This window comes from Ambystoma mexicanum, chromosome 3q (assembly GCF_040938575.1).
Source record: "Ambystoma mexicanum isolate Mex_15411 chromosome 3q, UKY_AmexF1_1, whole genome shotgun sequence".
Classification (NCBI taxonomy): Eukaryota; Metazoa; Chordata; class Amphibia; order Caudata; family Ambystomatidae; genus Ambystoma; species Ambystoma mexicanum.
In genome coordinates, this window is record NC_090926.1 from 536,323,751 (window position 1) to 536,612,108 (window position 288,358).

Here is a 288,358-nt window from a genome sequence, read left to right on the forward strand (position 1 = left end):
AGATCCATATTTGGCTGTGACCAGTGGGTCATCCCTACCTCATTCCGAAGCCTGATGCTAAGTCACGCCCATGATGCGGCCACAGCCTGTCATCGGGGGTTTCATACGATAATAGAAATCTTGCGAGAGGTTGCATACTGGCCACACATGGGGCAGGACCTCGACCAATACTTGAAGGGGTGTCTTGTGTGTGCACAATTCCAGGCAACATCACTCATACACCATGCTCCCCTCCAAAAGAGGAGGATGACAGTGCCTTGGTCAGATTTGCAAGTTGATTTAATTGGACCTGTGATTCGCTCCTCGAGGGAGAACACGTACATGTTAACCGTAACATGCTTGTTTACTAAATGGGTGGAATGTCTCCCGGCCCCAAATTGCAAGACAGAAACAGCAGCTGCCCTGATGATCAATCACATCTTCTTGCATTTTAAACTACCCCAATGGATTGAGTCAGATCGAGGTAATCACTTCACCAGTGAAGTGATGACAAAGATGAACAAGTTATTTCTTACCTTGTAACGTTCTTTCGATGGGATGTTCCTCCGACGTATTCCTTATCTTTGATGTTATCCATTCCAGCGTGCTGACCTCGGACATTTTTTCAGTAGAGGGCACTGCGCATCGACATCCCTCGAGTTGGTGTCCCACGACAGCCTCCGTATCAGCACCGACGTTATTGTGCCTATAAATAGACTCGCACAGCGTCTGTTGCTCAGTTCCGTTTTGAAGCTTAAAATTAGCGGTGCATGAATTGGTTATTGACCTTGAAGGAGCATAAGCTGCAACTACAAGGGAAGTTTTACTGCGGGGATGGATGGGAGGGGCAATAAGGAATATGTCGGAGGAACATCCCATTGAAAGAATGTTACAAGGTAAGAAGTAAATTGTTCTTCGAAGGGATTGTGTCCTCCGACATATTCCTTATCTTTGATAGCCTCCCATAGCAGTGATGTAAAGAGGAGATGGGAGTAAAATTGAAATATTTCCATTTAAGAATGTACAGAATGTAACACAGCTTTCCCAAATCTTGTCTCCCGGCTAGAGGAGCAATCCAGGCTGTAAAATCTTGTAAAGGTATGTGCGGATGACCATGTGGCAGCCGCACAAATGTCTCGAATCGGAACCCCTCTTTGGAGAGCCGAAGAGGCTGCTATACCTCTGGTTGAATGAGCCGTAAGATGTTGAGGGGGTTCTTTCCCTCCCAATTTGTAGCATTCTAGAATGGTTAAAATAATCCATCTTGAAATGGTTTGTTTCGTGATTGGCAATCCTAATTTGAGTCCTGCATAACCTACAAACAATTGGTCTGCTTGCCTTATCCTAGCAAGTCTGCTGATATAAAAACTCAAGGCACGCCTTGGATCCAGTCTATGTAACCTCACTTCCTCTTTCCCTGGGTGGGGAGGAGAATAGAATGAAGGTAAAGTTATTTTCTGCGTAATGTGGAATTCAGAAACTACCTATGTGAGAAAATTAGGCTTCACTTGTAAAACAATCTTGTCTTTATGAAAGGTTGTATGAGGAGGTTTGCAAGATAGAGCTTGCAATTCGCCAACTCTTCTGGCAGATGTTAAAGCCACTAAGAATACTGTTTTAAGAGTCAGAAACCTTAAGGAACAGGAATGGAGTGGTTCAAAAGGAGTACCCATCAGAAAATTTAAGACTAGATTGAGGTCCCATAATGGAACTTAAAAAGGCTTTGGGTGATAAACATTAGTTAATCCTTTCAGAAATTGGATTACCAGGGGTAATTTGAAATATGAAGGCTCCTCCGCAGTGTGCTTAAAGATTGACAGCGCTGCGATGTAATCCTTGATCGTAGCAACTTGAAGACCTGAATTTGCTAAGTAAAGTAAGAAAGATAACACCATTGGTGTACTGCATGAGAAGGGTTCGATATTCTTTTCTCGACACCAGCTTCAGAATTTGTTCCAACGGCAGCGGTATAAAGTCTTTGTTGCTGGCCTTCTAGCTGAAAGCAACACCTCCATGACGTCATCTGGGAGATCCCAATCCTTGTATCTCAACCTTTCAGAAACCAAGCGTGAAGGTTGAGGGTTCTGATATCTGGATGGAGAACCTGACCTCCCTTCTGCGAGAGAAGATCCTCCCTTTGCGGAAGATGAATTGGAGGGCAGATGGACATGTCCAGGAGGTCCGGGTACCACGTTCTCCTGGCCCAATCTGGGGCAATTAGGATCATAGTTTTCGGGAATCTTCTCAACCTCCTGATCATTTGAGGAATGACAGGGACTGGAGGAAACAGAAGTGGAAATTCCCAGTCTACTACGAACGCATCCCCTCGAGCTCCTCTCGAGGGAAATTCCCTTGAACAGAACTGAACGCACTTCCTGTTGATGCTGGTGGCGAACAGATCCACTTGAGGGGTTCCCCAAAGGGCGAAGATCTCTTGAAGGACTTCCTGAGCTAGCTCCCACTCGTGGGAGACTGTGCTGTGGCTGCTCAGAGCATCTGCCGTGAAGTTCTTCTCTCCGGCTAGGTGAATTGCCAATCGAGAGATTCCTTCTTGAATTGCCCAAAACCAAAGCTGCTTTGCCTCTCTGCATAGTGGCAGTGAACCTACGCCTCCTCTTTTGTTGCGGTAGTGCATGGCCACTGTGTTGTCCGTCAATATCAGGACATTTTACCCTGTACTGATGGCAGAAAAGCTTTCAGCGCTAGTCTGATTGCTCTCAGCTCCAACAGGTTGATATGTAGTCTGGACTCCGATGGAGACCAAAAACGCTGATGGTCAAGTCGTTGGCATGGGCTCCCCACCCCGTGAGTGAGGCATCCGTGACTATTGTTATCTCCGGCCATGGTTGCCAAAACTGTTCTCCTTTCAAAATGTTCTCCCGACAGGCCCACCACTGAAGGTCTTGAGCTACTCTGCCCGGGACTTGAAGGAGATCTGACATTCTTCCTGAGAATTGCGACCATTGGGTTCTTAGTACCCACTGGAGGGATCTCATTCTCAGGCAAGCCTCTGGCACTAGGAAGATGCAGGATGCCATGAGGCCTAGCAACCTCAAAAAGTCAAAGGCTGGAAGACGTTGGGCATTTTGAAACTTGTTGACCATCTGCAGAATATCTTGAGCCCTCACCTCTGGTGGCAAGGCTTTACCCAGGGAAGTGTCCAGGACCGCTCCAATGAACTGGAGTCTCTGTGATGGTATCATCTGTGACTTCTTTAAGTTGAGGGAGATGCCCAGCTTGTGAAGGAAGTGGCAGACATAATCTAGCTGGATCTGAGCTTGTTCCAAAGATACTGCTCTGATCAACTAATCATCGAGGTAGGGGTAGACATGGATCCCTTCCCTCCTTAGACTTGCCGCCACTACCGACATTACCTTGGTGAAGACCCTCGTGCCGGAGGTCAGCCCAAATGGCAGAACTCGAAATTGATAGTGAGAGTTGCCAATTGCGAACCTCAGGTATTTCCTGTGTTTGAGATGGATTGGCATATGGAAATAAGCATCCTGAAGGTTTAGAGATACCAACCAGTCCTGAAGCTGGAGGGGTTGGAGGATCTGAGAAAGAGTTACCATGTTGAACTTGTCTTTCCTGAGGAATTTGTTCAATTCTCGCAAGTCCAAGATGGGTCTCAGTCCTCCGTCCTTCTTTGGTACTATGAAATAGGGGGAATACCAACCCTTGTTCCTCTTCGCTACAGGTACCGGCTCTATGGCACACTTCTGTAGCAGGTCTATAATCTCCTGCATAAGGAGCAGATCTGGAAACTTCAAAGAGTTGTTCCCCGGTGGATGACTCTGAGGGGTGTATAGGAAGGGCAGGCAGTAACCTTGGGCAACTGTCTCCAATGCCCAAGCATCTGATGTAATAGCCTGCCATTCTGCCAGATGTTGAGTTAACCTGCCCCCTGCTGGTGTCTTGTGAGGGGAGACCTCAGAGGGGTTTTGAAGCAGCTGACACAGATGCTGAGGGTTAAGTGGCACCTGCTGCTGCGGCTTTTGCACCTTTTCCCCGTCCACCACATGTGAATCGTTTCTGGCCCCTTTGAGCTGGCTGTCCTCTGCCTTTTCCGAATGGGGAGTAAAAGCGAAAGGATCTACCCCTCCAGGAAGCTCCTGAGGGGCGATTCGGAGTCTGCTGGATTGCAGCTCCAAGAGATTTTGCTGCTGCCTTGGATGTTTGTAATCTCTCCAGGCTGTCATCAGCCTTCTTACCAAATAAACAAGTGCCGTCAAAGGGCATGTATATCTGGAGCAAAACCAGACTTCTGCAACCACGCAAATCTGCGGATTGTGGTACTTGCCGCCATGGCCCTGCTGATACCGTCAGCAGAATCAATGCATGTTTGAAGGGATTCGCACATTGCATCCTTTCCATCCCTGATGATGTTTAAGAATGCTTCCCTTTCCTCTCCTTCCGGGAGGCAGTCAGCCACAGATGAAGCACACTACCAAAGTGTATGGCTGAATCTTGCTAGCGTGCAAGTGGCGTTAATAGATTTAAGCGCCATGCTACATGCCGAAAAGACCTTCTTTGACATGGCATCAAACCTTTTATCATCCCTGTCCTGTGGAATAGTAAGGCATGCAGACCTACTATTTGATGAAGTTGCTGCCTGTACAACAAAACTCTCTGGAGTTGGATGCTTGCTCAAATATTCTGGATCTGAAGCAGATACCCTGTATTTAGCAGAAAGTTTCTTATTCACTGCCGGGATAACTTCATGAGTTTCCCAATTTGCAGAGATTTTTCTCTGCAGGGCAGTATGAAAGGGAACTACAGGATCCTCCTGAGGACCTATATCTAAAATATCAGTAAGGTCATCCTGTTGGAAAGAAGGTGTAGGTGTAGACCACCCCATGAATTCAACTATTCTCGTCATCAGAGCCCTATAAGCATGCTCCCCAGGGTCTGGTTTAGCAAACTCTACTTCTTGAGAAGTATCTAAACCACTTTCCTCATGTAGAGAGTCCTGAAGGTCGTTTAACCTGTTCTCTTCAGAAATTGATTCCTCTGGCGTGGGTGTTGTAGTCCTTTGTAAACCAAAGGGTCTCTCATGGTCAGAATCCCCCCCTTCCTCATATATAGAGGACAAGGCTCTAAAATAGTCAGACCTAGGATATGATTTAAAACCCATTTCTAAAGCAGAAGGAGCCAAACTGGTTGTCAGTGGCTGAGAAAACGTTGAGGTTGTCGACGTGGAAGTCAAAGGCTTTGACAATCCTGAAAAGGGCATCGAAAAAGTTTGAAAAGACCTCGATGTACTCGAGAGGATCGGGATCCTACTCGGTGCCATCGAAATTGTCGACGGCATCCTCCATGTAATGGTCGAAAACCTCGAAACCTCTAATGTCTGAGATGTAGTGACAGTTGTAGGTCTGTCTTTTATCGGAGTCGACAGTGGCGTCCAAGACAGCGTCGATGTAACCGATTTATGCGTCGAAGGGCCTTTCGACAAAGGCGTCGATGACGCAGATATATGCGTCAAGGCAACCTTCGACGACGGCATCGATGACGCGGTCTTACTGCCTTTACTCGAGGGTTACTGACGCCCTCGGGCAGTTTCTCTTGCCGGGTTCAACGACTCGCGGCGTTTTGACTTTTCAGGCTTTTCACCCAGGGTATCACCTTTAGACGTCTCCGAGGGGGTCGAGGCCACTTCCTCGAAGACGCTAAGCATTTTCTTACGGAATTCCTCCCACTGTTCGTGGGGCAGGTGACCCTTTCAGGGGAGGTAGAGGAAGAAGAAGAGGGAGATCTATGACGCCTCTTCTTAGAGTGTTATGATCTCGAAGACTGATGGGAACCGCTTCGAGACCTTGAACGGGAATGTTTCTTGTGACGACGAGGAGACAAATGTCTCGACTCTGCCGAAGAAACTTTCAAGGGAGCAGAAGTTTTAAGAGTCTTAGCTCTTTCTAGGTTTCCCTTACGCTTCTTCAAGGCTTTCGCCGTCGGGGACATACAGTCCTCGCATTCCGAACAGTGATGCCCCGATCCTAGGCACCACAAACAGATCCTGTGAGGATCCGTCAACGACATTTTCTCCCCACAGCCAGGACACTTTTTGAAACCAGACCGTGGGGTTGATGGTTCGGATTAAAAAGCCATTGAATGATATGATATCTTCAAAGAATAAGAAGAATCTTCCTGAGGAAAAGAACTGAGCGACACGTTTCCGAGGTCCACGAAGCACGGAAAAACGGAACTGAGCAACGGACGCTGCGCAAGTCTATTTATACGCACAATGACGTCGGTGCCGATACAGAGGCTGTCGAGGGACACCAACTCGAGGGAAAAAATTGCTGAGGCCAGCAAGCTGGAATGGATAACATCAAAGATAAGGAATACGTCGGAGGACACAATCCCTTCGAAGTGGGAGATACTTGAGGTAAAAAGGAAATTACACATTGCATACCGCTGTCCTCTAGTGGTGGAGTTGAGAGGTACAATAAAACTATTGAGCATATTAGTATTAGTATTGAGCATATTAAAAAAGTTTGTGGCAGACTCTGGGCCAAGTTGGGATATTTGATTACCCCTTGTCCTGATGGCCATCAGATCTACCCCTTCTGCAACAAAAATGTCTCCATTTGAGCTGATGACTGGACGAAGGATGGTGCTACCCCAGCATCTGCTCTACAGAACCCAAGAGCAGACCTTCATAAATGCCTCCACAACATGAGTATGTTGAGAATCTGAGAAAACACCTTCAACATGCTTTTGTGTATGCTCAGCGGAATCTAGAATGATCTGCAGACCCACTATGACCTTAAGACAACTAAAAAGGAATATTAAGTAGGAGACAGGGTCTACTTGTACAATTTCCAAATGAACCAAGCCAAAGAGCACAATTTTCTCCTGAGTTGGCGGGGTCCTTTTCAAATTGTGGACAGAATCTCACCAGTCGTCTACAGAATCCGCATCCCCAAGGGCAATTTGACAGAGAGGGAAGATAAGTGGGTCCACATAAACCAGCAAAAGAGTTGCCATCCCAGGCATGCTTTGAACAAATAGAAGAGCCTACCGGAAACCCAGAGGGGGAAAATCCAGAGATCTAAAAAGAATTATTAAATGTTCATTGAGTACATGTGAGGAAAGGGTTAAGACTATCATTGAATATATAGGCTGGGAATGTGGTCAATTGTTATTAAATGCATGCATCTGCCCCTCGGGAAACAGTAGTTGGGAAATTTTCATAACCGTTCTATGTTCTGTTTTCTAGTACTGGAACTAAATCCACCTAATCACCAAGGAGGAACTCCTCGGGGACCGGGAGAAAAATAAAAACAAAAAAACCAAGATACCCGGAGTGTCGCTCCACACTTCCAACCAGAACCAGCGAGGAGAGCGTGTTGCATCCATCGCCGACAGGAGAAGCAACCAGATGTCTTCACATGGACAGAAGAAAAAAAAATCTCACGTGCCTGACTCCCCACGACTGGACGTCATGCTGAAGTCGGGGGGGGTGCGATATTTCAACCCATGCCTATGCGCCACACTGCACCCCTTGAAACTGCCAAAAATTGAGGCGCTAACCCCTGTGCGTGCCAAATCTGCAAAACTGTGCATGGTTCATAAACTACAAGAGAGCTGCACACCCTGCCACACAAGTGCAAAGTTGATATCAAAACAGAACTCCCTGCAGGAGAATGCCAGGGGTTGCTGTTACCAGTCACATGAAGCTGGCCACAAAAGTGGGCTAAAATCCCAAAATGCCATTAAATACAGCTTGCCAATCAATGGCAACCCTCAAAGTGCTGTTTTGGCGCTAAATTCAGTCATTTTCCCAGTGAATTATTGAAAGGGAAAAGTGTGCTGAAATCATAGATTCTCCAGTGAAGTCAGAGGAATCCAGGCCTCACTGACTGACAGCTGCATAAGAAAATTAGCTGTCAAACCCAGTTTAAATGTGTTTCTTTTTCCTGAAGAAATTGCAAAATGTGCCTATTTAAAGCATGTTTGTGAAGGGCTTAATTCTTTTAAATGTCCAAATCCCTTATAAACCGTGCTCATTTTTATATGTGTTAAAGAAATGACATTACTGTGAATTTTAAAAGCAACCCAGTATTGGAGTTAAGTAACTCCTTAATTCTGATTGGGCAGTGACCAGTCTGGGAACGTTTGACATCTCAGAAAGACACTCCCTTGATATAGGAAGCCTTAATGGTTCCCGCATATTGACAACAAAGAGCACAATGAAACCTCATTAGACATTTGTCTTTTGGCTGAGCCAAGAACAAAGGACAGGCTGAGCATTGACCTCTGCTGGGGATGGGCAGGATGCTTCCCTCTACACCCCACCCTGAACAAAGGGATCTGACAGCTGTTTGTTGAAAGGAGAGATAAAAAATCCTGGAACTTTGATGTTTAAACCTTTATTTGTGATTAAATGTGAAACTCTTTAACTGCGCAACCGGAAGGATAAATCTGAAAATTGGTAGATGTTAACCTAAGTTCAGACTTTTGCTTTGAAGACATTGATGAAACCTGTACCACTTAAGGAACCAAAGTTACGAAAAAACCATCATGGTAGCAGAACTATTAATGTTGCAAACCTAAGATTGTATGTACATGATCCACTAATAAGCGCCCAGAGATGTACCAAATTATAAATTATGAATCCAAACTGTTATGATTAAAATTGATAGAATTCCATAGAATGAGAAAGACAGCTCACACATAGATTGAATGTGAATATAGCCCATCAAATATGAAATGTATATGTCCGATTTTATTAGGGAACATAATTGTAGAAATGTACATTTGTGCAAAAGAAAGTTTTGGTCAAAATTAATGTGGGAGTTCCTAAATCCCATCGTAAAGATGACAGCTCTGTTCTGACTGCCAAACAAAACAAGGTAAGTGCCTGTGGCCACTCACAGCCGTGTGGGTGTGTTTTTAAATTCTGCCCACACCATAAACTTGGTGATGTCATTTGATAGTATAAATATAGGAACTTCACTCCACATAGGACACACTGCTTCCAGAACACATCCAGATTTCCATGCAGTGTCTTGTTCCGGACTTCTTCATCTTGTCCAGAACTCTTCACCTTGCAGCTGACTCCAGATTTATTTGCAGAATCCAGGCCTTAGCATTGCTGAACTCTTTTTTTAGCTAGGCCCAAATTCAACCATCCCAAAACTTAAAAGAATAATTCTGCTTCAGCTTGGCTTGCTACCATCAAGGCTCACACCCTGCTAATCTGCCGTGTCCAGTGACCAGAAGGGCCCATCCAAATCCAGTCTGAGGTGCAGTACAAAACTGACCAGAACCGAGCCGCTGATCCAATCCCGCCAGAAGTGCCCTGATGCCGGTAGATCTGACCCGATCCATGACCAGAACTTTGACGTTCCAATTTTCATTACAAGGGACTGTAAGTATTAATAGGAAGAACAGTGACCCATAGTATATTTGCATTGTTTTATCCAAATCTCAACCCATCCCATCTTTAACTTCAGTACCCTAGTATTGTCAAAACTATTCTTGCGCTGATTTTTCTCATTTGTTTTACAAAACCATAAGTCATTAGTGATTTTGAGTAACTAAAGTAGATCCCAGAAAGGAATAGAGTATCCACCACGTGAAGGGTTACGCTGGCCACATAACTGTGAAGATTCCCGGGTGGCAGCCTCTTTTTCATAGTCATTAATATAGTATAATAAAACCAATCTGTTATTTTTAAAACCAAATTTCTGTTTTCAATTTTGGGCCTATTTTGCAAAATCGCCTTTCACTAAAACCTCTATAACATCTTCAATTTTAAAGATAGAAACTAAATTTCAACTCTCACTGATACCACCAAAAACCGCATCACGGAACATTGACCCGTTTTTTTTCAAATATCGCATAGTGAAATTTTGCAGCGAATTTGCAGTTTTCCAAAGTTTACACGTGTCTTTTTCCCATTGAAAGTGTTTCTCAAATCCCATACTGAGCTAAAGTGTGTACTGTTATTTATATTGTAGCCCATGTGTGTTAGGACCTGTTTAGTGTTGCTTTCCTAAGAATTGTTCTCCATTTATGCATTTTGCACCCTTTTGCATCATTACACAAAGCCATTTTCACATGTCAGTTTAAAAGTGGCTATTTCCAAGAACGGTTTTCTCTCTTGTTTGGGGAGGGAAGATTGCATTTACACTCTTTTTTAATTTTTTTATTTCTTAGCACTTTGGTTTACACAAAAGGAAAACCTTTGGCTATTCCAACAAACAGTTGTATTTAAAAAAAAAAAGAATAAATAAATAGGTGAAAGAAAAAGGTACGGAGAAAAAAAGAAGAAAAGAAACAATCATTGTTCTCAGATAAAATCTCCTAAATAAAAAAAGGAAACGAAAAAGAAGAGGGAACAAACCTAAGTCACTTCAGAGTCTCTTTGCAAGTTCTTTCTCTTTGACCAGAGTGTCCCACGGGGCAATATATATCGTTTCCAATCACTCATCGTGTCCGCGTTATAAAGGTATACTTGGATGTTTCCCCTCTATTTTTTCAAAAATAACCAGCATGAATTTTGCTACTGCCTTATTATTGGAAATCTTTTCTCCTTCCAGCAAATATCTCCAGAGGTCAATTTCTTTGGACCGATGATCCTGCTAAATGTGGCCAAGATAAGTCTGTCTTTCCTCTCTAATGATCGGACATTCCAACAACAGGTTTTTCAGGGATTCGACCACCTTTACGTTTTAACAAAATCTACAATCCTTGGGCTCATAATTCTCTTTCTGTAGTTGTTAGCTCTACTTGGCCATAGATTAAGACAAAGTCTTAGGAAGCCAGTTCTCAGAAACCAATGGGGGAACAATGACAAGTATTTTGGTAGTCGATTCAACTTTCGGGGAACTGCCCAGAAATCTTCATATCCTTGATATTTATAGAGATCCTCAGTTGTTTCAATCCAATCTCTGGTCTACATTTTTTCTTCACCTGGTCTGGGTTGGCTAATAGTGATTCTTCCGATTCGTTCAGGTTACATAGAATTGCCTGACATGTTTCAGTCCATTGTGATAGTATCGGCTCAGAACAGTTGTCCATTGCTTTTTTTAGGACTGAGAAACCACCAGTGAGTGGCGCTTCCAAACATTTCCGGAAGAAGGACATTATCTTCCACTCAGAGATGACTTTCAATGAAGACAATGCTAATTCTCTTTGAATTATTTGGATAGGAAAAGATTTTGGCAATCCAAGGGTCGTTCGCCAAAATATCCCTTCTAAGAGTGACCATATTTTGGCTACCAAAAGAAGATAGGTTTGTGCTCCGTACGTGAGGATTGCCACCACTTTTGCTCAATAGAAGTCTACCAGTGGTTTCAAGGAGAATCGACAGAATCGTGCCAACAGGATCTTTGCTTTACCCGTCAGGTTTCTTACTTTATTTCTCAGATCCGTGCGTCTAGGCGCTTCATTTTTATCATTGTTAACACAGACCCCTAAGTATGTAAAGGCAGAGACTTCTGTGATTTTTTTGTTCTTTAGAAACCATTGTTCTCTTTTTAATTTTTCCCCCTCTTCATGTAGGCAAATCTTAAAATCCTGGATTTTTCAGGGTTGATGATCATTTTATTTGTTGCCACATAACTCTCCAGAGCACTTAGTTGATGTTGTAGGCCTGTTGGGGTTTGATCAATTAGGACTAGATTGTCTGCCTAAATTAGTCTGCCAATTGACACATTTGCAATTTTTGCTTGGAACATTCTTAGATCAAGGAAGGCGTCCTCCATGTCTGAAGAGTAAAGGTTGTATAATTCTGGTGCCAATGGGCAACCGTGCTTTAACACGATGGTCATAGGGATGGTCTCAGACAGTAGGCCAGCTTGATTTAGCCTCACTCTTACTGAAGTGTTTGTGTGTAGATCTTTTACATTCATGAGAAGAACTTCCGGGCAATTCCATTTTTTTAATTTTCTGCACAACTCAGCTCTGTCCACCATATCAAAAGCCTTTGATAGGTCTAGAAAGGCCACATAGAATTTTGCCTCATTGTTTCTTAAAGTTCTTGCTTTTAGAAGATTTAAGATAAATATGTTCAAAGGAGTGCCTTGTCCCTTTACAAAGCCCGATTGCCACTCGTCTCTGTGACCAGATCGTTCCGGCCATTTTGTCGAGGCTCTTAACAGAATGGTTGCAAAGATTTTCCCTGCCACGACCAGTAAGGCAATTGGCCTATAATTTTCCAGATTAGTTCTTAGGCCCTTTTTGAATATGGGGACTACTACACTCGTCTTCCATGAAGTTGGTACTCTTCCTGATTTGAGGACGTATTTGTAGAGTTGACGTAAGATTTTTGCCCACTCTACTAGGTCCTTTTTCAGTCCCTCGTTGGTCAGAACATCAGGTCCCAGTGCTCTTGAATTCTTCAATCTTCTGATGATCTCTTCCAATGTTAATGTGTCAATGTCAAGCTGGCCTTCATCCGTTCTCTCTGGAGCCGGTCTAGTTACCGGGAGCTCTAAGGGAAGTTGCCTTCGTTTATAATACAGTTGCCATTGGCTTTCCGGGATTGGTTTAGCAGTTAGGGCATCTTGCAGTGTGTCCTTCCTATTTATTAGGGCCCACGTTTCTGCAGTGTTGCTCTTATACATGGTAGATATCATTTCCTGAGAACCATGATTTAACATTGATTTCTTGTGCATAGTTATCCAGTTATGATAAGTTTGTTTTATTTTCTGTATTTCTGTAGTTTTGTTCTTTTCGTTAGATTGCTTTAATTGCTTTAGATGTTTCCTTAAAGTTCTTTTCTTCATGACCACTGCTCTGTCATATACGTGTCACTTTGTGATTGTTGGTTTAGAGATGCCCTGTTTGCTTGTAGTATGAAAGATTTTTAATAGAGGGACGTAGTCAATTGTCTGCAAGACTGCCTGTGACTGAAGCTCTGTTATCATCATCGTCAAATTACCATTCAACGTCGGTAACTTAGCTGGTTGCATTTTTAACCTGTTTCTGGCAGAGTTCATTTCCAGTTTAAATTGATAAATTTGCATTTCCCTTTTGACTGAGAGGTTAAGACATGTCAGTTTAATTGGGTTATGATCATTCGACTGCGAGGTTCCTACCTCTGGTTTTTGTATAAATGTTGAGAGACTGGACGAGACTGTAAAGTAGTCGAGTGTCGCTTCAGATTTCAAACCCCGCCATGTTGGTTTCCCTGGGATGTCACCTGGCGTTACCCCATTTAAGATTATGCAGTCCTGGGATTTTACAGAAGTCCTCCAAATTATTCCTCTTTTGTTTCATCGTGGCCATTATTGGCTCATCTTTAATTGCGTTGTTGCTTTTGTCTAAGCATGTACAATTAAGGTTGCCTACCATTATTATCCAGGAGTCTTGCCATTTCCCTCTCAGGTCGTCAATTATGGTTACAATGTCCTTAGGGAGTGATTTATTTATGTTTGCTCCCGGCATCCAGTATATGTTGATAAGAATTACACACTGTAAATGTTGGTCACCTGGGTCTTTTGGTACTTCTGCCACTAAGATTTGAATATATGGTGAGGGGTTAGCAGAGTGAATTACATTCCAATTTAGTTCATCTTTTATTGCTATAAGGAGACTAGCCATTGGTCTTCCTTTTAGCCCTTTCATGGCTGGATTAATGTTTACAGAGTAACCTTCTATCAAGGGAGTTTCTCTCAGCCATGTTTCTTGCAGGCATAGTACATCAGGCAAGTTTTTTTGCAAATTCGTTTTTTGTTAGTAAATGATTGAATCCCCTTGTGTTCCATGTTGTAAAAACCCTTGTTTCCCTTTGGCGGTCCTTTAGACATTATTGGGGTCTAATTTTTTCTGCTGCTAGCCTGGCCTGCCAGTCCCATCTAGCCTGTTCTACATCCACTGGCTGAATCACGTGGGATTGTTCCATGGCTTTTTTGTGCATATCATATGCCTCTTGGAAATGTGCTTTCTTTGTTAAGATTCCCTGCTCTATTACGTCAGGTTCCAATGGTTTGTTGTTTTTTTCAATTAGCTTGAAGCCCATACTCCATAGGGCCCTCTCTTCCTAATTCTAACAGTAATTAGTGGATGACTTGGGAACGTGTTGAGACCCATACTCTGTCCATGTAAGTTTTGTCTGGAAACTCAATTAGGGATATATCACTGGAACCTATTAGTCGAAGTGCAGCAATCTTAGCACGTTGGCCCGGTTTAACATTAGACCATCGTTTGTGTGTACTAATCTTTCCAGCAATAGTCCCCTACCTTTCCCTTCAGGATTTGGTCTAGGTTTAGGTAACCTCAATGGACTTGGCAACAGTTTTTTCGTCTCTGATGTTTTGATCACCATCCTCTTTGAGGTACTCGTTGTCCTTAGGTATATACAGAGTGCTCTTCTGCTTCGGAAATCCCAGCTCCAACACTGGAGTTACCACCGGGGTTCCTGGTCACCCTCCACATTTTCTTTAGTAGCAGTTTTCATTTCTGTTCCTCTGTCGTCTGTATGTGACTTTTTTTAATGCATTTTTCGTTGATGAATCTTTTGTTCATGTATCGTATTTCCGTCCAGATTTATTTTTTTGGCCGTTTCTTCAACCTCTCACTGCTCATCACTTCCTTGTTCAATTGCGTCTTCTTCCGAGTCACTAGAGGAACTATCATCTCCGTCCAAAATTGAGTACGTGGATAGGTCCATAAGGTCCAGTTCTGATATGTCCTTTGTTGGTTCCTCCTCATCCTCTGGAGTTGTTTCCGCCAGCGTATTAGCCTTTTTTAGTCTACTGGCACTTTGGCTGGCATTTGTATTGGTAATGTCTTTTTGCATAATCAGGCATTTGAAGAATGTTTTACTTTTGTTTGATTTCCGTGGCCTCTGGTAAGATTGTTTTTTAGATTTTTTAACTGGCTGTAGTGTACGAGATGTTCTGCTCTGCCATAATGGCTTTGTCTTTTGTCTGCGTAGTTAACGTTTTTTTTTTTTTAATTTCACACATTTTTGGTTTGGATTTGTCAAACGTAGGTGAAGCAATTTCCATTGCAGGTTGTTGGTTTGCCAAGGTTTTTGGTTTTATATTTTTCCCTTTTCTGGTATTTTGATTTACTTCCTATTCAGGAGCATTATCAGGCCGAATTCTTGGACATATTTCCTGAATTTTATTTGAAAGCTCCAATTCCTGTTGTTTTCGGGACGTTTGGCCCATAGGGGGTTGTTGCTATCCTCATTCTTTCCTTCACTGTCATTCCCCATTGGAGTAGCAGTTTCGGTGTTGAGGCCATCCGCTTGAGATGATTTAGGCTCCTTGTTCAAGTCTCCTTGCCCCTCTAGGTTCTTACATTGAATTAGTTTATGAAGAGGCCCCTCTGGTAACTGTTCATGAGATATATTCTCTTTGTTTAGTTGGTCTTTCGTTATTCCCGGAGTTTGAAATACAGGACTGTCAAGCCCTCCTAATGACTCTCTTTGAGGGTTCTTCCAACGGCCTCCCTTCTCTTTCATGATGGGTTTCAGTGTGGTATGCAACATGTCTGAGATTCTTTGTTCAACGTTATGCATGTTCTTTTGTAGGGCCATTATAAATCCTTCGATAAAGATTGTCCTCGAGTGTACCATGGCGAGAAGTGTAGTGTGATCTTTTAGGGTGTCCGTAGCATCTTCATGTAATTTCATGTAGGGGCCAAGATTGCGGCCATTGTTGTAACCATCAAGAAGTTGTCTTTTTCTGGTCTTTCTTCAGTTGAACCATCCTTTAAACATGCCCAGATTTGTGTGGGGGTTCTGGTGTTATTAACGGCTCAGTCAGTTTTGGCTCTTCCAAGTAGTTTATTTGTGTTGATTGATTTTTGTTTCCCCAAATAATTGTTTGTGTAGCTGTCTCTATGGTCAGAATATCTTTTTCCATAAGCGAAGATTTCTCCAACATTATGTCGTCAGGGATTTCGCTTGTTTCAGAACTTTTGTGAGGCTTTTTTTAAGGGATGAGTTGCCATCTCCCCAGCCCCAATTTAGTAGTGATTTTTTCCCAAAAAAATAATTGTTTCTGTCCTGACCATCTGCTGAAGATAGTATTCGGGGTTTCCATGTTTTTTTTTCTAGATCCGTGTATTTTATGAAATCCATTCTGACTGATTTGGGAGTAGATCTTCTTCCATTTGTTATAGGTGATTTCCCAAATGGTAGTTCCTCAGCTTGTTAATAGTGGGCATTTGATTGCACTCCTGTCTTTTCCAGGTGTATTTGTTTTGGTTCAATTTCATTTGTCATTATTTCTGTCAGCGTATTTGGCATTGCGTCCAATGAAGTTTGAGACCTAGCAGAATCGCCTTCTTTCATATCTTCTGCCGAGTTTGATAGGTCTGGCAGTTGGTTAGTGGCGGTCATATGTAATTCGTCCTGTTCATCAGACTCATCACTTGTCATTTCATAGTTTAATTGGTTGTTTTGATGTAGCTTAGTCTTTATTTTCCTTTAGGTAGTCTTTTGATCTTGACTTTGAAATAATTGCTCGTGCTCAGTTACATTGGATGTAGGGTTTATCATTTTAGTGACCACACTAGGCTCCGTCACTTCCTCTGTGTCTATGGGCTGTACATCAAATGGTTCCGTGTTCAACTACGTTTGCTTCCCAATCTTTACTTCAATCATGAATGGGCATGCTATTCCAACATAGTTTAGATCTTTATTCACTGAAAAGGAAGGAGTAAGGTGAACAAGATCATCGTTGTGGGGTAATTTAACTGCCTCATTAAGCTTGGTCATTTGTGGGAGATTCCCTGGAGTTGAGGCTCCGGTTGAATGCTGCGGGCCCGTGGGTTCATCGTTCCGCCCCATTACTGATGTTGGATGTACCCCCTTTATTTAAAGTTTCTAATCACGTAGGCAGAGGCTAAAAACTCCTCAATGTGTTATGCTTTCCTTTTGGTAGTAGCCGGAAGCAGGATCAAAGGGGACATGCCCAACAGTCTCCCGAGTTCTGACTTATTTGAGCAATCAAGGTGAATACTTTTAACAACCTATGTAAATGCTTACTTTCGCGCTGCTTTTTGCCTTTAATAATTCTGGTGGAGGATAATTTAAGTCTGTCAGGCTACCGGGCCCCAGCCTTACAAAGGGGCATATGGATGTACTCACGTTTATCCAGTGTGCTCTTTGGGGGTTGCTTTTTCCTGGTGATGTTTCCCTCTCGTGCCGCCCATCACCCAGAGTCCAGACAGCAGACGGACCGAAAGCAACAGCCCTTCACTCAGCAGGGCGGGCCAGTAGAGCAGTAGAGCCAGTAGAGCAAGGGGCGCCTCACCCCCCCAGCCTGTCAGTGTCCACAACTCAGAGGCTGGTGTTTGCTAATTTATTTAGTTTCCAGTGAAGTCCTGCGGTGTCGTTCGCAGTTTACAGTTCAGGTGCAAGGTTCCGCGGTGTAAAGCTAGCACGATGAGCCTAATGAAGCGTGATTGTAGAGGCTATCGGCTAGCGTACTCGGCAGCAGAGATGGTTATCTTGAAAATAGATTACTGGGTTTTATTTCTGCTGCGCGGCCAGCATCCAGCACGGCCTAAACAGCAGTCACAATGCTCTTGTCTCCGCAGCAGGCTTTTCGCTACGAGGGCTGCAGTGGAAGGATTTATGCTTCCCGTGGGCGGTGCCTATGTCCTTAAGGCAACAGTAGCAGCATTAGTATAAGACATTAACTCGTCCAGCACAGCCCAAACAGCAGTCACCTAATACCTGCCGATTACTGACATCTGTGTAGGATTGCTCATTTGTACCTTCAGAACTGTGCAGGGGGAAATATGAACCTAAACGCTATCTGCTCACAAACCAAAACTGTTTTTTTGGGGGTTGCTAGGCGAGAGCTGGGTGTGTGCCTGATTGAAATCCTTAACAACACTTAGGGCAGAACGTAAAGGAGTCCTTTCCTTTTCCTGTGTTTTACCTTCTGCATTATCATAAGTGAATTCAATTGCTTTACTTATTTTGAATTATATTGTCACCGCTTGGTAATTGCTGCCGCCGTAGAAACTTCCTGCAGTCTTTGTGACTTATAAGGGAATAAGGAAATAACTGACAAAATCGGTATAAAGATAAACAATGTCTCTTATGTAAGATCTCCGCAATAGGGCGACCAGTTATCTGGGTGGAAAAAAATAATCTGAGGGACCTCGGTGCGTGAGGGATTATGGGTACTCTACACGTCACGATAGGGATAGTGTTACAGACACGCCTATGCTGACATCCCATTTCGGTCCCTGAAAAACAAGAAGCAATACTCTACGGTTACCACTGGATGTCGGACCATATGCACAGCATGTGAATCTAAGCAGATTAACAAGCATCAGAAATATGGGATCAATGTCGCCTTGATCTTCGCCCTGGTCAGTGCCAAAAATTGACGTCATGGACTCAAAGAATCCCGACCTGGAGAGGGGGACAAATGACTTACTGACGGTTTGCGCCAACGGTGTATCTTTCGGCACAGACAAAATAGGCGCCGGAGATCGGGGCTTGGGTACCACTGTGACGTCGGGAATGTCAGCGTCTTGAGGGCCTCAGGAATGACTGACCGTCGAGGGCTTCTGCACCTTTCTCTGCGTCAAACCCAAAGGCTTCTCTGGCGTCGATGGTTTGGCGCATGAGTGGTCGGGAGTACAGAGCATCGCTACCGCTGCCAAGGCTTGTGGTTTGGGCGCACACTCGCACCGGCAGTAACCTGAATTTTAATCATAGCCAGCATTTGTCTTTCAAAATCTTCCCACTCATCGGGTGGTCAGCCCAGCCGAGGGCTTACCTTTCTACGATGATGAGCTGGACTTGTGTCGACGACGGTGGCGTTTTTTCTTGTGCGAAGAAGACGAGGAAGAGTGGCTCCTTAAGTGTGACCACTTCTTGGACTTCCGTCAATGCTTTTCCTTCTCCTATTCGGTGGTGGGCACTTCAGTCCCGGCCTCCGAGGACCAGATGATCCACTGTGCAGGCGATTTCAGAGACGGTCGGCCAAAAGCAAGTTTGGCAGCCCGCTCGCACAGGGACTTAGAGTGGATTTTGGCGCACAACTCCATGTCGTGATCCTTCCCCAGATACCACAGACAAATGTTGTGGTGGTCAGTCATCGACATTTTGGCATGGCAGTCAATGCACCTTTTAAGTTGAGGACTCAGGTCATGTTCCTTACAGCAGCGTGTCGAGTGCATGGAAAAAAGGAACTAAGGTATGGGGCGTAGTGACGTAGTATATGTACGATGCTTGGCGTCTCACGTCCGGAGTCGATGATCTAGCACTGAGCAAGACGGATCAGCGGTTGAGTAAAGGTCCATTAAGCCCCCTGTCGAAGTTTTATAAAGCAGCATAGCTGGATGAGGAATCTGCAGGAGAAAAGGAATCCATTGAAAGAAGGTGGTGCAAAGAAGGTACCCAGAAGTGTCTGGTAGAAAGCTAGAAAGATTTCCAGAAAGTGGTACTCAAAGTAGTGAAAGGGATATTTGAGGTAGGCAGGAAAAAGCAAAAGAGTGCCAGGAGGTTGATGCTCAGTGGAGCAAATGAAGATTCCAAAGGGTTGAAGATGAAAGAACCAAAGAGGTAATTAAGACTGAGAATATAAAGAGAGAGAAAAGAAAATAACCAAATGGGTGAAGAAAGTGGGTGAGAGAAGTGACTTGGGGAGTAGTGACAGTGGGTAGAAACTTGGTGATCGTAAGGAGAATGTTGATGACAGGCAATAGTGAGAAGTTTGAATTATACGAGGAGGTGGGAGAACATCAGAAGAGTGTAGATTATCAAGAGGTGGTAGGTTGAGAACCTTACAAGCATTGGCAAAGAATTTGGAGAGAACGATGGAGATGAGCGAGGGAGATGGGGTGGTAGGAGAGAAATCAAGAAAAGATACAACCCCAAGAAGTGGTTGGAGAAAGTGAAGACAAATTAAGTCAGCGGTATGCAACTTGGTGCTCTCCAGATGTTTTTCCCTATAACTTCAATTATACCTCACCATTGACTATGCTGGCTACGCGTGATGGAAATTCAAAACGTCTAGAGTGTCAAAGATTTTAGACCCTGACTTGACAGGGTCATGACCCTGTTAAGGGGAGGAGACAGGACCCTCCACTATCTGGGGCAGAGGGCTCACTAAGACAAAAGCCAGGTGCAGCCCTGCCCCAGATATGTGAAGTGGGAGTTTGGGGGGGTCCTAGTCCCCAGACAATCTGCATGTGCCGACAATGTCAACCCTGTTACCACTCTACCTCCCAATGCCTCCTAATACAATTGCTGCCCACCATTCTTCTATTTCAGGACTCCATCGTCCACAATGCATCTGTGAGCAGCCAGGAAAACCTGCACCTAAACCAAAGAACAGGAAAACCCAAAATGCAGTAACTCATACGGACTGCAACCAACAGTAACTAGCGCACCAGAAAACAGAATGTTCAGCTCACATCATGAGAGAGGTACAACAGAAGAAACATCACACTGTTAGCAAAAACCGTACTGGTGAAGGGGAAGGGGCTAAGATGGGTTTTTAAAACCTCTTACCTGTGCAATCCAACCCCTGGGCAAAAGGCAGGAATCGATTGGTGCAGAAGGTTAGGTGAGCTTTGCAGGTAATTGCAAGGGGAGGGAGTGACAGAATCACCAGCCCTGCAATGTAAAAGCAGACAGGCGAGGCAGAGTGTGGGTTTGTATGGGTGAGGTCACAGGAGGAATTGAAGGTGGTACGAGAGATGAAGCAGAGACAGAGGAGTAAAGTGTTGTAAAGTTGGTGGCAGAGCTTAGCAACGCTGAGGTATTTGAGAAAGAGTGGTACCAGTTATTTGCAGAAAAGTGTGGTTCAGTGCAGGAAAGCAGCTGGGAGGTGTAATACCAGTTGAGAATGAGATAGAGAGAGTGTGAGAGATAAGAGTAGAGAAGTGAGGTAGTAGTAGTTGGTGTGAGGGGAAGTGAGTTTTCGGTGAGACTGACGCTAGTAGAGATGGGTGTAAAAGTGGGGTGCGAGAATGGTGTAGGAGAGAATTGAGACGGGTGAGAATAGTGAGAGAATGTAGTTGAAATCCCAGAGTTTGGGGAAGAAGAGTCGTAGAATGGCAGAGGAGTAGTCATGGGAAGGAAAGTCATGTGAAGAAGAGAGAAGTGTGGGGGGAGTGGTAGTAGCAGGACGTAAGGATTAGCAACATTAAATGGTCGAGGTGAAGAGAAGTGTGGAAATCAACAGAGGGAGAAGGGAGAGTAGTAGTGGTGCAGAGAAAGTAGAGTAGTAATAGTAGAGTAGGGAGGGGAGAGTGAAAGGAAAGAAGGTAAAAACATCAGAGACCAGAGGTAGGTGGAAGGAGAGAAACTTCAGAGAGAGAAGGTAATGGAGTGGAGAGAAGGTGGGTGGAGTTGGACTGAGAAGAGTAGTAAGGAGGTAGAGGGCTTGAAATCAAACGGCACACATATGCCACCCACTAATACCAAGTTAAATACTGCTAGTGCAAGGCCAGGTAGGAAGTAACTGAGAGAGCTATATAGCTATAGTTTCAGAGAAACAACTGTAGCTGAAGCAGCTACTAGACAGTATGGGTTACAGACAACTGGGCCAGGGCGGGACTCCCACAGGAGGTGAGCGAGCGAGGACGGCCCTGGCATCACTTTTCAAATCCTATTTCCAGCCGGTGCCTTAACTGAACTAGCTGTCTCTTTGTATTCTGAATAATCTACACCACCAAAGCAGGTGATATACTTTGCTGTGATTTTCAATGCAAATTCAGGAACTTTCTAGAGAATCCTGTGAATTATTGAAGCCATCTGTGACACTGAGTAAAGAGATAACCCAGAGTGGCTCTGGGAGAACCGGCAGTAAGTCAACAGACATCAGGAGGAAATGGATGAGCAGGGATAATCAGACCTGGAAAGTCCCAGCAGATCTGAGTGGCCCTAGGCATGTGTTAGAGGCAGGAGGAGGAATGACCAAATGGCAGAGAGTGTACCTTAGGTTAAGAGTGGTGAAGAAGGAGACTAAGTCAAAAACCCTGGGAGGTAGGGGTAGGCAGGTCCAGGAGACATAGCCCCAAGGCAGGAAAGGGGTTTTTTCTCTGGGGCTCTGCAGAACTCCAGGGGACCAGTGTCCCCAGGAAGTCAAAATACCAGAGGAGCTGCATATTCTTCTGGAGCAGAAGCTATGGCTCTACCTCTCCCTTCTCTAAAAAGACCAAACATGCAGCCTTGGAATGTACCAGTCTTGCAACCTAAGAAAGGGAGCAGGAATGCCTGAAACCCAAAAAAGAACCGTGAGAAGGGACTCCAAACCCATAGAAGCCCACTGCACCAGAGAGAACATCCATCATTACTATTTTGTCATTTTACTTTACATTTGGTAAAGACCAATTTTCTTTACTGGACATCTTTTGACACATATCCCTTAATACAGTCTATATTAAGTGAGAAGTTGAGTTTGACTGGTCAGTTGATTGTGACACAGACATGACGGACACCCTTGTGTTCAGGCCTAGTGTGTTGCATTACCTACTTAAACCATAAATGTTAAGTAAACTCCATTGCAGGCACCACAAGTTTTAGGCTGTTGGTAAAACCTAATGTTTAATGATGTAATCCAGAATGACATGTGGCCATGTTTTTGTCCACTGGTGGGCTGCGGAACTCACATCTGGTAACCTTGAATTCAGAACATTTTCAGTACACTTTTGGGATATTTGTATTCTCCTTGGAACTCATTGCATAGGTATATTTCGAAATCTCTGATAGTATTTTGTGCCTAATGCGGCAATCTTTCTGCAAAGCAACTGTGTTTATGGGTAGGATCTTTAGCACACAGGCCTGCTGGGGTGCAAGTTGCTCACCAGATTCTGTTGCACATGTCAGATTTATTCTATTGGGCAAATCATATTTTAAACTGATCTGCAGCAGTGAGTGTTTTGTAGGCAGTATAACAAAGGACTGCAAGTGCGTAAATAAAGAATTGAAGAAAAAGTGAACCAATGATGCAGCAGTAGCAGAAAGTGTTCCTAGTTAGCTCATAAGCCAACAAGAAAGTCAACCTCTTGTTTCAAAAAGGTGCCAAGGGCATTCTGATGTAGTAGAAAATCCTATATTGTAGCAGCTTGGGGATCATCAAAAGCTTTTCTTGTTAGATCATACAAGATATGCAAAACAAAAAGGTATCATGTTGCAGGCAAGATAAATACTTGGTTTGTGGTATAAAAGTTGAAAATGAAGAACCGAATCTTAAGTGCTAATAAAGAATTGAATGCTGAGGTCTTGAAACAAGCATTCACATTCAAGTTGTAAACGGAGAGAACACGGTGTAGCTAAATGGCGTAGACAATATAGCTGAAGCTTATTCCCAATGCCTAATTCAATGGTCACGCTTGGCAAATAAGTGGTCAACACAATGAAACATGTTAGCCCTCATTCAGATAATTTGTAAAGCTGGTTATTACTGATAATACTGTAAGTAAAAAGTCCAATACTCGATGCAATTCAAGCTACAAAAAGTAGCAGCATTTTATTGGAGGATTAAAGGCATTACAAGAATGGACCGTAAAAGAAGTTAACACCATCTTTCATTGATAAAGAGATGGTACATGAGGCGGAATGGATACAGTGCAGGCCACAATCAAACTGGCCTAAAAAAGTACAGTTAGTGAATCAGTAAAAGACAAAACCAGTACATTCAATAGGATGAAAACAGTTAAAAAACAACAACAAATAAATTAAACAATTTACCAACGCATTACATTTTATATTAAAGTATAATTTAGTATATTTCTTAAAAGTAAAATCTTCAACTTTCTTTATGCATACAAAATAGTCACAGCAAGAACAGCAAATAAGGAAGATCAAAAGACAAAACAAAGTACTGCAGTACAATAAAATAAGGCAGCTTGACTAAAACTAATGTGTTCTAAATAAATATAACCCCCCACCCCGAACATCACCATCCTCATCAAATGTTTGAACAGTCGTCCCCAAAACAGCTAATCTACTTGCTTGTAAATTATTAAGTTCTCACTAATGTTTCTGTACAGTGTACAAACCTTTTGGGTATCCTTGACAACCTAAGTACCTGACCATTTCAGCTTTAAAATGAACACATCGAGGTTGCACAGATGTTTGTTTCATGAAGTATCAGCAGGATTTCAAATCTAACTTTGTGGGGGCATTGTAACACAATTTAACAGCGAGGATGGGTGCCACCTGGCAAAAACTCATTTTGGAGAGTGAAATTTATTTTTGACGGACACTCAAAATCTATGCACAAACTTGACCTGATCAGAGGAATTTAACAAGCAGAATGAGATAAATGTGGGATGGAAGAAAACGCATACCAAGAATGCTTCAAAAGCATATGTAATGTGCAATATTGTGTATCTAGCCTAAAGATGGTATATAGACAAACATGCTTGTAAAATATACATGGAGATGCTGATGATGTAGGTTTGAAAAAACGGTCAGGTATAAGAGCTATATGTTCAAATACAATAGAGTATTGTTCAGTTATATCACACTGCAAATGAAAGGAGCTGGTTCTATGTCAGACATATATAGGCTAAAGCTTAAAGTAGCACAGAACCGTCTCAACAAAGCAGATCTAAGATATCACTCAAGAACAAAATTAATTTTCATTAACTGCATAGAGAACTACAGCATTTACTCTGCACTCAGCAATTTACTTCACAATCAAAAGGTGTGACACTATAATCTTGTATGCAGGCACTGTTTGAAAGGTGGCATAAAAAGAAAAGGAAAATGTAGATCACCAATTTGTTATACAGTACTTCTGGAGGTGTTGGGGCTTAACAAGACCAGTACACAAATTGTATACAATAACAGGTTCTGTTGGTAATAGTTCCAACTCTAGTATAAACATCCTGAAAAACGGAGGACTTCCAAAAACAGGTGCATCCATGTATTATCACAAATGAGAGAAAGAAAAGTGAAATTACCAATGTGGTTGAAATTCATAAATTCAGAATGACCTCACCCGACATACAAGGCTGTAGGGCGAATGGCTGTTGGTGGAGTAACCAAAGTGGAATATGGGGGACAACACTTCCAGGAAGTGCAAATGTGTGGGGGGGAATGGGGGAAGGACCAAATAAACTGCTGGTTTTCATGAAAAATGGGTCCAGAAAAAAAGTATTTGTCTTTGGATCATAGACTGCCAGAATCCAAATAGCTATAAAGAATGAAATAGCACGAACTAGCATTGTATACCATGCTATTGGATGGAAGACTTATGGAGTGGAAAAGCATACAACTGTAAAGCGAAACAAGGACAACCCTGATTCAAGATTAAACTCATCCTCGAGAATTACTTTGGGGGCTTGAATTTCAGACTAAACATTAACTCAGAACATACTGAACATGATTGACTTGATAGTCAAACTGGATGAGGTATGAAGAAAGAAAAGCAACACGGATGAAGTGCTGTTGGGCATGAAAAAAAGACTACAAAAAATATGACTGTGAAGGTTGGGGAACTGGCTTCCGTTAGGAATCTGTCCTGCATATGTATGCATCTGCAATAGAATGCACATGCTATTAAAGCAACCAGGATGTCTCACATATTGATATAAACTTTCAGGGCCTATAGTGAATTGTGAAACCCCCATCAAAAACGACACACAGCAATCTCCTTGCAGAAAGGGATTTGAATATGCAAATTTAATTGCAAAAACATGTTTCTAAGATATGATGAAAAACAAACATGGGCTTACCATGTTGTTTCGAGACTAAATAAAAATGAAACTCACCTCACATGATAATGGATAATTATTAGATGACAGGGACACAATCATGTGAACGTCACCCAAGCGTCCATTACTTCAAGGAAATCCACAAAGGGGCAATAGTATTTCTACCCAAAGACCTTCTGAAGTGGCAATGCGCAGTTTAACAAAGGAGACTGTAGACAGGTATTATACTATTGAAAACAGAACGGGCATACCTTTCACGCATGCAATAATCAAGTCTGAAAAGGGGAAACTGCTTCCAACACTTATCAGTCTGACTGGACAATGGAAAGCAAAAACTTGCAATGCCATGCGGAAAGACAGCGGGGGCCAAGAGGGCAGAATGCATTGTGAGTACAGATGCCAATGTGTCTGGTCATCTCTCCCCATTATATTACAAGAGCCTCCATAAATTGTCAAAGATACCCAAAATGGCAATCTGTGCAGTGAAAGCACCTACGATATATGGGTTAACAATTACGTGATGCTTGTAAGGCAGAATACTAAAAAGGTTTAATGATAATGGATATCTGCTTCATGAAAGTTAAAGAAAATACACTCATGGAAAAGGCAATACCACTTCTGTGTATTTGGCACGAAATAATCCCAAACATAAGATTTAATTCTAGACCTGCAGTAGAGGGTTCTGAAACGGTACAATGGCCCCATAGATATTTTACTGTGACTGAGAATGCTAAATGAACAATTGAAGCAATATTTCCTAACTGAAAATGTTGTTTGCATTTGTTCCCATGCTGGGGGACAGTTTCAGAATGTTGTCAATATGCTATGCCTAAAGGAATATGAGTGAGGGTTATGGTTTTATGCAATTAATCTTTTGAAAACTCTTGGCACTAGAAGACCTCCACTCATCACACCCAAACAGGGATGATTTTGGAGTTTATGGAGAAACTTGCCAATTAAGGCCGAGATTCAGATGCAGCTTTGGTCATGGACGTTCTGACTAAATTCAGTGACCAGGGATGAACTGAATTTGAAGTATTAGAGAGCACAATATGCATGCATTGCTTTTTCACAGATCTGTATACATTCTAAACTGCAGTAACCTTTGTTACTCATTGCAGATTTTAAATTCAACACACCTTTGGTCACTGAATTTGGAAGTATCAGAGTAACGATTCTCTACCAAACCATGCAATAAAGTTACGTTTAGTATGCAACCAGAAAAAGTACTTTGATTTTAAAGCATTTGTTAACAAATTATTTGAATTAGAAATGCCCATGACTGAGCAGTGCTTCTGTCACACAATTCAATAGTATCTACACTTCACATGACTTAAGAATTAAACTGCTTCCAATTATGTTTATGTATTTAATATAGGGCATTAAGGGAAAGTTGCAGTCGTTATGGGACTATCCTGCTGATCCTCAGTTGCACCTTGATCTTGCAAGCGTACTATTCTTTAGTTTTAATCCCCTTTGTATTTTTTTAACATACATTTGCTACATTAGTGTTACTTTATATATCCCAACTATTAAATCTAATCAGAAACTGAAAAGTCCACATATTTATCAAATGCAAAACAAAAAAACATCAGCATGAAATCTGCATTTTGCTTCTAGATAAAGAATTGAACCCGTTTATCCAAAACCATTATTTAAAACCTATTTTTGCTGTCTATTATCTCCCAAAATGTTGTAGATGAGAGGGCCAATCTTCCATTTCAGCTTCTAAAGTTTTCTCATGGAAGACTTAAACGCCAGTGGAAGTGAGGCAAAATTTCTACATATACATTGAAATACGGTAATAAATGGGTAAAGCACTAGGGTAAACAGCGTGTCAGCAGGAATACACTTTCTGGTACTGGGCTTTCCTTTTACAAAATGATTAGTATTTAATGTTGAAATCTAAACTGTTCATTTGAATTTAAACAAGACTTTAACTACCACGTAGGATGCATTTGTTTGTTAAATGAAGGCCAGAAGTGGAATGTGGGTCCTCTTTGAGATGCGCGATTTGGCCACCATAGGCAAAAACAACGGCTACACATTTGGGAGATTTTTACATTTAAGAAATTGACCAGACAAACTAACACTTCACAGATTAAGGACACACAATTGAAGGAGAGACACACTTCTGGGTTGTAGTCATTCTAATAAAAGAGTAGACCCCCAGATTAAGAGCAGAGCTTGGATATGGACAAATACAGGGGAAAAAAGAAAAACACAGTCAAGTATTTCAGTAAGGTGAGTGAGATTCTGCGTAAGGGTGCAATAGGGATAAGGGCCAAAGAAGGCATTCATTGGTTTCTTAACATTGTTTGGTTGTATAGCAAACAAACATCATATGCTCTTGGAAAGAAGAAACCCACTATAGACAGAAAAAAAGAAATGCAGGTAGGCAATGGGGGAAAGCAAATCAAAAAGGCATCATGAACTTTGATTAACTGATGTAGAGAGACAAGCAATTGTTTAAACACTGTCCAAAAATCTGTTCCAAATACAATAAAAGACAGAGAAGCATTTTAGACATTAAGAAATTGCCCAAATTTTACTGTCACAGTATATCGTACAGGCACCCCCTCTATAATGCTCAAACGCAGATGCCTTCAGGTCCTAAGACCAATAATTCCAAAAAAATGTTATAGTGAAATATGTATCTAGGATACAGGTTGACTTTAAAACATAATTCACATCTCTTGGCATATTTGCTATAAACCTAAAACACATATCCCTGCTACGATACTGTAAATTTAATGGACATCACATGCAAAGGTATTAATACTTTAATTTCCAAGTCACAGACTCCTCCTGCTGATGGATCTAACATATTGGGGCAAGATCTCATGGCTGCAAATATAAATAACCTGATGATACCTTTTAATTGGACTGTCCATGGTATGTTAAGGTGGTACAATAAATACAATTTCAAAGCCACAGAGTCTCCTATTTCTAACAGAGCTACCATATTGGGGCACCAGGTGAAATATCTCCTACAGACATCAATCATTAAAAATAAAATAAAACTTAAAGTGTAACCACTTAAATGGCAAGGCCATGGCCAACCATGTCCTGGACTAAAATACTCTGCTGCCAATGATGTGGACAGCAAATTCTTTCTACATTAAATTTCAACGTGTCCACCGCCCTGCAAAAGGAATAGCCAATACCCTATTGGTTAATCTGTAGTTGGAACAGAAAAATAAACAGATAGGAAATGTCAAACAGGTTTAGCATGCCCCAGACAGTTTTGTATTCTTCCCTTTGTCTATATACTCCATTATAATGATTATAGCTGCAAAATGTTTTATTTTTTGGGGATGTTATTACATGAACCTTTTTTATTCCCAGTTGAAGAATCCAACCTTGCATTAAAAAAAAGTTATGCAATGTACAACTGTAGCATATTATTAGATTATCTCATCGTATTTTTAAAGTGCTGGTTTATGTAGAGAATACCCTAAAAATCAAAAGAAAGATTTAAAACAGAATAAGGTTGTCAAAATATATTACTTGTGCTCAGGTCAGGAAGCCCTATAGTTGATTTAGTTACAGCGTTGCATTTTCCAAATATCTATTGAGGCCTGATGTTGCTAATATTTAAATGCTATATTTTGTGATTTTAGTAAACAAAATACTTTGAGCAGATTGCATTTCCAAAGCAATATTTGAAAGCTCTAAAAATCTTGGCCAGTCTGACCGATTCTTTGGCTTGTGATTTCTCAACAATAATGAAATAATCCAATATACTTCTGTGAGACTAGGAAAATAGTGTATTTCCCATTTTGACTACAAAACAGGTCTAAAAATGATTTTTGAAAATGCTGTCAAATAAGCAGAATGTAAGGTGCTCTTCAATAAAAGTAATTTGCTTTTGACACATAATTCTACAGGTCAAGAAACGCTATGATTAAATATTATTTACATTTTAGACTACTTGAAATTTCAACTAATACACAAACAGCATCCATATGTGTGTGTAGTGTTATTCTTGGCAGTCTCAAACACGAGCCAACATGAAAAACATATTATAAGTTAAAGGAGATATACTTCAAATTATACAGGACAACATTAAACTAAATCATGTTCTATCACTATTAACATAGTGAGTGATACAATATTCAAATTATAAAATTACATGCTCTACTATATAAAACGTATCCCAATAGTAACTTTAGGAGCCATATTTAATGATGTGTCAGATGTGGAATGGAACAGTTTTTAAGATCATAACTTTAAAAATACAGCTCATATTTTTAAAGCTGCACTAACGGTTTAAGGAAGCTTAATGTATCATATAGATAATGCATATATTCGCCACGCCTCACATCAGTTGCTTCAAATAGGGATCAAAGATAACATACGAATTGAAGACTAAAGTTAAATAATGCAGGAATAGAATTAAGATTTTCTTTGGCCGATGACACTGCAAAAAGGTCCAAAGTCATTTTCCTGATGGTTTGGGGAGGATTAATAACTTTACCATGCCCTACAAATTCCACTGCAGGCTTAATCATCCATGTATCAAACACAACATGTTGACCTTGAACTAGGTTTTACCTAGTGGTGTATTTGATGTCTTAGACAAAACAAAAAAACATTTGGGATGAAAAAGGAATGTACAAAGGACTAGGTGCTCTCGAGTTAAGAACATTTTGCCGAAACAATCAGAAGAAACTTGTTCAACTAGTACTCTAGCTTTGAAGCAACACAAAGACTATTTTGCTACATATGGTCTGGAATAACACTGCTTATGATTTATAGGAGCAAGAGCTACCTTGAGTGAAAAGTCCAAATACATTTTCAATATGACAGCATATTTGTGGAATGGCTGACATATTTAAAACTGAAAACAAGGATTGTCCCCTTTTATTTTATGACTGCACCATTTATGTGCAATGCTTATATATAGGTTTTAGTAATTTGACTATCAGATAATTTATACATGTTTTCAGAAGGTAACATGAATAAATAAAAATTATACAAGGGACTGACAAAAGCAAACGTTTGTAAGCTGAAACCACATTCTCCAAGACCTTAAAACCAAATTGTAGTACCATTCATACATCCATAACATCAACATATATATGCAGAGATAGGACAGACTATATTTCTTGTATTATCACACTGCAATAGCATCCCCTGTGAAAATAGGATTTCTGCTAGGTAAGATGTGATTTCAAATTGTATTAATAAACTATTATGGTTATTCAAACCTGGTTTCAAATGTGTTAATGGCACCGTTTCCGACAGAAATATATTTGAATACAAGTGTTCATCTTTCTCTGTGCTTAATCTAGGAAGCTTACATTTTTATTTTTTACAAGTGGAGCAGGGGACATCCCGGCAACCCGTCCCCATACATATGTCACCATGTAGAATGTCACCAATGACTTTTCTCAGCAACATTATGTATGGAGACATTATTACCTGATACTGCTTAAATCTACAATAGACACAGAATTGTAAAAGTTCAAAGATAATACAACTCTTAAAGCACAACACCAAACATTAACACAATGTGAATTCATGCATGAAAGTTATGTACATACCGGCTGTATCACCACACCGTTTGGCCCATTTTAGAAGAATACAAATAGAGAGAAGGGTTCATTCATGACAGCTGGATGATGGGGGAGGAGCAATAGGCTAACAATAAGTAGCCTATTACAAAAAAAAGATAACAAAATTGCTTACTTCCCTACCATTATATATTGCCATATCCTAGAGGGATGGCATCAATATTACAGGCATAATCTAGAAACAGCCACAAATTGTGCCATAAAACACAGGTTACCATTGCTAATGTGTACAAACAAACAAATAAAATACAGTGTACTGACATTAAACATCATTTCCAGTAGTTGGAAGTTAGTTCAGGTAACGGTTAAAAAATATAAAAATATAAAAAGCCGGGTGATATTATTTGTAGTACTGCAGTATACTATTAATTTAGATTTCCACCCTGCAGCAATACAATCTGAATCATTTTTCAAGTTTCTAAGTCACAGTTTAAACATTTTGCCAACATGAGGCACGACTGCTAAGTTTTAAAGTCACAGTTTCCAAGCGCTTCCGGCATGAGGCATATTGCGAAGTAGGGAAAATGGAAAGCACGAGAAAACAGAATGCACTTATCAAAAGAGTTAACCAACACTGCAGAAAAGCAGAATTACAGGATTTTCCATGGAGAAACACAAGCAAAAGAAATTGGTTGCGTGATAAAGAAAATCGGAATTTAAAATACTTTTTGGTTGGTCCTCCAAAATGAACTTCCAGTTAATCTGCAACATACTTAAAATGATGCTACTATTCAGCATGTCACGTTGGATTCACAGTTCTTGTTTCCAGCTGCACTGTGCAGGTATGTTTAATACATACAATATATTGAAAGGACATCATTCAAACTCTGTGAAGCATATTCCAACATTTCTCTGAAGGGCACATTCGGTGTTAGAAATACTGGTGTGCAACACTGCATAGGGACTGGAAAGAATGAAATCATCTCTAAACACCAATAGGTAGGCAGGCAAAGGAGCAATGTCACCCAGGATCCCGTAAATGGAAATGCATGTGTCAGAGGATATTTCAACATCCTAAAAAATGCTTGCCTGGTTTACAATAGCATAGTTAGCAGCTGTAATATGGATGAGAAAGGAAGTGCAACAAATGCGTCTTAATAATTCCACTCATGGAAACACCTCATTCAATGCTGCTGAAACGTACATACATGTGATGTCTATGTAAAGTCAATTTAGAAAGCAGACTCTAGATGAGATGAGGAAAAGACGAAACAAGCAAAAAATGTCATGTGATTATTGTTTTCCCGGGATGTCACCAAATCGTCATTTACCATATGACGAAAGCAGAAAAACAATTAGCCCACTGAAGAAAGTTGCAAAGTACTCATACAATACTGATAATAGTGTATGCTCATAATCAGAAGGGATACCGTATTGAGAAATGTGTACGTTGGCTGTACGTAAAGGAGATTCTATTGATACCAAACAAGCATTTCAGTGGGGAACGCAATACATGTTTTCTGTATTCAGGGATCTCCTTGGATGAATAAAAGGCATCGCCACATTTTCTAACATGGCAATCTTCTTCCGGTTATTATTCCTTTGCAAAAGTGAAGAATCTGCAGTGATACAAAAGCTGCTCTTCTTCTTTGGTTCCCATAAAACAGTTACAGTTAGACAAGTATGAACCGCAGAAGTGATGGTGCTTCAGGAGAAGTTTGGCAGCCCAAGCAGAGCACCCACAGCTCCAAAGTAGCCCTGTTTTAAAGAATAAAATAGTGAAGATATAGATTTAGTTAATTGTTTTAACTGTATTAAATAGCAATAGATATTTGTTGATTCTAGGAAAAATATCAAAATGGTTTAAAAGCAGTTCAAAAAATGAGATCAACTCAGTAGGCTAACATTTAAAGTTGCATTTTCTAAATAGTACTGAATAACGAGATTTGCCTCAAATCCCAGTGCTACAAATGTTTTGCCTGGTAACCGGACAGGGGCACAGGAGAACAATAGTTCTCCATCATGGGATCTTCACTATCGGTCACAAACCCATAAATATTGCGGTGTATGAGCTGGGTGCCAGAACACATCTGAAGAGGCAAAACAGGTGTTTGAAATGAATTCAATTTAGAACCAGATATTTCTCTCAACGTTTCCAATTTTTAAATATATCTAGACATAAAGCCCGAAAATTAGCAGGATGTATGTTTTGTCTGTTTTTACCCATTGGAGTGAAAAAACAAACAAGAAATTAGATTAATACATCTAATCTCGAGCACGCAGTGTGTGGTCCATGGCCCCTATAATAAACCAGTCTAATAATCTAGGCTTTTTAGCTTTCGGTTCATTTTTGTCTACTTGTGTGAGAGGATGCATGATCACTTGTTATTTCATGAGCCCCTTTTCAAACATAGTGGTGGAAATATGTTAAAACAGGACGAGAATGAGAGGTGCACATACAGTTTGCCTGAAGAACACCACACAGGTGGCTGCCAAGTCCATCAGAAGATGACTTGGAGAACATTGGGGGAAAGAAACAAAGGGGCTGCGAGCAGCATTGGGCATACTGTGATGTTCAACGATCCTAGTTCTCAAGTTCCAACCCACCAACCGAGATATAAAAAGGGCCTGCTGAGTAGCCACACTCGATGAACCTGAAGGAGGCACCAAGGACACTGGTGGCCATTCCTGCACATCAACTGAGGGGATTTCTGGTTACTTATTCCTCATTCTGCTAGATGGGTCTGTGAAAATGGCTATGCATCACTGTCATGTTCCCAAATGATTTTTCTTGGCTGTGCGTGACTTTCATGTTTCCTGCTTTGTGACTTGAGCTCCCCTGAAAAGCGAGCACAACGGCAGGCCTTTTTCCCCCTTCCAACATATTTATGCTGTTTATTTATGTCAAGTGCCCTATGTGTGTATTTTGTCCTGTATTCACTGTGCTTGGTCCCCACATTGCCTGATCACTATATTTTGTACTTGATTCTGGCACACTGGACAGTAAGCCTGCCAACTGCCATTGTAGAAAAACCTGTTCTGCAACCTAGGGCTGAATCCCTGTTCTGCTCTTCTGAGACCCAGTGACAGTTGGTGGGGAGGCTCTGGCAAACTCTCTGCCTGTGTACACAACACACCCCAACCGGGTCTGTTGACTGCCTGATGCAAAAATGTGGCTCTGACCGGGGTTTCCCACACAGCCTCACCCATTTTGGCCTGCCTCCCACTTCCACAGTTTACTGGTGACATGACTCGGATCCAGAAGCAAGTCTAGGTCCATGATCACCGAATTAGCACCTTAATGTCTGCACCTTCTCTGAGTAAACTCACTGCTGTTCTGTGGCCAGCACTCCTTCCCTCTGTCCATTTTCCCTCTGTCCATTTTTCCTCTTTTATAACCTACAGACCAGTCCCAGAGAAGAGGCGTTCCTGCCCTCAGAGCTGCCTGCTGTAGCGTGCGTGGCTGCCAGACCAAGTAGCAAGGTAAGAACTGAAGTATCAGTCATGCGCACTGACATTGCCAGCTTGCAGGGAGGGCTTCTAGTCACTGAGGGGGGGGGGGGGTTGTAACATTGAGGGTAGTTCAGTGTACCCCATCCAGTCACCCTAGGTCCCACTCCCACAGTGATAAGGCGCTAGCGTGTTGCCAATGTCAGAGGAGAATCTGCACACCTGCACAGGATCACACAATTGTACAGGCAAATTGTAGGGTGTACTTTTTCAGATTATCTACCAAACTAGTCATAGCATCCAGTTCTCAACCCGGAATTTTATCTGGTGTTTGGTTTTAACCCTGAGAGTTCCTCAGGTGAGGGGAGTCACCTACCCCGAAACAAACTCACCTTCTAGGCCCATACTGGAGGGTGAACAAGGGTAGCTGTGGCTGATTGCTCACCTTAGGGACCGGCTCACCAAGAGCCTCATTTTAGAGCATACTACATATTGCTTCATTCAGTTTACTAGTGTGCCTGAATCTCCACACACTGTATGCTACCCTAGTGATGAAATAGAATGCACAGCTTGGGGGAAAAAGAATGGGGGAACTACAAGCAGGCAAAAGTGTGCGCACAGACAGGCCTAAATTGGTCAGATATGTTGCCCTTGCCATCATGTACATGAGAGGTATGCCCAGCCACTTTGTTGGACTCTTTTTGAGAACAATGCCTCTGCGCGCTGCAGCTCCCCCCTCTGAACAGGTTGCTTTTGGCATTGACTGATGATTCAGTTCTGGCATATTTCACACCATACTTCAGTCATGTGACAGATCTACCATCAGGTCAGTGAGGCACAACCCCTGCCAGGCCAGACAATATTACATCTAGAGCAGGAGGGAGAGCTAGGACACTGCACCCCAGAGCATGGCTATCCCCCCCCTCAAAATCTGATCTCAACCCCGCTCAGAAACCCTGCCAGCATTGGAACAGTCTTTCAGATATTTTATTAGACCGTGGTCCCTTGAACTGCGATTTATTTGTGCACCTTAGTATTTTGACAGTGAACATTTTGTATATGGTTTTGTTTTTAATAATTTTTGCCATTTTTCAACTTTAATATTTTATATTTGGAATTTTGGGGGATTTTAATGAGTTTCAATATTTTAGAATTGTCTCCTCTTTTAATTTCGGATTTTGTTATTGAATTGAAATTTAAAATGTTAATTTTAGCATTTTCTATTTTAATATTTTAAACATTTTAAAAGAATTTTACATTTTTATTTTTTTATTTGTTTTTTATTAAATTTAAAGACACATTGTACACAAATTAACACAACGTTGTGACACGTTACATTGCAAAACATAATAGGAAAGTTAGAACAAATGAACCATTATATCTCTGAATCTTCTAAGATCGTTAACCAATCCCCTCACTCCCCCCCCCCCATCTCATTACACCTCAGAATCTGACCATATCATACATCTTATCAACACTACACAAGGGACTGTTAACAACTAATTCTGCAGGTGCATCAACATGAGCATAAGATCATAGTCTTTGACATGGCATTACAATTAAGTGTCCTTGCGTGTGGTGCTTCGTTGTACATAGCGTGTACAAAAGTCAGCCCATGCCGTTTAAATGGAGCCGAGGTCCTCGTGTAAGGCTGCGGTTAAGCGGTTCATATGATACAAGTTGCGGGCTACGTTCACCCATTCAGATTTCCTCAGGAGTAATGCTCTTTTCCAGAACATGGTAAGGCACGCCCTAGCAGCTAAAATCAGGCTGTGTGTCATCTTTGGCAATTTGGTGAATTCATCGTCCTGATCGACTAGGCTCAACAATATTAACATGGGTGCCTTCTCCCTTATCTCCCCTTCTATATCTTTGATCCAGCTAAGGACCTCATACCAATATGACTGGACCGCGGTACACTCCCACATGTGCCAGTAGTTGGCTTTCATTCCACAATTTCGCCAGCAGAGGGGGCTCGCTTCCTGGTACATTTTGGACAGCCTAACTGGGTCATGTTTCCACCTATAGAGGCGTCTTATACCATGGAGCTTATACTGTGAGGCAATCGATGTCTGCGATGTTCTCCTGCATATGCGGAACCACGTATTTGGAGATATTTCCGTTCCCAAGTCTCCCTCCCATTTCTCTATTAGTCTATCAGACGGAGATCGTTCAACATCCTTCAATGCTCTGTAGAGAGTGCCTATTATCCCCCTAGTGCCAGAGCTAATGTTCAGAGTTTTCTCGAATGCTGTGAGTTCTCTTTGTAATTTGGTTCCCCAAATTTCTCTGGTCATGATCCCTTTTAATCTTGGATATAGAAATGTTGGGAGTGGCGCAATCCCTCGTATATCCTCAAGTTCCTTTATGGTTAGGAAGACGCCCGCCCTCCACAACTGTCCCGCTTTTTCTAGTCCGGCCTCGTACCAGGCTTGATTGCTTGCAGGGTCGTGGATGGCGTCCCGAATTCCCGGTACCCATAGATGACCTAATGCGGAGGGCCAGGTGGTGATCCCTCTTGTCCCCTTGCCCGGCTGCCAAATGTTCCACAGTGTCCCCAGTATAGGATGCTCCTTTATTCTTTTAAGTAATTTTGATCTGGGAACCAATAGCAATTCACCCACTGTGGCCGGACGGAGGTGGAAGTTGTTGAGGCCCCCCCATTGTAAGTCTTTTTGTAATCGGAGATGTGGGATTATGATTCTCAATTGAGCAGCTTTGTATTATGCGTGTATGTCACGCAAACCCACCCCTCCATGGTCTTTGTGTAGATGGAGCAACTTGTCTGAGAACCTGGGTTTTTTACCTTGCCATAGAAAGCGTGTGAGTGAGGCCCTAGTCTTCCTAAAGTAGTGATCGGTTATCTGGATGGGGAGCATTTGGAAGAGATATAAAATCTTGGGCAATATCACCATTTTAATGGCGTTAAGTCGCCCCATCCAGAAGAGATCGTTAGTCGATTCCATCGCTCAAGGTCCTTCTCTATGACTGTCATTAGTGGGGGGAAGGAGGCATCATACAATCCAGCAAAGTCTTTAGTCACAGTGACCCTATATTAGTGTGTTCAAGCTAACTTTCATACCCAGTGGGTCAAACCGTCCAATGTCTCTGTCTCTAACCTTGTCTAGGTTATGTTAGTGTATTTGTACTGCACCAAAGCATGAGGGCATCCCGGTGCCAAAAGAAACAAGGGATGAAGAGGACCAGAAAGTGATGACATCAGAGATTATTCATTATACAAAAATAGAGTGTTTTTCAATTGCTTTCTAAAAGCCAAGTGATTTTCCGTTTTGTGTAACTGTGCAGGTAGGGCATTCCAAGCCTGTGCTCCCTGTACATGAAAGGCACGGCCATAGCCACAAGCTTGCTTAACGCGGTGTACTTCCAGCAGACAATCCTCAGATGATCGCAGATTTCTTGTGGGTTGGTAAACGTTCACTCTGTTTTTTAAGTAGGCTGGAGCGTTTCCAAAGGCGCATTTGTGGCAGATGGACAGCAATTAAAACTGAATCCGCGCCGTGATAGGCAACCAGTGCAGTTTCTTTTGTGCTGCTGATGTTGGTTCAAAACGCTTCATCTGGAATATGATGCGGATAGCAGCATTTTTTTATCTTTTGTAGTCCTTGAATATCTGTCCCATTTGCACCTCCCAACAAAGCGTTGCAATAATCTATGCGAGTGAGGATTACTGCTCTGACTAGTTTAACACAATTTTCTACGGAAACTAGTCTATTGGGAAGAGAACCGATTTTCCAGGATTTATTTTGAGTCCAGCCAGTTTGCCATACATCCCTATCATCTCAATCGCAGCCAGGATGGATGTCAGCGGGTTTATTATCTTTAATATGTGAAGCAGCATTACGTCTGCATATAGACCCAGTTTATATGTCTCATTCCTGACCATGATTCCTTCCACCCGCTGGTCATTTCTCATCATGTGGGCGAGGGACTCTAGTTTTAGGAAAAACAATAGCAAAGATAAGGGGCATCCCTCTCTCGCCCCCCTCCCTAAGTTGAACCATCTGGATTGGCCCCCATTAACTGTAAACAAAGTCTTTGGTGAGGAGTAAATCGCTCCGATTGCCCTTAGGAGTCTTAGGCCTAGACCTATCTTAACCAACACTGCATCCAAAAAGTCCCATGCCACCCTGTGAAATGCTTTTTCAGCATCTATGGAGAGTAGCGTGGGATCTTCCTGTAACCTTTGAGCTTAATTTATTAGATGCAGTGTCTTTCTCATGGTGTCTGCCCCCTGACGGCCAATAACAAACCCCACCTGATCAGGGTGAACCAGTTTGGGTAGGTGGCCTTCTAATCGGGCAGCTATGACTCTGGCGTATAATTAGGCGTTGATGTTTAGGAGTGATATAGGTCGATAGGAACCACATTGCTCAGGGTCTCTGCCTTCTTTGGGTATTACCGTAAGTAGAGCGTGGGAGAAGGTGTCAGGTGCCTCCCCCGTCTCAATGATGTCATTGAACAGCGCCATTAGGAACGAAATTAGAGCAGCTGCATATGCTTTGTAAAATCCTGGGGTGAAACCAACGTCTCCAGGCGCTTTCCCTATTTTAAGGCGATTGATGGCTGCTTTTATTTCTTCCCCCGTGATCAGAAATTCCAGAGCTTCCATTTCTGCCCTAGATAGAGAAGGGAGGTGCGAGTCTGTGAGGTACAATGACCTCTGGGGGAGACGTACTCTCACTAGCGTAGAGGGTTTGGTAAAAGGAAACAAAGGCTTTCTGAATCCCCTCCGAAAAGCTTGTGCAGAAATTTACATTTTTATATTTTATATGATAAAAAAAATGGTCTCTCTTTTAATTTTGGATTTTGTTTCAGGCTTTATCTCTTTTGAAAGCAAATATTTTTCAATGTATTTTCTTTTTGCATTTGTGAGTCGTGATATTTAGAGTATTATATGTTTGGAGTTCGACCTGTTCAGTTCCGCTTTTGAATGTCACCTAGTATCTCAATGTGACCATCATATGTCTACAGTGTACCAACTGCACTTTGTTATACGTTTATTTCATTTTACATGTTCTGTTCCCGCATAACAGCCTTGCTTTTCATCTTTCATTTTTACACTATGCATTAGTTCTGTCTTTATGTACCAGCTTTGAACTTTTCATCTGCTTTCCGCAGGACAGAGAGACTCTGACTCATCTGCACACACTCTGCTCCAACTGGGTGTTCTTGCTCGCCATGCATCCCCAAAGCCAATCTGTTATGTCTGCCATCAGCCAGTTAATCACACTTGCTCTGCTCCTCCCTACTGCATTAACGGACCAAGAGAACTCTTTCCTCCAGATCTATCACTTTGTGGCCTGCAAACTCAATCAAACCAACTGCTGGGTCTGTGCCCATATGCCTCTCAATGAGGGCCCAGAGCCCCCGCTCCAAGCCGTACCTGCCAGCATCTCTGAACTATTCCTCCGCCATCCTGGGAATCCCAGTGCATACCCGGAAAAGCAGTTCTAACGGTGCAGTACAAGGGCACCATGCCTGTGTGCTTCAAGTGGGAAAGAGAAGAGGCAGAGAATGTGGGCCCGACCACCAGATGACAACCCACGGTGCTGCGGTTGCACAATTGCCCCTGGCAATGCAGCAAACTGAACGTCCTATCCCAATGAAATCGCTTTCTACCTTAAATTGCCCGCTGGGTATGGAAGATACCCTTGCCTGAGGGCCAGCCATCAAACACCCGGTTGGCACCTCAAGAACTCTTCTAGATCTGGTCACCAAAGAAAGGCATCATGGCAAGTTCCAAAATGCCTGTGACCTACAACAAGCCCATGAACTAATGAACACCTACATGCCTCTGATGGACCCACATCTGTAAGGCATTAATACCACAGATGGGTGTCATGAGAGTAGGGTGGGCTGTCTATTGGATGCAAGCAATCCTGGAGGTGGTGCCAAATGAGACTGCTGTATTACTGGAGACACTGCCCGCAGAGCAGAGGGAGTTGAGAAAGGTGGCTCTCCAAAATCTTATGGCCCTCAGCATGATATTGGTTTCCCATGGCGGAGTGTGTGCACTTGTTGGGTCAGAGTATTGTGTATTTGGACGAGACTCCTCGGATTTAATCTTTGACCATGCCGCTCACATCACCTCCCTTGGGGACCCAACCCCTATGGATACAGCCAAAGACTTTCTGAATGTAATAAAAGACTGGTTCAGCTCCTTCTGGGGAAACCTGCTTTCACATATCCTGTATGCTGTTGGGGGGGGTGTTGCTTGCACTAATTGTCATCTGCAAACTACTCCTATGCTTTATAAAACCCCTGGACCCTACTCATGACCATGGCTCATATCCCCCTAACATCCTGGAATCCAGACTCCCTCAACCAAAACTTTACAGACTCGCCCAAATCGAGACGTGATGCTGGTCCCAAGCCCAGTTAATGTGGCCCCTTTCAGGACCAGAGGGGTGCTGTGGAAATGGCTAGGCATGGCTGTCATGTTTCACAAATGTATTTTTCTTGGCTGTGTGTGACTTGCATGTTTCCTGCTTTGCAGCTCCAGCTCCCTTTAAAGGCGAGCACAACAGCAGACTTTTTCTCCCTTCTAACATATGCTTGCTGTATATTTCTGTCAGGTACCCTGTGTATATTGTGCCCTGTATTCACTGTGCTTGGTCCCCACATTGCATGATCAGTATATTTTGTACTTGATTGTGGCAACAGTAAGCCTGCCAACTTCCATTGTTGAAAAACCTGTTCTGCCACGTAGGGCTGAATCTTTACTCTGCTCTCTTGAGACCCAGTGACAGTTGGTGGGGGCTCCGACAAGCCCAGCCTGTAATTATCCTGAGTCACCAAGCTGGTCCCTGTTCTGGGAACCTCCTCCATTCCCTATTCCAACAAATAACCTCACCTTTGGGTCCAACTGCCCTGCACTGTATCCTACCATTAACTTCCACACCTCTGGGCTCAACTCTCATGACCTAGAAATCACACATGTCCTAGGAACAGCCAAACAAACACTCCTGGGTGGTGGGGGGCTGGCCCTTGAAACAACCCCGACAAAACTTGCCCAAACAAATACTTGCCTGGATGAGAGGCCATCCCTGCAGTGGGCGGGCACAACAGCCTTATGTAAGCCTGTGGAGAAAGGACTGGGGGCTTTTTTTGGTGTGCTGACGTGGGTTGGGGGCAGAGGCTGCAGAAGCCCTTCTGGCAGGTACCCTTCCCCCATCTGGCCTTCTCCTTCTCCCCTGGTTCACTTCCTACATAATCCAGCTCTATTTTTCCACCAGTGGGTCGCCTGGCCTCTGGCTCTTCTTTTCCTGATTCGTTCTCCTGGTCTCTCAGCCTCTGCTCCCCCGCCTGCCTCTGTGCCTCCTTGTCCCTCTCTGCTTCTGTCCCCATTTTGTCTCTGTGTCTGCCCCCCCTTGTGTCTCTGTGTCTGCCTCCCTGTGTATCTGCGCCTGCCCCTCTCTTTTCCCCCTCACAATCTCTACCAGCCCTCTCCTCCAACTCTTCCCTTTCTCCCTTGGTGTCCCCCCCTTACATCCAAGGGTGCTCCCAAGGCCCCATGTCAGTGGGTGTGCCTAGCTAGTCCAGTGTGTCTAATTTATCCTGCTGGCAATGAGTTTACTCCTCTTCCTGTAATAAATATGTTCCTGGTTTCTACAAAGATTTTGGTGCCTTCATCGTGTTCCCACTTTTCCATGTAACCTACCTGTTATTGGGGACCCAGTCCATCTGCGTACACAACACACCCCCACCGGGTCTGTTGACTCCCTGGTCCAAAACTGTGGCTCGGACTGGGGTCTCCCACACAGCCTCCCCCAGTTTGGCTTGCCTCCCACTTCCACAGTTCTTAACTTTGTGAGACACTCCATAAAACACTGGGCCTCATTACTAGTATGCCGGTCCGGAATTAATGTGCGAGTAATTATGTTTGCTGTCACACTTTTCGGACTGGCATACTCAGTTTGCCGGTGGGGAGCCCGATTTACCTCCAGTCAACGGCTGGAGGTAAGACAGGCACACCACCGGGAAAAAACTGCCGGTATTACTGGCACCTGAATTTCCACCCTTCCCGCCACTTGTAGTCTGCGGGTAATTCCAGCAGTGGTGTGAACGATATTACAGTTTGGTGGTATCCTGCTGGATTTACCAGCAGGATACCACCAAACTTATAATGAGGCCCATACTTCAATGTTTAAGCCTGAAGGTTGGTAATGCCAATGTCAAAATTCACCTAGTGAACATTCAGGGGCTCCAATTCGGAGGTCTCTCATGAAAGACCACAACGCCAAGGGTCAATATCATGACAGTAGCACTGGCTTCTGTGGATACACCACACACATCACCTCTATAAGAAACTATAATACTCCCACACGACATGAAGACAAACACATCTAGTAAGGAAACGGTGGAAACTACAATACTCTGACATTGCAAGAGGTTCAACACCTTGCAGACAGAAACCACACCTTTATCCAAGACCGTTTGTACCCTCAGGGATGTTTCGAGACCTCCTTTGGGGTTTATTAACACTATTTTACCAAACAATCTTTCTAGTGTCCACTGTAAGCCAAAATGCAGTAAGTCTCTGAATGCTGCTTTGTTTTTTCATTTCCCAATGTTTCATTGAAAGCTTTGTTAATTGCATCTCAACGTTTATTGAACCATCACTTGAAAAAGCATTGCATATACATTCTAATGTATACACAAATCATAAAATTATTAAAATGGCCTTATTTGCTTTTTTCTTTATGTAAAAATGTGTTTTTCCACATCTTGTTTCAAAAACAGATCCCCAACATGAGAGAGAGAGAGCGACCCAGAGAGCAGGAATGGGAGAGAAGAGAGGAGAAATATTCAGAAGGAGGAACAGGAGGTGGTTGAGGGAAGTGAAGAGACTGAGTAGTGGAACAAGCAGTCGAAGGAGAAGGCAGTAGAAGGAAGTGAAGAGGGGAAGTGAAATAACAATAGGGAGGTGAACGAGGAAGGGACAGAAAGTAATATAGAAAACTAAGTGATTGATAAGGAGGAGGGGGAGACATTACATCATCAGAGAGGTGGAAGAATAGTAGCGTGCAGGACAAGTTAATGGACCCTAAGACAGTAAGGGATATTCCTAGGAGTAGAGGAACAAGCTGATTGTATGGTGTCCAAGAGGGGCAGAATAACCTCAGAGAGGAGAGTCTTTTCTATCAGCTGCAGCATTCATGAAATCCCTTCTATTGTGGTTGCTACTGGGATCAAGACTAATGGCTGTTTTGTTAGCCTGATATGTGAATTTGAGGTGAGGGTTCAGTGACAAAGTCCTATATAAGAGGAAGGTGGATGGGATTTGGGGAACCACCACCCTAAATATGATGCTGGATCAGAGGGGGTATACTGTGGAATCCCCAAGGCTCACCAGCCCATTCCATGGAGGCAAGGAGAGCAATTGTTTAGCTAGCCTCGCCTGACTTCATATTCCTTGGAGACGTGTGAACTTGTCATTCCATGGGGAGCAGAGTTTTGTCAAAAGATGATCATGGAACAGAGGCATGGGATAGAAAAGGTAGAGGCGGGGTGAAGGAGGAAGTGAAAAAGGCAGAGGTGGGGAATAAAGAGAGAAATAAGAGCAGAGTTCAGGGTGAAATATTAGAGTTTTGGGGAAGGATGGAGAGTGAGAGCAGAGGAGACGGAGAGAGAGAGGTAGAGGATGAGAAGCAAGAGGATGGCGGTTCGCCAAGTAAGAAAGGAAGAGAGTGAAGCAAGAAGGAGGAGAGTGGGACAGAGGTGTGAAAGAAGACACCATAAAGGGAGGAAAGGGATGATTGCAGCAAGGTGGAGTAGTAGCATTAGCCTGAGAATAGTGGCAGCAGGAGAGAGACCAGGCCAAGACCCATAATCCTGGAGAAACTCAATGTGGTGGAGGAGTAAAATAACGCCAAGAAGCCTGGAAAATGAGGTTAAGACTGAAAAACTGGGCTCAAAGGTTTGCCAATGATTGTGACATCAGACCCCTTTATGATAACCCAGCACTAGGGTGGTGATGCTGGTACACCAGTCATCCTGCAGAACCATTGAGACATCCTGAAGCATCCAACAATCTACAGTACACCAAGAGAGAAATGCAAGGGACTATAAATCAAGACCCTGCGAGTGACTTTTTGACCATTGAGATGGCACAGCTGTTCAGGGAGGGAAGGAATGATGACCACTGTTTGAAGAGAGTGTGATGAAGACATGTTTAGAGTCCTACCCATGGCCTCAGTTAAACCTAATCCATCATTTTCTAATGTTTATACATTTTTTTAAAAAGTGATGTTAACCTTTGGTTCTGAGCGTGTCGATAACGTGGCCCTAACAGTACTCATTTTGTTGAAATCATTGTACATTGTGGAGTAGAAGGCATCCACTTAATTAAAAAAAAGATTGAAAACTTTATTTTGGGCACCTGCCTAAAGCTAAGTGTAGACTGTTCTTTAAAACGATGAACATGTTGTAAGCGCCAGGGTCAACATGTTGAAGAGCTGGATAATGGGGACTAATTTGGCATCTTAGGCTTTGAAAATAATTTGTTTTAGGAGGGGGTGATCCTTTGTTAACTCCCCTAGGTCTTAATACAGCTTCTGATAACCCATCAACAGGACTGCATCTGCATTAGCATGGCTGAAATCAAGTTCTGGTAGACTCATTGACCCAACTTATCAATGAACTTCTCTTTTTTGCATCAAGGAGATGTGGAAAACCCTGAATTCACTTTGCCGCGCAGCATGGCTGCAGCTCCCATGGACTACTGTACCTGGCGAGGAGTAACTACATACACTTTCTTGCAAGTGAAGTATGTGCCTTAGATCAACCCAAGCGCCGATTGACAGATGTGAGAAACCTGAAGGAGTCTCCAGATCTAGTCCCCGGCGATCTGTCATCCAGGTGGCCAGGACACGGCCATCGCTATTGGATCCAGTTCCTGGGGTCGGACCAGTGCGGGAAGGGGGATCCTCAGGGAGTGGAACAGGAACGCTGACGGGTAAGACGCGGTATTCCCCTGTCAACCCTTTTCCCCCCTTCCTACTATAGAGGACATTGAACCTCTTTACCCCCATCCTTTTCTAACACAAACACTTTCGCGCACCATGAAATACGACGGACAAACACCCAAGCCGTCTACCTTACTTGTCCAAACACAAGGGTCAGGCAAAGTCAAGCAATTAACATTAACCGGAACTACACACACCTGGAGGCCCTTTCCCTTCCCCACTGGGAAACAAGGTGGAGCACGACCGCACAGTACAAGCAAGGTAGACCACACAACGAGTGGAGCTTACCAGGCATGGCAGTTGAAGAGGAGGAGAAAGACGGTGCAGGGTGAGAGGATATCAAGGGGAGAAGTAATCTTGCCCTTATCGAGGGAAACCAATAAAACATTGAGAAAGAATCGTAAGACTACGAACTATAGCCAGCGTTTGTTGCAGCAGATTTTGGCGATACTCAGAAAGTAAAAGACCAGGGAAAAGTGGATTTTCTTTCCCGGTTCCGCAGTGAAACAAATGTGGTCACATTGCATGGAAGAAAGATATTTGAGAAATCTGAAGGTGTCTCCCAATCTAGTCCCCGGGGATCTGACATCCGGGTGGCCAGGACCTGGCCATCGCCATTGGACCCAGTTTCTGGGGGTGGACCAGTGTGGAAGGATCACCTGGATGGGGGGTCCTCGGGGAGCCCCTCCTCCACTGACAGCCAAGCCGGGGAGAGACGTATGCCTCTGGTACAGACCTTGACTCGAGAAAAGAAAAGGGTTCATCACAGCCGGTGAGTCGAGGGGAGAACCAATAAGAAACAGAACTGGGTTGAATGAAAAGTAGCAAGTGGCTAGCTGAACTCTGAGCAAACAGAGAACTCTTATTATTGAAGGGGGTAATCAGCAGCAGAGTAGTCTGGCACCACGTGGGTGCTCACACAAGAAACTCTGTCAGTTTACCCGAAGGTAGAAACTACCTGAACCAGAAGGCCTTGGGAAAGGCAAGAAGGGGGTCAGAGTGGTCATACAGGTGTCCTGTAAAATCCACTGTACAGTCGAAGGTCTTTGATCGACAGATGATCGTGAAGTTAAGGGAAGTGAATCCTGCATCGTAAAAGTTGAAGTAGAAACTGTAACTCACAGGATTGGCAGAAGTGAACCCAAACGAGGGAAGTCGACAAAAATGGGGTGAGGTCTACAGTCCCGAAAACAGTGTGTTGACAAGAGTAAACCCGGCAGAGGGATGTCCACTGTAAACTGTTGAAAAGACATTAAGATTTGTGAATATCACTGATGAACTGGTGTTAAAAGATATAGTGAACCCGGCGAAGGGAAGCTATCATTTAGAGAGGTCTGAGCCTGGAAGAGGGGCAGATCCAGAGGTGAAAAGACATCTCCTACCCTGTAAGCAGAAAGGAACTTTTTGTTCATCGATTCAACTCCATCAGGTTCTTGGAGGCAAGAGGCTTCTTTTGTGCGGAAAAGAGACTAAACCACAGAAGACCCCCAATTGCTGAGGGCAGAATTGTTGGCTCGTGCTGGGAAGGCTCGAGCGTGTGCTGTACTCCACAGTCTCACCTTATCCCGTGCTGAAAATGTGGAGAAGGGAGACCGCAACCACTGCAACCTGACATATTCTTTGTGCACTGTTCTTTTTTTCTTATGAACATTTTCCCACACTTGATTTGCATGTAGTGCAAGGATTGGCAATGGGTTTTTCTCAGTATAGGCCCTTTTATTTTGACAAGACGCCACAAGGACAGCCTTATTATTGTTTGATGGTCGATGCTTGCTCCCATCTTAGTTTTAGGTTTAGATTAGGTGTTTTTCCAACCTACCTTTACAGTTTAATAAACACCCTTGAACTGTGATCACTTGTGTCTGTCTTTACTGTTGCCACCATGAGTTCCTCACACACACAGCAAAATTAGGCTATGTCTAGATTCTTGAAGCCTCCCCCGAACACATTGTTCTGGAAGTGTACCCTTGAGAACACACCCCCCCTTGACAGCATATTCTACTTATTCTGTAGATTCCACCACAGAGGAACCCGGGACGGAAAGCCCTACAAAATCCAACCTTCCTACCAGCCTATGATGGACGGCTTAGGCTGAGTGAGGAAAACATGTTTCTCTGTCTAAGCTACCTGGTGGCATGGGTAGAGTCAGGTCAGAATTCAAATCCAGTGACGGGGCTGGAGGGTTGAACACAAATGAATCGGCCTCCTGTATAGTGGTCAAAGGAGCAAGACAGAAATCCTAAAACCTCACTCAAGAAACTTCCTGCTAGAGCAGATGTCTCAGTAACAACGTCCCTGATGAGACATAGGAAGGAGGTGAAATAGCCTCCAACAGCAGAGACAATAAGCAATAGTTCAGGAAGGGGGTAAAACGTGCACAGTTCCCACCAATGAAGTTTCTGCAAGTACAGCACATAAAGGGGTTACTTTGTAATGGTGCGAACATGACCTGACAATATAAAGCCCTGCATCATGTTGCATATGTGAAGCAAGGAATGTAAACAAAAAAGAATAAAAGATGCAAACGAGAGTCCACAAGATGTCCTTCAAGCATCCCATCCACCGAGTGCAGAAATGGAGTCCTGCGCAAGTCAAAATGGCAGGTTCAGAGCCAGCATGAATGCTGCCATGCATGCGTCGATAATTTGCATTTTTAAGTACAATTCTGTGGTGCCAAAAATTCTCTGGTCCCACCCACAGTGGAGGAAAGCAGACGGGAGCTAGAAGTAACAGTGTTAGCTTGTAGGTCCCAGTCTCAATCACTGTATTTGTCCATCCCAGGGCAAGGAATAGTTCTTATGTGCAATGAAGAAGCAGTCCTTCCACACTAGCTAGTTTATGTGAACATTAAGCAGCCATACACATGAACCTAGAGTGCCTAATTGCTATTCAGTCAACAATTAAGCCACTACATCACAAATCCTTAACCACAGCTATCCCCACAGGAGAAAAAAAAGATTTGCAGTGATAAAATGGTAGAACATAAGGCATTGCACAAAAAAGAAATACTCATTTTTTATGTTTGATTCTGGAATTCATTTTCGCCTAACAAGATATTTGTAAAGTGAAAAACAAAAGGGCTCGTCTTTGATATCATACATACCTCATGTTCGAGGAATAACGCCTTCAGCTGACCTTTCGACCAGTAATCCAATGCATATGCAAGAAGTTTCATAGACAGCGTATTAACTCGCAGAAAGTTCCCCACAAAGACAACCCGATTGATTTTCTAAAAAGAAAAAGAAAGAATAACTGCAATCGAAGCCTATAGTTCTAGATACATAGGTGGAGTGCATGACGTTGTCAATGAGTAAAGTTGTCCTAGCTGGAATCTAAAACCATACAGTAGACAGAAAACAACTTCAACACCTTCTTCTTCAGCTGCCTTCCTCTCACCCCTGCCGCCATCCCCCAAAAATGTAAGGTCCCAACTCTCCCCAATATTCAGTCATGACAACACAGACTATTTTCCACTGGGTTCAATCTCTTGTTATTTTGAATCCTGCCTTGTTGTGCCAGAGTATTTTAACACTTGGCGTAAACATGCTTAATCCCTGTATACATCTTGTCCTATGTAGCTGTCAAGAAGAGTTCAATCACATAAAAACTACAATGCCGTTTAAGAAATTAGTAGGAACACAACATGCCAACTTGTGAGCATGACACTTATATTGGGCCAACACATTTCTAGATATTAGCACTGCAGACCACATCATTCTCTTACTTAGGTAGCATAAAAAAGGATATTGGACTAATGTTAAATTGGTTGGTATAATCGAATGGTTTTAGAATAAAATGGTATCTTGGTCTCTTTAGAACGATGTTGCATATAGAGGTAATGTCACACATGACTGACAAAATGAGTTCAGCTCTGCAGGAGAAAAAGAATGAGTAATGGCTACAACGCTTATTCACCCCTCACACTTCGAAAAAACCAATAGTGATCCCACTCATAAAGGTAAAACAGGCATTGCAAAGAGACATACCTGCTTTGTGGAAATGTTGGCCATGGGAATGATGTACTCATAGAAGTATGTGAATGTGAGGCATTAGAAAACCAAACAGTAATTGTATGACAGTTCAAAATAAAATAAAAAGGTCCAATGAAGATTCTATAAATATATATATGTATATATAAAAACATATACACATGACAGAGCCTGCGGTAGCAGTTCTATAGTCATGGTTAAGTTGCTCAACCGATCGGAAAAGCACTTTTTGGGCGGCTTATAACTTCACCCCCACCCCCTCCGAACGAACCCTCACAAAACTTTGCAATAAAAGTATATGGCCCCGTCAGATTGATCCTGCGAAGTTTGGTGAGGTTTTGTCAAGGGGGGCAAAATTATAAGGGGGGTCCCAAAATGTGTGATTTTTCCCATAGATGCAATGGAAAAATAAATTTGCTCACGTTTACAGGCCAAACCACTGGACGGATTTTCCCCCAATTTGCGGCAGAATCGGTGGCTTAGTCCCAAAAGCATGCTTTTGTAAATTTGGTGTAAATCCGTCCAGTAGTTTCTTTTAAGGTAGGTAAAAAAAAAAGTGTGATATCTGGGTTCGGACTGCGGACTCACATCCCTGATCGCTCCGCGAACGGGCCTCCGATTGGCAAAGAAGACAACATGTCGTCCGCGGACATCCGACGCACCCGATGTCTGGTCAATAGAAAACGTGAGGTGCGTCAGATATTTGGAAACGGCTCCCATGACAGCCCATCAAGATTTTTAGATGACTTATAATTTTGTTGCTGTTTGACGACTGTGGGCAAAGGTTTTCAGAAAGATTAAAGACCCAACCTTGAATGTTTGTGCAAAGGCTGAATGGATTTTGTCAAGTGGGGGCTAAGTTATATGACACTTATATGTACGTACATTTTGACACTTTTTTTTTTAACAAAACATGGGCGGATTCCCTGCAAATGTGTGTATGGAGCATTGGCAAGGTCCTGAAAACATGGTTTTGCAAATGTGTGTGTTTATTTTTTGACAAGTGTCATAATGTAGGTTAAAAAAATAGTGATATACCTTTGGTGACGGAGGCATAGTCTGTGGTCATGAGCAGTGGCGAGATTGTCCGGGTCATGGCATAAGGTCATGGGGTTCTCTCTTCCCTTTCCATGTTGGCCATCTCGGAAAAGGATTTTTCTTCTTACAGTGGGACGCTGCGCGTGTCCCGGTGTAGGAAGAAAACTTTTTTTAGCACCCTGGGTTGCCGCTTTGGCAACCCGGGGTGCTAATGGCCTGCATCCCTCATTGCAGAGGCTGGAATGGGGGTAACAGTCCGGAGTCTTTGTTATCCGCCCTTGCTTTGCATGGGCCGATAACTTGGGCTGGCAGGCGGTTATCGATGAACGCCACATTATTCCCATTAGCATAATACAAAATGCTAATGGAAGTGTTGGAAAATCTTATAGAGTCTATGTACTTTATTGATAAATGTAAAGTAGATGGTGTGTATAAGATTTTTTTTGTAGTTCTATTTTTTATATATATAAATATATATTTTATTTTTTGCAGGAGACTTTACGACGTAAGGTGGGGAGGGAAATGAGGGAAGAGGCACCAAGCACTAATAAGGAGGGGCAGGTGGACAGGGGAAGATGTTGCGCGTGTGTTACATCTAAAGGTAGGGTGTTAGTCTCAACAGTGCACGCTGGTAGCGCAAGTTATGGTTGCTTAGCTTACCCCAACTGGCGAATTTCTGAGGTTTTTCGATTTTACTTGTAACCATAATGTCCCTTTAACAAAGTTTTTTCATTGAACTTCACAGGTTTTTCTTGGTGAAACTTAACCATAACGTCCCTTTAAGAAAGATTTTTTCAGTGGATATATTATATATATATATATATATATATATATATATATACACACGCACACACACACACACACAGACACACACACCAACACACTTTAAAACACATAAATCACAACTATTCAAAACACTATGAAGACCCACTCCTGTTATCAAAGACATAAAATGCAAACAAATATGTGGAGGCTCTGCATACTTTAGCAGGGAGGAAAAAGGCAAGTGTTGCAGTAATGCTACTCAAAAGGATATATTCCTAATTAAAAAGATGCAAAAAGGGCATTAGGCAGTCACTAGGACCACAAAAATGTACAAGGATCCTCAACATCAACGAGGGTCAGTCAAACCAGACTTCAAAATGTGATGCTTGCTGGTCGAGTCGGTTTTGAAGGGATGCTCCATGCAGTGCCAAGGAGACATCCGAGTGATGCAGACCGGTGGGTCACCAGAAGCGGTTCAACCATTGAGTGTGGTTCGAGACAATGAGTAACGCTGGTGCATGTTGATGAGTGACACGAGGGTTCAGCAGTTCAAGCCGAGCTGTGATGCTTAGTTCTGGTGATTCGATGCTTGATTTAATCATGCAGAGGTTTGAAGTTATCTGCACAGTGCGCTGGTGTTCAGCCGGTGATGAGGCTCTGCTAGAATGATGCCGCGTAACTGATTTGGTGATGCGAGCAGCGGTTCAAAATTTGTAGCGAGTACCAAAGACAACAACCCGGGTATGAGAGTTTGAACGTGGCAAACACAGTTTGAAGTTGGTTAGAGTAATGAAAACAGGAGATCTGGCTGCCTTAGCCCTCTGGACATGCGAGTCCTTCTCAGTCTCGCTATCTCAGTCTAGTGAGCTTTGCTAGCAGAGTTGTAGGCTTTGGTCCTCTGCAAAGTCACCCTCAATATGCCCTGGGCATGGGTAGAGAGCAGCGCTTTCCTGTGCACTTGAACACCTATCTTCACCTCTGGCAGAGGGTTCTGGCAAGGACTGCTCTCCAACATGTTCCAAATGAATTCTTCCTGATGTCCTTGAAGATTCAAAAGTAGTTGGGGACTCCCTCCATTATAGGTAAAGGTTCAAAGGGATTGGATGAACACAAGCCTGCTTTAATGGGTACAATCCCTGTCCTTGAGACAAATTACTGCTGCCTCCTGATGTCATACAAAGAGTGCCTTGCTCAAATGGAAGTAACAAGAAGGAAAGAAAAGCACGATGGAGGGACCCTTCCTGTGCCGTCTGACTGCCCTAACTCTGCCCCTCGTCCAGCCTGGAGCAGCAAAGACTCTTTGAGGTGCCACCCCCAGGGTTGACAATGTTTTGATTACAATTGGATGTGGCTTTAATAATTATGTGAACTATCCGACACCACACCAACACCTAGTTGTTGTTTATATTTCAAGTTACCTTGCCACCATACAATAGTTTATCATAATTATTATGGTATTTTGAATCAGAGTTGCTTTAGTTATTGCTGCCTCTAACTGCAGGAGACTCGTGGTCCAGCAACTGTCAAAACGGCACATGTAATATCTGAACCTCGTCATGCAACTGGAGAGCTGTTGCTGCAGCTGTGTCAGGAGACAGGTACAGCAGAGCACATGCGTACACTATGCTTTTAGCGTGGGGTTTTATGAAAAGATTGACTGGTGATCAGACCACTCTTTCTGAGGAATTAGCCACAACATTTCAGTATTTAAGTTAAAGAAAAACAGGGCTTCTAACACCCTTGCCACATGGCATTTTCTCGAAAAGACGTGTCAGTTGTACTCAAGTGCGTGTCCATCTCACCTTTTCATAAATGACCAGTGTATATCCCAGTGCCACCACATTTGAGAACAAACCTAGGTTTTACATACTGTTTTCTGCTTGGTATATTAGCCTACCCACCAAAGTATTTTTTGGTTACAGATAATGTGTTGTTCTTTTGCTTTAATGAGCACTGGCTGTTTACATTTTTGCTGAAAGGGACACAACTCCACTTATAAGAAAACCAATTGTCCCTAAAATACACTTTACTTCTCAGTTGTGTTAACTTTCTAGTGCCATTTGTTACATTTCAATAAGCATACTAATAAAACCAGCTATGCTATATCTGCTTCTTAATGTTTCGAGCTGGTATCCTTTTTTGAGGGGTCGATTTAATAATACTATGTTGGGCACGACTTCTTTGCAATTTGCTCAAAACTATTAAACACTTAGTTCTACTCAGGAACTTCAAAGATTGGACAAGTTGGTTCAAAACCAAAAGATTGTTATTTCCTTTTAAAGTCACGTGATACCTTGGAGCAAGTGCCATTAAAATGTACATTATGCTTGATTTCACTTAAACGACTGCCCCATGAAGTGTTGCTTATTGTGTGTTCTGTAAAAGGCGAGCCCTTCAAAACCTTGGTCACTGCTTCTCTTTACATGACAAGCGAAGGGAGAACTGTTAGTAATGTTTTTCTGTAAGAAGCCTAGTCCGTCAAATAAGTGTTCCTTGAGTTTGTTATTATATGTATGATCTAACTGCCTTGGCTCCAGTTCGTTGTATGCGCACCACCTCTGTTTGTCATGTGTGTGCTGTGTTCTTTGCATTGGGACAGCTGTGTCAATGACCACAGTGTCCATCCAGGCATTTAAGTGAGTGTGTCTGTACTCCAGCTCTTTGCATTTATGATCAGTGCTGTGTCAAAGAGTTAGGTTATATGCTGTAAGGAACTCATGGAGGCAAGAGTAAAGACAGACACAAGTGATTACAGTTCAAGGGGGTTTATTAGTATAACGGATGAGATAAATACTTAATCTAAACCTAAATCTATGATGGGAGCAAGCTACGACTATCAAATAATAATAAGGAAGTCCTAGTGGCGTCTTGTCATATAAAAATGACCTATCCTAATAAAACCTATTGCCAACCCTTACCGCTAAGTTACAAAATAGTGTCGGATAATGTTCAAAATGATACGTCAGGATGATATTGCTGCAGTCTCCCTTGCCCACGTTTTTAGCACGGGACAAGACGGGACTCTTGAGCACAGCACTGGGCCTCGCCAGCACAAGGCTACAGTTCGGTTCCAAAATATCAGGGCCTTCTGTGGTCAAGTCTCTTGCCTCAGAGGACCTGATGTTTCACAACCAACAAAACAAAAAGTTCCTTCAATAAATTTTCACGGGGCGACTACTCTTCACCATAGGATCCCCCTCTGCCGGGGTTCGATCCTGCATGCAACTTGGGCCTCCCTCTGCCACGTTCACTACAGACTTTCACTCAGATTATCAGCAGTTTGCAATAATCAAGATTCTTAATGTCTTTTTAAGCAATCATTCACTGTGGAGAACCCACAGCTGAGTTCACGCTTGTCGAATACAAAGTTCACTTTTGTTTTATCACAAAGCGAGATTCACTCTCATTAGCTTTCCCCTTGGAATCCCTCCTTCGGGGTCACATAGCCATTCTAACACACTTCATGATTTATTCATCTCATCAGAAAGTGGGGTTCCCTTCCCCTAGCTTTCCATGGCAATGGGTCAGAGACTTCGACTGTACAAGGGATTTGACGTGACCCTTGTAGGACCACTCCAACACCTCATGCCGGCCTCTCCTAGGGCTTTCTGGTACTTCTAGGAGCTTCAACAAAGGCGCCAGTCATAGTCCTTCGAATGTGCACTCCCTCAGCACCCGACCACTCTGCAGCTGGCACTTGACTGGGTTTTCCCAAAAGTTCACACACACACACACAAGTTCTTTGTTCACAAGTCCTTGCTTTCCTAGCATGTTGCTGATTGCAACCTTCGACTCAACACAGCCCGGCTTGCTATCAGCTTTCTCTGACTCACCGGCTGAGTTGAACTCGTTGGCGTTTCTCCTCTCTGGAGTCAAGGATGGTACCACTGTAGCACATGCGTCTCCATGCCTTGGCTATCAGCGTGGGAGGATCTCGTGTACCGCTAACATCTGTGGCCCCACACGTCAGCTGTATCTCCATTTCTTATTCCTTTCACAGAGGTTTCGCAGGTCTGGATAGAAAGGGCAAGGGCACTGCCCTCCTTGTCCTTTCCCATCTTGCCACCTTTCTTCTCCTTTTGAATTGCTAGTCCGGAATAGCTGCTTCCTCGTGCGTTCGGCCTTGCTCAAAGTGTGCTCTTGTGCTCCGCCTTTTATCCCAGTGGGGAAGGGAAAGGGGCGTCAGGTGTGTAAAGTTGTTATCAATTGCCTGACTCTGTCTGACCCTGGTATTGGGACATGTCAGGTAAACGTCTCTGGTGTTAGTCCGTTGTCTTTCATTGCATAAGACAGTGTTTGTGTGGGAAAAGAGGGGCTGGGGAGAGCTTCAAAATATCCTACTGGGTAGGATGGGGAAAAGGTGATACTCCCCCACTGGTCCACCCCAGGAACCGGATCCAATAGTGAGGGCCATGTCCTGGCCACTTGGATGACAGATCTCCGGGGACTAGCGGGTGAGACACCTTGAGGTTTCTCACAATGCACATGTTCTGGATGTGCTGATGTACTTTGTAATTGGTGCTGTGATGTGCTACTGGCAGCTGAGCAGGTTGCTGCATAGGAATGCCGGTTTATATGCTATGTGTAGTTACATGAAGTGCTTTAGTCCGAATGCTGAGCCACGGGTGGCCGTACAAGTTGGTGTGTAGATGTGCGGCGCAACACGGACATGATGGACCCCTTAGCATTGTGCTTGGTTGTAGTGACAAGCTGTGTTCTGTACTGTGTGTGCATTGCCTTTACTTTATTTTTGTCCTATAGGAGTTGAATGTGAGCCAACTAAAGCCTGCCTCCATGGGTTATAGTTGACAGTGCTTAACAGCGTCTGTGCCACACTGCAGTGTCTACTGGTTTCAGTGCACAATGAACCTACAATTAAATCCCTGCTTTCCCAACAGAACCCAGACTCGGTGTTCTGAAACCTTTGGCGTTTGTTCCACAGAGCAGACTGAATGGGCTGCTTCAGTGGTCACATACGGACAAAAAAGCCTCTATTAGGCACCTGCAGGCGAAGTAGGCTAGTGGAAACGAATGTGGGTATCTACAAAACACTCCAAGTGGACAAAGGGCACTTTAAAAAGCAGCCACACACGGACAAGTTTTTTTCTCTTGCTGCGATGTGTTGGAGGCAAAGGTAATGAAGAAAGCCAAAGTGCTGGGGACGTACTTGCCAACCTTACATTAGTCAGACAAACAACTGATTTTAGTGATATATTCTACCGGTTTTCTGGAACCCATGGCTACATTTGTACAACAAGCTCATGTTTGAATGGTCTCTGGAGCACATGTTGAAAATACTGAGCTGCAAAAGAAGATACAGGAATTACATATCACCTCGAACATTCGTTACATCATTCTTTCCCTACCCGGTCAACCTGGATAGCAGTTAACTTGTTTGGAGAGAAAAACTGTCTCGGGAGGATACAACGCACTCGCCTTGGAAGCAAGACAACGCAGCAACACAGGTTCGATCCCCGGGTCCGCGCTTGGAAACCTCTGGGTATTAAGCGTGTTATAAATAACCAATTATATATATTAATCAACTTCCTGGTTTCAATACAGCGTTTGTGTTTCAGGTGCCTATATAAACAGTGTGTTTGTGTATTTGTAGTATATTTCCTGATTTCAGGTGAAACAGTGTAAGGCAGGGATTGTGATTTTCTCTTGGTGAATGATTTACATCTAGTCAGAAACTGTCCATGTGGGACTGCCGGAATTAGAAGCATCTGCTTTGAGCAAGCTGTCATGACATCGGGTTAAAGGTCATTTTATACGATTCCCTTTTATGTGATCATTAGGTTAGCTACTATTTTTGAATCTTGAAATGGAAGAAGATGCCATGCACATCACAACGAGCGGGCTGAGGACTCGAGGGAGGAAAGAAGGGTTGCAATGCAGGTAAGGTGGGAGTGCAAGAAGGAAGTTATGAGGCCAGCAAATGGAGGTGTGAAAAGTGCAGGGACATGGATGACTTGGAAGGCAGCGGAATTGCTGCCTACAGCAATGTACGGGTTCAGTCAGTGGCCCTTACTATAAACGTGCTTGCAGCCTTAAACTGGGAGTGGGGGACGCAGGGAAGGAAGGCTATAGGGAGGCAACCCACCTCCAAACAACGATGAACGCAGTTTGATCGCTAAAAACAAAATGTGTTCTGCTACTTTGTGCCCCAACACGAGTAATGGTGCCAAGTACTCGATGACAGATTTTGTCAACAGTCAGAGCCCTTCGACAAATTAGCAGTGCTCTCTTCGGCCATATCTACAATTAGACATCTTTCAAAGACGCATCACTGTTACCAAATGATATCACAAAAAGAGATCTCATGTGAGTAACGCAAAGTCATAAGTGAATCCATATAGTGACGAAAATAAAACGATCCAGAAACAGCTTCAAGGCTGGAACTGGAAGCTTGTGGCAAAGACGTTGCAGTTCAATGGAATATTGACAGCAGTGCTATCAGTGTTGCATCTTTCAAATATGGCAATACGTTTATCACATCTTTACTCATTTGTCTTAGTCAAACTAACAAGGAGCCTGGAAATTAAAAAAATAAAACAAGCAGGGAAGATGGGTGTGAGATCAATTGGGTTGGAATGCTCATTATCTATTGAGAAATTCACTGAAAACAGTTTTTGATTAAACATTGTGCGCACGATCAGGTGAGCAGACCATGAATACACCAAGTTGATAGTATGGGCAAGTGCTACATCATATATCGCTGGCCCAATACTGGTGCTGTAATCAATTGCAAGCAACCTAACCACACAGCAGTCAACGTCTGGTGAAACATGTTGAGAAAGCCCCATGTCCTTCATAGCCCTGTACAATGCTGCTTGAGCGATACATTACAAGGCAGCACTGTAGCAAGTGCTACATTAATATCGCTGGCCCAATACTGGTGCTGTAATCGGTTGCAAGCAACCTAACCAGGCAGCAGACAACCTCTGGTGAAACATGTTGAGGAAGCCCCATGTCCTTCATAGCCCTGTACAATGCTGCTTGAGCGATACATAACAAGGCAGCACTGTAAAGAAGCCGAAGGCAATGGGAAAGCAGGTGTCCTCGTTTTGCAGGAAACTCCTTCCAAGGTGTGCGTGTCGCCCTTACTGCAAACAGCGGCCGTAAGCACATAATAAAAATGCCAAGCAATGCTTTCAGGAACTAAAACATCGGGGCATTCAAAGTAAATGCACAAGAAAGCAAGGTAACAATACAAAAACTTCACTCACTGTTTCAAGATAACCACAAAAGAATGGCTGCAAAAATGATTTACCAATTAAGGGCACATCAACATGTCTATAAGAAAAGAAACTTTTAGAAACTGCTGAGGTGAAGTATGTATAAATAGAGATTAAACTTTTGGGCTTGATGAAAGAGAACAATACCCTACTGTATTCTGCCCTCCTGGCTAAATCATTAGTTTCCCCAGAGACATGAACAATCAAGCGTGCCACTTTGGCACTTCATCTGCACACACAAGATCTTAAAAAATGAAACCTTCTCAGGAACGTTTGCCCACTTTTTACAAACCCAGTACAAACCAACCCCAAATAGAACATTTCATTGATGGCATTGTCTGATAAAACTATGAAATAAAATGCTCTCAGAGAATATGAAATGAAATTAGGAAATGTAGAAGACCCTACTCAGACCCCATTTCCTAAACCCAGTTGGCAGCATCTGCGGGTGCCATTTTCGGCCGATAATACATTGTGATCGAACATCTTTCGGAGACCTTGCCTTTAGACAGAGCCAGTTTACAATTTTAGTTGTGGCTAGCGAAGAGAGGCCCAACTTGCCCCCACTCCTGTGCTCTCGGCCTCCAGTACTACTATGGTCAGAACTAGGAGAAAGTAAAATGCTTCTAATCGAAAATTTGCCAGCAATATACATTCATTCTCACCACATTGCTATTTGGGATTATCGTAGCAGAAACCGTGTACTTTCTTTTGTTTTGGTAGATTTGGTATTATAAAGAAAGAGTCCTACTCATGCTACGCTTCAGTCCTCTGGAAGGGCATCCCTGTGGCAATCCAGACTGCTCCAAATCTGCTTATGTTTTGGAAAGAACTGAAGACCTGGCTATACCAACACCAACTTGGTGTTACCTAGATTCTGGCTACGTTTTGCACACACCCATCCGTTTCTTGTACTGTGAGAATTGGGACTATTGATTACGTGTTAAATTCTCACTACCGAGGCAGTTGCTTACAAGCGGGGTTCAGGATTTAAAAATATACATGATTAAAGCTGCTAGAAGGAACCATTTTATGTTCTATTACATACGTACCAAAAGCAGTACCCATGGAGGCATTACGTTTGGAGTACGGAGTGACATTAAAAACCCTGTGGTATTTTCAAAGAACGCTACTCTATGCCAAGGTTATCAGCAGCAACCAAGAGTCAAATTTCCTGCTTTTGTTAATGGGGAAAAACTTGGATAATCAATATAAAATTAATTTTATTGTAGAACTCAAAAGGCCTGCTGTAACTTTTATTGAGCAACTAAACTTAAACCCAGATATACTTGAACAAAACCCCAATAAAGAATAAAGCAAGAAATTGGGATACAGCTTAGAACGTGGATAAATTACACATGAATTCCCTTATTACGATCAATCGCGTCAGGGATGGTTGTGCCATACTGCGGCTCCTTATCTGACCAAACTAAGTGGCATGGATATTAAGCGTTTTTTATTATACTTGCGTATGAATATACTACCTACGATAGAATTCATAGGTGCTTGGTCAAAAATTCCTTATTTAGAAAGATTATGCAGGTTTTGTAATAGTGATATTGAAACTTTTCATCATGTTTTGAGTAGCTGTAATACTTTGGAATATCTCTATATACGGGGATATGCAACGTTTATCAGCAATATGGCTGACTGCTCCAGAGATGAATTCTGGTCTAATATACATGGTGCAACATCAGTGGTAATTAGCAAAGCGGTATTTGATATATGGGCAGAGGTAAAAAGAAGACTACTAAGTATTCTTTAGGAATCTTGTGAAATAAGTCCAGTTGAAGCGCATATACTACGGCAATTTTCAAGTATCAATACGTATTAGGAAGACTGAAAGAAAATTTGATTAGTGAGGCTGACAAACATATGTGTTTGCATTATTTTTACGGCATTGTGTAAATTGTATGATTTTAATGTAGAAATGTAATAGGAGGCGTTTGTCTTTTCATTGGTGAAAATGAATGTGAAATTCATTTTGAATTTTAGTATTTGAATTTTAAGTATTTTGAATGTATTCTTTTTTTCTAAAGTGTGCTTAAAGTTTTGTAAATCGGAACTAAATTCACAATAAAAAATATATATGTACAAATAATGATAAACACTGATGATTTGTTCATAATTAAAAACAAACACATAAAACACGACACGTATTGTTTAATTACATCAGCATTTAATGGGTGCAAAAACAGGGCTCATGTAGTTCAATTAGAACACTTGTGGATAAGGCGCAGAAGGATTCGCTGATCAGCCCAGGATCACACACTTGAGTTAAGTGGTGAAGCTGGGCTTTGAGAGCAGTATGCAAATAAAATAACTGACTATATATAGAAATGTGTTCAACAAGTACATTTCAAGAACACAGTTTTAAAGAAAAAAATACACATAATAAAACAATTCAACAAATATATAAACCATTGTAGAAATATGTTAATCAAAAAGTCTAATTGTAGCATTCCATTTTCCCCACCTTGATTGGAAGGCTAGAAATACAGCATCCGAAGGAAGGCTCGAAATACCAGAATGCAAAGTAAGGTGTGCCAGGCAACAGGCCTATTAAAGGACAGGCATTCTTAAGCCACTATTTTTTTGGGCAAGTGAAGGGTGTCAGGGCTTACTGCACAGCATCCCATTTAATCCCCCCCTCATGCTAGCAGCTATGCACGGAACCTCTCTAGCTTTGTTAGACACTGTGGGGCAGTGAGTGGCAGGGTGGTCAGTTCAAGACACACAATTAATTAAACGCTATGAACACTACACTGGGAACACAGCTAACAGCTACGTGCTCGTTGATGTGCTGTCTCAGGACAAAGGTTCAAATCACATTAAGGGATTCCCCTGGTTCCCAACTCCTCCTCCATAGATAAACGGTACCATTACCAGTCCGCCATTGGACCCTAATTTCCCATTTGGCTGTGGGAAATAACAAAGAGGTCCCACAACCACAGAGCTCCAGCTTACAACAGTGTTGCTTTGATGGAGGAATAGGAGCCATGTGTGCTCCTCTACCTACTTGAAGCCGAGTGACATAAATTGGGGAAAGGTCACTCTCCCAAGCGATAATGTCAGTTCCAAGGTATTAACAGTTATTATTACATAGTGGTAATACAGTCAGTGGGCCCCATTACGAGGTTGGAGGTAGCCATGTCATTTATACCAGCATGGCTACCCCCAAACTTGGGTCCGGCTCCGGGTCCTGCGAAAGGGGAATTACTGCCTTTCTGACCTTGGCGGGCCAGGTAATTCCCCTTTCGAGGGACCTTGAGCCAGTACGTCCCCATTCCCATTGAGCCCCCACAGGGCGCAATGGGAATGGGGAGGATGGGGAGGATGGTGACCAGGCGGGCAGAGCGGCACCCGCGAGCAGAACACGTAATGTGGTGCGATACAGTTATAACGGTGCCGGCAGCACTACAGTGCCGTTATCACTGTACTGCCACTGTTGTAATGAGGCCCAGTATGTGAGTTTTGGTAGTGAAGTAAACAAATGTTAGTTAATAGTAGGTAAAGCACACAAAACGTGTTAGTAAATTAAATGTGGTTTGTAATATCTAAATAAGAAAGATTGTCGTTATAAATGTAAGCATTTTAATTGTGAACTTGGTTTAAGTATAACAGCTTTGCCATGATTTTGCTTCAGGTGCAATATTAAAGTGAACTGCTTTTCGTTAAAAAAAAAAAAAAAAAAGAAAAGGGGAAACCTTGTACTCGATCTTTGCTTTAATTTTGATTTATTAAATTAAGTTAGTGTCTTGTTTAAAAAGAATCTTGCTAGGAAATTGCACTGATGTTTCTCGAATGCAAAGAAATGCTTTATTTCGTTTTCCTAGCTAGTTCTCAAGTTGGAATGTCAGAAATGTAGTCAAAACCAGTAGTTATTGACCGAATTTCGAACATTCTGGTTGGCTTACAGCAAGTCAATAATGACTTCCATATGCTAATATGGAATGTCGGACCTGCTAAATGCCAGGTATAAAAAGACATCTAAAACAAAGTGGCTGGGATTCTTCACAGAGTGTGGGGACTGACTGTGGGCATGGAAAAGGACTGGCTACCAAGCCGGATTCTATTAAATAAAGTAATTTCAAATGTAAGCAATCACCACTTGCCATTCGAGAAGGATAATGTTCTCTTGGGGAATAAGGAATGCAGCAATGAGAGTACGTAATGAATGGAGGGAACTCAACCGTTAGTGTGATACAATCATTTATTTATGATCAATTCATAAAATGCCCACTTAAATCTACATACAAATCCATTTTAGACCGAAGTGCCCTACAATGCTCATTACAATTGCATTTTAATAGTAGGATTAAATCAAGGTCCCCTAATCTTCAAGACTTAATTGTACAACATACCATAAATTCACAATATCTAAACGAGAGTTTTTCTCCCCTTAGGCAATGTAACCAAAAAGTGTCATTACCCCATTAAAACCCATTCGTCAAATTTGCCTAAACAAAAATGTCTCCTGCCTAGGCACCCCAGCATCAAATGATGCAGGTTTTCTACATGTTCTTTAGAGTGGTGTAAACGAAAAGTTATTTCAGGGTGTTTGAAGGCTTTTTATCATCTGGACAAGTAGATCATTCAGGGAAACGTCTTTTGCCTGACAGGCACTGTTATCAGGTATCCGCTGTTACCTTTTGCCCAGGAGTGCATTAAGTAGCAGCGGAGTGCTAAATAACGCTGTTTCAACTGGTTATATCATGGTTCAGTATTCAGTTGACAAACATGGCATTTTTCAGTGAGGATGCCACTATTGCCTGTTGTAATTCAGTCAGCTGTGGTGAGAACCTCTTTTCAGGGAACAGAATGCAGACATAATTGCCAACATCATAAGTCTCATGTGAAAGAGGGGTCGGGCAGATAGTGCCTAAATACAGAACAACTTTCTGCTTTCGTTGTGAGGATCGCTGCATTCTAAGAGGAGTCCAGATTCATATGAAGCCATAATTGTTAAAAAAGACAGCCTTTTCATGTATATGTGGTAGCCAGAACCCAGCGGGTGTTGCACATTACACCACAACTGAGGAGACATTAGCATCACTCTCGCTCGTTTTCTAGGTGTGTTTTTCCAAGCTAATGTTTATTTAGACACGTAATTGGGTGCAGGGGAGAAAAACAACCCTGACACTATTCTGTATTACCAAATAAACAAACAAACAGGTGTCCACAACTTTGTGGAACACTTCCGTCCCCTGCACATCAGGTTTTAATGTGATCCGATCAACATGGAAAACCATCTAGGTGAGTATATGTAGTCATACATTTTGAATTCAAGAAGATGTTCACTCAATAGTATTTAAATCAACAATCTTGATTGTTTATGTAAATAATTATTACACATAATTTGTTTTACACAATTATATATTCAACAAAATAATGATCACGGTTCTTAAATCAGAAATTCATCAATAATATGTTTATATGCTCTTCACGTTATGGAAAATCTTTCCCTTCCTCAGGAGCTATTATTCATAATGTTCATGCATCAAGTTTCACACTGATCTACAGAATTAAAAAAATAAAGAGTATATTTATTTAGTGAGATGCTCTGCTTAAGCCAATCTGTATACATCAGTAATCCATAATGATTATTTTCCTTAATATTCACCTCGTGTCAGTCTGGCTAACACAGTCCAAGCTGTGTACAGTATGTTTTCTTAGATGTTGAAGCTATGAATGGTAGCCAAGAATTCCTAGTAATATAAACTAAAGTGTGTCAAATATTTGAATCCAGTGCTACCCTATATCTGTTGTATCCTACTGTCGTCAACTTAGGTAGAGGATATCCGGTCAACTAGCTGTGCATAGATCTTCCTTGTGATTTCCAAGAGTTGGGAGAGACCTGTATTAAAGTGTTCACCCTCCTGGGTAGAGAACCTATGTGGAAATAACAGATACAAAGAAATCTGTTATGACTCACTAATGCAGCTAATACGTTACCCAAATCAGTGACATAACGGTCATATGGCGAATAAACCTTTTTGAAAGTATCCTCCACAAGTATTACGCTTATAAGGGGAACTGCTTCCCATGTGCTTTTAGGATAGCTGACCACTTCCCATGCTGATCATTTCTAAATCTGGTCATAAAGTAAACCTGTTGGTATAAGTATGTATGGAGCTTAGTATTGCTCATAGGAGATCTAAAATCCAATTCATCTTCACATAATCTGGCCTCTCACCTTTCCCGTGTGTCTTTCTGCTTTGCTGTCTATTCTGACTGCAAAACGGACGATTTTTTAAATTGCTGCTATGTGTAGCATGACGTCATCACGTTCTAGCGTGATGACGTCACGTTTGTTTACCCGTTTTCGACGTGAAAAGTGTCATGTCCACCAATATATATTGGCTAATTTCTTGATTCATCAGAGTTCAAGTTTTGGCAGTATGAGATGCAATTTCAGGTGTTTCAATAGTGTATTCAAATGTTTTCCATCCTTTGATGCATACTCCAGATAATCTCCAACTTCAAAATGCACACTATGGAAAGTTGTTATTCAGGATATGTAGTCTGCAGCACAGTATGAAACAGTGCCTGTATGAGAAGACTTCTCCAGGTATAATTTTGATGCTCCCAATCCGAGCCTCTATATCTTAATCATTAAGGCCAACACGATTTCCAAATAAAGTTCTAGCATTCTCAAAATACGATTAAAGTATTCTCAAACATCTCAATTCCGGCTTCATCTGAAATTAATATCCTGTTGGTCCTGCAATACATTCAAGCGTCGTGCCTATTGGGCAAAACCATGTCTAGACATTAATATTATATAGAAACGGTTGTACAGTATGTTATGATAAATCTCAGATTCTCTGTTAAGGTTATCAAATTTAGTGTTTCACACTTGCAAATACAAATAGACCTAAATGTGTGTAAACATGCACATTATGCTGGGCCGACAGTTCAGTTGACAAAGGCCCATTTCTCATTATCCTTTTGATTCTGGTTTCTTGAAATTGCTAGTATTGTGAGAACAATACCAATACCCATGACATTTAACCTGTTACAGAATGGATTTCCAATTTCAGTCACAAACCAATTCACTGAATTCATATCTACGTGATGTTATAGACATCATTTGTGAAGTACAGTTCCTTAGTAATTTAAGCATTAATGCCAGTTGTTCATACATTTCACAGGAAAGCTCCCAGATAGAAATCCTCATTCATCCCATCAGGATCAATGCTGCCTAGTTTTTCAATCCAAAACAATTCCCTTTGGTCTAGTTTCTTTCCTAGATTACCCCCCTTTGTTTGTTTTTTCACCTTCCAATATAATCACATTAAGTTATACCACTGTGTGTCTTTTTTCCGTGAAGTGCCTTGGGCTACTGGGGAACATATGTTTTTGGTTCTTATATTGCTTTTATGTTCTTTCCATCGTTCTTTTGCTTTCCTTATTGTCTGTCCTACATAAAAATAACCACATGGGCAACTGAGTCTGTAAATGACATACTGAAAGTCTCACGTGGCAAATTCCATAAATGTAATCTTGGCTTCAGTGCAAGGGTGCCTTACATGACTCCCGCTCATGGTATCCAGTAACATGGTTGCTGAAAAATTGCAGTTTTTAAAAATAGAAATGAAAAAGAAAATAAAAAAAAAGAAAGAAAAAAAATATATTACTGCAGCAAAAAGGCAGTGGTGTGACCCGGTAAAAGTGTTTCCATTATACCAGGCAAGGGGGGCAGGGGTTGCGGGGATGTCCCCCGCTTCCCTTCTGTGGTATAATGGGTCCAAAGGATCCGGGGGCCACATCACAGCCTTTTTGCCGCTATTCTTTTTAAAACTGCCATTTTCGCAGCAACTTTATTACATGGAACCCCTCACATGACGTTATTGCAAGTTCAAGAATCCAGAATCGAAAGGATGAGAAACAGGCCTTCATCAACTGAACTGTCTGTCCAGTATAATGTGCATGTCTACACACATTTGGGTCTATTTGTATTTGCAAGTGTGAAACACTACATTTGATATCCTAAAAGAAGAATCAGAGATTTATCATAACATACTGTACAACTGACTCTATATAATATTCATGTCTAAACATGGTTTTGCCGAATGGGCACGACGCTTGAATGTACTGCAGGGAACACTGGATATTAATTTCAGAAGGAGCCGGAATCGAGATGTTTGAGAATGCTCTATTTGGAAATCGTAGCCTTACATCATTAAGATATAGAGGCTCAGAATGGGAACATGTGTGTTGCATCAATATTATACCAGGAGAAGTCTTTACAGATATAGGCATTGTTTCATATCGTACTGCAGACTACACATCCTGAATAACAACTTTACACAGTGTGCATTTTGAAGTTGGAGATTATCTGGAGTATGCATCAAAGGATGGAAAACATTTGACTACACTATTGAAACACCTTCAATTGCATCTCTTATACTGCCAAAACTTGGATTCTGAAGAAACAAGAAATGAGACAATATTTATTGGTGAACATGACGCTTTTCGTGCTAGAACATGAAAAATCGGTCTTTTTGCAGTCCGAGTAGGAAGCAGAAGGACGCACAGGAAAAGGTGAGAGACCAGAATTTGTGAACATAAATAGGATTTTATATCTCCTATGAGCAATACTAAGCTCAATAGATACTTATACCAACAGGTTTACTTTGTGACCAGATCTAGAAATGATCACCATGGGAAGTGGTCAGCTATCCTAGAAGCACACAGGAAGCAGTCCCCCCCCCATAAGGGTAGGACTTCTGGAGGATAATCAAAAAAAGTTTGGTTTGCCATATGACAGTTATGTCTCTGTTTTGGGTAACATATTAGCTGCATTAATGAGTCCTAGCAGATTTATTTTTATCTGTTATTTCCACATAGATTATTCTACCCAAGAGGGTGAAAACTTTAGGACAGGTATCTCCCAACTCTTGGAAGTCACAAGGATGATCTATACACAGCTGGTTGACTGGATGTCCTCTACCTAAGGTGAGGACAGTATTGAATTTAGAGAATACCACAGATATAGGATGGCACTAGATACAAATATTTGACATACTTAACTATATTACTAGGAATTCCATCATTCAAAGCTCCAAAATCTAAGAAAACATACTGTACACAACTTGGACTGTGGTAACCATATTGACCGATATGGATTACTGATGTATATAGATTGTTTTCAGACAGATCATCTCTCTAAATAAATATATACTATTTTATTTTTAAATTCTGTAAATCAGTAGATCAGTGTGCAACTTGATGCATGAAAATTATGAATAGCTCCTGAGGAAGGGAAAGATTTCCTGAAACGTGTAGAGCATATGAATATATGATTGATGGATTGCTGATTTAAGAACCTTGTCCATTATTTTGTTGAATATATACTTGTGTAAAACAAATTGTGTTAATTAATTATTTACATAAACAATCAAGATTGTTGATACAATTACTATTGAGTGAAAATGTTTTTGAATGGAAAAGGTATGACTAAACATGCTCACCTAGATGGTCTTACATGTTGATGGATCACATTAAAACATGGTGTGCAGGGGATGAAATAACATCAGCAAGGCCCCTTTTGGATTAAATAGTCACTGATCCTCCTAGTGTACCCCTTTCCGACAGAGGAAACCCGTTCGGGGCCCTATGAGGCAATTAAGGCAGCATCTGCAGAATGGAAATCGCCCAAAATGTCCCATAACCCTGTGTCACCACCTTAATGGGAGGGAGGGCATGAAACAAAATAAGATTAGGAGGCCATGTAGGTAATTTGTAATGGTAAAGACCCTTCTCACACATTCTAACTTTCTAACTCACAAAGCCTGCACACTTTAGTAATCAGATGAGTTCAGGATATTGCAGCACAGCATTTCAAATAGGATTTTGCTTATGAAACCGTGCATTCTGGTATTTGGTATTGGTTTTAAATGAAAGAAATAGGATTAAAATACCGTAAAGGTTAGCGATATGGTGTCCGGTTATGCCATCCTGCTGAAGCGATACAATTTGTTATCGAGACCCAGATGTTTTTGATGAGTTGTTTTAAAGTGTTCAGAAAATGTATTCCTAAATTTGGGGGAGAAGTCTAATTTGACATACAGTTGGCTTCTATTTGTATGTAGGTAAATATGATTATGTCAAGTATAATTGGAAATACTACAATTAATACAAATGTGATGTTGCAAAAATATAAAATGTGGAATATATTGTAGAGGGACATTATGCCAATTATTTGAACTCATTTTCTACAGTTCTGTCCAATACATATTCAAATGTCTGCTATGTGAATATCACTTTTTATACAGGCACAATGCCAAAGGTGTCTTAGATAAGTCCATATCCTACCTGGAAGCAGAAGGTTAAAACAATGATATCTTAAGGAGGGGAATTGTCTCTTGTTCCGTTATACTGCTCTGACCACATCAGGTTTTAGAAAATGGGAGAAAATATATTTCAGTTTGTCCGGAAGTCCATTTTAGCATGCCCATGTTTCAGGCAGGATGTGAGGCCTAGCTGAATGGCTGAAAGTGAGCTCTTGTGATGCCCATGTTCATAGATATGTTTCATGGATGGTAGTGTTTGTTATTTCGGTTTCTGAAATTCTTACAGTTACATCTGGAATCAAACACCCCAAACTCTTCAAGAATTAGCTTAGTCCATAAAGCTGAATCCTTGAGGCACAGTCATTATCCTATAGATTCCAACCTACTCTGCCCTAACACAACACTATTGCATATTGCCATTTTACCTTTCCTTAACAGAACATTTGAATTGTCCCATTTTTCCTATGAACTAGAGAACTCAGGAATACAATTAGTAAATATGGATTGTCTTCTATGCATTGTCATCTCCCAATAACAAGAACCGAAATAGAACAATGTTGAAAGAAAAGCAAAGTTTGAGCAACACAGAATTGCTCAAGGAACACAGAGAAGATGTAAGTGCTTTGCAACCGTGACTCCCCTGTACACCGGGAACTATTTGGACAGGATTTGTTTATTTTTTACATTTATAAAGTGCACAAAGCAGCCCTCGGCATCATGATGCTGTTACATGCAATGCTTACTTAGTTACAGGAGACAGAGAAAGTACAGCCTTGTGGTTCGTGGTTACAGTGGACCTAAAGCCAGACAGGTAACGGTTAAGTGTGAAGGTTTTACAGCAGAGGTGGGGAGGCTGTACGGTTCAAGGGTTACAGTGGAACTGGTTACAACTAATACCTTCTGAAACACAGGTATCGGGGGGGCAAGCCTGAATGTGTAAGGGGAACTAGTTGAAGAGCCTTGTTTTGAGGGCTTTGCAGAAGGACATGTGCAAGGTCTCATTTCTTAGGGTATTTGGGAGGGCATTCCATTGTTAAGGAGCTATGAAAGGGAAGCTGGTGCCACCAGCTTTGGCCCGTTTGATGGAGGGGATGTTCAGTTGGTTGGCATAGTGTGCGCATATGGGCCTGGCAGAACTAGCTCTGAATACTTTCTCTGAGAGGTAGGAGGGGCAGTGAGGGAGAGGCATTTGTGGGTTATGTCGAGGGTGTTAAAGATGATGCGTTCTTTAACGGGGAGGCAGTGTGCAGTGCTCCTATCATGGGAGATATGCTCCCTCTTGGAAATGTTCAGAGCTGCTCTGTGTGCATTATTTTGAGTAATTTGCATTCTGTTGGGATTTTTAGCAGCGGTACCAGCAAAGAGCACATTGCAGTAGTCCAGTTTTGCACCTATGGTAGCTCTAGCTATTGAGAGACAGTTCTGCATGGAAAGGCAGGGTTTGACAGCATTAATCAATTATTTCATTGTGAAAGATTCCGCGGGGACGATGGGGCTAACTTAGAGTGTCATGGAGAGTGCGGAGTCGAGGTACACCCCCAGGGTCTTAACTGAAGTGATTTGTGTGTTGTCATTGGTGAAGGAGTTATATTGTTTATTGAGCTTATTTAGGGGTTCCTTGGGGCCTTTGGCTGCCATCCGGTCTTGGCATCAATTTCGTAAGAGCCAGTGTCGCGCAAGCCTGCTCGGAGAGCACCTTCATGGCTCTTCCTCCGAGGAAGGAGGTGATCCAGGCAGTAGCTTGTGGAGTGAATTGCGCAGATGTGATGAGATGTCTGCAGAAGGTCTTATGGTCCACAAGGTCAAACGCTACAGATAAATCAAGGAGGAGGAGAAGTCTGGTTTGCCTTCGTCCATGATTTCAGCAAGTTGGTTTTTAAGGTCCAGTAATGCAGATTCAGTTCCGTGGCCAGGGCGGAAACCTGATTGTCTCTTTCCCAGGATACTGTTAGTTTCAAGGAAGTGCTGGATTTGGGAGTATGCAGCTTTGTCGAGAGTTTTTAGCAGAAATGAGACTGTGGTGATGGGCCAGTAGTTGATGAGGTAGGAGGGGTTTAGGGAAGGTTTTTTCAGGAGAGGGCGTACCCAGGCCTCTAAGGAATGATGGAACAGTGTCAGATGCTAATGATGCATTTATGAAGGCTGTCAGGAAAGGTGCTAGTGTGTCAGCACAGTCTTTAATAATATTGGCAGGACAGATATCATCTTTTCAGTTGGATGGTTTTATGTTATTGAGGAGGGTCAAGACTTCGGTTTCTGAGACGTCTCTGAAGGAGAAGTGTCTCTTGTCCAGGGGTGTGGGATGATGGTGGAGGGCGAGTTGGCCGAATCAGTACTGGTCAGGGATTTCTGGTGGGATCAGATTTTGCCCTGAAGGATGTCTTTTTTATTGAGAATAGCTGATTGAATGCCTTTGCACCAGTATTCATCTCTAACTATGTCTTGGGTGCTGGGAGCTGGGGTAGCTAGTTCCCTGAATATGGCAAACATCTCTTTGGATTCTGATTCGGCATTAGAGATTCTCGTGTTGAAGGAGTTAGATTTTGCTAGGATGATGGCTCTTTTTTATAGGGTAGATAGTTTTTTAAATGTATCTTTAGTGGAGTCTTTAGGATTGCCACGTGGTGAGCACGAGGCGCTTGAGCTTGCATAGTTCCTGAAGTTCCGATGTGTAGCAGAAGTTTGCATGCCTAGTCATTTTGACTTTCTTTCTTTCTAGGGGAGCTATGGTGTCAACTGCATTTTTGAGCGCACGGTTGTATACTTCGGCTAGAACATCAGGGTCATTGGAAAAAGGAGGTTTGAGGGCTGGAAATCCAGATAAGGTAAGAGGTTGTCTTTGGTTAATTTTGAGGTGCTCCTAGCTAGGGTTGGTGGTGAGGGAGTTGTAGTTTGGGTGGCATTGGTGGACATTGGGATGGAGAATTGAATGAGGTGGTCGGTCTACGGACATGGGGTGTTGGCGCTAATAGCATCTGAACAGTTATGGTCAGCTACCCAATCGAGGATGCGTCCTTTGGTGTGAATTGGCTTGGTGACTCGCTGCACGAATCCCATGTTATGTAGTGCTTTGGCAAGTGATATGGCTTGCTTGTCTTTGGTGTCGTTAAGGCCTAGTTTAGGTCACCCAGTACTATGGTTTTGGTGGTGGTTTTTAAGTTCTCCCCCAGTAAGTTGAGGAGGTTTTCCTGAGTCTGAGGAAGGGCCTGAGAATCTGTAGATAATGTGCATAGATGAACAAGCTACTTCTTACCTGGTAACGTTCTTTCGATGGGATGTTCCTCCGAGGTATTCCTCATCTTAGATAATTTGTCTCCAGCTTGCTGGCTTCGGAAGTTTTTTATCTGTAGAGGGCGCTGCGCGTCAACGTCCGGCAAGTTGGTGTCCCTCAACAGCCACCGTATCGGCGCCGGCGTCACCATGCCCATAAATAGCCACGCGCGGCGTCCGTTGCTCAGTCGTGTTTTGTAGCATAAGATAAGTCTTGCATAAATTGGCTATTGACCTTGAAGGAGCGTGAGCTGCAACCACAAGGGGAGTATTACAGCGGGGATGGATGGGAGGGGCGATGAGGAATACGTCGGAGGAACATCCCATTGAAAGAACGTTACCAGGTAAGAAGTAACTTGTTCTTCGAAGGGATTGTGTCCTCCGACGTATTCCTTATCTTAGATAGACTCCCATAGCAGTGGCATGTAATTGGAGGTCGGAGTAAGAATGTCATGTATCCCTTTTAGGAATGAACCGAATGTAATACGGCTTTGCCAAATCTGGTCTCTTGACTAGCGGAGGAATCCAGGTTGTAAAATCTTGTGAATGTATGTGCCGACGACCATGTGGCAGCCGCACATATGTCTCGGACCGGTAGCCCTCTTTGGAGGGCCGAAGAGGCTGCGAAACCATTGGTTGAATGAGCCCTAAGATTCTGAGGGGGCTCTTTCCCTGCCAGTTTGTAACATTCCAGAATGGCCAAAATAATCCACCTGGAAATGGTCTGCTTTGTTATGGGTAGTCCCAACTTGTGACCTAAGTAGCCTACAAACAGTTGGTCTGCTTGCCTAATCCTAGCCAGTCTGCTGATGTAAAAGCTTAGAGCTCGCCTTGGGTCCAGCCTATGTAGCCTTTCTTCCTCTTTCCCCGGATGGGGAGCAGGGTAGAACGAAGGTAAGGTAATTTTCTGAGTGATGTGAAATTCAGAAACCACCTTTGGGAGGAAAATAGGCTTCACCTGTGGGACAACTTTGTCCTTATGGAAAATTGTATTGGGGGGTTTACAAGATAGAGCTTGTAATTCGCTCACCCTCCTAGCAGATGTTAGTGCTACTAATAGGACAGTTTTAAGAGTGAGAAATCTCAGCGAACAAGAGTGGAGTGGTTCGAAGGGAGTACCCATTAGGAAATTTAAGACTAAATTTAAGTCCCATAAGGGAACTTGGAATGGTCTTGGAGGATAGACATTAGTTAATCCCTTGAGAAATTGTATTACTAAGGGTAGTTTGAAATACGATGGTTCCTCCGCAGTGCGCTTGAAGATTGATAGCGCCGCGAGATAGCCTTTTACAGTGCCAACTTGAAGGCCTGAGTTTGCCAAGTAGAGTAGAAACGATAACACAGTTGGTGTACCGCATGAAAAAGGGTCGATATTGTCCTCTCTACACCAGCTGCAAAATGTGTTCCAATGGCAGCGGTATAAAGACTTTGTTGCTGGCCTCCTGGCCGAAAGCAACACCTCCATGATGTCATCAGGGAGGTCCCAATCCTTGTACCTCAACCTTTCAGAAGCCAAGCGTGAAGGTTGAGGGTTCTTATGTCTGGATGGAGAACCTGACCTCCCTTCTGCGAGAGAAGATTCTCTTTGAGTGGAAGACGGATTGGAGGGCAGATGGACATATCCAGAAGGTTCGGTTACCACGCTCTCCTGGCCCAGTCCGGGGCAATTAGGATCATGGTTTTCCGGAATCTTCTCAACCTCCTGATCATTTGAGGAATAACAAGGACTGGTGGAAACGCGTAAAGGAGTGGAAACTCCCAGTCCACTACGAACGCGTCCCCTAGAGCTCCTCTCGGGGGAAATTCCCTTGAACAGAACAAATTGCACTTCCTGTTGGTACTGGCGGCGAACAGATCCACCTGAGGGGTTCCCCAAAGGGCAAAGATCTCTTGAAGGACTTTGTGAGCTAGCTCCCACTCGTGGGAGACTGTGCTCTGCCTGCTCAGAGCGTGTCATAAATCACTTTCTATCAATTGAAAAGGATACGGTAACCAAAAAGGATACAATTGGTAGGGCTCTTCCAGATCCTTTTTCACACGACTTGATTGTAGGTAGGCCAATTTAGACCTTCCAAATGATACAACTCTCTGACTGAATAAAACAGGCAGAGAGATGGATCACTGGAAAGGGCGTGGGTATTGTATCGTAAGTATGCCTAGGATAGATAAAGTATCATAATATCAAGAAACTGTCCCAAACTCAAATCACTATGATAGCACAGTATTAGCATTAATTCAAAACACTGACCTTATGGCAAAACTGAAGAATTCAACGAAAGTCTCCTGAAGAAAACCAGGAGTAGAAACAATGATAAAGGAGGGGAAGATTAGTAAGGGAGACTTATCCCGAACGGCACGAGGCTCACGCTAGATACCGGGTTGGTGCACCACAGGATAGCGTCCAAAGTACTGTGCACAATCACCTTCCAATAGTTCATGAAATACTTCCTTTCCCACGAAGAACAAAATAAGATTTTCACCCGTTAACTGTCACAGGCACCAAAGGTTCAAAGTAGTTCAGAAAACCACGTGCGGAATTGCACGCGACAGCGTACACGCAGCAGGCCAGCCGCGCTTGAAAACAGTGTCCACGTGTAGATATTTGGTACGTGAACAGGATACACGCAGCTCAGGACAGCCGCGCTTGCAGACAGCGTCCGCGTGGAGATTTGGCACGCGAACAAGATACACGCAGCTCAGGACAGCCGCGCTTGCAGACAGCGTCCACGTGGAGATTTGGCACGCAAACAGGATACACGCAGCTCAGGACAGCCGCGCTTGCAGACAGCGTCCGCCTGGAGATTTGGTACGCAACCAGGATACACGCAGCTCAGGACAGCCGCGCTTGCAGACAGCGTCCGCGTGGAGATTTTGGTACGCAACCAGGATACACGGCTCCAGGAATTAGCGTGTGGAGGAAAACACGCTCAAAAAAGGCCAAAGAAGTTGCTGAAGGGAATGCGAGGACGGAGGTCTGGAGTTCAGCTACAAAACGCCAAAAATGAATTAATCAGAAGCAGCGATCGACGTTTCCACGCTGCTTATGTACGAACTGCCGTGATACACGTAACGGAACTAAGTCGTGAAAAATGCAGACGTCGTTTTCCAGGCAATGCATCGAACAACCTCCATTTCGAATAGAATGGTCTAGTGGTTCTATGGGCGTAACTCATTTTGTATGGAGAGGTCGTTCCTGATCCAGAGATATGTCCAGCAGGCATGACAGAGCGTCCGCTGTCAAGTTCTTTTCTCCGGCGAGGTGAACTGCTGATAGAGAGATTCCTTCCTGAATTGCCCAAAACCAGAGCTGCATTGCCTCTCTGCACAGTGGCAGTGACCCTACGCCTCCTCTTTTGTTGAGGTAGTGCATGGTCACCGTGTCGTCTGTCATTATCAGGACATTTCTCCCCTGTACTGATGGCAGGAAAGCTCTCAGCGCTAGTCTGATTGCTCTCAGCTCTAATAGGTTGATGTGTAGTCTGGACTCCAATGGAGACCAACGACCGCTGATGGTCAAGTCGTTGGCATGGGCTCCCCACCCCGTGAGTGAGGCGTCTGTGACTACTGTTATCTCCGGCCATGGTTGCCAAAACAGTTCTCCTTTCAAGATGTTCTCTGGCTAGGCCCACCATTGAAGGTCGAGGGCTACCTTGTCCGGAATCCGGAGGAGATCTGTCATTCTTCCTGAGTATTGTGACCACTGTGTTCTTAGTGCCCACTGGAGAGATCTCATTCTCAGGCGAGCCTCTGGCACAAGGAAGATGCAGGATGCCATGAGGCCTAGCAATCTCAAAAAGTCGAAGGCTGGGAGATGTTGGGCATTTTGAAACTTGTTGACCATCTGCAGAATATCTTGAGCCCTCACCTCTGGTGGCGAGGCTTTTCCCAGGGAAGTGTCCAGGACCGCTCCGATGAACTGGAGTCTCTGTGATGGTATCCTCTGTGACTTCTTTAAATTGAGGGAGAAGCCCAGTTTGTGAAGGAAGTGGCAGACATAATCTAGCTGGATCTGAGCTTGTTCCGAAGATACAGCTCTGATCAGCCAATCATCCAGGTAGGGGTAGACGTGGATCCCTTCCCTCCTTAGACTTGCAGCCACTACCGACATTAGCTTGGCGAAGACCCTCGGGGCGGAGGGCAGCCCAAATGGCAGAACTCGAAATTGATAATGCGAGCCGCCAATTGCGGACCTCAGGTATTTCCTCTGTTTGAGATGGATTGGCACATGGAAATAAGCATTCTGGAGGTCCAGAGATACCAGCCAGTCCTGGATCTGGAGGGCCTGAAGGATCTGAGAGAGAGTTACCATCTTGAACTTGTCCTTCCTGAGGAACTTGTTCAATTCTCGTAAGTCCAAGATAGGTCTCAGTCCTCCGTCCTTCTTCGGTATGAGAAAGTAGGGGGAGTACCAGCCCTTGTTCCTCTCCGCTACAGGTACCGGTTCTATGGCACCTTTCTCTAGCAGGTCTACAATTTCCTGCAAGAGGAGCGGATCTGGAACTTTTAGAGAGCTGTGCCCCAGTGGATGACTCTGAGGGATGCGTAGAAAGGGTAGGCAGTAACCTTGGGCAACTGTCTCCAATGCCCAAGCATCTGACGCAATAGCCTACCATTCCGTCAGATGGTGAGTTAACCTGCCCCCTACAGGTGTTTTGTGTGGAAAGACCTCAGAGTGGTTTGGGGGTGGCTGATGCAGATGCCAGGGTAAAGAGGCACCTGCTGCTGCTGCGGCCTTAGTACTTTTGACCCATCCACCTCGGGTGGATCTCCTTTGGCCTCTTTGAGCCGGCTGGCCTCTGACTCTCCCGAATGCGGAATAATAGTGAAAGGACTTTCCTCTCCTAGAGGTTCCTGAGGGGCGAAAAGGGGTTTGGCGTATTGCAGCTCCTAAAGATTTTGCTGCTGCTTTAGATGTTTGCAACTTTTCCAGACTGTCATCAGCCTTTTTACCGAATAAAGAGAAGCCGTCAAAGGGCATATTCAAAAGACTGAGAGCAAAGCCAGACTTTCGTAACCACGCATGCCTGCGGATTGTAGTGCTTGCAGTCATGGCCCTGCTGATACTGTCAGCGGAATCGATGCCAGTTTGAAGAGATTCGCACATGGCATCTTTGCCATCTTTAATGATGTTAAGGAAGGCTTCCCTTTCCTCTGCTTCCGGTATGCAGTCAGCCGCTGATGAAGCACACTCCCACAGTGTGTGACTGAACCTGGCGAGCATACAAGTGGCGTTGATGGATTTCAACGCCATACTACAAGCAGAAAATACTTTTTTTTTGCCATTTGCCTTTTGTCATCCCTGTCCTGTGGAACAGTAGGATAAGCGGATCTGCTACCCTATACTTGGCTGACAATTTTTTATTGACTGCAGGGATAACCTCAGGAGTTTCCCAATTTGATTACATTTTCCTTTGTAAAGCTGTATGGAAAAGGACTACAGGATCCTCCTGTGGACCTTTATCTAGTATGTCTGTAAGGTCATCCTGTTGAAAAACAGGTGAAGGTGCAGGGCAACCCATGAATCCAATAGGTTCTATAGGGGGTTTCGGCATGCTCCCCTGGGTCTGGTTTGGCAAATTCCACTTCTGGGGAAGTGTCCACCCCCTTGCCTCATGTAAGGATTCCTGTAGGTCTTTCAACCTTCTTTCCTCAGAGGTAAAATCCTCTGAAACAGGTGTGTGGTCCTCTTCAGCCCAAAAGATCTTTCTTGATCAGAAACCTCCCCTTCTTCATAGATTGAAGATAATCTAGGGTACTCTGACCTCGGAAATGGTGTAAAACCCATTTCTAAAGCAGAAGGTGCCAAACTTGTCAAAATTGGTCGAGAAAAAGTCGATGTTGTCGACGCCGATGTGAAAGGCTTCGAACGCGCCGAAAAAGGAGTCGAGAAAACTGGAAGAGGCCTCGAGGAACTCGAGAGGATCGGGATCCTGCTCGAGGATGTCGACGACGTTCTCAGCATCGTGCTGGAGACTCTGGGTATAACCGTTGGCTGTGCAGTAGCCGTGGTTTCTTCTTTTATCAGCGTCGATGTCGTTGTCGACAATGGAGTCGATTCGATCGACCGATGCGTCGAAGAACCCTTAGATAACGGCGTCGATGGCACCGATCCATGAGTCGAAGGGACTTTCGACGACAGCATCGAAGATGGTGCCTTGCTACCCAATGGCCCGTGATGCTCTCGGTGGACTCTTTCGCCGGGTGCAACGACTCGCAGCGTTTTGATTTTTTGGGTTTTTCACCCAGGGTATCACCCTCAGCTGTCTTCGAGGGGGTCGAGGCCGCTTTCTCGAAGACGCTTAGCATCTTTTTCCTGAATTCCTCCCACTCAGCCTGAGAGCTGTGTGTTTGTGGGGCAGGAGACCCTTTCTGGGGAAACAGAAGATGACGAGGAAGGGGATCTTCGATGTCTCTTTGAGTGTCTAGATCTCGACGAGTGGTGGGAGCTACTTCGAGACCTAGAATGGGAATGCTTTTGACAGCGAGGAGACAAATGCCTCGACTCTGCCGAAGAAACTTTCGAGGAGGTTTTAACTGACTTACCTCTCTCGAGCTTCCCGTTGCGCTCCTTCAAGGCTTTCGACGTCATGGACATGCAGTCCTCACACTCCGAACAATGGTGCTCGACTCCCAAGCACCACAAACCGATCCTGTGAGGATCCGTTAGCGACATTTTCTTTCCGCAGTCTCGAAATTTTTTGAAGCCGGACCGCGGAGTCGTCGGTTCGGATGAGGAAGCCATCGAGTACGAGTTGGTTTTATAGAGGAAATATAAGAGGTTTATCTGACTGAACTGAGCAACAATATTCCGAGGCCCCACGAAGCGCGGAAAAACGGAACTGAGCAACGGGCAGAGATTCTTTGGCTATAAGAGGCACACCACCTCCTTTCATATGTAGTCATATGTAGTCTGTCCTGCTGGTGTATGGTGTAACCTGGCGGAAGGGCTAGGGCGATGGCTGGTTGCGCTGCTTCGTGCAAGTATCCTTTCCAAAATAATGGTTCAGGCAATTTCAGCAGTGGAGGCCACAGACAGATCAAACTGCTCACTTACACATTTGTTTGATATGTCAACAAGCTATACTCAGGACAGAAAACACAGACTGCATAAAAGTGCAGCACGAGCAGTGGAAAACAGGATTCAAAAGTGAATTTCAAATCCCAAAGTGTGGTTATTTGACACGTTTCTGCGTACATGACATCAAGTCCTTATGATTTCTCTTGACTGATGAAGTGTGTGTGTGTGTGTTTTATGCAAAAGCCTGTGTTGGTGTATAATAACCATGTGCAATAAAACACGTTTTTCAAACTACCCCTGATGATGACACGTGATACGAAAGCCTACTTTTTCTTCTGGATGGTTTCAGCTTATTTCTAATGTACACCTTTATCTCACATGACGACTCTCTAAACAGTTTATTTGCCTACCTTGCACTACTGCCTATAAAACAAATTCATGTAGGTTGCTGTGGCCGGTGGAAACAAATATTCTGTGCATCCTTGGGATCAGATGGCTCAAATGCAAAGAGGTGAACCTGATATTTACTGCTTTTCCTTTGTTGCTTTTATAGAATTTATAATTGAGAATTCGGTGAGCCAGAGGCGTCATTCCAACTGCAACCAATGGTCTGCTCATTTCAATAAAAATATCAAGTAGTTACCAAGGACTCCCATTCCAAGGGCTGTAATATTAGCTTTTGTTATACAATGAGGGAGATAAGGCAGGTACGTGGGTGACACGGGAAGTGAGGGATCCCATATTTCATTGATCCATGCAGCAAGATGGGACATGTAGGTTGTTCTCCAATGAAAGCACATTTCTCATTAATTTTGTCCTGTGCAGATTTTATTTTTAAATACATCCCCTGCCCCTCACCTCCCCGTCATCTCCCGGTTCCTCCTCTAGTAATGGAAATGGAAGATGGGATCTGCCTAGAGCCTTTTCTTCCATTTCTACGACCTGAGACTTAGAGGTGCCTGAGGAGTCCATTTTTTCTTTATGCCAAAAAGGACTAATAGCAGCTCCGGGATCTGCCCTGTTGTGCTTATAGCAGTAATAGTGATCGTATTAAAGCGCTTGTTTCACTCAGGACTTTAACTTGGGCCAGCGCCATTACCAATAGATCTTTAACGCAACCACAGATTTTATTGCTGAAGTAGTGGAACACCACATCCATACCCTGCTTAACAGCAGACAGAACATCCTAGATCAGGGGTCAACATTTCAAGCTGAAAGCTGCTAGCAGGCACAAAAAGTCACTTTCCACACCAATTCTCTACATGCGCACAGCAATGTCTTACTCGCCAAGAGTCAATTATCACTGGCCAATGGCTGGTGGCGAGTGCACATTTTGAGGCCTGTCCAAGATCATCATACAAGAAAACACTCAAAAATGGCAAATAAAAGCACAAATAGAGCATTTCAACCAAAACCCCATTTTATATTCAGTTAAGGAAATATTGACATAATATCACAGAGGCATGAACAGAATCTAAAGGAAGTTTAATAATGTAACTGAGATTCATTTTCACTCCAAAGACCTTAGAATGGAGTACTGAATGCATTTTCCAAGCCTTTACAACATAATTCACGGGTCTGTGCAGCTCAGATAATAGATGCATTTAAATAATGTGGGCAATCCTCGGCAAGACAAACAATTCATAGTCTCCACACATTTAATTGGGGGACGAGGCAAAGATTCAGAACCCAAAATGTTTCTCATGATCACTTATGAAGGCTGTGACCAGCTTACCTCGTTGACGGCACACATTCGCGCTATTGATCCAATGTTATTGGTTATAGTCACCAAAGTGGCACGAGCCAGATCTTCTTTGCTGACAGATTCTCGTTTGTCTTTGTAAATCATGTTCCCAAAACTAGGAGGGGGGAAAAAAACAGCATGAGCAAAACGTTTTGGGCTTCTGAAATAGCAACACTGTCGAGAAGCGGTCCAGAAATAAATGGGGGTTTCCTTATCAGTAGCTTCCTTCATTCTGTTGTAAAAATAGCTTAAGAAGCGCATATTTAATTTGTCTTGAGCAAATTATAATTCAAAGCAGAATTTGAATATTTACCATAGTGAAACTTGTGGCATAAGCAAAGAAAAAATGAAAAAAACACGTTCACGTGTTCCAGTCTTTCTATACAAATGTTTTCAAAATGAATAGCAAAGTTGGCGCCCATTAATACGCTCCTTTACGGAAAATATAAAATAATGTTGTAGCTGCAGAACCGGGCCCAGCACTTCATAAAACTACTGAGTGGTTAGGCCATGCTAATGTGGCCCCAGGTGAAGCCACGGTAGTCTAACCATCCACGATATGCTCTTTCAATGGAAGCGGTAGTACCGAACCCATTTCCTCAGAAGCATCAAGCAAATCACAGGCAGTTTATTAGCAATAAGCATATTCAAACTTTCCCCAACAGTCTCACGGGCCGTTTAAATCGTGGGCCAAGAGTTTGACCCCGAGCGCTTGTGATTCCCACTGGCTTTTTCAAGAGGAATTGTGCCAATTATGAATCATACTTTTCATGGAAGGCGTTCCAGCAGCCAATCAATCAGAAACTCTGGATTTTCCATAAGCCAGTTTGAGATCCTATAAAAGGCCAAGCTTTGCAAGTTTTGCTAGGCTGCATGAGCATGGTATGCAGAGTGGGCACATAATTCGTGGTGTGCTGGAGTATTTCTGATGCATTTTCAGAGGTTCTAGTGGTTGGGGGATGTGTTTCTACCTCTTTTGTCTATCTTTTCGGTTAATGGTCACTACCCTTGCTTTCTCTTTCAAAAAGTAAAAAAAATAGCAAATAGACTAATACTTTTCCTGTGCTTTTCCACTTGTCCTTTGTTTCGCCAAACATAGAAATAAAGTGTGTCTTGTTCATATGTCACTATATTAAATAAAAAAACGTACTTAGCTGCCCTAACTCCCTCCAGTCATTAGTGTGATTTATCAATTCTTCCCAATTATTTGCATGACACAAGAATCATTCCCACTTGTTGCTGTGAACTCAGAATCACTCCTAATTATTGGGGTTAGACAGATCACAATGATGGCGAGGTATGCACTTCAGTACAAACCTCGCCCTTGTAGATGGTTGGTCAAGAAGGAAGGGAAAAGGAAGATATGGGTGGAGTCACTGTCATGTGAGGGAGACAGAGCCCCAATAAAGTGGTAGTGTCGCAGCCCTGTGGGAGAACTAGCAAATGGCAGTCAGTGGCTCTGTTCTGTGAGGAAAATTGAAGCAATTGTTGAGCCCTTCCGAAACAGCTGGAAAGAATAAGGCAGCCTGTATATTTCAGTTAAGAAACACTGGTCACTTGTGCCCAACCTATTATTGAACACGTACATCAAAATCTGATTGACCCAATAATCAATAAATCCAATCTTGCATGAAATTAAATTTAATGGACAGTGTCTTTCCATAAACTGAACAGCCAACACTTGTTTCGACCCATAAAAAGGTCTTCCTCAGGGACAGTCCTAATTCTGTAAACCCTTTGGTAATTCGAGAGCTTTCACATCAATAAACTTGATTGCATCAAACCCTTTATAATCGGCTCAAATGCCCCTCTAAGATGTCTTGGCATATAACACAGTTGAAAACACTGTTGGGTAGATACCCAGTGCTGCACACTGTTTTACTCCAAATTCAAATAAATCGGGTTCGTTAGGCCCAAATCCTTTTTGGGAAAAGAAAGGCAGTGTTTCGCCTGGTTGAGAGAAGCCTTCTCATTCGCTGTTCAGTTTATGGGGTCAACAGGGGTCATTTTTCTTAAATTAGAAAAAATGCATTTGAACTCTCAAACAGAATAATCCACACTTCTTTGCAGTAATTCATGCAAATTAAAAGATGCATTTTTCTATCAAGCTAGGTCAGTCAGTACTAAAGTAGAGCTTCGTCCCGTATTTCTGCTCTGCTGAGAACCCTGATCATAAGATGTCTGTGGAGCGTTGTGAATGATAGCAAAAGGGCAGGCTCCAACATGCCTTTTTTCATTTTTAGTTAGGTTAATTTTGTACTCCCTATGTTTTTGTTTGAAGAACTTGCCTGCTTTTAAGGAATAAAAGTGTCCGGTACACTGTGTCCGTAGGGCTCGGTATGCTAACCTCCAGAGTCATGTAGACGTCTGTCACTTTGTTGATCTCGTCACATAGGCATTCCAGCATATGTAATGTAGAATTCCAGCAAGTTGGCACTGCATTTTTTGTAAGGGGTGTGGCATGTTGTGGAGCCCTAACAACATGCACAACGCATTGTGGGCACTGTATGACCAGCTAAAATGGGAGCTGATCTTCTGAACCACACTAATCATGTTATCTACAGGTTGGCAATATCTTATGAAATAGATGACAAAGTGGATGGAAGAGACAAAACAAGGACTGTACAAGGACTAGCCTATCAACAGGACTACCACATCATTGGATCAGTTGTCTGTTGCCAAAAGGCCCAGTTGTAATCGCCAGGAAGTAAGCACTTGTGCGACCGCCTCTTTAACCTTCTCCCACAGGTCTACTCGCAGGTGGCATTTTCAGTCAATCCCATTCATGCAAAAGGTAATCTATTGGTGAATGTCAAACTGCTCTCCTGGAGATTGCTTTTGACTTCTGGAAGGGAAGGTGGTGACCAAGAGACTGGCAAACGTCTCCTCAGTGCCATGACCACTACCCACATGTCCGTGGTCAGGTGGTCTTTTTTCCTGATTGTACAAACATGATAAAGCGAATGCTGATGATTAGGACTTGGAATTGCCCAACAGGGATTGGTCAGTTACAGGAGCTGCCAGAAACCGGAATGCTGCCAAAATGAGTACTACAATGCACAAACAAAATGAAAGGTAGGCTGTCATTCAGCAGGCGACTCACTCAACTGTCTTGGTGATCGTGGGGTAGTGCATGGCGAGGGACAGGACTTGTGCACCTGCTTTACAAATATGGCTTGCTTCTGAGGGTAAGGCAGCACGGCTCAGAGATGGTGTGGGTGGAACTGTCAGAAGTGACTGCCTTGACACTTTTCCGAACAAACACGAAGTGTAACCTCATCCTGGGCCACAGAGATAAGGTTTCGAAGTTGGTTCAAGACTTCTGAACGCAGAAGCTTTTCGGTCAAGAGCGCAAGAGGCAACATGTGGTCTCTGATAGCCTGCTGTTAAGAAACTCCACTTAGTAGATTTTCATTGTGAATTGCATTGTAAGCACTTTTTGCATGTCTTCTTGGTGTACTGTGCAGAGGTTGTTGTGGTTGTAAATTTACTAGCTGGCAACATGCTTCCGAATCCAGAGATGTTTTGGAAGAGACTGTACACTGGCGGATTTCGAGTGTCTGTCACTTGCTAGGTGGGCACAGTGCTTGGATCTATCCCTTCTTTAATGTTGGTTGTCTTAATGGCATCCTCCGCAAACATGTCTCCCAGTCTGTCTGATGGGGTGGAGCATAATGTTTGTCATGGTCACTGTTACAGCCTACATAAATGGAGCGGAGAGGCAGGAAATGTTGAACAACCAACTCCTGTACACAGTCTGTTGAACCTCCTCCCAGAGACAGGATCATATTTGCTACTCTCCCTCTTGTGCCTTCGACTGGGGGTAAGGAGGGAAATGAATCTCCCCTACGCAGGAATCTACCTCCTCTGTCACCTGTGGTGAATGTACTAGTATAGTTCATTCGAGGACAGCAGAGTGACTTGTAGCAGCAGACTGACCTGTTCTTCCATACAGCAGCAGCAGCAGCTAGCGAGAAACACCCACCAGATGTACCTCCCATGTGCCACCTCTGGCACATTTTAAGTGCCTGATGAGTGAAAAATGTTGTGTTCAACAATAAATACCATGTGCCCGTGTTAGCCACCACTTAAAAAAGGCACGTGTGTCACTTGTGCTTTTGTGGTTCTCAACCAAAATATGAAACTTCTGTGATTTTGCTCTCCACCAGCCAAAAAGCGCATGTGCATAGCTTGAGTTTTTCTGTGCTAATAATATATGTGCGTCTCAGTGGTTTTGTTCTCCAAGCAAAAATGATTTAAGAAAAAAAACACACACACCCATACTTCCGAGTTATTTATTCCCCTGTGCCAAATAAATATCTACCAGAAGGTAATTGTGTGTTCTCCTGCAGCAAAAAAATAAAGTGTTGCTCACTGTTTAATGTGTTGCTGTCGTCTCCTCTGAGAAAAAAAACATGTCTCTGCTACGATCGATCTACCTTAATGTCCTAAACCTTTCCAGGGCCCACCTCTCAATTTTATTATACTTGAACCTACTTCATGTCTGTAGCATCTACTCTGAATTAAATTCCCTTCCCTAAAATGACCTAGCTTCCTACTTCTACCTATCTCTAAATGCCTTGCAGAGAAGGATACGAAGTTCGGGGATTCTGCCTCATATGGATGCAAGGTAAACTTACTTGAACTACCTTTACCTGAACCTAAAAAAGAAAATTAAAAATATAAATTGATATTCTAGCAAACTGAGTTTTCCCAAAATGATAGGATAGGTTATGTATAATACACAGAGGTTTCTAAGTGCGGACCCGGGGATCGCACCTGTGATTCTCTGTGTCTCTTGCTTCCAAGGCGAGCATGTTGCCCCTGAGCTACCCTCCTGAGACATGTAATCATGCTTCCATTCAGCATATTTGAGCAATTTGAGTTTTACCCAAAAGGTTGTAATCTTGATTTCTTCCATTCAGCATACGTGGGCCAGATACACATTTGCAAGTGAACTTTTTTCTAAAGGATTTAATTTCAACCGATAACCACATAGGCAACAAAATAGGCGTTCAGCTCTGAAACGAGGTGATTTTTTTGATACTGTGGTTTATGCAAGAACATGACCACATTGAGAAGACATGCATCTAAAAACAAGAAAACCGCTGTATTCCATTAATGCTGTTAAACATGGATTAAAGGAAACGACGTAAGCACACTTTGGTTACCTTGATGCCACTGCCCAGCCAGGCAAGCCAAACCGTTCATAGTCTCCTCCATAAATATCACGGACCAGTTTGTCAGCGTGGGTGCTCTCCCCTGCAGATGCCATTTCAAGAGCTTCCTCAAAACTTTCACATCCAGTCAGTAAACTAACCAAGCCAAGAAAGGTTCCCCCACCGAGGCTGAGTCAAAAGGAAAAGATCTTGTAACTTACAACATTTCTGGTTCTTTGAAGCAAAGCAACGTTTTCAAACAATGGGCAAAGAAAGACAAAATATAAATATAACTGAAAAACTAGATTCAAGAGAATGTTATCATATTAATCAGTAAGCAATATCATAGTAATGTGTACAGATTAATTGAAACATTTTAAGATTTTCTTTGGTACTAGGTTTAACCTTGAACATTTGCAGTGATGATTTATAGTTTAGGAAACAGTAGTATAATTGGAAAGTATACTTAAGATGTGTATTTAACAGAGATAATTCATAAAACATAGAAGAGACAAGGTATATTGGTCAAATATGGGCAAAAGAAATAAAGCATGAAAATACATTGCTACGCACCATAAAAGAGGATAGAGGCAAAATATTTTGCACATTATGTAAACAGCTAGGACAACACAGGTCACCATTACAGAAAATAGCTATTCACCGTAGTGACTTCTGTACTACTAGTATATAGTCCCTTTCCCTCCATACTTATGGGTGTCCGTCCATGGGACGGAGCCAGAGCGGTTTTCCACTGCATAAAAAAGGGTATGCCTAGCCCCGCTGACCCTGCCCACCAGCAACACTGGTTAGTCCTGAACCATATAGTGTTATTAAGAGGGAGTCGCCGAGCAGAAAGTTCAGAGGAAAGGGGACTATGTAACCTTTTCTTACTCCTACGTCATGCTCCATCCCTCTGTTCGTATGAGAGACTGAGTAGCACCAACCTAACCGGGAGGCAGGAATGTGGCATTAACCAAATAAGCTCTGTAGGACCATCTGTCATCAGCCCTGGAGGCTGTGCCCATGCAGTAAGGATTGCAGTAGGTCGATGGGGAAACCCAAGTGGCTGCCTTGCTGATGATATCCGAGGAAATGTTCTTCTGAAAAGCAACCAATGTGGCTTTAGCCCTACCTGCATGTGCGTGCATGCCTTGAGGTGCTTAACTGTTAAGGGGGCCCCAAAGTCCCAGATAGGCTCAGAGGAATTGGAGTCAATCCAAAAAGGACTCAATGACGGAGTAGACAAAGTGAGTGCCAAAACCCATACATACATCGAAACAAAGCCTGGACGGGCATACAAGCATTGAACTCTCAACATACTATCAAAAACAATTGCTCAACATACTATCAAAAACAATTGCTTACCAGGTCCACTCAAAGTCTGTAACGTGCTAACACATGTTCAAGATACAAATAATGATACAATAAAAATCATTAAAATAAAAAAATAAAACAATTGCTTAAGTACTACAATCTAGTCATCACTGACGTCATAAAATCAGTTTACAAAACCTACAGGGAACGGGGAAAGGTTAGTGGGGTTGGCTACATATAGATTCCATAAGTGCTAAACATTTTCATTGGGTTACAAGTATCTGATGGCTCCTCCTGGAAACACCCCTATATTGATAATAGGTACATCATCTTCACGACAAGGGGTTGTTTGGCATACACCTTAATGGACTGCGTGTCTCAAAGAATTTTGATAGGTTGGAACATTGTTAACCAACCTTGGACTGTCATGGGTTTTGACCCATGTTGAATCAATAGACTGGGTAGATGTGGGGATGAGCTGTCGCTGCCCATTATTCTATCCCAGAACAAACTAAATCAATAGACTGGGTGGATGTGGGGATGAGCTAACGCCGCCCACATTCACGCCAGAATAGGAGAACTGCGCAGTTGGCACGAGACCACTCCAAAGATACAACCTTCTTGTGGGGAATTCATTTTCTTAATCCCAAAAATGGTTGCATTACCAGTACTCACTACTATCAGAAAGCCGGCGTTTTAAAACCACTAGACTTTTGTGTAAAACTGAACAAATGAAACAAAACCAGACCAAGGAAAGACTTGCTAAAAGGTGGATACAATGTAAAACTATATTCTGAAATGACTTGAAGGAAGTCATTATTTAATGTATATGTAAAAATTGTAAGTGATTTAAACTGGGAACAAAAAGTGACATTTAGCTGAAACCTGGCTTAATGAAACTGAATTCTGCCTGACAACTACCCCCGACAGGAGTTGATACTGGATCAACAGCTGTGTTCCCAGGCCTGGCTGCCAGGCCTGGCTGCATCCTGAGGTCACATGGCCCTATTGATTAGATTAGGGGTGGAGCAGCTGGGGGCTACAGGGAGTTGAACAAAGGCCTGTCCTGGACTCAGGCAAATGTTATATTAGGGGGCCGTAAAGTGGCTTCCTCTTAGGGGAAACTGGGAGGGGCAGTGCCTCTGCTAGCAGCTGAGCTTGGGGGAAGTGGCAAAACCAGTTATTTCACCCTGTGATGTAGGAAGCCACACCCCTTTTTGACCAGGGCATAATTTTAAAAAGATAGATAACTCAAAGTGCGGACTTGTCAGAATTATATAAGTAATATCATTATTTTTGTGATTTTTCTGTGAACATTTTGAGATGCGTTAGGACCCTGAGGTGTATTCTGGGGGGTTGCTAGCAGAAAATAGGGCCTCACTCCAAATGTCTGCATGTTAAAAATCTGACACTTCATCAATTAATATCCATACTCCTTGCGCACATGTGTGTAAATTTGGGTAAATGTCCGATATTGCAAAACCAGTTAAAAAGCGCAAAATGTTGTCATTTTTGAATGCAAACCCCCAGGAAGATCAGAGGCGGACAAGCATGGACCATAAGGAATATATAATGTGCACATGTAATTTCAACAAATTGTATATCTGGGAAGGATGTATTTGAATCAAATATAGATTTGTGGGCAAACTGACCAGGGGAGGATCATCTGACCCATAAAACCTACAGCATCACTCTGACTCGCATTTCCTTCCCCCAATCATGGGAAAGGGGAGAATTGGGCCAATGACAAGTAGAGAGGGGCAGGCTTGGCTAGGCCCAGGCACACACCCATTTTCAAAACACATAAAAAGAGACTGCTGGGACAGGTAGAGACATTCAAATCCAGTTGCTGCGGAGCGTTTTGCCGGACCACACAACATCCAGAAGATACCAGTTCCAGACTGACTCCAGCTACATACTCCAGAACCTAGAACTTATACTTTAGAACCTAAATCAGAGGCCTAAAACCACAAGCCGAGTTCTCTGCAGCAGGCCTCAAATCATTGCAAGCTACTCACAGCCGGGCGAGCTGCTTGAATCCCTTGCCAAGAACTTTTGCCAGGACCAGTGCAGAGATCCAGGAGCCGTGCAGAGACCGTTGTATCCGGACAGACCAGACCAGAGCTCCAGAGTGACCCAGACCACTGTGAGCAGAACCAGAGAGCTGACCCAGATCACTGTGAAGTGCTGAGACCAGAACCGGAGTCCAGTCCAAAACCGGACCAGATCCGTGGCGAGGCCTATTTCAAATTTATATTGTGAGTACCTAGCAGAACTGTGCAGAACCAATCTCTTAGTTAAAATAATCTAATCCAAACTGTTTTAACTTAAGTAGAACAGCCTCCTAGAAATCGTGTCATCTGTCATTTGTAAAGCTGCACAACTGTCACCTGTCAATTCTGAAGCTGCAAGCTGTCACCTGTCATTTTGAGTTTACTTTAAATCCGAAAAACTACCTTTATTTAATCGTCCGTATCTCTGGAACGGTTTGGGTTAGGAACAAAATTTTCCTCTGAAAGCTTAGAATCTCAGCTTTCCAACGAACCTAGAACCGACTTGCTACTCCTTATACTTTTGCCGTAATCACGATTCACGCACTCGCGAATTTTACCGCGATTTGGTTAAAAATCCAGCCACGTGTAACCATCAGCAGTCATTTCTTTCCGTGCTAAAAATTCGTTTGCCTCTTAATCACCATCTCTGAATCATTGCTAAAGTGAGCCTGAACTCATCCCAAGTATCTCTCACTCACCCTGAACCTCCTAAAGGGAATTAAAAGCATTTCCAGCATATTTCTCACTTCATTGCCACCACATTCAAAGCACTTGGGCCTGTGTTTTAAAACTCATACCGGTTTTCTCTAAGCTTGCTGGGGGGGAACTGAATTTCGTATTGTATTTGATTGCATTCCTGAGAACTGTGTGCTCCTCTTTCCATCTACTTCCATGTCTTACATTGCACAGGGGAGGGGGGTGAATTGCCAGAGAAAAAGTGATTATATTATCTTTTGCTAAAATCATCTCAAGTATTTCTGTACTGCATTTTATTCCTCATTGCTTTTCCCTTGAAATCATAAAAGCATTTTTGCTACTTGATCCGTCCTATACTAACTCCTCATTGATTATAAAGAAGTGTGCTAGTGTCAGATTACCCATTGTTGATTAACATTTTATTTATAAGGGCGATATCGATTATTAATTTATTATAAAAACGTGGTATCTATATTTTGTCTTATTTCTCAAATAAACCTTTTAACTTGCAAAACAGAACTACTTCTTGGCTCAGTGGGATCAGGGGAATTCTAAGAGAGGGGTGTTATATAGGGGTAGTCATCCAGAACTCATGAACTGGACATAAAGATATATCAATAAGGGTTTCCATTCAGTATCCCAGACTAGGCATTGACTTAGCTGTAGTGTTGAATTGAATCCTCTTACAGGACACTTGACAGGTGGTCAGAATATGAGCCAGACAGAGTAGGGGGCGAGAGGCCCATGGAACATTCTTCCTTCAATTAAAAGTTACAATCCCTCATTCTCAGGACATGAGAATGTGCAATCCCTTTGTACTTGCCCTTGTGGGAGCCTCATTTGTGCGTTTAGGGAGTACGGCAGATGTCCAATGTGTATTCGCTTATAATGAATGCCGAATGGTCCCCAATTAGGGGTCACATATGAGGGGACTGTGTTTGGAAGAGATTTACCTCCTATTTATTAAGATTTCAGCTAATATTAATATGTGTTGTGTTTTCAATTGCCACTGTGGACACTCAAGTTATTCTTCATGGAGTCTTTTGGCTTACTGTTTTGTTGTACCTGGCTAACAAAGGCTGCGTATGCACTTATACAACTTTAATTAATCGGGGAGTATGCTGCTTGCGTCTTGGGAGTTTCTATCTCATTCCTTCGTTCATTCAATCCGATCCTCCCCAATTTCACTTAAACCTTGGCACTAGTTGCTAGCCACTGTTTGAGCTCTGCACAGAAATGTATTTCTGTGGATTCCGCCTTTTGATTTTCCCAGAGGCTTTGAGGACTGTGCTCATTCAGAGATGTGCTGTGGCTTCCATTTTAAATGAGATGGCTGCCCAACTACACTCTTGCTTCTGTGTTAGTGAGCTATATGTGCATTCATCTTAGATGTTGGGCATGTTAGTGTTCTTCATTTCTGTGGAAGCTATGTTAATTTTCTTCATGTCTAAATACATATATTACCTATTGTACGTGTTCTTCATGTGGAGCGCATATTTGCTACGCAACTAATGCATGCTCTTTTACTGTTACGTTAGTTTGAATGCTCCGCTCACATTGTTCCCAAACCCCGCTGTACCTGTAGGGGATAAGGGCGGATTGGATGTCTCAGTGAGTAACGTATCTCGCCTTTGCGGTATTGATGTGGGGGAGGGGCATAAGCTATGTGTAAGGTGCAATATGCCCATGAGATAAAGTGCAAGATAGATCAGCAAATGGAGGGTAAAATAGAGAATGGGTACCTGCACCGTACCGCGTACATCCCCAAGCCATGAATCGGGGGGTTAGGGGGGTTATAATAGGACAGGAACGCCCACCATAGAGATGGTTAATGAAGATGGGCACCTCCGCTGGGCAAAATATAGGGCTAGCCCCAGTTTTTTTTTCTTACCCGAGGATGAAACCAGGGCAGCAATAGCCTTATTAAAGGTTGTGCACCACTGATTAATTATTGTAGCTCTAAATGACAACAACAGACAAAATAACATTGTTTAGCCTCTTAAGGGCAAGATATTTCTTTTTATAAAAATTGCATATTTACGTACGGTTATACATAAATAAATAGAGCAGCACCATCAAAGACATGCTTTACACAATGTGAGGAGTAAATAGAACAATGTGCTAGTGCAAAAACAATCATCCACCACTTATAAGGCCAGTCCTCGAAGGCAGACCTGACAAAAATAAATAAATAAATAAAAACACATACTTGATAAATACAGCATATATTCAGGGCCTGCAGTAGCGGCCCTGTAGTTATGGTTAAGTGGCTCAACTCATAGAAAGAACACTTTTTGGGTGGCTTATAACTTTGATCCCCTTGGACGAATCTTCACCAAACTTTGCAAAAAAAGTATATGGCCCCCTCGTAATGATTCTGCAAAGTATGGTGCGCTTTCATCATTGGGGGTACAGTTACAGGGGGGGTCCCAACATTTTTTAATTCTCATAGACACAAAGCCTACAGCCCAAACCGCTGGACAGTCATGAAATGTGCGCCAGGAGCGGTGGCTTGGTCCGAAAGCGTGCTTTTGTAAATTGGGTGTAAATCTTCCAGTATTTATTTTTTTAAATGGCCAAAAAGAAGGTAAATATAATTACTGATATCTGGGTCCAGGGACACATCTGGACCAATCGGGTGGTGGCTTGGTGTCCGTGGACACCAAAAATCGCACACTAATTGCTTGTTCCAAAACTTGAGCTGCGTCAGATTTGTTGAAACTATCGCCATGCTGGATCCGCGGACAGCCGCAGTTAACCGCCGACAGGTTGGGGTAGTGGAATAAAGTTGATAGCTGTTCTTACAGGTGGAAAAAAGGTGTGCAGGTGCCGCAGAGTCTGCGGTCAATTTTAGTGTCCGCAGACGTCATTTGGATTGCAGGGGGTTCTGGGTGAGTCTTGTTATTTGAAGGTGTATTGTTCGTACTTGTCATATGGTTAGACAGGGTAATTCATAGAATTTCGCAGAAAAGTGTCGCAAGCGGCTGGCGCAGAGTGTCCGCGTGCGATTGACTGCGCCAGGCACGTGCGCTAAAACCGATTTCCGCGCACAGCGTATTCATGGATTTTAGGCTCCCAAACCAGCCGTGGCGCAGAGAATCGCAGCGACCCTGCAGCAGCGCCAGTAACGCCCCCAAGAACGCCCTCGCGCAAGGAAAAGCCATCAAAATCGCTAAATCATCACAAAGGGCTGCGCTAACCCTGGACCAGTTCACCGGGCTGGCAAACAGCAAACGCCAAGCAGGGAACGTGTATTTCAGGGGTGCGCGGGAAGTTCCACACGCGATTGTCCCAGTGCGAGCAGGGTACGTGTATTCCATGGGTGCGCGGGAAGTTCCACACGCGATTTCAGCAGGGTACGTGTATTTCAGGGGTGCGCGGGAAGTTCCACACGCGAATGGGCCAGTGCGAGCAGGGTACGTGTATTCCATGGGTGCGCGGGAAGTTCCACACGCGATTTCATCAGGGTACGTGTATTTCAGGGGTGCGCGGGAAGTTCCACACGCGATTGTCCCAGTGCGAGCAGGGTACGTGTATTTCAGGGGTGCGCGGGAAGTTCCACACGCGATTGGCCCCGTGCAAGCAGGGTACGTGTATTTCTGGGGTGCGCGGGAAGTTCCACACGCGATTGGCCCCGTGCAAGCAGGGTACGTGTATTTCAGGGGTGCGCGGGAAGTTCCACACGCGATTTCAGCAGGGTAAGTGTATTGCAGGGGTGCGCGGGAAGTTCCACATGCGATTTCAGCAGGGTACGTGTATTCCAGGGGTGCGCGGGAAGTTTCACACGGGAATTCAGCAGGGTACGTGTATTTCAGGGGTGCGCGGGAAGTTGCACACGCGATTTCAGCAGGGTATGTGTATTTCAGGGGTTCTGGGGAGTACTACACGTGAATTGGCCGTGTGGGTCCTCCCAGGTGTACGCTCCACAACCTCCACGGCCCCTGCAGGCAGCCCACACCACGGGGGACTACCCTGCACCCCTGCTCATGTCCCGCAGGCAGCCCATCCACCATGGGCATGCCCCCCCAGCCAACCCACATGTCACCTTGCACTACTGATAATGCATGTCAGCCACCATGGGCACCCTCCACCAGGCCCCCACTCATGTCTCCCACCACCCCCACCCCCCAGCCACCATGGGCACCCTCCACCAGGCCCCCACTCATGTCTCCCACCACCCCCACCCCCCAGCAGTGCAGGGGCACCCTCCACCAGGCCCCCACTCATGTCTCCCACCACCCCACCCCCCAGCAGTGCAGGGGCAGTCTCCACCAAGCCCCCACTCATGTCTCCCACCACCCCCACCCCCACCCCCCAGCAACCATGGGCAGTCCCCACCAGGTTCCCACCCATGTCTCCCACCACCCCCACCCCCCAGCAGTGCAGGGGCACCCTCCACCAGGCCCCCACTCATGTCTCACACCACCCCCACCCCCAAGCATCCAGGGGCACCCTCCACCAGGCCCCCACTCATGTCTCACACCCCCCCCACCCCCAGCCAGCAGGGGCACCCTCCACCAGGCCCCCACTCAGGTCTCCCACCACCCCCATCCCCCAGCCACCAGGGGCAGCCTCCACCAGGCCCCCACTCATGTCTCCCACCACCCCCACCCCCCAGCAACCATGGGTAGCCCCCACCAGCTCCCACCCATGTCTCCCACCACCCCCACCCCCCAGCCAGCAGGGGCACCCTCCACCAGGCCCCCACTCATGTCTCCCACCCCCCCCACCCCCAGCATCCAGGGGCACCCTCCACCAGGCCCCCACTCATGTCTCCCACCACCCCCACGCCCCAGCCAGCAGGGGCACCCTCCACCAGGCCCCCACTCATGTCTCCCACCACCCCCACCCCCGAGCAGTGCAGGGGCAGCCTCCACCAGGCCCCCACTCATGTCCCCTATCACCCCCACCCCCCAACAGTGCAGGGGCACCCTCCACCAGGCCCCCACTCAATTCTCCCACCACCCCCACCCCCCAGCCACCAGGGGCAGCCTCCACCAGGCCCCCACTCATGTCTCCCACCACCCCCACCCCCCAGCAACCATGGGCGGCTCCCACCCATGTCTCCCACCACCCCCACCCCCCATCAGTGCAGGGGCACCCTCCACCAGGCCCCCACTCATGTCTCCCACCACCCCCATCCCCCAGCCACCAGGGGCAGCCTCCACCAGGCCCCCACTCATGTCTCCCACCACCCCCACCCCCCAGCAACCATGGGAAGCCCCCACCAGGCTCCCACCCATGTCTCCCACCACCCCCACCCCCCAGCAGTGCAGGGGCACCCTCCACCAGGCCCCCACTCATGTCTCCCACCACCCCCATCCCCCAGCCACCAGGGGCAGCCTCCACCAGGCCCCCACTCATGTCTCCCACCACCCCCACCCCCCAGCAACCATGGGCAGCCCCCACCAGGCTCCCACCCATGTCTCCCACCACCCCCACCCCCCAGCCAGCAGGGGCACCCTCCACCAGGCCCCCACTCATGTCTCCCACCCCCCCACCCCCCAGCATCCAGGGGCAGCCCCCACCAGGCTCCCACCCATGTCTCCGACCACCCCCACCCCCCAGCAACCATGGGCAGCCCCCACCAGGCTCCCACCCATGTCTCCCACCACCCCCACCCCCCAGCCACCATGGGCAGCCTCCACCAGGTCCTCACAATCCCCAATCATGTGCGTCATGGTCAGCCTCCACAGCCAAAAAGGCCAACCAAGTAACCCATTCACCCACATGGAAAAGGAAATTACATGTTACACCCCCAATGTTCATAAAGCTAATGAACCCATGTCCGTCACATACAATGGTTGCAATTGAATGTGAAAACACCCAACATGACATGCATGAAAGCAATGAGATGATACCACACAGTGAAGTATGAAAACAAAATTGTATTAAAAAAATAAGAATGCAAATGAAATGAAACAAACTACAATGGGAATGAAAAAAAGATAAGCTGCATGTCTGTTAAAAAAATAAAAACACCAAATCCCAATCCAAAAAAATGTAGTCCAAAGTCAAATGAAAAATAAAATCAATCCAATGAAGAACTATGTACAAAACATCCAAGGGTCCATGAGCCCAACTGAACAAAGGAAACCTACAAAAAACCCTAACTAAAATGCAACTATATACAAAAAGTGGAGCAGTGTCCGTCGACTCCAAATCATAAGAACAAACAAAGGAAACCTAAAACTAAAGAACTATATACAAAGGCGGCGGGCAAGTCCAGTGGCTCACTCCGTAGTGTTCCGGGCCAGGGCATCATCGAACTTCTGTTCGATGTCCCGGAGGCGGTCCAGTTCCATGGCCCTGAGGGTCCGCAGCGACGACGCGTGTCCTCCTCCAACCCCCTGCGGATTGCCTCGAGGCACTCGGCCCGCCTCAGGGCCCTCCGCATGGAGTTCTCCGCCCTGACCATTGTGAGCCGCGCCTCTTCCGCCCGCCGCCGCTCCGCACCTATGGCGTGGCCCAACCGCTGCCACACGGAAGACACTCTCTGTCCTGGGTCCTCCTGCCCTCCGGCCGATGCCTGCCCCTCCGATGTCGAAGGCCCCGAGCCTTCATGTCTCCCACCATGTTGCTGCTGCTGCTCTGCCTCTGCCCGTGCACTGCCTCCTGCTGCCTGCACATCCTCCGCCGGCTGGGGTGCAGTTGTTGATGTGGCCACCCCTGCTGGACCTCCGACTCCCGACTGTGGCAGGGATGCCTCCTCCACCAGCCTGGCCGCACCGTCAGAGGCAGCTCCACAGGGCTCCCAGGTGACTGATGGGTGGGAAGATGGCACAGAGGACGACTGGCGCGTAGGGGGTCCAGTTGATGAGGGGGTCGGAGCAAGCCCCATCAGACGGAGGAATCCGGCCTGGGTGACCTGTCCCAGCAGGCTGACGTGGTCAACGAGCCATTCGAGATGACGTGCAGTCTCTCCATGAAAAGACTGCAGGTCACCTCGCATGGCCCGTTGACGCAACGCCACACCAGCCAGGACAGGCTCAACCCGGACCTGGATGGCCACGTCCGCAGGCAGAGGAAGGCCAGTTGACGACAGCTCATCCCCTGCCTGAAAACGGGTCTGGACGTAGGCATCCCTGCTGGTGCAAGATGATGCAGGGACAGGATCGGGGACAGGATTGCACACAGGCACCTCCGCGGCGGCCTGTGCTGCCTCCTTTCCCTGGTCCTGCACTGCACCACTAGCACCAGTGGGATCCCCACCTCCAGACCCCGTCTCTGGTGCTTGCACGGCCTCCTCCTCCACCAAACCCCCCACCAACCTGGATGACTCCGTGCCATCTTCCCCTGTTGGGCCCTGTGGGGTCCCAGCTGCCCCTTCTGCTGCCGAGGAGTCTAACTCCAACCTCCGCCTCTTGGACCTCCCCCCGGCAGCTGCGGCCTGGGACGCGGCACCGGACTCCTCACTCCCCGACGAGATGACAACACGGGAGGTGAGCCGGGCCTTGCGTCTCCGGCTGGCGGTCGGATCCCCGCCGCTGTGCTCCACAGCACCTTCTCCGCCCTCTTCATCAGTTGACGCTGCAGACAGGGAGAAACAAAACACAGGCATCAGGGCACTGTACAATGGACACATACACACATGACAGTTGCACATGAGTGGCATTGGCAAACCTCAGACATGTCATCACAATCCCCAACACACATGTCATTACAACTCGCACACATGAGCCATACCACAGCCATATCGCAACTGCCACCACCATCCCTACACATACAACTGCATGAGCAGCCAAAGGGGAGCCAGACATCTCATGCAACACAGGAAGTGCACCACACATGTACACACACCACCATACTTGCATGCATGTGTACACCTCTGCCAAGTGTCGCAGTGTTCAGACGGGCATCCATGTCACATCTGCCAATCAGGCTTCCACATACCACTGTCACATGCATCCATGTTGCATCACTGTTGCACCCTTGTCAAATACACACACATGCACATGTACACAGTGCTCATACATGCAGCCGAAAACAACATACATGCGTGACATCACGGACATGTCTACTTACATACACATTCATCCAAACATGTGTGCACGCACAACTGCATTTGGCATGCAAGCCTACACACACAAGCACCATCCATGTCTCACACATTACAGCCCTCGCATGTGTCAGCCCCACGGCCCTGTAAACCCCCACCCATACTCGACCCCCTACAAACAGATGTGCAACCTGCACAATACCGAATAATCACCACACGCACTGCTCACAATCAGGGTGCATGTACACTCACCGCTCGACTCCAGACGGGTCTGCTTCTCTAGGACCTGGACGTGGAGCGCTGGGGATATGCGTTCCAGGACCCTCATCTGTTCTTCCGACAAGTGGCCCCGGCGCCCCTTGGCATCCGCTGCCTTCAAGAGGCGCCGGGCCTTGTTCAGGGTCCTGGACCTGAAGTCCTCCCAGCGCTTCCTGACATGTTGTAAGTCCCGGACTGCCACCCCCTCCGCGTTGATGGCAGTCACGATGTCAGTCCAGATCCGAGTCCGTCCTTCCTTGTCGGCGCGGGAACTTCCAAAGAGGGCATCATACTGCCCCAGGACTTGCTCCACCAGGACACCAACTTCGGTGGCACTGAAGCTGGTGCCCCTCTGCCTCTCTGGCCGGGGGTTGTCAGTGGTCACAGATGGTGTTTGCCCCGACATGACAACCCCAGAGGCAGGAGTGGGTCGGCAACTGGGTCCTGGGGCTGGGCTGTGGAGCGATGGAATCCCAGTCGGGAGTCTTCAGTTCCAGCAGGGGTGGTCACAGCAACAGCACCCCTGGCTGATGTGCAGGCAGCAAATGGCAGTGCACGTGGGCAGCAGGCAGTCAGGCAGCAGCAGATGGCAGGTGGGAGCGTGCTCGGGGCTCTGGGGGGCAGTAGTTCGGCCTTCTGGGCAGGAGCGTGGTCTTCCGTGTGCTTACGCGTGGCCAGCTTGGTACGGAGTGATTTGGCAAGTGAAAATCCTGCACGTCAGCGTGAAAATCGAGAAAAGTCCCTTAGCGTGTCAGCACGCATACGCGATTCTATTGGACCAAAGGCCCTCAGCGCGTAAACGCGTCGCCAGCGTATGCGCGTCTATGAAGTCACGTGCACGTTGAATTGGGCACACGTTTGAAAATGTTGCGTGTGAAAAAAATGAAAGACACGTCCGAGTGTCAAAGCGTGTAATTGGTGGGAATGGGCCTAGCGCGTACACGCGGCAGTGACAAAGCGTGTATTTGGTGGAAATGGCCCTACACGCAGAAGTAACAAAGCGTGTAATTGGTGGAAATGGCCCTACACGCAGAAGTGACAAAGCGTGTAATTGGTGGAAATGGCCCTAGCGCGTACACGCCGCGTAAGTGACGCTGGACGTGTGGGCCTGTATAAAAGGTACGTGTAGAACACCATTTCCTCGTACGTGCTTTTCGTGGAGAGCGAGTGGGTGAATTCTGTACTTCTTGTCGTTTCACACGCGATTTACTTCACGGCATTTCAAGTTCGTATTCCCTGTTACCTCTGACAGCTTTTTCTCTTTTTTCTCTTTTACTGGTTTACCTGGGCCTGTTCCCTCAAACAGTGTTCCCTTCTACTGTTGTCCTGTCTCCTCAGACAGCGTACAAATCTTCTTTTGGCGGGGGTGTTGCCAACCAAACGCGCTCCTTTTTCACGCTCTTTTACCTGGCAGACGGTGAGTCACGCACGTATCTAACATCTGTGCTTGCCCCGTGTGTAGCCTACCCCTTCAGAGGTCATTCTAGGCTGCGTGTGACACGCATACGTTCATTCTTGTGTTACTGGGTGCCACAGCGTAGTGCAGGTTTTTCTTTCTGCACACGTGTTCTAGGAGGGGTTGCGTGCACCTCATCTCCCTTTTTTGGGGCTCCTGTGCGTAGCGTGACCCGTCATCTTTCCCCAGGGGTTACATTCAGCCTTGCTAGAGCACTAGGGTACAATTACCATCTGGTACCCAACCCCTTTGACCCCCAATTGCCCAGGACAATAGTTTACAGCCACTCCCATACGCACATTAACATCAGTGCCATGGCTGGGAGGCGAGGATTCCGTAAGGGTGGCAAAGGTGGAAGAGCCACAAGTGGTGGCCGTGGTGGATCCGGTAGGGGACGTGGTCGTTACTTGCAGGGTGAGCCTGTCCCCCCATGTGTGGAGGACCAGTCAAGGGCACCCATAATCCCCCCCCTCCCGTTGAGGCTGATGTGGCTGACACCATCCATGCTCAGCCCTTGTTGGACCAGCCCATTGTGGCACCAGACCTGGCTGACTCCATGGCTGACTTCCAGGTCAGCAGGCCTATGACACGTGCGCTGGTGCACGTTGATGTCATCATGCCACGTGCATCTGGGGCAGCAAGGTCATCTGCTGCCCCAAGTAGGCAGGGCGGAGAGGCTGCAGGGGCAGCTGCGGCTCCATCCACCCCAGCTCTCACACACCCAGCCAGGACAGTGTCCGTCCTACTCCATCCTGCTGACATTCCCCCTGACACCATTACACTTGAGCCAATGCCTGCACCAACTCCCATGCTGAGTGTGCAATCCCACACTCCTGATACAGAGTCCACCAGGGCTCCTGCCCCTAGTGTCCAGAGCGGCGCAGGACACTCAGGATCACCACCACCTTCCAAGCGGAAGAGGAAGAGTGCTCGTCTGGCACAGGCTGATGCCCCAGACACGGCTACACAGTCCGGCCCGTCCAGGAAGCCCAGCTTCACGGATGACGAACTGAATGCACTTGTCGAGTATGTGTCCGCACATGATAACGAGATGGTCATTGTTGCAGGATCCAAGACCACACCTGCACAACGCCAGGCACACTGGCAGAATGTTGCGGACATCGTAAGTGCCCTTGGAATCGTGAGGCGCACAGCCAATGATTGCTATAAGCACTGGAATGACCTAAAGCGCAGGGCAAAGAGTAAGCTGGCCTCAAGTCATGCCGCAACTCTAGTGACTGGAGGTGGGTCTCCAGTAGTAGACATGGAACTCACTCCACATGAGTCAGTTGCTGGGACCTACGTCACGGAGGAACAGATCCAAGGCGTGGGAGATCTGCCTGATTACGAGGCATTGTCCGGTGAGTGCACATGCATGTGTGTGTCATCCATGTGCATGGTGTGTGTGTGAGGGCTTCTGTTTGTGTGCCTGGTGAGAGTGTGTGCGCCTGAGTCGTATGGGTCAGCCATGTGCTTCATGCAATACATCCTGCGCAGCTGCATTAGGCCATAGCAGTATCCCTTCTGCCAACAGTAGACATCCAGCCCAACTGCACGCCAGTTGCCCTTGAAGTGTCACCTTGCCACAACATTGTTGCTTATTTTTCACTGTTCATTCAGGCAGATTGTTTGCATTCCACCACTTTTACTAGGCATTTCGCAGTCCTCTAGTCACATGTCTGACATGGCTATGGTAAGGTGGAGTGACTTTGTTACCTGGATATCATTTGTTCACACATGTCCCTGTGCAATTGGACCACTTTGGACTGGCAGCACCAGGTGAAAAATCTGACCTGTTTGAATTAGAAAAGCTATTACATGCGGGAACTGGACTGAATGAATAGGTGCTGCCCTCCTCTCCATCTTCACTCAATAGCAATGGTACATGCCATCTGTGTGATGGCATGTGTGTTTCACCTGGCAATCACAGGCCAATGTGTGATGCCACTGCCAGGCAGCATGCAGAAAATGTGTTCATCTTCCATCTTGGTGTCATCAGTGTGTGCCATTTGCCTGCCCTTCATATGCAGTGAGGGTGCATGCATGGGAGGGTTTTAGTCATGTGGGACATGTGTCAATCAAGTACTGGTTCTCTTGCTTCTTGTGTGCCATGGTGCTAATGCCTGTTTCCATTTCTTTGTTTTTATGTCTTTGCAGGGGAAGACGCACCTGATACTGCTGGGGTTGTGGAGATGGTGCAGACCCAGGAGGGGTCCGAGGGCCGACCAACCACCAGTGAGGGACGTGGTGTGGTGGTGGGTGAGAACCCACAAGTGCTGCAGGTCGTGCTCTCAAGGGGTGTCCTGGCTGCACCTCCCCCGAGCTGTACTCAGGTGTTGATTCGGATGATGAGACCTACGTGCCGTCGCAGGTGAGTGTTCCAGGGAGGGATTCTGTTCTGTCCCACCCACCTGCACCAGGGTCAGAACCCTCAATGGGGATGTCAGTGTTGGCAGCTACGCCTTTGGTGGTTACGGATGCAGGGTCACACTCCGCGACATCTGATCCTGTTCCTGGGCCAGCAGATCAGAGGGGGAATGCAGTCCTGCAGCCTCAGGCAGTGCCGGCACAGCAAGGCGCAGTTCGCCTTGCCCCAGACAGGTGTGGTGCCCACCGACGTGGTGGCTGTACGCCACTTGGCAATACCGCATGGGAGCAATCCATTTACGGTATGGCAACCCAACAGGCAGCATCATCCGAGATGATGGCTCAGGCCATGGATAGGGTGGCCACTTCCATTGTCCCCCCTGAAAGGCTGATGGAGCGACTACAGGAGGCAACCGACTCCATCTGCCAGTCACACAGGGAGGACATGTTGGCGTCCAACAGGGACAGGCGGGCGGCACTGGCGACTCTGCAGGAGGCCATCTCCATAGAATCCCAGGGCCACAGGGAAGCCCTGAGGCAGGAGCTCCTTCACCTCAGGACGACTCTTGTTGAGCTTGAGGCTTCAACACACCAAAGGACAGAACAGCAGCTGGAGCGTCTCACCCGTACGCTCTCAGTTGAGATGCAGGCAACGAGGGCGGAGGTCCGGGCATCCCGTGAGTTGTTGCATGGGGACCTCCGCACACTCATCCTCCAGAACCAGACCTACCACACCCGCATGCTTGCAGCCATGGAGAAGCAGACTAGGGCCTTGCGTGGGCTGCCTCCCATAGTGCAACCACCTCCGGATGCAGCTGCACAGGGTGATAATAGCGACAGCAGTGATACTCCCACAATAGGGTAGCCGTGTGGGCCATGAGCCCATGGAGGTGTTTTTTTTCCCAGGATCCACACAGGTGGGTTTTGGTGTGCACCCTGTCCTCGGACCTCCTGGGTGGCCTCCCAAACCCCCCCGGGCCCATCAATGGCCATTTTTTATTTTTTTTTTATTTTTATTTTTATTTTTAAATTTATTTTTCCCAATTTTTTTGGGACAATTTGTTGCCTTCCGTGGTTCCTGTGGGCATACGCTGCATTGTGGCTGGGCACATGCAGGCTTCTCATGTATTTGGTTCAGATGCTTGGGTTTGAGTCACACACACCCCTCCTGCTTCCCGTTTCCATGGGCTTGCAAAGGGTGTGCCCAAGTGACATTGACGTACATGGTGACATTGGACTCCCACTACATGTGTGGGTAGTCTAGTCAATACTGTGTATACATTCCTAGTGCATATTGCTGTTGTGTTGTACACTGCATGTTGCATTGATGTGTAACTCATCATCTGTGTCTACCTCCCAATTTGCAGGTCCCTTCCTCATGTCTACACAAGGCCCTCTAGTTTGGAGATGGGGTCCATGTTGGCAGCAGTGCACCTACTACTCTACATGGCGCCAACACTGCACAGTTGGTAGTGGTGGGAGTGCAGGCATTTCCAGGTGGTGAGACTACTAATTTCTTACATTTGTGATGTCATGTTAATGGTAGTACCTGCTCAAGTTTGTTGTTGGTCCTGCATTACTGTGAGCATTTCAGGTGTTGCAAGTTTAAATTAGGGACACTGTACATAGTGACACTAGTGTCATGTTGTGGGGATTACTTTGTTTACCTGCAAATGGCATGACATGGCACGGTGTGTCGTGTGGCGGTGCTGGGGATGGGTTGGCTGACATGGCACTGTCCTCTTGTTGCATTTTGCAAGTGGGTATTCATTTTAGCTGCTTGGATATGTTTCTTCACAAAACTGCATTGGTGGTGTCTGTGTGGGTAGGGATGCACACATTGTAACACTGCCAGGTGAACAATCTCAGGCTGATATGGTTTTCACGGTTGATTCTCCAGACATTCAGGATCAGTGTCAGGTTGAGTCATCATTGATTGTCAGATGGAATGTGCCAGGGCAGTGTGCACTCCACAGGGGTGTGATTTCTATGTGAAGTCATTAGCCACTAGCTGTGTACGGGCTGCCTCCCCCCGTGCCCTTTCCCCTCCCATGCGCAGCGGCTGTGCATGTGGTTGGGGATGTGGGGCCACCACCATGTCCACGGCCAGGCCCCGGCGTGTTGCAACCTTGTGCAGGACACATGCTGCCACTATGATCCTGCACACTACTGGGGGAGCGTACAACAGCTGCCCGCCAGAACGGTCAAGGGAGCGAAAGCGTGACTTTAGCACTCCGAATGTGCGCTCCACTATGCCCCGTGTTGTAATGTGGGCTGTGTTATATCTTACCTGGGGTGGCGTGGTGGGGTTCCGAATTGGCGTCATCATGTGGGGGCTGAGAGGGTAGGCACTGTCCCCTGTGGAGGTGGTGATTGGTATCATTGGTGGGGTTGTGACCTTGCTCAGTATCTGACATGCATGCATGTGCAGTGGCATTCATACTCACCAAGCAGCCATGTATCGCCATGCCGCCCAGCTTCTAGGTCCCGGCTTAGGGTGGACATTCGGTAAATGAAGCGGTCGTGGGTGGACCCGGGATAGTTGGCATATACTGAGGTGATGATTCCCTTGGCATTACATACTACCTGCACGTTGATGGAATGCCAGTGCTTGCGGTTCCTATAGATGTGCTCTGATGCCCTGGGGGGACGTAGAGCCACATGGGTGCAGTCGATGGCACCTAGCACTTTGGGGAATCGTGCCACACCGTAAAAATCCAGGGCGGCAGCATGCCTTTCTGCAGGTGTTCTGGGCAGGTATATGTGCCTGCGGACTGATGGGCGTGCAGTGATGATGTTCAAGACCTGGTGTAGGCAGTGTGACTGGGTGGCCTGTGATACCCCACCCACTATGGCACTTGTCCGCTGAAATGATCCAGTGGCTAAGAAGTGCAGTACATTGAGGACCTTCTCCAGGGGGCTGAGTGCTTGGGAGCACAGGGTGGGTGATGTGAGGTCATCCTCCCACTCACTCACCAGGTCCAGTATTATGTGTGGTGGAAACCTGTACCTCCCATACACCTGGTCATCAGGCATCCTGAAAAGGCTGGTTCTGGGTGTGAATATTCTGGCCCTGACTATCCTCCTCCTCCTCCTCCTTTGGTAGCCCACGCCCACTGCTGCTAGGAACGGTATGTTCATCCTGGCTCTGAGCTTGTTATTTAGTTAGCGCGCAAATTTATGCATTGCGCGTGTTGTAGGCGAGCATGTGACCCGCGCACCCCTGAAATCCAGTACCCAGTCCAATAGCGTGTGGAAATTCCCGCGCACCCCAGGATACAGGTGCGCTGACGTACTTGCGTGTGTAAGTGCCCGTGCACCCCTGATATACACATACATAGGCCAATCGCCTGTACGCGCACTTTTGTCCAATTACACGCGATGACACTGACGTGCTGTCCAATTACACGCGATGACACTCTGACGTGCAGTCTTTCCACGTGTGCTCTGTCATCACATGCTGTGTGGGAAACACCCGTGCGGGTCACGTCACAGACACGCTTACGCGCTGAGGGCCTTTGGTCCAATAGAAATCGCATATGCGTGCTGACGCGCTTACGCGCTGAGGGCCTTTGGTCCAATAGAATCGCGTATGCGTGCTGACGCGCTTACGCGGTAAGGGCCTTTCCTCGATTTTCACGCTGACGTGCAGGATTTTCACGTGCCAAATCACTCCGTTCCAAGCTGGCCACGCGTAAGCACACGGAAGACCACGCTCCTGCCCAGAAGGCCGAACTACTGCCCCCCAGAGCCCCGAGCACGCTCCCACCTGCCATCTGCTGCTGCCTGACTGCCTGCTGCCCACGTGCACTGCCATTTGCTGCCTGCACATCAGCCAGGGGTGCTGTTGCTGTGACCACCCCTGCTGGAACTGAAGACTCCCGACTGGGATTCCATCGCTCCACAGCCCAGCCCCAGGACCCAGTTGCCGACCCACTCCTGCCTCTGGGGTTGTCATGTCGGGGCAAACACCATCTGTGACCACTGACAACCCCCGGCCAGAGAGGCAGAGGGGCACCAGCTTCAGTGCCACCGAAGTTGGTGTCCTGGTGGAGCAAGTCCTGGGGCAGTATGATGCCCTCTTTGGAAGTTCCCGCGCCGACAAGGAAGGACGGACTCGGATCTGGACTGACATCGTGACTGCCATCAACGCAGAGGGGGTGGCAGTCCGGGACTTACAACATGTCAGGAAGCGCTGGGAGGACTTCAGGTCCAGGACCCTGAACAAGGCCCGGCGCCTCTTGAAGGCAGCGGATGCCAAGGGGCGCCGGGGCCACTTGTCGGAAGAACAGATGAGGGTCCTGGAACGCATATCCCCAGCGCTCCACGTCCAGGTCCTAGAGAAGCAGACCCGTCTGGAGTCGAGCGGTGAGTGTACATGCATCCTGATTGTGAGCAGTGCGTGTGGTGATTATTCGGTAGTGTGCAGGTTGCACATCTGTTTGTAGGGGGTCGAGTATGGGTGGGGGTGTACAGGGCCGTGGGGCTGACACATGCGAGGGCTGTAATGTGTGAGACATGGATGGTGCTTGTGTGTGTAGGCTTGCATGCCAAATGCAGTTGTGCGTGCACACATGTTTGGATGAATGTGTATGTAAGTAGACATGTCCGTGATGTCACGCATGTATGTTGTTTTCGGCTGCATGTATGAGCACTGTGTACATGTGCATGTGTGTGTATTTGACAAGGGTGCAACAGTGATGCAACATGGATGCATGTGACAGCGGTATGTGGAAGCCTGATTGGCAGATGTGACATGGATGCCCGTCTGAACACTGCGACACTTGGCAGAGGTGTACACATGCATGCAAGTGTGGTGGTGTGTGTACATGTGTGGTGCACTTCCTGTGTTGCATGTGATGTCTGGCTCCCCTTTGGCTGCTCATGCAGTTGTATGTGTAGGGATGGTGGTGGCAGTTGCGATATGGCTGTGGTATAGCTCATGTGTGCGAGTTGTAATGACATGTGTGTTGGGGATTGTGATGACATGTCTGAGGTTTGCCAATGCCACTCATGTGCAACTGTCATGTGTGTATGTGCCCATTGTACAGTGCCCTGATGCCTGTGTTTTGTTTCTCCCTGTCTGCAGCGTCAACTGATGAAGAGGGCGGAGAAGGTGCTGTGGAGCACAGCGGCGGGGATCCGACCGCCAGCCGGAGACGCAAGGCCCGGCTCCCCTCCCGTGTTCTCATCTCGTCGGGGAGTGAGGAGTCCGGTGCCGCGTCCCAGGCCGCAGCTGCCGGGGGGAGGTCCAAGAGGCGGAGGTTGGAGTTGGACTCCTCGGCAGCAGAAGGGGCAGCTGGGACCCCACAGGGCCCAACAGGGGAAGATGGCACGGAGTCATCCAGGTTGGTGGGGGGTTTGGTGGAGGAGGAGGCCGTGCAAGCACCAGAGACGGGGTCTGGAGGTGGGGATCCCACTGGTGCTAGTGGTGCAGTGCAGGACCAGGGACAGGAGGCAGCACAGGCCGTTTTCAGGCAGGGGATGAGCTGACGTCAACTGGCCTTCCTCTGCCTGCGGACGTGGCCATCCAGGTCCGGGTTGAGCCTGTCCTGGCTGGTGTGGCGTTGCGTCAACGGCCATGCGAGGTGACCTGCAGTCTTTTCATGGAGAGACTGCACGTCATCTCGAATGGCTCGTTGACCACGTCAGCCTGCTGGGACAGGTCACCCAGGCCGGATTCGTCCGTCTATGGGGCTTGCTCCGACCCCCTCCTCAACTGGACCCCCTACGCGCCAGTCGTCCTCTGTGCCATCTTCCCACCCATCAGTCACCTGGGTGCCCTGTGGAGCTGCCTCCGACGGTGCGGCCAGGCTGGTGGAGGAGGCATCCCTGCCTCGAGCCCTCTTGTACTGCTGCGCCCAGATGCCCACGGGCTCGGAGCGCATTACCAAATAAATAAACAAACAAACAAACAAACAGTCGGGAGTCGGAGGTCCAGCAGGGGTGGCCACATCAACAACTGCACCCCAGCCGGCGGAGGATGTGCAGGCAGCAGGAGGCAGTGCACGGGCAGAGGCAGAGCAGCAGCAGCAACATGGTGGGAGACATGAAGGCTCGGGGCCTTCGACATCGGAGGGGCAGGCATCGGCCGGAGGGCAGGAGGACCCAGGACAGAGAGTGTCTTCCGTGTGGCAGCGGTTGGGCCACGCCATAGGTGCGGAGCGGCGGCGGGCGGAAGAGGCGCGGCTCACAATGGTCAGGGCAGAGAACTCCATGCGGAGGGCCCTGAGGCAGGCCGAGTGCCTCAAGGCAATCCGCAGGGGGTTGGAGGAGGACACGGCGTCGTCGCTGCGGACCCTCGGGGCCATGGAACTGGACCGCCTCCGGGACATCGAACAGGAGTTCGATGATGCCCTGGCCCGGAACACCACAGAGTGAGCCGCTGGACTTGCCCGCCGCCTTTGTATATAGTTCTTTAATTTTAGGTTTCCTTTGTTTGTTCTTATGATTTGGAGTCGACGGACACTGCTCCACTTTTTGTATATAGTTGCATTTTAGTTAGGGTTTTTTGTAGGTTTCCTTTGTTCAGTTGGGCTCATGGACCCTTGGCTGTTTTGTACATAGTTCTTCATTGGATTGATTTTATTTTTCATTTGACTTTGGACTACATTTTTTTGGATTGGGATTTGGTGTTTTTATTTTTTTAACAGACATGCAGCTTATCTTTTTTTCATTCCCATTGTAGTTTGTTTCATTTCATTTGCATTCTTATTTTTTTAATACAATTTTGTTTTCATACTTCACTGTGTGGTATCATCTCATTGCTTTCATGCATGTCATGTTGGGTGTTTTCACATTCAATTGCAACCATTGTGTGTGACGGACATGGGTTCATTAGCTTTATGAACATTGGGGGTGTAACATGTAATTTCCTTTTCCATGTGGGTGAATGGGTTACTTGGTTGGGCTTTTTGGCTGTGGAGGCTGACCATGACGCACATGATTGGGGATTGTGAGGACCTGGTGGAGGCTGCCCATGGTGGCTGGGGGGTGGGGGTGGTTGGAGAGATGGGTGGGGGCCTGGTGGAGGGTGCCCTTGCACTGCTGGGGGGTGGGGGTGGTGGGAGACATGGGTGGGAGCCTGGTGGGGGCTGCCCATGGTTGCTGGGGGGTGGGGGTGATGGGAGACATGAGTGGGGGCCTGGTGGAGGGTGCCCATGGTGGCTGGGGGGTGGGGGTGGGTGGGAGAAATGAGTGGGGGCCTGGTGGAGGGTGCCCCTGCACTGCTGGGGGGTGGGGGTGGTGGGAGACATGAGTGGGGGCCTGGTGGAGGGTGCCCATGGTGGCTAGGGGGTGGGAGTGGTGGGAGACATGAGTGGGGGCCTGGTGGAGGGTGCCCCTGGATGCTGGGGGTGGGGGGGTGGGAGACATGAGTGGGGGCCTGGTGGAGGGTGCCCCTGCTGGCTGGGGGGTGGGGGTGGTGGGAGACATGGGTGGGAGCCTGGTGGGGGCTGCCCATGGTTGCTGGGGGGTGGGGGTGGTGGGAGACATGAGTGGGGGCCTGGTGGAGGGTGCCCCTGGTGACTGGGGGGTGGGGGTGGTGGGAGACATGAGTGGGGGCCTGGTGGAGGCTGCCCCTGCACTGCTGGGGGGTGGGGGTGGTGGGAGACATGAGTGGGGGCCTGGTGGAGGGTGCCCCTGCTGGCTGGGGGGTGGGGGTGGTGGGAGACATGAGTGGGGGCCTGGTGGAGGGTGCCCCTGGATGCTGGGGGTGGGGGGGTGGGAGACATGAGTGGGGGCCTGGTGGAGGGTGCCCCTGCTGGCTGGGGGGTGGGGGTGGTGGGAGACATGAGTGGGGGCCTGGTGGAGGGTGCCCCTGGATGCTGGGGGGTGGGGGGGTGGGAGACATGAATGGGGGCCTGGTGGAGGCTGCCCCTGGTGGCTGGGGGGTGGGGGTGGTGGGAGACATGAATGGGGGCCTGGTGGAGGGTGCCCCTGGATGCTGGGGGGTGGGGGGGTGGGAGACATGAATGGGGGCCTGGTGGAGGCTGCCCCTGGTGGCTGGGGGGTGGGGGTGGTGGGAGACATGAGTGGGGGCCTGGTGGAGGGTGCCCCTGGTGGCTGGGGGTGGTGGGAGACATGAGTGGGGGCCTGGTGGAGGCTGCCCCTGCACTGCTGGGGGGTGGGGGTGGTGGGAGACATGAGTGGGGGCTTGGTGGAGGGTGCCCCTGCTGGCTGGGGGGTGGGGGGAGACATGAGTGGGGGCCTGGTGGAGGCTGCCCCTGCACTGCTGGGGGGTGGGGGTGGTGGGAGACATGAGTGGGGGCCTGGTGGAGGGTTTCCCTGCTGGCTGGGGGGTGGGGGTGGTGGGAGACATGAGTGGGGGCCTGGTGGAGGGTGCCCCTGCACTGCTGGGGGGTGGGGGTGGTGGGAGACATGAGTGGGGGCCTGGTGGAGGCTGCCCCTGGTGGCTGGGGGGTGGGGGTGGTGGGAGACATGAGTGGGGGCCTGGTGGAGGCTGCCCCTGCACTTCTGGGGGGTGGGGGTGGTGGGAGACATGAGTGGGGGCCTGGTGGAGGGTGCCCCTGCTGGCTGGGGGTGGGGGTGCTGGGTGTCATGAGCAGGTGTGCAGGGTAGTCCCCTGTGGTGTGTGCTGCCTGCAGGGGCCGTGGAGGGTGTACAGGGAATACCTGGGAGCACACAGCCAAATCGCGTGTGGAACTTCCCGCGCACCCCTGAAATCCACGTACACGGCCAATTCACGTGTGGAACTTCCCGCGCACCCCTGTAATCCACGTACACGTTCAAATGGCGTGTGGAACTTCCCGCGCACCCCTGTAATCCGCGTACCCTGACAAATCGCGTGTGCAACTTCCCGCAAACCCCTGGAATTCACGTACCCTGACAAATCGCGTGTGGAACTTCCCGCGCACCCCTGTAATCCGCGTACCCTGACAAATCGCGTGTGGAACTTCCCGCAAACCCCTGGAATTCACGTACCCGGCCAAATCGCGTGTGGAACTTCCCGCGCACCCCTGAAATCCACGTACCCGGCCAAATCGCGTGTGGAACTTCCCACACACCCCTGAAATCCACGTACCCGGCCAAATCGCATGTGGAACTTCCCGCGCACCCCTGAAATCCACGTACCCGGCCAAATCGCATGTGGAAATTCCCGCGCACCCCTGAAATCCACGTACACGGCCAAATCGCGTGTGAGACTTCCCGCGCACCCCGGTATACACGCACACGTATTTTTTGTCAGCGGGTGTCCGTGTTTGTGGGTACCCCTTTGCACGTCATTTGTCCTGGAGGGCCACAGTATGGGACATTCATCATGGCAGTATATAGGTGCTATTTGTTGGCGCACCTTTTGGCGCACATTTCTTACAGGCGCAGAGACGCTACCGCCTGCTTTGTTGTGGCGGTCGTGTTTGTGCCTGTGCGCTGGTTTGAGCGTGCGCTTTTTTGCCCTATTCTATTCCATGAATACGTGTTGTAGGCGAGCGTGTGGGCGTTCCGCGCACTTGTGCCCTGTACTTCCACCGTGACGCCCACATTTTGGCAAGTTGTTCCCCATTCCGAGTGTTACGCCCCGTGTTCCGCCTACTTTTGTTGCGTGCGCCGCGCTATGTGCGATTTTCGCTGTGGCCTGTGCGATTTTCGCTGTGACCTGGCGCACGCAGTTAGATGGCCTGTGCGCCAACGTGCGCCGCGCACTTTTTTAATCGCACATCCGATGGTTTTCTCGCGCACGACCTTCCATGAATCGATGTGCGCTGCATTTCGTGCGATTTTCGCACTTGCACTGCGATTTTCGCAATTCCACTGCGATTCGCACGTTTTTGGCCACTTGCGCCGCACTAATTATTCCATGAATCGGCCTCTTAATTGTATTGTGGTGGTTGTAGCGACTGGCAACACACACTATAGTGATGTGTGTAGTAATTATAGGTACTGTAGGGGGAGGATACAGTATTTGTAATATGGTGGAATGATATAATTGAAGTGTATATAGTATTTATGATTGTAGTACAATGGAAGATATTGCTTTTGTAGTACAATTGAGGATAGTGCTTATGGAATATATATTTGTTGCTTTGTGAAGATAACAAATAGGATAATAATTTGTCTGGTTACTTAGTTGCATATGGTAATAAAGCTGGAATCTCTTTTTCTTTTTACGTAAAAATAAAATAGTATAATGTGTTAAGCAAGATAGTTTAAAACCTTTAATTGCATACAATTTTACATATACATTTACTTTTTTGACCTCATAGGTAGAACATTCTATTTATTATGTTTGGTACAACATCAGTGTGTGCTACACTGTTGTTGTATTGACATGAAATAATCATTGGGAAAAGAAATCTATAGTAGATTTAAAAAACCCTACTGTTTTCTTTACATTTTACTGTTACATGAGTGTTTTGACTCAGGGGATGCTAGGCAACCCAGCCAGCACTCTATAGGAAGATAGGGTGTGCTGGGTCAGTACATTTAACGAGACTAGTAAAGTCAATTTAACTTTACATGCTCTGGGAGATAGTAGTCAGTCCCAGAGAAGGTATTTAAACCTTGGGAAGTCTGAAAGACATCCCTGTGCCACTGCACTGAAGGTGCTGTGTGACACACAGAAAAAGATGATGCCTATGGAGTTGTTTTAAAACTACATAACCAAAGAACACAAAAGTAAAACACACATCAAAATACATGGAAGAGTGGAAAAAAAGGCTCACACTCTTCCCAGGGAAAAAAAATGAAATCTGAGAAATCCAGCAAAGTTACTGGAGGTCTCAAAAGGTAAGGGAAATTAGCACATTTTGAGAATTCAACCTAACACTCATCCCCCCCAGACTAACGGACAGGAGGATTGAATCCACTGCTGGATGAATTTCCTTACTCCAGTCGGTCAAACATCCTGGAGAGACCATCAGCATTTTGATGGTGACACCCAAACCTGTGTTCAATGGTAAAATCAAACCCTTGCAGGCTGATTGACCATCTCAGTAGTTTAGGGTTTTCCCCTTTCATTTTCATCAACCATCTCAAGGTCAGTCTGAATCACAAAAGTAGATACAAGTATGGTCTAAACTTCTTCAGTGACCACACAATAGCAAAACATTCGCTTTCAATGGTTGCCCACCTTGTCTCAGGTTCCTTCAGCTTCCTGCTGATGTAGCAAATGGGGTGCTCCCTACCTTTCTCATCCAGCTGACTCAGAACTGCACATATACCTGTATTTGAAGCATCTGTCTGCACAATGAAGGTTTGGTTGTAGTCAGGAGCTTGACAAAGGGCTTTCTTTAGGCCTTGTAATGGTTGAGTGTACTCCTCATTCGCCCTGACCTTTTTAGGGAATTTGGGAGAGGAGATCACATTCAAGGGAGAAGCTATGGTCCCATAGTTCTCAATGAAGTTCCTATAGTAACCGGTGAGACCTAAGAAGGCTCTCACTTGGGTTTGAGTAGTAGGGGTGGGCCAGTTTTGTACAGCTTGTACTTTGCTAGGCAATGGCCCGATTTCACCTCCTCCTACCTCATGTCTAAGGTAGACCACTTTGCTCTGACCAATTTGACATTTACTTGCCTTTATGGTCAGTTGGGCCTGCTCAAGAGCCTGCAAAACATATCCTAAGTGGTCAACATGTTCTTTCCCAGTAGGGCTGAACACTGCAATGTCATCCAAGTATGCCATGCAGAAGTCCTCCATCCCATTCCGAACCTGGTTAACCATCCTTTGTAATGTAGCAGGTGCATTCTTTAGTCCAAAAGGCATTACATTAAACTGGTAGAGGCCTGCTGGGGTTGAGAATGCAGTTTTCTCCTTGGCATGGCCTGTCAGTGCTATTTGCCAATAGCCTGAAGTCAGATCAAATGTACTGAGGTACTTGGCTGAACCAAGTTTATCCACCAGTTCATCTTTCCTTGGTAAAGGGTGGGCATCAGTCTTGGTGACTGCATTAAGAGCTTTATAGTCCACACAGAATCTCAACTCCTTGGATCCTGCATTTTGTACTAGAACAACTGGACCAGGCCATGGAGTTGTAGAGGGCTCCATTACCCCGAGATCAAGCATCTTGTTGACCTCCTCCTTTATGTGGCATCTTACATGATCTGACATCCTGTAACCTCTGCTGTTAACAGGTAAACAGTCACCAGTGTGAATATCATGCTGGCCCCAAGGGGCCAAACCTGGTGATAGCGAAAACAGGGAGGCAAACTGATTTAACAGAAACTTGCACTCTTCCTGTTGTTCAGGTGTCAAATTAGAAGAGAGATTAACTCCTATTTTCTCATCTAAAGGCTGGCCTCTGAGTAGGTCAGGTAGAGGTTCACTCTCCTCCTCCTCTTGAGCTGAAAAAAGCTCCCACTTCTGGTCTTGAGACATAAGCTTTTAGACAGTTGGTGTGAAAGACTCTGGGAGCCTCCTTAGGATTGCCTAAGTCCACCAGATAGTTCACCTCTCCAAGTTTACCCACAACCTTGAAGGGTCCTATCCATTTGTCCTGTAAGGCCATCTGCCTTGTAGGTACCATAACTAGAACTAGCTGGTCTTGAGAAAACTCATGTTGGCCTTCTGGTCATGCCAATGCTTCACCAGAGCATGACTTTCAAGTTATCTGATGCTTCTGCCATCATGTGTGACATTCTCCTCCGGAGACCTATCACATAGTCAATGACTATTACTGGCTTGGGGAAAGGAGCACTCTCCAACCCCTCCTTAATCAGGGCCAAAGGGCCTCTAACTGGATGGCCATGGAGAAGTTCAAAGGGACTAAATCCAACTCCCTCCTGAGGGACTTCTCTATAAGCAAATAGAAGAAAGTGCGATCTTCTACTGCCATGCCTTCTAAGGGGTTCTTCTAAAGCACCTATCATGCTCTTCATTGTACGGTTGAACCTCTCTACCAATCCATTTGTCTGAGGATGGGAGGCAGTTGAGAACTTGTAAGTTACTCCACAGTTTTTCCACATGGCCTCTATGTAGTGGGACATAAAATTGGATCCCCCGTCAGAGATAACTTCCTTAGGAAAACCTACCCTGGTATAAATACCAAGTAGGGCCTTAGCCACAGCCTGAGCTGTAACAGTTCTCATAGGTATGACTTCAGGATACCTAGTAGCATGGTCTTCTACAACCAGGATAAACCTGTTTCCTGAAGATGTTGGAGGGTCTAACGGACCAACAATGTTGATTCCTACCCTCTCAAAAGGGACTACCACCACTGGGAGAGGCAACAAGGGTGCCACATTCTTGGCTCCACTCTTGCCAGAGGTTTGGCAAGTGTGACAGCTCCCACAAAACGTATCTACATCAAACCCCAACATAGGCCAGTAGAAATATAAAGAGAGCCTTTCCTTGGTCTTGTTAAAACTCAAGTGACCAGTCAAAGGTATGTCATGGGCTAACTGTAGGAACTGGAGTCTGCTTTCAAGACGCACTACAAGTCTTTGGTAGTCCCCTGGGATAGACTCAGTTGATCACTGTAGAAGAGGCCATCTTCCCAGTACAACCTATGCTTCCCTGTCTCTTGCCCATCCAGCTGGGAAGCTGCCTGTTGGCGAAGACCTTCAAGAGAAGGACACTCTCTTTGACCTCTGTTGAAGACACCCCTACAGGGTCCACCTTCTGCCAGTAAAGACTGCAGCTCAGGATGGTCTGCAGGATCCAGATCTCCAACAGGAGCAAGGTCCTCATCCAGCTCTGATTACTCAGCAGCTGATTCAACCACACAAGGTTGTTCCACACACTCAGCCTCAGCTGGTGGAGGAGTCACAGGTGTGACTTTGGACAGTCTTCTCAGGGATGTCCTTGTTGGTAGCACAGGAGTCCTGGCTGTTTACCTCCTGGGGGTTTCAGGTTTCCCCCTTTCCTCCTTTTTTGAAATTGCAGTCAGTAGGTCCTGTGGTCTGGGAGTTATATCTTCTTCTATAATCTCCCCTTGAGAGCCTTTAAAGGTACTCTCTCTGGCCTTCCTAGTCTGCTCCTGTTTCTTTTTGCTGGGAGGCCTGGGGGTGCTTGATACAACTCCAAGAGTTTTTAAGTCATTCCCCAACAGGACTCTCCCAGGTACTTCACTCTGCACACTTATAGGTATCTTGACAGTCATGCCATTGCACTGGATGAGAGCTGGTAACTGTGGAAACATTTGGACAGGGCCTCCAGCACGCTTAGTTAGGTATTTAGGTGCCTTAGCAACATCCTCTACTTTGAAAAATGATTAATCAACTACAGTTATGCTGGCCCCAGTGTCTCTGATGGCAGGGGTCTCCTGACCATTCACAAGAACACTGTATTTGTAATACTCTTTTTAGTATTGTCTGGAATGGAATTGTAAACATCTAAGTTCTACTGTGCCCACAGACCCAGGGATACTAAAGAAACACTGTCTGAGACCGTCATGGGTTCCTAAGCCAGCAAGTGAAAGTTTCCACTTACCATTGGTACTTCATCCTCTGGGGAGAAGGCTAAGGAGACAGTGTGGATCCCTGAAGGTGTACCCTTGCATCTGGGATCCCCTTTCACATGGTCAGCGGGCCCACAGGCATAACAATTTCCAAATGTCTTTATGAATGGGAGTTTGTTCTGACCGCCTTCTGGTTTGGCACCAGGAGGTACACTAACTAGCCTGATTTGGTTTCCCTTGTGGCTTACCCTTGTTATGTTTGGGGCCCTCTTTTGAAGTAGAGGTATTGGAATTATCTTTGGTATCTTTCTTGTGTTGCTTCCCCTCATCCGTCTTCTGAGTTACCCCAGAATCCTTGCGAGTAGCTTTATTAGCAACCCACAAGTCAGTAGCCCTTGCTAACTTCTTTGGATCAATTTCCTTAGAGTCAGCCAAGTGCTGTCTCAGCTCAGGAGAGCAGGCATCATAAATAGATTCCAACATAAACAGATTCTCATACCTTCATAAATGTTAACTCTGTAACCCTTAACCCATCCATGTACGTTTTTCAAACATTCAGTCACCCAGGTACCTCAAGGGGTACCATTGTGCTAATAGCGCCATGGTTTACCGCCTACCGTGTAATGAGGCTCTTAGTGTTGGACCTGGTAGGGTCCCTGTGATCAAAGGTTGAGGCCTATGAGCAGGGAGACGCAAGACACGGCCTACATTCTGAAACTCTTCTGTGTCATCCGACTCATCCATATCATTAGAGCTGGGCTCTGATATATTATCATCCCCATCAACATTTTCCACATTAGATGTGTAAGTGATTTCAATCTGTCACACACCCAAGTCTCGCCCAGCATGTAGTGCGCAAATTAAACCCTTATTTATTTTTATCTATAAGTTTAATATTCTGAAAGATATACAACTCATATCACACCCTTCTCCTGAGACCTACCCGGTCACACAACCAGGAATCGGGCTAGTTTGAACAGGTAAATAGTTATTTATGTATTTAGAATTTAAATCACAATATATTTTAATAGGTAACAACAATCACCAATGGGGTGACAGAACACTGAATAATATATTTAATGCACTAGGAATCAAGTAATGAGCACAAAAACAAATGCAGCAAAGAAAAGGATACTTTTGGGTCGGTTTGGAACAGATAGCCCTATGGTTAGGGGTCCCCCCTGCAACACCTCTCAACCCACCAATAGGCAATTTAAATAGATGTGAAGAGAGAGCAGGTACTCAGGAATAATACAGATCAAACAGATTATCACTCCCACCTTCCCCCTTTAAACACCAGAGAAAAACGCAATGGACTTTTCAACTGTCAGGATGGCTTTGAAATTGGCTGAGCAAAACACCAAATGTGGTCAAAACTGCTAAATTATTATACATTTCTACAGGAGCCGCTTAACAGATGCAAGCAAACAAAAGCAATGGTTTGAGCAAACGAAAACAATTGGAATCTCAAAGTCAAAGTGGGAAATAATATAAAGCTATTCACACGTGTAAACTTTTCAAAATGTCAATTTGCGGCAAAAGTTTCCTTTTTGCGATTTTTGATATAACGCGTCAATCGCACTGTTTCGCACTGCGGTTTTGGGTTCTATAGATAGCTAAGGATGTTAAGTATCGGTGAGAGGTGAAATTTTGTTTCTATCTTTAAAACTGAAGGAGTTATAGAGGTTTTCGTGAGAGGTGTGTTTGAAAAATAGGCGCGTAAATGGAAAACAGAAATTCGGGTTTAAAAATGACAGATAGGTTTTCTTATACTATATTAAGGACTACGAAAAAAAGAATGCCACATAGGAATTAGTTATTCATGGCCGATCATATCTCTTCATGCGTGATACTCTAGTTTCTGTTTGGTTTGGGAATTACTTTTCTTAATGAAATCAATAAGGAGTTATGGTTTAGTAACACAGATGAGAGAAAAGTCAGAGCATGGATAGTTCTAACCATACTATGGTTCTGAATTAAAGATGAGATGGGTTTGAGATTGTGATCATACAATGCTGATATATTATGGGTCACTGTTTTTCCTGTTCATACTTACAGTCCTTTGTAATTAAATTGGACCGTCAGTTCTGGTCATTGGATCGGGCGGACTACTGGCAAACAGGCACCTCTGGAGGGATTTGGATCAGCGGAGCGGTTCTGGGCAAGTTTGGACTGCACCTCAGACTGGATTTGGAAGGGGCCCTTCTGGTTACTTGACACGGTAGATAGCCGGACGCAAGTTTTCAGCGGGCAAGCCTAATGGTAGCCAGCCAAGCTGAATTAAAATTAAGTCCCTTCAAGTTTGGGATTTTTGCAATGGGGTAAGGCTAGCAATAATTTTGCAATGCTAGAATCGGAATTCTGCAAAGAAATCTGGATCTTTCCAAGAATTCTGGAGTCAGCTACAAGTTGAAATGTTCTGCAATAAGGTTCTGAAAGCAGTGTGTTCTAGAAGCAGTCTGTTCTGGAAGCCTTGTGTTCTGGAAGCAGTTTTTGTTATGTTCAGTGCCCTTCCTATATCCATTACAAATTTTATGGTGTGGGCAGAACTTCAAAACACACCTCCATGTCTGTGAGTGGCTACAGGCATGCACTTTGTTTTGGTTGGCAGCCTAAACAGAGCCGTCATTTTAGGACAGGATTTAGGAACACCCACCTGGATTTTTACCCAAAACATACTTTTGCACAAATGTACTTCTACCATTATGTACCCTCATAAAATTAGACACATATTTTTCACATTTGATTGTCTACATTTACATACAATTTCCATGTTTGTGAGAGCTGTATTGGTCATTCTATGGATTTTTATCAATTTTACCCATAACACTTTGGATTAATCATTTCTAATTCGATACATCCCTCGGCGCTGATCAGTAGATCGTGTATACTTGGCGCTGTTTAGTGGATCGTATACATACAATTTTAAGCTTGCAACATTAATAGTTTTGCCACAATCAGTGTTTTAGTGTATCTTTGGTTCCTTATATAGTAATAACTCCTACCACATCTTCAACTGTCTAGCATGAGTTCAGATTTATAAGTTTGTATTTCTCACCTGTCTACTTATTTTGGCTGTCATGTTAAATGTCACAGTTCTGAGGCCAAAACAAGTAATTGCCATTCAAAATCCAGTCAATGTTTTTTTTTCTTACTTCCAAAGTGAGCAGATGGCCAGTCCTTTGAAGTTCACTGAGAAACCTCCCCCACATCCTGCTCCTCCTTGCAGAGGCCAATTCTCAGCATGTCCTTTGTTCTTTGGTCAGCCAGCAGAGGAAGGTCTGATGGCCATTAACAGCCATTAGCCTTCCTGATCTCAAGGGAGTGTCAAACAGAGATGTCAGTTTTCCCAGGCCAGGCACTGTCAGATCAGAATTCACATGTGGATTGGCCCCAGACTGGGCTCTTGGACATTAAAGTATTTTCATTTCAAATATAAAATATAAGCACAGTGTATGAAGGATTTAAACATTTTAAAAGAATTAGCCCTTCACCAACAAGCTTGAAATAGTGAATTTTGCAATTTTTCAGGACAAAGAAAATACATTTAAGCCGAGTTTTACAGCCAATTTCTTTAGGCAGCTGGCAGGCTGTGATGCCTGGATTCCTCTGATTGCCAGCAGGATCCATGATTCCAGCGCACTTTCCTTTCAATAATTCACTGGGGAAAAGGCTTGTTTCCAGTGACGGATGACAGATGTCAGCAGTGATTCCTGCGTTAACACCATTTTGCCGGTGTATGTGGCAGTGCGTGCAGCTCTTTTGGTGGGTTATGAACTCTGTGTGATTTTGCAGACTTAGTGGGGGTTATTGCCTCCATTCTTGGCAATTTCCTTTCCCCATTGGCAAAGGGGTGCAGTGTGGCGCAGTGGCGTAGATATAAAATACTCCTCAGCTGTAAGCGTGGGGGTTTCAGACCCACTCCTCAGACGTTGGTATTCTAACAACTTTTCTATCAATTCAACCTTTTTGCCTTTTACAGTGAGATTCCTAGTTTTACACATCTCTCAATTGATCAACTGTTAAAGTGACTAGGGTCTCCGGTCTGTAGTGTTCCGTGTCAGTCATGATAATTGCTTCTCTAGTGTTGCTTTGCCTTGTGAGGGTTATTTGAACAAAGGTAAGAGCAGCACTCTAAAATATACTTTATCCTCACCACTGTACACCAGTGTTAGGCAGAATCACCTGCAGTACCCTTTTGGAACACTACATGCAATTAAGACTACAAGCGTCATTACAATTTCACCTTTGGTACAAGCCTGTAATACACAGTTATGTGGTAGCAGTGGCTGAGCAGCCAGACTTATCTCAAGAGTTGAGTGAGCAGTAGAACAAGTTACACAACAGGACCAACAAATACAGTGGTGCAAACAAACACTTACCCAAGGTTTCTTGGTAAAAGAATATACATTTATTTACAAAGTCAGTTTGAAAACATTACACTAGCAAGAGCAGCTCAATATCATATACTAATATACTACAAACACACAACCAATAAGTTACTGAAGAAGTTCAGCTCCCCTGAAGTTGGAGCAAAATGGCACTTCGGATACTTTAAAAAGGGGTAAAAAGACAAGGTTATAAGACTCAACAGCACAAATACTTACATAGGCAGGGCAAAGGGTTTCAGTAAACTACAGCCAGCAATTCAGTTCATAGGCCTGGGCCAAAGTCAATGGTTCAGAGTCTTTGTATAGGATAGCACAGTTCTGGTAGTAAACGGTTAAGTCTTTGCCACAGATCTAAGGAGAATTTGGCTAGGCGAAATGTTTGACAAATGTTTAGGGAAGGACAAGCCTTCGAAGTTGGGAAAGTTTCACAAACTTTCTCAGTGGCTGAAAAGATTTCCGGACCGTGTTTGCACAGTACCTTTAAAGTGAAGAAGAGCTGTAGCTGAGGCAGTTGTTCCTGGCAGTTCGAGCAGATCTGTTACTGAGCTTCAGTCGTGGGGACAAGAAGGTGGACGTCGGGAGGTTCCTGCAATGCCCAGGGATGAGGCCACAAGCTTGGCAAAACGTTGGTTTAAGGAGTGAGTGCCTTAAAGACCAGAAGCTGGTATCCTTCCCACTGGCTATCTGGTTTTCCACAGCACTCTGCAGAAAATTCGACCAGGAGGGGACGGTGTCCATGCGGTTTACAAGTTGGTTGTTCCCACCAAACTCAAGGGAAGAAGTTGACCTTGAAGGGCTTCTCTGTCAATGTAGTTTCAGGCAATTCGGACCTGCAGCAGGGCTTCACCGGTTGTCCAGGAGTTGCAGCAGTCCTCTTCCTTCAGCTCATCTTCGGCTCGTTCCAGTGGTCGACTCTGCTTTCCAAGTCCCAGAGACCTGCTTTTACACAGTTTTCCCCCCATTCATTCTAGCCTGGCTGTCACTCACACAGCAGGGTGGCTGTCCTTGCCGGACAGCCAGTGGTCCAATCACGCCAGAGTGCATTCAGGTCTCCTAGGAGACTAAGCACAGGGAGTTTCGGGCACCTCCCTCACATCCTGTCCATTCCAGACACTCAGGCACCAGAGGAGAGCTTCAGCTGCCAAAGGCCAACGAACAAAGGGACCAAACCTGGTTGGCGCGCAGAGACACACACAAGAAGGTCCTTTCCTAAAATAAAAAAAAATGGTGAAAAAAGTAGACCAGAGTCTGTTTTTACAGATGGGTCTTGGGCGCCATGTTTTGACCAAATTTTTAGCCACTGTTGTTTGCGGTCAGGAAAAAACATGGTAGTTTGATCTAAACCACTGCCACCAGCCATTTAAAGTAGGAAAGGGTAACATTTTACTGTTACAAGAGTGTTTTGAGGCAACCCATCCAGCACTCTATAGGAAGATAGGGTGTGCTGGGTCAGTAAATTTAAAGAGACTAGTAAAGTCAGATAACTTTACATGCTCTGGGAGACAGTAGTCAGTCCCAGAGAAGGTATTTAAACCTTGGGAAGTCTGTAAGACATCCCTGTGGCATTCCTGTGGCACTGCACTGAAGGTGCTGTCTGACACACAGAAAAAGATGATGCCTATGGAGTTGTTTTAAAACTCCATAACCAAAGAACACAAAAGTAAAACACACATCAAAATACATGGAAGAGTGGGAAAAAAGGCTCACACTCTTGCCAGGTTAAAAAAAAAATCAAATGCTAGAAGTCTCTCAAAAGATAAGGGAAATTAGCAAATGTTGAGAATTCTCCCTAACAAAGGGTCACGCTTTATTTAGGTAAGCTCCTTTGAAGGATGTTGGAACAACTGCCCTTGTATATGAAAAGAATGATGCATCTTTATTGTTCTTGTTCCCGATTGGCTCTCATCATCGATCTTGTCTACGGTCTTGGCACCCCCTTTTCACCTTCCGTCTCAGTGTTTGTGCACAGGGGGGGGTCTCACCTCTATATAGTGTCACATCACTGAGATGGATCCACGCACGTCTGCATTCCACATTAACTGCAGATGGAGTGACAAATTCCACAACGTAAGGTCCTTGGAAGCAGGGCGTGTGACACTGTCTGACAAAGTTACAGCACAGCACCCCATCACCAGGATATAATAAATGGGGCTTTAACAAATTGTCCAAGTCATTTGGTTCAGATGCCTCTTCTGTCGTCTTCGAGCCCCCTGCTTATCTGCTCCGGCCGAGACATACATTTAAGAGATTCCTTCACAGCATTAAATCATGCATTTTCTTCCTCAACACAGTTGCAGCATTCTCAGCGTTAATGCGAGCCTGTGTGGGAGGAGCAATGGGAGAATGCATTCACCACCCCATCACCAGCTCATGTTGAGTCAGGTGATGGTCTGAGGCTGGCTGATTACATAAGGCCAATAGAGCTAAAGGAAGCGGTGTAGCCAACTCGTTTTAAGAGTCTCCTTTATTTTGGATATCTATTGTTTTATGAGGCTGTTTGGGCACTCACAAATACCATTTGCCTGCAGATGATAGGCTGATGAGAATTTGTGCTTTATCCCCAAAAAGATAGTGATGTGCTGGAACACTTCATTTACAATGTGCAGTCCGTTGTCGGAACGTAGTCCTTTGCACACTCCCCACCTTGGAAAAACCTTCTGTGCAAGGAATTTCACAGCTGACGTGGCATCTGGATAGGTGCATGGACCCGCTTCAATCCAGCAGGAAAAAGGGCATACGATTATCATACACTTATAGCTGTTACAAATTTGGAGCATATCCACACAGTCGATATACAAATGCTGAAATGGTCCAGTAGGACCAGGTATTGTTTCTCTCAAAGTATAGCCAGCAGTGAACCGTGGACATGCAAGACAATTTAAAACAAAATGTGTGATGTACTCATTTAAGTTAGCGACAAACCACTCTTCCGAAATCATTACTGCAAGACATTCCATTGTTATGTGTGCTGGGTAGTGCAACTGTTCTAGTGCTACTGTAAGCAGCCATGGGAGCACAACAGGATTCTGTGTGCTGTCCTGCCACCACATTGCTTCTGTGAGGGACAATGAGCACCCCCTACTTTTCCATAATTCCCATTTTTGTGGTGGTGACCTTCCGTGCAACTCAATTTGTGCTATTGGTGGTGCATTAAATGCTGTGTGATCGTGTGTATTTGTTGGGGGCAGTTGCAATGTCAGATACATCTGGGAAATATGCTGCCCTTTTTGCTTCTAAATCCAGTAGGCCTTGTTGCTGCGAGAAATCAAATCTGCACCTTTGGTGTGCGCTGTGCACTTCACTTCGGCGATAGCCGATTGGAAGTTTAAGTGCGTCTATGAGCCTGTCTAGTAATGGTGCATGCTGTACTGGGGAGCCGTTTGGATGCAGGAAGCCCCTCCTTTTCTTGTGTCTTCTGTAGACATCACATAGGCAGAGTCGGAATACAGGGTTACTGCCCCATCCTCATGCTCTTCAAGTGCCAGAGTCAAAGCTACTAACTCTGCTGCTTGTGCTGAAAAATGTGCTGGCAATCTTGCGATTGTTATTATTTCAAAGCTATCATTCTCTCCCGCCTTCACTACTGCTGTTCCACTGTGCCTTTCGCCAGAGCTCTGATCCATCGTGGATGACCCATCAACAAAAAGAATTATCCACCCCTCCTATGGCATTTTCTTTTTTTAACATGAGGTACATCCATCATAGTAATCACTGCAGGTAGTACAATTATGCACATATCTCCCTCCTTTACTGTTTCTGCTCTGAATCTAGCTGGGTTCACTAATCAACACCTATCAACTTTGATTGATGGATTTGATATAGATTTGAAATGATCACCTCATAGCCTGAGGCTCTCTGTGTAGTCAATGTACTTTTGGGCTTTTCAAGGACGGCAAAAAGAGCACCGTCAACATATAATGTAACTGAACAGCCCACAGTTATGCTGACCGATTTCTCAATTGCTTAAGCTGCTGCAGCCAATGTCTGATTACATTGGTAATGTCCTCATTACTGGATTTAAATCTCATTGTAAAATGTCAATGGTTTGTATCCCATAGAACTTTTCTGTATGAGGAAAGCTGTCATCACTACTCCATTTGAATGGGAAAACAGAAACTTTGTACACAGGAATCCCTAACACTGGAGCTGTGCTAATTGCTAGTTTCAACTCATCAAAGGCATCTATCATCTCACCCGTCCAGGCTATGCCACTTTTGTGCTTCTTTTAGTCCTTTTAAGAGTGGCGTGACATATGTGATGTAGCAAAAAATCAATGCCCTACAATAATTGCAAAGGCCTATAACTTGTTATAATTCTTTCTCTGTCTCCAGGCTGCGTGTTTTCATAATTGCTTCTGATCTTTCAGGTGACACTTTCCTCCATTCTTTTAATATCAGCTGGCCTAAGTATAGAACCTCCTCCTGAGAATATTTTAATTCCTCCATTCCACTACCCATGGGTGAAAATGATAAGTGACAAGGAGGTAAGATTCACGCTCCAAGTTTTTTTGGCTCATTTAATATTTGGTGCACAATCTAAATTTTGAAAAGGCACCTGATACACGCAATACATTTGTTTTAGTTGAGGACACTGAATGATAAGAATTAGGACTCTGATGACTGGTTACAGATGGAACCAATGTTATCTCGCCACTCTTCCGAGATGCTTCGAACTGATATAAAGGTAATTACTTAACTTGAAAGTTTTGTTTCACCTTATATCATCTGACAGTGATTGATGAATGACTTAACATATTGGGTCAATAAACTACAACATAGATTGAATACAATCTCAAATATTGAATGACGTTGTGTCAGCACGTTTGGTGTGCAGGGGACGGGAGTGTCCAGAGGACACCTTATTGTTCTTATCATTGCACAGAGCCACATTTTTCTCCCCTGCACCCATTAATCTTCCAGAAAACTCCTTTACCATTTCTGAATAGATATTATACTAACAATGTGTGTACTCTCAATATATTCCTATAGACTAATATGTCATCCGCAAATTGGATGACCACACTATCAAGTGGTACATTTCCTAAGTCCATCTGAAGCACTCCATTGAAGACCGAGGGTGATTCACAGTAATCCTGGGGTAAATGGGATTGTTGCAATCTGATTTGCAATAAGTGAACATGGTCAAATATTGGCACTCTTCATGTAAGGGAATTGAAAAGAAGGCATTCTTTAAATCAAGCACTGTAAAATATTTAGCTGTAGATGGGATGTTACAGAATATCGTGGCTGGATTTGGCACTAATGGAAATTCTGCCTCAGCAATCTTATTCAGGGGGCATAGGCCCTGTATAAATCTCCATGACTCACCTGTCGCCTTCCTAATCGTATACACTAGTTTACACTAGCCCCTGTCCTGCCAGAGTGGCAATGGTTTCATAGATACCGTTTTTTTCCTGGATGGCCTTGGTAATGGCTTCCTTTGACATGGAATAGTTTTACTTGTGGTAAAATGTCTCCCTTCTTCAGTTTAATTTTGACTGCTCCCACTCCTTTTAATAGACCAACGTCATACGTCAACGTCAATGAGCTTGGTACTTGTGCAAAATATTCTTGAAGGAAGGATGGTACTTCCCTCACTAATGACAAGCTCTGGGGAATCTCCCGGTCCTCAATTTGCAACAGATATGTGAGACTGATGCTAAACATCACCTTGTCATCCGGGTCCTCATCTATAAACAATTCTTCTATGTCAAGTCACTCAGGATGTGTACCAAGTCGAGCATTATTACTGTGCGCCAATTCATCCCTTCGTTATATATTCCAAGTAAAATCAATCTGTCCTCTCTTACGATGGCTACTTCTAACTCAATTGTAATTATCTGTCCTTCCGCCACATCCGTGGGTACTTCTGGTTTAAACAATAACTCTGTGGGTAACCTCAATACTTTGTCTCGTATTCCTGGAAGCCATGCCAATAGTACATGTACTCCATAAAGGAATGTTTCTGGGTTTAGTGGCACCAGTCTTGGTGCTTTCTGACCATAACATGCCGTTATGAATTATTTTGCATTTACATAATGGATTCATGGAGTATGACATATTATCCCCTTTTCAGTAAACAATGTTGTGTTTAATTTACTCATAAGGTCACTCCACAATGGGTTAACTGGTGTCTAACGAGAATAGAACAATGGCATAGACATGTCGTGTTCTCCTATGGTGATAGGTCATTTCTCTGTAAAAGGAACTGTAGTTGTCCCCCCAGAAAACCCTTCTGTGTCCATGGAAATGCCCCACATTGGGAATTTTCCCGCTCCAACACAAGATCGAGTCGCCCCCATATCTACCAAGAAGAAAGATGTCTTGTCACCTTTGACCCCGGATTCCACTTGGGGGTCTGGTGTAATCGACAGGATGGAACACATCAGGTTTTTCTGTGGGCTTTCCTATTGTGGATACATATTCGGTCCTGTGCCAGTGAAAGGATTCACTCCCACTACTGTCACACAACCTATTCTAGGTGTAGGTGCCTGCGGTAATATGTTTGCCTCCCACAGAGCCACTGGGTTCTGTTGCTCTGGTGCCTGCACCTGAATTGGCGCTTGCTGTGTCTGAGATTGCATTGCCTGTTGTGTTTGCTGTATTTGTGGCACTGGTGTCCGATACTATGTGTCCGATACTATGTGTCATCTTGGGCATAATATTCTGGTGGTACTGCGCTATATGGTGTGGGGTATGTTGGCCCCCCTCTTAGGTCTAATGGTAACGCATTATGTCGCAGTCCTCTCCTGCTTCTGCATACATGTCAAATGTGCCCCACTTTGGTCTTCCTAATCGTGGTTGCCCTCCATTACACCCTCCTCCTTGCGGAGCTTGGACTCCATACCTCTGCCTCTGGGTCAAAACCCTTGTCCTTGGGGATAATAATTATACTCTCCTCTTCCTTCAAAATTGCTGTTAGTTCCTGGCTGTGCTTGTTGCGCTCCTTGTGCATTGTAACTTTCTCCCGCAATTGTCAACACTGCTTCTTCCACGGTCAATGTTGCCTCCTCAATCTTTCTGTCTTCAACTTTCTATCCTTCTCTTGCTTTAGCCGACAATGGTTAACATTAGATAATTTTATTTCTGCCAATGGTTTTGCTTCCATTCACAACATTTTTCTCAGCTGTCTTTGCACTTCATCATCAGGAAGTGCCTGACATAAGATATGATAAAAAAAAAAAAAAGTTATGTTTAGGTCCCATGGTTTATCTAGACTTTAGTCTCCATTTCTCTTGCATACCCTGTATATATGCAGCTTGATCTTCGTCTGCTCTCACCTGCTCTCCACCAAATGTCTGATCACTCTCCCAATATGGCAGCAAACATGTTTTTCATATCGCCTACTGCTAATGTCATACAAGCCGTCATCCTTTCCAACTCCTAAATCCATTTGCCTGATCCTCATGCGAGTGATGGCAACTTACAAATTAAATTATTTGTACCCATTTGTGGCCATGGAATTATTGCGGACGTCCTCCCCCTTTCTCTAATAAAGGGAATTGTGTTAGCCCGGTGCCAATTGTGTTCAATCACGGCTGCACCTTTTGTCTTTGTCACCAGGTCTGTCATGCAAAGTCTCTTCTGTCCTGGTAGATTTCTCAGTCTATTCACACAGGGTGTTTGTCCTTCTAAACTACTTGTGCAAACATTTGGGCGTCTTCGATATTCAACGGGTTATGGTCTCATTGCCAGGTCCCCTATCTCTGCCCACACTAAGTCTTTCCCTATCTGTGTGCACGTGAATACGGCTTGTGATGCCTCCTCCTCATTCTCCTTGCCCTCTTTCTCTTCAAACACTGTATGTCACATCCTCTCTATCCTTAAAATCTAGTCTAAGGGGATTTACCCTACAGGTTCCACTCATTACTTTTTTCCAATACATCCCTTCCTTAATCTTGAGGGGACCCTCCCTCACTCTCGCTTATATTGGTGAAATCTCCCCTACTCCTGTACAACTTGCCAATGTTCTATGTACGTTTCTCTTCTCTGTCTGGAAGTGTATGTTTGTTAATAATGTCATCAATTACCTTTCAATGCCTCACCCTACTTATTTCCTCATCGTCTTTCTCTCTCCCCCACTCTTCCTCCTTTAGTCCTTCTCTTTCCCTCTCTGCATACCTCTGTTTATCTATTTTCCATTCTTCTTCTCTTCTCTCTTTCTCTTTCTGCCTCTTGTTTTGCTTCTACCTTTCTTCCTTTGTTTTTCTTTCTTTCTCGTCTCTTTCCCGCTCTCTCCATTTGTGCCTGCGAGTCAAATCTTGCATTTAGCCCACCTGTGTTAGTGAGCCATATCTTGCTTTTGACCCATCTGTGTTAGGGAGCAGTATCTCGCATTTAGCCCATTTGTGCTAGTGAGCCATATCTCACACAAACGGACCGCAGGGCACAGGGAACGCATCACCACTGGAGGAGCCCATGGGGGTGGTAATTGCTGCACACAAGAATGTACGTTAGGGGGAAGGGATATGGGCCACACTTAGAACAGCGGGGGCAGGAAAGGTACTGACACCAACGCTATTAAAAACTCACCTTTCTGCATACACCTCTCAAACTCTAAACTAAACACATCCAGACCTCTACAGCACAACAAACCGCACGCACTTCACAACACCACAACAACAAAACAAACCACACAGTCTCGCTCAACACCGCATGGTAGCTACCAAACAAAAAACACACCTACACTCAGTGATGGTGTCACCAAACTGAAACTGCCAACAGCCCATCACAGCTCTCTTGCTCTTTTTCCTGCTCAGCCCTAATATTTTACCAGTCTCCCTCCTTGCTTTACAGATCTGCCACAGCGCCAAGAACCCACACAGGTGGCAACAGTGCGCGATATAGAAACCTTTAACATAGTATCTTCTCTTCTTTGCCCTCTCCTCCTCCATTCTTTTTCCTTTCTTTCTCAGGCTTCCCGTACATTCTTTCTAGAATCATCAATACCCTTTCCATCCACTTTAAGCATTATTTGCCCTTCTATCCATTCATTTGGCACAATTGCTGTCTCATCCCTGTCGTCTTGCCTGCCTCTCTCCGAACCTCTTCCTCACCTTCTGTTAACTTCGCTTGCAAGCCGCGGCACTCGTCATATTCTACGTGGGTGGACACTGGTCACTGTTTGTTTATTTTCTCTCCACTTATAATGTCTTCACTAGTGTATGCGGGTCGCACATGTGGGTTTAGCATACCCTGCCGCCGCTTTTAATGCTTGTAATATAATCCTTGTGCAGTTTCTCAAGGAGGAGGATGGGTGAGAAGCCGTGGGCGTCATACACCCCTCGTCATGCTGGTTAAGCATACATTCTTTTGTATCTGGCGCCACCATATCTTCCCCGAACATTCTCCATAGTTTGAGGATACCTAACCTATTCTTTAACTGTTTTCCCTAATAAGCGGCATGTAAATAGGTGCACATGTGAAACATATGTGTACCAGTGCTGTCTTTCAATAGGCAACCAGGATAACAATATCTGCTTTGTATTTACACCCTTATAGGGGATAATATCACATGTACAACTAGAGGCAAGTGGTACTCCATTCAGTGGGGCATGGAATAGCCATGTCCCATTGCTCAGTAAATGTGATATTATCCCCTAAAAGGGTGTACATACAAACCGGATATTGTTGCCCTGGTTGCTGTAATCTCGTGCAATATGTAAAGTCACTTAGTGGTTCGGTAATGCACCAAGGTGTTGGAATTTTAAGCTCATAAAACAGCAGAATTTATTTTTTATAAAAACGTATTTGATGTTTTTGATTGCATAGTTTTATTAAGAAGATGTCATTAAAGTGATAGTTTTAAAAATATGTTTTGATTGTTTTGGGGAGTTTTCTGAACTGTGTCGTGCCCAAGCTGCAAAAATCATAAATTCCCTAGCCCCTGTTTGTACCTGTTTGTCACATTATTTCAAAGTTATGGGGCATTACACATGAAAGGCTCGACTGACGTTATTTTCTTGCACTGAAATGCCCGAAGACCTGATATTTTGGTGCCTTTTGCTTTACTGATACCGATTTTGGGATGTTCTGGGGTCTACACATGGATGGGGAATTCATGAATTATAACGGTGTGTTAAGTAAGGGACAGTTCAAGGGGCTTTACTTGATTTGTGATACACTTTGGCTTCCAAACATGGTCCTTTTACAAGTACTGACAGTTAAGTCTAATTGGGATTTGAGCATCATAAAGTGTGGAGGCTTTGAGAATTGTCAGGTCTGTTCTGACAAATGAATGCCTCTTCAATTAATTCGAACCCAATCACAGTTGGGAAAGTGTTTCCCGCTACCATGTGTAACATAGTTGAAGGTATTAGTCGCGTTGTACTGTACACCATGCGCTTTATTAAGCCTCAGCACTTCAACGTGAGACAGAGAGAAACAGACAGACAGAATCAGAGAGAGAGAGAATGAGATGGTCAAAGAGAAAGGAAACATTGATTTGACTGGAAGTTATAACAAACATGTAAATGTTGATCTCCTCGAAAGTTAATCTCCCCTCAATCACCCATGTGAAGAAAACACTTGGGTTTTTGTCCCTCAAAACACAGGTAACCTTAGTCTCTTCTGCTGCTAAAAAAATAAGACATGAGCTAGGCTGTATGAAGATAAACTACAACTACGAGCATTCTTTGAAACATAGCATAGTGTCATCCAAATGGAATGAAATCTAAATCGTCAAATGGGTGTTAATAATCGTGAACCTACGGAACAGCAGAAAACTGCAAAAAGGGAATCATGAGACTTCTAGTTACCATTCTATTATTGGAGAGCTGTGGCCCCACGGGACAAACACAGAGATAATGTACTTTGGGTAAAAGTTAATCAGCAAGTCTAAAGAAAACAAATGAACAAGGCAAAATAATACACAACCAGTGAAAACAGCAAAACAAAAACTAAAATAATTTCTAATGAGAAAAAAGGCAGGTGAAAGATGATGCAATTGCACCATGGTATAACTTTAATGACCTTTTCATTCTGGTAACATATAATTACTGAGCTGTCGTGATGCTCCTGATGCCAGGGATCATGCAAGATGATGAGGGCTCATACAAGTTACAATAAAGCATTTTCCAAAAAGTACAAATATTCAAGGGTTTTGCACCATCAACGTGAATACAAATTGATTAATACATGTTGGTGTCATTTGGCAGATTACAGATCGGTTTGAGGTCTTGTAACCAGGTCTGTTATCATGTCGGGGCACTGCGCTCCATGAAATTCTGGATATAAAATTCAGGCAATCCCTCTTCCACAAACACCATCATTTCTCTGAAGAATAAAAGCTTACCTTGTTCCAGTTACTCTCTTATAGTTGTCTTTAGAGTGGACTGCTAAAATACTGACACCTGAGCCAATATTCACCACCAACAGTGGGTATGGGTCATCTAGGTTATAAGGCATCTTCTGGCATTTGTCAGGGTCTGAAGCATTTTCAAAGTAATAGCATTCGGCCTGGCCATTAAAACTGACAGAGTCTATGTACAGCAGGCCTTTCACAAGACAGTCCAGCTCATCTATTTTGTGTAGTTGAAGGTTTCCAATCTGCAACAAGGAAATGTGCAGCCTTAGTCAGAAAAAAATGCATAAACGAGTAGCAATTGAGTGACGATACAAACACACAACCTGAGGCATTACAGACTTCAGGAGCAAAGTTTGTGCATGACCCGCCATTATCTTAAACATACATTTCGTTTGCAAGAACAAAAGGGCAAGCGACTTAGACACAGCCTATCATCAGGTAAACAGGAAATGAATGGGGAAATGTAGTACCCTGTGGAATCTGAATGGGCCTCCTAACCTTAATCCAAACATTGTAGTCCTAGAAATTGATAAAGCTGGACCAGTGAGGACCTTTATTACGCAAAATTGTCATTAATATGCTACTACGCCTAAATGTTACTCAATGTGTTGACTATTTTACTCCTCGCTCATAGCGCCTGTTCCTCCATATCCTGATCGAGAAGGGACGGGGCTCATTCTGCATTCCTTCCCCTCAATCAATATCTTTAGAGGCCTGGTTCTTGAGGAGATGAACATTGGGAGGGCACTTAATCTACTTTTGCACTAACCACATGGGCATGAAGCCCCTTTACTTATGCAAAGGAAGCATAAAACCTATAAAAGGTTTGAAAACTGTTTTGTCCGATCCAATTAAAAGGTGAGGGGCCTTTGCACATCCAAACAATGCAGAACTCGTTCCACCTCTGAGCCAGGATACAAGGACGTAGTTAAAAAATGAAAAGAAAAAAAGAATACCCTGTTTCATGTGGAACTCTGATATTACTCTAGCAACAAACAAAGGGCACATTTGCAACACCATTTTGTCTTTGTGGAACACTGCAAGTGGCTCTCCTGCCAAAAGTGCCTGCAACTCTCCTATGCACTCTGCTGAAGTGACTGCTACCATGAAGCCGGTCTTGTATATCACCAGCTTAATATCTGTTGTGCCCACTGGTTCAAATAGTCTATGAGTGATAGCTGAAAGAACCTGATTTTCGCCATTGAGATGGTTCTGGTTGTATAGTCTGGAAAGGATTACATAAGCCACTGAAGTGCCACTTAATAACAGGATACGAGATCAATAATGACAAGGCTTAGGAATTGCGGTATGCCCTATTACCAACAATTATGTTCTGCAGGAGTGTATCTGAAGATATACACCCTATTACGGGTACATTGTTCATTCATAGCCAGGGTTTGTTTTTCTTCACAGCGTTATGTAGTCTCCTATGAGTTCTGTTGTGTGATTTACCTTTTTTTGCACTCCCTCCTTTCGGGCTGCACCTCCCAGGTCAAACTTGGGTCCTTTCTCTCCAACACCTCCCTCTCCACATGTGGTGTCCCCTAGGGTTCTAACCCCTCTCCCAGGTTCTTTCATGTCTACTTGGCCCCTTTGGGCTATCTGATCTCTACTTTTTCCTCTAGCTTTCAGTGTTACGCAGATGACACCCTGCTCTCGTTGAGGCTCCGCTCAGCCTCCTCTTCTCTCTCGCTCATTCCCGATTGTCTATCCGTGATTTAGGATTGGCGCACCTCCAACAATCTCTGGCTTATTGCTAGTAAGACAGATTGTTCTCATTGGGATCCCTGCTCTCGCTTTGACCCCCATCACTCTGGCCGCCTTCCTGTGAGGTAAAAAAACCTTGGTGTTAAAGAGAGGGTCCCTGGAATGGCTCGTGACCCCTATACGCATGACGGCCGTAAGACTGAGAAACGAGAGACGCCAGTCACTGTTTGGCCAGCCTGCAGGAGGACCAGTACACCCTACAGATGTGAGCAGATATTCTCTTAGACAACCGTTTCAACCCTATCCAGCTGACACCTTCGCAGACACAGGTGCCTCATCATTGGACCAGGTTGACTAACGATAAATATCCAGCGGTGCTGATGTCATTGGAGACACCACGACATAGTAATGTTAGCCATGAAGCCAACTTGCATCCCTGCACGAAGTTACACGTACACACACGTGCACACATGAAGAACATGCATACACAGTTCTATAGAGGACAGACACACATACACACTATCAGAAGTCTTTCTTATTTTATTTCATTAGCTAAATGCAGAGACACAAGAGAGCAAGAATCTCTCAAACCAGGCTTGCAGCCGCTTATTGCAACTAACTATATGGAACTTCAGGGACATAGAAGGAACCTGGAAGAAACGAATACTACTAACCTCAAGTGAAAGCAATACAATAACATATATAGACATAGAGAAACCATAGAACAACTATAGTGAGATTGCACAAAGCCACAGGCCTCAGAACAAGGAACGAAGACATGCAGACTCTGCAGCACGAAGCAACAGGCCAGTGCTCGCAGCCAAGGACACACGTGGGTGAAACATTCCTGACTCCAGGGGCAAGGAGCCACCTGCAAAATAGCAGAATAAATCCTCACTAATTGCAGATCAAAAGCTCAGTTTTGCACTCCTTACCCACATTATGTGGCCGAGCTGAGCAATAGCAATTTACCCGTGGTGGGAAGAGAAGCTGTTCCCAGTGAAGCAGGCAAGAACTAATATATGTGTTGCCCAACAAACATTGCAAGTTGCAGGCACTCTCTCAGACTAGGTGGATCTAACAGTGGCAACAATTGGGACACATAGTCTTTCTCATCACCTTGAGAAGGTACACAGAGCGCTGAGAACAGAGCAGTGTCCCAGACCTGAGGAGACCCACTCCTGCCAATCAGGGAGCACAAATTCTAGGGTGCAAGGCAATGGGCAAAGGCTATTGGTATTCCTGCAACCTTGCAACAATGTAAAAGATCGTTTTTGGGGAAGTATCAGGCAAGACCACCTGACATTGATGGACCAGTTAGCTAACACCTATAGATGTCTTCTATAGGCACTACCACCCCAGCCACCCTTTTTGGGGAGAGGTCAAAATGTATGATGACATTTGGTAACAAAAGCGTATGACACGGGCCCAGGAGCTCTGATTGCTTGAGATGTTGTCTTTGTGTATAATCCCTGTCTGTTATGGGTTTATTGGGCCTGGGCAATCTGCTGAACGGTGACTGTGTAGCACGAACCTCGGTCGTCTGGCATACCGTTTAAAGTGTCATCTTCGACTCCACTCACTCATTCGCCCATCACATTTCGGACCTCGCCAAGAAGTCCCACTACCAGCTGCACCTCCTCAGAGGTATTCTTCCTTTTCTCACATTCCCTCAGAAGCTCACTGTCTCCAGAGCCATGGTTCTCTCTAGGCTGGTCTACTGCAACAGCCTCTTTCTCAATCTGCCTTCCTCTACACTCCGCCCTCTGCAACTAAGAGACCAGGACTGCAAGACTTATCCTTGGCCTCAAGCCCAGGGACTGTATCTCTCCAGCACTGAAATCTCTCCACTGGCACCCCATGGCTGCAAGGATCAAGTGCAAGACCCTCTGCCTCGTCCACAAGGCTTTCTGGGGCCTGGGCCCTCACTACATCCAACTCTCTCTTCCAAAAGTCCTTCTTTCTCGAGCCCTTCACTCACCTACCTCCAACTCTCTGAGGGTCAGATGCTTCGCTAGGCTGAGTGTGGGGGGGTATATCTCTCTCTTCTGCAGGTGCCTCCCTCTGGAATGGCCTCACTGCCCCTCTCAAACTTGAGCCCGGCCACCTGAAGTTCCGGAAGCAGCTCAAGACCTTCCTGTTCTCTGCTTTCTCTCGCTCTCTCTCCCTCCCCTGCTGAACTACCTGTCTGACGCACCGACTGGTTGCCTGGCTTCCCTCTGAGCATAACTGGTACCAGACTCCTCCACAAGTCTCTGCTGCACCGTGCAGTTAGGGGCTGTAAATGTAACCTCTACAGTCCCCTGCCTTCCTACACTTACCCAGGGCCACGCTGCCCTGATCGCACCCCCCCTCTCCCTGGTACTGCCCCCCCCCTCCTGCACTTTGGCACTGTAGCACTTGCACAATATGAATGTCACAAGACCTAGTAAGATCGTGTATATTGAACTCCCTCTGCCTGCTCTACTTGTCTTGTTGCACCTACAATCACTGGTGTACAGGCGCATTATAAATGACTTGTATCATTTCATATTTGTATATATTGCTACTTTCTTGCTTTAGGATCCTTTTTTGATCAATACTTTTATTGTTTTTGCCAGAATTTTTCAGAGTTAATTCAGCATTGTTTTAGAGACATTCTGATCATTAGGCATACATTATTACTCACACTCAGTGCCTCCGTGCTAAGTCTCTGAGCTACATCTACCATCCCAGTTCTGAGCTTTCCACGCCAGGATCAACTAACGTCTATGAGCCCAAAGGTATAGCTTGCCTGTGTCAGTGCTTTGCCTGTGTCAGTGCTTCGCATGTGTAAGTGCTTCACATGTTTTATCTATTGTGACTTGTTGGGCCTGGAGCACTGTTATTAGACTCCAGTTATGTTTATGGCCAGCACTCCTCATTCTTTCATCTACCCAAAAAGTGATGTGGAGGTTTCATTTTCATCTCGATTTGAAAGCGCCTTCTCATTTCTCAAATACTTTAAGTAAATATGTAAACCCATTCATAGACAGCTATAGGAATACAATACATGCACAGTTGTACCTTTAATGCCAATGAGTGACAATTGTATGAGCCCTGGGCTAAACCCCTGGCTCCCGGTTCATCAAATTCTTGCCAAACCTCTTGCAGAATACTAAGGACTCCAAGGTGCAAGCTATCTGAGGAACAAGAAGGAACTAGGGCAGGTCTGAACCCCTCCTGATCTTGTATTCGCAACTGCATTTTTACAAGGCATTACCAGAGCCAATTGGTTCCTTGAAATCAAAAATGAGTAACAAACCTTACGGTGCAGCAAACATCCCTACATAGCTATCCACTCTGTATCACTACTGGAATGCAATGCCCCCACATCAGTTTATGTTTGGCCTTCTGGCAGGCATGACTCTTGTTGGGCCATTATGAATGCCAGATCAGTACCCTGCCATTAGGTTGAGAATTAGGATACCATCAGACGTGATCATATTGACTAGATGGGTTTTACAGTGCCCTGGCCAAAGGAGCACTCTGGCACCACTATATCCTCCACTCTTCCTATTGGAAAGATTATGTTAACGGCACACAGGAAACAAAGCAAGCATTGGCAATGCCAGCAGTTTGAGCTTTTGTTTAGGCACGGGAAATGCACTTGCCATGCAAAGCCATAGTGGAATGACTGCCCATTAATGGTAGCAGGTGATAAAATGGTGCAAGTACCTGGGCATCTAATAGCAGTGTCTGGCAAATACCTAACACTTATACACAAGCCAAAACTGTTGGTTTTGTCAATTCTTGCTTTTAAAAGAACTTCAGTGAAGGCCACAAATTGTGCTTATACATCAAGTAGCTGAAGGCAGACCTGGTAAGACATTTTTATTACACCAGCAGCAGGTTTACAACTCCAATTAAGTCATTAACTCTCAGGAGACTGCGTTGATAAAAACACTTGCAGGCACTTCAAGTGCAAGGTTTGATAGTAAAGCTTGATTTAAGCGAGCTTCAAGAGATCCCAGGTGGAGTTGTTTTGGGTGGGGAGGGGCAGGAACTAGGTGGGAATGGCCATAGGGATTAGCATTGCCATGGGCAGTCAACATTTGGGCACATAATTAAACAACACCTACAGACTGTGTGTCCTTCCTCATATGCCATCCCTCTCCATCTTTACACTAATGCAATAGTTTAGTTTCAGCATATAGGTGTCACATTTCCTCTTAATAGTCCAAACTAAAAAAGAGGAGGGGGAGTTGCACTCATTTTAAGAGACTCAAGTTCAGCAAAAAACAGTTCTCACATTGCCATTCTTGATTGCGAAATGTTGAATGTCAGTATTTATTATTCTATGCCATCTGCGGGTCAGCTATTAATGTATTGTTCACCTCAATGTGATGCCACCTGTCATGGCTATTACTGGAACGGATTGCATCTTATATGCAGAGGGCAACAATTCAAGTTGCAAGCTACTAGCCAGCCATAAAAGAAAAGTCACTCGCCATCTCAAATCTATACATACATCCATCCCACCATTTCTTACTTGCCAAGAGTCAAATATCACTAGCCAATAGCTAGTGGCGAGTGCAAATTTTGCACCCTGTATATATTAAATTGACTACTCACTGACCCGGCTAGGTGATTTCAATTACCTGAATGATGGGGTAGCAATTTCTTTTCACTCATCTCTTAAAGAGCTTGGTTTTATTTTTAGATCTACACATCCTATCCACATTAAAGCTTGGACTATATATTGCATTATCCCATATACCATCACGCATAAAGAACACCTCACAATACCAGTTGATTGGTCAGACCATGCTTCAGTGGTTTTTCAACTAGTTCTGCACATTATTATCAGGTCCATGAACAATAAGAATGTATCTATTAACTTAGAGCAGCACTTCTCAAACTGTATATTGATCTAAAAGAATATGACACAGCAAATATCATAGCAGAGCCCAAAATTGCACTCGCCACTGGCCACTGGGTAACATGGCCATCTCTGAGTGTATAGAATTTAGGTGGCAGGTGACTTTTTGCTGGCTAGTAGTTTGCAGATTGAAATGTTGCTCCCTGACCACAGCTAATATATCACACCAGACTGTCTCACATCATGGATACATTTGCTCATAGTCGAACAAAGAGTTATAACTAAACTTTATACATTTTGTCAAATGGCATACAGCTAGTCTATGTATACTAAAAAAGGGTGTATGTAAATTAGAACATACATGGGGAAGATATTTGAAGATAATTGCTTTGTCCTGAGATTGGGCAGCCATTTTCTTTTTCATTATTGTTTGTTGGTTAAAGAATAACCGTTGAACCAGAACAACGTTTACAATGTTGCAAACATAATAAACTAATGTCATTATGACTTATTACACAACAAACACACCATTACAAAGATAAAAAGAACTAAGTTAAAACTACACTATAACAAACATGGAATTAAAATATTATTCATGTAATGTAAGAATTAATCATTAACTATTAGTTTCTCCTTGAAGTGCAAATTGTATAAGAAGCCGACCACTGCCAAGGCAAGTGAAGTGGGCGAGCCTCTCAAACAGTTTATCTAGAAAATATCGCAATCCAGGGATTCCCCAAGCTTTATATAATTATTAAAATATAATGACCGAAGCTGAGCTCAGTACAGGACAATAGTAGGTACTTAAGGGGTTCCACTACTCCACAAAATCGGCACATTGCAGTCTCAACGCCGATTTCCTTATGCCTCAGTAAATCCTGTAAAGGCCAGGTACGATTTCACGCGATTCGGATGAAATCTGTACTTGACGAAGGACAAAGAAATATACCGAGATGAGGAGCCAACGTACCTAGACACTTATTCTCGTGACCCAGATGCTTTAATCTAACAGTTCTGGAAATCATCCATTGTATTACACATATCTCTCAAATAAAGAGGCTTCTTTACCTTTCTAGGCTCCTCTTTCAAATCACTCATGTTGATATCTACTAAGATACTCTCACACGCCTCATCAAAATCATTTAGCACCCTTTCCGTTTTCAATTCAATGGAATTACTTAAATCAACGTATAGAGACTGTGGACATGGACGAAGAGTTTGTGGTAGAAAACTAGTTCCTCCACAAACCTTGAGCCCGTAGCGAGTTTAAACCAAGTTCATATCTAATTGCAGCAGAGGGGAAAGCATATGAAATAACCAACAATTTGCACCATATCAAGCTCTCTGAATGGTTTAACATGTCCAAGACTCTATCCTGCACTATTTCTGCTCCATAGATTAGCTTGGGAGTGGCCTTTCCTACATAATAGTTAAACAGTGGTTTAATTATATATAAATTTACAATACAAGTTCTTAATATATTTCATTTGCGTAATGAGATTTTCTGACATATGTCGAAAGTAAAAAGTTATGTAGCTTTTTACAGTAAATTCCCATTACAGGATAACCTAAATATACAAGGTTTCCCCACTAATTCCAGGAAGGACTCATTCACTTTCCATTGCTTGGAATTGTTCTTTTTACTAGCTGTCAAGGTCAAGATTTTCGTTTTGTTTCCATTAATGTTTTTAACGTTAGTTGCTGTATAGCCAGAGAAAGTTGCAAGTAATCGTTGAAAGCCTACTGCTGTACAGTCCACGAGTATAAAATCATCTGCGTAGGCGTGCCAGATTAACCTGATATTTCCCAGTTTGCGTGAAACAAACGCAGCATGATCAATGGCTTCCCCTAAATCTGAGACGTAAAGATTAATCAGGCAGGGGGCCAAAATGCACCCCTGCTGCAGACCATTTTTAGTGGGGATTTTCTGGAAAAGGGACCTCTCCTGATTCAATCGTACCTGGACTTTAGAGTTTTCATATAGGCTCATAACTAATTTCAAAAGACCCGCCAGTATGCCCCAATTTTGGAGTTTGCACCAAAGGCGATTTCGACTCACAAGGTCGAACGTGCAGGAAAGATCAATAGCTGACATGTGGATTACATCATATTAGTTACAGCGGACCAATTCTTGAAAGCATTTCAAACAGAAACCATTTAAGTTGGTCCCATGAAATATCCGAAACCCAGTTTGGGGCTATTTAATCTCCCTGCTCCTATCACCCATGCTTCTAGAAGTCCAAGAATTAAAGCTGTAAAGATCTTGCTGTCGGTGTCTGAGATCGTAATCAGGTGACAATTCTTTGTGGCTGATTGCATTGCAATGATGTAAGAAGTTTCCCCAGGAGATAGGATACCACTCCTGATAAATAATGTTAAAAAAATATAAAAATTACAGCCCATGTGACTGTGTCACTCTTGAATGAAGTATTAGATAAAATATTCGGACCCAGAGCTCGTTAATTACTAGATTTGTAAATTATATTAAGGACATCATCCTGCTCTAAATTAAAGTCCCCAAAGATTGGAGCTATCCTCATGAGATGCTGGTTAAGAATAGGTCTAAGGCTGATCACAGTGTAGAGCAACTTAAAGTGACAGTTTAGATATTCAATCCTTTTGGAAGAGTCTGGCTTTTTGTCTCTTAACCCAGTTTTTATAACTTTGGCAAACCCTCATCTACCTCTTTCTTTCAATTGTTCCCAAATTCAATGTTTTTATGTGTCCAACATCAGATCTCATGTCTCTTTTCCTAATCGCTAAAATAGGTGGATACATGTGGGATTGTATATGTGCTCTTTGCACTCTATCCTTCCCTGCTTTATATATTCCCCAAATATCCTTCACGCTGTCCGGTAATAAGTATTCCAAGTTGTTTGTAGTGAGCGTATTCAATTTCCACTCATAATTGGTGACTTCCATCAAATTAGCTATTTTTGCTCAATATCGACCAGCTACATATTTTTTGCAGTATTTGCAACTAAATTAGGTGAATACACCTCTAAATTATTTCCTAATTGTAAGTCAAAACTACACTGCAGCATACGGTGATCGCTCCATGTAGTTTGAACAACAATCAATTGTTATTTACTTAACAAGAATCAATCAGTGAAAATGTAGTGCAAGACAGAGTATGAAGCTCCTCTGTGCCAGCTGGGGCAGCCTGGAGCATCGCCTTTAACGGTGCCGTACAGCCTAGACAACCTTTTAGCTCCATTAGAATCTTTCTTAGTGGTCTTCCCACCCCCCCGGCAGAAGCAACCAACGATTCCTGAGCATGGCATCGGGAGGACATGCAGAATTTTGATGTCCAGTTATAATGTCGACTGCAAAAAGTCGAATGCAAAAATGTGGAAGAAAAAAAAAACACATTTGAATTTTTTTTATTTGTATGTTTTTTTGGGGTCTAGCTAGTAAAAAATAAACGGGGGGTTGGAGAGAAACCCCCCATTAATAAAATAAAAATAAAAAAACATTCAACATTTTTTTTTTCGAAATTTCTGACGACATTTTTGCAATCGACATTTTCACTATAAACCCAGAATTTTAATCACCTACCACCTGCATGTGCCCTTTAGTATTATTTCCTAACCAGCACACAATAAAACGAAAAGGACGTTCTAAGAAACCCTCACGCGGACAGACTCCCATATGCCAATAAGTGGCGATTCATAAAAATTGATGGATATTAACAATTCATATTCTGCAGCCAAAGCACTGTGCTGTATATCATGCTCATTAATGCTAGTTACCCCACAGTCTGTTTTAAAAATTAGGAGCAAACCACTTGTTGGGGCACCCCAAGCAGCCTTTGCGAGAGACCTGAAAGCAGGTTGTGAAACCATCTAACCCTGGGTGTTCTAAAAGCCACAGTTCTTGTAGACAAATATCTCAAACTTTCCTAGAATGGTGGCCAAGGCGGGATTCTTAAGAGCAGCAGAGTGTGACCAGACAACAATAGAAGTTTGCTATCATTGAACAGCAGGTTCAGCGGCCAACTTCACTAAAGAACTATTTAATATCTTCCATAGCTTAATAAATCCAGGTTTAGCCCTCACTCCAGGCTGCATATCCCAGCTTGGTGCAACTCACTGCAGGCTCATTTTATAAATAAGATCATTGCAATTTGATACTGTATCAATGCTCCAATATAGCCTGCGTGCAAGACTTACGAACACCAGGAGTATGGGGTACATTTGCAAATATTGCCATATTCTTCCAATGAGCCAATGATGGCAGTTCCCAGGCCTACTGTTTTGGGAATCCTTGACCACACAATTCCATCAAACAATGGGTGGCCCTAATTAGCCCAATGGTCACTAAATTCATGAATGCCTCTTTTTGATCCTAACTGCGTCATCTGTACCCTTATAACAAACTCTTCTTTTCTGTTGAAAGTTCTTGATACAACCAGTCATCCAATTACAATCACATTTAGAATCCATGCCCTTGTTGTTGATAGACAATGTTGCGATCACACCCGCTTAGGGGTGCGCACAGGGCCAGTAAGGCCCCCCAGCCCAAGCCTAGGTAGGGCCAAGCACAGCAAGGGCCTCAGCGAGGCCTCAAGGCCGTTACCAGTCACGTTCACCCCCCTAAGTGGGGTGATTGCCATTTGCACCCCAGGTTTCACCCAGGGTGCAAATAGTATTTTTCTTTTGTCACAGGAGTTTGGCTCCGCGTGTATTGTGCAAGCCCAATATCTGGTTAAAAAAAAAAAAACCTGCCCACCGCCATAGTAAATAGAAAAGGCATTGACATTACACAATATATTTTCAAAAAAACATGCAATTACTATTTCAGACTTCTCCAAGCCATCAGGCCGTACTTATCACAGGGCAATTGTGCCACCATAGCAAGGGCGACCATACTATCCCGTCTTGACTACGGCAATGCTCTGATGATAGGGTCGAACAAAAAATGTCCCCAAGCCTACCAGATCATACAGAGCAATGCTGTTAGGATCATTAACTACAAATACAAATCTGACCATATTAGTAACTCTAGAAAAGAGCTTCACTGACTCAATGTCGAAAACAGAATTCAATTTGAGGTTCTCACCTTAGCTCACAGATGCATCCATGGGAAAGCACCAGTGTACTTGAAATCCAAAATACACACATACGCACCTATCCGTAGATTAAGATCGGCAGATCTAAACATGATTGCAGTAGCCACACACAAAGGCAAACTAGGTCTAGGAAAATCTTTTCCCACTATCACAGCAGGGCTATGGAACAACCTTCCCATCACTATAAGAAAAGAAGCCAACTACCAACGCTTTCCGCAAGTTGGTGAAGACACACATCTTCAACTAACCCCTCCCCAGACACTCTTCAGTTAGCACCCCGCTGCTGTCTTGTCGCATTCTTTTGTTTGTCTCCTCTGTCCATGTCTCCACGCTCGAGACTTGCGAGTTACCGGTGCAATAGAAATAATAAAATAAATACATTGAATCCCTATACATTGAAGTCTACTTCTATTGATGAAGCCGCAGTCAGGAAGGACTGCCAGGATCGGAGCTCAAAGCTCCAGTCCAGCAGGTAAGTGTGGAAGGGGAGGTAGGCTGCGGGATGTAGTTGGGTGTCGAAGGGGGTGTATGGGGATGCAACAGGGAGAGGCTGCCTAGTCATCCCAACAATCACAATGGAAAAAGCAGGCTGGACACTGTGTTCTCACCCGTGATTCCAGCCACTGATTGGCTGACAGCCCTTCCCCGGATATAAATCAGGGTTTCGTTCCAATAGAGGGACAGAGATGGCCCTTATGAAGTGAAGGATTCTCCATTACTCATCATGGATCACGAATTCCCTGGTCTTTTGATGCTCCTAGATTTACGAGTGGCCTTTGACACTGTGAACCATACTATTCTTATTGCATGTTTCGTGGAACAACTGGTGCTACAGCGAAAGCAGTCACCTGGCTATTCTCCTTTTTGAGCAACAGAACTTCATGTGTAAAAAGGAAAATGGAGATCCGATCCAGAGGGAGTGAAAGCTTGGATCTCATTTTGTTTAACATCTATATAAAACCTTTTCATGCTTTTCTCTTTAAAAAATGGTCTTTGAACTGAGCGCTGGCCACCCATGGGGGCCCTGAGGGATGTCTGAGGAGTGACCCCCTTGAGGATATCTAAGTTCCGAAACGCTGGAGTACAAGTGTGCCCTAAATGTAACCTGGAAAACGCTGACATGACACATATGTTCTGGTCGTGCCCGATTATTAGGTGCTACTGGGGTGAAGTGGCGCAGAAACTGTTACTCTTGTCACAGACACGGCTTGGGCCCGCTTACTGGGCGGGTTCCCCAGGCCACAGAAACTCAAACATATTGAGAAATTGAGAAATCTGGTGTATGTGCTTGCGAAACGTAGGATCGCCATGGGGTGGAAGAAATGACACAAACCTAAGGTGGATGTATGGTGGAAGGACTTACAGAAATGGGGGGAAGCTGAAACTGTGGCATGGCAAGATGCGAGTAGCTGGGCTGATGAGGGGGAGGTGGGCACCCTATTGGCCTGGAAAACGCTAATAACAGAATTGTTTGGAGTAATATTAAATCCAACGGACTCCGAAGAGAACGAAACCCGGCCGCATGTGCCAAACACTGAAAGAGATTGACAAATAGGCTCACGGGGGGAGGGAGGGATAATGGGAGCAGTGACTACGATAACTTGATGTGTAATTGAACTATTATGATTATGCTGCTTGTTTGGTTTTCGTTGTTTTTGTTTGCATAAAATCAATAAAAGAAATTTAAAAAAAAAAAAAAAAGGATGTCTGAGGAGTGAGAGGGGTGGTTCCAGACTCTTTAAAAGGGATTAAAATAACCATTTTTAATATTAAAAATGGTTAAATCCCTAGGGGTGCACATCTACTTCAGGTGGAACTTTATCTGGCTGCCCAAATAAGTTCTGTCTCAAAATGGTTGTCCGATGACCCCACCTCTGAGTCAATACTGCTTCAGCACTTGGTCTCCCCTGCTCGCCTCAAAGAAATCCTATTGCTTCCGACCAGCTGCATGAACACCCTACCACTACTTGTGGTCCTAGTCAGAACAATATGGTCCTGTGCATTAAAGCTGCTCCATGTGCGTTACCACTATTCACCTAACGCTCCTATAGTGGCAGATGCATGTAAAACCAGGAAGATTTGGCAACTATCCGGCACTGGAAGGTATGGGGTGTCTCTGTAAGGGGTGACATTTACAAGGGTGGGACACTCAGGGATTTAGATAATCTAATTCAACAGTAGGGGCTACCTAAGGGACAATTCCTGGGATACATGAAAGTAAAAGGAGCTGCGAATGGCAGATGACAGGGGTGGCCGGCTAAGCCTGAGGAGACAGAGCTTCTTGTCTTAATGTACATGCTCGAAGACGGCTGGAGAACAGTTGCTTACTAAGTGGGTCAAATAACCAAAACCTAACCCTGAAGGCACTATGGGAATCTGACATAGGTTCTACGATTACTGACCATGAGTGGGAACTTGTACTTAATTTCCCTAAGAATGTCTCCCGGAATGCCAGATTTAGGCTGCTCCAGATTAATGTACTCCATTGCACGAACATGACCCCCCAGCAGAGGGGCCACGTTTAACAAAAAACAAGTGTTTGTCCTGCCCATGGTGTCACCTTGATGATGCAAACCTAATACACATGTTCTGGAAACGTGCCAAAGTATAAGCTTTATGGTCAGGTGTAGAACACCCCTGCAGGGCGGCTGGTATCGCTATATATATAAGTGGAGCCCGCTGGAGTGCTTGCTTGGGGCATATTCCAGGAAGAGGGAAATCAGACCCATCACCAGATTCATGGACCAAGCCTGCATCCTTGCTAAACACTGCATTGCCATGTCCTGGAAACAAACGGGGGGGAGCCCACAATACGAACTGTGGAATCTTGAACTTGAGACTTTATGCAATGCAGAAACAAAAGTGGGTCATTACAAGGCCTGGGTGAACCCCAGGCAGGAACCCACGAGTATTGGAAAGCACTTGTTTCTACTATGTTCCATCCCTTTGATGATAAACCCCCATTAACCCCCACTAAATGTCATACTCTTAACTGGTCAGAATGTGAACTACCTCCACCCCCTCCTGAGCCCCTATCTGCATTATTGTTTCTGACCCCTTGATCGCCCATCCATTTCGCTACCCCACTCCCGCCATGCCGATTTCCCCATTACACCCTGTATAGTTGTTAAGCCCGGAGAGTTTTATTTTATTTTTTATTATTTTTTTTTCCCCCGTTTATTTTCTTGGTACACTGCACGCTAACTGGTTGATTAGCAGTCTCTGCTTCATATGTACATTGCTCCTGTCATTTGCTGATGCGACCTAATGATTTACGATAAATGCCAATAAACAATTTAAAAATAAATAAAGGATTAAGGGGACTGCTTTTATAGAAAATAGAAGCAGTAGACAATCTGCTTATATTTTAAAGGCCTTGGGCCACTGTGGACATCAATTGGGATCCTGAGGGGGCCACCACATACGCGGGGGCCCTGAGAAACTATATTTGTACTCAAGAGGAGGAGAGGGGGCTCGGTATTAAAAGGTTTGAATACAACTGTCTTAGAATCAGGAGTGGAGTTAGGGAATTATGCAGATGACAGATTACCTTTAACCTAAAAAGGGGTCCAAAATCCGATCATAAAATAAATTCAATATGTTTTTCATAATACAGAATCCAGAATCCTAGATGTCCAATAATCGGCTTGGACTAAAGAAAGATAAAATTGAAATTCTGGTTGTTAGTCCTCCCGCCTCCTATTTTAAAGTTCTGAAGATGAACTCAGGGTTTGTACTTACAAGACATGTCATTAAACCTCAATCATCGATCAGTGAGATCCTGGACTCGTCTTTCTAGGACAGTGCAAGTAAAAAATGTGCTGCTCTCCACTAATGTTCAATCAATGCTATTGAGACAGCTTAGGACTTTTTTGTCTGACTCACATTGCACCATGGTTGCTATAGCCACTGTGGGTTCGAAATTGGGCAATTATAATGTGGAGCCACCAAAGCATCTATTCACTATTTGCAGTTCCTTCAAAATATGGCTGCTCGCATGGTTATGAATTCACCAAGGCCTGCTCACATTGCACCTGTATTGAGAGCATTTCACTGGCTTCATATAAAAGGCCAGATTTCTTTCAAAGTTCTAAAGATTGCACATAAAGCTTTAATCGGCAAAGCCCCACCCTACCTTAAAATTCACCTGTAATGGTAGAATACCTCTCAGCCTCAAAGAATCCCTAATAGACACACCATGAATCTCTCACGTTTTCACCATACAAAAGCTCTGGATCTCTCTGGCGCAGTTCGTGCTGCCAAGGTCTGGAATAAATTACTGATCCCTAAGATTCAGCTGGCTTCGTTAAGCCGTGCATTTTCTGCCTAACTGGGCTTTTCTGCTTATCTAGGCTTACATCTGAATGCGCACCATGAAGTTGTAGCGGCACCTCCAAACTCCTACCTGCCCCCCTTGAGCGTACTATTTCCCTGGTTCCTCGAGGCAGACAGGGATAACAATAGCAAAAAGGACATACATATTGCAACATGTTCCGTGTTTCGGTGGTATAACTGAAACAAGGTCCTCAAAATACATCTCAATGCAATTTAGGATTGAATTAATTCTTGGGAGAAAAATGTAACTAATCCTGAGTGATAGGTACTAACTTTTTGTTGATCTTTGAAAGGCTCAGGACAGGTCCATTGTAATAGACTATATACGCAGAAGGGAGTGGGGTGACTAATTCCACTCCTTAATAAACCCAGTCTGCACCCATTCAGGCCTATGAATCGCTCACTCACTCACTTAACAAATCTCAGTGAGGGAAATCCAAAGGCTTCCAGGCATAGGCATTGGGCTGAAGGATATGTTGTAAGGGTCCCAGCAAGAAGGGGGTAACTGAATGGTAATTTAATTAAAAATGAATCAAAAATCCTCACCTAACCCCCAAAAGAGTGTCCCTTGAGAGCTATGATCAGGGAATTCACATTCTGAGATGTATGTGGAAACCGAAGACAGCTGAGTCACTGGAAAAAAAGGTTTGTTAACGAGTCAACCTGGTATTTCGTAAATAACAAAAATGAAGTAATATAAGATATTGTCATTCCGATCCACATTATATTGAAAGGATCCCGGTTTTATGGTGTTCATTTTTTCAAAAATTCCGTCCGTATTTATCCACATTTATTTATTGCTTTGTGTAAAAAAAAAAGAAAAAAATCCACATTTACTGAAATGAAAAATGTAGTGCTTCAATGCCTTTAATTGGATGCTCACAGAGCTGCGTTCCTGTATATCCATTGTCCATGTTTGCTCTGAGCAACAATGCGGCAGCCATTTAAACATCTCTAAAGGGGTATCTCTTCTGTTTGGAATTCTCTACATCATGTTAGCACATACATTGTCATTTTATCAACCTCTGAAGATAATGGGCTGAATAGCATTGCCAGGATTTTTACGTGACTATGGGTTGCAGATATTGTTAAGTGTCTAACCTGTTGAGCAATCCGAACATCCTTAGATGTGCATAAATTCACAGAAGAAAGTTTGACACTGACATTACAGATAGGGACCAATGAAAAAATGAAAAAAACCTTCATCTGCGCTTTTTTCATTTGCTCTACTTTCAGAATGCACAGATCATCTTTGAGAATAAGGGGGTCTGCACATTTCAGCGAAGCTGAACAGCATCGCACAAAGGATGCACTGGGCGGTCCCCCTGCATACATTACACTAATGTTTAACAAGCTCACACCAATTCACAGCAATAGAACCTGGGGAGAGGCTGTCGCTGTGAAATGTTCAAAAATGAAAATGTTCAAAAAGCAGGCCTACCCTTGTTCAAGGGAGGGAAATGCAAGTGGGACAGCAGCGGTTCATCCAAAACCTCCCACTTCAAGAAACCAACACTGAACCCCGACGACCTCAGCAACTACATTTCATCACCCATCTTCCTCCCTTCCTAGGCAAGATCCTTGAGAAAGCAGCAGCCACACAACTCCTCCAACACATTTGTATTTGTACTTTATTGTTTATATAGCGCTTTACTCCAAAGCGCTTTACAGCATAACAACCAGAAAATATCAAACATGGAACATAGAAGCAATACAATATACATGATTCAAACTAGAAAAACAGCATGTGGAACAATTTGCATTTGGGAAGGAAGAGAAGAGGAGAGGTATAGGAAGGAGGAAAGGTAAAGGGAAAAGGGAGTAGAGAGAGTAGAAGGGAGGGTGGAGATCATAGAGGAGAGATAAAGGAACAGGAATATGGAGTGGGGAGGAGAAAGAAGAGGAGGAAGGGGAGAGAAGTCAGGGAAGGGGGATGAAGAAGGTGTGATTTTAAAAGGAGGAACAGAAGGAGGAATAGGTGGACATGGAGCGGATACAGAGAGGGAGGGAGTTCCAATGTAGGGGGCAAGGAGCAGGACATAGGCGGAAACGAGAAGGGGAACAAGGAGGTGTGGGGGAACATAGTAGAAAGAGATCAGCAGAGCGTAGGGAGCGAGAGGGGGCATAGAAGGAGAGAAGAGAGGAGAGGTAAAGAGGGGCAAGATCATTAAGAGATTTAAAAACGAGACAAAGGAAGTGGAATTTAAGTTGGGAGTGGAAGGGAAGCCAGCCTAGGTTGGAAAGTGGATTGGAGATGGAATCATGGGGAGAGAGAAGACAGAGGATACGGATGGCAGAGTGGTAGAACCTCTTTCAGTCCTACCCATCAGGCTTCAGACACAGATGCAGCACTGAAAGACTACCATAAAGATGATCGATGATGCCCTTAAAATGTTTGATGATGGCCATCCTTACTTCCTGGTGCTCCTTGACCTCAGCAGCATTTGACAAAGTAGAGAACCAGACACCCATTGATAATATACATCATCGCATGGGCATTAGCGAGCTCAACCTCAGCTGGTTCAAATCGTACCTAGCTAATGTAGGGGAGGACTGGTCCAGGAGACCCCTCTCGCCTGCGTTTCTTCCCCAGGTGAGGGCTATGGCCCATTGGGCGTTCCCTCATGCCACCCGGGCCCAGGTGGTGGAGGGCTCACCCACTGGAGACATTGCCCGCATGTATCGAATGCCCACATGTATTGATTACAACACAAATTTAGTTATGCCCAAAAACCATTCTCTGCCCGGTAAAGATGGTGTGAGCTCAGCGCACTGTAGCGCGGCCCCCACCCTTGGAGAACATCCCTGTTGCCGCAGCACCCTGGCAGATCCGCTGCGAGCACGTTCCCACGAACAAGACGGACATGAGCTAGCGAAATACGCTAACATTGTAACAGTTCACCTCCCGCAGTGTACCATCACTATCAGCATGACCCAGCCAGCAGGCCTGAACAGTGAAATGAACAGCAAAATGGTCCTCTGATGGCAGACAGTCTTTACATATATATGTATATATGAATGTCAAGTCCTCTTGCATTATTTCTTTCTTCCACAAAATATACACGCCTGTAGAATGTATTAAAATGAGAGAGTATGCTCCCATGATATAAGCTATAGCGAGCCCGCACCATTACAGGTGGATGCTAATAATAAAGGGACGCTCCAGGGATCTGTTCGTTGCGTGTATCACTGGGCAGCCTACCTCACATGGTTTCGCGCCATAACTAAAACTAATGCTGCTAGAGTACGCGAGAAAGCGGATGCAACTATACTATGAACTCATGTCAAGAATGCGCAAGAGTGCACTTATCATGTGTGAATGTCTGAGCCCCTCATATGCTACCACCGTCACGTACAGGGGCGGATCGTTTTCTATGTACTCCACTGATCTAACCACTACCTCATTTACTGCAAATGTATATGCATGTAACTAAAACACTGTAGCTGCTAGAATATAATGTACAAAAATGGTGCTCGGACTGGGTATAGTGGAAACGCACCCAGCCAAGGTTAAATGCATGTTTTGAAGTGATTTTAAATAAGTATTATGGAAAGTATTCAAATGTTTGCGATGTGTTTACCTATATTTGGCAACGCACGAGGGAGATACCTTTGTGAAAGCGTACAAGGTCTCGATGTATCCCCCTCCCTCCCTCAGAAGACTGCCAAGACATGAGAACAGAGCCCCGCTCTGCGCTATCACACCTCCCCCGACCTGACTGGAGCCGCTTCAAAGACTTGTAACCCCACTGCAGCACCCAAGGCCGCGGCCAGCCACCTGCATCATTTACAGCATAGCAATAAACCTTAGTTTAAACTCAAGCGTCCCCCTGTAAACCCCACAACCCACCGGACTGTCTCAGACTTATAGCCCTGTGCAACCAGGACACCCAACACTTTGACGACACACAGCGAAACATCTATCACCACTTCTAACAAGACAGAAAGACCTGTACCACCCGCCCCAGTCCCCGAAGCTTAGTCCCTCGACCTACGGTCCCGGTCAACAGATCACAAGTAACCAGGCCTCGATATATTATCTCCAGACCCCTCACAAGGTGCATTCCTCCTGTGTTGCCTTAACCTATTGAAAGATTTACTAAAAGAGAATAGAACTGTAAATGACTGAATGACTGCGGGGTGCATGGCAGAGGGCAAGCAAGTCAGGAAAGGCATTCATCTCTGCCACAGGCCGCCTCAGCACACCAACACCGCCCGGATGAACTCAAGCCGACCTGCCAGGCCCAGCCCAACCCACGAGGGTGACCAGTGACGTCCTCCAGCCAAGACCAACCACACCGCAGCAGCACCTATAGTTAGTCGTCGCCACCCAATCCCAATGAACTTGTGCCCCCTATAGTATGTAGGTTGTGATGACGTTTTTTGTAAATATATACGCCTGTCTTTGCTATTGTCAGACAGAGCGCTCTCGGAGTTTGCAGAGTTCTTTGCATGCCCAATTCTGATTGATAAACTCCCATTTACGCTCACCCGCACTCTGTCCTGGTCTTATTCCCATTTTGGGAGAGTCCTTCATTGTCTCTCATTGCGGAGAGGATCGTGCTGTTTGGGGACGCTTGCTTTCAGTGGTGACCCCGATAGCGTGATTTTTATTTCTTCCTAAACTCCTTATAACCGTCCCCGTTTGGCACGAGAATCTCCGGTCGAAAAGGGATACGCACGGTGAGCCGGCTCCGGGAAGCGGCCCGCCAACGGCGACCGGTACACTAAGAAGTGCGCACTCAATAGAGAGGGGGTACGGGATCCCGGTTGAAAAATCCCCTTTGAGTACCGCTCGCCGGAGCCGGGGCTGACTGTTGAGCTGACGGCGACACTGCCTGGACGGACCCAGTTTCGGAGAGTATCGGTTCAAGACGGGCACGTGAGTACTGAGTGCGAGCGATCTTAAGGGGAGTGGGGAGTGAAGTGTAGGACAGGAAACGAAGAGGGGGTACGCAGATCTACTAAAGATCATCTTAAAATGTCCTTGCTTTTTCTTTGCATATGGCCATTAGGATTAAGAGATGAATAAGAGATAAAAGTGACGGGAACCTAGCTCCGAAAGGGGGTGGAAGGCGGCGCCGCATAGTGCTATCTTGACTAGTACTGGGAATATATGAAGAAGTGGAGTATAAAATAAAAGTGTTCAGCAAAAGGGGACACTGAGAGTACATTAGTGACCGCTATTACTTTTTTCCTTTTCTTAAGGGTAGGGGGGAGAATAAAGAACTGTGATTAGCACAGACTTGGGGAGACAGTAAGAGAAACAAAGTCCTATTAGAAGGAGGGGAAAACAGGTTAATATCTATATATATATATATGCGCATCTAGATACTCAAATAAGGCGATTAGGGACAGCCGGCTAGGGAGGAAAGGGAGGGCAGCTTGAATGGTGAATGGTGCCAAGAGGTGTGTGCACCTCGTATGTGCTAGAGGAGATTTTGACGTTGTGAATGCGTGAACGATTGGAAGTGCACAATAGTTAAATGGTCATAATAAGTGTGGTCGGATAAAGGTTTTCTCTCTCTCTTCAGAAAACGCCAATATAGTGGAGTGAGTGAGTACCTTTTTGATTTCCAGTCTGACATTGTCAAACCAAAGGATGGGTTGCTCTTGTATGTGCCCCTCGAAAAGAACATAATAGACATTGTGCACGGCCAGTTTTGTATTGTGCAGTCAGGGAGGGGGAGAGCCCAAAGGGACCCAGCATTGAATGTGAGGTAATGTATAAAGAATAATATTGATACGACAGTTACATTGTAGTTGCAAACACACGAGGCACATCAGCACTAGGAGGGCACAGAGATGGGGGCTGAAACACCCTTATCACATATTTGTAAGAATCTCCCGGGATACGTGGAGCGGATTAAAAAATATCATGACCAATGGGTGACCGAACTAAAGGGGGAGGGGTTACCTCAGATTTGGTCCGAGGGAGGGTCGTTTGATAAAAGTGTCCTGGATACAGTGGCCACATGCATTTATATAAAATACAAAGGAAAGCAGCTGCAAAATAGGAGGGAAATATTAGATCTTTGGAGGTTATTTGAAGAGATACCACCGCCTAAGACACCAGTACTAAATACTGATCTCCCATCCACCACAGACAATCCACTGCTAATACAAAGAGATGTCAAAGAAGGCTCAAGTGTAGCGCCACCAGTAGAGGTAATAAGCTTGTACCCGATAATAAAGAAGCCTGTGCCCGCAGAGGGGTACAGTGATCCCACTTACATACCTCCCCCGAGAGATACTACACCCCTCCGGCCCACGGCACCTCCGCCATACGAAAGCACGAGGGAGCGAGCCCAGGCAGGCGCACAAAGGGTGGATATAGAGAAGCTCACAGATGATTTAGAATCAAGACTGACGATAGCAAAGGATGAGCTCTCGAGGATAAAAGACATATGCGAACGGACAGCACTAGATGCAACTAGATCAGGGCGCACGTCCAGAGCGCTAGGTGAAAATAGAAAGCCTGAAGAGGGGTGGAAAAAGGGCGAGATTTTGTTCAGAATTGAGGAAGAACCAACGCGAATAATAGAAGTAGGGCCCGGAGAGGGAGATGGTGCAAGCGAGGAAAGGCGGGGGGGACTTAGAGAGGAGTTGCTGTGTAATATAAGGGACGAGGTAGAAGAAAGCGACAGGTTGAGTATGGCAATAGGAGGGGGAAGCGAGGGGGAGGAAGGTACGTGTTCGCTAAGAACCCTGGATGATGAGTGGACGGGCCGACTAAGGAACAGAGTGGGAAAAATGGCATCACTGGGGACATCGACAGCTCAAACGGGTCCGGACGGAACGACAAAAGGAAGGCTACAGCTCCCGTTGATACACAGGGGAGGAGGGAGGCCTAACTATATCCCATGGGCACAGATGGATAAAGCCAATTTATTAAAGCTATTGCCCCCGTTGTCAGGAGGGGCAAGTAAGTGGATATATGCCTTTGAGAAACATACTGCCGGGGTACCCCTAGCCATAGGAGATGTGAAAAGTCTACTGGTATCAGCGGTAGGTGACCAGGCTGAAAGGGTATGGGTTAAGGCCGGTTTCCCGGGAGTAACGTTAGACTGTGACCGCCATGATGGGGCATCATTTAACACGGTGCGTGCCAGGGTGTGGGATGCCTTACGCGAAACATTCCCAGACACACCGGACTTGCAGTCAGTGATGCAGTGTACAATGAATGACGGGGAAGAGGCTATGGATTATATTTTCCGGGTCCAAGAGATGTGGAGAGCAGAAACGGGCACGCCCTGGTATCAATCGACATCTTTATTTTATTTTATTATAAAGAGAGGGCTCCCAAAGGAAGTGCAGAAGGCGCTTGACAAGATAGCAGGTATTGAAGCAAAAGGATGGCCAGAAATTCAAAGCATAATAGTACACCATTGTAAAAGAATAAAGGAGAGGGAGAAGGAGGTGGCGCAGAAAAGATTGGCAGACGAGGCGAAGTTAGTACAGTCAAAGTTAGTGAAGGTTGCAGCAGCAGTAGCCGCGCTCCCACACAGTAGGGAGGGAGATGAGGAGGAGGAGGGGCTGATAGCACTCCAAGGAAGGGTAGCAACTAATTGGGCAGGACCAGCACAGCGGCAGTGGACTGAGCAAGAGCAAGGTGGAAGCCCGCAGTGGCAAGAGTGGACCCCTCGAGGGGGACGAGGTGGGTACAGGGGCCGGAGAGGAGGCGGACAGGGGTATGGAGGAATGGGAGGAAATGGATGGCAGGGTCCCAGGGGCCCCCAAGGGAGTTGCTGGAACTGTGGAAGATGGGTACATTACTCCAGGGAATGCAGAAGTAGACAAAACAATGGGTTCCAGGAGGGGGAGGCTTATGGTCATCCACACCCGGGAAGCCCATACGGTCTCCCAATGGGACAACAGCAGCTAAGGAACCCTGGCCAGGGTACCACGGGCCAGCAACAAGGACACCAGTATAGGACACAGAACCACCCCCAAAACAATGACAGCATGCAATACACGCCAGGTAACCCTTTCGCGACAACAGCAAACGGGGCCCCCGCGCCAGCGCCTTACAGCGGCATGTCGGTAGTTTCCGGAAATGTCTTTAATGAGGGAGGGGCGATGAGATACCCCGCATAGGACAGCCCACAGAGAACACTTGCGTGTCCAGTTCTATCCACCACCTACAATGCAGCAGAGGAACCATTGGTAGGGGCGCAGATAGGAGACAAGCAATTTATATTCATGGTTGATTCGGGAGCGGAGAAATCATGTATCAGAGAGGGCCGATTCCCGTTATCTAACAGGAAGTTAGAGACGCAGGGGTTCTCTGGGGCTGTAGTTGAAGTTCCTTATACAGAAGCTTTGGATGTAACAGTGGGGGGTAAGACTGTGAAGGCACCCTTATTGTATTACGAACATTCCCCAATTAACTTGCTAGGGAGGGATCTCCTGAGTAAACTCAACATGACCATATCATTTACCGAGAGAGGGATAGTGTGTTCCACACCCGGGATATGCCCCTTGCGCGCAATGTTGGTAGTGCAAGCCTACACAACCACGCAGGAAATACGAGGACTGCCACAAAATGAGGAAATGTTTATCAAAGGGCTGAAGACTCTGGCCCTCATAATTCCCGAGCTGAGAAGCATGGACTGGAGGATCCCGGCGGAGTTCCTCTACCGCCCCATAGTATGCCCCAACGCAGCACCAGGATCAGTGGTATCGTTAGATTTGCACGCTGTGCAAGTGTCAGCAAAAAGAATAGCTGTGATCGGGGTGGACGAGGAAGGGTGTGAGTGGCGCACAGTGCTATGCACAAACGCCGACATCGCCCTGCGAGAGGTAACAGATGAGGATCTCTTCTCAGACTCAGAAGGGGATGGTGAAATAGTGATGGAAATAGCGATGCCCTGTGATATTTTAATACAAGCAAGGGAGACTCCCGCCCAATTGATGACGGTGGTAGGAGCACCACCGTCGTTTTTTGATGACGACATGAGGCTCGTACCAAACAGCTTATGGACGACAGGCCCCCATGATGTGGGACTGTTGCATGGGGTACAGCCTGTGGTAATAAAGCTAAAGAAAGGAGCAATTTTACCACGAGTTAAACAGTATCCTCTGTCTCGTGAAGCTGAAGAAGGGATAAAAGAGACAATAAATGCCCTACTAGCACAAGGGATAATAGTGCCTTCAAACTCCCCATGTAATACTTGCATTTATCCGATCAAAAAAGCAAAAGGGGGGTCGTGGAGGATGATACAAGACCTACGCCCCCTCAATGATGTAATTCAGAAGGAGTTCCCTCTAGTCCCGAACCCCGCATCAATACTATGCAGCATCCCTAAAGAGGCATCACATTTCACAGTAGTGGATTTGAAAAACGCATTTTTCTCTATACCCCTGGCTGAAGAGAGTAGATACCTCACCGCCTTCACCCTGGGGGGTAAAAGGTATGAGCATTGCAGATTACCACAGGGTTACTGCGAGAGCCCGAGCATCTTCAATCGTGTATTACATGAGGACCTAGGAAACCTATCAGTTGAGAGCACCATTATTCAGTACGTAGACGATTTGCTAGTTTGCGCACGAAACGAAAAGACATGCAGAGCAGATTCCGTAACATTGTTGACCTTGCTGGCCAACAAGGGGTACAAAGTGGACAAGGGAAAGCTACAGTACTGTCTGACAGAGGTCCTGTACCTAGGGCAGCTGATTTCAAGAGATGGGAAAAGAATAATACCAGACAGGGTAGAAGCCATAAGATCAGTACAAGAACCCACAACGGTAAAAGACATGCAGAAATTTTTGGGAATGTGCAATTATTGCCGAGCATGGATATTAGATTATGCGGCATACACCAGGCCCTTATTACAAGCATTAAAGGTGGCCCAACAGGAGAACAGGAAGATGGAATGGACAGAAGAGATGAGTTCCTCCTTCCAAACACTAAAAGAGTTGATTTCAAGCGCCCCAGTACTCGCAAACCCTGATTATGGACGCGAGTTTTACCGATTCTCACACTGCAAGGAAACACTGATGACAGCAGTCCTGACACAAAAAACATCTTTGGGACACAAGCCATTGCCTTACTATAGTGGCACTTTAGATGCTGTGATGCAGGGCCATTTCGCGTGCGAGCAATCACTCGCTGCAGCCGCATTCGCGATTGAGAAAAGTGCCACAATAGTAATGGGTTGCCCTGTGACATTGTTTGTGGAACATTCATTATTTGCAATACTAGAGAGATCAAAAAGCACACTGACCACACAGCGGGCGACCGCCTACGAGGTTATACTGTCCAGTGCCAACATCCATATAGTGAGATGCAAGACAGTGAACCCCGCCACATTCATTACAGAAGCGTGCACGCTCGAAGACATGCAGAACCACGATTGCGCAACCTACACAGGAGGAAGCGGGGAGGAGACAGTGGTGTGTGAGAACGCCCTAAGCGAAGGGGAAGTGTACTTTGTGGATGGGTCCGCATCAATTGACGCGGACACGGGAGAAAAACACGTTGGCATGGCAGTGGTGAGGTTAGAAGACGGTGAGTATGAAACACTGGTACAATATCGTCTCCCATCACATTACTCCGCGCAGGCAGCAGAACTGATTGCACTCATAGAAGCACTACATGCAGCAAAGGGTTGTGCAGTGACGATATACACAGACTCAGCTTACATGACAACGACAGTACATGGAGGCCTAGCAAGATGGGGGCGGAGGGGCTTTAGGAGGGCAGATGGAACACCTGTCCAACATGCAGAATTGTTAAAAGAGTTAATTGAGGCCCTGCAAAACCCCACTGCAGTAGCAATAGTAAAGTGCCAAGCACATACGTCTAACACAGATGTTGTGTCTTTAGGGAACGCGGCAGCGGACGCGGCCGCCAAGGAGGCTTCCTATTTTCAGAAAAATGACACAGGTGAGTACATGCTTAAGGACAAAACAAACGAAGAGCCCCCAGAGGGATATAATATCATGCCCATACCACAAATAATAGAATTACAGGAAGGAGCCAGTGCAGAGGAAAAAATATTGTGGACAAAGCGAGGGTGCAGCAAGTCAGGAACAGACCTGCTGTGGAGGCAAAATAACTCGGGGAAGGTGGTAATGCCAATTCAGCTACTAGAGATTGCATTTCAACAGCTACACTTCCCTGCACATAACACCAAACAACACATCGCAGCAGAAATACAGGAAGAATGGTTCGTGCCCTGTCTTCAGGAGCATGTGTCTCGATTGGCAATGGAATGTACAACATGCCAAATATACAATTCAGGGATGACATTACGCACTCTCCGGGGAACAATCCCTAAACCCATTGGCCCATTCAAGGAACTACACATCGATTACGCAGACATGGGGGAAAGGTGTCATGGTGCACGGTACATGATTGTGGTCGTGTGCCCATTTTCAAGGTGGGTGGAAGCAGGACCCTGCGCGCGACCCGATGCCAAGAGCGCCGCCAAGTTCCTAGTAAGGGAAGTATTCCCGCGCTGGGGAATTTGTGACGTAATCCGCTCAGACAATGGCACTCATTTTGTGAATGAGCTTTTTAAGGAAGTGACTACATTGCTAGGAATAAAACATAAATTATGCTCAATTTATCATCCTCAAAGTAATGGCGTAGTGGAAAAGATGAACGGACTGTTGAAGGGCAGGTTATCAAAACTATGCTTCTCATTAAAAAAGAATTGGATTTACTGCCTACCGCTTGCGCTATTTGAGTTGCGAAACCAGCCAAGCAAAGACCACCATTTGTCCCCGCACGAGATCGTGACTGGGAGACGGATGAACACAGCACACTCACCACTGCGCGAACACTCAGACGCTCACAGAAGCGCCGCGATATTGGGAGAGGAGTTCACAGACTATTTAAAGAAACTGACAAGGGCAGCGCGCGTGATAGCAAAGCAATTGTCCCCACCCTTCACTAGAGAAGAGGGAAATGTAACAGGCGCTGTCACGGAGCCAGAGCAACAACTACAGCTAACGCCAGGCGACTGGATATATGTCAGAAGTTTTGTGCGTCGGTGGAATGCACCATGATTCCATGGCCCATATGAAGTAATATTTTGCACGCCTACGGCGGTAAAGGTCAAAGGGTTGAGTACTGGGTGCACTTGACCGATGTACGGAAGGCATATAGCAACGTACAAGAGGAGGTAGATGGGGAGGCACAGACAACAGCAAACGCTGCAACTGAGCAGAATGACTGAATATGAACTTGCGTGTATGTGCTGGTACTGAATTTGAAGAAATGCACAACTTATAAAGATGCAAAAAAAAAAAAAAAAAGGGGGGGGGAAATTTTGTTTTAACTTTGATCTCGTTGAGTATGAATATATCATATACATATATTAAATGGAATGCCAAACTATGAGCGTGTATACACCCTTGTCTGTGAATACCCTTCCCGCATCCCCACCCGCTTCCATTCCCCGTCACATGTATATTGGCACTGATGGTGCCAACAAAAATGTTTACATGTATGCACTCAACGCACTTTTATATCTTAAAACAGGAGCTTCCATGGCATCTAACGGGCGGCCTGCAACGGATAAATTTACTAGAATTAGAGAATGGTTAACTGTGAAATGTATATATTCGTATGAATGTGGACTATCTGCGTGCATTATATTGTTTTTTACATTATTATTTGGACTGGTTACATACTGGTTCATAGCGTTCATCTCTATCGAGATGAACGAGGGGGGAGGGAGCAACACCACTATTGGGACCAATACAACTGCAAGTGTCAACGCAACTACAAGGGAAGGTGATTTTTTGATATGGGATGGAACTAAACTTGTGTGGGGCTACTATCCTACGTCACCCAATGTTGTCATCTCACACGATGGAGGGCCAAAAAGTGGAAGACAAAACAACACACTGTCCCCACCTGAGATGTCTAATTACAATGCTCACAGTTTAAACGACCGAAACCCCTCTGCCATATCATGGTTGTATAATACCCCCACCAGCCAACCTGCCCCCACGACCATAGAGAATCAAAGAATGAGAGAGACACATGAAATATTATATGATGACTGGGTGAAGGGGGGTGGGAATGAGGAAGGGGGGTCTAGTTTGTCTCGTGCCCAGGGAATAGGGAAGAATATGAGGAATAAGAACAATAGACGGAAGAGGGAAGCAGGGAGGAGGAAGTATGATGAGTACTATGGGCTAGGCCTAGATAAGATGGAAGACCCACGACACCCCCACCAAACAAATAAGTGGTATGCAGATATGAGTGCCACAGCTAAACAAACAACAAACGAGAGCTGTTATGTTTGCTCCCTCATCCCTCACGCATCAGGTACACCCAAAGTACTGTTACCCAAAGAGTTGCCGATTATAGATGCCCAATGTCTCCTTCATCTCACGTTGTGCAGAATTAAGAACACTTTCCAGGCACATGAAGTGACTTTTCAAATGCTGCAGAACGAGAAAACGTGCTACCCAAAACCGACAGGGGTTGTATGTCTGAAAGAACCATTTTTTGCAATCGAAGGGACACTTTTTTCTGATAACACGTGGAAGAATGAAGAAGTAATGTGTAAAGCTGAAGCACTGAGGGGTGTGGCACCGGAGAAATTGCAATGGATAAAAGAAACATGCACACCCGTATGGAGAGAACACATTTCAAAGCTAACCTGGGTCACGCCAATTGAAAAGCCTTTCAAGTTGCAGAATGAAATAGACTATGAACTATGTTTCAAAGGAGAGGGGAGAACCCTCACTATCCCAGACCTAAGAAAAGGGACTGCGGCCCTTATGGACACGTATTGGGTATGTGGAAACCAGGCATACCTACACCTCCCCCCGTCGTGGAGTGGCAGCTGCTCAATGGCCACTCTGCACTCAGCTCTAATGGTGATATCAGAAAGCCACATCGATGGAAGCAAAAGGACACAGGAACGCACACAACAGAGTGTGGGCCAACAAACTGCAGAACCACGAATGTATGTCCTGTCTTCTGGAAGCAAGGAAGAGGTGCTGACCCGCAACAGACGAGCATCAAACTATATATCGAAGGCATCATCAGAACTATTGGCCCAGATCCCAGACAAATATCGATTATTCAGCTCAGCAGAAACATTCTTTGCCTCGCTCGTATCAAGTGTCCAAGCAAGGGCTAACGCAAAATGGCTCCAGATAACACGCTGGGAATTAATTCAGCTGGCGAACGACACTGAAGAAGGTTTTAACATAATAAAGGTCGAACTAAGAGCCTTGCGACTGATGACCATGCAAAACAGGTATGTCCTGGACCTGTTGACGGCGATGGACGGCGGTGTTTGCCGAAAAATAGGAAGTGCCTGCTGCACTTTCGTACCTTCTGAAGACGCAGAAAACGGCTCCCTGTCCCATGTGATCGAAGCAGTCCACAACCTAGGAGAAAAAATGAAGATGGAAGGCGGAGCAGAAGATAGTACATGGTTCGATAACCTCTTCTCCTGGGTCCCCTCATGGCTTGGAACAACGATGAAATTTTTGATGCCAGCTGTGGTGTTCCTCTTATTGATTTTCTGCCTATGCCAGGTGGGTCTTCGAGTCTGTGCTAATGCAGTACCAAATGGTGCAATGATGATGGTGACAATGGGCAACTCACACGGTACAATAAAAACGGTGCAAGAAGCACAAGTACAAACAGGGGTAGACAACACACCAAGGTACCAACTGGTGCCCATGTACCATGACAAGGATATTGTAGATAAGCTTTGGCACACCACCATCAAAGAGCCCCGCATACTAGAATGGTACGAGGAAGTGTGGGTAGATTTGGAAGGAGATGGTGGGTGCATATATCTTACGTGTACTCCAGATGAATACGCCAGGAGAGGTGAGAGTTTAAGGGGGGTGTGCAGAGCATGGATGCCTATCAAAGGAACTCCTGCATGGGATGAGGCGGTGATGGACGAAGCAGAGTGTAGGAGGATAGAGGAGTTAAAGAATTCGTTACTTTAGTAACGAAAGGGGGGAAATGTAGGGGAGGACTGGTCCAGGAGACCCCTCTCGCCTGCGTTTCTTCCCCAGGTGAGGGCTATGGCCCATTGGGCGTTCCCTCATGCCACCCGGGCCCAGGTGGTGGAGGGCTCACCCACTGGAGACATTGCCCGCATGTATCGAATGCCCACATGTATTGATTACAACACAAATTTAGTTATGCCCAAAAACCATTCTCTGCCCGGTAAAGATGGTGTGAGCTCAGCGCACTGTAGCGCGGCCCCCACCCTTGGAGAACATCCCTGTTGCCGCAGCACCCTGGCAGATCCGCTGCGAGCACGTTCCCACGAACAAGACGGACATGAGCTAGCGAAATACGCTAACATTGTAACAGTTCACCTCCCGCAGTGTACCATCACTATCAGCATGACCCAGCCAGCAGGCCTGAACAGTGAAATGAACAGCAAAATGGTCCTCTGATGGCAGACAGTCTTTACATATATATGTATATATGAATGTCAAGTCCTCTTGCATTATTTCTTTCTTCCACAAAATATACACGCCTGTAGAATGTATTAAAATGAGAGAGTATGCTCCCATGATATAAGCTATAGCGAGCCCGCACCATTACAGGTGGATGCTAATAATAAAGGGACGCTCCAGGTATCTGTTCGTTGCGTGTATCACTGGGCAGCCTACCTCACATGGTTTCGCGCCATAACTAAAACTAATGCTGCTAGAGTACGCGAGAAAGCGGATGCAACTATACTATGAACTCATGTCAAGAATGCGCAAGAGTGCACTTATCATGTGTGAATGTCTGAGCCCCTCATATGCTACCACCGTCACGTACAGGGGCGGATCGTTTTCTATGTACTCCACTGATCTAACCACTACCTCATTTACTGCAAATGTATATGCATGTAACTAAAACACTGTAGCTGCTAGAATATAATGTACAAAAATGGTGCTCGGACTGGGTATAGTGGAAACGCACCCAGCCAAGGTTAAATGCATGTTTTGAAGTGATTTTAAATAAGTATTATGGAAAGTATTCAAATGTTTGCGATGTGTTTACCTATATTTGGCAACGCACGAGGGAGATACCTTTGTGAAAGCGTACAAGGTCTCGATGTATCCCCCTCCCTCCCTCAGAAGACTGCCAAGACATGAGAACAGAGCCCCGCTCTGCGCTATCACACCTCCCCCGACCTGACTGGAGCCGCTTCAAAGACTTGTAACCCCACTGCAGCACCCAAGGCCGCGGCCAGCCACCTGCATCATTTACAGCATAGCAATAAACCTTAGTTTAAACTCAAGCGTCCCCCTGTAAACCCCACAACCCACCGGACTGTCTCAGACTTATAGCCCTGTGCAACCAGGACACCCAACACTTTGACGACACACAGCGAAACATCTATCACCACTTCTAACAAGACAGAAAGACCTGTACCACCCGCCCCAGTCCCCGAAGCTTAGTCCCTCGACCTACGGTCCCGGTCAACAGATCACAAGTAACCAGGCCTCGATATATTATCTCCAGACCCCTCACAAGGTGCATTCCTCCTGTGTTGCCTTAACCTATTGAAAGATTTACTAAAAGAGAATAGAACTGTAAATGACTGAATGACTGCGGGGTGCATGGCAGAGGGCAAGCAAGTCAGGAAAGGCATTCATCTCTGCCACAGGCCGCCTCAGCACACCAACACCGCCCGGATGAACTCAAGCCGACCTGCCAGGCCCAGCCCAACCCACGAGGGTGACCAGTGACGTCCTCCAGCCAAGACCAACCACACCGCAGCAGCACCTATAGTTAGTCGTCGCCACCCAATCCCAATGAACTTGTGCCCCCTATAGTATGTAGGTTGTGATGACGTTTTTTGTAAATATATACGCCTGTCTTTGCTATTGTCAGACAGAGCGCTCTCGGAGTTTGCAGAGTTCTTTGCATGCCCAATTCTGATTGATAAACTCCCATTTACGCTCACCCGCACTCTGTCCTGGTCTTATTCCTATTTTGGGAGAGTCCTTCATTGTCTCTCATTGCGGGGAGGATCGTGCTGTTTGGGGACGCTTGCTTTCACTAATCAACACCAGTTTGTGCACATGGATTCCACCAGCTCACCAATTGTACCCATCTCCTGTGGAGTCGCGCAAGGATCCACCTCTCCCAGTGATGTTGAATCTTTACATGGAACCGCTTGGAGCCATCCTTGCGCCGCACAACATCCACATCTACCAATACAGAGATGACACGCAGTTCTACCTCAAGAAATCCTACAACGTAGACATCTACTGGTTTAAGCCCGACTCTTATTGATCCAGTCGTGTATGTCCAGTGCTTACCTGAAGTTCATCCCCTCCAAGAGTGAATTCCTACTGCTGACCAACAACACTGAAAACTAAGACCTGGTTCTCTGCTAAGCACCTGGAGTGCTTCATACCCCAGCTGGCCACATGCGCCAGGTCCCTTTGGTTCGACATCGACAGGCACCTCTCCTTCAAACAGCATAGCAAGGAAACCACAAATAGAGTGGTACTAACTTTCTCTCCTGCAGAAAATCAAGCCCTTCATCACAGAAATCAACTTTGTATCTGCTGTCCAAGCCTTGATCCTATCCAATCTGGGTGGTGGCAATGCCCTTTAGAAAGGCCTTCCATCATCTATCCTCGCTCCCCTGAGAGGTGTCCTTACTCATCACAGGAATCCCCAGATTTAACCATATCACCCGACTGTCATGGAACTGCACTGATTCCCGCTGCAAGCCATATTATCTTCTAATCCTGCTGCATCATCTACAAGGCTGTCATCATGAAGTCCCCAAGCTACCTCACTGAGACACTCAGCATCTCGGAGGCCTAGGATCCACCAGAATTAAGGACATGTGCAGGAGAAAACTAGAAGACGGACCTTCCCCGGTTATGCCCCAAGACTCTGGAACCTCCTCATCAACATCAGACTCAACCCCTTGCTTCTACAATTCAAGGAGTTCAACACCCACCTCTTCAGGGAACGGCTTCTCCCCAACACCTAGGTCCATACACTCAACTCACCACCATACCTGAGACTGGGTGATCTGATGCCCACTGTTTCCTCCCCTGGTTACTTGTAGAACCATTGCTGACAATTGCCCTCCCTCCCCTGTTTGATGCCCACTCCCTTGTTTCTCTGCTCCCTAACTTTGGTCTTCCCTCTATGATTGTAAAGTGCTCTGCTGCTTTCCTAAGCTAGATCAGAGCTCAGCTCAGGGGCAAAGTGCTCGCCTTGGAAGCATGACGACACAGAGCAACCCAGGTTCGATACCTTGGTCCGCTCTTAGAAACCTCTGGGTATTGAGCGCATTATAAATAACCTATCATAACCATAACCTATCATATCATAAATACAAAATGAGCAACAAAGTCAAGGAGGACCCAGTTATGTAATGCACATCCCTGTGCGCCTGTTCCAAACATGATATACAGTGACAGCCCACAGTTCTATCAGGTTGATGTGTTCCAGAGCCTTGATCGGAAACCAAAGAATATTTTTGGTTTGTCCTAGCAGATACTCTTGATGAATTATGAACTACTAAATTAAAAAACATGCACTGACCAGAGTGGTGCTATCCAATGGTGATGTCACCAAATGGCTTCAAGGGGGAAGCAAGGGTTCTCTTAGTGGAAGACTGACATCACATACAGATCTATAGATAAACGTGAAGCCATTTTGTAATTTGCTTTATTAGTACGCCTAACTTATATCAAACTATCGTCGAGCAAACTGTGCATAGCGATCACAATAAACCACTGTAGTGTCAAAGGATTCACTACAAATTCTTCTCAAAATAACCTGGGAAATCCAGAATTTCAGAGGATTTATTAATGTGATCTGGGAACTATTGTGTTACTCAATACAGTCTAGAAACGCCTGGACACCTTGAAGTGGCATTTTTAGTTTCCCTCAGCAACGGGAGTAACACAAATGGAGACATGCTAAGGGATCACTGTGTGTGTACTGGCAGATTGTTAGCTCCTCAATAGCACAGGGGGGAAAAAGAGGAAGACCGCCATATGAACAGGAGGCTGTCCTACATCATTTGTAACAGCACTTTGATATTGTGTCAGTAGAATTTGTAATACTAATCTTTGGCAGCAAAGTGGTTCAATGCTGAAATTGTAGACACTGGTGCTAAATGCTGTACCATCACACCTATTTGAAGATGGTCTGCAAGTGCAATGATGAAAAAAAAAATAGTGTTAGCACCCACTGTAGATTTAAATCCAACTTGCTACTTTAAGAACTATTACATGTAACTTTATAATTTTTGGTATAAAGTACATTTTAAGGTAAGGTTTATTCAAACAATTACACACATACCAGTTGAATTTACGTTTATTAATAAATGCAGCATCAAACTGCAAAAATCTAAAAAAGCATGTAATTTGGTTTTTAAAAATTCAAGATAAAGCAAAAAATTAATTTGGAAATAAAAGAAAGACATCAACATCAAAGTAAAATAAAAGTAATCATGTGTTTTGGATGTGGTCTCGTCTGGTGTCAAGCAGATAGAAAGAACTTTTGTTCAAAAGAGTGAAAATATAAATTCCCATTGAATATCCATTTAGTTCCATTGCACCGTTTATTTAATCTTTTTCTGTGTTACTTCTACCTGAGCTTTTGTTTCTTCTGTTCCTTCATTCCTATAAAGGAGGTAATAAGTAGGAAGGATCTTTCCAACTGCAAAACGTTTAGATTTCCTTTGTGACCTCCCCTGAGGCTTTTGAGCAAGGAGGACTATAAACTAATTGGTTTTAACCTTTAAAAGGACTAAGATGCGGCTGAGATGTTTCTGGTGTACTCGCCCACGGACATTAGTGATTGAAGTTTGCAGTGTTTATCCATGCTCCTAGATCTTTGAGGCCTATTCAGGAGGATTAAAATGTCACTGCTGCAGAGAAATTGTAATAATCGGGTATAATAGCGTTGGTGATGTGGCGCAAGAGTGAGCGGTGTCCTAGAAAATATAGGTTGATACTGTTAAGACTGATAGAAATTATGGTTAGTGTGGCTAATACCAGAGGTAGTGGTGGGGTGAATGGTCGGGACTCGAGCAAGCCAGCAAAGCAGGACTGGAGCACAGTCAAGATCAGGTTTTTTTATATTGTTAGATGTGGGTCCCTGTTCTTCTCTCAAACTCAAAAGTCAAGTATCTATATCACCTGATACCCATAACAGGATGTCTGAATAATAGAGAAGTTGAACTGTATCTGTCAATGTTCTCTCATCGTTTATCGAGGTTGATGTTGGAGACCCGTTGCTGTACAAAAAGCCCTGTACAGCTGAAATTCCACACAAAATGTCAAATTTTATTTTTGGACAAAGTACCTTGTTTGATTTATGTGGCAAATACTAAAGAGGAAAATAGAATCTTGACAATATCAAGCACAATGCAGAGTTCTAGAGTTTTGAAAATAGCTAATAATTTTTACTCCAAAACCCACAGTTTCAAGTGCTTTACAAAAGGGTTACTGAGGAAATAAGGGCTCCAGGCAGCAGTGATGAAGAAACAGTAGTTTATTTCATTACAGTGACAGCGGCCTATGAGAGCCGAGTGCCAACATGGCTCTCTCCCTGCAGTCTCTACTGTAACTCCTCTACATTCTTAGAATAACATTCTTAGAACTTAATGAGCTCATAGTGCAGCTCAATGTTTAACTAGGATCTTTTAATAATTTTTTATGAACTTGTTTTAACTTACACTTACATCATAACACATCTCATCCCTTATGTGCATACAGCTGTTTACTCCACATAATAATCCTTAAACCAGCTGGGTTTGTTCTTGACTCTATTTGAATGTGTCTCTCAACGAGGCCGTTGGCCCTTGGATGATAAAAAGCAGTTCTAGTGTGTTTGATGCAAATTTTCTTCAAGAAAGTTAACATCCTTTCAGAACAGAATTGTACTCCGTTATCAGTGATTAATTCTGTCGGGAAACCCTCCCTGTAAAACACTTCCTCGAAGAATGACACCATCTCTGCAGTGGTTGCCTCACGCAAAGCCTTCCATTCAATCCATTTGGAATGGTAGTCCACTAACACAACAATGTATTTATACCCATTGTCAAGGTTTTGTGATGGTCCTATCAAAGCAACTGCAACTTTTTGCCTTGGTTCACTAGGTACTTTGACAGGATTTATTGGTACTTCTCTAACCATCTTGGTCTTGTCACTCTTACCACACTCTCTACAACCCCTAACACACTTCTCTGCATCGCTGTCAATCCCGGGCCACCAGAAATATTGCCGCAAATATCTCTTTGTTCCTCCCATGCCCAGGTGACCTTGATGTGCTATATTTACTAAATGAGATCTGACTCCACTAGGGGGTATTATCCTATTTCCTTTTCTAAGTTTACATCCGTCCTCAGACATACTTAACTCGTCCTTCACACCAAAATATCTGTCAAACTCTTTTCCCACAATATTCTTGTGAGGCCGTCCTTCTCTGGTCCAAATCATAACTTGATTCAATATTAAATCCTCCTCACCAGCTCTTATCCACATCTCTTTATCAATGGCATCATGCTCAATTTCTGCAATGCTTACATCTTGAAATTCAGGTGCTCCCTCCAATTCACCATCACACACAGGTAATCTGGATAAACAATCTGGTACCACATTCTCCCTCCCGGGAATGTAACACACCTTGAAATTATAACCCAAGAGTTCTACCATCCACCTCGAAACTCTTGGAGACCCTTTGGCCCACTCAGAACCGTTCATCAATTGAACCAAAGGCTTGTGATCTGATCTGACAATAAAAGGTCGACCCCATAGAAAGAACTTGAAGTGCGTGACTGCCCAAAATACTGCTAGTGCCTCTCTTTCAATGACCGAGTATTTTTTTTTTGCTCCTCTAAGTGGCCTGGATGCAAATGCAATTGTGTATTCAGTTTTACCTGAGTCAAACTGAGTCAAAACTGCTCCTAAGCCAAGGGTACTAGCATCAACTGAAAGCAACGTTTTCCTGCCAAACATGAATCCACTTAAGGATGGAGCCTTGACTATACAATCTTTGATTTGCATGAATGCTTCCAGACACTCTTTGGACCATGTGTACTTCACGTTCTTTTTTAGTAACTCCATCAATGGAGATGAGATGGATGCAAAGCCATTCACAAATTTATGGTAATATTCCGCTAGTCCCATGAAAGAACATAGTTGGTCCTTGTCTTGGGGCTGAGCAGTATTACTAATGCTTTCTATGAGTGACTTTTTGGGAGAAATACCTTCTTTTGAAACTTTGTGTCCCAGATACTCCACTTCCTCAACACTTATTTTACATTTGCTTCTTTGGACCGTTAACCCAGCCTCTTTTAGTCTGCATAGTACTGCCCTAAGTACCAGGTCATGCTTATGCTCATTACTTGCAAAAATCAGAATGTCATCTTGAAAAACCTTAACATTTTCCAACCCTTTTAACACTTCCTCCATCACCTTTTGGAACACAGATGCGGCCGAGGTCAACCCAAATGGCATGCGATTGTATTTATAAGTGCCTTCAGGTGTGATAAAGGCAGTGAGATGTTGCGATTCTCAGGAAAGGGGAACTTGGTGATAGGCAGCAGAGAGATCAATGACAGAGAACAATTTGGGTTCGCCAAGAGTGGAGAGTGTCTCGGAAATGTTGGGTAGGGGATGTCTCTCCACCAGAATATTGTGATTAAGACTGCGCAAATCTACACACAGTCTTAATTTACCATTATTTTTGGCCACTAAAACAATGGGGGAAACCACTCTGTGGCCTCAACAGGTTCAATGACACCCTTATCTACTAAATTATCGAGTTCACTGCGTAGTTGCGCTCTCATGTTTAACGGCACATGTCTCACTTTATGAACAATAGGCTGACATTATTTCTTTAGTCTAATATGGTGTTCGAAGTTCTTGAGTCTGCCCAGACCTTCGGTGAAGACCTCTGGGAACTCTCTTGACCACATATCATCAATCTCGGCAATGGTGACAGGCTCAGTGGCACTAGCTTGCACCCTGACTCTCAACTTCCTTTGTTCCTCCCAACCTAAAAGGGAGGCTCCCTTTCTTGCAACCAAAATGTCAGCTATGCATTCTCCACCTCTGTATTGCACACTTGCAGTAAACTGTCCCAGCATCTCAATAGGGGATTCCGCATAGCCGCAGGGCCGAATTCTTGGTGGATTCAGCATTGATTCATCCTTTTTTAGAACATCTTAAATGTCTCTTTAGAAATGATGGTCCATGGGAAACATGTGTCAACTTTCATGAGTATTTCTCGACCATCAATTACAAAAACATCTGTTGGACCTTTGCTGTCTCCTCCTCCAATGGTCGAAATCTCGAAGACATGTCTGGGGTTGTCTTGCGAGGAGTATACCTCCTGTATGTTGTAAGCTGAGTGAGCACCTTCTTCTTGGTTGTCTCTGGTTTCTAAGAGATTTATTGATGACCTCTTGCATACATTAGCCAAATGTCCTCTGGTCCTACACTTGAAACATTCAGCATTCCTTGCTGGGCACGAAGGGTAATTCGGACCATGCCACATCTGGTACACTTCGCACCCCATGTTCCTTTCCTGCTTGTATTGACATTAAGTCTCTTCCTGTGATCAACTGCGCACACAGCTTGGGTACTGTTTGTCAGACTTCAGTTCTTTGACATATTGTGAGGTTTGTTCTATGCTTCTGGCTAGGTCCACTGCTTCATCCAACTTCATGTCTTTTGCCAACAATTTCTCCTGTATCCTAATATTATTTGTGCACCTCACTAACTGATCTCTAATTAACGAGTCAGATAGATGTTCGAATTCACAGGAGTGGCTTAATGTTCTTAATGAGGCTATGTACGATTCCACGGATTCTGAGGACTCCTGCGTACGCTGAAAGAACTTGTGCCTCTCGAATGTAACATTTTTTTTAGGCTCAAAATGATCCTTGAGTTGTTTAATAGCAAGGGCATATTCATCTGTGTCCTCCGCTTCACCAGCTTGTGCACTGCCTAACCCATCAAACACTGCACGGCCTTCCACACCAAGATTGTGAAGTAATAATGCCTTTTTGCGAGTTGAGCTGAATCTCTCTCCCCCCATTGCCACCAGGTAGTTTTCAAACATGTCTTTCCACCTGTCCCACCTAACTTGGGGGCGTCCAGGTTCATTCAAAAATGACATTGGCGGAGGTATTGAAGCTGTCATGTCTTAAGCGGTAAAAAGGTGGTAAAGAGTGGGCTTGCTAGATGCAACCAATAGACTCTGGATCAGTTCAAGTATGCCCAGTGGATGCACAGACTGAGCAGTGACAGTGCTGCGCTATGCAGACAAAGGGATCAGTCTTGTATGAGTACAATCCCTTGTGTATGATGTCACAATCCTCCTTACATCAGTCTGAATTGGAACGTGATGGCTGCTTATCCACAGAATGGATACATGTCATAATGGCTGGCTCCTGAAACTTGCCAGAACTGCATGGGCAGGTTGCTCAGCAACGATAATGTCAATGCTAGGGATCCTGAAAGTAAACACTGTTGCTTTGAGACAGAGTCAATACAGTAATGTGGAAGGCAAGATTACACCCCCAGGGGACGTGCCTGCTGACCTGTTGTTCCGCTCCTCCCGACCTTCCTGCAGCGTCCGCTGTCGCACGGGAGTGTGGAATAATGCAGGCCGCGCTATGACGAGACTTCAAAGGAGTACGGAGACACTGCTGAGAGCCATCCTCGTCGCCAATGAGGAAATAAGGGCTCCAGGCAGCAGTGATGAAGAAACAGTAGTTTATTTCATTACAGCGACAGCGGCCTATGAGAGCCGAGTGCCAACATGGCTCTCTCCCTGCAGTCTCTACTGTAACTCCTCTACATTCTTAGAATAACATTCTTAGAACTTAATGAGCTCATAGTGCAGCTCAATGTTTAACTAGGATCTGGTAATACATTTTTATGAACTTGTTTTAACTTACACTTACATCATAACCATAACAGTTACTTTCCTTCGAAATCCAAGTAAAGTGCTCTTGTAAAATAGAAAAATCCTTGAAGTTTTCAAATTCTAGTCAAATCATAAAAAGAGTGGGCTAAACAAATGAATTATATACATATATTTCTGTTAATTAAATGGCACCATTTGATGAAGAAATTAATAAATTGACCTACCGTAAGAAACTCTTCCTCAAATTTATAAGCACCTCCCCCGGTGGCACAAAGCACTGTATGTAAAGTGGAGAAGTTCTTATCTCTTCCCATGTGGATGAAAGTAGGCAGGTCCTGGGTTGGGAATCGGATGAAGTGCAAGTTTCCAGTACGTTCAAAAAGGGTCAAATCCTTTAGTTCTAAATGAACATCCCTTATTCCGGTAGAACCATAAGCAACGTTGGAAGTCAAGTACTTGCGGATACTCTTCAAGCTTTCAACTTCTTCTTGTTCCTCTTCTGCAGTAATGTCTACAGGTTCAAAGTATGTAAGCTTCACTAAGGTCCCTCCAATGTCCATACCAAACCATGGAAAGGCTGTGGTGGAGTAAGAAGAATTATTTAGAATTGCAAATACTAAAACTAGCAAACAAACTACTGGAGGATTTAAAGATATGTCATGTTAGATAAATGTTCTTGTATCAACACAATTTTAGGAGAAACACATAACTCAAGTGGGGAGGAAGACTTGCCTCAATTATATGTAACTACATATAGGTTTCACAGATGTCATCATACAATTCTAAATAACTGCATATGTTTCACAAAAGCAATATGCCAATCTCTTGTTTATAGTAGAACATCTGCTGGATAGTAGATTCTAGCTTTCTGGAAAACCTTAGGTCACCACCAAAACTACATTTCTTGCAACATATTAATCACTTTGCCCATCACCCACAATACAGATCTGAGCACATGCTAGGCAGGGTAGAAACACATTATTACATTAAATTTACAATACATTTTTCAGTAAGCAGCATCAATTATATGCTCTTGCAACCAAATGGTTTAATTAGCTATTTGTAGGAAGAGGGTGTCTAAAGTCGCTGCAGGACAAAGAAATGCTTATTAAAAAGGAGGGCATTCCTTGCATTAAACAATGTTATGTGTATGCAACGGACTATACTATGTTAATGTTTAAGACCTCTCTTAACATTTATCCAATTAATATTTGTGGTGAACCAGAAGAAGAACCCGGACGATGGCGACTCATGATTCAATGGTTTTTTTAATAAAAAGATCAAAATGCCTAACTTGCCCGGTTTCTATGAGGCAAGCTCCCTACCTAGCAAAATAAAAACTAAGGATGTGGGTTAAAGTCTGAAATAAAGTCTTTTCATCTGAATCCAATCCAACTAGCCCTACCACACACAAAACACCCAACTACAAAAGGGGAAAGGGGTGCTTTGTACACTAGCCTCTGGAAGTCTTCTGTATGGCCCATTTTACATTTGACTTGTTTGCAGTCTTCAAATGTTCATTTTCACAGCAGGATATTCTTCCCAGACTCTATACTAGGTTTAAGGATTTCAGTCTCTCCTTGGCATTAGCGAAAACTGTTTCTTTAAGCAAACAATTGCATTCCTCGATGTTTGCTTAGAAATTAAATAATTTCTGTCTTTTCTTCCTTCAATGCACTGGGACTCCCCTAAGTCCCACAATCCTCAGACCTTTTGCTTTCTTTTGCACAAAGGATTTACATACATGTGTAGAGGGCGGTGGGCCACCCTGAGTTGTTCAAAGTTCTAAATTTCTCTCTCTGGCTTTGTTAGCCTTACTTCTAAAGTCTCTATATTCCTTTTCTTCCCCCTTTCTAGGGGATTTGTTATTTACAATGTTTTTATTTCTATCAAAACCCTTTTCATAGGGGTTTTCCGCTCTTGGGTTTCTCAGGCTCCCATAAACTTGATATGTTTTCCAATCGTTATTTACAACGTTCGTACCTTGTATCGACAGGGTTTCAGGCTCCCGAAACATCGACGGCTTTCCCTGTGGCTATGCATCTCTGCAAACATGGTCCGATGTATGCAGAACTCGAGGATCAAAGCTCCCCCATATCGTCTGGTCACAGTTTCTGATGCCTTCCGACATAGGCTTCTCGGTCGGATCGAAGGTGTTCAGTTAGAGTCTTCTCACACCTCCTTGCTTCGACTGGCTCTATGGCCCAACGTGGCTCTGTGCTTCCAGGACGTCAAAACTGCAATACGTAGCAGTTTGCCCGCCTCTGTATGAGGTCCCTCCTGCTTTGCAATCCTTCCTCTCCTTCTACATGTATCAGGGACAGCTGAAACATGGTTCTTCGTTACCCAGGGCAATCAAGCTGCGTTCAACATTGGATGCAACCAAGAGAGGTAAAGAAGGATTCTTGGGACATCGAGTTGTTTTGGGAGATGAGTCTTCCCCATATCCATATATGCAGACAAGGTGGTTTGGATTAGGAGTTGCAGTCTGGAATGGGGAGTCCTTGTTGCCAAGGGAGGAGTCACTCGCAGGGAGTCCCCCTTGCCCAGGCCCATAGCAGAGTCTTGCATAGCTGGTTCACATCTCTAGGCTCACAGGGGGTTGTTCCCCTTTCGGAAGTAGGGACAAATTGCTTAGATTTGTCACATATTATACAACCTAAAGTATTAAAAGGGCTAAAAGTAAAACTATCTAACTCCCTACACAGTATTTTACTCTGCATAGATCATCCACAAAAAAAACTGACCAAACAACTTTCAGCTACAATATCTTGCCTCATTTTGGGTGGTTTTAACCCAAGGGCAGAATAAAGCAAGAGCATTTCATGCTAAAGACTTAGATTTGTATTTCATACCCACTGCACCAACACACTTCAAGAGACATTTTTTAGATTGGCTGCTTTTTCTAAACATAGAACCATTTCAAATAGTGGCACACAAATCCTAGATTGGACGGATTATTTATTTGATCACTGTCCAACTATCAATATTAGCGGTTATTTCTTTAAACTATCCCTCCCGCCACCGAAATTGATACAGACACCAAGTACAGGTTTCGAAATGGAGGGGTACTGGGAGCCATTTAACGTATGCTTGTCGCCTAGAAGAGCCGGGTTAGCTTGACACAAACAATGCTCCCTTTTGGCTCCCCAGGCCAACTGGTGCCGAACAAACACACCTATATCTATAAACTCTATTTAGGACAAACTATAAATAAACCTTAGGGCACATTTATACGACATTAAAAGCATGATAGGTCATAAATAAAGGACAAAATGATCAGTTTCCATCATATGCAGAATTTAGATTTGTTGAATGCTATGCACTAGCTCCAAGTTCTCCGGTCATAGCTCCTGGTTACATGGTTAATGCTTTTAGCTCCTGCTTATCCAATCTTAATTTTGGACCCTACAAGCACTCATACGTCTTGCCCCAGTGTTTTACGACACTCCTATGAGACCCACACTCTTACCACACACACACACACACACACACAAATACTTATGCAACATGTTGTTACGCTATTACGACACACGCTCAGAATTTATGGAGTTTCTACAGAAAATGAACATTTTATTTTATGTATTTATTGTGTATAAATAATGCCCCTATAAAGCAAATGGTGTTTCAAGGCGCAACAAGACAGATGGGGAGGGGGACGACGAACAAAAACGGTCCTACTAGGCCCTGTGACATTCAGATCGTGCATGTGCAGAACAGGAAGTGCAGAGCAGTGGGGGTAGAGGGGGGGAGTGGCAGTCAGAGCAGAAAGCGCTAGTGTCAAGGAGAGAAAGAAAGGGTAGGTTGGAGTAGAGGGCACAGAAGTGCTGGGGGCTGGAGGGATGGAAGGGAAGAGAGCCCCTGGGTTAGGCGAATGCTAAGGAAGGGGGGCCAGGTGGACAAGCACCGGTGGAATGCAGAAGTGCAGGGGAATGAAGGTCCCCATGCAAGTGCTAGGACAGGGCTGAAGGGCTCAAGGTGGTGCAGGCCCAGCCAGGCTAGTGCAGGGGGAGGGAGTCCGGATGGCAAGTGCAGGATGAGGGGGAAGAGGGGGTCAGGGGAGAATGAAGTGCTGGGGTAGACTGGGCAAGGAGGGCCTGGTGCTCTGTATAAATCAGAGGGCAACCAGGAAGCCAGTCGCAATGAGGCAGAGGGGGGACATTATCAGGGGAGGGGGAGAGGCAAGGGGGAAGAGAAAAGGAATGTCTTGAGAAGCTTCCGGAACTTAAGGAAATCCGGCTCATGTCTGAGAGAGCATTTCAGAGGGAAGTTCCTTCAGAAGAGAGAGAGATCTGCCCCCCACTCTCTGCTTGGAGAAGTGTCTGATCTGCAGCAAATTGGGGCTAGAAGAATGAAGGGGTCTAGCAAGGAGGTATTTAGGGAGAGAGAGTTGGCTGCAGTGAGGTCCCAGGACCCAGACAGCCTTCTGTATTATGCAGAGGGTGCTGAACTTGATCCACGCAGCAACCGGGAGTCAGTGGAGAGATTGTTGGGCTGGAGACATGCCGTCCCCTGGGCTCGAGGCCAAGGATAAGTCTTGTAGTCCTATTCTGGATTAGTTGAAAGGGTAAAGGAAGGAGTTAGGCAGATTGAGAAAGAGGCTGTTTCAGTAGTCCAGCCTGGAGGGGACCAGAGCTCTAGAGACATTGAGTTTCTGGAGGAAGGTGAGGAAAGGGAAAATGCCTCTTAGGAACTCCAGCTGGAAGTGGGCCTTCTTGGCACGGTCCATGATGTGGGGTAAGAAAGGAGGAGAGAGAGGAGTTGAAGATGACGCCAAGGTTTTTTGCCTCACAGTAGGGTGAGGGGAGGGGGCCCATGTAGGGCGGCCAGAGAGTAGGAGTACATGCTCATATGCCATACATAACAGTTGTATGACACATTCTAGTACCACACACAGACACACACAACCCTAAGACACAGGCTCTTACTACATACTGATACCACCTGCTATTCATCTACACACATGCTCAGAATCAATGCACAGATGCTATAAAAAAGGTACTTATGCATGCTCATATGCTTTGTGACATGCTTGAATGACATACTCCTGACACACATTAACCACCACATGCTGTTACTCTATTACGACTTGCTCAGAATCAATGTACAAAATGTACATCTACATTGTCTACACAAAATGTATATGTAGAATATGTACATTACACACATGTATGCTTCGAGATGTATGAAAACTCAGATCAAAGTCAGGACTGACGGTCAGTTTTCAGGAGACGTAAACTGCGCACAAGTAAAACTGATATGCCTCATAAAAATTGAAAACTCAAATCAAAGTTAAAGCTACCTTTAATGTGAGTTTTCATACGTATAAGCGGTACATAATACAGGATTAGAATGAATGTACATTTTATAAGAATGGGCTAAAATAACCGAGTTGAAAAGCCTGAATGAGTGATTTGGGCGAATTTCGTCCGTTCAAACATTCTGAAAATCACGCATTCAGTACTGGGGGCTGCGGGGATATCCCCCGCAGCCATCCCAAAAAAAAAGAAGAAAAAGGACATATATTACAAAAAACCCCAAAACCATACAATCACACACCCACAACACGCCCCACCCCATACTTACCTTTCCTTCCGACGAGCTGTGGGCGCCGGGTCCCTTTCACTTCCGTGATCGGGAACCGGCACCGCAGAGTCCTTTCCTTTCTTTTTCTTTTTTTACTTTTGATCTGGAGAGCTGCAGTGGTGCCCCCCACAACCCCTGCTCACTATACTGCACAGTATAGGGAGCGGAGTGTTGCGGGGGGACACCCTAGCAGCCCCCAGCTTTTTTTTATTTTATTTTTTTTATTCTGAGCGGGTCAGCTGCAGGGGTGTCCGTGCAACCCCTGCTCACCATTCTATACAGTATAGTGAGCGAGGGTGGCGGGGGACACCCTCGCAGCCCCTGGCTTTTTTTTTTTGGGCAGCTGCAGGGGTGTCCCCCCGCAAAGCCAGCTCACTATACTGTATAGTATGGTGAGCGGGTTGTTGCGGGGTACACCCCCACAGCCCCCTCTACCGACCGCACCAAAAGACCTAAACACATACCACAAAAAGTTTGAACTTTTCATAGTATGTGTTTTAGGTATTTTGGTGGGGTCGGTAATTTATTTTCGGTAATTTCGTACTAAACGAAATTTCGTAAATGTACAGTAATATGCGTCTAAAAATCACACGAAAGTCAGGGCTGACTTTGAAGTCCATTTTCAGGCGATGTAAATTGCGTTCATGTACGAACTGTATAACTAATTTATGAATCTTATAAACATTGAAAACCACAAATCAAAGTCAAAACTGATTTCCATGCAAGTTTTCATCCATAAAGGAGACGTATAGGATATGTGCATTTTAGGACTTCACGCCAAAAACCCAACTTATATGCCATGTTCAAACTCGCATACCAGACACTACACACCCACTCTCACGACTTACACGCTTGCAACACTCACACTATTGCACCAGACACACACACACACACACACACACACAGCTCTTATAACACGCTCAGAAGCAATGTACAGCTTCTATACAAAATGTAAATTTCTTACATGTACGCAACTATACATATCAAATCTTTTGCGTACATGTAATAAATGTAACGCACCAATAGGTTTCTTTAGTGCCCAATAGCCATGGCCTTTGGCCATAGCTAGTGAGCACGACCTTCAGCTGTGCCCACTGTATATTTTAAGACACTAGGTTTCTTTCAAGCCCACTCATCATTGAGGATGGTCCGATTGTCTAGTCGGGAAGGGATTACATAAGCCATGGAAGTGCCACTTAATGGATACAAGATCGAGAAAGACAATGCTTAGGAACTGCGGTATGTCCAATAAAGAACAAGAATGTTCTGTAGGAGTCTATCTGAAGAAGAGAAAATTCCTATTAAGATGATGCTAACTAGGGTTTCAATTCTAATAAAAATATAGCCTCCTTTGCATTGTGTTGTGTACTTCGCCGTTTTCTTTCACTTTTCCTGGACTATTTTTTATATATTGCTACTTGTTTCCGTTTAGGATTCTTTTTGGATCAATACTTTTATTGTTTAGCCAGGATATTTCAAAGTGAATTCATGACTGTTTTAAGAGACCTTCTGATCTTTAGGCATACATTGTCGCAGACTTGCCACACACTAAGTCCCTCCATGCTAACTTAGTCTCTGAACTACATCTCCCATCCCGATATAGCTTGCCCATGTCAGTGCTTCACCCGCATCATTGCTTCGCCTGTTTTATCCATTGTGGCTGGTTGGGCCTGGGAGCCTGTTATTATACTCCAGTTATGTTTAAACACAGTATCTCACTTATGGATGGTATATTATTAGCGCTCCCTTATAGCTTGATCTACCAAAAAGGTGATGTAGCAGTTTCATTTTCCATCTCGATTTGAAAATGCCTTCTCATTTCTCAAATACTATAAGTAAATATGTAAACCTATTCACAGACCGCTATAGGAATACCATACAGCCACAGACAGTTGCACCTATTATGCCACTGAGTGGCAATTGTATGAGCCCCGGGCAAACCCCCTGGCTCCCAGTTCATCAAATTCTTGCCAGACCTCTTACCAGAATATGAATGCTTCCAAGGCGCAAGCTATCAGAAGAATAAGAAGAAACTAGGGCGTATCCGAACCCTTCCTAATCTTGTATTTGAACCTTAATTTTTACAAGGCATTACCAGAGCCGGTTGGTTCCTTGAACATTTATGACACAAAATCAACAATGAGTAACAAACCTGACGGTGCAGCAAACATCCCTCCATAGCTATCCACTCTGTATCACTACTGGAACCCAATGTCCGAGATGATAGCACCATAGCCATATCTGTTCCCCTGACCCGGTCATATTATACATGAACTCCACCTGTAATAATCTGTCCACAGTCTGGGCCTTCTTTCCAGAGACTGTCAGTGTGTTCTGAAGCCACAAACACTGTGTTCGCAGCAAAGAACCATAGGCATTGGATCTCAGTGCCAGGTTAGACCCCCACATAGGACTTCTTGAGTGCAGTTTCTGCCTTCCTCTCTACCATATCGTTGATGGCCGCTTCTTCCAAGGATATGTAGCATCATCAAACCAGGCTGGCCAAAATATCATCCACCTCAACCGATGCGGCCCGCCTGGTCTTTTCCCCCTTGAGTGAGCGTAGCTTGGACACAATCCTTGGCATACCAGTGTATACCAGGCTCACCCATTCCCTTATGATCTTGTCTCTAATGTCTGAAATCAATGGGATACTGGCTTTAGCGATTAGTGGGTACCGTTGTATTTTTGGGCCAAGGGAATGCCCCACTTTTGTCTGCTTCTTGAAGCCCATGTATTCTTGGTTTTGTGCCTGCACTTTATCAACTTGTTCTCTATCAAGGTATTTACCAGAAGCTTCATCATCATCATCTTCTGGGGAGGAAGATGAGCAGGAAGGAGAGGATGAGGATTGTGTGATGAGGATTATGTGTAGGGGAAAGAGATGGCAACTAATGTTTTCCTTTCTTCTACTTATGCTCCAGAAATTCTTTAAAATGGTGTTTCAGTGTTTTCCTTGATATAGTACCTCCTGTATCCTCCTAAGAGACTTATTCTTTTTTTTATTGGCGTGGAGGAAGAGGAAGTCTCCAGCTCCAGGTATTTGTGTTTCTCTGAGCACTTCACACTGCAGTGATGTAGATGCTACGGGTCCACAAATATATTTGCCTAGCAACCTTTGTTCTTCATTTTATATGCGTACTAGGCGTGCTGGTTAATTTTACCATTTCCCAGCAAAGGCCAGGGGCCTACAACACTTCCTGTGTTGCCCGACAACTGGTGCATCGTTTACGGGCCAAATTCTAATACATTCTCTTTTATTCGCTGCCAGGTAGCACTTATCTGACTCCCGGGCACAGGGCCAGATCCCGCCCCTGTAGAGGCACCTAGAGCTCTCTGGATAATTTCCAGACCAATGCCTGCATGCCCCGCTAAAAGCTTACATCTGCCTGAGCCCAGAGAAGGGAGTTGATCACACTAGGGCTCCTAATCTGCCCACAGCCTCTGGCTCTCATCCTTCCCCACAGGGGTACCGGCAGGCATCCTCTACGCCTCATGGCCCCCAATTCGCAGAGGCAGACTGTCTGGATGAGGGTTGCCAAACATCGGCCTCTCCGTGCCCAGCACAGAGTCTGAGTTCCCTGGCAAGAATGAAGAATAAACTGAGATCTCATGGGTAAAGGGAAGGTTATATTTCCTGAGGTGTGGCAAAGTCAACAAGGAAAAAGCTTAGAAGAAGGTTCTTAGAAGGACAAGGAGACTCACAAATGTAAGTACTAAGACAAAGGAGAGGGATGTGGAGGAAATATAAATGTCTGATTTTCGAAAACATTTATTTTGTGTTTCATTTCTAGGTCTACAAGCAGTGCAGATGTTTTTTAAAGAAACTTCAATACGGTTTTTAAACTGTATGGGCGTTTCCCCATATTTTAAATGTCATAAAAGGCTTGCAGGAGAGAAAATGTTAAAATAAATAAAATCTAGTAATGTATTTAAATTAAAGTAAGTCAAAAAGGTGTGCAGCATTGGTGCTAGTGTAATGAAAATATCAAGTTTGGCAAGCTGTTATTAAAATAAAGAAAAAATGGCCTGAATGTGTCCGATTACTTACCGTTAATCTTAATTATTTCTAGTCCTACTTTTCCTCGTCGCAGTACTTACCTGTGAAGTACCTTCCCTCTCCTCAGTTTCACTTTGTATTCTTCTCCGGCCCAACTCTTCCCTTCAGGTAATAATAGCCCTCCTCCTCCGATGACCATCTGCAGTTATCACCAATTGCCTTGGAAGGCCCTTTTGCCATATTATCTGTCGGGAGGGAGAGACGGTATGGAAGTACTGGGACGAGGAAGCGAAGAATAGGAGTAATGAAGATTGCCGGTAAGCAATTTAAGCATTACCTCCACGTCCCTCTTCCTTGCCATAGTACATACGTTACAGCAGTGCCAGAATCAAACACCCCAGCTCCAAAGGACCCAGCCTCCTGACATTGAAGATTAAGTCGATAGTGTCTAATTAAAATGTCTGGGTCAACCCAGGTTGCTGCCCTGAATGAACACCTCTGGCCTCTACCCAGGACGCTGACATACCCCTGGTGGGCTCTGTAGGGGTAGTGGAGACAACTGACACATAAGCAAGGGAGACTGTGTATCTTAACCGACGACTGAGGGTGGGCACTGTTGCCTTCCTCACTCGGGAGGGCCCCCCAGAGGTGGTCAACTGGTAGCGCAATGGAAGGCCCTGCTCCTTTGTAAGTACATTAGCACAGCCCTTCTGACATTCAATTTAGCCCAGAGTTCTACTTCTGAGAATGATGGGTTGCGAACAAAAGAAGGCAGAACAATTTCCTACAAATTTCTAAACCGCCTATCGGTCAGAAAAGCAGGAGTGGCATCTGAGGAACAGAGCTTCTGGGGAGATCACCTGAATAAGGTGCCTCACAGGACAGAGAACTGATTTCCCCCGTCTCCTAGCAGAAGTGATGGTCACTAAACAGACTGTTTTGAGTGTCCGATATTTCAGATTTGCATCTCCCAGGGCTCAAATGGAGGAAATTGCAAAGATGTAGGGTGGTATTCCCAACACTATGACATGCCTGCAAAGGGAGAAACTTCCCTGGAGCTGGTCTACTGAATCTTGAATGTCAGAAGCATCATTATCCCGAATACTTAAAAAACGGATGGCAGCCAATTTCGCCCTGAGAGTAGAGACTGATAGACCTATATTGAACCAATCCTAGAGGATTTGGAGTATACTTGCTACAGGGCCCATGGAGGATGAAAAGCCCTGGACCTTACATCACAAATCAAAGTTCTTCCAGTGCTTGTCGTAGACCTTCAGAGTGGAGAGTCTTTTATAGATTTGGATGGAGCAAGTCACTTCCACTGAAAGACTACTTAAACAGAGCCTTTCCCTCCAGGCCTGCAGGCCAATTTCTTCAGACAAGTCAACCCCTGGGTGGACAAGGAATCTGGAACAGTGGATAGGAGAAGCATGGGGCATGCGGTCAGGTCCAGGAGGAGAGGGGACCAACTCCTGCGGGTCCCTTGAATCCCTGATTTTGAGCAGGACCCTTGGAATCAGTGGGAGCGGAGGGAAGGCATAGAGGAGTCTCTCTGGCCAGTGAATGGATATTGCGTCCACACCCCAGGCGCTGGGGAGGAGAACAGGGAGCAGAACTTGGAAACTTTGCCACTGGGGGGGGCAAACAGGTCTAATGATGGAGACCCCAGGACACTTCAGATCTTATGAAAGACTTCCTCCTTAAAATCATAGTCGGTCAAAGGAAAACTCTGAGCCTGTCGGCCACTTAAGTTGACTTGTCCCCGAAGGTGGACTGCAGACAGCGCCAGCAAGCCCACTTCAGCCCAGGTTGCTAAACTCAATGCTAGCCTGCCCTAGGATTTTGAATGGAAACCCCTGCTTGTTTAGGTAGGCCACCTTGGTGGTGTTATCCAACTGGAGAGAACAGCCTTCACACTGAAAGAGGGAGAGAATGCCTGGAGAGCACAGAAGGCTACAGCCAGCTCCACCACCAGTTGGACGAGTGGGCTGCCTCTTCTTCTGACGACGGTTCCAGGTGGGCTTGGCCTAGTATATTACTGAGCCCTAGCCCGTCTTGCTGGGGCTCATTAGCAATGGTCGGCAGCGACTATGGCAAGGGAAAACCTCTCATGGGATTGCGCATCTGAAGCAACCATTGTAAACTTCACTGGAGTGATGGCCCCACAGGGACCAGGGCAACATAATCCAAGGGATCTTCCTTCCAGAACCTGTGGAGGAGGATCAACAGGAGCCTTAAATCCAACCGGCACAAGGGACATAAATAAGACACAATAGGCCATGTGACCATGCACCTGAAAGAAGTCCCTGGCAGGGCCTAATGCTGGGATAGTAATTGGCTCAATGCAGTCTGTAATTTGAGTGCCAGGTCGAGCGGCAATTGCACTTCACCTTGGGTTGTCCAGAACCTTTCCCCTAGAAAGTGAAGGTCCTGGATGCGACTTGGTCCAGTTGAGGAGAAACCCCATACTCTCCTGCATGTCAACTTCTCATGTTGAATCAGAAGGTCCTGAGAAAGTGATCAGAGGGTACCATCATCCCAGTAAGGGAACATTTGGATTTTTCTGGAGATGAAATGCTGTCATCTCCACAGTGCGCAGAGTGGGAGGCACAGTTAGAGGCAGCATTCTCCTTGACACAGCCTTTGTGGAAGCAGTTGCAGTTGTAGTTATACAGAGTGCTACACTGCAACACCAGCTGGAGATAAAGGATCCTCCCCCAAGCAGAGCGCTGCGGAGTGTGCAGAGTGGGAGGCACAGTTAGAGGCAAGGAGGCCTGACCTGCTGACCAGCTGAGTTACTAATTCATATACTGAAGTTCAGACCTAAAGGCGGAGTGAGTCTGGAGCGTTCGGCAGTGTTCAGCGGTGGACTGTGGTGGACAGGATCTTCTTGCCGAGCCTCCGATTGAAGGGGAGGAGGAGCTGTACCTAATCTTCAGTGGACAGGCTGGCAAAGGAGGGGGGAACTTGCCGGACGTCCACCACTTCTTACCTACTTTCGGATCAACAAACCAACTGTTGCTAAGGGGCTGCGGCGAAAGGAGCTAGACCGCTGAAGTCGTGGATCTTTGGGAAGACACGAAGCAGCCGGGAAATCGATGCACCAGGGGTAAGGAAAAGCTTCCTTATAACGCTAAACCCTTTATTATAGCTTTAAGACTGCTGCTCCATTGTGCGTGAGAGAGCTCTTGCATTCTATTTGAGAGCCTACTTAGTTGCCAACTGGGTGACTGCGGAGGTTCCCCCACTTCATAAGGTATGCAATGAATAAATGTTGCCTGTACAAAACAATTGCCGAAAAAATGCTGTGGTTTGACCCGTTAAAGGTGTACCCCAATACACCATTTAAGGGGATCAGGGGTTGCTGCGTGTCCCCTGCATCCTTTACATGGATTGCGGCAGCAAAACCACAGCCTCTTTGCCACAATATTTTGTGTCCGCGGCCATTTTTGCCACAGTTTTAATACATGGAACCCTTCATACCATGCCTGTCTCCAAAAGACACTGCTATGGATTGCAAAGCACTGGGCTGAGCAGGGGGAAGCACGCACGTAGCTCCTCACAAGGCAGGTCTACCCATGCTGCGCCTAAGACTCCCAATAAAGGGAAGAAAGGGAAGGAGGGAGGGGGACAAAAGGCACAGTTGGAAATCACCTGCTTCTTTTGTAGAGGTGGAGCCAAGTACCACCACCCAAATCCCCTCCCCCATGTTGCCTATATGTTGGGAGCCAAATTGTGAGACACGTGCAGTACCAGTGAGAATATTGTATTTCACCTGTAACCATGGAAGCCGAAAATGTACTTCTCCTCTGCGCCCTGATACCCTTGTGTCTGGTGCGCGTTAAAGAAACCAAACAAACAAACCTATACCAAAGAGAATCTTGGAAGTAAAGTTCCCATTGAGAAAGCCATATATGCATACACGACAATATGATGGCCATATGAATGAAATCCCGGCGGACGTGGGAAAACCGAGCAAAAGAGCAGATTTGTGACGACACAAAGAAGAAGAGCTGATGCACCCAGAAAAGAGGCAGAAATGAGAGAACATAAATATTCAATAGAAGCAAAGGAGGAGGTGTTAAAGATGAGCAACATTTCGGCTCGAAATGAAGAATGTTCATGCTACAGAAATAATAAAGAAGGTATTCAAGTCATTTTATGATTGTACAGTCGCAGCAATGCAGGTAGATAAAAATATTCTTTAAGGCTGGCTACGTAGTGAATATTGATTGCGGCTATGCGTCAACTTATACATACAGGAATATATGGACTACTGTTATTCCACAATGCACTTTTAGTAGAGCTAGACACTGCGAGCAGAAAGGATTTTTCAGGGTGTTGCAGTTAGAAATTGAAAGCTTAACCATGGAGGTGAATCAAGGAAAGGATTGGGTTGACCCAACACCAAGAAGTCAAGGCCAGGTGAGGCGCGAACACATTTAATAGCATTTTAAATACAGAAAAGCTCAAAATCGTGGTCTGCAGTCATGTGGTTGGGTGAAAATAGACACTACGACATGTTGTATCGAAACCAAGAAGACATAGCATGCCTATACACCCTCATATTTTCAGGCGCAGAGAACATTTCCAAGGCCAATCTTCAAAGCCTTAATTGACTGGCAGACTGTGAGAGTGATTATGGAAGACGGGCCAATTGGTGGGAAGCTATGGTTATAACCAGCCCACCAGCACCTGGATGTCAGCCTGCGTGCAAGGATGCCAACCAATTATAGAGGGACACGTGATAGAGGGCCCTATAGTTTGTGTAACCAATGGGACGTTGTGTATTTGATGACATTCAGAATGAGCTGCGCTAAGGGAGGGTTAAGTTGCCCACCTGATGTTAGATACCCAATCACCTCCCCTCACCAGTATGGAACATAAACGTAGATGTTCCCTGTAATCCTAACAAATCCCCAATTAGGTTGCTGTAGTTTGCCACGTGGATTGACGTCAGTAATGACGAGTTTTTGGTAGCCAGTCTTTGCATCGAAATAATAAGCATCAAATTACTGTCCATGGAAATGTATTCATTGAAATGCTTTTCCGTAGAAAAGAATATTCATTGAATGAATTTCGATGGATTTTTAGGGTTAGAGTTAGGGTTGGGGTTAGTGGGGAGCCCCTGGGGGTTGGGGGCGGAACACCCCCAATAAAGTTAGGGTTAGAGTTTGGGTTAAAGTTAGAGTTAGCGTGGTGCCCTTGGGGGTTGGGAGGGTTGGAGGGAAAACTCCCCCCCCCAAATAAAGTTAGAGGAAGCTGGCCAGTGCTGAAATATTTTAACAGCTCCCTCTAACGTTAGGCATGTTTCATCGAATTTCCATGCAAACAATGTAAAGTGTTTATATAACAAAATCTTATTCGATGGAAGGGTTTCGATGCATAAACACTTTGCACTTTATGTATGGGAATTCAATGAATCTTTTTTTGATGGAAATGATTCGATGCTTCTAATTCTCGATGCAAAGAATTTGATGCAAAGACTAGTAACCGAGTTTTTAGTACATGTAGGGGAGGACTGGTCCAAAGACGACCCCCCCTCGCCTACACTTTCTCCCCAGGTGAGGACTATGGCTCTCTTGGGCGTCCCCTCCTGCCGCCCGGGCCCAGGTGGTGGAGGGCTCACCCACTGGAGACATTGCCCGCACGTATTAATTGCCCGCACATATCGAATGCCCACATCTATTGATCACAACACAAATTTAGTTAGGCCCAAAAACCATTCTCTGCCCAGTAAAGATGGTGTGAGCTCAGCGCACTGTAGCGCGGCCCCCACCCTTGGAGAACATCCCTGCTACCGCAGCACCCTGGTAGATCCGCTGCGAGCACGTTCCCACGAACAAGACGGACATGAGCTAGCGTAATAGCCTAACATTGTAACAGTTCACCTCCCGCAGTGTATCTTCGTTCCCAGCATGACCCGGCCAGCAGGCCTAGACAAAGGAAAAGAACAGTAAAATGGTCGATTATATGCCAGACAATCTTTGTATATTAATGCTGAGACTACTTGCAAAGGATGCTTTTCTCTTTCATAAAACCCCTTATATTACAAAAAGCCTGTAGGACGTATGATTACAAGAGATCATGCCCCCACGATATAAGCGATGGTGAGCATATACCATTGCAGTTGGATGCTAATAATGAAGGAACGCACCAAGAATCTATTTGTTACACGTATTGCTGAGATACTTACACCCCATGGGCTCGCGCCATAACTAAAGCTAATGCTGCTAGAGTACACGAGAAAGCGGATGCAACTACACTATGAACTTATTAAAGAATGCGCGAGAGTGCACGTATCATGTGTGAATGTCTGAGCCTCTCATATACCACCACCGTCACGAACGGTGGCGGGTCGTTCTCTATGTACTCCACTGATCTAACCACTACCTCATTTACCGCGAATGTATATGCATGTAACTGAAACGCTGTAGCTGCTAGAGTGTAATGTACAAATATGATGCTCGATCTGGGTATAATCAAAGCGCACCCAGCAAAGGTTAAAAGCATGTTTTGACGTGATGTTAAATAAGTATTATAGAAAGTGTTCAAATATTTGCGATGTCTTTTACTTGTATTCAGCAACGCACGAGGGAGATACCTTTGTGAAATACTTGCAAGGCCATTCCCCCTCCCACCCTGTGAAGGCTGCCAAAGGCATGAGAGCAGAGACCGCGCCGCGCTGCTTTACCTCCCCCAAACCAGACTGGAGCCGCTTCAAAGATTTGTAACCCCCTCTGTAGCACCCAAGGCCACCACCCGCCACCTGCATTATTTACAGCACAGCAGTAAACCTCTGCCTGAACGCACGCGCCCCCTCGTAAACCTTACAACCCACCGGACCATCTCAGACTTATGGCCCTGTGCAATCAGGACACCCAATACTTTGACAACACACAGCGGAACATCCATAACAACTTCTAACAAGGCAGAAAGACATGTACCGCCCATGCCAGGCCCTGAAGCTTAGCCCCTCGACCTATGGCCCCGGTCAACAGGACACTGGTAATCATGCCCTGACGTATTGCCTCCAGTCCCCTCACAAGGTGCATTCCTCCTGTGTTGCATTAACCTGTAGTATAACCTATTGGAAGATTTACTAAAGAAGATAATATTGAAACGAGTGAATGACTGCGGTGTGCATGGCCTAGGGCAAATAAGTCAGGAAAGGACATTCATCTCTGACATTGGCCGCGATGGCACGACAACACCAGCCGGATGAACTCCGCCACCCTGCCAGGCCAAGCCCAACCCACGAGGCTGCCCAGTGACGTCTTCCAGCCAAAGCCAACCACATCACAGCAGCACCTATAGTTAGTCGTCGCCACCCAATCCCCTTGAACTTGTGCCCCCTATAGTATGTAGGTTCTTATGACGTTTTTTGTAAATATATACGCCTGTCTTTGCTATTGTCAGACAGAGCGCTCTCGGAGTTTGCAGAGTTCTTTGCATGCCCTATTCTGATTGATAAACTCCCGTTTACGCTCACCCGCACTCTGTCTTGGCCTTATTCCCATTTTGGGAGAGTCCTTCATTGTCTCTCATTGCGGGGAGGATCGTGCTGTTTGGGGACGCTTGCCTTCAGTGGTGACCCCGATAGCGTGATTTTTTCTTCCTAAACTCCTTATAACCGTCCCCGTTTGGCACGAGAATCTCCGGTCGAGAAGGGATACGCACGGTGAGCCGGCTCCGGGAGGCTGCCCGCCAACGGCGACCGGCACACTAAGAAGTGCGCACTCAATGAAGAAAGGGTACGGGATCCCGATTGGAAAAAAATCCCCTTTGAGTGCCGCTCGCCGGAGCCATGGGCTAACCGTTGAGTTACCGGTGACACTGCCTGGACGGACCCAGTTTCGGAGACTATCGGTTCAAGACGGGCACGTGAGTACTGAGTGTGAGCGATTGTAAAGGGAGCGGGGAGAGAAGCGTAGGACAGGGAACGACAAGGGGGTACGAAGATATACTAAAGATCATTCTAAAATTTCCTTTCTTTTTCTTTGCATATGGCCATTAGGATTACGAGGTGAATAAAGAGATAGAAGTGACGGGAACCTAGCTCCGAAAGGGGGTGGAAGGCGGCGCCGCATAGTGCTATATTGACTAGTGCTGGGAATATATGACGAAGTGAAATACAAGATAAAAGTGTTCAGCAAAAGGGGGCACTGAGAATATATTAGTGATCGCTACTACTTCTTTTTCTTTTTCTTTAGGGGTAGGGGGAGAATAACAACGGAATTAGCACAAACTTGGGAGAAAAATAAGAGAACAAGGGTCCTACTAGGGGGGGAGAGAAGGTTAAAACCTATAAATATATGCACATGTGCTGAGCAAGATAGACAGGGACAGCCGGCTAGGGAGGAAAGGGAGGGCAGCGTGACTGGTGTACGGAGTGTTACCAAGAGGTGTGTGCACCTCGTATGTGTTAAGGGATAACTTTGTCATTTAAGAATGTGTAAAACGGCTATGAACGTGTAATTGTTAAATGGTCATGGTAAGTGTGACCGGATAAAAATTCTTTTTGAAGCAACGCTGAGAAAGTGACGTGAGTGGGTACCCTTTGATTTCCGGGTTGATAGTGTCAAAATAAATGATGGATTGCTCTTGTATGTGTCCCCCGAAGAGAACAAAGTAGAAATTGTGTACAGACAGTTTTTGTATTGAACAATTAAGGGAGGGAGAGTCCAAGCGAGCATAACACTGGAAGTGGAGTAGAATACAAAAAGTAATATCTATACTATAGTACCATTGGAGGTGTAGAAATAGACACATAAGCACCAGGGGAGCACACAAAGATGGGGCCTGAAACACCATTATCACATATTTGTAAAAGCCTTCCAGGGCACGCGGAGCGGATCAAGAAATACCATGACCAATGGGTAACCGAGCTGAAAGGAGAGGGGCTACCCCAGATATGGCCAGAGGGAGGGTCATTTGACAAAAGCGTTCTAGATATGGTGATGACATGCATTTTCTTGAAGTACTGAGGGAAACAGCTGCAGAATAGGAGGGAAATATTGGATCTTTGGCGGTTATTCGAAGAGGTGCCACCGCCTAAAGCGCCAGCCCCAAATCCTGATCTCCCATCTACTACAGACAATCCACTGGTATTACAGAAAGATATCAAAGAATTGCCAGGTGTCACACCACCAGTGGAGGTAATAAGTTTATACCCGATATTAAAGAAACCTGTACCCGCAGAAGGATACAGTGACCCAACGTATGTACCTCCCCCGACAACTACCACACCCCACCGGCCCACTGCACCCCCACCATATGAAAGTACAAGGGAGCGAGGCCAGGCGAGCACACAAAGGGTGGACATAGAGAAACTCACAGATGATCTAGAATCAAGACTGTCGATAGCAAAAGATGAGCTCTCGAGGATAAAAAACATATGCGAACGAACAGCACTAGATACAACCAGAGCTGGACGTACGTCTAGAGCATCGGATGAAAGCAGAAGGCCCGAAGAGGGGTGGAAAAAGGGCGAGATCTTGTTTAGGATTGAGGAAGAACCAACGCGAATAATAGAAGTTGGAACCCGAGAGGAAGATGGTGGTAACGAAGAAAGGCTTGGGGGATTCAGAGAGGACTTACTATGTGATGTTAGAGAGGAGCTAGATGAAAGCGATAGGTTGAGTATGGCAATAGGAGGGGGAAGCGAGGGGGAGGAAGGTGCATGTTCTATGCGAACCCTAGATGATGAGTGGGCGGGGCGACTGAGGAACAGAGTGGGGAAGATGGCATCACTGGGAACATCAGCAGCCAAAACAGGTCCGGATGCAACAACGAGAGGAAAGCTACAGCTCCCGTTGATACATAGGGGAGGAGGGAGACCTAACTATATCCCATGGGCACAGATGGATAAAGCTAATTTATTAAAGCTATTGCCCCCGTTATCAGGCGGGGCAAGTAAGTGGATATATGCCTTCGAAAAACATACAGCTGGGGTACCCCTAGCTGTAGGAGATGTGAAAAGTCTGCTCGTATCAGCGGTGGGCGACCAGGCTGAAAGAGTATGGGTTAAAGCCGGTTTCCCGGGAGTAACCTTAGACTGTGACCGCCATGATGGGGCCTCCTTTAACACAGTGCGGGCTAGGGTGTGGGACGCCTTACGCGAAACATTTCCAGACACACCTGACTTACAGTCCGTGATGCAGTGTGCAATGAATGACGGGGAGGAGGCTATGGATTACATATTTCGGGTCCAAGAGATGTGGAGAGCGGAAACGGGCAAGCCCTGGTATCAATCGACATCTTTATTTTACTTCATTATAAAAAGAGGGCTCCCAAAGGAAGTACAGAAGGCGCTTGACAAGATAGCAGGTATTGAAGCAAAGGGATGGCCAGAAATTCAAAGCATAATAGTACACCATTGTAAAAGAATAAAGGAGAGGGAGAAGGAGGTGGCGCAGAAAAGATTGGCAGACAAGGCGAAGTTAGTACAGTCAAAGTTAGTGAAGGTTGCAGCAGCAGTAGCCGCACTCCCACACAGTAGGGAGGGAGATGAGGAAGAGGAGGGGCTGATAGCAATACAAGGAAGGATGGCAACTAATTGGGCGGGAACAGGACAGCGGCAGTGGGACGAGCAGGAGCAGGGTGGAGGTCTGCAGTGGCAAGAGAGGACCCCTCGAGGGGGACGAGGTGGGTACAGGAGCAGAAGAGGAGGTGGACCACAGGGGTACGGAGGAATGGGAGGAAGTGGATGGCAGGGTCCCCGGGGCCCCCAGGGGAGTTGCTGGAACTGTGGGCGATGGGGACATTACTCCAGGGAATGCAGAAGTAGACAAAACAACGGGTTCCAGGAGGTGGAACAGTATGGCCATCCCCATCCGGGAAGCCCATATGGCCTTCCGATGGGACAGCAGCAACTGAGAGACCCAAGCCAGGGTAACACGAGCCAGCAACAGGGACCCCAATACAGAACACAGAACCACCCGCAAAACATGCCTAACAACGACAGCATGCAATATACACCAGGCAACCCTTTCGCGACAGCAGCTAACGGGGCCCCCGCACCAGCACCCTATAACGGCATGTCAGTGGTCTCAGGTAACATATTTAATGAAGGGGGGGCCATGAGACACCCCGCATAGGACAGCCCACAGAGAACACTTGCGTGTCCAGTTCTATCTACCTCCCACAGTGCAGCAGAGGAACCATTGGTAGGGGCGCAGATAGGAGACAGGCAATTTATATTCATGGTTGATTCGGGAGCGGAGAAATCATGTGTCAGGGAGGGCCGGTTCCCGTTATCTAACAGGAAGTTAGAGACGCAGGGGTTCTCTGGGGCTGTAATTGAAGTTCCTTACACAGAAGTTTTGGATGTAACTATAGGGGGCAAGACTGTAAAAGCACCCTTACTGTATTATGAACAGTCCCCGATAAATTTACTGGGGAGGGACCTTATGAGTAAACTCAACATGACCATATCATTTACGGAAGGAGGAATAGTGTGTTCTACACCCGGGATATGCCCCTTGCGTGCATTGTTGGTAGTACAAGCCTACACAACCACACAGGAAATACGAGGGTTGCCACAAAAGGAAGAGATGTTCATTGCAGGGCTAAAGACTCTGGCCTTTATAGTCCCAGAGCTAAAAAACATGGATTGGAGGATTCCAGCAGAATTCCTCTTCCGCCCCATAGTGTGTCCAAATGCAGCACCAGGATCAGTGGTGTCGTTGGATTTGCACGCTGTGCAGGTATCAACGAAACGGATCGCTGTGATTGGAATGGACAGAGAAGGATGTGAGTGGCGTACCGTATTGTGTACAAACGCCAACCTTGCCCTACGCGAGGTAACAGATGAGGATCTCTTTTCAGACACAAAAGTAGATGGTGAGATAGTAATGGAAATAGCAATGCCCTGCGACATTCTGATCCAAGCCAGAGAGATCCCCGTCCAATTGATGGCAGTGGGAGGAAAGCAACCGTCATTTTTTGATGACGACATGAGGTTAGTACCAAACAATTTATGGACAACAGGCCCCCATGATGTAGGGCTGTTGCACGGAGTACAACCTGTGATAATAACCCTAAAACAAGGAGCCATCTTACCCCGAGTCAAACAGTATCCATTGTCCCGTGAGGCTGAAGAAGGGATAAAAGAAACGATAAATGCACTACTAGTACAAGGGATAATAGTGCCTTCAAACTCACCATGTAACACATGTATTTATCCAATCAAAAAAGCGAAAGGGGGGTCTTGGAGGATGATACAGGACTTACGCCCCCTCAATGATGTAATACAGAAAGAGTTCCCTCTAGTCCCGAACCCTGCGTCAATACTATGCAGCATCCCAAAAGCAGCATCACATTTTACAGTAGTGGACTTGAAAAACGCATTTTTCTCAATACCCCTGGCTGAAGAGAGTAGATATCTTACAGCGTTCACACTGGGGGGAAAAAGATATGAACATTGCAGACTGCCACAGGGATACTGTGAGAGCCCGAGCATATTCAACCGCATATTGCATGAAGACTTGGGAAACCTATCAGTAGAGAGTACAATTATTCAGTACGTGGATGATTTATTGGTGTGTGCACAAGACGAAGCAACATGTAGAAAAGATTCAACAATGCTCCTGACTTTACTAGCCAACAAGGGTTACAAGGTAGACAGGGAGAAGCTACAGTATTGCCTGACTGAGGTCCTATACCTGGGACAGCTCATATCAAAAGATGGAAAAAGAATAATTCCCGACAGGGTAGAGGCAATAAGGTCAGTAGGAGAGCCCACGACGGTGAAAGATATGCAGAAATTTTTGGGAATGTGCAATTATTGCCGAGCATGGATATTAGATTATGCAGCATACACCAGGCCCCTCCTACAAGCACTCAAAGAAGCACAACAGGAGAATGTAAAAATAAAGTGGTCAGAAGAAATGCGCACATCGTTCAAAACACTGAAAGAACTAATTTCAAGCGCTCCAGTACTAGCAAACCCTGATTATGGACACAAATTTTACCTATTTTCCCATTGCAAAGGAACACTTATGACAGCGGTGCTAACACAAAGGACATCCTTGGGACACAAGCCCCTGGCTTACTATAGTGGTACTTTAGATGCTGTAATGCAGGGTCATTTCGCGTGCGAACAATCGCTCGCAGCAGCCGCATTTGCGATTGAAAAAAGTGCCACAATAGTAATGGGATGCTCTGTGACATTGTTTGTGGAGCACTCATTATTTGCAATACTTGAAAGATCAAAAAGCACACTGACCACACAGCGGGCAACAGCATACGAGATTATATTGTCCAGCGCCAACATTCACATAGTGAGATGTAAAACAGTGAACCCCGCCACCTTCATTACAGAAGCATGCACAGTAGAAGATATGCAAAATCACGATTGCGCAACCTACACAGGAGAAGGAGGGGAGGGCACAGTGGTGTGTGAAAACGCTCTCAGCGAGGGGGAAGTGTACTTTGTGGATGGATCCGCATCAATTGATATGGATACGGGAGAAAAACACGTTGGCATGGCGGTAGTGAGATTAGAGGAAGGTGAGTTTGAAACATTAGTACAGTACCGCCTCCCGTCGCATTACTCTGCACAAGCAGCAGAACTGGCTGCGCTCATAGAAGCACTACACGCAGCAAAGGGCTGTGCAGTTACAATATACACAGACTCAGCTTACATGACGACGACAGTACATGGAGGTCTAGCAAGATGGGGCCGTAGGGGATTCAGAAGGGCAGACGGAACGCCAGTGCAGCATGCAGAATTGTTAAAAGAATTAATAGAGGCCCTACAAAACCCTACTGCTGTAGCAATAGTGAAGTGCCAGGCCCATACATCCAATACAGACGTTGTGTCTTTAGGGAACGCGGCAGCGGACGCTGCCGCCAAAGAGGCTTCCTATTTTCAAAAATACGACACAGGTGAGTTCATGATGAAGAACACAACAACCGAAGAACTGTCAGAAGGGTACAACATGATGTCCTTATCACAAATTCTAGAATTGCAGGAAGGAGCTAGTGCAGAAGAAAAACTAACGTGGACAAAACGGGGATGCAGCCAATCAGGAACAGACCTATTATGGCGGCAAAATAACTCAGGGAAAGTGGTAATGCCACTACAGTTACTAGAAGTAGCATTCCAACAGCTACACTTCCCCGCACACAACACTAAACAGCACATCGCAGCAGAAATACAGGAAGAATGGTTTGTGCCTTGTCTCCAGGAGCATGTGTCTCGATTGGCAATGGAATGTACGACATGCCAAATATACAACTCAGGAATGACCCTACGCACACTCCGGGGAACAATTCCCAAACCCCTTGGCCCCTTCAGAGAACTACATATAGATTATGCAGACATGGGGGAGAGGTGTAATGGCGCACGGTACATGATCGTGGTTGTGTGCCCGTTTTCAAGATGGGTGGAAGCAGGACCCTGTGCGCGACCTGATGCCAAAAGCGCCGCCAAGTTCCTAGTAAGGGAAGTGTTCCCGCGCTGGGGAATTTGTGACGTGATTCGCTCAGATAACGGCTCTCACTTTGTGAATGAACTCTTCAAGGAAGTTACCACATTATTGGGTATAAAACATAAATTATGTTCGATTTATCATCCTCAAAGTAATGGCGTAGTGGAAAAGATGAACGGCCTGTTAAAGGGCAGGTTATCAAAACTATGCTTCTCATTAAAGAAAAATTGGATTTACTGTCTACCCCTGGCACTATTTGAGTTGAGAAATCAACCAAGTAAAGACCACCATTTGTCCCCACACGAGATCGTGACTGGGAGACGAATGAACACAGCACACTCTCCACTGCGTGAACACTCAGATGCTCACAGAAGCGCCGCAATATTGGGAGATGAGTTCACAGACTACCTAAGAAAATTAACAAGGGCAGCGCGCGCAATATCGAAGCAACTATCCCCACCCTTCACTAGAGAAGAGGGAAATGTAACGGGATCTGTCACGGAGCCAGAGCAACAGCTACAGCTAATGCCAGGCGACTCAATTTATGTCAGAAGCTTTGTGCGTCGGTGGAATGCACCACGATTCCATGGCCCATACGAAGTAATATTTTGCACGCCCACGGCAGTAAAGGTGAAGGGCTTGAGGTACTGGGTGCACTTGACCGACGTACGAAAAGCATACAGCAATGTACACGAGGAGATAGACGAGGAGGCACAGACAACAGCAAACGATGAAAATGAGTAGGATGTCTAAATATCGGCTTGCGTGAGTGTGTGTGTGTGTGTGTCAACACTGGACCTAAATGGAATACTGTCAGCACTGGAATTGAATGAAATAATGCCTGACAAGGATATCAAAAAAAAAAAAAAAAAAAAAAAATGTGTGGGATTTCTTTTTTTTTTATCTAGGTGAATGATGTATAACTAGTGAAATAATAATATTATAACTTGTATATACCCTTGTCTGTGAATACCCCTCCCCCGCACCCCCACCCGCTTCCATTCCCCGTCAAATGTATTGGCACAGATGGTGCCAACAAAACGTTTACATGCATGCACTTAATGCACTTTTATATCTCAAACAGGAGCTTCCATGGCATCTAACGGGCAGCCTGCAACGGATAGAATTAGTAGAATGAGAGAATTAGTATATGAGAGATGTAGATATTCGTATGAGTGTGGATTATCAATATGCATTACATTGTTTTTTATGATGATGTTTGGCTTGGTTGCATACTGGTTTATAGCGTTCATCTCTATCGAGATGTACGAGGGGGGAGGGAGTAATAACACTACTGGACCAATTAACAGTACCACCGGGCCCAATGCAACTGCAGGGGTCAATACCAAGGAAGGTGATTTTTTGATATGGGACGGAACTAAACTTGTGTGGGGGTATCATACCACACCATCCAGTGTTGTGACCTCACAAAGAGAAAAACCACAGGGTGGAATGCAGAGCAACACAGCATCTCCACCAGGGGTATCCACTTACAATGCCCACAGTCTCAATGACCGAAACCCGTCTGCCATATCATGGTTATATAACACCCCCACCAGCCAGCTTACCCCCACCCCAGAAAACAATCTGCCAGATAACGTCAGGAAAGAAAACGATAAGCTACTAGAAATGCACGAAATACTATATGATGAATGGGCCCAGGGGGGCGGGAATGAGAAAGGGGGGTCTAGTTTGCCCACTGCTCAGGGGGGTGGGAAATACATGAGTAACAAGAACATCAGACGAAAGAGAGAAACAGGGAGGAAGAAGTATGATGAGTATTATGGGCTAGGTCTAGATAAGATGGAAGACCCACGACACCCCCATCAAACAAATAAGTGGTATGCAGACATGAGTGCCACAGCTAAACAGACTACAAACGAAAGCTGTTATGTCTGTTCCCTCATCCCCCATGCATCAGGTACACCCAAAGTATTGTTACCCAAAGAGTTGCCTATTGTGGATGCCCAATGTCGCCTTCATCTCACGCTGTGCAGGATTAAGAACACCTTCCAGGCACACGAAGTAACTTTTCAAATACTGCAGAACGAGAAAACGTGTTACCCAAAAACGACAGGAGTGGTATGTTTGAAAGAACCATTTTTTGTGATAAAAGGGACACTTTTTTCTGACAACAAGCAGAAGGATGAAGAAGTACTGTGCAAAGCGGAAGCACCAAGAGGTGTGGCGCCGGATAAATTACAGTGGATAGTGGAAACATGTACACCAGTATGGAGAGAACACATTTCAAAGCTAACTTGGGTAACTGCCATTGAAAAGCCGTTCAAACTACAGAGCGAAATGGACTATAAACTGTGCTTTAAAGGAGAAGGGAGAACCCCCATAGGAATAAACAAGAACTGCAACAAGACCCTCACCATCCCAGACCTAAGGAAAGGGACAGCGGCCCTGATGGACACGTACTGGGTGTGCGGCAAACAGGCATACCTACACCTCCCCCAGTCATGGAGTGGCAGATGCTCAATGGCCACTCTGCACTCAGCCCTGATGGTGATACCAGAAAGCCACGTCGATGGGACACGGGAACGCATGCAGAGTGTGGCTCAACCAACTGCAGAGACACAAATATATGTCCTGTCTTCTGGAAACAAGGAAGAAGTGCTGACCCGTAACAGGCGAGCATCAAATTACATATCAAAGGCATCATCAGAACTATTGGCTCAGATCCCAGACAAATATCGATTATTCAGCTCAGCAGAAACATTTTTTGCCTCACTCGTCTCAAGTGTCCAAGCACGGGCAAACGCAAAATGGCTCCAGATAACACGCTGGGAATTGATTCAGCTGGCGAACGACACTGAAGAAGGATTCAACATCATCAGAATTGAACTAAGAGCCTTACGACTAATGACCATGCAAAACAGGTATGTTCTAGACCTGTTGACAGCGATGGACGGTGGTGTTTGCCGAAAAATAGGAAGTGCCTGCTGCACTTTCGTACCTTCTGAAGACGCAGAGAATGGCTCCCTGTCCCATGTAATCGAAGCAGTCCATAACCTGGGAGAAAAAATGAAAATGGAAGGTGGAGCAGAAGCGAGCACCTGGTTTGACAACATCTTCTCCTGGGTTCCCTCATGGCTTGGAACAACTGTGAAATTTTTAATACCAGCTGTTGTGTTCCTCCTTCTACTTTTTTGCCTGTGCCAGGTGGGTCTTCGAGTCTGTGCCAACGCAGTACCAAACGGTGCAATGATGATGGTGACAATGGGCAACTCACACGGTACAATAAAAACAATGCAAGAAGCACAAGTACAAACAGGGATAGATAATTCGCCCAGGTACCAACTAGTGCCCATATACCACGATAAAGATATTGTAGATAAGTTGTGGCACACCACCATCAAAGAGCCCCGTATACTAGAATGGTATGAGGAAGTTTGGGTAGATTTAGAAGCAGATGGTGGGTGCATATATCTGACGTGCACCCCAGATGAATATGCCCGGAGAGGTGAGAGCTTAAGGGCGGTATTCAGAGCATGGATGCCCATCAAAGGAACTCCGGCATGGGATGAGGCGGTGATGGACGAGGCAGAATGTAGGAGGATAGAAGATTTAAAGAATTCGTTACTTTAGTAACGAAAGGGGGGAAATGTAGGGGAGGACTGGTCCAAAGACGACCCCCCCTCGCCTACACTTTCTCCCCAGGTGAGGACTATGGCTCTCTTGGGCGTCCCCTCCTGCCGCCCGGGCCCAGGTGGTGGAGGGCTCACCCACTGGAGACATTGCCCGCACGTATTAATTGCCCGCACATATCGAATGCCCACATCTATTGATCACAACACAAATTTAGTTAGGCCCAAAAACCATTCTCTGCCCAGTAAAGATGGTGTGAGCTCAGCGCACTGTAGCGCGGCCCCCACCCTTGGAGAACATCCCTGCTACCGCAGCACCCTGGTAGATCCGCTGCGAGCACGTTCCCACGAACAAGACGGACATGAGCTAGCGTAATAGCCTAACATTGTAACAGTTCACCTCCCGCAGTGTATCTTCGTTCCCAGCATGACCCGGCCAGCAGGCCTAGACAAAGGAAAAGAACAGTAAAATGGTCGATTATATGCCAGACAATCTTTGTATATTAATGCTGAGACTACTTGCAAAGGATGCTTTTCTCTTTCATAAAACCCCTTATATTACAAAAAGCCTGTAGGACGTATGATTACAAGAGATCATGCCCCCACGATATAAGCGATGGTGAGCATATACCATTGCAGTTGGATGCTAATAATGAAGGAACGCACCAAGAATCTATTTGTTACACGTATTGCTGAGATACTTACACCCCATGGGCTCGCGCCATAACTAAAGCTAATGCTGCTAGAGTACACGAGAAAGCGGATGCAACTACACTATGAACTTATTAAAGAATGCGCGAGAGTGCACGTATCATGTGTGAATGTCTGAGCCTCTCATATACCACCACCGTCACGAACGGTGGCGGGTCGTTCTCTATGTACTCCACTGATCTAACCACTACCTCATTTACCGCGAATGTATATGCATGTAACTGAAACGCTGTAGCTGCTAGAGTGTAATGTACAAATATGATGCTCGATCTGGGTATAATCAAAGCGCACCCAGCAAAGGTTAAAAGCATGTTTTGACGTGATGTTAAATAAGTATTATAGAAAGTGTTCAAATATTTGCGATGTCTTTTACTTGTATTCAGCAACGCACGAGGGAGATACCTTTGTGAAATACTTGCAAGGCCATTCCCCCTCCCACCCTGTGAAGGCTGCCAAAGGCATGAGAGCAGAGACCGCGCCGCGCTGCTTTACCTCCCCCAAACCAGACTGGAGCCGCTTCAAAGATTTGTAACCCCCTCTGTAGCACCCAAGGCCACCACCCGCCACCTGCATTATTTACAGCACAGCAGTAAACCTCTGCCTGAACGCACGCGCCCCCTCGTAATCCTTACAACCCACCGGACCATCTCAGACTTATGGCCCTGTGCAATCAGGACACCCAATACTTTGACAACACACAGCGGAACATCCATATCAACTTCTAACAAGGCAGAAAGACATGTACCGCCCGTGCCAGGCCCTGAAGCTTAGCCCCTCGACCTATGGCCCCGGTCAACAGGACACTGGTAACCATGCCCTGACGTATTGCCTCCAGTCCCCTCACAAGGTGCATTCCTCCTGTGTTGCATTAACCTGTAGTATAACCTATTGGAAGATTTACTAAAGAAGATAATATTGAAACGAGTGAATGACTGCGGTGTGCATGGCCTAGGGCAAATAAGTCAGGAAAGGACATTCATCTCTGACATTGGCCGCGATGGCACGACAACACCAGCCGGATGAACTCCGCCACCCTGCCAGGCCAAGCCCAACCCACGAGGCTGCCCAGTGACGTCTTCCAGCCAAAGCCAACCACATCACAGCAGCACCTATAGTTAGTCGTCGCCACCCAATCCCCTTGAACTTGTGCCCCCTATAGTATGTAGGTTCTTATGACGTTTTTTGTAAATATATACGCCTGTCTTTGCTATTGTCAGACAGAGCGCTCTCGGAGTTTGCAGAGTTCTTTGCATGCCCTATTCTGATTGATAAACTCCCGTTTACGCTCACCCGCACTCGGTCTTGGCCTTATTCCCATTTTGGGAGAGTCCTTCATTGTCTCTCATTGCGGGGAGGATCGTGCTGTTTGGGGACGCTTGCCTTCATACATAACCTGCTTTTTTCTGAATTGTATTGAGTGAGAAGATCTAGCGAGTTTGTTGATGTTCGCTGTAACTCCCTGTTTTATGTAATTGATATTAAAACAGATGTACTTTGCCAACTTCCCGAGTCAGTTTGACTATTGATGTTTCAGTATATTCTGCATCACCATCCATCTCGAAGTATTGCTACCTCGTCTTAAAGGGCTGTGTCGTATACTCCAGTTCACTTTGAAAAACCAGCGCCTACTACTCACAAGGGAGCAGCAGTCCCCCCTCCCCCAGTGCCAGGAGAATTCTGGTATCACTCCTACCCAAGGTGGAGAGGACATAGAATCAGTGGCGAGTCCAGGAAATTCGCACTCCATCGACAACAATGAGTCACTGCTTAATCTAGGTCTCACCCTAAAATAGAATTCCCTGGGACCACTCTGTAATCTCACTAGTAGCGACCCGTCTGCTTCCCCAGACTTGGAACAGTATGCCTCTTCCTCTGAATACAGTACCACCGACAGTGAAGAGGGAGGGCCACTCTCCCCCACAGCCCAGCAAATGTGGTCCCTCCCTTCCATCGATAGATACCTCCAAGCAGCACAGTGAATCCAAGCGAGAGTCACTTTTGCAATTGTGTGCGAGCTTGGTCTTGGTCCAAACAAAACATTTCTATTTGCCATTTGGTTGTTCATATGATAGGGCAGCCTCCCATAAGTGCTAAACAAACCCATCCTAAGCAGGAGGAAATCTTCAGTGAAACTACAGGGAAGGAGACTGAGCATACCAAGAATTACCATATTTTAAAGGTGCAGCCACTAAATTAGCATGATACAGTTAACATCATTGCCTCTACAGAGGACCAAGCACTAGATGCCCTGTGTATTGAACTGTCCATGCTGGATAGCCCACTTTAGCATTGTAATGAAACCATCCAAGAAGTCCCCAAGAAATCAAAACAACCCTGTACTACAATACCCCACAGCAAAAGCCAAAATAAATCATTGGAGGCAAGGAGACCAACCCGGGTTATTGATGACTGTGTGCGTATAACCTCTGCAGGCCGTTACACCATTACTAACAGGGTAGGAGATGGATCGGTCTGACAGGTCCAGCTGGATGGACCGCGGGACAAATGGCTGGGTGTTTTGCATACTAAGACAAATAGACCATGGTCTGAGATGGCGACTACTAGTATAGGATCCTTGTGTAACCAAGACAAGTCTGAGCCTACTCCGAATGTAGTGGATGACCGAAAGGATCATCCTGTTCATATGTAGTCAACTCAGACTGAAACTGATCCTACTCTTTGGCAGGTAACAAAAGAGGGGGAGAAACTTCCAGGATTATCTACCATCTTACCGCAGATTGATCACTGGGAAGAGTCGACCAGTTCAGTTCTTGACTCTAAGGTCGCCGAGGGTTTGGTCCTTTTGGGGCGGCAAGGTCCTTATACATGAAAGCTGGCTTGCATATGTGCAGGCCACATATGTCGCTAGATCAGCGTTTGTTTCATCCTTGCCCGAGCCCGATTGTTATGCTGGCCTGAAACAGCTATCCCATGAGGGAAAGCCCTTTCCTTAATAGAACCTTGTTACTTAATCTGATTCATAAAATGCCAGAACTAATCCGTATCACTACAATGAATATAGAGGGCCTGGAATTGTCTACTTACAATAGTGTGACGAACTGGGTCCTAGCCACTTTTGCATCACCTATGGTGGTAGAACGTATTTGTAAGCATACTAGGACTTTCCCCATCTATGGGATTTGATATATATGTGTTTTGTCCGAATCAAAGAATGGCATATGCTCCTGACTCCATCTATATGGTAAATGCGTTAAGGGTCGTTTCAGAAGTGCATGTCCATGATTATGGAAGAATGGAGTTAAGGAAGGAGGGTATTTGGATTGCCCACCCCCATATGGCATGATGAAATAAGGCCCCTCTTGAGAATTCTGACAAAGCCCTGGAATACCAGAGGTCACTTATACTTTTTAAATAACAGGGCAGTTCTTGGTTTTATGATATTTAAACATATATTTTTATTACAGGAGACTGTCCCTACTATCCCCTCGACCTAAATCTGGCCGCCCAGTGGGTGGCCTATGCATTGGAGTGCGAAATAATCTTCAAGCAAAACAGATTACTATGGCCCACATTAATGAGTATGTATTGTGTTGCACTCATTGGGCTGCTATTTGGTGGAAGGAGCCTGTTGGTGATTACCATGTACGATCCACCGGTTGGTATTCAAACCAGCAGACTGAATAAGGCCCTTATTGACTTTTTACGCCTATGGCAAGCACAACATCCTAGGGGAGGAATAATGGTGGTAGACAACGTCAACTTGGACTGCTACGACTATGGGTATATTAAGACTCAGGGGACGGCAGATCCACATAACAAATATCACACACAGGGTCAGAATTGGAGGGAAATGTTGGGGGAATTTCACTTAGAGCTTTTGAATCCCTCTCCTGATGAAATCTATTACAGTTGGTCAAATGGCAGGCAACATAGCTGTCTTGATTTTGCATTTGTGAATGGCCCATTACATAAACACACCCCTATGTTGAAAATAAGCCCTGTAAGAATGAGCAATCATGCTATAATGGATAGGTCCTTTAAGACCACCTACACCTAAACTATCCAAAATATTGCCTATAATCCCACTGTAAATGCACAGGGAAACAGACGACGCTGGACCCAGGTTCACATATCTGAACTAAATGCGAGAATGAGGAGGGCGGAAATAAGGGGGATCCTGACAGTACAGTCATCTAATTGGGAAATGGAAACCTTGGTGGCTAGATATGCGCCACAGTACGATAAGAGCATTGTTTCTAGCAGATGCCCTAGAAAGCCAGGAACCCCCTATGATGTGGCGATAACAACCAGGAAGAGAGCACTGCGGGTTGCTATTCGCCATGTTAGAAGGCATGTCAGAACTAGTCATACTGAGAGGGAAGAATGTATCCACGCTCTTAGAGGCTCCTATAAAATAATGGCCGATTTACCATCAACATAGTAAGGACATTGCTGGATGGATGCTAATTAATAAGCTTATCAAAAAGGGGGATTCAAAAGAATTCTGGCACCTAATTCAAACTAATTTGTTGGACTCAGGGGCATCTGAAGTATGCAGTGTCATTGGATCCCTTTGGAAATTCTTTATTAGGTAGAACTATTGGGCTGAGCAGGACTCTAGCCTGTCCCCACCTTGCAAGTCCATAGTCAACTGAGGTTGGAAGGCTGGTGAAGGATACAAATGATTAGGGCGTCCCGAATTGACCAAAAACTCTAGTGACTCTGAAAAGTTTCAGTAAAAATGCTTTATTCATACTGTGTTTTTTGACATAACATATTTGGTTAACTAATACCTTAATGTGATCCTAATTACACAGGACAAAAACAGGCCATTGTATATATGTGTTCTGGTCAAATCAAGCACAGAAATCAATGCAAATACAATAATAGACATCTGAGACATCAGACACAATTATTTTTACAAGACATATTGTACAAAACAAATGGTTGCCATTTTTGTCTGGGAGCCACGCAACTTGTGGTATTTGCCGATTCAAACAACTAACAGATGACAGTGTTGACATTAAACACTGTGAGAGGGATTGTCGACACGGGTGTGTTTTGGCATTCTATGGTGCTCGATATTGGGTGGCCTTCATCAGGACGGAGGAAGGGGTGATATAAAAACAATGAATGATCGATCCTGTGTGAGTCGTGTGAACCTTGAGTAGATCACTTATCATCCACTTTCCACTCCACGTTCCGCACGGAATGAGTCTTTTTAAACAATGATGCAGCTGACAGCTGTTTAGGCAACACCTCACGGATAAAGCAACGGTGAAAGACTCAGGGTCCACAGTAGATCACTTGCTGTCCACTTTCTGCTTTGTATTTTTTATTATTTCATTTATCTGGACAGATCAGGGAATTGCCAGGAGCCCCACAGTATACACTGGTGAAGGATGGAGACATGCATTTAATTATAAGCAAACTATCTGCTTCTTGGTCTACTGGCCTGGATGGTCTCTGTAATGTCATCTTTAAGAGTGAACCTGAATATTTGGCAGCACTACACCTTATTCTTGCATGTCTGCAACACTGGCCAAATACCAAAATCTTGGCATCAGTCCGTGTTAATCCCGGTACATAAAAGGGGATCACGGCTGTTGCCTCAGAATTACCAACTTCTGGCAATGTTGGACAGTGCTTCTAAGATTTTTGTGAAGCTTCTATTGGAAATGCCGTCCAACTGGGCTGAAATGAGTGCTCTCCTTAATCTCACGCAGATGGGTTTTAGAAAGAATTGCTCCACTGCACACCCCCTGTGGGTCCTCCTCACCCTGATTTCAGACACTGTCCAATCCCCTGACCAAGCATTGTATATATGTTTTGTTGATTACAGCTCTGCATTTGACAGTGTACCTCGGGGCAAACTTTGGAGAAAGTTGGAGGGCTGGAGGGGGGGTGCATGACTTGATCCTGTACTTTTTGGGTAACTATATCCCTACCAACATAGGATTGAAGCAGGGCTGTGTGCTTGCCCCCATCCTGTATAATCTATATGTGTCTGATTTGAACACTCACTGAGGTCTTTGAACAACCACTCTCCCAGGTTTGGCAGTGAGGCTATTTACTGCCTCACCTATGCTGACAATACGATCATTTTTTACCATACGCCAATGGGACTTCCACGCTCCCTGGACGCTCTAGGAGCATAGTAAAAAAAATTAAAAAAAATAAAAAAATGGGCTAAAGGTAAATGCAGCTAAAACCAAAATCCTGACCGTTGAGAAGAGAGCCTATGGGGCCTCTTACTTTTCGTGGAAAATTGATGGCCAGGTTTTGGGACAGGTAATGGAATAGAAGTACCTGGGCCTTACTCTTAGAGCCTCTAGGGATCAGTCACATGTGGGTGAGATTGCCTCGTCCAAAGCTCGGATTAAATCGCTCACCCTTTGAAGGACTGTGAACAAACTGGGGGGGGTGGATCTATTGAGGCTAAGATTAATGTATAAAAGCACCCGATCACCCCAGGCATAATGTACGCATTGGAGGTGCTTCCCAAGAGTTCTGTGGGCTGGCTGTCGCGCTTGGAGGTGAAAACATTGCGTTTCCTACTGGGATTACCAAATTCAGTACCAGTCCAGAAATGTAGGCTTGAATTTGGCTTACAGTCCCTGAATCCCTTTGGAAGCTGGCTGTGTGTAGGATGTGGTCAAAGATCACCTTTGAAGTCCCTCGTGGACCAAGCCTGTTGAACCTTACAGTGGGACACTCACGTGAGGCTTCCAGGAGTATCTGGTACAGGGAGTTGGAACAAACAGTCCTAAAACTCTTCTCTGACATTGGTGTGAGTGTTGTGCCAAAGACTGAAGTTGAATTTCACCTTGTTAAAATTGAGGTGAAAACCTGCTACCAAGACAGATTATAATCCCTAGACCAATTGGCATTACAACCCAGTTATGCACAATAGTCCCTTCAAGGTCAGTTTGGGGAGACACCGCAGAATTATCTTACCAAGATACGTGCTCCTCGGTTGGTTCATTTTATTTTATACCCAAGGTTTGATAACTGCCAGTATTGGGTTACACTGGTGCTTAGGTAGGAATGCCTCAAGAGATGAGACTTTGTAGGTTGTGTGGGTGCAGCGTAAGAGACTGCTCAGCACATCTTATCGCAATGTCCTAGCCTCCTCTGCTTGTATGATAAAGGTTATGCTAAATTCAGAAATGTTTAACATAATTAATTTTGGAGTCTGCCCGATGGGGCTGAATCGCTTGTTGTAACCTCAGGCACCCTCCACATCTGGAATATTGTGAAAACTAGACTACTGGCATGAGAGAGTCCAATGTCTTTGTGGGGTGTTTAACCCACTAGGCTCTGCCCTGCGACATCCCTGTGTGCTGGTGGCACCAGAATCAGCAAAATGGCAGCAAAAGTCCTATGCGTGCCAAAACCTATGAAAATTGTGCTTTGAAACCGGAAAAGATGGCCGCCAATCGACTTTGCCTGTTGTCAGTAGTGGAAGGAGATCACACTGCTGAAACCTGTCACTGTGCTGCCCACTGAGTGAACATGGAAACTGCATGAAAGGCAGTGCTTTATTGCAAGGAAACCCAAAAATTGTTCCGAAATCCTTTTTTTCCATAGTTCCTGAAAATACAAAATAATGGTTCAAAACATCAGAAAACGTCAAACATCCTTGCTGGGTGTTACCCGTCACTTCATTAAAGGAATCAATCGGAGCACACAATGTCTGGAAAAGCAGAATCTATCATCAGAATATCCACAGTAAAAGGTGTGCTTGCCTGTGAAAATCTGTCAAAATATGGGCGCAGTACCACCGGCCACCTGTATGACAGCTGTCATTTAATTGCATTAGAAGTTTACACTTGTGCAGTTAAAATCAAATGGTTGGAATTAAGTGACTTGCTATCAAAAGTAATATAGGTTGCAACTATTTAATCCCTACGTTTTAAAGACTGGAAGTAGAATTATGTTTGCCTGTTTTAAAATTGTAAGTTTATTTTCATCAAAGAAAAATTTAACAAAGTGAGTTTTATAGTAACCTGATGCAAGCCCAAACATTACAAAGCAAATTCCCCAGCTTGCCCCAACAAAAGGTACCTCTCCTGCTTCCCACCAAAAGCCAGGAAATCAAATTCAGGTGTTGATGAAGAGGGGAGGAGATTTGGGCTGCGGCTCCTGGGAGAGACAAAGGACTTCCTTGGCTGAAAGGATATGCAGATTGCAAGTGTCAACAGTAGCCCCTGCTAGTGAAAGAAGGCGGGGATTGCTCTTGAGCCACCAGAAACTTTGGGGGCGGGAACAGACATGTTTATTGATTCTAAAAGCACAGAAAGTATTATTTTTTAAAAGGACTGACAAAGGACTGTGAGAATTTGTAAAAATTTGCAAATTACAGTATTGTTAAGGTGAATTTTTTGGGGCACATTTTAAAAGGACTCAGAACTATGTGCGATGTTCTGAGAAGGCGTAGTGAAAAATTGGGTTTTGTAGCAATTGTATTGATGTCAGAAGCATGAAACTTGGTATGATTATGCCCAGATATCATGCGCACATATGCATAAAATTGTGGACAAATTAGACATTGGGTCCCGGACCAAAAGTGTGCAAAAATTGCCAAATCCAGGCCCAAGCTCTCACAGCGACAGGGCTTGGATGAATACTTGCTCTACAAAATATGTGATATAGATATGCTATTGCTATCAAGTTTGTAAAATTGTAAATGTGTATTATATGAAAAGTAGATTTCACGTGCAAAAACAAAGGGGAACTTTTCCCTGGATCATAAAACACATTGTCATGATGACACTCTGTCTTCTTCTCCAATCAAGGGAGAGGAAAGCCCCTAGCCAATAGAATACCTAAGGGGTGTGCCCAGGATAATTCAGCATACCCACCTTTAGTAAACACATAAATAGAGACAGCTTGGGATCTAGACACACACAAACCTTCACCCACCAACCGATTGCTGGCAGAGCACTTTGCAAGAGAAATCCATATTCCAGGCTCCAGAAACTTTGAAAGCAGAAAGGCCCATTTTCAAAGCGGAACCCTTCTCAGCTTGGCCTTTAAAGATCCAGAAACCAGATTTTACCACAGACCTCTAAAGGGAACCAAAGAACGGCCTGGCTGTGCTGTAGCTCCTTTCCTGTTAAGAATTATTGCCAGAATCCAAAGATCCAACCCAGTAGAGCCGAGCTGTGACCAGATAGCTGTGAACCAGAAACAAGCAGATCCAGGCCAGTCCCACTGTGCGGTGTCCAGAGTGCCTTGCGGATTGCAGACCAGAGCGCCTTGAGTCCAGTCCGGTGTGTCTAGCAGAATTCCTGTCCAGAAATCTAGACTGACCTGAATCCCTGACGGTTCTGTCCAAACATTAGTAGCGAGTATCCTTAGTATAGGACTGTCACTAGCATATGTATTGTCCATAAGTCACCCCTATCCAAACCCATTCTCTATTATATCCAGAACTGCATTGTTAAAATGTGTTGTCTTACCTGAACTCTTTCTCAACCCTATTATCTTCTGTACTAGTAGTGTTAAAATCATCTTTGCGCTGATATATTTTCTGAAGAAAGGCGAGCGTCTCGGCAGGCAAAACCATCCAGTGATATCCTGGGCTGGTGGCTGTGCTGTTGTGTAGTTTGCATCTTCATAGCCCATCCCTAGTGTAAGAAATCTTGTTTGTCATTTTAAACATGCATTCTTGATTTGCAAATTTGCCTCTTTCTGAAAAAACGACCTCCACAAAAACCTACATAACTTCTTCACCGTTTATGCCAGAAACGAAATTTGTGTCTACATGAAGCTAACATCCTAAGCTTTCCAATAAACCCAAAACCACATCTCAACTCTTTATAGTCTTTCCGCAATCACGCTTACTGCGCGCTGAAAAGTTTGCCACAAATTTTTCGTTTGGCTCAAATCTATAACGTATGAAATAGCTGTTCATTGCACCCGACCTCAAAATTAAGTTTTCAACTTGTTAGTTACTCAATAATCATTGCTAGTGTTTGTCTGAAACCATACAAAGCGGCTCCCATTAGTATTTCAACAATTTCAGTGAATTAAATCCATTTTGATTGTTTTTTACCATTCATGCAAAGCCAACTTCAAACCATTTTTGACAAGTTTGCCAATCATTCCTGTTTCTCTATCTGTGTTTGTTGGAGGAAATTGGGATTGATACTATTTTGTTGAATTCTGTATTCCTGAAACCTGTTTTCTCTCCTTCCATCGCTTTATATTTCATATTGGGGGGATTGAAGAGTGTGCAGGGGGAAAGAGTAATCCCATTGCATTTTGATTGAACCCACACAAAAGTATTATCTCTGTGCTGCATTATTTTTCCTATCATTACTCCTTGAGATTAAAGAGATTGTTAGTGAGACATCACACCATTGGTGATGATTGTCTAACCATTAAAATAGTGTGATATATATATTGTGAAATACATAAATATTTTTAACTTTGCAAACCAGCCTGATTCCTGGTTCAGTGTGACCGGGGAGGGGGGGGTTGGGGGGGAATTCAAAGAGAGGGGCGTGATATAAGTGGTACATCATTCAGAAATAATAGAACTTATAGACATCAATAAATAATTAAGGGTTTCAATTGTGCATACCACGCTAGGCATTGACTTAGGTGAAGTGACGGGTTCAAATCACTTACATCTTTTTTTAATGAGATTATCTTGTATGTTATATGCTTGAATCGCCCTGACATGTATGAAATCTCCGATTAATAACGTTTAACTGTGTTTATGTATGCTTTTTATATGTAGTGCGAAAGGTTAATTAACCAAAAGCACTTAATAAAAATAAAAAATAAAAAAATGAAATGCTACCACAATGGATCCAATGTCCGTAGTCAAAACTTGCTGAGTCCAGTTCATCCCAAAGAGGAGATCCCTGAACGGAATTGCTCTCAACCTACAGTGAACCGCGGTCTTCAGATCAGAACATGGAAATAAGCATACTGAAGGTCCACAGAAGCTAGAAAGTCCTTGTCATGTATTAAGGGAATGATCCTTTGCAGACACGACTTCATAAGATGTGTTGCTGCATGGAGGTTCAGTGGATTCAGGTCTATGATGAATCTCAACTTCCCCAGTTGCTTGCTTGGGCACCAGAAACACAGTGGAGTATATGACCCCCTCTCTCTCTCTCTCCCTCTATCGCGGGGACTCACAACTGTTTTCTTTGCCTGCAGCTCCCGGACTTCCTACCGCATTGCCTTCCCCTTGACCCAGCCTCTGGGGAGTCGTGCCCGGATGGTACCCGAGGGGAACAGCGGGATGAGGATTTGATTTTGTAAGCCCAACAGAATAGCCTGTTGACCTAGGCATCGCCAGAAAGCTAATTTAATTAGATTCAGAAGTAAAGCAGGTGACCTGCAACTGACCTGGCATCAAGACGTTTGCCATTTCCAGTGGTATAGGTGCTGTGATTGCCACGTCTGCCACGTAGTGCCTATTTCCCCACACGCTTATCAGCTTTGAAGGCACGATGGACCTGGTCTTATATAGGGTCTACCCTGCAAAAGGAATTCTCACTGATATCTTCTTTTTTGAGAATCTGTCCTCCAATCCTTGATATACAGGTGTCGCCCTCCAGCGATGATGAAGACTACGGACATTGTTGCAGCCTTTACCCCATCATAGGCAATGTCTGACAAAAACACAACCTCAGTCTTGACTGCTTGCAGAACCTGAACTTGTTTTAATGAATGCTGCTTGGGACATCAGGTAGGTTGTTCACAAGTTCCTTTTATTAGGTTACATCAGGTAGTTGGATAGAAATAAGGCAGGAACTCGTGAGCCCTGCAGGAGTCCACTGGCTCCCACCACCCAGGCTTGCATCTCTCCAACTGCCTGGGCTGGAATCTCACTCCTACACAAACATTCCAGTCACACTCACAGAATTCTCCCAATGACATCATACATTCCATGCATCCAAGAAAGCACCATATAACAGAACTGCACCGCATACGAACGCCATTGTTTCCGACTTTAGCCCTCCCAGGGCTGTCTCTGTAATGCATGAAGAGCATGTGGCCAATCAGAGAGCTACATGGGTTCCCCATATGCCTTCCATAGTGCTCCGTCAAAGTTCCTATCTGTGGGGTCCTTGGGAAGCTTCTTCAGGTGCCACTGAAGACCTTCTCACCAGACTAGGTAGGGTATTGTCCACTCAGATTGTCTGTGATATCACTTTCTCCTCCCCTTTAGTGGGTAAAGCTTGGCCAAGAATCTGGGGACTGACATCTTATCCAGCTCTTTCCACTACCATAGGAGTTCTTCTTTCCTAGTGCAGCCTGTCAGTCTAGAAAAATGGATACCTCTCATGATTGACGGCAAACGTATTTTGGTGGCCGTGGGCCAACCGTCTCATGCACAATATGATAGACATATAGGTTTCCGAGTTTACCAATGAACGACCATTTTGATGTAACAGGATCGCCATTGTTTTCTAACAATTGCTCATTGCTTTCTGTTCTTATTGCTTCACAGCACATTTTCTGCTTACACTGCTCGACTGTTAAACATTGTTAACTGAACGTGAAAGGACAAGGCCGCAGGGCCACAAGGCTAACAAGAGTTTGTTGAAACACCACGTAGGCAGCGTCAGGAAGGAATGCCTGGCTCCCTCCCGAATGTAGCCTTGAAGCAGAGCTGCAGGGCATTTAATCATTTCACAGCTGCCAGCCAGTCTCGTTATATGGTAGAATATGTTAGAATAAAGCAGCCAAAAGCTTGAATTATGCTTTTCTTACGGTCCCACTTTTACTGAGCCCTGTAGAGCGTGTCGGCTCCCAGGACACGAATAGCACCTCATAGATAGCAAGGTCTGGAATGTGACTCTTCCCCCGTATGTAGCTCGCTTCCAAGAACAGAAGCACTGTGTTCTGTTCAACAACTAAAAGATGCCTCCGCACTTGCAAATTGCATATTGTTACTAGAATAGATATTTGAAGGTGTCATAATTGTCGAAAGTGTCCATCATCACACCGAGTTCAAAGAAACCCAATAAAGGAGGGGGTGTTAAACATGTCATAGCTGATTGTATGATATACATTTTGTATATATGTAACTGATGTACGGAATTCACTCTCTTGCTTCCCTCGAGGTCTAGAGATACACGTTGTGGCGCGCGAGACTGAGTTGGCCAACTGAGACTATTTGCTTTGCAATAAACCCTAGCTTTGGGAATACAACCTTGTGTCTGGCGTATCTATCGTGTACGTGACTTGCCTTGTTTCCATAGACGTAAGGGACCACTAGGGGCCCCTTTCAAGCCTATATGGCAGGGTGCATTTGATCTGAGGGGGAGGCGGCCTTAGCATTCCAGGATGCCACTACTGCAGGGACAGGCACAGAATCTGCGAACCACATGCAATGAGCCACCTCAGTCAAGACACTGGCTACAGATTCCTTGTTTAGGTATTTGCCACTTACGTCCTTACTATTACTTTTATCCCCATGTTTGTATATACAGACAGCCTGTCCTGGGATCTAGCCTGAAGCGTGCGGTTTTCTTAGCAAGCAGGGCCGGCCCTGGCCCAAGATGCCTCCTTGGGTTGCCTCAGCACACCTTCTGTGGTGAATTGCCATCTGGCAAGGGTATATAATCCCTGGCTATTTTATTTTATTAGTAAATAGTATGATGCAGGTAATTCCATTTCAAGAAGGGAAATCTGCTGATCAGACTTCCCTTTCAAAGAACTCCATGACATAAACATTGTGTACACCTGTGCACTGCTGCTGCAGAATTCCGATGGCAGCACCGCCCCTACAGTGGTACAGCAGGCTCAGGTCATAGGTGCCCTTTCGACAGCTGCAGTGACAGCCAAGTCTCTGCAGAGCTGGGGCTGCATTTGAGATATGCACCTGTGCTCCAAAAACTGCATAACTCGGAGGATCCTGTCCTAGTGACACACTAAACTGAAGAAATAAGCCATAACTGAGTTAGGGTATGGTGGTCATATCCCAGCCACAGTCAATTAATATCACACATGTGTCAGCCCTGTGGGCCCAGTTTAGCTGTGGAAGGGCTGCATTTGTTCCTGACATGGCTCCCCCTACCCACTAGCAGGACTGTACCTTAGGGGGATTGCCTCTCTGTTCCTTTGTAAGGGCAGGTAACACCCTTTTCCCAGCGACAGTCACTCCACAGGAGGCTGGCCTGGGAACATTAATCAAAGGGCACACCCATTCACAAAGAGCTAATCCTCACACCATGGTGCTGCACTTCTAAAGGCCTTTGATTATATTGAGAATGGGAGGGGTGGGATTAGTGTAGCCAGGGAGATATCTGTACAGGTGGTGGAGGATTCTGCCATCTTGTTTCTCTCTGCCCATCTCTTTCCTGTCCCCTCCACTTCATGTAGCACAAAGCTCTTTGAGTGTGATATCAGAAGGGCAAAGTACACTCATTCTGGTGCAGGGATTAGACCCCTAAATTAGTCTTTCTTTAGTCCAATCACCTGTGGACTTTCAGCTTTAAAGAAGGGGGTTCATACTACTTCTTAAAATCATCTCTGGAATCCAACCCTGGAAGATTTAGCTGGACCCTGCTGAGAGAGGAGTCCTTCATAAAAAGTCATCCAGTTGTGAGGTGAAGGCAGGTGTTCCTATGTAGAGGTGAGCTCTGTCGCCAAACCATCCCCAGGGACCATTGGGGGTAAAATATACTGCTGGACCAAGACTGCATCTGTGCCAGCCACCCTGTTGACTGGGACCTCACTGTGTTGCAGAACACCGGAAGGTATGTGCCAGCCTCCCTGTGTTTCAAAGCCAGAGAAAAAGACTAACCTTGGCCCCTGAGAGGGAATCGCAGCTCCTAAAATCGTAAACAGTCGGGGTCTCAATGATTTGGACGCTGATCCACTGCGAGCCATGATTCGAGTGTTTGACATCTAGTGAACCTCCAGAACCCTTTGAAGCTGTCATTGGCATTCATCGCGCTCTGAACTCTCGTTTTAATTGCCTTTTCTCCATGTGCTCATTACCCAGAGTGCTGTATCTAGTCTATCTTTGCATATTCTGTGTTCCTTCTATCCAGTGGGGTTTTACAGTGTTTTCTAGTTAGTTATTATTTTACATTGTTCGATTAAAGTACATATTTTATAGAACCTTGATTGGACAGTCCTTTATTTTGGACTGTTAAACGTTGCTGTTTCGGTTGCGACTGAACGACAATCACACCCCTCTTGGGAGCATAGAATTCCCTAGGCCCACGTTCCCTCAAAAGACAAAAGAGGTATATCTCTTAACGGTTCCTGTTTTACCTTTATGACTGTATTTGCGCTTGGTTTGTAGAAATCTGGGGCTGTGTAGGTGCTTTAACCCCTACTCCTTCTTGTATGCCTGCCGAGCATCAGTCAAGTTGTCACACCTTGTCCTCCAATCACTTACCTGTGCCCTTGGGCGGGATCGCTCTGGGATTCTGTTGCTCCACTGAAGCTCTTCTCTGTGGTCCTCCCAGCCATGGGAGGATCTGCTCAACCGGCGCCAAGTGCTTAGCATGGGCGTTGGGAGTCTTTAAGCAGTGTGTCAGCTCAACAGGGGCACCCTCGCTCTGCCTAGCCCTGAATTGATTGTGCCCAGCCCTAAATTGATTGTGCCCAGCTCTACATTGATCATGCCTAGCTCTAAATTGATTAGCCCCAGCCTTGAATTGACCATGGCTAGCCCAAAACTGAATGCACAAACCAAACCCAGCACATGGGACCAACAACCTACTACTGCGGCCACTGAGCCTAAGCCGTTACCCGGCCTTACTAACCTCACTCCAACGCTTAGGAATCCCACTATGCCCAATGATGTACTGAGCCACACCACAAAATCCCCATCACACAACACCCCAAGAGACACTCAGACTACCAATGTCAGGGAAACTACCATCAAGGGCGGTCTCATCAACGCTAGATCACTACTAGCACATGCCATTGACAAATCTGACCTCATAACTACCAACCATCTTGACCTCCAAGCGATCACAGAAACTTGGCTGCACCCTGCACTCTCACTAGCCATAATATACGGGTTCACCAGCTACAGAAAAGAGAACCACCACCAAAGGAGGTGGAGTTGCCTTCATCGCTAAAGCTGAACTTTCCATCAGAGAATCACATGACCAAGCTTTCCCATCTGGAGAACTTCTCTCTATCAAACTATCCTACCTCAATACCACAACTACCAACACGCATATCATAACAACCACCGGGACCATTACAAACCTTTGACGAGGATATAACTCCACTACTCTCAAAAAAACACTAAACCATCTACCCAAATCATCATCTTAGGCGACTTTAATCTTGGCCTCTATGACAATCTAGATCCCAATGCAACAACCATTCAAAACACATTGGTTGCTCTTGGACTGACTCAACGTATTGAACAAGCTACCGAAGACAAAGGCTGAATACTAGACTGGCTTGCCGACCTAAATGTATCAACCAGCATTACCGCTAATTCCCCTTGCACCAGGTCAGAACAGAACATCACATTCACCATCCCCAGACAAACTCAACACAAAACTGTTCAACACTTAACCCCAGCTACCCTTGCAAGAAACACACGCAAAATCAAACACACTAACCTTCTCCCTCTATTAGGTCCCCTCACTGAAGGTACCTACTCCCATGCCAACCCGTCAGCCATGGTAGATCTCTACAACACCACCATCCTCCAAGCCATTGACAAAATTGCCCCACTCATATTCCACAAACCAAAACAGACAGCTCACCTGAACTCCAGGTTCACACCTGACTTCAAGAATCTTAGGTCAAATAAACGCACTGCTGAATCAACCTCCAATAAACCCAAAACCACATCTCAACTCTTTATAGTCTTTCCGCAATCACGCTTACTGCGCGCTGAAAAGTTTGCCACAAGTTTTTCGTTTGGCTCAAATCTATAACGTATGAAATAGCTGTTCATTGCACCCGACCTCAAAATTAAGTTTTCAACTTGTTAGTTACTCAATAATCATTGCTAGTGTTTGTCTGAAACCATACAAAGCGGCTCCCATTAGTATTTCAACAATTTCAACAACCTGGAAAGCCTCACCATCAAAAACAAAAAAACAAAAAAAATACAGGCATCTATTCATCTCCTCCGCTAAAAAATACAAACAAGCAATACTGCTACCTCAAAAAGCTACAGACAATGAGCATATGGCAAATACCAAATCCAGCAGTAAGGAATTATTCACCATCCTGAGGGAAGGGAACTTGAGTCTCCTACTAGCCCACCCAATACCTATCAGAAAAATGAAACCTGGTGGGCCAACATACAGCATGCACTCCTTGACAAAATAGCTATGGTCCAAAAAAAACTCCCAAACAAAAAAGACAAAGTTAACATGCCATTAACATTAACCCACCAATCACAAGAGAGCCATCACCCCCTCCTTTCGAATTTAGGCCAGTCTCCACCACTGAGGTCATCAAAATCATCTCTAGACTAAAACCAAGGTGTCAAGGTGACATATGCCCTACTCCTATCATATAAGACTGTGTTACAGAACTCGCCCCGTTCATCAACTCTCTCATCAATAATTCTTTCTCACGAGGTACAGTCCCTAAGAATTTGAAAGGAACTTGGGTCCTCCTGCTTCTGAAAAAACCATCCCTTGACCCCAGCATCCCTACGACTACCGTCCCATCACGACGGTCCCTTTCCTCTTGAAAATTCTTGCCCGTGCTGCCTACCTCCAGATTCAGGAACACCTGGAAAATAACAATCTCCTGGGCCTACGCCAATCAGGCTTCCGACCTAAACATGGGACAGAGATGGCACTCCTTCACCTAAAAAAAAAACAAATGGACACCATAATTGATAACGGAAACCTAGCCATACTACTTCTCCTAGACTTTTCTGCGGCATTTGACTTAGTAAATCATAAAATACTATGCCACCACCTGGACAGTGCTGCACACTTCTCACCCAATGCTATTGCCTGGATAAGATCATTCCTCTCCGAGGGTACCATCAGAGTTTTCTCAAACCTAGCTAACGCCACCCCTACCCCCATTCCCTGCGGGGTTCCTCAAGGATCTTGCGTGTCACCAACGCTTTACAACATTTTCACCAAGCTGCTATTCGACCGCCTTGATGAACGTGGAATATCATATACAAACTATGCGGACGATACGCAAATTGTAATTAACCTAACTGGAGACTACAACACTTACTCCATCATCCTCAATGACATTTACCAGATGATCCAATCCTGGACGGTCCAACATGAACTTTGTCTAAACAACGACAAAACTGAGCTACTCCTGGTAGGCACCCAAACACACCTTAAAAAACTTGACCCCAAATACAAACACTTCATAATAGGTGGAAATACCATTACCGTCTCGAAGAAGTTAAAACACTGGGTGTGTACTTGGATTCCTCCTTAACTTTCTCAAGACAAGTTAATTTCATAATCTCTTCAGCAGCATAGACAGCCAAACTCATTAATACCTGCAGATCCTACTTATCTGCAGACAGCTGCCTAACCTTAGCAAGAGCCCTCATTCTGTCGAAACTCGTCTATTGTAATATCCTCCTGGGCCTGCGACTACCAGCATTAAAAAACTACAGGTCACTCAAAACAACACCCTACAAGCAGCACTAAACATACCAAGAAGAGATTGTATCTCTGAAATAAGACGCAAAGTGCGCTGGCTTCCAGTTCAGGACCGGATCAAATTCAAAACAATGGCAACCACCCACAAATGCCTCATTAACATAGCTCCTAAATATCTTACCAACCTGTTAACTCCAACCCAAAACAGCAAGACCACATGCTCTGCTTCAGCCTTCCTTCTCTCTGTCCAGAAATTCAAAAGGAGAAAGGCTGGGGATGTAGCTTCTCAGTTGTGGCAGCCAAAGGCTTGAACACCCTACCTCTAGACATTAGATCTGACCAGTCCCACACTTCATTCCGCAGAAAACTTGAAGCGTGGTTCCTCACCTCCAAAGTGTAGCCTTTGTGACTTAATGATCACAGTCTCATCCTACACAATCTGCTCATGAGAATATTTCTGTGCTAATTTGATTAATTATGTTGATAAGGTTGCAAAAATTAAATATTACTTATTATGTACGAACAGAAAAAAGTATATGTAAATATCTTATGTCTGTAAATATGTGCAATATGATTTATGCCAAACCATTGTTTTCTATGGTTGCCTGTTGTGGGATGTTCTGACCCACTAGGCTGTTCCCTGCAACATCACTGTGTGCTGCTTTCATCAGAAACAACAGAATGGCTGCCAAAAAGCTGATGTGCGCTAAAAATCTCTGAGAAGTGCGCAGGGAAACCGGAAAAATAGGCTGCCAATCCATTTTGCCTATGTTAGTGGTAAAACTGGAGACCACACTGCCAAAACCTGTCATTGGGTTGCCCATAGAGAGAAATGGAACTACCTGAAAAGGCAGTGCTACATTGCCAGGAAAACCCAGAAGTGCTCTAAAATCTGTTTATTCTTTGCTGTTAAATTTGCAAAATAATGATTCTCAAACAGCAGAGAAGATCCAACATCCTTGTGGGGTGTTCACCATCACCTTATTTAAAGAATCCCCATAAGCACAATGTCAGAAGAAGCACAGTTAATCACAAAAATATTCCCATTCAAAAGGGTGCTTGCCTGGAAAAATATGTCAGATCGTCTGTGTCAAAGCTGTCATTTACTTACCGTTAGTTTAAACTTGTACAGTAAGATCAAATTGTGGAAAAGAAGAGACTTGCCATCAAAAGCAATATAGGTTGCTACAATTCAATCTCTAGGTTTTAAAAAGACTGTAATTAGAGATCTGTGTGTATAATTGTTGAAAATGTAAGATTAAGTTTAGCAAAAGACAATTTTAAACAAAATGTTTTCAAGTGAACTGAGACGACACAGGACTTCAAAGGCACATTCCACAGTTTGCCCCAAACAAGGGTGCCTTCCTTTTTCTCTCTGCCCAGGAACTATCATTTAGATGCTAATGAAAGAATGAGGGGATTTTGCTCTGCTTCTCTGGCAGAGACAATAGTCTTCCTGGACTGAAAGGGAATGCAAATGCAGGTGTCAACAGAAACCAACTGCCAGCAGGAAGAGAGCCCTGGACTTCTCTGGGCCCAGCAAACCATGGGGGTGGGATCAGACAGACGTGTGTATCTTAAATCACAAGGAAATATCTTTTTGAAAAAAAGACTTAGAGAACTGTGCAAAACTTGTAAAATCTGTAATTTATAGGTTGTTAATATGAAAATTCTGCTCACAGTTTGAGACTACTCTGAACTCTGTGCGATGTTCAGAGACAGGACTACCGAAATGTTGATGTTGTAGCAATTGTGATAATGCTAGAAATATGAAACTTCACAGGATTATGCCCAGATGTCATGAGCATATATGGAGAAAAATGTGGACAGATCTGACACTGGATACCCAACCAAAAGCGTGAAAAACTGTCAATTTTGAACCGAAGCTCTCACTGAGTTGGGATTCAGACGGATACGTGCTCTACTAAAGCTGTGATGTGAATATGTAGTATTAACAAGTTGGTGATATTGTAAATCTGATGTATGTGAAAAATAGAGTTACTGTACTGAAACAAAGGGGAGGTACTCCCTGGATTGTAAAACATTGCATCATCATGAAACCATGTGTTCCTTCTCAAATCAGGAGAGAGGACAGACCCTAACCAGTAGGATTCTTAGATGGTATGCCTAGTATAATTTAGCCTACCCAACCCTTAGGGAAATACATAAATAGGGACAGTTTAGGACCTAGAGACACACAGATTCATCCATCAACTGATTTACTGGTGAAGCGCTCTGCAGGAGCAACCCAGATCCAAGACTGCAGAACTATGAAAGCAGAAGGCCCAATTCCAAAGCTGAACCCTTCTCAGCTGGCCTTTAAAATCTTGAAACCTGATTTTAACCCCAGACTTCCAAAGGGAACACAACAAAACCAATAGAACAGCCGGGCTGTGCTGTTTCTGTTTCTTGGCAAGAACTCTTGCTAGAACCCAGAGTGCTGTGACCTGATTGCTGCAACCCAGAATCAACCCGTCAGATCCAGACCAGGGGCCGTGCAGTGTCCCCAGTGCTGTGCTACGTGAAGAACCAAGCGCCTGAATCCTGTCCGGTGGGCTAGCAGATTCAGTCCAAAACCTTTGACCAGATCTTTGACAGGCCTATTCCAAACCATAGTTGTGAGTATTTATAGCATAGAATTGTCCATAGCCAATCTCTTATCCTTAAGTAATCCAACCCAAAATCATCCTATCACCTCCAGAACTGCATTGTAGAATCTCTTTTGTCTTTTCTGAATCTTTCCCTCGTCCATATAGTACTTTGTTAATTGTAGTGACAAGCATCTTGGCAGGTAGAAACCATCCGGGGGTGTCAATGGATCGGTGGGTGTGCTGTCGTATAGCTTGTGGCTTCATAGACTCCCTAGTGTAAAGAAATTCCTGTTTGTAATTTCAAAAGTGCATCTTTCATTTGTAAATCTCTTTTGAGAAAAATCGACCTCTACTAAAACCTTCGTATCTTCCGTACCGTACATGCCAGAAACGAAATGTAAGTGTCAAATTGAAGCTAACATCCTCAGATTTCAAACGAATCTAAAACCGCATTCCAACTCCTTGTAGTTCTTCTGTAATCGCGTTTCTCATGCGCTGACAAGTTTGCTGTGAATTTGCATTTGGCTCAATTTCATCTCGTGTAAAACAGCTATTCTTTGCATCCGACCTCAGAATTCAGTTTTCAACCTGCTAGTTATTCAATCATCATTGCTAGTGTTTACCTGAAACTATACAAAGTGGCTCCCACTAGTTTTGAATCCAATTTAGAGAATTAAATCAATTTTTTAGTGATTTTTCCCATTCATTGCAAGCCACATTCAACAGCATTTGAACTGTTTTGAAAACATTCCTATTTCTCTCTGCTTGCTGGGGGAGGTGTGGGGGGGTGGGATTGAAACTGCATTGGTTGAGATTGTTTATTCCTGAAACCTATGTTCTCTCCTTCCATCTCTTCAGCTTGCATATTAGGGGGGATTGAGTACTGTACAGGGGGGAAAAAAGTGACATTGCATTGTTTTCCTGTCCATATCAAGTATTATTCGGTGCTGCATTGTTTTCCTATCCATACTCATTCTGATTAAAGAGATTGTTGATTGTAATATCACCCGATGGTGATCATTGTATAAATATTAATAGTGTGATATATATCTTGTTCAAATTCATACAATAAATCTTTTAACTTTGCAAAACAGCCTGCTTCCTGGTTCAGTGAGACCGGGGGGGGGGGGATTCAAAGAGAGGGGCGTGATATAAGGGTACATCATTCAGAAATAAAAGAACTTATAGACAAAAATATATAATTAAGGGTTCCAACTGTGCATGACACGCTTGGCATTGACTTAGGTGGAGTGCCAGGTTGAAATCACTTACACTGTGGTACCCTGAAATGTGTATTACCTGCCCTCCAGTGCCTAGATACCTACGGACTTGTGCGTGCTACAAATGCTAAATAAATGTATCACATAACTAAATGCACGATACACTTGTAGTCAATGAATGGGACAAACGTGTTAAATAAAAACTGTTACAGAGGGCTAGCACCACTATTGAAATATTTTACAAAAGCCAATTGTGTAATACTTTTTATGATAGAGAGAAGTACTGGGGACTACTGCGCTCCACTTTGAGGAATGCGTTCACGTTGGTCCATTTCAAACATGCAATGCAGTGAAAAACATAAATAGGACAGCAAACGTGCAAGGTATGCGTAGCCTTTTCGGCATAGGTAGCAAAGATATGTGTAGTGTTATTGATTCTTGTGCACAAGATTAAAAAATGTAATAATGTACAAAAGGAGGTAACATATGAAACAAATCGCAGCAATACCATCACACATACATTTTGCCAGCAGCTTCCCTTTTAAGCTAGTATTTCAGCATGCGATGCCCACGGGCAGCGTAACATATCCATACTGGAGGAAACGGCCGAACACAGATTGAGCAATCTGAAATACGCAGAGAGTTGGTGGCATCCGAGATTATTACATGTTCTGGCTGTACGGTTATATTTGTGCTAGAGAAACAAACAAACATGCATTGTATGTGCCTCCAACGCTACAGACAGATCCTGTAAAACGGGCTAGAAAAAGACTCACATGGTTTCTTGGCATCTTTGATCTTCATCCTTTCCCTTGAAGCAGCAGCTCTTCTGGTATTGATGATGTCGTAAGGACGAGGAAGCCAGAGGAAAGCAGTGGTTTTGCTGGTAGGGGTATGTATTGACCAATTTTGAGTTTATGCCCCCTCCCACCCACCTCCCCAATAATAACGTATGCAAGCTGGACCAAAAGCCCGGAAAGTGGCTTGTACTGAGGGGGGCGTGTGAATGAAAGGGCTATGGTAATGACCCCGTGTGGGTGTGGCCCTGAAGAAGGCGTAACGGTGCGGTAAGGCTGGTGCTGACGAGCAGTCTCTGTTGAAAACGACAACACGGACCTAGACATGAGATAAAAGAGGAACATACAATGAGTGACAAGGTTCAGTTACACGGCACCGCCCTCTCAACACGTCACCTTCAAGTCTGAAAAAGCTGTCGGCCGCGGACCTCTCACTGTCGTACCCCCCGACGCATATGTTTCACACTAGCAGGGGGTCTCATTTCATCCTGGGGACCATATTCTTAACGCTCATTGGACAAACGGAAAGTACGACTAAAACGCAAGCGATCAGATAATGCAATGCATAGTGTGCAATTGCGTAGCTAGAGATGTCGATGGTAGCGTAGAAACAAACTGTAGGACGCTTCTGTTTTTCCATGATTTCAGGAATGCGCACTCTTCGTTTACTGCTGAGGTAAAATAATACATTGTGTACTAATATGGCCGCAACATGTTTCATGGAAGCATTTTTTTTTCCGGCCATCTTTTTATTGGGAATTCTTTATACAAATAGGAGAGTAATTTCTGTTAATAACTATTCATCACAGTTGGAGGGCGTGGCGACTCACTTGCTTCGCGGAGAACCATGCATGCACCAGTGGCTTAATACTGTAAATAAAATACAACTACAAACCATAACTGCAATCACACAGTCTGTGGTCGGACAAGATTAAAGAATTGCAAGATATTTGTCGTGATATGTGTACAAAAGCAAACGTGTCGGTAGAAACTAAAAACATATTCAATATTCCAATGACTACTTCAAAAGTGCTATTAGGGTGGTCAACATTCAATTCCATCCCAAGATGGCGGCTATTATGCTACCCCGCCTGCACGTACGCTAACATACTAATCCGTTTTCTCCACTTATGACGACAAAGACAGTTCTGTGTACTACTCTGGTTTACTATCCGCGTCATCACGGGTCACCACATGAATGAAATCGTGAGCCACGCCCCCCAACGGCAACAGTAGATACAATCGTAAGAGCCATCATGGGAATTGTGGTCCTCCAAAGAAGGTTAGAATTCTCCGTACAAAGGATGGCAGCGGCGAGGACTACACGTCCCAGGGTGCCATCTGATGCGTCTTTACAATTAGTAAGGATGGCACAGATTAAGGCGAAGTTTCGTCCCTGTTGCAATCCACAGCGTTAGCGGCTGCTTGTCAGGTTACGGACGCCTCGGAAGTCTGTTATTTGCTTACCTGTGACGATGATCTGCGACGATTTTTGGCGAGCGTCTTAGAAACACCCTTACGATCAGTGCCGCTGTCAACGAATACCAGGGTTGGGATGCGGTGTTGGGGAGCGCTGTCACGCCAGACACCTGCCAGCCAATCCGAAGAGGGGGCGCGGCTTAGAAGTCACGAGCTGATCTACCGGTCACATACAGAAGCAAGCCGAGCTTCCCGAGGAGTTCGGAACGAGGGTTTAGTGAAAAGTAGTACACTTTGGTCCAGTTTGTTTCTGCACTACAGCTGCTTACATCTTTCGTTATCGATATGCATAAGATGGGCTCGTGTTCAACCCCTCCTTCAGTCGTTTTTATACTGTTGAATCCTACGCCGCCCAGGTGCACTTGCCCAACATTTATTTAAAATGTGTCTTTTTCAGCACAATTCCCGCAATGCATTAGCTAGCTGTGTATGGACATTGCAATTTTATTAAAGACACAGATGCTGCGATCCCCATACTTGACAACATTCTGTGACCAAAAAGATGTAGGATTTTTCAAGTTTCAAAGATAATGCTTCGCATAACAATTACATCACAAGAAAATACAAAACATACATTGTTGGCACCACTGGAGCATTCTAAAATACAAAACCCATCAAACAGCACACCATGGCAGGATGCTCAAATGTTTAAAATGTATAATTGTGAATGGTAAGTTAACATCAAATTCAATTACCTAACTTCGCAGACGGTAATCACACAGAGCTGGTGGCAACGTTTGTCACTGCTCTGTGGCAGTAGCCTGGGCAACGCATATGTATTCCTGCAGTGCACGATGAATAACTGAACAACTTGGAGACTGATACCATCCTCATTCTTATATGCAGGCGCTGTGTGATGGTGTTACTTTCTGCCACTTGCCTTCAATGGTGGTTCACCCAAAGCCTGTCCTGGCCAGAGTGCAGGGTAGTCATGTAGCTGTCAGGTCACTGGATTGGTCTGAGCCCATCACTCAAAGTAATCACTTACCCGCGCCCACCGCCCACACAAACAAATGTGTTGCATGCTTTGCCTGGGCTGGTCTCGAGCAGCCTGCCTTAGAGTCACATACATTACCTGCCCCTGTAAAAAGAAGTAGGAACTCACCCAAATCTGTAGGTGGTAGGACTGCTTAAAAAGCTGTAGCCTACTGACTAAATCAGTAGGGTTGGCAAGTATGCTTCTCACTGTGATGTCCCGCTCCCGGGTCACCGGAATGGGACACAGTTGCTGGGATCACCCAGATATGATGACGGGCCGTGCACACGCAGCAGAGCGGACCAGAGTGGGCACCCTCTGATATCTGGATCACCAGATGATATTACAGTGCTGGGGGCACCCAGCAGCACGCATACATACATACATGGTCTTGGGAGGATAGCTCAGGGGCAACGTGCTTGCCTTGGAAGCAAAATGACACAGAGCAACACAGGTTTGATCGCCAGGTCCGCGCTTAAAACCCTTTGGGTATTAAGCGCATTATGAATATCATATACAACTCGGCTCGGTGGGCAGACCAGCCCACGAAATCAAGCACTCACAAAGGACACAGAGACAGGAGTTGTTGCTAAATGGGTCTTCACTGCAGTGCCTGCAGTGGCCCTTTTTATTAACACTGTATGACAAGGTCATGACTCATTTCCTGCCATGGACAACACACCCCCAGTTAAAGGGGTAACAAACTACACTCCTTTATTATAACAAAAACAAAACAAACAGTAACAATAGCCTTATAAACGAGCCTACAACTTTGGTGCATTCCAGTCCAAGCACCCATACTACCCTTAATCAAGCATTGCAAACTTTGGCACAGCAAACATGAGTGCTTCCCAGGCTGAGCGCTCGCTCAATACCCAACGGCCATGCTCTATATTTCTGGATCAAACTGTCCAGCCTGGGAAGCCATGTTCCGGTCATCCAGCCTTCGCCGGGGCCCCGGCCCTGGCCACTTGTGCTGCCACAGGATAGGAGGAATACATCTTCTCCCTCACCATCATACTCCCTCTGCTGGTCTTCTGCCACCTTGACCACTGCGGCTCTGGGCGGTTTCCTCCCCGTAGTTTGCCTCCCTTACTCCTTGGACGCTGGCCGGCGCCAAGGCTAGGTATACCCATGCAAAATTATCGTCTTTTCCACACCTCCCGCGTGTGTGTCCTTTGGCTGGGCACTCATTTGCATGCAGCAAGTCCCATCCACACTGAGGACACATGGTGCTGTCTCTTTCCATGGCCACTCCCCTCTTCTGGCTGGTTTACTTCCTTCCCAATTTCCCACGGCCACACATCCGCCAACTTCACCCGATGCATTGGCTCTTCCAGCTTGATGTACTGCCTAGAGCTGTCCAAGACCGGTGCACGCACTTCTGCCAGCTCCTAAGCACGGCCCTGTTCCAGAATTCTGTCCAGATTTAGCCCTGGCTCCCTAAGAACCTGCTTGAGCAGCTTGGTAGAGCTACAGCCATATATTATCTGGGCACTGACCTTGTCTTCCTCGAAATTGCCCAGATCAAAGGACAGTCTGATGTTGCGAAGCTTGCCATGAAACGCGCCCAGGCTCTCCCCTTCCTCTTGCCTCATGCATCGCATGCTGAACCGTTCATAGTCACAATGGATCATGGGTATAAAGTATTCATTCAGTGCGGCAATGGCTGCAGCATATGTTTGGTCTCTAGGCCGCAAAGGCTTGAAAAGTCTCTGGACTGCTGGACCGAGTACCCTTTCCTTTATCTCCACTGCCTCAAAGTAAAGCTCAAGGTTCTCCACTCACACATCCAACGAGGTCCCAAACTGGCAGGTGCTCCCACCACATCAAAGATATGCATGGGCCCATTCTGCCGATATGCCCTTTGGGCATAATTTTCCTCACCGCCCAGGCAGGGCCCTCGACGTAGCACAGTCTGTCCTCACCACAGGCAGGCACCTGGCGTTGCTTAGCTAGTTGACCAGAAAGGACGCACAAGCACTCCTTGGGGAGTCGCTACCCTTCTGGGTTACCCGATTCCCCCCCCCCGCACCGGTAACCACTTCCTTCAAATGTTCCTGTGACACCCGGCTTCTCAGAACCAGTGCCGCAGCAAATGTATTTTCCGGCTCAGGTGTGCTCTTGTTGAGGTGACTTCAAAAAGCTATCAGGGTTTCCTTGTGTCCCTGCGCTGTGCCCACCAGCAGATGGATGAAGTCCCTTATGTGCTTTTTTTCCAATCTTTTGTCCAGTTAGTGAGGCATAATAAGAGATACTAGCCCTCCCATGGCTTTTGGCCCGTGTGCAGCACATCGGGAGCTGGATGCCGTCAGCTCTATGTGTCTTCCTCTCCACAATGGAGGACTGCAGGCCTTCTCGTGTCCTTTCCCCTCCCTCTTGCGACTGTCACCAGCTCACGCAACCACTCTAGTGGTGAGCGTGAGCCTTTGGGGTTGAACACCCCTCACTAGCACACGCATCCACAGAGCCCCGCCTCACCTTGACGATGGACCTGGTGTGAGGACACACAGCCCTTCCCTGCTCCTTATGCATGCAGCCCTTTTCTTCCATGCCGGGGAGACAGCCAGGCCGCAGAGCTCCACCCTTTCACCGCCGCAGGCCCGGTCGCCCCAGAGCCACGCCCACTCCTGTCACGGCTTCGGCCGCAACTCTGCCAGGCACCAAGCAGCCTCCGCAGCCTACACCCACAAAGGCACGGGGGCCCGACCAACTTGTCGCCAGTGTGATGTCCCGCTCCCGGGTCACCGGAGCAGGACACAGTTGCTGAGATCACCCAGATATGATGACAGGCTGCGGACACGCAGCAGAGCGGACAAGATGGGGCACCCTGTGATATCTGGATCACCGGATATTATTACAGTGCTGTGGGCACCCAGCAGTACACATACACCTCGGCGGGCACACCGGCTGGGGTGGAATCCAGGCCGTGGTCACATGGCAGTCAGGCACTCACAAAGGACGCAGACTGGGTCTCCACTGCAGTGCCCTCACGTGCCTGCAGTGGCCCTTTTTTATTAACACTGTATGATGAGATCATGACTCGTTTCCTGCCATGGACAACACGCCCCCAGTTAAAGGGGCAACACACTACACTCAGCTTTACTAGAACTGCCAGCAGCAAAGAAAGAAACAGGTTAACTTTAATAAAGTTAAAAAGAATAAATGACGTTCCAGGACAGCAGTTAAAGAGCACGTTCGTTTTTTTGCTGCCCCCTTAATGGGGATTGGGACGTGGGCCCTGCAGGATTCGCCCTTATGTCATATCCTGCAGATCTACCATGCAGTCCCTGGCTTGCTGTCGTTTATTTCAGTAGCCTGTTGGGGACACGATAAAGCCCATTCCTGAATCGCCACATACCCCTGCTCCCACAGTCACAGTCCTCTGCATGTAAGCATGATTATTGTGAGATTAGTCCAGTCACAGTTGTGTGTGGGTGGAAGTAATCAGTGGTTGGAGGAGGGCTTTATTTTGTGGCACATTACTTAAGAGGTGTGATAGGTGGGTGATTAGGAAGGGGAAGGTGTAAGAAGTTGCATGCTATTGGAAAATGACTGAAAACAATGGTGAACATTTAAGATGCACTTTCACTGTGTTTCTTTCAGTTCTAATAGTACAATCCAAATGATAAAACACAGTTGTAGTGGTGGAATGGGGAAATGCAGGACCCAGGTATGGGGTTTGTATTGCTGGTGGAGTGGGTGGAGGCCAGCAGGGTGTGAGGGTCGGTATGAGGGTGATTGGGGAGCAGGGAACATAGTTCCACTATTTCTTTGGTACACTTTGACCCCTGATCTTGAAAGTACCACACATATCATTCGTCCCATGTCTATAAATCCTGTGCCATCTAAGACTCCTCTTCTTTGCCCAATGAAAAGTCTCCCAAATAAACAAAACGCCCAGAACTAGCTTTGTTTGCAAACTGTCATGAAGCCCTTGTATTCCATAATATTTTAGAAAGAATTTGTAGAAAGGAAATAGAGTAAAGGCACAAATCCGGGAGGGGAATCCAGGGTGGGAAAAGCTACGCTTCCGGTGGTGTAATAAAAATAAAATGTTCATATACATATATCATATTTTACGTCAAGACACGGAGGTTGCGATTTTGCAAGTTGAAAGCTTATTTACAACCCTCCATCAAAGTTTACAGAATGGGCTTAAAATAAAACATCTTGAAAGTGGAATCTCTGGGCCAATTAGTCCATCTCTGAATACCTTGAAGAGACCCGCGGACAAAAGGAACTTTGTGACCTTGGCTCCCCTGGCAGAAAGGGCACCAAACTGAGAAATCTGTACCAGTAAGGGACATAACCCCGCAAATGGTCCTGACGAGAGTTGGAGACTTCCATCAATACGTTTTCGATATCATACTCGATCATATTCTATCCAGACACTTCTCCCTTATCAAGGCACTGTTAGTTTTCCAATGCCTTTTCATTTGTTTTTGGTTTTGGGCCAGCAGGTTCAACAGAGTGTAAGTGAATGTACAACTGAACATGTTCTTGTGTGTATCAACAATTGTCCACCTAAGACTAAGGGCCTCATTACACGGATGGCGGTAAGGATTTACCGGTACCGGTAAAATACCGGTACCGGTAAATCCTTACCGCCTTACTACGAGGTCCCTTTGCGGGTTGGGGGATTTAACGCCTGCTTTTTGCAGGTGTTAAAAACCAACCCGCAAAGGGACCCAGGGAGCTAATTACGGTACCGCAATTTGCGGTACCGTAATTAGCGCCTTCCCCATTCCCATTATGCCCTATGGGGCAAAAATGGGAATGGGGAAGGGCAATGGTGGAAGGGGGAATTACCGCCCCGCCAACCTTGGAATGGGGCAGTAATTCCCCTTTCCGCCAAGGCGGTGCCGGTATTTTACCGGCATGAACCATGGCGCTAATAGCGCCATGGTTCTCCGCCATCCGTGTAATGAGGCTCTAAGTGTCTCTATACTCCCCTTTGAAGATCCTGTCCCTGCAATCAACATATCTTTGTGTCCTTTCACAAGGTCTGGTCCTATTGCGCTTGCTTGATCCTTATCCATCCCCCTCCCGTATCAAAGGCATTTCTCATGTGGAACCATGCATTCGAAATGGGTATTGGTGGATGGGGAGACACAAGGTGCCGAATAACATATATAACTCAAAGGGCTCTTTCACATGGGGACCATTGACTACATGGCCACCCCAGACCCGGTATCTCCATACTCCCCTTTGAAGAACCCGTCCCTGCAATCAACATATCTCTGTGTCCTTTGACAAGATTCCGGCCCTATTGCACTTGCTTCCTCCACATCCATCCGCCTCCTATATCGATCGCAATTCTCACTTGGGACCATCTGCTCGCATTGGGGGAGGGAGGGTGGATGGGAATTGTGATGAATCTCAGGGTATTGTCACTGCTTCCATGGGGGAGCCCCGTCCCAGGAGGCCAGGGAGGTGAGGCAGCTACCCGATAGTCCCTCTGGGAGTGGTACTCAGCGGGAGGATCTCATGGGGAGGGAAATCCCCTATGGGACCAGTGACGACTATCACGGGAGAGCATTGTATTTCCACCCTCAACCCCTACGTCCCTTATACTCCTACTCTTCACCCACCTCTGCACTTCCCAATACATCAATGTATCGCTGTAAAGTAGAGGGTCCAATCCTCGTAAGACATACTGAGATGAGGAAGAGTAGAGACTACCTAAATGGAGTACATCAAGAAACTGAGAAAAAGAAGAACTTGCCTAACACAGTGGAGAGTAATCGTGACAAGGAAAAAGATCTGCAGAGGAATAAGGAGCATACCATGGAACCAAGGTATGCACTCCATTAAATGTGGATCATGTTAACATATAAAAAGGAAAGAAGGAATGCAAAATACATCCAATCCTCTGTGGAGAAGCAGCAAGAGCCAGCATGGCACAGGAGAGAAGAAAGAATACCGGGATGTCGAGAAGGGAGGGCCGGTCCGGAGTGGGAGATCCACTCGACAGTCCCACCAAGAGAAGCTCCAGGCGTTCCTTACAACTGGGAACCACGAGAAGGCAGACCCGCGCCACCGAAGGAAGTGTACTGCTCCTGAGCCGCAGCAGTCCAGAGAGAACCGTATGATGGTCGGGGAAGCCATTCAGCTGATCGCAGATGCCCGGAAAAACCCAGGATGGTCGTACACTGGGACAGAGGTTACATACGCCACTGGCAAGGCACAGGGGCCCTGAGAAGGTGGTGGACAGTCCAAAAGGCGAGTCAAGAATAGAGGGCCTGGGACCGTAACTAAGGTGAAGAGGCGTTGGCTTAACTTGAGTCACTCAATAATACTTCACAGGAAAGTGAACCAAGTCTATCAGAAGGGAAAACCACACAAGCAAGGCAATCTGAGACCCGCACCCACACAAAAATACAAAGACATAGGGTTTGGGACCCTAACCATGGTGGAAAGATATTTGCATACCTTGGGCCACACGATAATATTGGCAGAAGAGTGAACCAGAAGTAGGGCCAGAAGTGAGTCTGGGACCCGCACCCATAAAAATTGAAGAAATTTCCTCAGTACCTCTTCATAGTCACAGTACCTGGCGGAGTGATAAGCCAGGTGGACAGTGCATAACCAAGCTTGATCAGGTAAGTGCATTCCTTGGCCTTTCTGCTGTGAGTGTGCCTTTATTTGCTCATTTATTAAATTATTTGAACTTTTTAGCCACTGCAGCGTTAGTCCATTCTCCTCCCTTACCCCATTAGCCCACTTCCTTGTTTTCCCTTCCCCACCCTCCTCCAAGCTCTCCCCCGACCACTAATTGCACCTCCAGCCCAATGCACTATACCACAAGGGTCTTGCCCCCTCTGCCACCATCTACCAGGCACTTTAATTCTGAGCCTGATTGAGTAGGTACATTCCTTGGCTGCTGCTGAAAACGTGCCATTATTTATTAATTTCTTTTATTACATGAACATTTTAGGCACTGCAGCGTTAGTTCATTCTCCCCCTTGCCTCTCATTAGCTTGCTTCCTTGTTTTCCCTTCCTCACCCTTCTCCCAGCCCTCCCCCGACCACTGATTAGGCTCCAGGCCATTGCACCATACCATGAGGGCCTTGCCCCCTCTGCCACCACCTGCCAGGCACATTAATTTCCAAGCCTGATCGAGTAAGTGCATTCCTTGACCCTGCTGCTAAAAGTAGGCCTTTAGTTGCTCATTTGTTTTATTATTGGAACTTTTTAGCCACTGCAGTGTTAGTCCATTCTCCACCTTGCCTCCTGTTAGCCCCCTTCCTTGTTTTTGCTTTTCCACCCTCCTTTCAGCACCCCCGACCACTGATTGGGCCTGTGTCCCATTTAAGAGAACCTATCAGGGCAGCCTCTGCCCGGGCTGCCCTCAGCTAAGGGCCACAAGGGAAACGGCAGCTCCCAAAGAAGCAGCTCCAGTCCGTGTTATCACGGTTTACCACACAAGAGAGGGCAGGCGTGGTGGGTGGCTTCAGCGCCCGTTGTCACTGCTACGAAGGTGGCAATTGTCATGGCGCCTATGGCAGCTTCATGAACGTAGGTGATCCATATCTATAGCCGGACACTCGTGTCGGGTAACTCGTTCATTGCCTTGGTTACCCAAAGACGAGTGGCCGCGGGTATGTAGAAGGGTTTCCGGTTCTTCCATGAAGGAATTCCCCTTCCGGTGGTTCGGCCCATTTGATTAAAGTTGCTCCACAACTTGCTCCCGGCTCATTTCTTCCAAAACTCTTCATGGAACTTTGTTTTGCAGCGGCTAGTGGATTCCTATCCTAGACTTACCATCGACCTGTTCCATTCTTCACACAGAGATATTCCCCTTATCTTTCTGTGGATTCCCTTACCTGGTTCCTTCCTCTGTGTTCGTTATTGAATTGAGCAATACATTTTTCTCTTCAGTTACACTGCAAATCAGCTCTGTTTGCTTTGCAGAAGCCCTCCACCTTGACCTGACTTCGGATCGGAAATACTGGATTGCTTTGGATTCCCTTGGCTTTGGATTTTGGAGTATTGCTTTTTGTTTGTTTCCTTTTCTTTTCTTGAATTTTGGCAGACATTCCAAATCAAATCAAAGGAACACCCTGGATAAGACGCTTTGCAGTATTCCGGTGCCTTCTATAGAGCCGCTAGAGCCTCCTCGTTCCGGGCGGGTTGGTCCTTTCTAACCTTCCTCTTTATAATTTTTTCCTCCACGTTCTGGATGTTCTTTCTGTTTGTTCTATGGACCTAATTGGGATTGTGTTCTCTGCAATTAGGAGGCATGCTCATAAACCTACATCTCTTAAGATATAGGATCCAGGCTCGGCTTCCACGCTATCAGATTTGTCCAACTACTACTATTACATCATATTATCCTTACCTCCTTAAGATACTAAATCATTTCTTATCCTTCTTCACAGCGTGGCACATACCAAGACGGTAGTGAATTCTTACTCCTAAGAGCCCTTTAAGATGAGGTAGCAATACTACGAGGTGGATGGGGATGCAGAAGTTATTCAAACATCAATAATCAAAACGACTCAGGAAGTTTGGCAAAGTTCGTTTCTATTTTAATATCAATTATCTAAAACAGGAAGTACAACGGGTATCATTCGACACTGCACAGCTTGATCTCGAAACATTTAATAAAAAACAGCTCTTTTATAACAAAAATTAATCACTGCTGACGTCATACTACGTGGCAAACTACAAAACGTATGAGTACCTGTGGTTGACTCTCAGTGAACATCCACATATACGTTCTATATAGCCACTGGTTATAATTGGGTACTTAAGTCAGGTGGGCATCAGAACCCACCCCCAATAACTGATCATCATTGTCGTCACTAAATACACAACGATTAATTGGTTCTTCAAATTATAGGGCTCTTCATTACGCGGTGCACTATGATTGGTTTGGCACCCTTTTACCCCTCTAAAATATTATCCCAACAATTAACCCACTATCCATCAACACTCCTTCAGTCTATCAGACAATAGGTTTTGAACTTGGCCTTGTAACTGTTGACTTTGTCTGGGAAATAAAGGGAGTATAGCTTTAGTCTGTCTTCTAGTTACGGCACAGCCTGACCGCAGCTATTTTAATCTTACCCATGTGACTTGAAGACCAATCTTTGCAAGCCGTTTGCAGAATGTAATCCATTTAAATGATGAACTGTAGAAACCTTTAGTGTTTTTTCATGCTGCTTCAAACAGAAGCATGTTCCTTTCTCTCGTTCGTTGTGGCCTTCTTGACAGGCATCAGTTTCACTGTGGTCTTATCTCCTTGGTTCTGGGCCAGCCCCATCTTCTCTGAAACTTGCCTTGCCATCAGTAATTTCTAACTGCGGCACTCATTCGAAAGTTTTTTTTCTTGTTCATGAGGTTTCAGGCCTGCTAAAGTGCGTTGTGGAACATCCAGGTTCTTATACATTCCTATGTATATACATTGGCGCATCAAAACAATCTAATTCACTATGTAGCCAGCCTTATGAATACTTTTCCCTACTTGGGGTTTAGCACCTGTACATGTGTAAACTGATTTACATATTCTTCAGCGTTTCTGTAGCATGAGCATCTTCATCTCGAGCCCGAAATAGTTGCTCATCTATACCCTCTGTTCTTCACTTCTTATAGAATACTGTTACGTTTCTTCTCTCCATTTAACCTCTAGATACGTCAACTCCTATTTCATGTGACGTCATCAGGTTCCTTTCTTTGATCAAATGCACATTTCTACCGGTACTTCATCCAAAAGAGTACTATGTCTCCATGCATTTAGGTAGGGTTTTCTCAAAGGATATCTTGTCTCGAAGGTTCTCTGCGGTATTGGTATACTGACTGGGACTGCACATGTCGTCATCTCTGATTCCCAACATGTAGGCAGCATAGGGGCAGAGCTTGGAGTGAGGATGTCTGACTGTACCTCTATACTCCCCGCTCTGGGCGATTCATCGACCACTTCATTATCAATCTTTACAACAAGATATCCTAGTCTGATAAACCGTTTCTTTGGGACCCAAATCTTCACAACTCCTTTGAGGCCTCCTGCTGATTTCACATGCTCATCAACGCTCCAGTTCATAAGAGTGCAGTGTCCAGTAGGGCTACAGTAGACCCATCTTCCCACGTCCTTCTTCCAGTGTCTTGGATACAGAAACTTTGTACCTTTAGGTGGGTGTATGCTGGCTTTCACATAGTCTCTGATTTCTTCATCCGTTAGTTCTTTGGTTTTCCATCCTGATTCGACATCAATCATGATCTTCATTCCTACAGCTTTCATTGCAGTCTTCTTGCACTGAGCGATTATAATCCTGATCCCACAAAGTCCAAGCATGATCATCACCAACAAGGCTCCAAGAAACTTGAACATATCTGCCATCCATTGTGGAACCCATGAGAAAACTGCTCCAAACCAACTGTCATCTACAATGTCATTCACTTCATCAATGATCTGGACGTGTATGTCTGTCAACATGGATATGGCCTCTGTCAAGGTGCCATTCTCGTCGTCAGGAGAAGGTAAACATATGCAACATGATTCTCCAATTTTGGCACAAACACCTCCATCCATAGCTGTATCATGTCTAGAATATATCTGTTCTGAAGAGTCATCAGTCTTATGGCTCTTAGCTCCTCCTTGATTGCATTGAATCCTTTTGAACTGAATGGTCCAGCCCCTTTGATGAGCAGCAGTTACCCTCGAGATGGATGGGGATGCATACCTTACTCATACATCAATAATGGAGACGACTCAGGAAGTTGACAAAAGAAAGACTGTTTTAATATCAATTATCTAAAACAGGGAGCATAACTGTCATGCACAACACCCGTGCCCCCATTGTTTCCCCGGTATCACCTTCTGCCCCAAGGTAGAGGCCGTTTTCGGCCTCGTTTGTTCCCTTACCTGCATTGGCAGCTGTCTTCTGAGAAGCCTGGGCCTCAAGGAGGCGAGCAAGAGTCTGGGAATGGACAGCAGACAGGTCCTGAACACAGGCGGCCGCAGCAGGGTTGCCAGAAAGAGTGAGGTCTGGGACAGGCAGTGTGCGTGGGTGTTGGCCATACATGGCATAAAATGGGGAAAGGCCAGTGGACGAGTGTAAAGCATTATTATACGCAAACTCCGCAAGGTGTAGGCCACTGAACCAGGACTTTTGGTGCTGCAGAATAAGGCAGCGCAAGTATTGTTCCATAGACTGGTTCACCCTCTCAGTCTGACCATCCATCTCTGGATGATAGGCCGAGGAGTTCCGAGTGTCCACACCAAGGACTTTTGTTAATGCCTGCCAGAAACGGGACTTAAACTGTGAAGCCTTTATTGTCGTTTTGGGTATGGAGGGATAAGCGGATGACCCCGTGGCCGCTTTTGTGCAGGCAATTACAGTATTACGGGAAGACATGGCAGCAGCCAATACTGCTATACACCAATGCCTCGATTCTATTCAGAGCGCCCCAACATCCCTTACCTGCAGATTCAGAATTTGGGGATTCCACGGCCCAACCCTCGACCTCACAACCCCATGTATCAAGTACCACCCCACAGGTCCCTGTAGTCATCCCTACCCTGTTCCCACTAGCAGCCCCAGAGGGGTTTCATGGTGATCCCAGGAAATTCTACACATTCCTCAATCAATGCAAGCTGCATTTTCTGTGTAGGCCCCTGGCATTCCCTGACGCCACCACAAAGGCAGCATTTACCCTGTCTCATTTGGCCGGTACGGCTACAGCCTGGGCCAACCCGCTACTTGAAAATAATAGCCCAACAATGTATGATTTTGAACTGCTAGTGGCAGAAACGACTCATGTTTTTGACACCAGGCATAAGGCCCAGTCCCGTGACCTCGAATTATTAGATCTACAACAAGGTAAAAACTCACTCATCGAATACATCACCCGATTCAATCAGCTAGCGGTTGAGACCTCGTGGCCTGAGAGCAAGAAGGCAGTAGTCTTCTATAGGGGGTTGAGTAACACTATTAAGGACGCCATGGCAGTGGTGCCTTCTTTACCGGCACAATACACGGAACTGGTGGATCTTGCATTACAGAATGACGCTCGGTGATCGGAACGAAAAACCGAAGTCCCATCTCACCCACAGAGAGGGAGCGTTGGAGATTTGACAATGCCTGCTTCTATTGTGGCTTGAACAGGCATTTCGTCAAAGCCTGCCCCCGACGTCCCAAGTTAAAGACCCAGATTTTTCAGATTGCTCGACCCTAGACCGGGGGACCGGATCGAGCGTGCCATGTCTTTCCTTGGAAATAAAACCTGCATTTGGCTGTATCAGACCTGTGTTGGTACAAGCCATTTTGAAACCCACACCAGACACCTCTCTTCCTGTCACTATTGTTATCGATTCAGGTACCACAGGGAATTATATCGACATCATGTTAGCCACATCCTTGAACCTCCCATTGGTAAACAAGTCCCGTCCAGAGCCCGTTCAAGCAGTGGACGGTACGGCCTTAACGTCCAGACCAATCAAACAACAAACCGCCCCCCTCTCTTTGATCATCCAGAATGCCCATCAGGAGACCATCACCTTTGATTTGATTTCTATGCCACAGTTTGGTCTGATCTTAGGCATCCCTTGGTTGAAAGAACACTACCCGTTGATCGACTGGAGGTCGGGGCAGGTACATTTCGAATCCGAATTATGTCAGAACTTCTGTCTCACATTACCTGAAGGGGTTGATTCGCCATCACGAGCGTTAGGTGCCATTGCTCAAATTACATTGAATGACAACGATGATTCCGTTTCAGATCCACATCTATCTAGTAGGGGTCATCGCAGTAGGGGTTCCTGCAATATACCGGGACTTCTAGGATGTCTTTGACCAGGGTTCTTCAAAGGTACTCCCGCCACATCGTTCTTACGATTGTCCTATTGACCTACTCCCCGACTCCACAATACCTTCTGGTCGTATCTACTCGTTGCCCCTTTCCGAAGAGCAAGCCCTGAAGGAGTATATCCAAAAGTCCTTAGAACTAGGCCACATACGTCCCTCCACCTCTCCATCCGCTAGCCCAATCTTTTTTGTCCCCAAGAAAGAGGGCGATCTATGCCCTTGCGTGGATTACCGTCGCCTGAACTCTATCACGATAAAAAATCAGTATCCGATACTGCTTATCACACCCCTGCTAGATCGCTTGACTCATGCCTCCATATACTCTACGCCCGACCTTCGGGGTGCTTACAATCTTGTTAGAATCCGTCATGGGGACGAATGGAAGACAGCTGCTGACCGGAAACGTGCAACTGCCTCTGTCTATACTGTAGGAGATAGGGTGTGGTTGTCCACTCGCCACCTCCGTTTGCCTGGGTGTCATAAACTGTTGACACGGTTTGTCGGTCCCTATATGGTGTTGAAAGTCATCAATTCCGTTGCCTATCGGCTTTCGGTTCCCGCCACTTAGCACATTCACCCCGTTTTTCACACCTCCCTGCCGTGTCCTGGTCCTACCCGTCTTCGGGGTTCCCCCACTCCCGTCTCTGTGGGTAGGCCGGATGAGTTCGAGATCTCCGGAATCCTGGGTTCCCGTATCTTTAGGGGGAGGTTGCAATACTTGATGGATTGGTTGGGGTTTGGCCCAGAGGAACGCTCGTGGGTCCCTGCTGAGGATGTCCTTGCCCCGCGCCTTGTGTCTCGTTTTCACCTGGATAACCCGTCATGCCCACGTGGTCGTGGGCCTTTGGGGGGGCTCTGTCATGCACAACACTGTGCCCCCATTGGTTCCCCGGTATCACCTTCTGCTCCAGGTAGACATTCCGCTAGGTTTCACCACCAGCCATCAGCGGCAAACCACCTGTGGTGCGAGGGTCGCGTGAACAGTTTCTGCCCCAAGGTAGAGGCGTTTTCGGCCTCGTTTGTTCCCTTACCTGCATTGGCAGCTGCCGTGGAGATTACGGTCAGGCAGAGTCAGGCTGTCACGTCGACATCCGGGTCACGTGACGGTATCCCGATCACGTAACCCCATTCCTGCCCGCCTGATTGGGAAGCGACCCGGATAAAAGCTACGACCGCATAAACGGTCTTTGCTTCACAGCTGTTCTGGTAACTCTGTTCGGCATTTCGTTTCACTCAGGATTTCACGGCTTCAAGGATCATCGGCTTATGGACTTTGGACTTCTACTCGGATACTCCTTTCTTTTCTACGTCTACCCGTCATTTTGGACCTCGGCTTGTCACACAGACTTCTTTGCTTAACCCTGTTGAAACTACTTGTATTAAGCACCCACCAGTACTACGCTTTGCATAAACTTCAGGAACCTCTCAGGTGTGTGCAGTCGGGATTTACCAACCTTCAACCCACCTGCAGCTGCTGTTCACGCACCATCCCTGCAGTATCCCAGGCCCAAGTTACAGCGTTGGTTAGCCCTCCTTAGGTAAGAACTATTTCCTCATTTTCACACGCCTGTCGATACTTACTGTGCCTGTCTGTGCTAATCCCTGGTTTCTTTGCAGCGGCCTTAGGGTTATCGGCATCGCCTGGTTCCAGCGTTTCTTCATCCACACCTGTGGCCTCAAGGACCACACAGAGAGTATATTTACTCCTCTCTGGGGGGAACTTGGGGACGGAGGCCCCTATACTCTTCACGACACATCAAGACTTGACAATAACGAACATCAATGGAAACGCTCAATCTTCGAACTCAAAGTACTTTAAGAAAAAACATAATTTTAATAAGCAAAATGCATCATCAATGACGTCTACATCACATGTGTACTAACGTTATCCTTCGTGGCAAACTACAAAAATGTATGTGCATGGGCTATTGGTTCTGAGTGAACATCTAAGTATACGATCCATACTAGTCTAAAAAGTGTAACTATGTGATTGGTTACTTAACATCAGGTGGGGCAACTAAGCCCTCCCCTAAAAATGATCACTATGAACGTCACTAAATACACAACGTCCCATTGGTTTACACACTATAGGACCCCTGAATACGCAGGTCCTCTACAATTGGTTGGCACTCTATCAATCTTCAGTACTTTTCCACCTACGTTAGCAGCCTGCAGGTCGGCTATCCAGATGCTGGTGAGGTTGCCTTAACTTTAGATTCCCACCAATTAGCATATCAATCCATCATCACCTCAGTGGTCTACTGTGAATTTGGCCTTTGAATGTCGTCCTTGAGAGTGTTCATAGCTCTGAAAAAATTAAGGAGTGAGAAGCACAGTCTGCCTTCATGCGTAGATGTGACAATATTGTTCATCCAACTTCATGCTTCCAAGTGACAAGAGACCATAAAATTGAGCCTTTTCGTGTATGTAATTTTCTGTTCTAATAGACCTCTGACGTCTTCCTTGTTATTTTCATTCCTTCTGAACAGGCGGTTTGTTCTTTCACACGATTTTGTATCCAAAGTCAGTTTACTCCAGTTTGATAAGACCTTGGCTTCTTGGGGCTCATCCAAACTCGCCTTTCTGAGCTCTGCTTCTGTAATTCAATGTCTGCTTTTTAACTGCGACCTTCTGATCTGAGGCCTTTTTTGCTAATGTCCAACCTGTTATAATACGTTTAGTGGAAACATCCATAATTCTCTCATTCCTATGTAAGTATAAGTTAGCGCTTGCTGCTTGCCGCAATCTATTTACTATAAGCATAGAGCTTGCTTCACGATTATTTTTCTGCTTGCGTTACTTCTGCATCTGTACACATGTAAAATGACTTGATATCTTTATCTGTTTCTGTGGCATAAGCTTCTTCACCTTGAGCCCAAGATGTCACTTATCCTTATTGTTTTCTTCATGCCTTATAGAATATCCACATTCTCTGGTCACTGCATCTCTTTCTGTACTTCATCTTCAGCTCCATGTAACATATACTTGGCAATGGCTAGTGATACTACCATTTATCCTTACCGTTTATTGGTTCTGCTTCTTCAGGGATTTCATTCAGATGGCCATCATATTTCTTTGTATGCAGATAAGGTTTACTGTCAATGGGTACCTTGGCTCCCAGATTCTCTTAGGTACTGGCCCTTTCACTGCTACTGGACTGAGTCCATATTCTGCTCTTTGTCGATTCAGCTGTTCTGTATACACCACATACCCTGGTTTCTAACATTCAGGTAAAAGGGGTGGGTCGAATGAGGTGCGGGTACTTGGCTCCTTCTCCACACTTTTATGGTAGTGTTGATCGTCTGCAGAAGCTCCCATCTGGTTATCTGCAACCATTTATTATTTGCATCCATTTGGATCCTGGGCATGAAGATTATCGTGAATCACGATGAGGTCTTGCTGAACAGTCTTTGTTCATATGGGATAGAATCAAAAGCTTCTATTGATTCTGCTGAGGCATAGTTCTCCCTCTTCAATAAACTCAAAAGCTCTGCAGACCTCCTTTTCCTCAGATGTGCATCTGCCTTTGGGAATTCACCAATGCTCGGATCACTTTTCGGAATCACCAACGCTGGAACATGAACGTTCTCCATAGAACACAGTCCTCCCCAATCCTTGGGAAGCTTCATATAAGCTCTGGATCCACAAGCCCAGTAGTGATGCATTATCACTTCTGTCTCAACGCTCATTCCTTGTGCATCAAAGATTCAACCACAATTCTGATTTTCTACAATTTTTCTTGTTCCATTATTTCTGAAACACAACTTTGCACTTTCCAGGGGCACTATCTGCAACGGTCCTCCTTTGCCTTCGACCCATGTCAGTAGCTTAGCAAGTCTTGACCATAATGAGTTGCACAGCTTTTCCACAGTTGGCTTGTAGTTACCAATTACTACCCAAGCTCTGCAGATGAGCACACATTCTTCCCAACCATCTGGAGAGAGCACTGAACCCCTGATCTGCATTTGGGCTCTTTCCTTGCATATCCGGATCTCCTCCTTAGTTTTTCCTGGGCTCTCCAGTCTTCTGTTTACTTCCCATCTGATTCCAGCTCCTTTCACTCCAGTCTGTTCATACCTGATCACATGTTTCTTAGTGTGGGTTCTTGCTCTTGTCTTTGTGTCTTGCAGATAGTCATCTTCATCTGGATCTGACCATTCAGTTGCCCACGAGCTTGGCTATTCTTTCTTTTAGCAGACCACTGAGCCTCGCACATATTCCATTTTCTTGTGGGTGATAAACTGAACAAAACTTGTGTTTTATGGCAAGCAGCAAACTTATTTGCTCAAATACTTTGTTTACAAAATGGGGGCCATTATCTGATATCAGCACCTCACATACTCACCCTCTAGGGAAGACTTCCTGAACTAAAAATCTTGCAGCTCAAGTGGCATCAGGATGTGTGCATGGACCAGCTTCGATCCACCTTGAGAAAGGGCACACTACCACTATCATATACCTATAAACATTACAGACTTGCAGCATGTCCACATAATCTACGTGGGAATGCTGAAATGGTCCATTTGGTCGTGGGATGAGTCCTCAGACTGTTCGAAGTGTGTGCCAAGCAGTAAACCTTTGACATACGATGCAATTTACTACATAAAATGCAATGGTTGCTGCGAGGCTCGCTGTCACGATGCCTGCCCCCAGACATCAGGAGCAGAGCAGCCTGCCCAGAGTATTGGCACCTATGGGGACCTGTAAGGCCCCACAGCCTAATTTTGCCTAAATGCTTCCTGGACTCAGTCCTGGCACCATTGGCGCCAGGCTCATATTGCCTTGTCAGGCAAATCAAGTCATCAAGTGAAACCATGCACAGGCCACCTTGGGCCTGTTTGAAGGGATTACTTTATTTAAGGGACTATTTCATTTGGTGTGGTACAGGGACTACTTTACCTGGGAACTACTTCTGGGAGGCTATGACCATGCCCGGTGAACAGAACATGCTTTGCATTATTCTGCACTCCTGCAGCATAACGCTCACTGTGCCTGCAGCTCCAGTCCAGTCTTCAGCCACTCCCGTCCTGTTCTTCTCAATCCGAACCTTCAGAAGAAGGAAAGGAAAAAACAGATTAGAACAAGAGCCTTTTCTCCATCGCAATCATCCGGGAGTCGCTGCACCTGCAAGAAAAGGAACACCAGTTACCCGCGCTATACAAGATAGCATAAGCGCCGCGTGATACTCACTGCTGCTCCGTCCGTCCATGCGATCCAGCGAGGCATTCTAACGTGGTCGCGCCTGGAGCAACTGCATCTGCAAAAGACAAGAAAAGATAACAGGTGAGCTGCGCCTCGCTTAAAGACATTTAATCTCACGCTGCAAGATACTTACCCAAGGCAATATTCACTCGTGGTCTCGCAAATCACCTTCACATGTACTTCACTCCAGGGAAGTGCCGCAACTGCACAATAAAGAGAGCACAATTTATTAATCACGCAAATGAACAATATGGCATGCTAAGACCTTTTTTCTTCACTTGGGGTAAATACTGAATCTTCCCTTGGCATTTACTTTGTTTCTCTCTAAGAAGAGACATCTGTCTTCGGCAATTCTGCAAGGAAAACAAAACTATAAAGAAAAGGTACAAGAGTGGACAATAAGACAACCAGAACTCTAAAGCAGTGCATGCTACTTCGGATTGGCATAAGACTTACCTCCGAGTTATTGTTGTCTGGAACTCTGCCATAGGGTTACGGGATCAGTGAAGTTAACTGGATACTCAAGTCTCAACGCACCCCTGCATTCAGACACAGGATGAAGAGCCCATCCTTCTTAACAACAAGGTGAGACACAGTAAAGAGAACACAAGGTGATTACGGAAGCAGAAGTTAAACCTTCCCCTATCAGTCAGCCAACTTGCCATTTTCGCCACTCTAGGAAAATCTTCCTACGTGCCAGACAGACAAAACTAAGTGGGCAGGTGCAGTCGCTCATCACTTCACTACGAGTCACGCTGGTGGAGACCGTTGCAGTCCAGCTTCGTTTGGCGCCCCTGTGAAATCCAGGTGAGCGTAACAGAACGCAAAGCCTCTACACAAATTTCTACCCGGGCGTCATGGAAACCTCAGAGACTGACCAATTAGCCCAGCTATTGGGGGAGCTTAGAGCTGAAGTACATTCCGCACGACAAGAAACCGATGCGCTAAGAAGAGAACTGATTGTGGCAAAAGAGCGTACAGATGACCTCGCTAGACAACTACTCCAAGCCCAACCTGGTCATACACCATTATCTGGATTAGGGGGAGCGTCAGTCCCAACTCAGTCAAGCAACCCAGTACAAGTGGTACTACCGGGGGCTATACCTTTAGCTCCACCAGAACGCTTTGCAGGGGACCCTAAAAGGTTTGCAGTTTTTATGAACTAGTGCCGCCTACACTTTCTATGTAGGCATGGAGCCTTCCCAAACGATCAATCGAAAGTGGCCTTCGTACTGTCATATCTCAGCGGCAGTGCAGCGGATTGGTCTATTCCACTAGTTAACCAAGATTACCCTCTTCGCAGGGATTTCCAGGGATTTCAACAAAACATGGAGAAATTATTCGCCCATCATTCTCAAGGTCAAACGTTGGACAATGAGCTTTTGTCCTTACGTCAAGGGAACCAGGACCTGTTAACTAACATCGCAACTTTCAATAGGTTGGTGGTAGAAACCGGTTGGCCCGAAGACAAAAGAACTGTGCTATTCCATCGTGGGTTAAGAGGCGAACTAAAAGACGTTTTAGCACAAGTAGTAAATCCACCTCAAGAATGTGCTGAATATATAGACCTGTTGGTTCAGTTGGACCCTAGACTTCAGAACCGGAAAGCTGATCGAGCTAGATTTGAGAATCGGGTACTGGTGAGACCAAAGGACACCTCCAAAGGTACGGATGTATCTGAACCCATGCAAATTGGAGGAGTTAGAGGGCCGTTGTCCAAAACAGAACGAGACAAAAGGAGACAGCAGCAATTGTGTTTATATTGCAGAACATCAGGAATTGTTTTGCGAGACTGTCCGGTGAAACCGCCTAAGAAGGCAGTAGGAGCTGCCGACAAGACCAGTACTGAATCTGAGCCGGAAAACTAACCCGCCCGACAAGCGTAGAGGTCCGCTTGTCGAGCGGGAAGAAGGACTCTCAGACCTCAAACCTAACTTTATCAATGATCCTCATTGGTCACCAGCAACCATCTCGTATGCATGCGGTTAGAGCATACATCGATAGTGGAGCCATAGGTAACTATATGGATCAAGAATTGGCTACAAGGATGAATCTTTCTCTTTGTGAAAAGACCACAACTGATTTAGTCACCACCGTCGATGAAACAGAAATAGCTTCTGGCCCAGTAACTCATTCAACGACAGAGATGACACTGTTGGGCCAAAATGGGCATCGAGAGAACATTGTGTTTGATTTAATCAAGGCTCCACAGTTCCAAATAATTCTGGGAATGCCATGGTTAGAAACGCATAATCCTTGCATAAACTGGCGTGAAAAGAGAGTGACCTTCTCGGAATGCGTGCATACCAGTTATCCGGAAGAACCCCTGACCAAGAACTTAGCCACGGTCATGAGCCCAACCAATCTGCTACCCCAGGATTACCAGGATTTTTACGATGTATTTCAGAAAGACCAAGCCAGCACTTTACCACCTCATAGACCATATGATTGCCAAACCGATCTCATACCTGGCGCACAGGTTCCATGCAGTAGAATTTACACCCTTACTGAACCCGAGAATCTTCATTTAAGGCAATACTTAGATCAGTACCTGGCTAACGGCTTCATTCGCCCGTCAAAGTCCCTGGCGGCCTCGCCTTTGTTCTTCGTCCCTAAAAAGGAAGGAGACCTAAGAACTTGTATTCACTATCGCGCGTTAAACCAAGTAACTGTAAAAAACCAGTACCGCTTGCCCCTAATTCCGGAATTATTGGACCAAGTAAAAGATGCTCATATTTACACTAAGTTGGTTCTCCGAGGGGCGTATCATCTTGTACGCGTGAAAAAGGGTGACGGGTGGAAGACTGCCTTCCGTACCAAGCACGGATTATTTGAATACCAGGTGATGCCCTTTGGGCTTTGCAACACCCCGGCAGCGTTTCAGTATTTTATGAATGATGTCCTTCGTGAACTAATTGATGTCTGTGTCGTTGTGTATATTGACGATATATTGGTGTACTCGTCTTCTGAACAAGACCATGTGAAACATGTTCGTGTGGTACTAGAAAAATTACGTCAACACAAATTGTACGCAAAATTGGAAAAATGTTTCTTTCACACTACCGAGGTCGAGTTTGTCCTGACCCCAAGTGGCGTTCGAATGGATTCACGGAAAGTAGATGCCATCCTCAAGTGGCCCTAACCCACTTCAGTAAAAGGGGTACAGAGTATGCTTGGATTTGCAAACTTCTACCGCAGATTCATTCCTGACTTCTCACATTTGGTACACCCCATCACTTCACTATTACGGAAGAATGAACGCTTCCAGTGGTCAGAGGAAGCAGAAAAGACCTTCCAAGATCTAAAACGAAAATTCACTTCAGCTCCAGTTTTGAAGCATCCACGCCCAGAGCTTCCGTAAAGGGTAGAAACTGATGCATCCAGTCTGGCTATGGGGGCGGTCCTTTCTCAAAAAGATCCGGAGACAGGTCAACTCCATCCAGTGGCCTTTTGGTCACAAAAGTTTTCAGCACCTGAACTAAATTATGCCGTCACCGACAAAGAACATCAAGTCAGCATTCAAGGCTTGGCGGCACTATCTCCTCGGAGCCCGACACACCATCACGGTAATTACGGATCATAGAAACTTACAATTCCTAAAGACGGCCAAGGCCCAATCATCTCGTCAACTTAGATGGGCTTTATGTTTTGCGGAATACGATTTCCTGATTACTTACCGACCTGGTTGTCGAAACGGCAAAGCAGATGCTTTATCCCGCATAGGAATGGAAGAAGCATATTCAAATCCAGATCCGGTGCCCATAATTCCGGGAGGGAGAATCCTAGGAATAACTATCTTGTTAAATCTAGACGACATCCATGAGAAGTTTCAGCATATTCTCAATTCTACAGCTTTACAAGATTGGTCAAACAAAAGCAAAAATCATTCAGTCATTGATCATTTACCGTACTACCAAGCACGTCTTTAACTACCTAGTAAGGTACTGCAAAAACAGGTTATTTCCAATTATCATGAGTCCTTGGTAGAAGGCCATCCTGGAATTGCAAAAACCGAAGCTAAAATCAAGAGATATTTCTGGTGGCCTACTTGGCGAAAAGACATTAAGCAATTTGTGCTATCTTGTGGCATTTGTGCTCAAAACAAGGCCCAGAAGAAGAAATCAGCGGGTTTATTACAACCCGTAGACATTCCACCTACACCTGGCATACATTATCTCTTGATTTTATCACAGATCTTCCCCCCTGTAATGGGTTGAACACTATTTTGGTAATAGTGGACCTATTTTCCAAAATGGCCCACTTCATTCCATTAAAAGGCTTACCCTCGGCCTCAACCCTGGCCAAGGAATTCCTCGAACACATTGTCCGAATACACAGATTCCCTTCAGTCCTAGTTTCCGATCGGGCAGTCAGTTTATCTCACAATTTTGGAAAAAAGGTTGCCAATTGGCCCAAATTGATTTAAGACTTTCAACCAGCCACCATCCGCAAACCGATGGTCAAACCGAGAGGACCAACCAAACATTAGAGCAGTATCTATGGTGCATGTTACACCAAACAGAAGGCAACTGGAAAGACATTTTATGGATAACCAAATATGCCTACAACAATTCTTTGCACTCCAGCACTGGACAAAGCCCATTCTACACCATATATGGAAGACATCCTCAGACCTCTGAACTCGACCCAACTCAACACTTGGAGATGCCCGCCGTAAGCAGTTTACACGCTATTATAACACAGGCCTTCAAAAAAGCAACCAAACATTTAAAACAAGCAAAAGAAAGGTACAAGAAAACCGCCGATCAACATCGGAGTGAAGCCCCAAAATACCAGATAGGAGACCAGGTTTGGCTAGCCTCAAGACACACACCGCTAAAAGGGACCCACATGTTTAATCCCAGATATTTTGGACCCTACACCATTAAAGCCATCATCAATCCAGTGCCAGTTTAATTGGAGTTACCTCCGAACATGCGAGTCCATCCAGTATTTCATGTTTCGCTTTTGAGACCAGTACAACCAGGAACAAGGATAACAAAGCCACCAAGTCTCATCCTAGTAGATGGTGAACCAGAATTCGAAGTAAAAAACATTTTGGACTCAACGTTAGTCAAATCAAGACTCTTTTATCTTGTTGACTGGAAAGGCTATGGTCCACAAGAAAGATCATGGGAACCAAGTGACTATATTCATGCATCACAACTGGGAAAACTGTTCCACCAGAACTTCCCGGACAAGCCGGGACCAGCGAGAAGAACCACCTTAGGAGGGGCCTTGGGGGGGGAGTACTGTCGTGATTCCTGCCCCCAGACATCAGGAGCAGACTAGTCTGCCCAGAGTATTGGCACCTATGGGGACCTTTAAGGCCCAAAAGTTTTGCCTAAATGCTTCCTGCTTCCTTTCTCTTTGTGAAAAGACCACAACTGATTTAGTCACCACCGTCGATGAAACAGAAATAGCTTCTGGCCCAGTAACTCATTCAACGACAGAGATGACACTGTTGGGCCAAAATGGGCATCGAGAGAACATCGTGTTTGATTTAATCAAGGCTCCACAGTTCCAAATAATTCTGGGAATGCCATGGTTAGAAACGCATAATCCTTGCATAAACTGGCGTGAAAAGAGAGTGACCTTCTCGGAATGCGTGCATACCAGTTATCCGGAAGAACCCCTGACCAAGAACTTAGCCACGGTCATGAGCCCAACCAATCTGCTACCCCAGGATTACCAGGATTTTCACGATGTATTTCAGAAAGACCAAGCCAGCACTTTACCACCTCATAGACCATATGATTGCCAAATCGATCTCATACCTGGCTGCACAAGTTCCATGCAGTAGAATTTACACCCTTACTGAACCCGGAGAATCTTCATTTAAGGCAATACTTAGATCAGTACCTGGCTAACGGCTTCATTCGCCCGTCAAAGTCCCTGGCGGCCTCGCCTTTGTTCTTCGTCCCTAAAAAGGAAGGAGACCTAAGAACCTGTATTGACTATCGCGCGTTAAACCAAGTAACTGTAAAAAACCAGTACCTCTTGCCCCTAATTCCGGAATTATTGGACCAAGTAAAAGATGCTCATATTTACACTAAGTTGGTTCTCCGAGGGGCGTATCATCTTGTACGCGTGAAAAAGGGTGACGAGTGGAAGACTGCCTTCCGTACCAAGCACGGATTATTTGAATACCAGGTGATGCCCTTTGGGCTTTGTAACACCCCGGCAGCGTTTCAGTATTTTATGAATGATGTCCTTCGTGAACTAATTGATGTCTGTGTCGTTGTGTATATTGACGATATCTTGGTGTACTCGTCTTCTGAACAAGACCATGTGAAACATGTTCGTGTGGTACTAGAAAAATTACGTCAACACAAATTGTACGCAAAATTGGAAAAATGTTTCTTTCACACTACCAAGGTCGAGTTTCTTGGGTTTGTCCTGACCCCAAGTGGCGTTCGAATGGATTCACGGAAAGTAGATGCCATCCTCAAGTGGCCCTAACCCACTTCAGTAAAAGGGGTAAAGAGTATGCTTGGATTTGCAAACCTCTACCGCAGATTCATTCCCGACTTCTCACATTTGGTACACCCCATCACTTCACTATTACGGAAGAATGAACACTTCCAGTGGTCAGAGGAAGCAGAAAAGACCTTCCAAGATCTAAAACAAAAATTCACTTCTGCTCCAGTTTTGAAGCATCCACGTCCAGAGCTTCCGTACATGGTAGAAACTGATGCATCCAGTCTGGCTATGGGGGCGGTCCTTTCTCAAAAAGATCCAGAGACAGGTCAACTCCATCCAGTGGCCTTTTGGTCACAAAAGTTTTCAGCACCTGAACTAAATTTTGCCGTCACCGACAAAGAACATCAAGTCAGCATTCAAGGCTTGGCGGCACTATCTCCTCGGAGCCCGACACACCATCACGGTAATTACGGATCATAGAAACTTACAATTCCTAAAGACGGCCAAGGCCCAATCATCTCGTCAACTTAGATGGGCTTTATGTTTTGCGGAATACGATTTCCTGATTACTTACCGACCTGGTTGTCGAAACGGCAAAGCAGATGCTTTATCCCGCATAGGAATGGAAGAAGCATATTCAAATCCAGATCCGGTGCCCATAATTCCAGGAGGGAGAATCTTAGGAATAACTACCTTGTTAAATCTAGACGACATCCATGAGAAGATTCAGCATATACTCAATTCTACAGCTTTACAAGATTGGTCAAACAAAAGCAAAAATCATTCAGTCATTGATCATTTACCGTACTACCAAGCACGTCTTTATCTACCTAGTAAGGAACTGCAAAAACAGGTTATTTCCAATTATCATGAGTCCTTGGTAGAAGGCCATCCTGGAATTGCAAAAACCGAAGCTAAAATCAAGAGATATTTCTGGTGGCCTACTTGGCGAAAAGACATTAAGCAATTTGTGCTATCTTGTGGCATTTGTGCTCAAAACAAGGCCCAGAAGAAGAAATCAGCGGGTTTATTACAACCCGTAGACATTCCACCTACACCCGGCATACATTATCTCTTGATTTTATCACGGATCTTCCCCCCTGTAATGGGTTGAACACTATTTTAGTAATAGTGGACCTATTTTCCAAAATGGCCCACTTCATTCCATTAAAAGGCTTACCCTCGGCCTCAACCCTGGCCAAGGAATTCCTCGAACACATCGTCCGAATACACAGATTCCCTTCAGTCCTAGTTTCCGATCGGGCAGTCAGTTTATCTCACAATTTTGGAAAAAAGGTTGCCAATTGGCCCAAATTGATGTAAGACTTTCAACCAGCCACCATCCGCAAACCGATGGTCAAACCGAGAGGACCAACCAAACATTAGAGCAGTATCTATGGTGCATGTTACACCAAACAGAAGGCAACTGGAAAGACATTTTATGGATAACCAAATATGCCTACAACAATTCTTTGCACTCCAGCACTGGCAGCACTGGACAAAGCCCATTCTACACCATATATGGAAGACATCCTCGGACCTCTGAACTCGACCCACCTCAACACTTGGAGATGCCCGCCGTAAGCAGTTTACACGCTATTATAACACAGGCCTTCAAAAAAGCAACCAAACATTTAAAACAAGCAAAAGAAAGGTACAAGAAAACCGCCGATCAACATCGGAGTGAAGCCCCAAAATACCAGATAGGAGACCAGGTTTGGCTAGCCTCAAGACACACACCGCTAAAAGGGACCCACACGTTTAATCCCAGATATTTTGGACCCTACACCATTAAAGCCATCATCAATCCAGTGCCAGTTTAATTGGAGTTACCTCCGAACATGCGAGTCCATCCGGTATTTCATGTTTCGCTTTTCAAACCAGTACATCCAGGAACAAGGATAACAAAGCCACCAAGTCTCATCCTAGTAGATGGTGAACCACAATTCGAAGTAAAAAACATTTTGGACTCAAAGTTAGTCAAATCAAGACTCTTTTATCTTGTTGACTGGAAAGGCTATGGTCCACAAGAAAGATCATGGGAACCAACTGACTATATTCATGCATCGCAACTGGGAAAACTGTTCCACCAGAACTTCCCGGACAAGCCGGGACCAGCGAGAAGAACCACCTTAGGAGGGGCCTTGGGGGGGAGTACTGTCGTGATGCCTGCCCCCAGACATCAGGAGCAGACTAGTCTGCCCAGAGTATTGGCACCTATGGGGACCTGTAAGGCCCAAAAGTTTTGCCTAAATGCTTCCTGGACTCAGTCCTGGCGCCGTTGGCGCCAGGCTCATATTGCCTTGTCAGGCAAATCAAATCATCAAGTGGTGAAACCATGCACAGGCCACCTTGGGGCTGTTTGGAGGGATTACTTTATTTAAGGGACTATTTCGTTGGGTGTGGTACAGGGACTACTTTACCTGGGAACTACTTCTGGGAGGCTATTTAAACCACACCAGGAGAACAGTACACGCTTTGCATTATTCTGCACTCCTGCAGCGTAACGCTCAATGTGCCTGCAGCTCCAGTCCAGTCTTCAGCCACGCCCATCCTGTTCTTCTCGATCAGAACCTGCAGAGGAAGGAAAGGAAAAAACAGATTAGAACAAGAGCCTTACCATTTTCCATCGCAATCATCCGGGAGTCGCGGCACCTGCAAGAAAAGGAACACCAGTTACCCGCGCTATACAAGATAGCATTAGCGCTGCGTGATACTCACTGCTGCTCCGTCCATCCATGCTATCCAGCTAGGCATTCTAACGTGATCGCGCCCGGAGCAGCCGCATCTGCAAAAGACAAGAAAAGATAACAGATGAGCTGCGCCTCGCTTAAAGACATTTAATCTCATGCTGCAAGATACTTACCCGAGGCAATATTCACGCGTGGTCTCACGAATCACCATCACATGTACTTCGCTCCAAGGAAGTGCCGCACCTGCAGAATAAAGAGAGGACAATTGATTAATCACCCGAATGAACAATATGGCATGCTAAGACCTTTTTTCTTCGCTTGGTGCAAATACTGAATCTTACCTTGGCATTTACTTTGTTTCTCTCGAAGAAGAGACATCTGTCTTCGGCAATTCTGCAAGGAAAACAAAACTATAAAGAAAAGGTACAAGAGTGGACAATAAGACAACCAGAACTCTAAAGCATTGCATGCTACTTCGGATTGGCATAAGACTTACCTCTGAGTTATTGTTGTCTGGAACTCTGCCATAAGATTACGGGATCAGTGAATTTAACTGGATACCCAAGTCTCAACGCACCCCTGCATTCAGATGCAGGATGGAGAGCCCATCCTTCTTAACAATAAGGTGAGACACAGTAAAGAGAACACAGGTGGTTACGGAAGCAGAAGTTAGACCTTCCCCTATCAGTCAGCTAACTTGCCATTTTCGCCACTCTAGGAAAATCTTCCTACGTGCCAGACAGACGAATCTAAGTGGGCAGGTGCAGTCGCTCATCACTTGACTACGAGTCACGCTGGTGGAGACCGTTGCAGTCCAGCTTAGTTCGGCACCCTGTGGAATCCAGGTGAGCGTAACACTCTATCTAGTGACATGCGCGGGGTATTGTAGCGGTTCCAACTCCACCCTAAATAAGGCTGCAGGCCTTACCTGTTTACTAGTGCTGTCCTGTCACCATAATGCTTCGGTGGGGGATAAGGAACACCCCCTCTGTATCCACAGGTCTTTCTCTTCCTGAGAAACACCACCCTGTATTTCCATAATCTGTGTTTTTGACAGATTATTAAAACTTTCATTCACAATCATCATCACCACAATCTTCTCTTTCAAATCAGGCATATCAAAGGTCATTATGTCTAATGAATATGCAACTCCTTTTGCCTTTTCGTCTGCAGCTTGATATCCAGACGCGATGAAATCTGTTCTCTTAGTGTGTGTTGCGCACTTAACTAGTGCAATGGTACTGGGAGCTGTTGTGCTTTAATAAGCCTATTCAATAGTGCAGCGTGTTGCATAGGAGTGCCGTCTGCTCAGAGGTAGCTCCTCCTTTTCCAGCATGCCAATCATGAGTGATCGGGCAACGCAACACAGGTGGAGTCACTATACACCGTCGCTTCCTGGTCTGTGTGTTTCTCGAGCGTGACAATAAGCGCCACCAATTCTGCAGCCTGTGCTGAGAAATGAGATGGTATTCTTGCACTCTTCATTACTTCAAACTCCCCATTAGCCTTGTGCTTTACTACAGTAGCACCTGTATATTTATGTCCATCAGATTGATCAATTCTTGAGGAACCGTCAATAAAACAATTTCTCCTGCAGCAAGAGCATTTTCTTTTACCCTTGGGATATTATCATAAAACTCTTCATAATTCGAGCAATCATGTACTTGCTTACTGTCTGCCAATGGTTCGGCGACAAGCATGGTAGGGTTCACTGTATTACATCTGACTATTTTGATTGTTGGATTTGATATTACCACTTAATAAGCAGAAGCTCTTTGAGACATCAAGGTACCCTTAGGTTTCTCTAAAACCGCAAACAAAGCAAGCTCCACGAATAACGTCATAGAGCACTCCATCACTATACTAGCAGACTTCTCAATAGCGAATGCGGCGGCTGCCAATGACTGTACACACAGAAAGTGACCCCTTATAGCTGGGTCTAGAATCCCATTGTAATACGCCAGGGGCTTATACCCTACCAGTGACCTCTGCATAAGCACTGCTGTTATAACTGTTCCATTCGTTTGTGAAAATAAAAAGAATTCCTCTGCATAATTGGGAATTCCTAAAACTGGAGCTGTACAAATTGCTTTTTCAACGCATCAAATCCTTGCTCCATTTCCTCAGTCCATTCAATCTTTTTTCAATTATTGCTGTGCCTTTTTCAGGGCTTGCAGCAATAGCTTTGTATACGAACTGCAAAACATCCATGCTCTAACATAATATCACAGTCCTAAAAACTGCTGCATTTGCTTTATTGTGTGCGGTTTTGCTGTTTTCAAAATCGCCTCAGCCCTTTCTGGTGTAACTTTCTTTCCTTCATGCAAGATTAACTGTCCTATATACCACATTTCCTTTTGACAATACTGCAGTTTCTCTTTGTCCACTTTATCTTCTTTCTTTGCAGGAATAATCATCCATGAATTGAGTCTCGTCTACACTCTTCTTCAGACATGCTGCAAACTAAAATGTCATCTACATACTGCAACACAACACTCGGCAAATCTACATGACTTAAATTCATCTGCAGGACCCTGTTAAAAATTGATGGAGACTCACAATACCGTTGGAGCAACCTTGTGCTTTTCAGTTTAGTCTGACGGAACGTAAACAATGTAAGATCTTAGGAGTCCTTATGCAATGGGATTGAGAAAAATGCATTTTTCAAGTTAATCACACCGTGAAATATTGTGCTTCAACTGGAATATTACATAGAATCGTCGCCGGATTAGGAACTAAAGGAAACTCTGCCTCTACAATCGGGTTCATCGGGCGCATGTCCTGAATTAAACTCCATGACCCCCCCTTGCTTTTTTGATCGGATACACCGCAGTATTGCATGATGACTCTGACGTCACAAGATGGCCATGATCCATCATAACTGTTATATGGCCTCATTAGGAGTGAGGCGGTAAGGGGTTAACTGTGTCGGTAAAGGTGTCCCGGCGCCATTAACCCCGTCATTAACGGGCCCGTTGTTAGCATGCTCCCCATTCCCATTGAGCCCTATTGGGGCTCAAATGCGAATGGGGATTGTCCGGGTTCCCTGAATGGGGGCATGGCTGCCTCCAAACCCGTAATGAGGCCCATCGTCTTAAAAATCATCTCATCTGCTTCTCTGGACATGGGGTACTGCCTTACATGGGGCAGATTGCTCCTGATTTCAACTTAATCTTAACCTATCCTACCTCTTTCAGTAGTCCTACATCACAAGGACCTGTTGTCCATAAGGAAATTGGCACTTTGTCCATATCCTCATCAAAATATGTGGGACGTTGCCGCATGATCACCACCCGCTGTGGGATCTCTCTCCTGTCTGTTCTAATCCAATATGTGATGCTTATTTCAAACACCACTTCGTCATCTGATGGGTCGTCCTTAAACATATCCTTGTCAGTGACGTCAGTCAATATGAACCCTTCTTAAACAGTAATCACTGTTCTCCATGACCTGCTCTCGTCATCAAATCCTTCGAGCATGGCCAATTCTCCTCATACTACGGCTGCCTGTAATTCCAAGGGAAATATCTGTCCCTCTTCCTCATTCATGGGTATCTGTGGCCTAAATAAAAACTCATCAAGTATTCTCATTACTTTGCCCAGTAATCCAGGTAGCCATGTTAACAAAATACACACTCTATAATAAAAAACCTCAGGCTCCAATGGCTTTCCACGCAAGGATATTTGCCCTGTGAATGCCATAATAAACTTGCTTACATTTAAATATTATATTTCTGGTGTTGAGCACACTATACCCTCATCAGTAGAAGAAATTGTCATGTTCAAGTTCGTCATTAAATCCTATCCTAGTATATTAACTGGCGTCTGTTTTGAATACAATAATGTTAACAGACATATCACATTCTCCTAATGGAAAAGGCAATTTTTCAGTAAAAAGAACTCTACTTATAGCTCCTGTGAACCCATGAGCATTAATGGCATTACCTGATAACAAAAATGTCCCCTCGCGTATACATGAGCGTGTTGCTCCAGTCTCTATTAAAAAAGAAAAGGATCTGCCTCCTATTGTGACGTTAACCCTTGGTTCCTCATTAGTATTAGGCGTTACCGATAGTACTAAACACATCAAGGCCCCCAGTGAGCTGTCCTATTGTGGGTAAATACTTATCCCTGTACCTGTAAAAGGATTCCCACTCTCGACAGTGACACACCCTACTCTAGGAGTCAACAATCTTCCTGTGTTTGCACTCTGTTGTATCTCCATGGGTGCATGCTGCGATTGTCCTTGTGGCGGACTCAATGGTGCTTGCTGTGATTGCAAAGCCTGGTGTGTTTGCGGTGCTTGTGTCTGATATACTGTCTGATCTTGGGCAAACCAATTTCCTCTTTGTGGGCTATATGCTGGAGAATAAGCTGTTCCCACCTCTTGAGAATTGCCTGTTCTGCCCATACCCTTGGCTCCCACATGTTTGCGCTATGTGTTCAGTCATTCTGCATTTCCAACATACAGGAGGGAATCTCCTAATTTGCCCATCCTGCATTCCTTGATTACTACCTTGATTTTTCTGGGAATATCCTTGGTTATTTTAAAAGTTTCCTCATCCTTGGAAAACTTCTCTTCATCTTTTCATAAATCCATTTCCTTGTTTATCTGGCTGCAGTTGGTTATTCACCTGTGGCATACCTGCAGTTTTTTGTGATCCTGTACCATCTCCACTAGTTAACATTGCCCCTTCAATGGCATAGTTTTTTCTGCACTAGTTTGGCTTTCTCTACCTTTCTAGTATCCTCCTTCTTCTTGTTTTTCTCTTGCAACAATCGGCAATGATGTGCAATGGTCAGCTGGATTTATGGCTATGGCTTTGCTTACATACCCACCAATTTCTTGATCTTTCTCTATACTTGCTCTGGCAGTCCCTGACATAAAATATGATAAAACACTGCTATAGATTTCCCCCACGGCTCTCTCATTTCCAAAGACCACTGCTCTTGAAAATGTTGAATATAAGCAAGCGGATGTAACGCTCACCTGGTATCCACGGGGACGTCACTCAGCCTGTTCTGACCTCTTACGACCTCAAATCCTTCCCTGGAGGCTATTCGACTGGAGACTGGGCCTGAAACACAGGATTGGTAGAGTTTAACTCCTTATTGTCTCTGTGTGCTTGAACCCCTTCTTCCCCGGGGTCCAACCCTTCCCTTTGATCCACAGCTCATCTTGTTTTCTTGAATAGTGTGCTCTCCATCCTGCTTTCAGCGCAGGGGTGCATTGATTGATGCGGGCTCGTCGCTGCCTAGTTACTTCACTGGCAAGAGTCCGACAGGTAAGTATAATGAGTCTTTTGAACAGTTCTCTAACTTCGTTCCTTTCCTTCCTTAGATGATGGCCGGCGTCCGGGGATGGCGGCGTGCTGCTGAGATGAGTAGCGCTGAAGGTGAGTGAGAGTGCGATGCACGATGAACCCCTTTCATATTTGCATTGAACTGAGTTCTTTTTCTGTGTCTTTTGGGTGCCGCGACGTTTTCAGCGTGGATGCCGGTTATAAAGAACAAATGCGGTGGGTAAGCACGGTATGCAACACCTCTAGATGTTTCCACGCTAACCTGGAGTGTCTTTTCCCTCTTGCAGATGGATGAGAAGTTCCGGAGACAGAGTTCCCCCAGAGCGGCTGGGATTCAGGTAAGCGTTTGAAGCTCGTACAGTATTTAAAAATAAGCGAAGATTTGCAGAATGCTTAATAATGCCTTTTTTCTGTTCTTTTCCCTTTTCCTTAGGAAGTGGCGTGCCGGGATGGGAATGACACCGCCAAAGATGCCCGCAGAACAGAAGGAGCGATGAATGATGGGCAGAAGCGCTGCAAGGTAAGGCTGTTCCTAACAGTGTTCTTGTTCTTGCAGGAGCTGAGCGCAGAAGAAAGATGCAGGCCTACTGGAGACCGATCCGAACACGGTGAGTGTAACGCTGCAGGTGCAGAAAACGCAAAGCATGTTTCTCAGCCTGGGTGTGGCTTAAATAGTCTCTGGATATCCCAGGTGTCTCTGGGCTGAACCACACCCAAAAGACTAGACCGCACATGCAGTTATGGGAACCGAAACATGTGGGGGCATCTTGTCCCCATCAATGAACTACAAGTCCAATCCCCAATGTTATCCTATGGGAGTGAGTGAGTCTGGTCCCACAAGCGCCAAGTCTGACTCCAAGTTGGTCTTTGGAGGGAAGGAGAGGCCCTTGAGGGCCATGTAGGTGATCGTGGCCTGGCTCCAGCATGACATCTTGGAGGGCTGGGGACATGGGCAGAAATCATGACAGCGGATCCTCCCCTTCCTGCATCTTTCATGCCATTACAGCTCCCATATCTGATGTATCAGGATACTGCACTCTAAGTGCTTTCCAGACCGCTGCTCTACAATTATTAAACGGGCGCCATTGTGTGCCATGTTCTGCGCGGTAACTCCTGTGTATCCTGCTCTAGACCAAATGTCATCAGCTCTTTCCCCAAGGATGGCTGCAAAGAGACCTTTAATGTCTCCTATAGCTAACGTTTTACCTCCTGTCATTTTCTCATAGATCAATTTTCCGGCAGCCGACATTAAACTGGGCAACTTGCATCTTAAGTTGTCCTTATCCATCTGAGGCCATTGAATATACTACGGTCTGAGCCTCCTTTCTCTAGTAAAGGAAACTGTGAAACTCCAAAATGGCAATCGGCTTCCATCGTTTGCCTATCCATAGTAGGGACAATGGTTCCTGAACACCTTCTTTCTGGCAATGACCTTAATCTGCTAACAAATGGCAGCGATTTGCCCTGCACACTCTGGGATGATCCTTTCGGTCAACCTGGCCATGGCACCGGATCTGGCGTCCTTGGTTTAGGTAGGTCTAGGTCTGACCATCTAACCTCCTAAACATACTCCAAACCCACATGCACTGGTCCCTTCTTCCTCACAGAAGATTTCCCTTTCTTCGTATGACATCTCCTGTCCCCAACTTGTGTGACGCCCTCTTTCTCGTCTCTATTCAGAGTCAGCCTGTCCAAAGACAGACTTGGTGCTCAGAACTAAACGCACTTCCCTCCTTTCCTTGCAATTGGGAAATCTCAAATTGATCATCTTTCCCTTTACTTTTCAATACATTTTTCGTCTTCATTTCATGATATGCTTTCGCAATTCTGTCTCCAATAGTTTCTTCTTCAAAATCCTCCTCTAGATTTACCCTAGAAGGTCCTGCCATCGCTCTTGAGGTGGGAAGAACTCATCTGTCCTCCCATGCTACTACCGGATTCCTTAAATCTTTCTCAATGAAATCAATGTCGCGTATGCTTCCTTTTTTCGTTCCATTTCCTCATTAAATACCCTTCAATTCTTTGCTTGTTTCTAATTCTTTCTTCTTCCTGTCTCTTCATCTCTCTTCTCTCATTTGCTCTATGTATTTCATAATTTTCTCGTCTTTGTATTCTCTTTTCTCTTAGCTTCTCTTCCTCTTCTTCTTCTCTCTTTTTGTCTAATTTATCCCACTCTTCGGTTGCTTGCTGCCTATTATTATATTTCCTTTGCTCTTCTGCCTTTTCTTCCCTTCTTGATACAGCTGCTCTCGTATTTTTCTATCCTTTCGTTTAAGCTCGTCCACGTTCAATCATTTTCTCTGTGCCTGTCTTTTTTTATCTTGTTCATTCTGATCTTCCTTTTGCTGCACCTCCCCAATGCTCGCTCCGTTGCGTTTGAGCAATATCTGACCTCCCATCCACTAATTTTGTATGAGCGCTATCTTGTCAGTTTTGTCTTTCTCTCCTTTCCATCTCTTAATTTCCCTTTCTATATCCAGAGTAATATCTGGTCGTTCAATTCTCTCTTTGTCCTGTGGGACTGTAGAGACCACGTCTTTCTCCAGAGCTTTCTCCAAACCTTCCTCACTGCTATAAGCAGGAGGTTCATACGTTGGGATACTATACTCTGCTGCTGCTGCTTTAAGATCTCTGAGTGGATACACTCTGTCATCGTTTGAATTATCGTCATTTTCTTCTGGCATGGTGGGGGGAGCAGAAGGCTCATCACCGCCCTCTTTACGCTGGTTTAATATCCAGTCTTCAGGAGGTGGGTCTTCCTGTGCCTACTGGTACATCTTCCAAAGCTGTAAGCTAGCTTGCCTTTTCTCCAGCTTTTTTCCTGTGTACGCTGCGTGAAAATATGTGGTCATGTGTTGCAAAACCAATTTTGACAGCGATCCCCCTTGTGGCCATGGCATGAACATTTTATTTGCCGTCCCCTTAACCCATTCTGCGCTATACTGTTTGAGTTTGGGTGTGTGTTTTGGAAACTCCTTGCACATCTGTACGAGTGGAGTAATATCCTCCATTGTGACAAGGCTCACTCGCCTGTCGATACTTACCGTGCTTCACACAAACAACACTTTAAACAAACAATTACTATGATGTGAGCATGCACCAATCATCGCAGCTCAAAACCTCTATATTCCGTTTCATGTCAACTTCTTTCCCTAATCAATATTTTAAACAGCAGAAATAAACAATTCTCCTTCTCCTTTTAAACACAAAAATATTCTCTTGTCTCTTCTTCAACACTTCACTTTTCCTTTTGATTACATACACATTACATACACAACATATAAACATACTTGGCCGGCCCACTTATATCTTCTAGCTGACGCTCCTCGTGGCTTTCTCTTATCGCCCCTAATTTTTACCCCTGATGGGGGGTGTAAGATATCTTCCTTAACAGACCTGTCTGTTTGTCTCCTATGTGTCTACTTAGATTTTAAGATATCTTCTTCTGACGTTCCTGAACGCAGGCTTCTGGGCTACCTATGGACCGTTCTTCATCCATATATCTCTATTCAATACCTCTTATCACTATTCACAATATTCAACCATCCTCCGTTATCCTTTCCCATTGTTAGTTTCCCCATGCATACAGTTTGCCACGTTCCCCAAACTACTCACCATTTAATTTTTTTACTTGCGAATCTCGGGATTGTCTCCTCCTCAACCAGCCACTTCAGCCTTCTGTCCACTCAGGGAGGGGTTTTCGCGAGGAAACAAGGACCCGTCCTACCTGTACTTGCAAGATTTTGCTTTTTAATCTAAACCGCTATCTGCAGGGAGCTTCACGTTCTTTCAGATAAATGGCGGAGGACGGCGGATATTACCAGGACCCCCAAAGCTTACTATTTCGATGGGCCCTTAACCATCCTCTCTCTGCTATCAAGTGTACTCTTACTCCTAACAGCCCTTTAAGACGAGGTAGCAATACTCCGAGGAGGATGGGGATGAAGAAGTTACTCAAACAAAAATAATCAAAACGACTCAGTAAGTTTGGCAAAGTGTGTTTCTGTTTTAATATCAATTATCTAAAACAGGGAGTACAACCGGCATCATTCAACGCTGTACTGCTCGATCTCGAAACATTTAATAAAAAACAGCTCTTTTATAACATAAATTTGTCACTGCTGACTTCATACTATGTGGCAAACTACAAAACCTATGAGTGCCTGTGGTTGGCTCTCAGTAAACATCTGCATATATGTTCTATAAAGCCACTGGTTATGATTGGGTACTTAAGTCAGGTGGACATCAGAACCCACCCCCAATAACTGGTCATCATTGTCGTCACTAAATACACAACGATTAATTTGTTCTTCAAACTATAGGGCTCTTTATTAGACGGCCAACTATGACTGGTTTGGCACCCTTGTACCCCTCTAAAATATTCCACACGCTAGCAGCACGCAAGCTACCATCCCAGGTGTGTGGAACCTTGTGGAACCTCATGCCTCCCCTCCAATTAACCCACTATCCATCAACAATCCTTCAGTCTATCAGACAATTAGGCTTTTGAACTTGGCCTTGTAACTGTTGACTTTGCCTGGGAAATAAAGGGAGTATAGCTACACTCTGGGCCTCATTACAAGGTTCGCGGAACGGGTTAACGGGCTCCGCTAATGGAGGCGGACCCCTTGAACCCGTTCCGCGAAATTACGAGGTCCCCTCGCGGGTCCCGGTAAAGACGCCTGGTAAAGCCAGGCGTCGTTACCGGGTCCCGCGAGGGGAAGAGGGAGCTAACAACGGGCTGGTCGTAATAGGCCCGTTGTTAGCTCCCTCTCCCATTCCCATTGAGCCCTATGGGGGCTCAGATGGGAATGGGGAAAGTCCGGGCCTGGGTTCCCAGAGGGAGGAATTACCGGGCCCTCCGAACTCAGAATGGCCCGGTAATTCCTCATTCTGGGAGCCCGGTAATGGAGCCCGGTTTGGCGGCAGCCATGGAGCTAAAAGCTCCATGGCTGCCGCCAAACTCGTAATGAGGCCCTATGTGTTGTTTGTTTTCTTGTGGTGTTGTGAAGTACTTTCGGTGCGTGGTGCTTTAGAGGTATGGTTGTGTTTAGTTCACAGTTTGAGAGATATATGAAGAAGGGTGAGATTTTAGTACGGTTTGTTAGTGGCAGCATATTCCGAACCCCCACTAAATGCGAGATATGACTGACTAACACAATTGGGCTAAATGCGAGATATGGCTGACTAACAAAATCGGGCTTAATGTGAGATTTGGCTGAATGACAATAGTGGTGTATGTTCTAGAAGGTAATAGAGTAGTGTCGCTTTAATGGAGTACCGTAATGACTGACGCCGTGCTCAGACCACACTTACCTTATCTGTCGTTGCTGGTTGACTTCGGCAGGCTTCCCATGCAAACATGGGTAAACACATGTTGCGACCACCACTACTGAATCAGATACACACAAGACTTCTGAGAACGGGTTTCAAAGTCGTCTCTTACCAGAAACCCTGTTAACCGGCGTCTCCTGAAACAGGGTGTACTTTTTCTCTAAATACCCCAATACAGACAAAATTGTGGTTAGAGCAAAAGAGCAATTCATTCCGTAGAGGTACAGTCAGACATCCTGACTCCAAGCTCCACCCCTATGCTGCCTATATGTTGGGAATCAGAGATGACGACATGTGCAGTGCCAGACAGTATACCAATACCGCAGAGAACCTTCGAGACAAGATATCCTTTGAGAAAACCCTACGTAAATGCACGGAGACATAGGGCCTCATTCTGACCCTGGCGGGAAGGGGTTAACAGCACCGGTAAAGATGCTGGTGCCGTTAATGCCTTACCGCCGCATTCCGAGGTCCCTTAGCGGGTCCCATTAAGGCCGGCTGGTTTTACCAGCCGCCCTTAGCGGGAGCCGCTAAGGGACCAGGTAGCTAATAAAGGGCCCGCTATTTGCGGGCCCGTTATTAGCTCCTTTCCCATTGAGACCTAAGGGGGCTTGAATGGGAATGGTTTTCAGAATGGGGACTTACCGGGTCCACCAAGGTTGGAATGACCTGGTAAGTCCCCATTCTGAGAACCCGGACACGACTTTGGATGCAGCCATGATGCTAAAAGCACCATGGCTACCTCCAAAGTCATAATGAGGCCCATAATCTTGTCCAACACCACATGGCGGCAACCAACCAAAAAATACACCTACGCTCAGTGACCGGTGTATGCGAACTGAAGCTGCACACAGCACGTCACAGCTCTCTTGCTCTTTTTCCCCGCTCAATCCTACTAACATACCCCGCCCTCTTTGCATTACAGATCTGCCACAGCGCCAAGAGACCACCAGGTGGCAACAGTGCTTGTTATAAGAACCTTTAACATAACAAAAGGTAAAGGAAACCAGGGGAAGAAACCCTACCCCTTGACACAACGTACTTCCAGTAAGCCTGATAAAAGCAGGGGAGACATTCCACGATCAAGCATTGTGTAATTAGCAAATTCAGGGAAAATCCAGGGGAAGGGAGATATTCACCAGCAATTATAATGTTATTTCAGAAGCCCGAGGAAGGCCGGGGATTGGAGACATTCCCCCTACAGAGACTTGAGCAACCAGAAACCTGAGGAACGTTAGGGGGAGGGAGCTACCCCCCCTAACACCACAAACTGGGACCAGAGGGGAGGGAGTCATCCCCCTGGCCAAAGAGCTATAAAAGTGTATGTGCCAAAGAAATCACAGTGAAGACAACTGTGGTAAAAAAGTAACATTTCTTGCGGACAGTGTTTTGGAGAAAGCTGGTGAACCTGGAACAGTATGTTGTTTACAAACTATAAACTGAGGAAGAGGGGCATCGCCTCAGACCATAGTGTCAATGTGGAACCCCTGAAAGCCCCTCAGTTGTTTAGTGTAAGCTCAAAGTGTAAGGGAAGAAAATTGAAATTTGGCACAGGACGGTGGACTCTTTACTTTGGACATCCTGACAGATTCCATAGTATTTATAGTTGAGACAGGGAAATCCCTCTTAATATTGGGGATAGTTAGGGTTTTTCATTCTTTATTTTCATCTCATAAAATTCTTAGCCAACCACCATGCCACCATTGTGCCAGACTCATACTTCTGCGGCCTTACAGAATGCACAAGGTACAACTCAAAGGGGTCTTTCTCGTGTGGACCATTAGCCACATGGCCACCCCATACCCGGTGTCTCCATACTCTTCTTTTAACACGCTGTTGGTGCAATCAAGATATCTCTGTGTCCTTTGACAAGGTTCCGGCCTTTTGCACTTGCTTCATCTACATCCATCCACCTCCCATGTCAATGGCAGTTCTGACTTGGGACCATGCGCTTGCATTGGGGGAGGGTGGATGGGAATGCACAAGGTGCCGGATAACATGTACAACCGAAAGGGATTTTTGCATGGGGACCATTGGCCACATGGCCACTCCAGACCCGGTGTCTCCACACTCCTCTTTGAATACCCTGTCCCTGCAATCAAGATATGTATGTGAACATTCATAAGGCCCTGGGCTCCTTCGCTCACTTTGTCCTTATACACCCCCACCCTTATCAAAGGCATCTCTCACTTGCGACATGCGCTCGCAATAGTTGTTTGTATGTGCCCACATTTTTCTTTAAAATTTGACGTCATCAATCCTTCACCTCCATCAATCTTTACACATACCCAAATATGTGTATGTAACAATACTACATCACATCCCTAAATAAATGATCAACAGAATGTAGAGGTAGTCCATCCATGAGTCATATTCACATGAACATTCACTTTTCAAAGAGTTTATAAACTCATTCAAATACTTACCAAGAAAACATCTCTGCATTCTGCTATTGATATCATCATTGCACCGCTTGTTATCTTCGTTGCTGAATCGCCTCGTCGATTTTGCCTATTACAGGTAATTGAACTAAGGTAATTGGTTATTACAGTATTCTCATTTTCAGCTGGGTACATTTATAGCATGTTTTACTACAATTTAATCAATTTTTTATTTTCATATTTCTCAAAAACTTCACCATTATCAACCTTTCTATGTATTATTATATCTTGAAACCCCACATCACATGATACTTTTTAAAAAATATCTAATGTTTTGTCACCCCTCTTTTCTTTTAGGCGGCTTAATGGATGATCAATGTACCAATAACATGTTTCTTCCTGTGACAGACCATTGACATAAACATTGGTGGTTAGCCTGGCGGGTCAGACTAGCTTAAAGGACACTTACCAAACTCTAAAGCACTTTGTCTTTGCAAGATTTTTATTTGTGAAACAATCACTGTCAAACATTAATAATTTTTATATTAAAACTAAATTCTAGATCTTCCTAGGCATACAACAATGCCTTCATGTATTGTTTTTGGGTACCCTAATATCAGCCATGATAAAACGCTGGGTACATTATGCATATCTTCTCCAAGGATATGTCATTAATATGAACATGGTTGGTCAACTGTGGATTTCCAGTATCCGCAATTGACAGCAGAGCCATGGATGTCGTGGAGGACATGAGGGTCAATCCGTGTCTGCAGCATGCACTTCTCAGATATGTGCAAACTATCAATGTTCACTAAAAGGCGTTGCAGCACAAATCACTTCCCAATGCTGTTCCAACTGTATTTCAACATACATTGAGTCAGGTGAGTAGTTAATATGAATAATTAATATATGTTTATATATATACACACTGGTGTATATGTATCGTTAGGAAACAATTATCATTCCAGTACTTATTATAGTGAGATTGTCTGGCACATTACAGTAACACACAGTCGTGGACTTTACCATAGGTAAGGAGGAGTTGGGTGTTATTAGTACTCTGTGGGGTTGGCAGATAAAGGGGCCATGTTCCAGATTTACGTCCTTGTCCCTAGGAGGGGTGTTCCCCACCTCGAGATCCTCCGACATGTTAGGGGGACTATCGGTTAGCAGCCTCACCTCCCTAGCCTCATGAAAAGGGGCTCCCCTCTGGGGCGAAGTAACTCCATCTGTAGAAATGTCACATAAGACATAAAAAAAAGTATGTGGGGCAACCACTTGATAATCAATTTTATCTCATTTAAGCAACCTGCTTCTGTTGGTGGTCAGAATACCCACTAAACTCAAAGCATTCATTGTGGTTTCACAAATTCAACCCACCCACCCCCCTGGATTATTGAACATACTGGGTCATGATCGCTCTATCAATCGATTTTAAGAATTGAGCAGGATTTAAAAATGTTTCAGCCCTCCAGAATGTGATCCATGTTGCTTGCATAATTATCCCTTCTAAACATTGGGGAAGAAGGCCGATCACCTGCCAAGCGCGTCTGTTACATCCTCTGAGTCCCAGACTATAAAGCAATGCTTCCATTTTATGGGACACAGGGCCTCATTACGACCCAGGCGCTAAGTGGTTAACGGCGCCGTAAAAGGCTGTGGTGCCGTTAACTACTTAGCGCCTTACTACGAGGTCCCTTTGCGGGACCCGACCTGAACGGCTGGTCTGGACCAGCCGTTAAAGTAGGGACCCGCAAAGGGACCTCGCAGGCAATTATGGTACCGCAATTTGCGGTACCGTAATTGCCGCCTTCCCCATTCCCATTGAGTCCTATGGGGCAAAAATGGGAATGGGGAAGGGCCATGGTGAAATGGGGAAATACTGCCCCGCCAACCTTGGAATGGGGCGGTATTTCCCCATTTCACCATGGCGGACTCGTTACAACACCAGCACCAACCATGGTGCTAATAGCGCCATGGTTTAGCGCCGGTGTTGTAATGAGGGCCACAGAGTTGTTTCTCTTTGGCTTTTAACAAACTAGGTCTCGGATGACCCAGCAGCAGTCCACTTCTAACAAGAGGGGTCAGGTTTTGCCTGTGGTTCAAATTGATTGTTAAGCTCCCCTGCCACCAACAGAAGAGGTTGTTTCGTATTTCTAGAGTTAACTATAAATGATACAATCATCTCTTTACAAGTAACTAAAACTGAGGACTATACATGAAACTATAACATGTTTAAACCAGAGGGTGACGTGATGTGCAAACACTTTAAATTAACTTGATTGGTTGGAATCATTCTAAGAATTGAATTGAGTTTAACGCTTTACCAAATCAATAGGCCCCCACTCAAGTGACGCTTAGGGCTATGGACTGCAGGGATGGGAAAATCAACAAGCCATCTTTGTGTGATTTAGCCATGGTCCAGGTTTCCTGTAGACATAAATCTCAAAACCTTCTAAAAAGGAATGCCAGTCTGGGTAATCTATTTTGCTGCCAAGACCGGCAATGTTCCAAGCCATAATTTTCAGGGCTTTGTCTGGGTTTGAGGTTGAAATGTTGTTTGAGGTGTGAGAAACTTGAAGGTGTCTCACCCACTAGCTTACGGAAATATGCCATCCAGGTGGCCAGGACACGGCCATCGCTATTGGATCCAGTTTCTGGGGGTGGACCAGTGGGGGAGGATCACCTGGATGGGGGGTCTTCTGGGAATGGAAGTGGGACACGAAATGGTAAGATGCTGTACCCCCTTCCTTGTAACCCCTTTTCCCCATCCTACCCCATAGGATATATAGAAGCTGTACCCCACCCCCTTTTCCAACACTAACACTTTCCTACATGTTTACCTGACATGTCCGAATACAAGGGTCAGGCAGAGTCAGGCAAATGACAATAACTACGCACACCTGACGACCCTTTCCCTTCCCCACAGGGATGAAAGGCAGAGCACAAGAGCACACTACGAGCAAGGCCAAAGGCACGAGGAGCAGCTATTCTGGGCCGGCAGTTCAAACAGAGAAGAAAGGCGGCAAGACCTGAGAAGATGACAAGGAGGCAAGTGCCCTTGCACCTTTAAACCCAGACCTGCGAAGCCTCAGTGAAAAGAATCAGAAGACCGGGCTGGCGTGTGGTGTGGCAGATGTCAATGGGGCACAGGAGCCTCCCGCATTGATGACCCAGGCAGGGAGGCACGCTTGCTAACGCAGTACCGTCCTTGACTCCAGTGTTGAGCCCAAGGTTGTGAACGGCAACATTGTATGAACTTGTGAACAAAAAACCTGTGTGTGTTTAAGCTGGAAAGAAAGTCCACTGAAGGACCAGCTGCAGAGTGGTCAGGCGCCATGTGGGCACTCTTTCGAAGAACTCTGACTGGTCCCCCTTTATTGGAACTACAAGATCCAGGAGGCCCTAGGAGATGCGGGCGTGAGGAGTCAGAGGGGTCATACAAGGGGCGAGTCAAACCCATTGTACAATTGAAAGTCTCTGACACGTTGGCAAGAAGAAAAGTAAAGGGAAGTGAATCCCGCATTGTGATAAAGCAAAGTGAACTGTGTATTTGGCAAACGTGAACCCGGCTGAGGGATGCCTGAGAACTGAAGTGAAGCATAATACCCTTGTGAACATTGTGTTGAGGCGAGTGAACCCAATCGAGGGATGTCTACAGTGAATGATTGTTTAAAAAACAATGCGCTCTGAAACACTTGTGTATGAGCACGATATAAATATAATTTCATATAATTTCATAAAAACACATTAAGACTCTCTTATCCTACAGATAGTGGGCCTCATTACACGGTAGGCGGTAGCCATGGCGCAATTAGCGCCATGGCTACCCCTTACTTCCTTCTGGTCCGGGTAGGCCGTATGGGGACTTACCGGGTCATTCCGACCCTGGGGGACCCGGTAAGTCCCCATGCCAAATACCATTCCCCATTCCCATTTGAGCCCCCATAGGGCTCAATGGTAATGGAGAAAGAGCTAATAATGGTACCGCTATTAGCGGTACCGTCATTTGCTCTGAAGTCCCTCAGTGGGTCCCTCCCTTAACGTGTGGACTGACCACACATTAAGGACGGGACCCGCTGAGGGACCTCGTAGTAGGGCGGTAGGGGATTACCGGCAACGGTGCCCTTACCAATGCCGGTAATCCCTTACCGCCATCCGTGTAATGAGGCCCAGTGATTTTGTGAAAAGAAGGCCGTAGTGAACCCGAGGCCCACATTGCAAGAAGGATCGGAGCCCAGCAGAAGAGTAATCGCCCCATGAAGATTTATTGAAGGAACTTTTGTTGGTTGTTATAGCACATCAGTGTCATGACCTTATCCCCATCAAGGGGTCACGGGCCCCTAAGGACCTTATTCGGCTCCCCTCGGATGCCCTGGAGCCAGTCCTGGCGTTGCTGGCATAGAAGACGCTTGCTGGGACGGGCGCTTTCAATGGACCAGCATGGCCGCCCCCAGGTGGAATACAGGAGAACTGCATACCGCGGTCTAGCTTCCAGGGTGGGGCCCGCCCCCGTCTATGCGCTTCGCGTTATTCTGCCTTTGCAGCGTGACGCTCATCTGGTCCTGTCCAGCCATCCTAACCTGTTCGGCAGTATCCTCCAGCCTCGTCGTCATCCAAGGCCAGAACCATCGCCATCCTTACCTGCTCTGCTGCATCCTTCGGCTTCGTAGTCACCCAAGGCAAGAACCATCTCCATCCTTGCCTGTTCGGCAGCATCCTCCGGCCTTCGAAGTCACCCAAGCCTCTAGCCTTCCACGGTGGACCCAACCCTGTAAGGTGTGGTGGGAAATGAACTTCTAGGACATCACTCACCAGTCATTCTGAAGGCCAGCATCTTCACGGCTTCACCATCCCTTCGGATTTCCGAGAACTATTCTTCTCCGGGTCGACGTGGCCTGAAAGACAAATAAGATCACAGTTTAGCCATTTGCAAGGACGCTCATAGCGCCGCTCGGCGTTTCACCTTACCTGTTCGAATCTGCCTTCAGCTTCCTCCGCAGTTTCCATCACCTGCAACAAGAAGCGAGAAGGTTACCATCTGCAAATTTTTAATGACAAAACTTTCATCTACAATGACATTGCTTTCATCTATAAAGACATTGCCTTCACCAATAAAGACTTACCTGAAGAAGGAGTTGCAGCCGGTCTGAACGCCGGCCCTCGCCAGTGAAGTAACTCGGCGGTACGGTGCCACACTTGACGCGCCCCTGCCCAGTGCGGCAGGACGGAGAGCGCACCCTTATATTGAACAAGGTGAGAGTCGTCCCTGGGGGAATTGCAGGGGAAACTCGGGAGGTGGGTCTCAGAGAAGGAACCGCAACTGAGCTGCCCCTCCTGTCTGCTAGTGCTACCCATTGCAGATTCCAAAACAGGCGAAGGGTTCCGAACAGCATCCCGGTTTATCGAGAGGCGTCCCCGTGGAAACACAAGGTGAGCGTTACAATCAGGTCCTCTGAGGCAAGAGACATTGGGAGTCATTACGACTTAGGAGGCAGCCATGGTGCTTTTAGCACCATGGCTGCGTCCAAAGTCTTGTTCGGGTTCTCTGAATGGGGACTTACCGGGTCATTCCAACCTTGGAGGACCCGGTAAGTCCCCATTCAGAAAACCATTCCCCATTCCCAATCGAGCCCCCATAGGGCTCAATGGGAATGGGGAGGGAGCTAATAACGGGCATGCAAATAGCGGGCCCGTTATTACCTCCCTGGTCCCTTAGCGGCTACCGCTAAGGACAGCTGGTTTTACCATCCGGCCTTAGTGGGACCCGCTAAGGGACCTCGGAATGCGGCGGTAAGGGGTTAACGGCACCAGCATCCTTACCGGTGCCGTTAATCCCTTACCGCTGCACTCGTAATGAGGCCCTTTGTTTTAAAGAGACTTGGCCACAGAAGACCCTCATATTTTGAAAAAGAACTGTAAGCTCGTGCTGGAGAAGCCCAGGAGTGTGCTGTGCTCAAGAGTCCCACCTTGTCCTGTGCTAAAAAACATGGGGAAGGTAGACCACAGCTATACCATCTTGACTTATAATTTTGAGAACACTTCTTTCTTTTCTTGTGAACATTATCCCCCACTAGTTTGTAGCTTAGCAGTAAGGACTGGCAATAGGTTTTTTAGTATAGGCCCTTTTTATGTGACTAGACTCCACTTGGATTGCATTATTATTATTTGATGGTCGTAGCTTGCTCCCATCTTAGATTTAGGTTTTAGATTAGGTGTTTATCCCACCCAATGTACAGTTTAATAAACACCCCTGAACTGTGATCACTTGTGTCTGTATTTACTATTGCCACCATGAGTTCCTTACAGAGGGTCTGATGGAACCTTCCAGTGGGGGAAAGGCATGTCAATCAACATCAGGCATTTTCCTAGGCAAGTTATGCATCTGCAGGTGCCGGAAATCAGAGTTACACATATAATTTCGGGGGACAGAATAGTTGCGACCAGTCATGGGGATCTGAGGTTCATAAGCTGGATTCAATATCTTTATGTTAAATATATTGGAACCAGCTGGGAGATATGACATGTAATCGATAGCAAGAAGGCCTTCGACTAATTGGGCATTTTTAAGACTTATACAATCACATCACGAGTTAGGTCAAATGATCATTGCATTGTGTTGCATCCAAAATGTCTTCTCGGATGATGGACAAGCAGTCCATAATATGTCAATATATCTCTCCTTCTCCATTCCCCGCCTTGACACCACCCCCTACTCTCACACCCCACTCTCCTACCCCTTTTCCCCTCCTCCCCCCCTTATCCTCTCCCACCCCCTCCTTCCAACCTCCTCCCACCTTCCCTCCCTATTCTTCCCAGCCCTCCCCCTCCTCTCCCCTTCCCCTTCCGAATAATTGCTCTACATTCTGTTTTTGGTGACTGATTCATGTTTGTAATTTGCTTCTATTGTTATCATTTTGTTATGTTACATGTACCCTGTTGTTGTAACTGTACAGCGCTTTGGTATGAAGCGCTGTTGTTGTAACTGTGCAGCGCTTTGGTATGAAGCGCTTTATAAGAATAAATACAATACAATACAATATAGCTTGAAGTCTTGTGTAATTTTATCTTCAAACCTCTTACCACCCTCTCCTTGACCAAGGAAGGGACCTCGTTCTTATTCTCCTTTAGCAGTCATTTTTCAATGGTAGGCGTATTCAACAGAAGAACCAGTTTATGACTTCTAAGGCTAAGCATCTCTTTTTTATGCAAATTGGTCAATTACTCTTAATAGAAGAGCAAAGGTTGCCTCTGCATTCAGAATTCCATTTCAATTGGATTCACTCTGGGCAGTCATGCTCTGTATGCTTACCGAAGGACAATTAAATTGGGTGTTCAGAAGAGAACCTATTGAAGGAGATTTGTCAGACTTGTCACTGCAATTGTTAGGAATATCAGATTTGTTGTGGATAGTGCCTACATTCTGGGGCCAGGAAACTGTCAGATCGATAGTTGCAAAGTCAGTTTGGGATCTCTAATTAGGAAAAGTCTGAAACAAATTACCTGGCTTGCAAACCAGATCAATCCTTGTATGTATATGTTTTATACCAATTTAATCGATTCCAAAACCTCTTAACAATGATAAGGGCCAGCAGCAACAGATTTGCTGGGTTTATCCGATATATCCATTATGCGCAGGGGCTAATGGCGATGTCTATACAATTGTTAGGAGAAGTTAAGGTTTGTAAGGCATACAGGGAAGGAGAGCTTCAAGAAGCAGTATCAGGTGTTATCAATGGAACCTTACAAAAATGATCCACAGCTTTAGCATCAGTTAGATCTTCCCCTAGGCCGACGAATAGTGTAAATCGTTTACAAATTGTCATCGAAGTACATCGAGGTAACCTTATAGGAGTCTGCTCTAAGGGCCTCATTACACAGAAGGCGGTAAGGGTTAACGGTCACCGGTAATGGTTAACCCTTACCGCCTGATTACAAGGTCCCTTTGCGGGTTGGTACTTTAACGCCTGCTTTTTAGCAGGCGTTAAAAACCAACCCGCAAAGGGACCAGGATGCTAATTACGGTACCGCAATTTGCGGTACCGTAATTAGCACCTTCCCCGTTCCCATTATGCCCTATGGGGCAAAGATGGGAATGGGTAAGGGCAACGGGAAGGGGGAATTACCGCCCCGCCAACCTTGGAATAGGGCGGTAATTCCCCTTTCCTCCATGGCAGTGCCGGTATTTTACCAGCATGGACCAAGGTGCTAATCCACCGCCTACCGTGTAATGAGGCCCTAAGTGTAATGAAGTAAGAGACACTTCCGCAGACTCGTGGTACTCTTGGGCCGGTATAGAAAAGCCCCTCCCCATTTGACAATCATTCCCAGGGATCTTAAATTGAATAAGTTCATCCACAACCTTCTTAGGATTCTCAGCAGAGGAATTATTTGTGTTGCCACAAACCTGCTTTGCAGGTTCTTGTTGACGCATAACTTTGCTTGTTTCAGTCTGAGAGGCCCCGTTGGTGTTATATTTAGCTCCTTCATTAGTGATTTATTGGGATCGGCACCCAAGGGTTTGGTAATGACATTCAGCAAAACCTCAATTTCATCTAGCAGTGCATGGTCTTCCTGGATATTCGAAACTGCAGTGATTTCTTTCATTTTATCGTTAGGTGAAGTCTGTCCGGCAGGATTTCCTTTTAGCATTCCAACAGTAAAATACAACAGATACAGATCCACTATAAAGTGCTATAAATGCTATATGTGGAGTGCTAAGTGCAAAATGCAAATGCAAAGTGCAAGGCTTCCAGGCTACCCTGGCTGTGAAGTAGCAGGACAAAATGGCAGCTGCTCAATACATTTTGAATATTATCAAAAATGAATTATTGTAAACATTTTAAAATGACTAAATAACAAGTTAAAAAGCTATTGTACTCATATCAAGTTTTTAATTCTTTAAAGGTTTTTAGGGGGTCATCCCCTTTACAGAGGAGATCCTGAAGAGCCTTACACGGAAAGCCCCGATTAGCTAAAGGGTCCAACAGAGTCTGAATCCCCCCCAACTCTGTAAGGACTCTGAAATCAGCTAACTTACATCAGGCTGGGGGACGTTGCTCCCAGTGCAGTTTATTTGCTTGAGGAAGATCGACTCCCTGGCCACAAGGTAACTTCAGTACAGTCTAACATTCTGGCATGAGGATCAACTGCGTGGGGCTCATTATGAGTATGGCGGTAACCTTGCTGGTGCTACCAGCGGGTTGCCGCTGGACTCGTAACACTATTCCAGCACCTGACATCCCGGTGCCACCGGGACATTACAATTTCCGGCGGGTCGAGAAGTCAGGTGCCGGAAAATGTTATTCCCCATTCCTGTGGAGCCCCACAGGTCTCTATGGGAGTGGGGAGACGGAAGCAATGTGCTTCTGTCTTCCTTGACAAGTCTGCCAGTGCTTCCGTCACAAGTATTCCTACCGGGACCATTGTGCCCGGCAGCTCAGACCTGCCGGACGCAACGTCCCCTGCCTGCAGACTTGTTGTGTGGCAGTCCAGAATGTGTGCCAGTACATTTCTATCGACACCCTTAATTCCAGACTGCCACACTCGTAATGAGGCCCAATGTCTTGTGTGATAAGTTTAGTTTGTGCGCAGGGGATAAGAAGTATTTTTCAGACTTCAGTATGTTATTGGGCCTCATTCCGAGGTTGGTGGTAGTCATGGCGCTATTTGCGCCATGACTACCACCAATAACGGGTCCGGCACCGGTGTAGTTCAATGGGGACTTACCGGTGTAGTCTGACCTTTGTGGGACCGGTAGGTCCCCATCGAAAATGCCAATCCCCATTCCCATTTGAGCCCTCATAGGGCTCAAATGGGAATGGGGAGGGCGCAAATAACGGGCTTGCGTATGTCAAGCCCGTTATTTTCGTCCTGGTCCCTTAACGGGTCCCGTCCATAACGCCAGGTCAGACCAGACATTAAAGGAGGGACCCGCTAAGGGACCTTGTAGTAGGGCGGTAAGGGATTACTGTCACCGGTCTCCTTACCGGTGCCCGGTATCCCTTATCGCCCACCTTATAATGACCCCCATTGTCTTAAAGGATTGCTTTAATGGAGGCCCCTTTGGTAGACAGAACAGGTTTGTGTGCAATTTTTCATTCACTACCTCAAAGGGTATCCGCGATCCTGAAACGTATGCCTGTTGGTTCTGAAAAAGCAGAAGGGTGGGATCAATTGCAACAGAAATGGTCCGTTCAATTGGGATATGAATTATCTCAGGATGGATGGGAGGAAGCGACTAAACAAGTTACTCTGGCAAAATCGGACCTTAATCTGCACTTAGTATGACAAGAAACCCTGGGTAGGCTGTATTGGACACTGTAAGGAACTCATGGTGGCAACAGTAAAGACAGACACAAGCGATCACAGTTCAAGGGTGTTTACTGAACTTTATAATGGGTGTGAGATATGTGCCTAATCTAAACCTAAATCTAAGATGGGAGCAAGCTACGACCATCAAATAATAATAAGGAAGTCCTAGTGGCGTCTTGTCAAATAAAAAGAGTCTATATTAAAAAAAACGATTTCCAATCCTTACCACTAAATTTACAAAAAGAGTGTGGAATAATGTTCACCAGAAAAGAAAGCAGTGTTCACAAAATGATAAGTCAGGCCGGTTTGGCTGGGTCTCCCTTTCCCATGTGTTAAATACAGGACAAGGTGGGACTTCTGAGCACAGCACACTCCGGGGCCTCGAAAGCATGATGTTACGGTTCCATTCAACGATGCCAGGACCTTCAGTGGCTAAGTCTCTTTTGGACATTGGCCCTCATTACGACCCTGGCGGAAAGCGAAAAACGATGGCGGAAATGCAATACCGCCATCGAATAGCGCTCGGTGCGACTATGACCCGTCACCGTAAAGTACGATGCCATTAGCGACACCGTAGTGAACGCCAACGCTAACTGCACCAAGTACGCGCGCGCGCGCCATGCCAAACCGTAATTAGCACCATGGCGCAAGGGTACGCGAATTCCGACCCTAGCGGACATGTACCTAACGCCATCAAGCACGGCGGAAAGTACCATTCCGCCATGGTGAGAAGTACGGCATCGCGAATCAACCGTAAACGGCCCCACTGAGTGCCTGTACACCGCTCCCTGGCCACATAGTACAACTCCCCGTAGGTGCAACGAAGTCACAATGCAACCAGTGAAATGTACAAGTCACCCATGCATGCCAACTAACAAAAGAATCACAAGAGGGGCCAATGGGAGCTGCAGGGCACAGATGGCACGAATACAGAAGCTATACCAATGGACATGACCCCAGTCTCCCACCAAGAAACGCACGCAAACACAGGCACCTGTGACCAGCAACATTCCGATAATCACATCATTCCACCAATCCACCTGGCTGACCGGCATCTGTTACACAAAACCTAATCCCCCGCCCCTGAGCATGACATCATCCAAACAGTCATATTGGCAGCCCTCACCCCTGACCTCACTGGGCTTCGTAGGCAAACGCGCCCAGCACAGTACCACGCAACTATACTCCGAAGCTGGAACCCAATGCAGATCTCCTCACAATACATCGCTCCCCAAATAGGAATATGCCACATCACTTGCAAAGAAGAACGCTACACGGCCCATATCAGAATAGGAATTTAATGCACAACAAATTCACCAAGCCCATACAGCCATTAGGCCATGAACTCCAAAACACATTTCACCATTGTGGGCTGCATCCGCAAGAAATGACCAGCTACTTCTTGTGTGACGCCCTGTTCCTTCATGGTACACAGGGGCTACATTCTCGTACGAAAAGGCAACATGGAAGCGCCTAGAACCGCAGGGCCGTCCCAATAGGGAGGCACTAGTCCAGCTGAAAGGCTGAAATGTTGCTCCGAGCCACTAGTACTGCGTAAGGGCATGTGGCCCATTGGCGATCGTCCCATAAGATCGTAATGCTGCTCCACTGATTAACACGAAGCAGCAGGTGTCGGGAGTAAAACCCATCTGCAGGAGTGGCATACAGATGGCAGTGGCAAAAGGGGAGGAGATACCTGTCAACCAAAAGAAAAGAAAAAGAAAAGAATGGCCATCAGAACTACATTCGAACAACTCACTTCAATGATCACACTAGATCCACAGCCATATGCATGCTAGCCCACTCCAAAGGATCATCACCACCCCAAAACCACTTGCGACTCATAACTATCCATATCGAGGTGAAAACACCATCACAAACGAGTGTACCTGTGCATGTGTCTGTGAAAACAGAATCCATCAGATGGGATTGGTAACGTGCATGGACACAAGTGTCTGAAGGCGCGTCGAGACAGGGAGGGCTCAACAAGGCCAGATAGACGATGGTCCCACTATGGCAGCCCTGCATCACATAGCGCAGGGGAGGCGGACAGATTCCAAGAAGCCCTGTACATGGCAAACACCGTTTCAAATCATCTGCCCATGCATCCATTCATCATTCCCTCATCCCGTAATGATAACGCCTGTTTCCATACTCACATAACATGTGAGAATTCCATTGAGTCTGTGCGTTATGCAGCCTGCAAAATTCACTGTGCCCCAGCCCGTAATTCCAGTGTTGTGAAGTAACATGTATTTGGGAACGTCCGGCCTCATCATCCACTTCGCTATTGCGCATCCCAAACTATTCATATCAATCATTGCATCCTCGCCATGGCCCCTGTCCCAAGGACACTGAACAATAGAACGTTATATTTGCAGTCAGACCTGTGGGCATCTCCTCGCCGCTAGCTGAAGACCGAAAGCGCCGCCCTTCGAATTCCTCATTTGCAACATCACGTCGAAAAGGCATCTGTGGCCGCTTGAAATCACAAATTAATCCATCTAGTGCGGCTGTGTGTGAAAATGGCAACTGCCTTCACCCACAAATGGGACGCCCCGCCCGTCGGTGCAACTCGGTACAGTGATGCATGAGGGCCCACCGTTACTCGAGTACTACGTTCCACTGACCCTTCACAAGTCTGTTCGCGACTGAAAAGAATGCATGTGAAACAATGGGACCATAGCCGAATGAACATATCAACCAATGTTACACGGCCATCGGGTACTAATACATGATTGTAATAGCAAGATGCCATTCCTCGAATTGCAGCGTTGTGTGCGGGACGTGCTCGCCCAAAGGGGAGAGCAGCTTGCACAGGTGGAATGAATCACCACAGGTGGAGGCCATGCAGCCTGAAAACACATAAATTGCACGCCCAGTCTCCTCCCACAACCACTCCGAAATGCTACCGGCAGGACTCGCGATGTTGGCCCTGGGGGACCTGATAGCACTGCAAGTACTCCAACTCCAAGAAGAAGACGAACACCAACTACAACCGGCCGCACGGAGGAGACGCAGGAGGAGGAGGAGGGCAAGGCAGGGCCAGCAAGGGCTGCCAGCACAGCCACTACCACCACGCAGGCAGCCCGCAATCCCACGCCTCCGAGCACATCCGTTCAACCTCACTGATGAGCAGATCCACACCCTCTACCGTTTGGACCGGGACACCATAGCCGCCATTGTGGACATGACACAGGCTGACCTTGTCAGCATGATAGATAGCCCAACCGCCATCCCACCCCTACTGAAGGTGGTGTCTGTACTCCACTTCCTGGCCACAGGCACCTACCAGCACACAGTCGGACAGTTGCATGGCATTTCTCAGCCACTGTTCTCACGGACACTATTGCAAGTGCTCGATGCCCTCCTGCAGCACGCAGACGACTACATCTCTCTACCACGCTCGGAGCAGGAAATTACCAACACAAAAGTGGGATTCCATGCACTTGCCGGCATACCGGGTTGCATTGGTGCCATCGACTGCACCCATGTGGAATTGGTCGTCCCACATGCCATGGAGGCCCAGTACCGCAACCGAAAACAATTTCATTCACTGAATGTACAAATGGTGTGTGACTCCAACAGGATCATTACACATTGTTGTGCCCGATTCCCTGGATCAACCCATGATTCTATGGTCTTGAGGAACTCTACAATACCACGCTACATGGAGCGACACGCAGGGAACAGATCCTGGCTACTCGGTGAGTCTCATTTCATGCATGATGATGTGGGGTATGTGATGCGGCAATGACCTGGCAGGAAGGGGGGGAGGTGCGTACGTAGCAATGGCATTCCACATAATTCGTTTATCGTCCACATACAGGTGATGCCGGATATCCACTGAAGAGATGGCTCCTCACACCAGTCCGGAACCCACGGGACCAGCATGAGGAGGACTACAACCATGCCCACTCACGTACCCGTGTAGTCATTGAACAGGCATTCGGCCTACTGAAGACTCGTTTCCGGTGCCTCAGCAGGTCTGGCGGGGCACTCCTGTACCGCCATGAGAAGGTTGCAAAGATGGTGATGGCATGTGTCATGCTCCACAACATGTGCGTACGTAGAAATGTGCCCATGCCCCCTGACGCAGAACTGCAAGCACCTGAAGATGGTCATGATGAGGGTGGGGATGTGGCAGCACCTCAAGGAGTCTGCGAGGCACAGGAGGGCCGTGAAATTCGTCAGCATCTCATAGATGCATGCTTCTAGCACTCACGCCTGGTGGCTGATACATGGACACGGGACTCGTGGCACTGTGTGTGTCTGGTACATGCACAATATGGACTGTACGCCTATGATGGCCTAGTACACAAAGATCATTGTCCACACATCTCATTGTTTGATCGTGCATTGTTTATGGCATATGTGATATCATGTTGAACACCCTATCGACCCGCCACCCAAGTGAGCCCAACACACCCCCTCCACCCTCCTACCTCCCCCCCGAACACCAGTGTCCAAAGATGCTCATTGTCAGTGGGCAGTCGCTATTGCAAGCCCCCTCTGCGGGTATCAGGGGCACCCCTGCCTGTGGAGCGCAGGTTCCTCCCAGATCTACGTTGGGGGCTGCCCTGGACGGAACTTGCAACGGATGATGTCTCTGCCTGCTCACGTCCATGCATGTCCCTAAGGGTTTGTGAGAGCTCAGTGAGCACACGGCGCACTGCGGCAAGTTCGGCACATACGTCTTTGGACGTCGCATGCAGTTCCCCCCTCAGGCTCTCGGTGCTTCTCTCCATTTGGACTCTCAGGCTCTCGGTGCTACTCTCCATTTGGACTCTCAGGCTCTCGGTGCTACTCTCCATTTGGACTCTCAGGCTCTCGGTGCTACTCTCCATTTGTGCCCTAAGTGTCTCAGTTGATGTTTCTATGTCTGCCTTAGTGCCCCCACATCCATCGGCATGGTCCTTGAGGAGCGTGGCCAGTTGCTGCTGTTGCACGATTAACTGGTCGAGGGACTGTTGCCTCTGCTGGGCCATGGCCATTTGCGGTGGTGTCACAGAGGGGCTGTTCGCCTCATGTTGCCCTGCCACAGGGCTTGTGGGGGATGGCCAGTCGTCGTCTTGTGGGTGCCCCTGCGTGGTATCCTCATGGTGTACGGGATGGAACAGACAGGGGGATTGGGACAGGTCATGGATGGATCTGACTTCGACATCCCCGTCTTCTGTGTCGGAGCATGCTGCCATTAATGGGGTGTCACCTATGGTGCTGCTGCCACCAGAGGCAGTACCTTCTGTGGCATCCATTGGGGGGACCTGTGGTGGTGCTGTTGTGGGCATGCTGGCTGCTGGGGTGCCTGTTGATGTTCCCTCCTGTGTGCTGCCACTTGATATGTGCTGCTGCCGTGTCTTGATGCGTGCAGCTGAGGTGGAGGGTCTTTGGCCGTCGGTCTTGGCCCTCTTTGCAGGTGTGCTGGTAGGGGTGTCCTGGAGCTCGTCGTTTGGATCGGACCCTGTGGTGGAGTAAAGGAGGGCGAGCGTTATTAATGGGTCTGTGGGAATTGGAATGGCAATGTATCACATGCATTGGGGTGGTACCTGAGGGTGATTTGGGTCGGGGCCTTGGAGGTGCTTTCATTTGTGTGTGGAGTGAGGGTGCAGTTGTTTGGCAGCCTGCAGTTAGGGTGTGCCTGCTGCACGTGTAGTGGGTGTTTTTTGGGTTTTTAATTATTTATGTATTTATTGTGGTTTTAAAGTGCGCTATCAGGCCAATGTGTGTGGACGTTCTCCTGGCCATGTGTTTCTGTTGCACTATGTGGGCACGTGGTACTTCACATGATTGTACATTGTGGTTTTGGCATTGTTTTATTTGGGCCACCTACCTGATTCTCCGGATGTCTGCACTCCTTTCTCCATCCCTCCGACTCCCTCTATGCTCTCCATTCCAATGGTGGAGGCACAGATTTCTTCCCAGGGGGTCAACTTGATGGGTGATTCCGACCCTCCCCCGGTGGCTGTGGCAATGTTGCGGTTGGCAGAAAGTATGCTACGGACGCGTATCCGCAGGTCGTCCCACCGCTTCCTGCATTGCTGTGGGTTGCGGGGTGCGGTCCCCACCGCACTTACCCGCTGTGCCACCAGGGCCCATATGGCCTTCTTGTTCGCAAGTGCCGTCCTGGTCATTTGCGTGGAGAAGACGGCGGCGGCATTCTCCTGGAGGGTCTCTGTGAGTACGGTGAGTTCCTCACGGGAGAAGTGGACCTGCCGCTTGCGGTCGCACGCTTTCTTCGCTACTTTTCCCATTTTTCTTGGTTTCACTAGGGTGGATGACGGGTTGGGATGTGTCTCAGGGTGGTGTTTTTAGTGGTTGTGTGTATTTTGTGGTTTTATAGGTGTACGGGGTGTTGTTTCCCGTTCCGGGCCCATGTTTTTACTTCCGTTTCCGTATATTTACGGTCGCCGTACTTTCCGGTTGGCGCTCACTGCGGTGTCCGCTATGATGGGTGGCGGTATTGCACCTAGGGCGCCGTACGGCGGCGGTGTGGGCCGTTTTGGGGTCATTTCCGCCATCGCGGACATTGCACTTCCGCGATGGCGTGGTGCTCGTGCCCGATGGGTCGGAATGGGCCGCACTTTGCTCCATCGTGCAATGGCGGAAACGCTATTTACGCTGTGGCGGTCCGGTCAGTCGCTTTCCGCCAGGGTCGTAATGAGGGCCATTGTCTCTTGCGTTAGAAGGCCTACTGCACCAAAACAACAAACAAACAAAAGTTTCTTAGGTAATCTTGTTCCTTGGGCGATTGTTCTCCGCCCCTCAGATCTCCCTCTGCTGGATTCGGATCCTTCCTGCAGCTTGGGCCTCCCTCGGTCGGGTTCCCTACGGCCTTTAACTATTAATATCAACACAATGTTCTCAAGTATGTCAGGCTTCACGCCCATTCGTAGGCATCCCTCAGCTGGGTTCACAATTGCCAATTTCACTGTTCACTTTAGTTTTAACACAATGCAGGATTCACTCTTCTTAGCTTTCCCCTTGGCATCCCTTCATCGGGTTCACATAGCCATCTTTAACACTGTTCATGCTTTTACTTACTCTCTTCTCAGAAAGCAGGGATTCCCTTTCCCTAGCTTTCTTTTGGCACTGGGTCAGAGACTTTCCATTGTACAAGGGATTTGACGTGACCCTTGTAGGACCACTCTGACACCTCGCACCACCCACTCCTAGGGCATTCTGGTACTTGCAGTTCCAAAATCGGTCCAGGTCAGAGTTTTTCGAATGAGCACCCATGTGGTACCAGACCCCTCTACACCTGGACCTTAACTGGGCTTTCTTTAAAATTCATAAATACACACATTCTTTGTTCATCAGTTCCTTGTGTTCATACTATGTTGCCGATTGCAACTTTGGGCTCAACACAGTTCGTTTCGCTATCAGCGTTTTCTGACTCACCGGCTGTGCGGAACCCGTATGCTTGTCTTGCCTCTGGAGTCAAGGATGGTGACACTGTAGCCAGTGTGCCTCCCTGCCTAGGTTATCACTGTGGCCCCCATGCACAGTTGACATCTACAACTCCACACGTCAGCTGTAAATCCCGGTCTTATGTTTCCTCTTTCAGAGGCTTTGTGGGTTTGGGTTGAAAAGGGCAAGGGCATCTCCCTCCTTGTCATCCTTTCAGGTCTTGCCACCTTTCATCTCTGCTTGAACTGCTGTCCTGGAATAGCTGCTTTCTTGTGCGGTTGGCCTTGTTCATAGTGTGCTGTCGTGCTCTGCTTTTTATCCCTGTGGGGAAGGCAAAGGGCCGTCAGGTGTGCGTGGTTATTGTCAATTGCCTGACACGTGTGTTGGGACATGTCAGGTAAATGACTCTGATGTTAGTCTATTGTCTGTTACGGTGTAAAAAAGAGTTCTTGTCAGAAAAGGGGTAGAGCCTCTGAGTATCCTACCGGGGAACAGGTGTTACAAGGAAGGGGGTCCTGCATCTCAACCGTCGGTGTCCCACTTCCACTGCCCGAAGACCCCTCATCAAGGTGATCCTACCCCACTGGTCCACCCCCAGGAACTGGATCCAACAGCGATGTTCGTATCCTGGCCACCTGGATGACAGATCCTCACGGGCCAGCGGGTGAGACACCTTCTTCAGGTTTCTCACAACACCTGTAAAGATGGTCTCCCTGGGTCTGCTAGATAATGATCATTGTTGGGGATGTGGCAAGGGGACGGGGACTGTAAAGGAACAGGTGGATGCTTTTTCCCTGATCTCTGCCCGCTCACCACCATGCTATTGCAATTGTAGACGAGGAGCTACAATTGGAAACCCATGTATGAATCCATGCAATATCCCTATACCGCACGGTGTGTATTAGAGATGATATGCACTCAGGCAGCCATTTAGGATGTATCCTCAAGTTGAAGCTGTAGAGGGATGTAACCAAGAAGGATGTCATCTGGCTAGCTGTCGTAGTACAGCTGCGAATAGCAAGGACGTAGGTTAGGAACAATCTGATGACGACAAAGTGATGTCACAATAAAGAAGTATGAACTTATGATGAAACGATACGAAAATCCTTAAGGAAGATGATGTAACTAGAGTACTGAGAAAAACAGGTCCTCAAAGATAAATGAATCATGAATATGAAGAAGATGAAGTAACTGATCTATAATTGTAAATACACGTTAATGCAAGGTAGAAAAGACATATAGAATCTTGCTTAAAGAGTAATATAATGTTTAGGAGGACCATTGAAAGAAGATGGATGAAGGCCCATGTCAATTCAACCCAATTACCTGAAGGACGGGCCTGGGATTGCAATACGAATAAATATTGAAGAAGCTGTTTTCCTTGTGCAAAAGAAAGGAGTACTCTGGCTTAGGACCAATGAGGCTATTGTAAGAAATAAGTGCAAGGTACAAAGAGGAGCAAAAGTATAGACCATGCGCGTTTGACCTGTTTCTCGTAGATTAAATAAGAAAACATTTGCAATGGCCAAGTATTGGACAATTAAAAGTGTATAAGATCCATATGAGATGGAATGAGCAAGGCTCCAGAGGCCGAAAGGTGCAATGCCTCCCAGTAACATTGAATTTACTAGCCGTAATTAAAAGGCTGAAATGGGAAAATTTGTGGTCTCTCAGCGCGCGATGGAAAGGCTCAGAACAAGGACTATTCATTAGGACCAGATGGAGATAATGGTGTGCCGATACTCCCTTGAATGTTCTAGGACAGATGGTAGATTTTGAGGTCAAACTACAAATAGTAGTGCTTAGCTAAAGACCAGGCTGGTGGAAGATGATGCATTAATACGGAAAACAGAGAATGAGCTAACACATTCTAAGCCCCCAGGTTATGTTTCTATGTACGTGCTGCTAAGGGGCTGAAAGTCCAAGGTTGGGTGGGTTTGCCAACCAATCAGAAAAACCTTCAACACTTTTACATACAATGTTGCATTTAGTAATCAGCTGCCATCTTCTCTGCTATAATCAGTATAATGACGTGTGTAGAAGTATGAGCAGTTATACTTATATGCTTCTATAGGTATTGATGTTCCCTGTACCCAATTCCTCCCGACAATATGTTTCTGAAGAATGTCACATAGGATGATGTCATAAATGACATAAGTAACAATATATAACATTTGTGTAATCAGAAAACGGTGTGAGCGAGCAGACATCTTTATTGATAGCTGTTGTACTATCCTGCTTTGTTCCATTAAGATTAAAGCAGTATTTTAACATCTTCGTTGAGTTTGTTCGGTTATTTGGCCTACAATGTTTTGTTTGTAATTCCAACTAGCGTATAGAGTACGCATCAAAAATGCTACAGCACATTTTAGCAGTGCAGATGGTTAAAGTCTAATCGACTGAGATCGAGGCCCCAGATCCAGAACCATAGACGATCGTCTTCTCCTGCCAGTAGCAAGACTATTGCAGAGTTTTCTGTGGAGAGCGGCACGTAAACAAGGAGCACATGTTTGATATTTGGAGTGGCAGGTTCCCCCTTTGACGAAATTCCTGCCAGTCCCCATAGGTGCTGCGCGGGTGAAAGTGAACCTGGACGATTTTAGGAGAGACAATGCCGAGGGGCTCGAGCTGAGTAATGGATGTAAGTAGACCAGAGAAAGTGTTAAAAACAAAGGAGGGGGTCGTACTGTGGTTTGATATATATGTTAAGAATAATCCGATTTTGGGGATATATTGAAGATAAAAAGGTTACCCCAATTTAACAGGTCCGCGAGGGACGGAAAGAAAACATGACATATAAAAACTCTGTATATAACAGTATTAAAGGATTCCTGAGCATAGAGCCAACAACAAGGGCAAGTATTGAGCTTCAAGATGGAGCAAATGAAACAAAAGGATGAGTTACATTTACTACGGAAAAGTAAAGGATGATGTTCGCAAGGGGAAACAAGTTAAAAGTGCACATGTGTAAGGGGAATAATATTTCTGCGTAAACCTTCAAGATGGAGCAAATTAAACAAAAGGATGAGTTACATTTACTACGGAAAAGTAAAGGATGATGTTCGCAAGGGGAAACAAGTTAAAAGTGCACATGTGTAAGGGGAATAATATTTCTGCGTAAACCTTCTTGCATGCTTAAACCGAAGGATATAAAACTGAAAGCATAAAATATATAAATAAAAGCAACTTTTTCTTACATCTTTTAAACAAAAGATTGACATCAATCAAAAGGTTAAAATTAGATAAAATCAATATACAAATGAAATAGGGAATCTCAAGATGCTAAAAAACCAAAAACAATATAAAAATTATTGTTAGAAAGTGTAAACGAAGGAAAAAGAAAATAATCTTTTGAGGATTTTCTTTAAAATAATAGGTAAAATATTTTGGTTTATAGACTATGAAAGGCGAATGATGGTGCCTGCTCAAAAGGATTCAAATTATATATTTAATAAACACAGAAAGAAGAGTTACAAGATAAGGTGAGTATTGACAGTCTGTATTGACTCGTCACCATGG

General features: G+C 45.5%; 1 protein-coding gene across 2 annotated transcripts; it reads right to left on the reverse strand.

The window, feature by feature from the left end:
- Nucleotides 1–23,362: 23,362 nt before the first annotated feature.
- PANK3 (pantothenate kinase 3) lies at nt 23,363–226,109 on the reverse strand. 2 transcript variants are annotated; one of them, XM_069654299.1, is made up of 8 exons: nt 225,983–226,109; nt 224,495–224,834; nt 173,292–173,644; nt 132,244–132,497; nt 86,076–86,252; nt 80,896–81,019; nt 48,648–48,773; nt 23,363–32,864 (listed from the first exon to the last, which is right to left on the reverse strand). In XM_069654299.1, the coding sequence occupies exons 2-8, from the start codon at nt 224,520–224,522 to the stop codon at nt 32,814–32,816; spliced, it is 1,113 nt and encodes a 370-aa protein (XP_069510400.1). In that variant the 5' UTR covers nt 224,523–224,834; nt 225,983–226,109; the 3' UTR covers nt 23,363–32,813. The 2 variants fall into 2 exon arrangements, with proteins under 2 accessions (XP_069510400.1, XP_069510401.1); XM_069654300.1 differs by lacking the exon at nt 225,983–226,109 and adding an exon at nt 224,944–225,420.
- Between the last annotated feature and the right edge of the window lie 62,249 nt (nt 226,110–288,358).

What these genes read in the sequence shown, in the direction of transcription:
- PANK3 (XM_069654299.1), bottom strand. Translation starts at nt 224,522, where the DNA reads ATGAAGATCAAAGATGCCAAGAAACCAT. An exon ending in CAAAGATGCCAAGAAACCAT is followed by an intron (nt 173,645 to 224,494) that starts GTGAGTCTTTTT and finishes ACTCCACCACAG; the next exon opens with CCTTTCCATGGTTTGGTATG. An exon ending in GGCTGGGCAGTGGCATCAAG is followed by an intron (nt 81,020 to 86,075) that starts GTAACCAAAGTG and finishes CCCCCCTCCTAG; the next exon opens with TTTTGGGAACATGATTTACA.